Source organism: Diplotaxodon limnothrissa, linkage group LG7 (genome assembly GCF_057381915.1).
Source record: "Diplotaxodon limnothrissa isolate DT_005_m linkage group LG7, D_limnothrissa_male_GT1.1, whole genome shotgun sequence".
Classification (NCBI taxonomy): domain Eukaryota; kingdom Metazoa; phylum Chordata; class Actinopteri; order Cichliformes; family Cichlidae; genus Diplotaxodon; species Diplotaxodon limnothrissa.
The window spans coordinates 5,796,489-6,040,281 of NC_140602.1; the positions used below are offsets into that span (position 1 = coordinate 5,796,489).

The window sequence follows — 243,793 nt, forward strand, 5'->3', positions numbered from 1 at the left end:
AGCACGTTCTGTCAACAATTAATATCGGCTGCCTTTGTGCTAAAAGCCGTCCACCGAAGCTTGATAGCAGTCTTAAAAGAAAGTGGAGTGCAAGTAGAGATGCTAGCCAACACAGACTCTAGTACATGGCCTCAAGTAAACCATGCAGGGACTTAGTCAAGCAGTCTTACTCATCCTTACTATGTGGGCAATTTCTGTGGGCACCTCCTTCTTTGTCCTTTGCTACACAAAGCCTCCTGACTGTTGTTCCTACAGTACAGAGCATTTATTTTTGAAATATTTCTTCTTGGCCAAACTGTTTCTTCTCTAAAGTATCTGCTTTTATTTGATTTGGGCTCCAGAAACCAAGCTTAAATTATAATTCAAAACTGAACTCATTTGACTGAGTGGAACTTGTCAACATTAGAGGTTTCTCATGTGTCAAACCAGCTGTTGTTGTTTCACAGGTGACAGAAATCTCCCCCCCACCACCACCACCACCACCACTGGTGCAGGATTGCTTTTAGCTTTTTCATTGAGGACGAAGGTTATTATTGGGTGATATTGTAGCTTGAATTAGATTACAAGGTGAAATATGACACAGAGGGGAAGCTGTTAGCTACCACCCTGTTCCCCCACAGATGGCAGGCCAGCAGGCGCATCAGTTTACCTTAGTCTGTCAACGGCCCGTTGTTCAAAGCTTTGTGTGCGCATATAAAAGGGACCAGAGAGAGCTGTCAGAGGTCTCCACAGTGAGTCCTGTGGTTTCACTTGGTCCTCTGAATAGGTTAGCACTTTTCTTTGATTAGAAGTTTTCTTGCTGAATTCTTTTTGCTGTTTCTTGTGATTGTTGATTTGAAGACTTTGCTGCTAATGCACTGTGCTCATGATTACGAAGTGGGTTTCATTCAAAACGGATAGCTGTAAAGTTTGTATATTTATCATGCATGACTAGTGGGCTGATGTGACTCCTCCACATCAACACCAATGTTTTTTTGTTTTGTTTTTTACTACAGCTGACAGCCCTGCAACATCAGTATGAGCTTAAGAGAAATATGTGGAAATAAACATCTTTGTAAAATTACCCCCCTCCCCATATTCTGCACTTTTCTGTACCCAAAGTAAGGCTAGTTGATCTCTCCTTAAACCTAGCAGTGAAAGTGTTATTAACAAAGGATTATTGTGTACTGTATCCTCTAAAGTATATGCTCATGTTTCCTTTCATTTTTTCTCGAAAAGTTAGTGTTTTGAAAGTGACAAATCAGCATGTGAGAATCATGTGTTTTCTTTAAAAGACATTCATTTTAATTAAGTGTTACTTACCTTGATGTATAAATCTTTTTTTAAAGTGTTATCCTTTCATTTGCAGAAAATGAAAACCCAAAATGTTTTGCCTGTCAATGTGGGAAAAGCCAAATTTGTTTCCCACAGATTATTTAATTCTTGTTTTAAGGTCCCTTGCAACGCAGAATTTGAATTCCGTTTATTGAAAGAATGTTTCACTTTTCTTTTAATTCAATGACGTGCTTTACCTTGTTGTCCTTGATTTTTTCACTTTATTGTGATTTCTTTCTTTCATGACTGTAGAGATGAAATAGTTTCTTTCCTGTAGTGAAACTGCTATGAATGTGAATAACTATTGGAGAAATAAATGCAATTACAATGCAAGTTCAGCAAAATGTGTTTGTTTTTTTTTTTGTTTTTTTTTTCTTTGTTGTTGTTGTTGTTGTTGTTGTTTTGTTTTTGTTTCCTAGGATCACTGCATTGAAAATGTCAGCAGATGTTTATAACTCTTTGGTTTTTTTTTGTGTTTCTACTGAAGCTGATGGTCCTCAGCAGTAAAGTGCCATTACAGACAGAATGAACTGGAGGACAACAGAGAGCTCTGTTCTAGTAGCTGCTGTGCAGTATTGTCTGGCCGAGGGATATGTGCTTTCAACAGCAGTTAACCCTGTGAAAACTCAGAGTTCTACCGACAAGGCTCTCTGTTTCTCTTCCATTTCAGCTTCCTGTTACCTTACCTTGTCTGTATTTTCTTCCTCAACATGCACACAGACACCTTAAGAATTTTGTCTTGCTGAATCCGTGCCAGTTCTTTTCAAATGTGTCCCATTCATTTGCAGCCAAAGTCTTGCCATCAAAGAAGTCCAGTCTTCTAAGAAATAAAGTATCTCTTTTATGGCCCTTATAAAAACAGACCTCGTGAGACAAGAAATATACATGAAACTGATGAAATAATGTCACTCCTGAAGAGTGAAGAAAGTCCTTTTTAAAAACAAAAAAAACTTAATCACATTAATGAAAATGTGATGCAATAAAACATCAAAGAAATCTATTAGAAATGCACAAGAATCAAGTTCCGTTTGAGCGCAGCAGCCTTTAGTTTCTTTGAAATGCCGAGACTAACCATTCAAAGTTTCACTCCACGGTATTTCAACTTTATTGTGGCTTAGCTGAATAGGGGAGAAACGGAAGGTACCTGTGACGTCAGTTTAGTGCCTTTTGGTGCTTAATTGATTTGAACCTGGCAGTCTGACTGCCAGTCCTCTGGTGGGTCTATACAAATGGAGTTGTGGGCGCCAGCAATAGTGACGCAAGGACAGAGAGGGGTTGTAACCCCTCTCTGTCAGGCTGGCAGCTCCTTACCAGACCACACTCGGTCTCAAGCAGCAGCAGTCCGCTCTGAGGTAATGTCTTTTAAAGAGACTGTCGGATATGCAGATTAAAAGTAATCTGGTATTTTTTAAAGCACTGGATTTAAAAGGAATGGATAACACTGTGGCTAAGTGGACGTTATGGTTGAAAGTAGAATCTGTTGGATTCATACACATCCTTTATACAGGCATTGCATTGTAAGGCAATACAGTAAGTTAGCATGCAAGCAGTGGCCAAGCAGCTGGCATGCAAAGTTGATCACCTGACCTCAAATCGGCTGCAGATTGGTGTCACTGGCCAAAAGACACAAAAAACTAAGCAAAAAAACCCAAAGCCAAACAAACCTCAAAACAAAAGACAACCAAAAACGAAGAAGTGAAAACGGATCCGTGCAGACTGTCCTAAAAATGTAGTTGTACCTGAGGCCCTGTAGCACTTTGAGGTACACAAGTTCTTGTTTTTGTTTGAAATGCATCTTGAGGCAACTTTGATTTTTGTTTTTTTTTTAAAGCACAGTCCAATACGCCAAGCAATGCTGGGTGTGCAAGAAAAGAAAGATATCTGACAACGGCTCCAGCCTGCCTTCAAGCACAGGTCATTGTAATTACATGATACAGATCCGCAAAGTAAGCTATGGGGATAAGTGAGCTTTAAATTGTGGCCTTTTGCATAATTGGCAGAAAACTATTCTCACACTATTGTCTGTTGTGGATGTGGTGCAACATGTACCGTGAGTTAACTTAGTTTCGTTTGAATCTTAAGGTCACACAAAAACTAGAGCAACAAACTGGAGGGTTTTTTTTTAAATAGGTGGCCTGATGCAGAGTCCCGTGAAACAAGCTATTCTGGAAGAACTGGACACCTATAAGGAGGAAGAAAAAAACATTTTTTTTCTATTCTTTTCTTTCTTTCTTATTTTTAAGACAGAAAAGCATTTGTGAGCTAAAGATAAAAGACAATCTCTCTGGCTGAATGAGCTGACTAATGACGAGCAACCCCCAAACATACCAAACATTTAGCCACTCCTGAAGGAAGAGTGAGAGTCTGACCTCTAGTGTTTGTTAAAAGTATTACCAGAATTGAAAAAAATGAAAACAGAAAACTACAACATGCCTAACAGTTATAATCAGTGATATACAGAACTTAGTCAAACCAAAATGAGTGAAAATGCCAACAGCAATGTAAGAACAAGTGAAGTGGCCAATTATAGAAGACTCCTTCCAAAATAAGCATCTCTTTGTTTTTCTGATTAGTCAGGAAGCTCTCCAGCAGACCCTTGTCATCTTTATCTGAAAGTCCTAACATATAGATATATATTTAGTAAGGTAATATCATTATAAATTATTAATTATTTCACTCTCCACCCTCTCTCATTGTAGAACCTACCATACACTACTAGGTTACAGGTACACTTGACCATCCCCAGAGGGTTTTCCAGCACCAGAGTGTATTCTACATTGTCTTGAGCTCCACAAGTGGGGATGACTAGAGTGCACACTCCATTAACTGTGCGGTGCCAAAAGTGAGTGGAATCAGAGATCATGGATTCCCCTTGATACCAGCAAGCCTACAAAGGGGAGAATTTTTTTACTTGTGGGCAACAGAAGTAAACATCTGTGTGTACAAAGATTGTACGCACAGATGTTTTAAATTTTGCTTCACATATATTATGGTTGCTGACATCAGTAGCCATGTCTTTCATACCAGTGGAGTTGGCAGCCCCTGTTAGGCACAGCTCATGTTGCAGTCATGTCCTTTGAGAATGGCTTAGTCCTTCAGCGGCAGCAGGAAAGTAAGTTTAACATGACTTTGAGGTAATGCATATTCCTTCCCCTGAAGGCTGTTGATGCTCTCTTGGAAACACACAGCAGACATAAATAAATCTGAGTAAAGAGCGTGACTGAGACTGAGAAATACACTACTGTTACCTTTCTCCTTGGCGATGATGAAAGGTTGCTTTGAATCTAATTGATCCCTGTCACCGACTGAATTCTGTGCAGTGACCCTAAAAATAGTACTTCCTTCCTGGAAGCAGTCCAGTAACAGTGTACTTGCTAATGAAAACACACTCGGTCACAGTAAACCAGGAAGCTGTACATAATGTGTTGCCTGATCCTCATCAGCCAGGTCACGGGTGTGATCCCATTGCAGAGCCACTGTGTCCAGGATCTCCTCCACCAACTGGAGGTTGTTTGGCGGTTGGGGAACATCTGAGTACAGCAGCAGGAGAACAAGAGGAAGAAATTACTGTAAATTTCTCTTGACAGATCTGGAAGTTTGTATAAAGCTATCAAAACAGCAAAAATGGATCTGAAGTGACTTCTTGTTACAGAATACAATCATTAAAGAAGGACAAAGTGGGGAGTAAATAATGAAGCATTCGTCACTTACCTATAACCTTGACATGGACTTTATAGTGAGCCTCTCCATAGTTATTCTTCAGGAGAACAGATGCCAGAGTCAAGTTGCTGAGTGGAAGAAGTGAATGACTGGGAGTGATTCTTGGTGTTTGTGATGACCTGTCTTCCTGTGGTGAGAATGCCATCTTGGATATAAATGTGTCTGACTGGATGTTTGTGGTTTGTGTTTCGAGGTACAGTTATTACATCCTCCTGAAGAGAAAGACAACTGTTAAATATTAGCCACTTTATTTCACTGATGAAGTCTTACAGTGAAGCTGAAGTCAAGGCAAATTGCCTTTCCAGCCTGGAAAACCACACGATTATGGCCAATACACCTTTTGCTAGCTCAGTGGGCTCCCCCACCCCTTTTTCATTGACAGCTCAGACACGGACGTGGTACCTCATCTGCTCCTGAAGTCCCACCACTGTGAAGGCAGTACAGGAGACAGGGATCTTAGTGGCTTTCCTCCACGTCTTAGCATCTCCTTGATAGGCTCATCTCCTTGGCATGGAGGAGTCCACTTTAGAGAAACGGAGGAGTTTGTGGAATCAGATACATTCAGGTTCCTCACTAGGCCGGGAGCTGCTTCAGGGGAAAATTAAATTTGTATACTGTTGAATAAATCAAATATTTAGGTACAGAAATAAAAGGAACATAAACTCCACATATATAAAGTGAATTGCTCAGGTTTTTTTAATGGCCAACAGGGGCATAAAAAAAGCAAAACCATACATTAGAAATGGCAAAACTTTACACTTAATTTTTGATCTGAGTAAACATTTTCCAAATTACTGGATAAGTTGCTAATTTCAAGTTTTTTTTAATACAGCACGGTATCCATTTAGAGTAAAATAGGTGATAAAGCAAATGACTAAGTGGTTAAGACACAAATTCAAAACTCAAAGCTTCAATATGGGAGCCTACATACCGATGGGCTCCATCCTGCTGATTCAGGAAAGAAAATAAACAACACACTGTGAGGGGAAGACGTACGTGCTGGATTTTTAGCCGGCATGGGATTAGAAACGTTGCTGGGAGTGCCTGCAACAGCCCTGTTTACACTAGTCACTCATACCCCATATCTTCCACCAATCCACACACCATGAAGTTGGTTTCTAGAAACAGTAATAAAGGCTTGAATGTGATAGATGTGAATGTAGCATCAGTAAGGAAGCTAGGTTAGGAGTCAGGAGTTATTAGATAAAATGCTAAAATGGGCACTTCGGCTTGTAACGGTACCACTGATTTCAATAAAAAATTTGCAGTGACGCATGAGATTGCTTGGCTTGGCACGCTGCTCCAAGCCTGACCAGTGAGTAGCTCCTTATGGATTTGCAGCCTTTATTTCTCCTCAGTTCACAGATGTAGCCGTGAACTGAAGCTCCTCCATCACTGGCTGGAGGACTCCAACTCACTGTCATGGTGTTCTTAGTTAAATTAGACACATGAGGCTGTGATGCTGTACCTGGAGGCTCTGGATAAGTGGATTTTAAACAGATGTCAATAGACATCTCAAATCCAGGATATGAAACTTTTAGCATGGCAATGAAGTGGAACTGCAGTGAACTGTAAACCATAAAGCATTTCTCTTTACCTTTCACCTCTAGTTGGACCTATTTGGGCTGATTTTGATCATGATTAGTGCTCACCTATGGGCTCTCCACCATGGCCTCCTCTGTCTCCAGAGGGTCACTCATTCCCTCTTCATTGATGGCTCTGATGCAATGCTAGTATGCATGGCCCTCCTCCACTTTATCATCAGTGAAGGCATTAATGCTACTATCCACTTCTCCAACCCTGTTCCAGGACCTCTTGCCTACCATACAGCGATCGATCACAAAACTGGTGACCTGCTTACCCCCGTTGTCACTTCGAGCCTTCCATTTCATCTTGATACACTTCTCTTACGGCTCAAGAAACTCAACTTTCCCTTGAGGAGGCTTTGGGCGGTCTAAAGAAAGCGATGTGTTAGTTAAATACAAACCTCCATTTCAAAAAGTGCTTTAAATTAATATGATTGTGTGATTTCATCCACCAATCACAATGAGTTGCACGTCAGTAACAGCAGCACCACAGTCGCTCTTGAGACAACGCATAAATGCGCCACTAATCTTCTCTCACGCATCAAGTAAACATCCAAAGTAAATAAAAAAACAACTGTATCTGCATATGATACAGCATGACACCCTTTATTTTAATCCACCTGCTAAGCACCAATGAGGTGCTATTATCTGTCTGCTCCACCTTGGTCCTCTCATCCTCCATAACCTTCACACCATCCTTATACCAGGTAAGCTTAGGATCTGATTTGCCTTTGTAATACCAGATGCTGTAAGTTTAGATACATTTCACTGAGTATTGTACTTGTATAACTATGCATGTGACAAATAAAGAATCTTGTTTCCTGTTTTATTGTGAAAGTCCCTGTGCAGTGTGCCTAGTTTTGCTTCCCCTTGTCTCATTAGGTCTGATTTGTCCCAGCTGTTCCCCATAGAAATAAACCACAATGGAGTTTGGAAAAAAAACATGGGCGTGTGTGTTTGGAGGATGTGTTTGTGCGTGGGGGTTTCGGGGGGGAGCGAGGATTTTTCTTGTAAAACAAAGGGGGACCTAGCAAAACAGTTTGGGAACCACTGCACTAACCTGCAATACTGGGCACAGCCTCACTTTCAGCCCCTTTAGCTCTGAATGTGTACTTGCTCTCATGGGACTCATTCACACCAGAGAAAATTAGTTTGTGCACAGCTCCCTGTTTTACCACCTGAACTCCATTCAGCTTCGAAAACTGTTGAATTTAACACAAAAGGATGGATGAAAAAGGCAAAAAAAAATTGCCAAATTTACATTTCAGGATTAACAGCTAACAAGTCTTTTATCCAGTTCTGCGTTATCTCTTACCTCCACCCCATCCTTCAGCCATACTCCATCCACCTTCTCATCAGCAAGAACAACACTCGGCTCTGCAGGGGACCCTGTCGAACACTGAACATCTGACATACCACTCTTCAGTGAGGCAAAACACTCTGGCAACACACAGAGAAAAAGAACTTAGAGAGAATTAACATTCATAGAATTAATTATTAATCAGTTATGCTGTGTTGTTAGATTTTTACAGTTTTTTCCATTGCCTTGGCTTTGGCTGATTCAAAAACGTTAGCTGAAATCTGCAAAAGAAACATCCATTTTACTCTCTAAAATATGCTAGTAGTATTTTACATCCAAAATGATCCATCTTATTGTCAGAAGCTGAAAGGTGGAAGTCACGAGCATGACTATTGTAAAACATACTTACAGAACTTGAGAGCAGTAAGCAATTTGTGAACATGGTGGAGTCTGCTCAGATAAAAATTCTGCAGAGGTAACAGCCTGAAAGAGGAGGAAGGATGTGTGGGAGTGCAACAAGGGAGAGACAAAAGAATATGGGAAGTTACACAAGAGTGAAGAAGATAGATCGCCATACTCGCAAGTCTTTCTACTGCAGTGTTGCAAGGGAGAGCACCGGGTGCTTGCCTGATAGGAATCTGTGGCTAACAGTTCAACAGTTGGAGCACTTACTCTCACCACTACTCTGTGGCTGTGCAGTACTATAATAATACACACAATAGGCCTGTGTTTTGTTTCCACAAAGCATCTTTTTTGGCACTGACACTCTGTTTTGTTCTGAACAGCACTGTGCTATTTTTCTATTTCTCTGTTGCTGTAACTGCAGTTTACTGCATTGTTTGATCAGTGGAGGAACACATGCACTTTCACCTTATAGTCCAAGAAAATTTAAGGGTTCTTTTTCTCTATAGAGCAGAATTCTTACCAGCCACAGTGACTTTAGCAGACTTGACATATTCGTGTGCATCGTTGTCCTGAGTGCAGACAACAGAGTACTCTCCCTCATCAGCCAGCTGACACTCTTCTATAATAACCTCAGCCCTTTTCCCCTCACGCATGAAGATGTAGCGCCCGCTTGCTGTGATATCACACCCATCCTTCAGCCAGTGAATGTGCACGTCCTTGGAGCTCATCTCACACTCCAGGCGGGCTGTGCTTCTCTCATGCACACAGACATTCTGGTAAACTTGATGGGAATGCCTATATAGAATTAAAACAGAGGAAGAATGAAAATAAGAGAGGCACTTTAGCGCTAATGTGGACTTTATTAGCATACTACACTTACAAAGTTTTAGTAATTTTAGAAGTAGAAGCACAGACACTGATGATTACAAGGTGAAAGTATGAACAGAATTTAAATGCTCTTGCACTTATTAGGCTTGTTCTTTATATTCAGTCCCAGAAAAAAAAAGATAGAGCGTACTCATATTCATGAATAACTATAATTAACACAACCTCAATTGCTATGCTTCTCTTGGTCCAAACCCAGAGGACAGCCACGTGTCCTTGTAAAGATATTTACATGCCCCAACTTGCACCTTGGGCAAGTAAATGTCTTGTTAGGCAGAGCTGTAATAAATGAGCTTGTTGTGAGCAGGGATTTGGTTGGATTACTTTCAACTGAGCACTAGGAGGGAGGATTTATTGCACTCCCCATACATCTTCATTTGAAAAACAGGGAAGATGATGTTGTTTTGCATAGCTACGAAGGAGCGAAGCTTCTAATCTCAGGGGAGGAAAACAAGGCAGTGGCAGCTCATATCTCAACTGTGAAGGTTTGTTTCCCTAGAAATATTAGCTCCAACAAGACAGCTCTGTTGGGAAAAACAAAACAACAAAAACAAGACAAACTAGTTTTTTTTCTTTGTGTTGGCAAATAAAAAGCAGCAAGGTGGCAGTGAGGTCTCCAGTGCTGGTTGTTTAGTTTCCAGTGTCAGTGGCTTTCATATCCTTAATCTTTAAGGTGTAGGTGAGGTCATCCTCATACAGAGAGACATCAGACTTTTCATCTCTTTCCCTCCCCTTTTCCTTTACCTGCAAAAACAAAAAACACTTCTGGGAAAACTATTTCCACATTATGTTCCAGTGTTTTATATTTCCTCAAACAATGGCAGTATACTGTATCTGTGGGTTCCTTTTTTTTGGAGTAACTGAGATAGTCAAAGGAGCTTGCAAAGAAAAGCGTCTGGACTTCTTTAAGTTGCTTGAAGACGTTTCACCTCTCATCCGAGAAGCTTCTTCAGTTCTAAGGTCAAATGGTGGAGAGTCCCAGATATAAACCTAGTGGGAGTGACCCCCCCACAGAGGGACAAAAGGACCCCCTGATGATCCTCTAATTCCCTGAGCCAAGGTGGGAAACTGGGCGTGGGTCCCAATCAGCCAGAGTTTCGGGTGTGTTCATTGTGAAACCTGGCCCCACCTTATCATGCGAATTCCTGAGGTCAGATGGCCCAGGATGTGAGTGGGCGTTAAGGCGTCTGGGAAGGGATCTCAAAACTGGATTATAGATGGCAGAGAGTTGGTGTCGTAAACCCCCGCCTCTGTTCAAAGATGGTCGCTCACAGTGGACATAGATGGCTTCTTTCACTCCTCTTTCAAACCATCTGTCCTCTCTGTCCAAAATGTGAACATTGGCATCCTCGAAAGAGTGTCCTTTATCCTTAAGATGCAGATGGACTGCTGAGTCTTGTCCTGTGGAGGTGGCTCTTCTGTGTTGTGCCATGCGCTTGTGAAGTGGCTGTTTGGTCTCTCCAATGTAGAGGTCTGAGCATTCCTCGCTGCACTGTACAGCATACACCACATTGTTAAGTTTGTGTTTTGGCGTTTTGTCTTTCGGGTGAACCAGTTTCTGTCTGAGCGTGTTGCTGGGTCTGAAATACACTGGGATGTCATGCTTGGAGAAAACTCTCCTGAGTGTCTCTGATACACCGGCTACATAGGGGATGACAATGTTGTTGCGTCTGTCCTTCTTATCCTCTCTCGCTGGTGTCTGGTCTTCTTTTCTGTGCCTCTTTGCTGACTTTAAGAACGCCCATTTAGGATAGCCGCACGTTTTGAGTGCTTCCTTTACATGTGTGTGTTCCTTCTTTTTCCCTTCAGGCTTAGAGGGAACATGTTCTGCCCGGTGGTGTAGGGTCCTGATTACTCCAAGTTTGTGTTCCAGAGGGTGATGGGAGTCAAAGAGGAGGTACTGGTCCGTGTGTGTGGGCTTCCGGTAAACTTCGATGTTGAGTTTGCCGTTCTCTTCAATGTGCACAGCGCAGTCCAGGAAAGGCAGACAGTTGTCCTTTGTGTCTTCCCTGGTGAACTTGATGTTCTTATCCACAGCGTTGATGTGCGCAGTGAAGGATTCCACTTCTTGTGTCTTGATTTTGACCCAGGTGTCGTCCACATATCTGTACCAGTGGCTGGGTACTCTTCCTTTGAAAGAGCCAAGAGCCTTCCTTTCCACTTCCTCCATGTAAAGGTTGGCTACAATAGGTGACACGGGGGAGCCCATGGCACAGCCATGTTTTTGTCTGTAAAAGCCTTCGTTGTATTTGAAATATGTAGTGGTGAGGCAGAGGTCTAACAGTGTGCAGATCTGATTGGGTGTGAAGTTGGTCCTGTCCTCCAAGGAGCTGTCTTCTTGTAGTCGTTTTCTGACAGTCTCCACGGCCTCCGTGGTGGGTATGCAACTGAAGAGAGAGACTACATCAAAGGACACCATGGTTTCATCTGGATCCAGGGTAAGTTTCTGGACCTTGTCGGTGAAGTCGGTGGAGTTCTTGATGTGGTGTGGGTTGTTCCCCACGAGAGGAGCAAGGATGGTAGCAAGGTGTTTTGCAATGTTATAAGTGGCTGAGTTTATGCTACTGACTATGGGTCTGAGTGGGACAGCTTCCTTGTGGATCTTAGGAAGTCCATAGATGCAGGGTATGGCATCCCCTGGGTAAAGGCGGTGATATGTAAGGCGGTCAATAATTTTGTCCTTTTCAAAGTCTTGAAGGCAAGCTATAACTTTCTTTTTGTAGCTGCTTGTGGGGTCTCGCTTTAGGGCTTCGTAGGTATTGTTGTCACTGAGGAGAGTAGTGATCTTTGTATGGTAATCTGTAGTGTTTAGGACCACGGTGCATCTTCCCTTATCAGCTGGTAAAACAGTGATGTTGTGGTCTTTGCTCAGGGAAGCGACGGCCTTCTTTTCCTGTATTGTGAGGTTGGATGGAGGGACTTTGGCACTGGAGAGCATGGCTGAGACTTTCATCCTGATTTGCTCTGCTTCTGTCTGTGATAATTTATTAATCCGTATGGCAGATTCTGTGGCTGTGATGAGGTCCACTATGGGCAACTGTTGTGGAGAAATGGCAAAATTGAGTCCTTTGGCTAATACTCTCTTTTCAGGTTCAGTGAGGATCCTGTCTGAAAAGTTCTTAACCCATTTCTCCTGACTGGCATCAGGTGTGTTTTCTTCTCTGGGTTGTGTAGGTTCAGGATGAGGAGTGTGTGTTTTTGAAAGCAAGGTGTGAAATTTCCTGCGTTGTCTTTCTTTTCCTTTAGAGTGTTGGGCCCGCTGAGCCTTGTCCACAAACTTGTAAACCTCTTCTAAGATTGGACAGGGTAGAAGGATTTCCAGTTCCTGCAGGGTCTGGCTGATCTTGATCTGGAGGGCATCTATGGTGAAATGGACCTGTCTTATCCTTTCACTTAAAAGGTGATTTTGTGCTCTCTGTAGAATCAAGTCTGCTCTGTATCCCCTGACAGTGGATCCAAGGCGCAGGCTCTTAGGAACAACTCTGCTTTGTCTACATCTTAGGTTGAAACGGAGATGGTTCCTATAATCCGCTAGTTTCCTTGATTCCCTTTCATACTCCCGCACCAGTTGAAGGGTGTTCCTCCCAAAATGTACGGCAATATGTCTGTGAAGGTTCTCAGTCATCCAGGTCATCGTAGTCAAAGGAGCTTGCAAAGAAAAGCGTCTGGACTTCTTTAAGTTGCTTGAAGACGTTTCACCTCTCATCCGAGAAGAAAACGACTACAAGAAGACAGCTCCTTGGAGGACAGGACCAACTTCACACCCGATCAGATCTGCACACTGTTAGACCTCTGCCTCACCACTACATATTTCAAGTACAACGAAGGCTTTTACAGACAAAAACATGGCTGTGCCATGGGCTCCCCCGTGTCACCTATTGTAGCCAACCTTTACATGGAGGAAGTGGAAAGGAAGGCTCTTGGCTCTTTCAAAGGAAGAGTACCCAGCCACTGGTACAGATATGTGGACGACACCTGGGTCAAAATCAAGACACAAGAAGTGGAATCCTTCACTGCGCACATCAACGCTGTGGATAAGAACATCAAGTTCACCAGGGAAGACACAAAGGACAACTGTCTGCCTTTCCTGGACTGCGCTGTGCACATTGAAGAGAACGGCAAACTCAACATCGAAGTTTACCGGAAGCCCACACACACGGACCAGTACCTCCTCTTTGACTCCCATCACCCTCTGGAACACAAACTTGGAGTAATCAGGACCCTACACCACCGGGCAGAACATGTTCCCTCTAAGCCTGAAGGAAAAAAGAAGGAACACACACATGTAAAGGAAGCACTCAAAACGTGCGGCTATCCTAAATGGGCGTTCTTAAAGTCAGCAAAGAGGCACAGAAAAGAAGACCAGACACCAGCGAGAGAGGATAAGAAGGACAGACGCAACAACATTGTCATCCCCTATGTAGCCGGTGTATCAGAGACACTCAGGAGAGTTTTCTCCAAGCATGACATCCCGGTGTATTTCAGACCCAGCAACACGCTCAGACAGAAACTGGTTCACCCGAAAGACAAAACGCCAAAACACAAACTTAACAATGTGGTGTATGCTGTACAGTGCAGCGAGGAATGCTCAGACCTCTACATTGGAGAGACCAAACAGCCACTTCACAAGCGCATGGCACAACACAGAAGAGCCACCTCCACAGGACAAGACTCAGCAGTCCATCTGCATCTTAAGGATAAAGGACACTCTTTCGAGGATGCCAATGTTCACATTTTGGACAGAGAGGACAGATGGTTTGAAAGAGGAGTGAAAGAAGCATCTATGTCCACTGTGAGCGACCATCTTTGAACAGAGGCGGGGGTTTACGACACCAACTCTCTGCCATCTATAATCCAGTTTTGAGATCCCTTCCCAGACGCCTTAACGCCCACTCACATCCTGGGCCATCTGACCTCAGGAATTCGCATGATAAGGTGGGGCCAGGTTTCACAATGAACACACCCGAAACTCTGGCTGATTGGGACCCACGCCCAGTTTCCCACCTTGGCTCAGGCGATTAGAGGATCATCAGGGGGTCCTTTTGTCCCTCTGTGGGGGGATACTCCCACTAGGTTTATATCTGGGACTCTCCACCATTTGACCTTAGAACTGAAGAAGCTTCTCGGATGAGAGGTGAAACGTCTTCAAGCAACTTAAAGAAGTCCAGACGCTTTTCTTTGCAAGCTCCTTTGACTACGATGACCTGGATGACTGAGAACCTTCACAGACAGAGTAACTGAGATGTTAAGAAATTCAGGAAACTATCTTTAAAAAGCATTTTCAGTCTCATCCTATATGCGATATCATATGATAGTGTAAAAGTGTAATTAAATTCTATGATTCTCTTCCTGAACTACACACTAACTACACTAACCTTCCAGATTAGGGGTCGATCTGTTTTCTTGGAAAGATGGACCTCAAACACAGCAGTCTGTCGCTCATTTACTCTTTTTTGGCTTTAAGTCAGACACGACTTTAAGCAGTTCATTTGAATGAGATAAAGCAGAAGACAAGAAGGGTTTTTATTGATCAGTCAAGTAAACATATCCAAGGATTCCAAGCCAACTAGCTATGGATCTGGGGGGGAGGGGGTTGACATGAGGGTTTTTGAGTAATATGAACTAAGTGAGAAAGTCTGATCTCTGGGTCAAATAAATACTGACACTGAATGGAGGGGATAAAATATGACATGGTGTTAAGTAATGACAAATGTAAAGAAAGCATGTAAAAAGGAGTATGTAAATGGGGACAGTAAATACAATAAAATCTGTATTATGAGCAGTGAGAAGGAGTCCCGAGTTCCACTCTGCACATGCCGAAAGTCTCTTGTCTCCAACCTGCAGAGTGTAGGTGCCCATGTCACTCAGGTGCACGCAATAGAAATGCATAGCATGTGCTTAGTTCCCATCAGTTTCACTTCATATTTCCCATGAGAGTACTGGACCCACTGCAGCTCTGCGCCCTGAATTGCAAGCACAACGCTGAGATGAGGGGAGAAATCGCAAGTGGTTTATGTCATGGTAACATTCATAAATAAGAAGACTTTGACACTGAACCAGAAAACTGATGTGCTTTACCAAAAACCACTGATCCTGATGTTTGGATCCTTCAGTTCCAAGACAGTGTTGAACACGATGTCAACTTTGGCAGTGATGTCTTCCAGGGGCTTCAAGACACGCACCATCTTGTAAAACATATCAAATGTAGAAATACTTAAATAATGACATTTTGAATTATTTCCCATCTTCACATCAGCTGACTTTTGCTTTACTAACTTAACTTTGTCGCCAAGTTGTGTAAACTTTTCTCAGTTCTCCCTTGCTCTATTTTAAGCTGTTTTTTTTTTAAATATCATATCCCAAACCTGTTCATCTTTATTTGATCCTGTGTCATGTGTGCAAGCTCTCTGCATCACAGGTCTACCTCCACCTCCACTTTCTTCTTCATCTCCTTGAACTTCTTGAGAATGCCTCTGATGTTGCTGAAGCCATACTTGGCACAGATCCCCCCCAGTCCTTCTTGTCAGCTCCAGCCAGGATCTTTAACATCTCCTCCTCTGTAGGTGGCTTCTTCTTCTCTTCTCCATACCTCTGCAAAAGAAGAAATATGTTACACAGGAAGCAGTTATACAGGTATATACTATGCTTGTTTGCATGCATGACATAGAATAGGAATATGTGCGATAGTAGCTGAAAAGAATCTTCCTCAGTCCCACCAGAAACTCTTTAGATCTTGTCCTGTGGGTATTTCTGGATACATGCAAAAACATATATCTGGCAATTGATCAGAGAGTGCTCCATCACACCTTGACAGGTTCTAGGAGTGTCACAGCTAGTATTAGACAACATGCGTGTGCTCCTGCTGCTTCTCCAGCATCTTTTTGAAGTCCATTGGTGGTTCTGGAAACAAAGAGAAAGCAACTTTCACCTGTGGCACTAGGAGAAAACTGGAGGCAAACTGTGCTGATGGCTTCCAAACAACCCATGCTGTACGATATGGCTGGCTTACTTTCTGTAACACTGAGTGATATGGAGAAGGCAGCATCTCTGTGCTTGTTGGAGGCAGTGCACTTGTAGACATCGGCATCCTCCAAGGTCAGATTTTTGATCTAATTTGGAGAGAAGGTATTAGACATTAGGTAAATGACTAATGAAGGAAAAAGCAACGTGTCTAGTTACAGTGAGACGTTTCAAACTGTCACACTGTCATTCAGGTCATTTTTATCCCACTGCAGTACTCATTTTAAGCAGTAGAAGGCAGTGGCATGATAGGAATAACTCCTCAACACACAGTATTGGAACTTAACAGTCATCCCTTACCAGAGAAACAGATGGCAAGGGGAGATGCATATGTCAGCACCCACAAGTTAATTGCTTTATAATAGCTATTTAAGCTTCAGTTAAGCTCCCCGGCTGGTACAGAGAAAGCACTAAATCCACTGTGGAGTGGTTATAGATAAAAGGTTCAGTGAGAGTTTTTTTCCCCGTCCTATCTACTTTTCCTCATGATGCATGGTGTGTCATCTCACTTGACAGCACCAAAACGGGGAGCTGTTCAGCTAAATGATAGGCTGTACAGAGATACCATGCCCAGAAAGAGTATTTCACCTTTTAAAGCAACACATTTTTACTAGATACCCTAAACCCTGAATTCACACTTCCAGATAATGATGCTGAAATTACAGTCTTAACTTAAAAAAAATAATGGCATGATTTATTTGTCAATAGAGTAACATTCAGTGAAAAACTTGAGAAAACAGAGTACACAAGTACATGCAAAGCTACAGTAAATACTACTTACATGTATAGTGTTAGATGACTAAAATTAAACAGGGATGCTCATCAGATATAACACAAGCTTAACATTAGTCAGCAGCAACACAATGACAGTGAACAAAATCCCTTAATGTTTTAAAATATCACATAAAAAGGGGGAAATTTAATCTTCTTCTTCTTCTACTTTCAGCTGCTCACTTTAGGAGTTGTCACAGCCCATCATCTGCCTCCATCTTATCCTATCTCTAGGGCATTCTCCTCTGTCACACCAACAGTCTGCATGTCCCTCTTCACTACATCCACGAATCTTCTCTGCGATCTTCCTCTTTTCCTCCTGCCTGGTAACATCCTGGTCAAATATATCACAATCCCTCCTCCGCTCATGTCCAAACCATCTCAGACACACTTCTCTAACTTTGTCTCCAAACCATTCAGCCTGAGCTGAACCTCTGATGTATTCATTTCTTATCTTGTCCATCCTAGTCACTCTTAATGAAAATCTTAACATCTTTACCTCTGCGACCTCCAGATCTGCCTCCAGTCCTTTTTTCATACATCATGGCAGGTCTAACTAGTATTTTGTAGATCAAATTTCAATTAGGCCAAGGATAAGTCATGTAGTTTTACAGTGTCAAACCTTCAGTATATGCTGTTTGTCGATGTTGTCATGGGAAGATTTTGTTGCCACAGACAGTGGGAACCCACTAGCTCGCTCCCAGCTCACACTGGGCTGTGGATTCCCAGTCACATTTGCCTTGAATGCAGCATTGTCACCTATGAATGACAAAAAGACAGATCAGGTTAAGATTTATATTTTGCTATAACAGTTGCCATAACATTAAGGTTGTCATTGTACTCCTTGTCGTGTGTCAACTCAGTGAACTCCGACAGCACTTCAGGGAAGCTGTCCGCCTTAAATGATTTAGGATCATCATTTTCTGCTTTCCTTTTGAGACAAGTAGCTGTAGGGTCATTCCATGAATGATAATAGCCTGGCTACTCTGCAGTATTCTGCATATTGTGATGGGCGAGCTTCTGCAGCTCTCTTAATCTATAATTTACAGGTAGAGGTAGAGTGAATCAGATTAAAACGCGTAGATTTTATGCTAAAAAGGCACTGGTATTCAGCATAAGCAGCAAATGCTTTTTCAATAGAGGTGATGAGAACTATAAAGTCTTTATCACAGTATTTCTGTCCTTGGTGAGGTCTTTGTTAGGACTTTTATCAGATGCAGCCCACAGTACCTTCGCTCAGTAAGAAAAAATGTTTACCTAAAGTTTTCACATCACATGAAACTTTTGTTTCCCAGTAGAGTTTTGTTTGTGTCATCCAGTGTTTCCAGGCAAATCATGGGCAAGTGTCTAAATTTGGCTGGTGCACGCTTTTCTTATAGTCTCAAGGGCACTTGCTTGCAATATAATGTGAGGAGAGATTCTGCAAGATGCAAAGGGCATTTTGTAAAATTTCAAGCTGCTGTGGAATGAAAAGAATGGTTCAACTCACCCTCTTGGGCAGTGATGGGCCGTAGCTTCACTTCAAAATCTGGGACAGACTCTCCCTCTGGGATTTGGGGGGATTTTTGTACCTGGTTGAAGGACTCCACCACAGCGGAGGTCTTACATTGAACCCCAGAGTGCTCTAAAGGTGAGTCAAGTACATCCACAGTAAGACTATCAGAATATTGTACAAACAGGCAACCTAAGTGCACAATTGTTTCTTTTTCCTTTTTTTTGAAAGGAGAAGAGAAAAAAGAACGGAGGCCTGACTAAGTGCTGAGAAGTCTGCAGTAGGTAATAAACTTTATTTTTGCGCTCTACATTAGGGGATTTGACATGGTTGTTGAAGCTAATCATTGATGTTAGTTAATTATGCTGCTTTTGCTTATAGCAAAGACAGCTCTTTTAGATAGTCCTTCCTTGCCTGTCTCATAATACCAAAGATTTAGCGCTAAGAATGCCAGAATGAAGGAGGATCTCCTTGCATGCAAGATCCCTACCCTCTGCGCTCCTTGCCAAGCCCTGAGCCACCTTAGGATACTTGGTGGAGCTCATGGAGGAGGTGAAGGTGGACGAGCTGCAGGAAGAGGTCATCTGCCTCTCTCACATGTGCTGTTCTGTGTGCTCTGCTTTGACCCCGGAGGTCTGGAGGAGCTCTGATAGTATGATGATAGTGATGTAAAGGTGAGGTGAACTGCACCTGGCTTTAAGTAGACACCAATAGAGATGTGAAAGTATAGTTTTGCAAATGGCAGATATTGGGCTCCCACTTCCGTGGGGTTAGGTGCAACATCATTTAACTCTAGTGGATAAGAGGGGACAAAGGCACATCCTTTCCAACTGATACAGTGATACAGCTAATATCCTATATTGTGACTTAATAGGACAAGCGGAAGAACCGCTAGCCCTGTGCTCATGCTTATATACCTGAATGTGTTTAGGTCTATATAAAAGTGTGCCGGTTGCATTTAACACACTCTTCCTGTGGTGATTGGGTGTGTGTTCCCAAAAGCATGCAAGATTGTAACTCACTTCCCTTCCTCTGCTCATTCCCTGTCCTTTTCTTGCTTTGTCATCCCCCTTTCAGCAGCGACTACAATAGGCCTTTGCCTTTTCCAGTCTCACACCAAGATCCAATTAAAAGGTAATCCACACACCTGCTGTGTGAGATAAAGCATTGTGTTTGTATCACTGATGAACTGTGCTCCTTCTTTCTTACTTTGAATTTGGATTTCTCCCTCATGCCCAGCCCTAATTTCTTTTCACATGTGTAGCTGTGTATCTACTTCTTTGTGTGGACATAATGAATACACACTATGAGAAGCTGAAGGAACAATACTGGATATATAAAACCTCCGTGAAAGTATGAGCAAATGTCAAGCTCCGTATACTGTTACCTACTAGATAGGATTTTTTTTTTAACAAAAGAAAAGAACCGAACATGCATTTCACTACACGTGAGCATGTTTACATGTGAGCTAGTGTACAAATCCAACCTTTTTTCCTCACCCTGGGGTTTTGCATGTAAATTTGACTTTAAAAGCCAATGAAATGAGCAATTAACCTCAACATGAGTGATAAAAAATGTAAATCCAAGAAGTTTATGTAAGTTTTGCCTCCTGCAGCAAATAACTACACATTGAGAGCTAATTAGCGCTGTAAGCTTTGATACCTGCCATAGAGAGTCGTTTTTAAGCAGCCCCAGCAAACTCTTTGATGGTATAACTCTACAGTCTAACCGAGTAGCAAGTGACTGCAAGCTACAAAGTGCTGAACAGGTTGCTGTCTCACTGCAAGTGGAACACAAGAACGTCTTTTCTCCCTGCTTACTTCTCTGCCTCTTTGTTCAGTGTCCTTGATCTCTCTCTCGCTCTCTCAGCAGCCAGCATAGCAAATTGCAAAAGGATTTTTATTCCCCCCTTGGCTCGATTATTTCAGAAAAAAACAAGACACACAGCCAACCAAACTTACTTGTTAAAAAGCTTTTAGTTTTTCATAGATTTAGTCTGTGCCCAAGGTTTCTGGTTATACTGCTTCCAGCCCAAATGTCTCCTCTTATGATGTTCTTAATCCACACAATGCTCCACGCTCTGTGGGATCCTGCCAGTTTGGTCTCCACATTTTTCTCGAGTCTTTTTTGGTGAATGAGCCATGATAGGGCACTCAGCTTGAACCCCTGCTGTGTCCTGTCTCTGGACAAATAAGGCTGTGATCTGTTCTGGGTTATGATTGCTGAGGCTACACTCAGCAGGGCCATAATGCTAATATTTCCCACAGGTCACTTTGTTTGATGGTACTCTGTGGGCTATTGCAGGCATTAATGTTCTCCAAAGAGCTTGTGCTGACAGAGAGTTTCTAGCAGCCTCCATTTCTGATGAACATTTTCCTTTCTGCTTGGGTGTCAGAGGTCTCAGTATATCATTACAAGTGGAAAATGTATGTACATCTAGCAATGATACATCCATTAACCAATACATTATCATCCTCTGCTCTCAGACCTTGCGTGTCCTTGTGTGCTCTTCAGGATGTTAAAAAGCTTGGTTATACCATGTGCCGAGAGCTGCAGTGTGTCTATCACTCCAACACAGGATAAACGGCTAAACTATAGACTGTAATAATATAATACAATATAAAATAATATAATGAAGAGAAACGGTACAGCACCCCCATCCCCCCTTCTTTTTTCCAACTGGGGCAATGCCTGTGGCATTTAACAGAGGAAAAAGAAGAAGTCTGTATGAATTCCACTGAGGTCACACCCTTGATGTTTTTCTGCAAATTTGCAAAAAGAAAGAAAATCACACTTTACAGTTTTCAAGAAGATAACGTATGGGTAAAAAAATTTATTTGTCGATTCCAGTATGGCAGATAAGGAAAACTACTGATAGAAATAATAATATCTGAACACATCATTACATTAATAAAAACTTTAAAATGTCATATGCATGTTTTTTCTTTTTTCCCTTTATTTTTACTTTTTCCTCTTCATTGTATGTCCTGTTCTTCTCTGTCTAGTTCCTAAAAAACAGATACTGAGCAAAGGCCCATTTACAGCTCATTGATTTTACCAGGTACCACTTTTGTCTTCAGAACGAAATCATTCTTTGCAGCATAGATTCAAAAAGTTGCTAAAATTTTAGTCTATAATGAGATGCTAACACCTCACAGTTGATGCAGATTTTTCTGTTTCACATCAATGATGCAAACTGTCCCTTTCAACCAAATCCCAAACATGCTCTATTGAACTGAGATGTGGTTGCTGTGGAGGCCATCTGAGTAAAGCGAACTTACTGTCATGCTCAGAGAAGCAGTTTGAGTTTGATTTGATTTATGTGGAATGGTGCGTTCAGAGACAGAGACCAGTCAGTCACTTGAAAGTTTCTCTTTTTGGAGGAGTTAAAGTTCAGCAGGTCATCTTGATCATGTCTACATCGCTAAATGCATTTAGTTGCTACCATATAATTAGCTATTGTGGATACACTGTGTTTTTGGGACATTTTTTACATTTTCATGCTAATTCTGCTATTGCTATAAAGGATCTGAAAAAAAAATCACTGCTGATGATTACTTAATTAAAAAGTAGTTTAGAAAGTAGCACATGAAAAAGTGAGGGGATTGCACAATGAGATGAGAGTAACTCAAAAGAGAAAGAAAAAAAAAAGCAAATGTGAAAATATTGCTACAAAAGTTAAAGAAAGTTGGAAGAAAATTAGAAGTCCAGAAAGCAGTGGGAGTCTGGAGAGTCTAACAGAGACGAGAATATTTAAATATCCAAACCAGTCCAAAAGGCAGCAGGTGGGCACAGATAGCGTTGGTGCAGTGTGAGTTCAGGGTAAAAAAGAATTCGTCTGTTGTGAAAACAGAAGCGCTTTAAAGGAGCACTGGTGGGAAGGCATTAGTGAAAAAACAGAGCCGATTTCAGCTAAATGATCCAGTCTTGATGAAGATGAGATGATGAGATGATTCTGATGACTGAAAGATGATGACTAAGTTAACTGAGAAAATGTTCTTTAGTTGCAGTCCTGCTCATATTGGCTGAAAGTTGAAGAGTGAGTTTAAAAAAAAACAAGAATGGTGGTATGAGAAATAAGGTGAGAAAGTTTGTTGTCGAGATGATCTTACTTCTGTAAAACTGGCGGCCTCCTCCTGCTCATCTGTTTCAGTGATCTTTTATTATTGAATGGATTTGCATTGATTGCTCTACACAACAAGACCTTGATTTCACATCTATATTGATTCTACACTACATCCGTACCTATGGCCAGTTTAGATTCTGTAATTAAACTATGAAAGGTAGTTGGAGGAAACCACATAGGTGCAGGGAGAGCATGTAAACTCAGTAAACTCCACACAGAAAGACGCCAGCTAACGAGGGGATTTGAACTCAGATCATCTCTGCTGTGAGACAACAGTAACAACCATGGCACCATGTAGTGGTCATGCATCAATGCATCAATTCATCCACCCAGTTTTGCATTCCTAGTGATGCCCCCCACCCCCCATCTTCTTTTCTGCTTAATTTATCAGAAGCACAAGATCCTTAAAGTCCACCTGATTTTTCATTGGATTCCCTCTAAGGATGCTCTGTGCTTTTTATCCTGCCTGGCTAATTTCTTTTTTTCGTCCTATGTTTTTGCTTTTTGAAGGCATCTCCCTTTTGTTTTCACTTCCTTTGCCTCTTATGAAATAAATCCAGGGAGGTGGACTGGTCTGAGTGGTCGGCAGAGTAGATCTTCCTCTCATCTCTAGAGACGGGGCCCGCTAAGACCTCAGACATCTGCTTCACTGATGATAGTTACTGACTTCAATTTTCTGAGAATGAATCTTTAGAGATTTTGTCTTCCTGCTAGATAGGAAAAAAACAGTAAAAAGTGCTTCTTGTAAAACTGCTAAAAACAAAACATGACCTCAGGAAGAACACACTGAGAATATGAGACCATTCTTATTTAATTGTAAAATTTAATATTGTTGCAAGACCAACACTTTAGATTTCTTATGTTATGACTAAACTACATAAGCTACAGATAATCATTTATGTCCAAAATATATTCTTTTTTTTTACATTTCTGAGGAAGGTATAAACTCAAGCCACTTTCAAACTTATGACAGTTCTTCCTCTCTATCTGGCAGATGATCAGTGTGTCGAGGTTTGCAGAAATAGCACCCAAACACAGGACTCACAGACAGGCAAGAACAAACTAAAACCAACCTTTATTTGGCAGGAAACCAAATTACATAACACAAAGTCTGCAAATAGAAGCATAAACCACACTGTGGCTGAAGAGGAGACTGAAACTACATGTACACAAGATGTAATTTGGGATCACAAACCATAATCCCCTGGAAACACCTGGAGTAAAAAGACACAGCTGAAGTTTACTTGGAAAATGACAGGAAGGAAGTAAAAATGGACACAAGACACAAAAGACCAGCAGATATCAAAATAAAACAGGAAGTAAGACACAATTAAACAAGGGAATCACTAACTGAAAGGAAACTAACTGAAAACAAACTCCACAAAATCTTCAGTAACCAAAAACTAACAAGAACTGAAGACTCAACATACAAAGCAATATAGAGATCAACTTAATATAGATCAACTTTGGGTGCTAACAAAGAATAAAGAACTCATGAAGAACACAAACACAGATGGTCAAACGACCTTTGAGCTCACAAAAAACTAAAACAACCGGGTCAGAGACCAAGGGACCATGACATGTTGGACGGAGACATTTGGATGCACCTTTGAAGAGCTGTGTTTGTTTTGTTTACTGACTCATGCAAGAAAATGACAGGAGTCAAAAATAAAGCACAAACTATAAATGGATTAGTTTTACAAGAAGACTACCACACAGACACTTCATAACCTGCCAGAATGTGACAGATGCTGGAATTAGAGTTGCATTTAAAAAGATATATACAAATGAATAAAACTATAGCTATGTTGAGCATGTAGACTCACTAGAAACGTGACACAAACCATTCCCACTTTACAGAGCTATCCTTTGGAACCAGGCTTGAACACAAATTTTGCTGTAGATTCATGTTTGTTTGTGGCTTTGCAAACGTGTGTTCCCTGTCTATGGCTCCATATCTCTACTGGTGTGTTTATTCAAAGATCATAATAATGCCAGAGAGTATGTTCTTGTCACGACCTGCGGGGTCGGCAAGGCACTGATCAGCAATCTCTCTCCCCCTCCCCTGTTTTGCCGGGGCGGAACTCATGGCGGGTTCACGCCCTCGGCCCACGCCCTCCCGGATCATGCACACCTGGGCCTCATCAGACCAGCTGGTATATCAGAAGGAGGAGATCAGCTGTTCAACGCTGGATTGTTGTGAAGACTCCTGTCAGTACACGTCGAGCCCTAGTTTCCCCACACTTCCGCCTCAGAAAGTAACACTTGTCTCTCTGTTCTAGATTTCCCGGACCCGTCCCCGTGTTTCCCCGTGTGGAGCGTGTATGAGGTGGCTGGTCACTAGCGGAGAGAGGTTGGCGTGAGCGTGTGTGTGATCCCCTTGTTTTCCCTGGAGCCCTGGAACCCGTCCTCGCACATCTTGTATATAGCACTGTCCTCGCACTGCCTGTAAATACACTTGGTGAAGATATTTGTGAATAAACTGTCTCTGTTACAACACACTCCGGAGTCCTGCGAGTGGATCCTCAGAGCAACCCGTGACAGTAACAATCCAGCCATACTATGGATCCAGCGGACTCAGCTCTACAACCCACCCCTCCTCCAGAAGCCGTGTTGGAGCGACACGAGCAGATGCTACAACACATTAACCAACAGCTGATCGCACTCACTCAGGCTCTCGCTCAGCACATTCCGCTGCCAGGTCCCGCTATGCCACCCCCGTCTGCTCCTGCACAGCCGCCGGCCCCGGAACACTCCACGCCACCAGCCCCCGCTTCCGCGGAACCCCTGGAACGAGCTCTACCGTCACCGGAGCCATTCGCTGGTGAGTTCCACAAGTGTGCTGGTTTCCTAACGCAGATTACGTTGCAGTTTAGGCAGCTGCGGCGAACGTATGAAAGTGATGTCCTTAAGGGCGAACTGTTAATGAGGGAGCTGCCCAAGACTCTATCGGAGGTGATCGCCTTAAGGTTGATGAACATTTGAGGGCGCGTCACCGCGCCAGCAACTACGGTTCCCAGAGGCCTGTGGGGCGTGCGGAGTCAGCTTCCGGCGGAAGCGGAAGTAGCGATCGGGAAGTGGACCGCGGCGACGAGCAGGAGCAACCCATGCAGATCGGACGCTCTCAACTCTCCCCGGAGGAGAGGGCACACAGATGGCGATCCGGTGAGTGCTTTTACTGCGGCCGCAAGGGCCATCTCGCCAAGGTCTGTCCTGCTCGGCCAAAAGACCCCGCCCGCCGGTAGAAAGGAGGATACGGGTGGGCGAGGTCTCCTTTTCACATTCTCCTCCACGCTTCATGCTAGCCGCTAAAGTGACTGTCCACTCTGCCTCTCACTCTCTTCAGGCGCTGATTGACTCTGGTGCGGAGCAGAGCTTCATAGATGCTTCCCTGGCTCTCAAACTTAAGATTTCCACACGGGCATTACCCCACTTGTTGCAGGTCACCGCTTTAAACGGTCAACGTCTTCCCGACATAACTCATGTTACAGAACCCGTGTCCCTAACGCTGTCTGGGAATCACACTGAACTGCTGCAGTTTTATGTCTTTGAAGCCCCTCTCACGCCCCTGGTGCTAGGATTTCCATGGTTACGCCAGCATAACCCCGTGCTCGACTGGAGGGAGGAGAGGGTTCTGGGGTGGGGGGAGGAGTGTCACATGACCTGTTTGACAGCAGCTACTCCCGTTAAAGCAGCTAAACCACTACCACACGAGCCCCCTGACCTTTCAGCTATCCCGTCAGAGTATCATGATCTCAAGCAAGTGTTTTGTAAGGACCGCGCCCGCTCTCTTCCCCCTCATCGCCCGTACGACTGCAGTATTGATTTGCTCCCGGGTGCACCCCTTCCCACTAGTCGCTTATACAGTCTCTCTCAACCTGAACGTGAATGCATGGAGAAGTATATTAATGAATCCTTGGCTGATGGACTGATTCGCCACTCTTCATCCCCTGTGGCTGCCGGGTTCTTTTTCGTCACTAAGAAGGATAAAAGCCTTCGGCCATGTATTGATTTCCGGGGTCTCAATACCATTACTGTTAAGAATAAATACCCTCTGCCGCTTTTATCCTCCGCCTTCGAACTCCTGCAGGGGGCGACCATTTTTACTAAGCTCGATCTGCGGAATGCTTACCACTTAGTCAGGATGAGAGAGGGTGACGAGTGGAAAACTGCCTTCAACACGCACCTGGGCCATTTTGAATACTTGGTCATGCCGTTTGGACTGACTAATGCTCCAGCTGTCTTTCAGAGTCTAGTCAATGATGTTCTCCGAGATTTCATCGATCGTTTTGTGTTTGTGTACCTTGACGACATTCTCATCTTCTCCCGCTCTCTCCCGGATCATGTACATCACGTCAGACAAGTCCTGCAACGCCTCCTGGAGAATCGGCTGTTTGTTAAAGGGGAGAAGTGCGAGTTTCATGTGAGTACTATGTCGTTTTTGGGCTACATCATTGAACGGGGCGATTTAAGAACCGATCCAGCTAAGGTACAAGCAGTCTTAGACTGGCCCACGCCGCCTAACCGTAAGCAGCTTCAACGGTTCCTCGGTTTTGCAAACTTTTATCGGAGGTTCATTCGTGACTACAGCAAGATTGCTTTGCCACTAACCCGTTTAACTTCCCCTAAGGTGCCTTTCTGCTGGGATGATCAGGCTCAGGAGGCTTTTTCCCAGCTAAAGAAACGTTTCGCGTCGGCGCCCATCCTCCGGCAACCGGATCTCAAGCGGCAGTTCATCGTGGAGGTGGACGCCTCGGATGTAGGGGTCGGAGCAGTTCTCTCCCAGCAACTAGACGGTAAGCTCCACCCTTGTGCTTACTTCTCTCGTCGTCTCTCTCCTGCAGAGCAGAATTACGACATCGGGGACAGGGAGCTGTTGGCAATCAAACTCGCCCTGGAGGAGTGGCGCCACTGGCTAGAGGGCGCAACAGAACCCTTTGTGGTATGGACTGACCACAGGAACCTCGAATGCATCCGGTCGGCTAAACGACTAAATGCTCGACAAGCCAGGTGGGCTCTGTTCTTTACCAGATTCTGCTTCACCATCACCTACAGGCCCGGCTCCCGGAACGTGAAACCCGATGCCCTTTCCCGCCAATTCACCACCTCAGAGGACCCCACCCGTGAGGCTCCCATTCTCCCTCCCACGTGCGTTATCGGGGCCCTGTCATGGGAGATCGAGTCCGCCATACGGGAGGCCCAGCGGGCGGAACCGGATCCAGGTACTGGTCCCCCGGGAGTGCTCTTTGTTCCCACGTTGGTTCGCTCACGAGTGCTACAATGGGCCCACAGCGGAAAACTCAACTGTCATCCGGGCGTTCATCGCACCGTCACCTTCATCAAGCGGTTCGCCTGGTGGCCTACATTGGCCAAGGACGTCCAAGACTTCATCGCTGCCTGTCCAACCTGTGCCCAGAATAAGCCGGTCAACCAGCCTGCTGCCGGCCTACTTCATCCCTTGCCTACGCCAAGCCGCCCCTGGTCCCACATTGCGGTTGACTTTGTCACTGGTCTTCCGCCGTCATCAGGTAACAGTCATCCTCACCATTGTCGACCGTTTCTCTAAAGCTGCCCACTTTGTCGCTCTCCCCAAGCTCCCCACTGCCCTGGAGACCGCCCGGCTTCTGTCAACTCATGTGTTTCGCCTCCACGGGATCCCTGCTGAAGTGGTCTCGGACCGAGGCCCACAGTTCACGTCACGTGTTTGGAGGGAGTTCTGCGCCTCCTTGGGGGCCCAGGTTAGTCTCTCGTCAGGTTTTCATCCACAGACCAACGGTAAAGCGGAACGGGCCAACCAAGAACTCAAAACGGCTCTCCGTTGCTTGACGTCCACTAATCAGACCACCTGGAGTGAGCAACTGATGTGGGTGGAGTACGCTCACAATAGCCTTACCTCGTCGGCCACAGGCGTCTCCCCGTTCGAGGCCTCCCTGGGGTACCAACCTCCCCTGTTCCCTGCCATCGAAGGTGAGCACTTTGTGCCCTCTGTTCAGCAGCACCTGCGGCGGTGTCGGCGCGCGTGGCGGGCCACTAGAGCTGCCCTTCTTCGCACGGCGGACCGGAACAAACGGCAGGCGGATCGCCGCAGGTCCCTGGCCCCGGCCTACTCACCTGGACAGAAGGTTTGGCTCTCGACCCGGTATGTGCCTCTCAGGACAGAGTCGCAAAAGCTCTCCCCCTCCTTCATTGGCCCGTTCGAAGTGGACTCCATTGTTAACCCCGTTTCTGTGCGTCTCAAGCTCCCCAGGACCATGCGTATCCACAACGTGTTTCATGTCTCGCAGATCAAACCTCACTGTTCCAGTCCTCTGTGCCCTCCTTCCGGACCCCCTCCGCCCGCCCGGGTCGTCGCTGGCCGTCCGGCCTTCTCCGTGTCTCGGATTATGGACGTCAGGCGCCGGGGCCGTGGCCTGCAGTATCTTGTGGACTGGGAGAGCTATGGCATTGAGAAGCGTTCCTGGGTCCCGCGGGCGGCTCTGCTGGACCGGGCCATGGTTCGGCGGTTCCATGCGGCTCACCCTGGGAAGCCTGGGGGTCGCCGGGAGGCTCCCGTTGGCGGGGGGGTACTGTCACGACCTGCGGGGTCGGCAAGGCACTGATCAGCAATCTCTCTCCCCCTCCCCTGTTTTGCCGGGGCGGAACTCACGGCGGGCCCACGCCCTCCCGGATCATGCACACCTGGGCCTCATCAGACCAGCTGGTATATCAGAAGGAGGAGATCAGCTGTTCAACGCTGGATTGTTGTGAAGACTCCTGTCAGTACACGTCGAGCCCTAGTTTCCCACACTTCCGCCTCAGAAAGTAACACTTGTCTCTCTGTTCTAGATTTCCCGGACCCGTCCCCGTGTTTCCCCGTGTGGAGCGTGTATGAGGTGGCTGGTCACTAGCGGAGAGAGGTTGGCGTGAGCGTGTGTGTGATCCCCTTGTTTTCCCTGGAGCCCTGGAACCCGTCCTCGCACATCTTGTATATAGCACTGTCCTCGCACTGCCTGTAAATACACTTGGTGAAGATATTTGTGAATAAACTGTCTCTGTTACAACACACTCCGGAGTCCTGCGAGTGGATCCTCAGAGCAACCCGTGACAGTTCTTTCAAAACAGAAGTTGTGTCTTGGCAAATGACGCAAGCCTATTTTTACACTCAGCGAAGACGGATGCGATTTCTGCCTTCTGCATCAAGCTTCGTATTTGCGCCCATCTGTGTTAGCTAGTTAACCTTCGGGTGCAGTGGAGTTGCACTGGTGTGTTTGGCATTAGAATGGGGTGCAGAGCAACAACTAGATCGGCCAAAATTATATTGAAAACTTGCAGAGATATACAGTGATTCACATTTGTGAATGGCACAGTTTGGCTCATGATTGTCTTTCAGGCGAAGTTTGCTGCTTAAAACTCCTACCTGTGAGTTTTAGGAGCAGGGAAACTATACAGTGTCTGTGCTGAAATTTACTTTAATGATTTTATGCAATGTCAGAAGTTAAATTTTGGAACTGTTTCTTGTTTAATGGGTTTTAAACAAGCTCATCCTTGAAGCTTGGTATAATACAGAAATATTTTATTGCAAATTTTGACTGCTTGTCATGGAAATACTCTTTGAGGTACAGCGGGGAGCACTTAAGTGTGATTGTTTGGTTTTGAGAGAAAGAGATAGAATGAAGGAGAGGCAGACATAGAGAGCCCTATTGGCATTATTTCCCTCTAATCCTCTTTGTGCTACACCTGGCTGGCATATTAATGATGGCGAAATGACCTAGATTTCTTTCTAAGCACATTCATACTCAAAAACAGGATGATTCAGTTGGTTGAATTTTATTTTGTGTGATTTTTCTGTCAGCACTGAATTCCTGGAAAGCACCAAGATACACATTCACTCTTGATAAAAGATGGACTCTAAGACTAAGAAAGTCACTCCGGTTTCAGCTGTCGGAGCTTCTTCAGTGACTACATAATGAAAGAAGTTGGTACTTTTAAAAAGAAGCTACGATATTCAGCACATCAAAGATCACATTGATGATGTCCTTTGATATTGCGTGCCCTCTCCTCAGATAAACCGTTCACGACTAAGAGCACTGAAGAATTCACACTTTGATACATTCACCGCTAACGTAACACTGACAGCAGAGCTATTTTTACAGTTTCTGTATTTAGATTCTTCACTTGTTCACATGGGATTGTAGCTTGCTCTTTATTTCACTGCAGCAGTGCTCCACAACTGACAAAAATCTTTGTGGAAAGATAGAGGGTGGACTTGTGTGGGCGTTTAGGTCTATTTAACTTTTTGCAGAAGCAATCAGAGAGAACACTGCTGTTGCCGCTTAATATGGCAACAGCTCTATCTATGTGAAGGCCCCTCTGAGCCGCACATCTCTGGAGACAACTCATTTGGAGACAACGGTATTTGGATGGCTGCAGAAGACAGCTGCAGAGTGCTTGCGTCCATCTTCTGTGCAGCGACTCAATGTAAAAATTAAAGTCGAGTTTTAAATGACAACTTTTCCATTATTTTGCATTTATATTCTGAGGGCACACATCTGTTTCTGTGCATCTGTTGTAAAGGAAGATTCAATATTTATCAAAATGATATAAATAAGTGAATAATCAAAGCTGAACTGAAATATAGAAAACAAATTTTCACTCAAATATTTTGCTCAAAGGATTTTGATCTCCTGTTTCCTCCTCATCCTTTCACTTGACCTCTCCTCATACCCTGTTTCCTCTTTTACTCATCTATAAACATGGAAGAATGTTATTCCCTCCACCTCCCTCTCTGGAAATAAATTCAATAGGACACAGAGGAGCAGAAAGAAATGCCAATCCGCACCTGTTTTGGGGGGGAAGAAGCTGAGGCACAGAGGGCAGCCAGAACTGATCCGGAGGGATGCAGGAGGCAAAACCTGTTAATCCCTGTGACATTTTAGCTTAGACCTCTCATCAAAGCCTGTGGGCTGCTGTGCTGCCCAGGAAAAAACGAAGGTTGGACGACAACAAGGCGGGGTGTTTGTGAGAGACTGAAGGAGATGAAGGTTGAAGGACGGGTGGACAGACAGGCAGGCAGGCCGACAGATGTGCAGAGACAGTCAAAGATAGACAAGCAGATGTTGGGTGAGTGCGAAGAAAGAAATTGCTAAAAAGCTGCAGTTCCTGGTTTAGTAGAATTGCTGATTAAAACTATGGCACCCTTGACAAAGAGGCTGGTTTCTCCTCATTTGCTCGTCTGTGTCACGTTTTCTTTGTTCAAATTGCAAACATCATCATATTCTGAGATAATGCCCTCTGCATACCAAGCTCCTGGTGATGTTGTACCCTGTGGTTCAGTTTTCTCTAACTTCAGTGCTAAATTAGTGCCTCACAGCCTACTGGGCCTTGACTCTTCCCCATGGGCATGGTTTCTGCAATACCGTACAAAACAGCAGCATACCTACCTCTATCTGTCCCCACCTTGAACATACCCTCTCTGTCCATATCATTGCACTGCACACCAGCTCATCTGCCTCCAGGATTCATGGAGATCCCTGCAGGGTGGGACTGGGTGCCAAATGTTCCTGCAGAAGTAAAATCACTGCAAGTTAAATTCAAAACAGAAATCACAAACGTGAAACCTGACCGACTGCATGTTTCAGATCATTTTAAACCGTTTACTAAGCCAGTCTACACCTTCTTCTTTGTGTTAGTCGTCACTAAATGAAGCTACATGTGCTGTGTGACAATTTGTTCACTTGTAATATGTGTTAAAAAAGTGAAGGTCCCTTGCTGCTCATTGGATGCTTGCCTGATCTTGGATGAAAAAGAAAGAACGGAAGAACAGACAAACAGGGGATTATAGCACAAAAGAGACCGGTTTTTACTTCAAGCCTCACAAAAATGAGTCAGATGATCAAATGTAATGAAGAATGTCCCTCAGAAGGCCTATGATAATCTCCTGCATCCAAATGGGAAAAGGAAAAAAAGGAAGCACAGGAAACTACTTGATTACATACTTCGGGTGACTTTCAAACCCCGTGTGTGCGCGTGATGAAATACCTTCAATGTTCACTGCAACAGTCCAAGCAAGGTGAACGCTGTGAAGTTTTTGTTTCGGCGTGAATGATGTCTGACTGGGGTCATTCACTCATTTCAATACAGCCCAGGTGAATACCTAAACATTTCATTTACGCTCAGTGTTTGCTCTGAAGATTACATTATTAATCCACAGAGACAGGGGATTATGGTTTGTGATCCAACTGATTCAGAAGGGACAGTCAGGACAAACTAAATTGAGGTCATAATATGATAGGACAGATTTTGTGTCCTTTGATCTCTATCTAGATTCATAATGGCATCAGCGTCTTACTATAGCTGCAGCTGTTTGACTGGAACTACATCTTGCTGGGAATAAACAACATGTTTAATGTATTTTGTCATTCAAAAGGGCGACTTGTTCTCTAGAGGTTTATGCGAGGCTCCTTTTATTTCATATATCACATGTGTACACGCCTTGTTCTTTCACACCCACAGATATTGTCACTTAGACATCTTCTGCAGGCTGTGTGGGTGTGAGCAGACCGACAGCTCCCCCAACCCTTTCTTTGATACCACCTGCCAGACTGAGATGGTTTTATACCTTTTTATCATTCCCACCATCCCAGTGCCAAGCTAACTCAACATGGTATGTACCGTAGGAAATAATCACTATTGCAGAAGAAGCTACTTTTAGCTGCTGCCTTATTCACAAGGGTTTGCCACAGCAGGTAGCTCCACATATTTGATTTGCCAGATTTATTTATTTTTTTTTACATCCTTTCTGATACAACCCCCAAGGGATTTGTGTCTACTTCCACAGATGAACTGGGGATCTTTTGCTTGATAGGTATATGTGTAACTCACTACACTATAGAGCCACTAAATAATGAACACAGCATTGTGTTTAAGTCTAGCAGTGGATCCAAAAAGACAGCAAGATGCTTCGTTTTCAGTTTGGTTTAGTTTCCAGAAAGAGTTTTGTTATTGCAGTTTAGATTTTCTTTTCTTTTATGAGTTATAGTTTTGATTTAATGGATGTTTTCATTTTTATTTGTTTAAAAAACCCCCACAAGAGCAGTATTTAAAAATTTCTGAGGTATTAAAAGACAAAAACATCTTTCTGAAGGCAGCTGAGTCCCAGCCACCAGTACGTATACACACCAAAGCCTCCTCCTCTGCCAGTTGTGTTGACCAAACTGACAAAGCCCAAAACTATAGAACGGGGGTGTCAAAGGTAAGGGTCTAGAATCGGCCCAGCAAAGACTCCAATCTGATCCACTGGAAAGCTGAACAATGTGAAGGAGGACATAAATATTTGGACGTTTAACGTTTCATTTCCTGCTGATAAAGATCCCGTGGCCATTCAGGCTAAACCGAAGGAATTAAGTAACAGATAAACAATTAAATGGCAAACATGTTCCTGTTTTTCACCACCTACAGAAATTTTGGTTTAAAAAAAAACCATTTTGTGTGAATTAACATAAACTTATACAGTGGGGCAAAAAAGTATTTAGTCAGCCACCGATTGTGCAAGTTCCCCCACTTAAAATGATGACAGAGGTCAGTAATTTGCACCAGAGGTACACTTCAACTGTGAGAGACAGAATGTGAAAAAAAATCCATGAATTCACATGGTAGGATTTGTAAAGAATTTATTCGTAAATTAGGGTGGACAATAAGTATTTGGTCACCTCAAACAAGGAAAATCTCTGGCTCTCACAGACCTGTAACGTCTTCTGTAAGAAGCTTTTCTGTCCCCCACTCGTTACCTGTATGAATGGCACCTGTTTGAACTCATCATCTGTATAAAAGACACCTGTCCACAGCCTCAAACAGTCAGACTCCAAACGCCGCCATGGCCAAGACCAAAGAGCTTTCGAAGGACACCAGGAAAAGTATTGTAGACCTGCACCAGACTGGGAAGAGTGAATCTACAATAGGCAAGCAGCTTGGTGTGAAAAAATCAACTGTGGGAGCAATCATCAGAAAATGGAAGACATACAAGACCACTGATAATCTCCCTCGATCTGGGGCTCCACGCAAGATCTCATCCCGTGGGGTCAAAATGATGATGAGAACAGTGAGCAAAGATCCCAGAACCACACGGGGGGACCTGGTGAATGACCTGCAGAGAGCTGGGACCAAAGTAACAAAGGTCACCATCAGTAACACACTACAACGGCAGGGAATCAAATCCCGCAGTGCCAGACGTGTTCCGCTGCTGAAGCCAGTGCATGTCCAGGCCCGTCTGAAGTTTGCCAGAGAGCACATGGATGATACAGCAGAGGATTGGGAGAATGTCATGTGGTCAGATGAAACCAAAGTAGAACTTTTTGGTATAAACTCAACTCGTCGTGTTTGGAGGAAGAAGAATACTGAGTTGCATCCCAAGAACACCATACCTACTGTGAAGCATGGGGGTGGAAACATCATGCTATGGGGCTGTTTTTCTGCCAAGGGGACAGGACGACTGATCCGTGTTAAGGACAGAATGAATGGGGCCATGTATCGTGAGATTTCGAGCCAAAACCTCCTTCCATCAGTGAGAACTTTGAAGATGAAATGAGGCTGGGTCTTCCAACATGACAATGATCCAAAACACACCGCCCGGGCAACAAAGGAGTGGCTCCGTAAGAAGCATTTGAAAGTCCTGGAGTGGCCTAGCCAGTCTCCAGACCTCAACCCCATAGAAAATCTGTGGCGGGAGTTGAAAGTCCGTGTTGCTCGGCGACAGCCCCAAAACATCACTGCTCTCGAGAAGATCTGCATGGAGGAATGGCCCAAAATACCAGCTACTGTGTGTGCAAACCTGGTAAAGACCTATAGTAAACGTTTGACCTCTGTTATTGCCAACAAAGGTTATGTTACAAAGTATTGAGTTGTATTTTTGTTATTGACCAAATACTTATTTTCCACCCTGATTTACAAATAAATTCTTTACGAATCCTACCATGTGGATTCATGGATTTTTTTTTTTTTTTTCACATTCTGTCTCTCACAGTTGAAGTGTACCTCTGGTGCAAATTACTGACCTCTGTCATCATTTTAGGCGGGGGAACTTGCACAATCGGTGGCTGACTAAATACTTTTTTGCCCCACTGTATTTTATAAATACAGAGAGTCTGGGCGTCGAGCTACCAGAACTTTTCTGTAATTTTACACACTTATCATCCAGAAAAACGGAAACATGCTGTTGAAGTTGCACTTCTGTTTCTTATTTTAAAACACTTAAGGGACGTAATGTGTAGTTAAACATCTTTATGCTGACATAAAGGGGAAATGTACTCATTTGCCCACTTAAGAACAGTGTGGGCTGTATGTGCCCCACGGTGTAAAATTAGCTTTGACTGCTATAGAATTCTTCTTCTTTTTGTGCACATTTTCCTTTCATACTGACTTTTTAAGTACACGTAATGGTTTTTGTTTTGAACTATTTTTTAGCTTAACTGCAAAAATATTCCTGTTTCCAATTAGTTTATTGTGAAAACATTTAAAAAACTTTGTATTTTTCTTTACTTACCCTTTTATTTCATTTCAGGATTTTGTTTTTAGTTCACTTTAGGTTTCTCCAGAGTGGCTTTGTGTGTAACTGTTTAGATTTAGTTAAGTTTTTATTAGTTTCAGGTTTAGTTTGAGTCTTTTTAAATGTTACCATATGAAGGGTATTTGTCAGAGGGAAGATTTAGGGAAATCACAATATGCATTACAATGCAAACACAACAGTTTTTAAGGGCAGTCAACTCCAGACAGCCTAATAAATGTACACCAAAGCCTCCCTGGAGCAGGTTATGCTGACAAATTCTACCACGATGATTAAAACTTGAAATTTGAATTCATTGGGCGGGGCCTGCTGTAATAAAAGAACCTCTGAGCACTTTTATTAAGAAAATCTGTAGCTAAACTATTAAATACGACACACAAAAGTATGCACTATGGACTCATAAGATATAAATAATTAGCAGCCCCTCACAGCAACAACAAGTCATGAAACTTTTTCACACATATGCAATCGTTTCTTTTATTTTTATTTCTTAAATTAGTGTTGCGTTCATTATAGTTTCTTTTTATCGTTGACCACTGGGGGGCAGTCAAGCGTGCGTCATGACTGGTCTACAGGGTGTCGCCACACAGCTCACACACAAAGGCTGTCTAGATAATTTGTAAAGATGGCTCACAAGGTTTCCAGCCTCGTAATGACATGACTGAAGTATTTAGTAATTTTCTCACTTCCGCTTCAAGTATTAGGCTTACGATTAATGTTTTAAATCGTAATTCCGACCAAATCATTTTTCTTTGAAACAACTGGGACGTTGTTTCAATTTAGTTTGGCAAACAAATGAAATTTATCTCCAGTCGAGGAATTAAAATGTGTGCTTTAATCAGAAAAAACGTGCAATGAGTGTTACTGAAACTAATTGATTTAGAAATACATTTTTGAAGGAATTAACAAACCCAACACCAAAATTAGAATAAAATGTGATTTTCCTCCCCTTTTCGGTGTACAGTGGTTTAATTAATCTTCCAAAGGCCATTTGTGCGGTTTCATTTGGCGAGTTATTTCTACATTTCCTGAAAAGCGACTAATCATTGCTCATCTAATTAACATGGGTCCTTGAATTCTGGGGGGGATATGGTAAAACAGGAACGGTGAACAAGTTTCAGGATGGTCGTTGAGCTATTGGATGCTGGATCGTGTGAGTGCCAAGCAACGGCGAAGGCAAACAAGTAGACCCGCCTCCTCTGAGCCCATGGCGTATTTGTAATTGGACAACGGACTTGTCATTCCTCGTCCTCTCAGGTTAGGTTGCTCTGCACCGTAAGATGCTCAATTGATGGGCGTACTGAGCTGTGCGGGGACTGGAGATACCCTCCTTCATTGTAGCAAAACAAAACCATGTTCTCTCCCGGTTATTCCTCAGCTTGTTGCTGGGCTCTCCGCGATACCCTTCCTGGACCTCAGCTGGTTTTTATTTATTTATTTTTTTTACTCCCAGTGCTCGTTGACACGCAGGTCTGATGATGCTGTTGCGGCGTTTTAATGGGAAAAAAAGCTCATGAGAGAAAAAACAACACAAGGTAGTGCATCCCAGCAGTGCCACGTATTGTGCTTATTTGTTTAATCCTGGTGAAGTGCTCGCTCGCTTGTGGTCTTTCTTGTGTTAATTGTGCAGTCGGACAGTGCTGCTAGCCTACTTTGGGAGAATGAGGTAAAAAAAAAAAAAATGCACCTGCCGTGAAGACAACGGAGAAACCAGAGCACATGGGCATCTCTTCCCCGTACCTCAAATTATTGCACAGTCGCTTTTGAGTAACCCACCTTTGTTACGCCGCCATGGAGCAGTTTTTTATCTGCATCTCGTAATATTTACTCGTCGCTGGGCTTTAAACCCACCCGAGTACGAGGATGACAGCTGATCGCCCCTCCTCTCCCCGGACTTCAATAAAAACGCGCTCCAGCTGAACGCGCTGCCATCGATTGGAAGCCAGGCTCTCTGTGTGCGCTGTGTTTAACAATAGATGGAGCGCGGAGGGTTGTGACATTTGGCCGATTGCCACCCTGACCTTTCCCCCCTTCCTAGTCCAGTTACCTCGAGGTTTCTCTGGCAGTAGCCCGCGTTTCACTGACGGCCACTTCACTTCATTTGTGCTCGGCGGTAAAAAGATTAAATGACCCACCTGCAGAAATGCTAAGTGCGACCACATCTCCTCTCGGAAACTACACTTCTATTACTCTTTGATACTTTGCGCTAAAGCCGTGGTCGTGGATGATCCTCGAGTAGCCGATAAAACCGTCGTGGTGTCAGCATGGGCTTGAGCTTTAGGGGATTTGCGTAGATTATCGTCGGACTGCTATTTTATTCCCACGGTCGCAGAACTCAGCGGCTTTTGATCCGCAGTCCCTTTTTCCTCCGCTTCCTCTCGGACGCCTGTAAAACTCCAGCAGGGAAGCCTGAACCCGCGGTTTTCGTGTAGGGGAGGGGAGACAACGGACTGCATTCATAAACGATGACTGCCACGGAGGTGTTTGCTACCAGATCTGAGGATACAACGAGTTTGGCGCTGCTGGCACCCCGTGGATGTGGGAGGACGAGACGCGCATTGGGGCTGTAGTTAACACTCGCAGGGATGCCGTCGCTGTAACTGGGAGAGGTAGTCCTTCAGCAGAGGCGCGAACAGCCCAGAAACACAACACAGCAGCGCCCGAACAGTCAGCAGCCTTCTGGACTCGTTTTAACCATCTACCGGGCGCCTACCGGAGGATGTTTCAGCGAGGATGCTGCGCTTCCCCGTGAAGAAGATCCGGAAGCAGTTCAAGCTCCTGCTGCTGCTGGTACTGCTCACCTCGGCGGTTTGGTTCACTTACCTGCACATCAACCAGGGCAAGACTATCAAACTACACTTCAACTACGGAAAAGGTAGATTTTTTAAGAGAAACCTGTCTGTTCGTTTCATGCAAGTTTTCTAAGAGGAGTACCGGAAACAAACATTTAACAATCATTTTATGAAAACTGTTTTAATCATTAACTAAAGTAACACTGCTATAAAGTTAACACCTAGAATAGCGAGCTCCTGTAGGATGGGTAGGAAAAGTAAGATTTTAATGCCATACAGTCTCTAAACAGTCACATAGTTGTAGCTCAGATGTTTTCATGAAACAAACGCTCTTCTGGCTTTGACACATTGCTCTCCTTTGTTTGCTGTGATCGGTAGAACCTGATCTACTACAACAAGTAACACTCTCACAGAGAGAGTGAGAATAGAATAGAATAGAATTAGAATTCAACTTTATTGTCATTGCACATGCACAGGTGCAGGGCAACGAAATGCAGTTTGCATCCATCCAGAAGTGCTTTAGTGATAGAGCATGTCTTATAAATTAGCCAGAGCTTTTTTTTTCTTTCTCTAGGCTAAGAAAAAAGCACCTGTTTATGTGTCCTGGTCCAAAGTCAGGCCCTCACCTTCAACATCAATAATCAAAGTGGTGCTTGTGAAGGTGGCTTCAGAGGTCACAGCAACGCCTGAAAAATATTAGAAGGTGGGCAGTGCAGCGAGAGGCACATTTCCACCTGCTGCTGTTGTGCTTCTTATTACCAAGGCTTGATTGCGTTTATCCACAGTGCACAGCAGTAGCGGCTGGCTGTAACAGTAGATGATGCTGAGCATTACAGGAATGGCTGATGATAAAAAGTACTGGAACTAATACACCACTGGCGAGCCTACTTCAGATTTAACGCTGGGTGCTGGTGTGCCTGTATCTCTTGCAGCTGTCTGTGTAAAGTGATATGCAATAATTATGATGTCCTTGAAACTGTGGGCACCGTCCGTGCACATGCACACATGGCTGATTGACATACAAGGATCATTCCATTGTGTCTGATCTCAGTGCTGGGGTTTCCCCAGTGACAGACCAGATATAGTTTATGATCATGAGAATCCTGAATCATATGGAGGGCTGGAGACTGCCAATATCATTTATTTACTGCTGCTAAGTTAGTTGTAAAGTTGCATCAGGGCTTTGAGTGTAAATGCCCAGCAAAGTATTCCTACACTGACTCTTTTATGAAGCAAATATTATTGTACTCTGCAGGTATACTGCAGATCACTCAAGGAATAAAAAAAATGCATATTAAACTGCTGTTTTCACAAAGGTTACATTTATTGAAAATATTCACACTCGTGGTTTTGTATCCATAACCTGTGTTCACATATATGGAAGCTCTTCACTACCTGTGATTTATTTATTTATTTTTGCTATTGCTGCATGTCGTTCCCGATTTTGCATTAATTAGCCCAAGAGCATGACAGTTCCTTTCATTGAGTGAAATCACGGACCTCAGCACACACAGATATTTTCAATATACTTATGCTCGTCTTTTTAAGGGTTCCTTTAATAAACTGCCTTTGTGACGTGTCTGCTGCGGCTGTCTGGTGAGGAAGGAAGCTGTTATGCTTGCAGTGCCGATCTATGTGTCTAATTGACTGTCTTCCTTTTTAGTAGGCATCTGAGCAGGTCAACTTACTTAACCTCTTATGAATAACATGTCCCTTCTCGTACTAAGGGTTTCTAAGTGAGATGTAGCCATTACTGGAAATGGGGCTCTATGAAGTGTGTAAATATTCATATTGGGCTGCCAGTTTTTTTTCTTTTTTTCCCACACAATCTTCAATTGATTCTTAGCAGTGAGGTGGGGCAGGTAGAAATAATGTAATTTCATTTTTGGCCTGATTACGACATTATTTCGATATGAAGTGACACTGGTAAATTTCCATTCTGGTCGTCTGTATTTTGGAGGAAATTAGATTTATCTTGACCCAATCTTCTCCTTCTTTTTTTTTTCTTGTTCGTTCTTCATCATCCACTAGATGAAGTGTTACTGCCGTATGACCAGCAGGGCTTTGAGAAACAGAAGCATGAAGAGCCCAGCGGAGGCCATTCCAGCTTAATTGTGACTAATGTTGTGAGAAGCTGTATCACCATAGTTTCTCAAAAAAGCAGAAAAGTGAGAATCCAGTTTGAACATGGAAACAGAACGGATGAACTCTGTCTGATGAGAGTCTTTGTGTTGCAGAGAAAGAAAAGTGCTCTCAGTGGGTGCTGGTGGCCTTGAGCAAGATTCTGTTTTGGTTTTACCCAGCGACTTACCTTTTGCGTGGCATAAGTAAACCAAATTATTCGAACGTTTGGATATTTTATCTGAGCTGTTTTTCACTGGTCTGCTTGGAGTGAGATGTATTGTCACTTGTGGAAAAGCGTTGTTCTCGTGCTGAAGGCAGGAGGTCGGACATGTGACGCCCACCTGCTCACTGGGAATTCACTGGGGTATTAACTGTGCTATTCACACATGGGCGCAGGACCTTGCGCAGGAGTGCTGGCATGTTAAAGATCAGCTCAGGTTCAATCTGACCGCATCTGCATTAGAAGTGTCATTAGGCCTCTTTGGTTCAGGGTTGTCGTCATTCATAGCACTAAGTCAGCCACAACCGTGCTAAATTATTATATCACTAAATTATTAAATACAGGATGGATCTGTGTGATAGACCAGCGGCAACAGGGCGATGGGCAGTCCACTTAGGTTTTTTGTGATTTTTAAAGCTTGTAAGGTGGAAGCATGAAGTGAGCTATTGATTCTGTCACTATAAGCACATAGGACATGTAGCTTGTGAAGTGAGGGATAAAACATGAGTAGACTCTTTGTAGCATTTTTCTGACCCTTTGGACTCTCTTTGAAAAAGGAACTGTTGGCCAAGAGGTTTTTTCTCATATCCCATTAGTAGTAGGGAATCTACAAACCCAACAATCTTTATTTTCTATCTTTATAATAAGATGATTGACTATGATATACTGAATAGACCAGTCAAAGAAATATAATTTTATTTTATTGAGACATTTGTAAATATATGAGCGTTACTTAGGGCATTTAATTGTATTTTCTTGAAAGCCATGCTAGCTGTTGCACCTATGATTATGACGAAAGCCAAAAGGTATAATTAAATAGTTTTATGACGGCACACTGGCCAGACTGGCCTTTATTTAATCTGAATTTTAATGAAGATGTGTTTTGGCAGGTAAATCAGCAGTGCATATTAGATGAGTGCCACATTTACCTAGCCACCCAGTCGTACAGCAGCCCCCCCTGTTTTCCAGCTTCAACAGGTCCACTGGAATGGGCGAGAAGGCAAAGGGGGAAAGCTTGCTGCTGCATACAGCCCTCTATTGATTAACTGCGATTACACACGCGGCGGTTCATGCATGTGCATACACGCAGCCACCCCTCATATAAACACAGATGTGGTGCCTGTGTTTGTCGAACGGCACATAATCCAAACATACCTTTCCTTGCATCACCGTGGATAAAGAGGAAGTCGAAGAGGAGGAAATCTCAGGATTTTCAACAGCTTGACTGCTTGGTTGCCCATGGAGACAACATATGGGAAAGGCGCATGTGGTGCTTGGCGCTTATTTTATGAAGACAAGTGCATTCATAGGTTTCCAGGAAGCATGAATCTATTAAATATCTAGATGGAATTTGAAATTAAAACAGACGCATCTTATAGATGCGTTGTCATAAAAATGTAATAAATCTTGAGGGGGGAAAAAACTAACCAAGTCACATACATAATCACATTCAAGCATTCAGATGTAGTTGCAGTTGGACATAAAGTTTGATTTAGCTTGTTGTTGTTGTATCTCGGCAGCGGCAGGCTCAGGTTGGCTCGCTGTCATGGTAACCATGCCCTCCGGTGTCACTTTTCCTAATTTTAGCTCTTGAGGTTCTTATGGTTGGTCACTCTTGCACCAAACTGGTAACAGACACTGCTTTTACATGAAGGCCTGAAATTACCGAATACAAAAAAATAAAGAAGTGACTAGATAAAAATATATCCAATTAAAACAACATTAAAGTAAACATAGGCATTTATCAGTAATTTAAAATGTAAATGGTCCTTTGGAAGAGAATTATTTGAAACTGTAGTGGGGTTTCACTTCTCTGTACAAGATTCTGACTGAATGCTGTCGTCTCTGTTGAGAGCCTCGGCTCAATCAAGCAGTAGTCGACACCTTAACACAAAAGGAATGACAGCGTCTTCATTTGTATAATGAGGTAAAATATGTAAATGTAAAAAAATTAATAAGTTAATAAATGTATTTGCACTCTATAGAGACTTTGTGATCTATCAGGATTTAAAATCTTAAACACATAGATAGCAGTTTTTTATTCATCATTTATTCATGTAGTGGTGAATATAATAATATAGCTTCCTTTTCAGCTTTCTAAATAATGCAGTTATCCACAGTGCCCACTTGCACTTTGATAGTTGTTGGTAAAGAAGCAAACAAACAGAGATATACACCCTCTGCTTAGTAAAAAGCAGTTATGGAACTTTTTATAGTTTTATATCTTAGGTGTATTTTTTTTTTTTTTTAATTTAGTCGAGCCCAGCGAGAGCGCAGTGTGCAGGTCTGCATCAGGTGAATGGTTTGAGCATGTTGAAGTGAGGGACAGGTGTGAACCCAGCTGGGTAGTTGGGATTTTAGAGATTACTTTGGTATCTTGTTTCTTTGCGAAAGAGCTCGGGCACTTTTCATCAAAGTAAAATCTGAAAGCACTGAGTTATGAAATTGCAGCCGGACTACTGTTGCAATTTATATTCTTGCAGTCCCACATAGAACTGTTTCTGAAGGTATACAAGCACATGATTCAATTTCCAGGTGGACGTTTGCTGTGATCTGAAAATTGAAAATGGAATCTCAAAATGTTCCTGCCTCTGTTCACCGTTATTGAGAGATAATTAAATGTAACAATTAACATTATGCATGAAACTGTCATTTAATTTGACATCTTATTCCATTTGAGTCATAAAAGTATACCCGTGTGGCATCTGTTAGATTGCGTCTTGGGAGCTGGGGTAACTGCCACAGGCTCAACCATGAATCTGCCCCACAGCTTATTTGTCCAACCCAGTAAATCTCTCTTTCTTTGGCTTATTCCGCAGCCAGGATAAACTGTTTCTGTAACAGCTCAGACTGCATCCTCGATGTGCTTCGGACGCGGTGAGATCTGCCTGTTAAAGGTGGAGACAAGAGAAGGATTAAGGGAGGGAAATGATACCCTACACCTTTGATGCGTTCAGTACATGAATTTGATTACATTTCCTTTTGCACACACAGTCAGAATTTGTGTATTTCCTCAGTAACACTTTTGGCTTCCTCTTGCAATTCATTTCGCATTTTCTTTCTAATGCTAAAGCAATTGCACAGTGCTGCTGGACAGAATGTAAAACAGCTCAAAGATATTTCACACTCAGCATGTGTTGCATTCACATGCCCACAGTGCATTTCATGACTCCTAAGTGTTGCATGTAAGATTTAACAGATGCGGATATAGAATTGAGAAATGAAAGAGGTCGGGTTGATAGGTCAGTGAAAAGCACTGGAAAAAACACAAGTCCAGAGTGTGTTAACCTCAGGGTTAATGAAATTTGTGTTGGCCTGCCTAACGAGCCACCATCAAGGTACCAGCTTTGCCCCATGCAGATGAGATCTCTGGCCCGCTGCCACAGCTTTGCCGCAGGAGATTTGACTGTGTATGTGCAAGAGTAAGCGAGTGAAACAGAGAGATTTTGTGCAAAAGGGAGCAAGTGTGTATGTGTGATGTAGTCTGTTTTTTCTATTTCTTTTTTTTCTTTTTGCGTGTGTGTTTTTGCATGTGTCTGTGAGTGCACACCTCCCCGCTCTCGCTGCCGTCTGCACTTTAGGCCCAGTGTTTAGCCGAGCAGAAGAGGAAGCAGCTGAATGATGGCACTGTCTGCCCACTGGCACGCTTGCTATGATTGGGGCGAGGTGGGGAGCCGGTTGGGGTGGGGTAAATTGGGGAGGAGCGACTGGGCAGAAGAAGGACACCCTTCTCATGCAACAGGTGGGACATGCAGCAGGATGCATCATGGGAGGATGTGGCTATGACTCATGACCGAAGCCATTTAGTGCTTCTGGTGCACATTCATAATAATCTGCCTGTGCTGTCCATGGAGCTCTGTATATACATCAGATTTGTGGCTCCTACCATTAGTCTGGGTCAAAGCTGCTAACTAGCTTTCTCTCTGGGTCAACTCAGCACAGTGGAGAGCTACAGAAAGGCATCGGAAACTTTCACCAACATTGCTTTATTCCTTTAGGAGGTGGCGAGCACAGCGTACAGCTGGATACTAACAGTTTACTCATACCGGGGCTGCTTAGACACACAAAATAGCTGCTGTAGCTACTTCTTTATGGGGCGGTCGTGGCTCAAGAGTTGGGAGTTTGCCTTGTAATCGGAAGGTTGCCAGTTCGAGCCCCGGCTTGGACAGTCTCGGTCGTTGTGTCCTTGGGCAAGACAATTCACCTATTGCCTACTGGTGGTGGTCAGAGGGCCCGGTGGCGCCAGTGTCCGGCGGCGGCTGTGTCTACAATGTACCTGCCATCACCAGTGTGAATGGGTGCATGACTGAATGTGTAAAGTGTTTTGGGGTCCTTAGGGACTAGTAAAGCGCTAGACAAATACAGGCCATTTACCATTACTTTTATCAGTGTGCTCTCACAGAGAGATGAGACTACCTACCGCTCACGCTAACTCATTCATCAACACCTACATAACCACAAATACAAAAGAAAGGGGGTGGTCCCTCCCTTCCCAAAACATTGGACCTATGCCACAAATGCATTGCCAGTCAGGCTACCTTCTTAAAGAAAGGCTTTTCCTGTAATATATAGAAACCTATTCAGGTGTAGCTAGATTATACAGCGGGGGTATCTAATAATTCTCCAATCACATTGTTAAACAACGCCATTAAGATTTAATTAAGACCAATTTCCTCAGCAGAGACTCGTAAAAACCCACACAATTTGGACAATTTAATAGGACACAGCTGTGAGACACAGGGGAGGTGAGTTTGAATCAGAATGAATTGGTGAGTTTAAGAAGTGAGAAACGGAGAGAGAAAAGAGCGAGAGCCAGAAAGAGAGATGTCAGGTGGGAGTATCGACTGTAGACGATCGTGATCCCTGTCGTGATGGGATTTGTCAGTTTCCTCCGTGCTCAGGTTTGGTTCCGCTTTTTACTCCCCACCTCTGCAAAAAGTATTTTCTTTCATAGGGTTTCTGTGCCGTGTTGGGGCTGTATCAGCTTTGGTGTTTCCTTACTGTAAGCGATCCGGACCTTGCAGGATTTCAATCAATCATCAAAGAGTGTGTGTCTGTGCGCTCCCTGCTGCTCAGAATGAGCTTTCTGTGGCGGTGGTTAATGGAAAAGGTCACCTCTCCCGGAGGCTGTGACGACTTGCAACAAAGGCAGGGAAGGGATCAGAGGAGAGAGATGGATAAACCTTGGAGATGGAATAGACTGACTTTATGGAGACAAAGGTGTTGGTTGCATTGTAACCAGCTTTGAGTGTTTTTTTTTTTTAAGCCCTGCAGAAAATTCCAGAAAATGGAAACACTTGATATGAAAGAGTAAATTGACTGAAGCTTGACTGTCCCTGCGTGCAACTCTCTTTGTAGTTTTCGCTTGTATTCCCTGTTTTCTTTTGAAAGCACTGGCATGCACATTTTTACTATTCATCATAAACTTATGAATATTTACAAGTGTGGGGAAGATCTGGAGGTGGGCTAGGAATTCATCAAATTTATGAAAGCTTCTCGGGTGAAGTGAGGGGGAGAGTCTGAGGTTTGCTTCACTCTGACATTTAAGGACTTTTCCCACCATTTAGATTACTATAAATCCTGCATTTTATGTGTGGCTATATATTTAAAAGGATAAAAAAAATGTGGCAGTTACGATAAGGTTCCTCACTGCTCCACAGTTGGTCTGATGGAGCTACCCTGCTGACAGCTTTCAAATATGACGCTTTTGTAGTTTTGTAACTTTTTGCTTCGTTAAGCTGAATTATAAAGGTTCCTCTTAAGGTTTTTTCCTTTCTACATTGTCATATTTTATATCCGTCTCCCTCTATGTATAATTTTTTTTTTTTTTTTTGGTTACGTGTTGGAGTGCCAAAGGAGACAGGACATGAGAGCAAGAAAAAGAGAGAGGACGAGGGCTGCACTTTGTCATTCTTTTGTCTTTTGTCTCGAAGGCCTGCTGCCCAGCTTGATTCACAAAGCAGCTTGATGTGAGCCGCTTTGTGAAGGAGCGCGGCATTGCTCCCCGAGGCCTGTTAAACACTGTTCCCATTTTCCTATTGTGGCCGGTCATGAGGAAAGGTATTCAAGAGCAAAGGAAAGTTTCCAGTTTACTCTGGGGCTCTGTTTGTGTTTGCATAACTGTGCATGCTTGCTTTGAGTGGAGATCCGGCAGTGTGCACTGAATTTTAACATCCCTTCACTAACCGAGCTTTTTAATTTGCTATCATGTAATGGCCAAAATTTATTTGAGTTTTTCCCTCTTTTCTGAGCCTCAGTTACACTAATCCTGCTGATTCAGCTGTATAAGAGGATAAAGCTCAAAGCCACGGAAGTGGACGTTAACGTATGTTGCAAGATTCCTTTTCAAATCTTTTTTTTTAATTCTTTTATTGATAACTTTTGATTTTCAAGAGCTGCTCTTCTTCTAGCTGTATACAAGAAGATATAAAGCACGCTGTCATGCTGAAAGCAGAGAAGCAAGAACATGGTAAACAAGCTGAGCAGCTAGACGTTTTCTGCGCACACTCGACCGTTTATAGCCGTAATTTTTTTAAACAGTTATAAAAAGGATCTTTCTTGAAGTAAGAATGTGTCAGAGCTTTAGAGGATTACATTATTTTTTAAAGTAAGCCAGTGCAATACTCACCATGTTAGCTGAATTCAGTATACTTTTTCATATTGTTCTCCACACAAAAACCTTTCACGAGTGAATCTTTATGCATTTATATATTAAAAAAACTTCTCACTCAACATATCTTGCTTGGATGTTTTGCAGTGTAATACAAAATGTAACCCTCCCCCCAACTCAAACTAAATCAGGGAGGTAATATTTAACTGTCAAAGCTAGATTTTCGCCACCTTGGAACTGCATCCTTAATAGGCCACTTCTCTCGCCTACGGCTTCAACCGATGTGAATTACCTGACCGAGTTTGGGCCAAGTTGTCTTTTCCATTAGATACCGAATGAGAAACTCACTCACTCTTAAATTTCAGCACCCACTGTATCAGGCAGTTTTCCCAGTATCCAACACGGTAAAGGCTGCAGCTGAAGGCACTGCTATAAATTCCTTCCTCCAGGACAAAACGTCACGCTGAGCCTTCAATATCTAACTCGGCGGAATATCAATGCTAAGAGCAGTCTGGCTTGTCATCCGGGATTTTCCTTCTGCTAGCTCTAACAGTATAAAAGCAACAGCAAAAAGACAAGGATAGCAAAGGATAGCAAAGGCATATAAAATAAAGAGAACTAATTATCTTAAAATAATTTTTTATCAAAGCACACGTCTGAACAAAACATTTGTTCTCTTAGTGTTATTGCTCACTCGTAGGACGGTGCCCACTGGACATCCTTAAAAGCTCATCTCACAGAGGTACATCTTATGTCACCATGCTTTCTTCCACCTCCTCCTCCACCCTCTTATCTGCCATTTCCCTCCTGCTTTTACATTTTCTTCTTGCTTCTCTTTCACTTCTGTCCTCTGTGGGAAAGCAAAAAATAAAAATAAAATGACACATGCATCTCCACTCCCTGTTTTTACATCCGTTTTTACATTTGCAAATGAGACGTGGGACAAATGCTAGCTTTCCATCCAGGTGCATTTGGCATGGAGATTCACCTTCTTCAGCAGAGCAGAATGATTCAACTCTATTATCTCTCTGTCAAAGAGGCAGCTGCTACCTGCCCCGCCGGTGGAAATGAGGTATTTTTACATTTGTTGGGGAGGACAGGAGAACTGGCAATAAGCCGATGGGTATAATGCATTGGTCTAGCACTTTTTTTTTTTTTTTTCTTCAGATCATGTGATCTTGTTCTAGATCACAAAGAAGAAGGAGAAAGCAGCCAAGGCCTTGTATATGTTTAGTGCTGGAGGACATATAGCAATATTTCTAATGTGCTGCATTTAATGTGGGTCTGGCAAGTAGATGGATAGATCTGTTTGCATATTGTGTGTGTTTATACACTTGTACACTTGCATATAACAAGACGGATGGTTTCTTAATTCAAAGCAGGTTGTGTCTTTGTTTGTGGAATTATTTGGCATTTTGCTCAGAGTGATGCAGAGTTCACGCTTTATTGCGCTGTGCATTAGAAATCATTCAGTCCATACAAATAAATGCGTGGCTCCTGGCTCACCTCTCTCCAAAATAAAAACAATAGGAACTGGCAAGAGAAATTATATGCATGTATAAAACTGCTAAAAGGGCATTTAAAGTAAAAACAGCAGTGACATTATAATATGCAGTAGATGTTAATATATGCACTTTGTCATGTTAGAGCGTGGCCTATACATCAGGATATATGATTCAATTTTCATTAAAAAAAAAGGCTGTGTGACTTACTAAAGGTCACACTTTTAATCTGAGCAATAACAATCATGTCCTGTTCAAAAGCTTAGTAAATGTGGCCGGCGAAGACGAAAATAAATAAACGAGCCCGCTGTCATGATGACTGTTGTCACACTCTTCAGGGGTTTCCCTCTTATAATATAATATCGTTGTGCACTCGGCAGCAAAGTGTGACTAACTGCTTTTGTCTCCCTCAGACCAGAGTGTGGATGTCAGCGTTCTGCTTTAGAAATAAACCAGTTTGCAGCTGGAAGAATATTCCCGCGCAATCTCCAGACATCTCTGTTGTTTTCAGCTTAATAGAATCGAGTATAATCATGAGTGACAACAAAGCGTACTTGTGTAACTCACAGATATTTTTTGAAAAAAGAATTTTAAACGGCAAAATAATTACTATTACATTGACTGTTAGTTGTGTTTGCCGAGTCATTTTGCAGCTTGTCGCACATGAACAAAAGCTTTTATCAGACTTTTTGTTATTATTTTTTAATTTTTTTTGTTAAAACTGCTAAGCTGTAGGCAAAAACTGTGTCAACGCCTCTTCCAGAGCCAGTGTCCTTGTCAGGAACTCAATTCCCAGCTTAGTGTCGATGTTTTTATGCATAACGTTTTGCAGTTTTGTACCTTTGTGGATCTTTTTTGAATGCGCACGCCTGAGGGTAAATAGGAGACTTTTTGTTTGCAACAGTTTTCCATACCTAACAAGCTCATGTTAGTGATGGAAAAATTGAGTGTGGGATTTGACCCTTCTGCAAATAGGGTCAATGCAGCAGGATAACACACACATAGACCTTGTATTCTCCTCTCTATCGCCCTCTCATTTTTTTTCTTCTTTGCTTAGAATTGGAGGATTGCTGATTATATTGCCTCTCCACACTAATCTGCTTTCAGGTCGCACATTTGTAAGGTGAAACACACACTCTCACATACGTGTATCGAATCTGCACGCAAAGAGGAGTAATTTGTTTTTCTTTGAGTGCCCTTAAAACTAGCTGCTGCTCTGGGGGGAGAAAAAAATCATCCAATCAGCAGAGCGTCCTTGATGTTAAGCCGAGTCGTCACAGATTGAAGTGGATTCTGCTTGTTACCCTGATCAGACAGACATGCTCATTCAGGTGAAGGCTTTGCTCAGCTTGATTAGGTTATAGAAACGTTAAATAGTTTTTTACACTGTCAGAGCTGTTTGTACCTGTGGGAATCGCAGTTTGGACCCTCAGTTCGGTCTTCTTTACGTGTGTTTGCTGTACACGTTGTATGTCTGAGTTCAAGCAGGCAGCTCTCTGCTGCTGTGTAGCTATAGGTGCTGTGTATTGTCTATAATTTACTTCATGGTCCACGTTGTGATGTTTTAAGGGGGTTTGATGTATTATGCTTAGATGCAATGACCAGAAGATAAAAAGGATGATTCTTGTGTCCTCTTCATCATCCTGTGCCAGTGTTGGACTGCACTGCTGCTTTGGTGGCAAACACAAAGATTGGCACAAAAAGAGGGTTCTGGATTTGAATCCACGACTAGCTTGGGGCCTTTTCGGTGTGGAATTTGCATGTGTGGGATCTCTCTAGGTACTCCAGTTTCCTCTCGCACTCATATATTTTAGGGTAATCGGTGTGAATGTGAGCATGAATGGCTGTCTGTCTCTCAGTGGTAACCCTGCAAATAGACTTGCACCTTATTCAGTTTCAGTTATGCTTAGAGGTACAATCATTTCTTTTTTGAATTTATTTAACAGGAAAGAAATAATGTAATACTCAGAAATCTACATTAATTAATGTGTAATTATGTCTTCCAACAAACTGACATATTCTCAGAAATGCAAACTATTAAGTTTATGTAGCACTGGCTTGTGGAAGAGGTCATGTTGCCCTGCCATCAGTCGTCATACAATCTTGGAGATTGACATCACCGTTCCACCTAATCCCGTTTTGTGTATGCAGCTAGAGACCACTGAGAGGCAGAGGGGCGGGTAACTCATAGGTGTTCAGTTGCCGTGGAGGCAAATTTTAATTTGTGTCTGCACCTTCAGACTCAAGATATGAAAGATCTGAGTTAAGAGAAAACGCAGGAAAGAGAGACGTGATCAGCGTTGAGATAAAATGAGGGTAAATATTGGCACAGTAGTCTTTCCCAGATGAAAGTAGCTGCAGAGAGAGAGGGGTGGATTTTAAAGGTGATTCAGCAGTTGCCTGCTTCTGCTCGACGGGTAGATATGTAGCATCTTTGATCTTTTTGTTCTGTAGCGGCCACAAAAGTATAAAGCTTTTGATTTGGGAGGAGTAAGAAAACAGAAAACAGAATTCGGTTCACTGCAGTCGACTGACACGGGTGAGGTCTTCCAAACGGTACCTTTAAAAACTAAAGCCTGGTTAACAAAAAGGTTTCTTTTCACACCATTTTTTTAAAAATCTGAAATGTGAAGCCTGTGTGTCTCTTTCAGTTTCCCACAGTGTGGGTTTTCCACTTCGGGTTGGTCTTTCTGCAGGTGGTGGCCTTCCATCATTTCAATGTGCCAAGACATGCAGCTCTCTCACTCTGTCTCTCTCACCCTTCACCTCTTGCTGTCTGTGCTACAGTGAGAGAATGCTGCCTGTGTGCGATGCTTCCAGAGAAAGTAGCACCTGTGTCCTGCTGCAGGCTGCTTTCCCTCTGGGTTTGATATTATCCTTGTTGGTACCCACACACCCACACACCCAGCCGCACTCATGTCCTCCGCTATATCCGTCCCCTTTATTCAAGCACTCTGTGCTCATTCATATGCTGCGGGGGATTCCTATTTTGCTGCCTTGATTCTATTCCTTCCGGGGTTGTGGGAGCCCGCACCTGTGGGGTACTACACACACACACAGACATTTGTGGGTAGAATTTGCTTGCATGCCTCCTATTTAAACTGCAGGGAACCTAACTCTGGAAACATTAACATTTGCCCTCTCAGTTCCAGCTGCGAGGAAAATAGGTGCATGAGCTGTGGAGCGGGCAACGTGACAAGTAGAAAAAAGAGAATATTATCAGACTCCAGTTGCCAAGAGATTTCTTTTAAAAGAGGATCAATGTGAACTCTGCATATTTTACAAACCTACAGACCCGTTAAGCTACATCAAACTGAGGTTTTATTCCATATCAAAGGGAATAAAATTGTTCTCCGCCATAAAGCGAAGCTTTGTACTGTTAAGGTTGTCATAAATGGGTAGTGGGATCTGTGGACATCAGTGGAGAAAACTGAAAAAGTGCTGAACATGTGGGGGAAAAAGGGCATGTTGGCTTTCAATGTGCTGAAATTGGCATATAGAAGAGGTCCGTATGCACTGAGTGAGCAAGTGTTTCTGTGTGCTCACGGTATTATCTAAATGACAGTAAAGCCAAAGCTTGTATCAGCTTTCTACTGCTACATTTTCCTGTCAGCAGCTTGACTCACACAGCTACATGTGAGTCAGCTGACACCTCACCCCAGTGAACAATACACACTCGCACACAAAATACTGTCCTCACATCCACACATGGCAGTGACAGTAGCCCAGCCACCCTTGGAAGATGAATGAACTGGACATTAGTTTAAAAGTCAACCTAAAAATGAAATCATCGTTCTTCTCTCTGTCCACCATCCTACTAACACTATGTGGTTGTTTATACTTGACTGAGCATCTCTGGGAGTCTGGCCTCGCAACCTCATCCTGTTAGCTCAGACAAGCTTGCAGCCCTCACCAACTTCAGTGCTGTATTCAGGTCAGAGCAAAACACAAACCTCCCCTCTCAGATTTAAGCACCCCGGTTATTTATAAGAATTACTTATTTTATTATTATGTAAGAAAAACAGAAATGTGTAAATTATGGTCAGGCAGCTGAATTGTGCCTGGGAAATCACACCGTCAGTTGTTGGTGTAAATAAAGACACTTATGAATACATCACTATGGAGTTAAAGCTCTTTTCAGAATAATAGAAATTTCTTTTTTTTTTTGTATTCCTTGTCAACCCTTGTGCAAGAAAAAGAACAAAAAGACAGACACCCCCTGCTTCTCTCTGTTTGCAGAAGTCTGTTTTGCAGCCCTGGGGCTAAAAGGTCAAACATGAATACAGAGCAAGGAGTCAATCATTGGGGTGAAACTTTCATTTAGTCCAACTTGTAAACTCGTGAACTTCACCTGTTAAGGGAAACATGTCAGTTCGCGTCGCTCATTCATGTGGAGTCAACTTCTCCTTTGCCCTGCCTCAGGTAGTCATCACCTTCATTTTCCAAAATTACTTTCAGCAACTTGAAGAGAAACCGAGGTTTCTGTTCTGTATGGCTGTGGAGTAGAGTAGAAGATTGTTTCGGGGATTGAGAGAACAGAGCGTCAATACTAGGAGAGCAAGAAAAGAGGGTGAGAAGAGTAAGTAGCAGGTCAGTATTAGGTGAGTCTATTTTCCACTCAAAAATCTTTATAGCTATTTAAGACCTGGATTACTACCCGCCTGTGACCAGTGAACAATCAGAGCAGATTCTGTTTAACTTGCTATTCTCCCTGAATTTTTAAGAGCTCTGGGGAAGCCAGAGTAGTCTCTGCCTGCTGCCCCTCAGCTGACAACAAAGCCTTTGAAGTGACAGTGAGTATATGGGCTCAATGTACAATTTCACCTCTGAAGAATATGAAGCAATAATCTGGATGTAAACCTGAGCTGTCTGAAAAATCCCGCCGGTACCCTGGGAAAATTTTACTTCCTTTCTGCATTACCCTCCCAGCAGAGACTCTTAAAAATGCTTTAATGTCCTGGTGAAACCAACCCCAGTATATTTTTATGCTTTTGCTAGTTGAGAAAAGTGACTGCAGGAAGGGAAGCGTCTTATAAAATAAAAGGTTCTGGTTACGTTGCATTATGACACATAAAGACATCTCATTATGTCATCTTGTTCTCCACACTGATAGGCTGTGCGATTTTCTTGTCATGCTCTGTGGTTTGACCGCTTATTTGTGAGACAGGAGAAAAGTAAAGAGCCACACACTTGTAGGATTAACTTTCTATTGACAAGAATATGTAAGCTTAAGCTGGTCAGTGTGTAATATCATAATTCCTGGAACAGGATGGTAAAAACAAAATAAAATAAATAAGAAACTGATGTGCAGTCGGATGTTTGCCGGCACCTGCAAAATTTCCTTTCAGTTGCTTTTTTCCTTAACGTTCTGGAACTTTTCTTTTAAATGTCTTTCCGTTTGTGTTTAATCTCTCCCGGCATTTCTGTAGTGTTTTCTCTTTAAGTGTCTAATTGAGAGTTAGGCTGATTGGGGTGTCAGAAGGCTTTAGGACCACACAGACACATCTAGCCTACAGTGCTTTGCTGATACTGAATGGGTGTGCACACATGCAATCATGTGGTAACTAACATTTCCTTCGCGTCTGTCTGAGAGCTGAGATGTCAGGATATATTTGTGGTCCACATAATTAGACAGCTGTGTCTGTCTAATTAGAGAGATGGTTTTAATGACTACATTTTTTTTGCATTCCCATCTACAAATTTCCTTTTGCATAGTGACTTTGGTACACATCAAAGGCAACAACAAAATCACAAACAACAACGCAGGAAACAAAATAAAAAGGGGAGCTCTGCCACTACGCTTTGTTATTGCTTTCCTAATATCAGTAAAACAGGCTGTTCATATACAGCACAGGGCATTCAATCCTGAAGAAAAGTCACAAATTTCTCATTGATTACAGGAATCTCTTCTCCTGGCATTAATAAATCCCCCTAACATTTATGATTGAATATAAAAATTAAAGTGCTGTGAGGACGTATTTGCACTCTTTCTGGGGTTTTTTCTGGATATTTGCAATGCTCATCAAACATTTTTTAATATTTGACAAAGATAGTCTGAGTAATGAGAAATTTGCAGTTTTCAAATGGTGATTTCATTTATTAATGGGGGGGGGGAAGCCATCCAAACCTACCTGACCCGATGTGAAAAACCTGATAACTGCTGTGCCATCCTTGGCAGCAAGAACTGCTGTGATGACTGCAGTTGTGATAACTGACAGCAAGTCTTTCACATCAATGTGGAGGAATTTTTGCCAACTCTTCTTTGCAGAATTACTTTAATTCAGCCACACTGAGGATTTTCAAGCATGAAGGGCTTGTTTAAGGTCATGCCAAAGTATCTCAATTGGACTTTGACTTTGCTAAGCCATCCAAAGTGGTCTGCTTTTAAAAAAATAATAATTTGAGCTGTTCAAGGTGGACTTTGCCAGTGTTTTTGCAATCATTGTTCTGCTCCATAAACCCAAGTATGCTTCAGGGCAACTGATGGCTGAACATTCACCTTTAGGATATTTTTTTTTTTCCTTTGGCAGAGAGCAAAATTAATTGTTCATAACTCACGGCAAATTGTCCCGGTCCTGAAGCAGCAAAGGAGCTGCAGACCACCACACTACCACCACCACATTGGAGTATTTGTGGATGGTATATGCTTGGTTTTAGACCTGATGTAACGGTTTTAGACCTTTTTTAAAAATGTTTGAAACATAAACTGACCTTAACTAAGTTCTTTAGATGTTGTTCTCAGTTCTTTTAAGGCCCGAGTCCTTTATGCACTTTTGGAGTGATTTTGGTGGGCTGGGCACTCCAGGGAAGATTCAGCACTGTTACAGGTTTTCTCCATCTGTGGATAATGGCTCTTACTGTGATTCACTGGATTCTCAAAGATGTAGAAATGGCTTTGTAACCCTTTCTTGGCTGATATATGTCAATGAGTTTTCTTTGAACTCAGTGTTCCAAAATATGTGGTTACTCATGGTTAATTCATGAATTCAAGAGTGGGTGGGGGGTCATTTTTTCACATAGGTCAGGTTGATTTGAATGCCTTTTTTTTTCTTAAAAGAAATATCCTCTTGAAAACTTACCTTTGTATTTACTGAGTATCTGTTTGATATTAAATTTTGTTTAATGATCTGAAACATGTAAGTGTAAGGAAGGGATAACTACTTTCTCACAGCACCGTATCTATTTTTTAAGTTTGTTGTATTTACATGTGTGAGCCCCACTCACTCATAAGTTCTCACTGTGGGTCAGGAGTAAGGAAGAGAGAAAAACTAATGCAGAGAAAATGTTTTATTAGGGTCTAAATCTGGGCTCAAATGAATAGTGTGCATATGGAAAACAGGAGATTTGGACTTAATTGGGATATCATATCCCCCTATGCGACAAGCAATAGCTTTAGGCGGCTGGGGGATTCCCATGATGCACTGAGTGTTTCTTCTTCAGTTACCTTTTTCACTTGCTATGTGTTTATACACCTTTCTGCATTTAATTATCTGTTATTATTCATCTCTGGCTCTCTTCCACAGTATGTCTTTCTCCTGTCTAGGGCTGGGCCATATTATACCGTTCACGGTAATACCGGTATAATGTTAGGCAACGATAGGAAAATGAAATATCGCGATAGAATGGGAGTAAAACGCGCATGCGCAGTGCCTTTGTTTTCATACGCACATGGCCGATTGTTGAGTGAAACAGATGAACCAGAATTGGTTTGTAAAAATGGTGCAACTTCAGTGATGTGGAACTGGTTTGGTGTTTGTCCGTCAGATACACAACAAAGCACATTTTTTTGCAGAACATGCAAGCGGCCGTTGTTATTGTCATATTTGTCGGACTAAGATGCTCTTAAATCTGGGAGTAATCTGGGTCCTAAACTCTGTATTCTTCAGGTCAAACAACACTGCAGCATCACTTAGAGTTAAAAACTGTCTAAATTCTTTCATCTTTAATAAAACGATCAGCATTGCTGCTTTACCAGGTGTAACTATGAAGTTTAACTTCCAGGCATCCATGAAAACAAAAGTTATTACATTTAACGGAGTTAGAAGTTAGCAGGAAGCTAGCGGAAGTTAGCTCGCTAGTTTCGCTAGTTACCTAAGCATGATATAGCATGTTCTGACGGAGAGATTTCTGAAAAAAATCAAACGTACAGCTCTGCTATCACTTCCAACATAAATGAAGACAGGAAACTAAACAGCAGTGACGTTTGTAGGGTTACTGAAGTTGGGCTAGTTGGTATATAATGATGTGCTACGTGATCGCTAGCGACACAGCTATGTTAGCATAACATAAACAGTGAAGCTGGAGGACGAACACTAACACTTTTCCACTTATAAAAGTTAACGTGAAGGTTCTTCATGGTTAGAGACAAATGCAATCGCATGGCAGGATACTGTAAACGGACCAAACTTCAGTCAGGAGAACAACTGAGATAATCCATCCACAATACGAGGTTAGTCATTAATATACTGCAACAACATGGGAATAGAGCAGCTGCCAGAGAATTCAACATTAATGAATCAATGGTACAGAAGTGGAGAAAGCAAGAAGAATGAGTTTAATAAAGTTTGATTTATCTGACTGCTTTGTTTCGCTTAATGTGCCTTATAATCCCGTGCACCTTATGGTCCGAAAAATACGTACTGCACACTGCAGTTTAATGTTGCAAAGCACCTCTTTTTAACTTCAGTAGATATTATACATGGTTATGCTCAGGATATGTCAGCCCATTTCTACTGGAAATGCCTTTTGGTTAAACTTTCAGCAAGGAATTTGCATTTGCACTGTTACATTTTTATAAAGCTTTAATGTACATAAAAACCAGCTTCTTGTTTAAGTGAAAATAAATGGAAGGTTGTCTTTTTGCGCTAGTAATGTTGTGGAGTTGTATTTTGTCTCGCATCAATTATATCGTCGGTTATATCGTTATCGCAAATTTTCAAATATATATCGTGATAAATATTTTTGGCCATATCGCCCTGCTCTACTCCTGTCCTTATCCGCCCATCCCCAACCAGTCATGGCAGATGGCCCCGCCCCTCCCTGAGCCTGGTTCTGCTGGAGGTTTCTTCCTCTTAAAAGGGAGTTTTTCCTTCCCACTGTTGCCAAAGTGCTTGCTAATAGGGGGTCATATGATTGTTGGGGATTGTTTTCTTTGTATTATTGCAGGGTGTTTGCCTTACAATATAATGTGCCTTGAAGCAACAGTTGTTGTGATTTTGGCACTATATAAATAAAATTGAATTGAAAATAAAATTAAAGTTTTAGATAATTTAAAAAAAATATGAATCCCAGCTATCACTGTGTTTGTACATGTAGTTGAATGAATAAAAGTTCAGTGAAATTGCTGCTGATAAGCTTAACTAGCTTTTAAAAGCATGATTTTTGTTTTTAAATAAACCGAGAAGGCTAAACAATAATAGCATAGCATGCAATAGACATCCCACACATTTCTTTCACTGTAAAATCATATTTTTCTCAAAATTAAAATTATTATTCATTATAATTTTTCATTTTGCTTTTCAGTGCTTTAGTTTGTACACAAATACGTTATTTATTTTAATGTTTTTTTAAAAGTCTGTTAAGCTGCTTTTTACTGAGACATATCAAATCGCCTTTTCTTCACCACCCCATAAAGCATCCTTTTATTCTTTTTTACCAGCATGTTAGTGCAACAGCCGTTCTAGTTCATTTTTTATTTCAAAAATATTGAAATTCTCCCTTCCCAATATTCTCTTGAGCATCTGAGAGACAATATGGGGCTCAGTGAATTCCCGAACTCATAATCCAATTTCATAATTCACAATTCCCCTTTCCTACCCACTTGCCAAGGCGAGAGCAGCAGAAGCACAGAGGGGCATGCGCACTGACGTGTGGAACATCAGTGACTGTGAGCAGAAGACTCAGAGGTTTGTACAGCAGGCTGCTCTGACTGTGGCGTAAACTGCAGTGTAAAGAAAAAAAATGTTTTCTTCAGGTGACGTTCTGGTAATTGGACGTCCCTTATCTTCACTTCCGAAAATTCCGAAGTGACTGATTGAAAGTCTTTTTCACTTTCTGTACGTGAAAAAGGTTTTCAGCCTCTGGCAGCGGTGTAGGCAGTCCTCTTTATTCTTTATTCACCTGCTGCTTTGAATGGCGTGAAAGAATGTGTACACTCTTACTGCATGGATGGGATTTCTAAAAGTTAACCTGATTCTCGCAAATTCTCTCACCCGCAGCATATTTGTTTGCAAGCTACTTTATCTCATTATTACCTTGTGTGTGTATAATGTGTGTGAGAGGATGTGCATTTGTAAGCCTGGCCCTTGCTAAATCCGTATGTGGCCATGGCCTGTTCTTTGGCTCTGAACTTAAATGTCTTGGCGTCCGTTCATGGGTACACAAGCGTGATATTGAATCACACAAAGAGAGAGCGGGCTCTGATTTCCCTCCAGGGTCTGCCCTCTGTGGCCCCTTGTCGCCACCCCTCCCCCAGCACATTGGGTGGCAGCGAAACACGGCATGGCTATTTCTCAGAAGATGGAAACTCTGATGATGTAATGGAGAACCACGGGCAGCACGATGACACAATAATTCTCTCATAGGGGTTTTATTGCCACCCACAACAGCATAGCCAGTGGGTTCTGAGTAGATGGTATTTATCCATCTGTCCATCTGTAGACAGATTTTGTCTCGATAATAGCATCCCAACTCTGCAGGATGTTGCCATACTGCAGGTCAATTTGCCACTTCAGTGTTCTGGCTTTAATTTTTTCATGGCCTGAATCTTGTGCCAAATGTTTGGTTTTTAATTATTTAGGGGCAGTTTTTACTAGTGGAGCTTTTATTCACTTTTTTATTGTGTGATATCATTTTAATATTTTGTTTTATCCTGAGAAAATATTTAATCATGTTTCTTTTTTTATATATCACAGATCCTCCTGACTGTACAACAAGCCACTTTAAGCTTATATCAAGTCCTGTTTATACCACCCAGCATGAATAACAACACTTCAGAGGTGTGTAGTTGATATCAGAATGAGAGCTGAATACCACACTTGGTTTGATCTCAAGCTAGCCGTGCTTTTATTTAATATTAAAGCATCGATATTTTTTTTTTTCAGTAAAGTTTGATAAGTCATCATAATGCTGTAGACTTTAATAGATGGAAAGATTAATTGTAGCTTTCAGTTTCCAAAAATAAGAAGATGCTGTTTGAATATCCCAGTTGAAAGTTATGTAGCATTGTAGACAAACTCTTACCAGTCAATACTTCCACCATATTATCCCAGTATGGGACTAATTAGCAGGCTGACCCATTGATTGGCATGTAGTGGTGTGCATTCTGGGTGACAAACTGACCTGCTTTTGTTTCATGTGTAGCATGATCTAGATTATTGATCTAAAAGTAACAAAAGCTATGATATTTTCCGAGGACGTGTTTCCATATATTTTATCCATAAATATACTTATATGAAGTCCAGCTTGTTGTGTAGTCTTTGCCAGTAGACTTCTGGTCCACTTTGAGGACTTGAATCATAATCTGCCAGTGCCATGCTAGAAAAAGGATAAAGTCTTTAAAATTCTAGCACTTCAGCAGCTTCAGTATTTTCTACATCCAAGCTGAGAAGGCTGCATCTTGTGGTTCTGGTGCTGTTTCACTGACTTGTCAAGTCAATTAGCAACCCCCATCATGAGAGGAAGGAGCTAACTGTCCTAGTGTCAGACTATATGTGCCAAGGTTTCTTTCATGCCATTGAGGAATCAATGGGGACTTGTTTCTGCATGTGGCACGTTTTTTTCTTTCTTCGTTTTGTGTGGAGGTGGTGTGGAAATCGATGGCTTTTAACTCAGACGAACAGCAATTCAGATGGGAGCCGTTTAATGAAATCCTGCCCACCAGAGACACACTCGCCCAATTTGTCTGATGCACAAAAATGTGTGATCTTTAAGAAGTAGATCTTCCAGATACATATTTTTAATCATACCCACCAACTATGGGTATCCCATAAGTGCATTACCTTTGGTAGGATTCGTTGTGACATTGTAGCAAGTTGAACTGTTTCCCAGTTAGTGTCATCGTATAGCTATCTATAGGCGATGAGTCTGTGCCAAGCCAATTACTTAACCCTGACCCAGGGTGACAAGGAATCAGAGAAGCTCTGGACATAGTGGCTATATGTAGTTTTGAAAGAAAGCAGTGATCCAGCTCTAATGTGGGAGCTGGAAGCACCCTGGGCTCCAAGCTGAAACTGGAAGGAAGCGGCGGAAAATGCAGGCACTATTGAATGTATACTGTTGGGACAAAAAAGCCCAGCCACACACAATGAAACACTGATAATATGATTACAGGGTCTAAAGTCTAGACTTGAGGCCTCAGGGACTTCATTCTGTCTTTGTATTTCTCTTTTTTCAACCTTTATCACATGTACTTTTTTACAAACTTATCGTCATGAGGGCCGATAGCATCTCTTTGTAATTTACTGAGAGGGAAGGGATGCCCCAGAGACATCCATTCTTATTCACCTTTCACAAGAAAAACCTCTCAGAGGCCATGTCCAACCTAATGGGGATACTCTTTAAGTTTTATGAGTCTTTTCAGCTTGTATTTTAGAACTGACAATATGCCTGAGCGCCAAAACAATGGAAAATACCCCATGCTTTCTTCCTCCGTGAATTGAAAAGCTAGAAAATAGTACTGGTCTTGCATATTTTACATCGATATTTTTATTAAGTAATGAGGATAAAGCCATCCACTCATTTTTTTTAACCCTTATCCAACTTCTGCAGTGTGGTTGGAGCTTTTCCCAGCTCTCGTTAAGCAAGTGGACACCTGGACAGGTTAACCTACAATAGGGAAACAGACAACCACATATATGACACACAGCCTGTTAGATTTAAAACCACTATTTAATCTAGTAGATGTGTATTTAGACTGTAGCAGAAAGTGAGTCAACTGCAATTGTGAAATTTTACAACTCCAGTTCCCAAAAGATGAGACTGTGTGTAAAATGTAAAAAAAACAAATCTCATAAACCCAGACTTTATTTACAGTAAAACATGTCAGATTTTACATTTACTTATTTTTTTACTATTTCCTTAAAAATATTAGCTCATTTTAAATTTAAGAGCAGAAACGTGTCAAAATTAGGATGAGGTCAACCAAAGGCTGGAAAAGTACACTCAAAAAAATAATTCATTGGATGAACGTAATTTTATCTTGCCACTTATATTCCATCTAAACAAATCATGTTATATTAATCCATCTTGATTGTGTTGTGTCAACACGATATATGTGTGTAGGTTTAACATAATATTAACATTCAATTAATTTGACTTTTGTTCAATCAACATGTTTGTACCACATTAGTCTAATTAGATTTATTTAAATTCATCTTATATTGTTTAAACACTTTGCCACATCAAAAGTCAGTCTTGTTACATGAACTAGTAAAATATTTGTTTGTTACACCAATGATAATCTCGTTGAATGAATGAAATGTAACTTATGTCTGTAGTACATGTTGTATTCATATTACATAATGTTCAACAAAAAAATTCAAGAGACTTGCAGCAACTTCCAATCCACCCATCTTCTTATCTTTATCTGGGCTGCGGAAGTAATAGGGGCAGGGTACAGACTGGACAGGTCGCTAGTCTATCATACAGAGGCAAACAACCATTTGCACTTCAACACCTTTGGGTAATTTAGAATAACCAGTTACCCTTATAACTGCATGACTTTTAACTGTGGAGGAAACCAGAGTACGCAGAGAGAACCCACTGCAAACTTCGCCACACTGTGGATTTGAACCCAGGATCTTCTTGCTCTGAGGCAACAGCACGATCCACCATGGCATTAATCTGTCAATACAGACTTAACAAAAGTAGGAAAGCTATGCTTGATGATGCTTTATGTCGTTGTCCTTGACAAGTTAAACCATAAGAAATAGTAACAGCATACACGTGGTATGGTTGTCTGCCTCTTGTAACCCCAGTGATTTTCCTGTGGTTTGACATTTAATGTGATCTTGTGAATTTCGTGAGTCGACTTAAAAAATGAAATTGGGTGGTTGTTACATGCACAAGATCCAAACTTGTCATTTGAACTAAATAATTCCATGTTTCTATGGTGAACGTAATTAAATCATGTAGCATCTGCATGAAATTCAGCAAATGAATTTGTTCTTGTTGAGGTGACATGATACAATCTAGTAAGAGTGGTTAGTTGCCTGGATCCAGCCACTCTTACTGGATTGTATCATGTCATCTCAACAAGAACAAATTAAGTTGCTGAATTTCATGCAGATGCTACATGATTTAATTACGTTCACCATAGAAACATGGAATTATTTAGTTCAAATGACAAGTTTGGATCTTGTGCATGTAACAACCACCCAATTTCATTTTTTTGAGTGTAAGTGGTACTAAACAGAAAGAGCAGGAGGAACATTTTGCTATTCATTAGATCAACTGGTAGAAACATGACTGCATATAAAAAGAGCATCTTATAGAGGCAGAATTTCTAGTCAAGATAAGCAGAGGCTCACTAATCTGCCTTTTAGAATGTTTCTTAATGTAAGATTGTAAAGACTAAGTATTTTATCATCTATGGTACATAATGTTGTGGCAGGGTGTGGCTTGGGGCTCAGCTGCAGGGGAGACTGAGACACACTGGAGCTCCATCAACCAATTACGTCTCCCCTTTAAAGGATGTGCAAGGACCTGAGGTGTTGTTGTGAGTGTGTGGGTGGCATCTGAAAAGCTGTGATAGAGTATTAGAGGAAACGACAACCAAATAAAATGTTGTAAAGTGCAAACTATATGGTCGGGTCCGTCGTTCTGTCACAGTGGTGCCGAAACCCAGGATCGTGGCGTGGCAGAAGCATGACTGACCCAGGCAGTGGAGCCGCTGGCCCCCATGGTGGCTGAGCAACCAAATAACTCAATACAGGTTAAAGCTTTATCATGCAATGAAGAAGGCATGTATCAACATGATCAACAAATGCTGCAATGTTCTCTGGACCAAAGTTAAAAACACTCAGGCAAAGTGGAAAACTGTTCTGTGGCCAGACAAATCTAAATTTGACATTTTTGGGGGGAAAACATGCCATGATGCCATGTCATCAGACCAAAGAGGAGAGGGACTATCCATCTTGTTTATCGCTTTTTAATGGTTATTACCCTTTAAAGCATAGGCATATAGGCACATGCTGAGGAGGGTGTAGTACCATTATCTTTCTAAATAACACCAATATTGTTGGACCTTTTTTTCCTCTTTTTTTTTTTTTGTTTGTTTTTATTCCCCACCTTAAACTGTTGTTGCTAAATGTATATCATGTTTGTTTCTTGATTTTTATCTTAAAGCTTTTTTATTACGTGACTAAACATCTTTAATTTGAAAAGGTCTTTCTCAGACCAATGACACTAAACCGTACAGAAGGCTGTAGAAAGTAAAAGATGCTGAAACGTCATGCGTAAACTCTTCGAGCATGCCATTGTGAGTTCCCTCTTTCATGTACAGAAATATCCATGTGAAAGAATATTGATGTAGCATTAAATTTTCCATGTGAAGCTTTTGACATCTAGTGCCAGCATCGAGCGGTGTTTGAATGATGATGTCCGTGTATTGATTCTAGCATGTGCACCAGTAGATGGACAGGCCCACATATCTATTTGCATGAGGTAATACCCATTTTCTTCTTGGTGTTATTTGGAGCAGAAATGTGTGTTAACATGCAATCACTCGGTGTCTACAACCATGAAAATAATGAAACGGAGCCTAAGCATGATTGCTCATAACAATGTTGATCTTGCATCACATGTTTGCCCACACAGATGCACACAACACACAACGCAGACCCCTGCAAATTCTACACCAGTTTATGGAGATTGCCCATGCTTATCATGATTGAACAGAGTGGCATCGTGAGAGTTGGAGCAGGATTACACCTAACCCCTCTAAGGGCTCTTTCCAGTGTTTTTTATTGTGCGTGTTTGTGGAATTGTTGAAATTGCTTGCCTGCCTCTCACACACCATCTGGGGTTTTTTTTTCTTTGTTTAACATAAGCTCCAATCAATGTTTGTTTTTGACTATATGCTTATGTGGTGATTGCTTTGAAGAGCCCAATTTGCAAAGACAAAACTCTGCCTCTGTATGCTTTTTTTGTGCCTAATTGTTCTCTAATGCAAATTGAATAATGAGCTATGTGCTGTCCTTAAAGTTACAGGACACTGATGTATCTCAACATACATGTATCTACAGTGGTGATTTCATCTCTCTGACGAAACACACCAACAGTCTGCACCTTTCTCTTGTCCTTACCTCTCTAATCGGGCAATTCAGTTGGCCAAGAGCATCTTTGCCAGCATTTCTCTTTTCAGCTAGCTGCTGAAACACAGAGGGAATCAACCAATCATGGCAATCATGGCTTCAATGTAATTGGCTGCCTCAGCCAGTAATCATGCCTCAGGGCTTCCTGATAATAATAGTGCATCTCTTCTCCCTGATTGTCTAAAGGCATTTCAGTGAGATGTTATCTTTTTTTCTCCCTTACTTGGTCAGCAGCCTTTTTCATCTTCTGTTGACCTGGTTTCTGATGTCAAGCGCTGGCATGGTCAAGGGTGGTGAGTAGGTGCTCAATTCATCCTGAGCAGTAGACATTTGACAGTATTGGTCCACCATTAGACTCTGTGATGGATGCTGCACAGAGCAAGAACAGATGGGCAGAGGCTGCTAAGAATGGAAATGGAATTTGTTCATAGATATACTGCAGACATTCATTCATCCTACGGTATAGTTTGTAAGAAAAACAACATTCATTCACATTTCATTTTCTATAGTTTACATCCTGCAAACGCTACAGCAGATTAATCTTTTGCAAACTTCACTGGCAGGCTACAGAAGATTGTATGGGTGAAGGGATGGGAAACATGCTACTAACTATACTATATCAATTTGCTTTTTAATGTGATACACAACGCTAGTGTGTGTCTCTGTTCCTCTGCTTATTTTTCCTCAGTGCTTACTGTATCACTGATGTGTGTTTGCATACCCATAGCCAGGACCCTGCAGTGTATGCATGAGTGTTTGCTGTCCTCCCTAGTTGTTTGCCCCTGTTTGTACGGATGAATACAAATTGGGCAGCATTCCTTATGGCTAGATTCGCCATAGTGAGTAAGATTTTTATCCCCTCACTCCCTATTTTGTGATCTGTTAACACAGACATGAGTCAGCTCCTGGCAGAAGTTTGGTGTTACCCATGTCCCTTGACACAGCCCAATAGTCATTTTACTTTGTGTTACAAGTAATATTGTCACGCCCTCTGTATTTTCTTGTGACCCTCAGTGCAGGCCATAGTGTGAGCGCTCCTGGCCTATTGTCTTGAGCAATCAACATCATGTGCATTTTTGCTGTTCTGTATGTGTCATGCTACTTGTTTTTGTTTCCTTTGACCCTTAAATTTTGCCTTAAGTAGTTTTGCTGCCATTGGTGTTGCATCCCTTTCCCTTAACCGATTGTCCTCGCTCTTTGCAGGAACCAGAAAGTGTTTCACTCGAGCAAAACCTGTTCCAGTGTGATTGTTTTTTTTTCCTGCTCTGAGAAACAAGAGGTGAGAGGGGACCCTTGGGTGAAAAACACAAAAAACAGCCAGCAGGAGGACACATGCCCTCCTTTTCTGGGATTCTGTTAGTGATTTGTGCAGCGTATTTGTCTGACTACATCATCATCACTCTAACATTATACAGTGGCCAAATAGTAGAACTAATCCAAGATTTTGACTTCATTTCTGTGAGCGACACTATTTACGAAAGTCTCTGAAGTCATGAAGAATTATGCATCACTATATTCCCTTACTACCACTGCCTGCTACTGAGAGAGAAAAGGTCAGTAATGATGCCCACCATCTCAGAGTGCTGACTAACTGACAGACAGGCTGCAATGTGTGAGACTGGGCGGTGCTCTGTCTGATTTGGTGATGTGTGGTACATGAACTCTACAGGGAACTGTGCTATCTCCATTCCTGTTCATCTTGTACACCTCAGACTTTCAGCACAACTCTGAGTCATGCCACCTACAGAAATAGTCTGATGATTCTGCAGTGGTCGGATATATTGGTGATGGGCAGGAGGAGGAGTGGAGAGCACTAGTGGGGGTTTTTTTTTTTTTAGTGGCGTGGTCTGGGAGAAATCATCTGCTTCTTGTAAATGTGAGTAAGACTGGAGAGATGGTGATCAACCTGAGAATGAGATGTCTGCAACACTTGTTTCTATCCAGAATGTTGATGTGGTGGAGCAGCACAAGTAATTGGGCATCTTCGCTTCCACATCAACATCAGGCTGAATTGGAACACAGAGGCTGTATACAAAAAGGGAAAGAAAGTTACTTTCTTCCAGTGTGTACCCCACATTTTCTCTATGACAGCTGGGATAGGTGAAGCACGGATAGATGGACGATTTCTTGTCACCCTCGTCATCAATCATCAGTCATCACTGCTCAGTTTTCTAGCCCATTCCATGACCTGCAGAGTTGACAATGAAGACATGGACATTATTAATAAAACATGAATCTTGATTGAAAACACTTTAGTTGTTGCACTAATCAATTGTTTGTGGATGAAGGCATGCATGAAATGCTTTTAATTTATGTATGTTCCCGATAGTTCATGTGGTTTTACATGGTGCTTTTCCACACATGAAGTCATGAATATATTCATGCTAACTGATGAAGCCTTACAGTAAAGTATCAAGAGTATTTTAATTGTCTGTCATTTCTGTTCAGTAACATGTGAGATTGAAAGTATTTCTTCCAAACATTGTAATGGTAAAATGTATAATTAACTAGTGAATTTATAGACATGACATGAGAAGGTTTCACTCAATTTAGAAAACATGTTACTTGTTTGCATTCAGCAATGAGGAAATTGGACTCATCTGAGCATGACCAGGGTTTTTAGCAAATTTGAAGTTGTTTGTGAGTTAGTGGAAAAATAAACAGCAGTGTGAATCTTTATTAGCATTTGAAATTGTATATTTGGGGACAAATACAAACTGAGAACCAAGAAAAGGGAACAGAGAACTTTTAACATCTGACTGACAGCTGAACTTGCTGTGCCGCCATCACTAGAGATAGATGGGACTTCAGAAGCCATATAAGAAGAAAGAACATATTCCTTCTTTCAAAACTATTTTCGTCTGTCCTTTCTCACATATTTCCTGTCCCCTTCCTTACATCTTCAGTGGGAGACGCTGTGTAAGAAAAATGTCCTTGCAATTAAAGAAATCAGGATGTACCACACCTCTCTCTTTTCTCCTGTCCCTCCTTTTATGTAGTTGCGTTTTCCAGCAAACCATCACACTTTCTTTTAGCTGTGGTTCTCCGCATATTTTTTTAATCCCTCTGGTGGCTAATATTAAAAAAGTGAAGAAAAAATAATTTTCTCTGTTCTTTTGCATCCCTCAGCATGTCCTTTTACCTCAGTCTCCCACTATGTATGTGCCCTCTTCCCTTTTCTCCTCCATCCTCCCCAATCTCGGACTCACAGCTTTGCCTTTGCGCGAGGTGGACCAGGCTTATCTCTGCTCCTGCAAACATCCATTCACCGTTGCTATCCTGCACTCTTCCGTCCACTCTTTTTACTCCTCATCTGCTGTCCTCCTCACCTCTCTGTGCACTTCTCCTTTCTCCTCTTCGTTCCAATTTCCTCTGCTCAAATGAGATGTTGTGTACCGAGGAGAGTGTGTACATTCCTTATCACCAGCTCCTGTCTGGGTATTAGTTGGGCGAAATGGTCCTGTAATGAAACAGAGTACTGCTGTGCAAACACACACCAACCAGGTTTATAGGTGTTTTGGTGTGTGTGTCGGTGTATACGTGTGTGCACTTGTGCATGCACATGTACATCCTGACAAGTGGCTGATTAAGGTCACCCTCTGTCTTATCTCATTATTTTTGCCGCTGTCCTTTTCTCTCTTTCTGTCATTCTCATTTGCCTCTTCCTATTACTTCTCTCTTACTATTTATCTCTGTTCCTGTCTCTGTGTGTCCTGGTTATAAAGAAGTATGTCTGATTAAACTGTAAGTTTATAGAACGCAAGTGGATACGGCCTGCGTGTAATCTGTCTGTCTTTTGAGTCCTTGCCATACTTATCAACCCACATCCCCTCACCCGACACTGTGGCCCGTTTCCTCTGTTTTCTACTGTTCAACGTGCATAGTAGATGTGTTTAGCAACAATAGCAGAGTAACAGTCTGGGCCCCCTCTTGTTTGTTACACGGCTGTATTGTCTGGCCTATTTGTTGAATGTCCTCAGTCTTTGCATAACTTGTTGCAGAAGCAATGCTTTCACGAGCATTACCACTGTAAGCAGAATGAGCTTTTGTCTTTAGCAGAGACAGACTTCCCCTAACAGCCCTCTTTTCTGCAGTCCTGCACAATCGACAGACTTCTTTCACTTTTACACCCTTTTGGCATGCACTGATCACTCTTCAGGAGCCTGCATTGGGGATGAGACCCAAAGATAAGGTAATTCCTGTTAAGATACTGCAATCTAACAGTGTGCAGGTAATTCTATACGTTTTAGAAGTTTGCTACAAGCAAACATTGTGTGTGTGGCATACATACTGCGGTTCTAATAAGCTGTTGAGGGCGTCATTTTAGATACATATAAGCTGTAGGATAACATCTACTGAATAGCTGGATGCATGTCTGCAGTTATTGCCACGTCACATGATCTGTAGTGGTCTTTAGACTCAGACAACCCAAATCACACTGTGGTAGATTTAAACTTTATCCAATTGAAAAGCTGGTGTTGACTTTCTCTTTATAAGGTAATGTTTTAGTGAGCTTTTTCCCTCATGAATATGTTTTTAGAATCACTAGGAGTTTACACGCTATTGCACAACTTTGTATTGAAGCGCTGATTGTCAGTCCATTTGCTTCATCGCTTGTCTGTTTATGTATTAACTAAAATCTAAAGATTGTATTGGGAGCAGAAAGGGGAATTACAAAATAAAACACCAATTGAAAAAAGAAGTTCAGAGATGGAAGAGGGGTGCAACCAGAAGACAAAGTACACTGCTGCAATCGAAGGAGAGAGGAAGGAACGATTGTGTCAGGTTAATACTAGCTCACGACTCGAGGGAAGTCTTGCTTTTCCTTTCCTGCCGGTGTATACATCGAAAGCAGGATAATAACGTTAGTATTGTGAATGGTAACCGATCAAATTCTGCTTTTCTGCCTCTAGCTCATGTTTGGGTCAGCATTGTTGCCCAAGGCGATGGTTTTCAAGATTAAATCCTCCTACAGGGTGAATGCCTGGTTTCCCAGAGAGATAACTACAAAGGTCCATAGAGACAGTGAAAGCCGGTTTACATCTCAAGCATTAGCTGTTAGTGCCCCTCCTATCAGGTTCTCATTAGTTGAGGTTAAACAGAATGAAAAACCTTGTGTTTATACAGTGCTGTGTAACTTGTACGTTTAGCTAAGGTTTCAATCAGGTATGCATCACTTGACTCAGTAGGTCATAAATGGCTGCAGAGTAAGTTTAAATATGGGTGACAGTATGTTCCATATCAGTCACAGGTGAATAAATCAAGACAGCTCCTCGCCGCTCGGCTCCTCTCCTCCCCTCGTCTCCTCTTCCCGTTTTCAGACTGCTACCACAAAATGCTTTGCTACTATCTAAAATTGACATGACAACTATGACAACATTTCGCAAAAATGTCTAATGTCATAAAAATACAAAAGCAATGACAAGTCTGGACAGACATGGATCGAAACTGTGATTTGACTGGTTGGCAGAGACAGACTGTGGGGCATAAAAAGACAATGTAGACAATATCTGAGATAAAACCTGTACGGAGAAAAGTGTAGCAGTTATTTAAAACAAAAGACAAAAGTGATTTGTAATTGTTTCAAATGTGCTTATAACGGCTTGGTACAAAAACAGGATGACAACATCCCTGTGACTATGAAAAATTGATGCTTGTCTAGTAATTGCAATTTTTTTTGCAATTAGCTACTGATTGCAAGTAGTTGTGGTGACCAACTGGTTGCTCACAGGTGAGCCACTTTCAATCACAACGTGATTCCACAGACTGCCAAGTGGGATGCAACCTGTCTCCAGACAATCACCAGCCTGTGAAGAAACTGTAGATATATTTTTAAGAATGACTTTGACTTGCAATGTTTTTGTTCTAGATTATTCGCACAATTTTATATAAACATGCATCTGAAAGTTCACCTACGTCTGTACTGCAACTATCAAAGACCTCGGCAATGACTACCAAGTCATGATACCGCATTAGTTTCTAAAGGAAATGAATATCTACTCTTATATGTATGAGTAGTCTACTTCATTAAGAAACATTCATTTTTCCATACCACAACATAGTCGCTAATTTTGATAAAGTGCATGACTTAACTCGCTAATTTGTATTGTTCTGTTTCATTACATTACTTATTGCATTCAAATGCTAGCTGTGTCCTATGTTGCACGTCACCTTGCTTAATAGTCACAGTTTTTTAACTGCTCTTTACATCCATATTGAACCAGACAATTTTTGTAAAATAGCTATTATCATGTCTTACGTCTCTGAAATGCCGGAGATATTCTCACACTGTGCTTGGACATGTTGTGATCTGGCTTTGCAAATTAGAGGAAACAACACATTGATTGAAGCTCTGCCTGTGCTCAAACACTGAGCAAGCTAGGCATCTGTTCAATTAGGCACATTAAAATGATTTTGTAGCACACTCTTCTCACCCTAGTAATGCCATCTCCCTTGACGATACCTTAAAATTGAAAGTGGACCTGTCAGTTTGCTTTCTCAATTACACACACAGCAGACTAATGATGCATGTTGCTATGTTTTTTTTTTTAAATCTGCAACCATTTTGGTTAGATCTTTATTTTCCAAATTCTGCTGTTGATACTGATGCAAACCGTGAACATGTAACGCTGAAAGCTGCAAAGCTGCAGAGAATCCTGAGTGTGTAAATATAAAATTCCATTAAAGATGTTTTGTTGCTTTACTGCTATAAAGTCAACAAAAACACAACCATGTCATGTGACAGAGATATACACACAAAGGCACTCGCCAAATACCAAAAGGAGCTGTATACACAACATTCAGAATTCATCAGTTGTTACACAGCTCTGCTATCTCATAATATACTTTTCAATAAGCTATAATTTGGTTTCTGTTGGAAGTGATGTGGTTGCAAAAATCTTCCCTAATTTTCACATAAAAGGACAATCTCTTGTTTTTATTCCATATTGTAATAATAGGATGGGTGCGTTATTGCCATAATATGGCTCAGGGGTGCCTAGAAACACTTCTTTTCCCTTTTGAATATATTCCATTCCTGCTGGTGATTTGCCTCAATTACAATGATTTTCAATAGTCATTTTGCTGTAGATTCCATATCTTCCATTAAACAATTGAGGTCTACTTGAACAAAGTATGTTCACAAGATGGAAATGCATGGCAAATTGTCATTTTCTGCGCTATAAATGTCTGCAAATGTCTGACATTTCTTAATAGGAGCTTTATATTTGGATTGACATGAAAAGAATAGAGAATTTGGCTGATCTCTATGTGCTTTGTGCCAAAGCTTAACAGCAGTACTTCCTTCCTTCCTATTCAGTTCCAAGCCACTGTCAGAGATGTCTATCAGTGGGTTGTGTTTTTGCCTTCAAATTTGCAGCGCGACCAGCCTCTGCTGTTTCTGGAGGATACAAAAAGGAACACCAATGAATAATTTATGCAAAGCAGGAATCTGTAAAGAGGTAAACAGACACAAGAAACAAAATGCAAACAATCACAGCAGCTTGCATGATTTAATTACTACGGAGTGCCCTGTGTTCTGCTTATTGGTGCTCTCTGTCCTTAGTGACTAAGTTGGGGTCGGCGGTCCTGGGGGATTTTTCTACAGAACAACTAAGTGAAGTTGGGCTTGTTGATGAGGGATAATAATTGCCTTGCAGTTTTATGCTCTTGCGTCACGTTTTAAAAGGAAACTTCACTGTTTTACACTTTTTTTCCCCCCCACCACCGCAGCAATTTTAAATTTGCCTCTTAATCCGACTGTTCTTCATTACAGAAATGCTGACTAGGCAACCCGTGCTATCCATACCAACAAGTACATCAATATAAGCTATCTGTTTTTAAACACTATAAAACATTTGCTTACCCATCGCCTTAAAACTACTGTAAGTCAGATGTCACGTGTGGTTAGGTAACAATCCACATAGGTGAAAAACTGCTCGTAACATTGAATCATTACCAGTAAGCAGCGGATGATGTGCTGAAGTGTCTGTCACAGTCGAGGGCAGAGTTGGGGGATGTGAGGGAGTAGGCCCATTTCAGGTTGTCACTGGGGCCCAAGAGTGACAACAACGGCCCAAGATGAATTGGGGCCCTGCTGGTTTCGTGGCTAGCTCGTATATGTTGCCTGATCATAAATAGCCAGTACTGCACTGCAGGGTGGAAGTGGTTTGTCATCAGGCCTGGCCCCAGCCTGGGCACCGACTCCCTGCTGAGAAGGAAATTTATCACTGTACAGTGATAAGACAAGGCTATTATTGTTTCTGTCCTCCTCCTTCTCCTCTTCCATCTCCCTTTCCTCCCCTTCTCCTTGAATGTAACATATCACCACTTCCTTTTTCCTAGATACTCTCTTATTCCTCTTTCCTCCTTCTCTCCTGTCCTCTTCTTTTGTTCTTCTCTCACCATGTCAAGACATACTTTTTTAAACTCCTGCTTTATCTGTTATATCTGTCCTCTCCCCATCACCACCCTTATATACCATCTTCCTTTCTCTTAGCACAAAGGTGATATGATCAGCAGAGTAATGACTCCTTGGAATGATGATAATCAGACACTTGGTGGAAGATAATGACCACATCGGGGTTTCCACACGGAAACCATATTCAAGTATTATTTTGCTACAAATACATCAAATGGAAGAAATGAGTGATTGAGATGAAGAGAAAAAGCGGAGAAGAAGGGGGATAATAAATACAAAGTGTGTAGGAAGAGTAATTGCAAGTGAGATGGCACAGAATGAGGTAGTGAAGATAAAAGGGAAGTGGAGAAGGATGCCTGCGAGGGAGACAAAAAGATGGAGAGATAGTAAACAGGTTATTTAGAGGTTAGTGTTTGAGATCTCTGAAAAGCTCTAGGTCAAACCTACTGTGGTATAGCTAAGTTCCCATTTTCTTCTTCCTTAACCTTCCTTTTTCATTTATGTTGTCTTTTCTTCCTGCTCTTAAAGCAAAGTGTCTTCAGAAAAATATGTCTGGCTTATGTCGCTCGGTACTAACCAAGTTGAAGCCTGGACCTCGACTCGTGAGATTGTCTTCTGAAGTTTTTTTTGGGAGAGATGCAGGCGTGGTACAGACACAAAATGTTTCTCTCTCATTGTCTTCCAGTGTAGCTGCTCAGCTGTCAGGAGCACAGAAGATCGATGCATTATCATAGAAAGGTCTCCTCCAAAGCTCTCACCTCATTTAGATGCTCTGTTTAGCTCTGACTCTTGCTAACAGCATGACACCGCACTAGCACCAAGGCCCTCGTTGCCTTCATTTCTTTGTTTACAAATGTATGCTAATGAGCGAAGGGGACTCAAGGAAGCAGGCGACCCCTGTGTGTTCGCTTTAATTCCTTCCCCGGTGACACATCAGCTTTGACGGTTGTGGTTCTGCATTGGCTCAGAGTTGCCTCCTTATCTTCTGTGCTATGATTGGAGCAGGGGCCTCTGGGTGTCACTAGCAACAGTGAGGATTAAATAGTGGTGTGTGTGCGCATATGCATATATATCTTTGTACACTTTGCTCACAGCGCTGTAATTAAAACCATCATTATCCAGAGGTCTGCACACTTTGAGCATTTATTTGCACTGATGCAAATGCAACACACAGGTGCGTCAAGGCATTTTGCAATGTTGAGTTAATGTTGTTTTGTGTGTGTGTATGTGTACTTCCATTTGGATATAATTGATCTGCTCTGGTCGCAATCATGTGACTGTCTGTGAGTGGTTGCTGCAGCTTCTTAACATCTTCCTTTTCTCACTCTCTGGCTCTACTTTCTCTCTTTTTGGTGGATTTTGCCATTGATGAAAATGTTTTATTTTACACTCCTGTCTCCATGGTAACCCTGCATAGGGCCAAAGCTGACCTTAGAGGGCTCGAGATGGCCAGTGAAGTTCAGGGTGGCCATGGGCACTGAGCAGCAGGAGAAGATGGTAGACGGCCATCTGAGGGTTAGCGGGGAGAGTGTACTGGCAGGTAGCAGAGGAATCAGACTGTTATATTCAGCAGCCCATATCCAGGATCCATCCATCTAGATGGGCACGAACAGAATTGTCTTTTTTTTTTCTTGCATGCGATTCAAAATAGAAAGCTAGACTGACCACTCAAATGCATCTTATACAAACAACATTCAATCATTCACACACACATTTAAATGCTTTATCCCATATAAAGCTCTTTTATGTCTAGCCACAAACTTACACACTGAAGGAAATAACCTGAAGGTCAGTAATTTGACCTGGGACTCTGTGGGGTTGTAGTCCATGTGAACTAGACCCAACCACCAACTTCCTGATTCACAGAAGCAATACAAACTGTACATTTATAACTACACATATTTACATTTATACCATTGTTTTCAATCGCCGGATTGCATGCACTGATTAGATTAGATCAGATTACGCTTTTCTGTCTCCCTTGGGAAAAAATGTATCTTGAAATTTTAACAAGTTGATTCTTTGTTTCCTTGGCCCTAGTGAGCTAAGAAAAAGATAATTGCAGAAGCTTTGAAAACTTTAAGAGCAGATAATATTTGTATTAAATTTTCAAGTAGATTCAGCTGAAAACTTCATTACAGTCCAGATGGTTTCAAGACAAACTCTAAGCGCTTCCTGGCATATCCTAATTGTGGATGTAAACTGACAACTTAATGCTACTCTCTGCATTGCCACGCTATGCTAAGTAATGCAAATATGGAGAAATGAAAGGCCAAAGCTTGCCTTTAGTATTTATGCATGTACTAAAGTAGATGTTATATTAATGAGCAAAGTTCTTACGCACTGACTTTCATTGTGAAGCCAAAAGACCTCACACTGATCCCCGTCGTTGTAAATTGCCAAAATCATCTGCTCTGAAATGCAAATGCTTAATTGATTCTATTCATTAGATTTGCTGCAACAATACCCTGTTAAGTATTAGTGTGTGTGTGCATGTGTGTGCTTGTAGACGTGTGAGTATTTTTTACCCTGACACTGCAATAAGGTCATTCTAGTTTCTTTCAGGGTGTCTATTAATCTTTGAGTGCGTGCTGGGTGTTGCGGCTCTGATTTGTCTCCATCCAGGCATTTTGTTTTTTGTTATTTGACTTTTCCTAATTGGCTTTAGATGGCTATTAATGAAGTGCAAAACATTACAGATGCTACAGGAAAGGCTAAAAGAGAGATTGTGGGACCTCTTTGCCCCTGACCCATATTACAGCACATTATGCATCTCTGTGCAGTCTTTTATTTCTGCCCTACACACCCACAGGCCTACAAGCACACTTTCCTGCTGTGTTTTTTTTTTTTTTCATCTTTCCTCCCATCAAGTTCTCTCTGTCTGTTCTTTGTTGTTTCTCGCTCCTCTCTGTCACAATCCTTTTGTCTCTATTTATCTCATCTGCAAAGCTTTGTTATGCTCCTTGCCTTAATGCACCCTCACTTTGCTCAGAATGCTGTGTTAGTAGAGCTGAACTAAAGGCCAGGGAGTGCAGCACTCAGAGCCAGGCCCATTCATCAGTGTCAAAGGAGCCCTCCACTCTGCTTCATTACTGACCAGCTAATAGCACAGATCAGTGCAGTTTATTTGCTATAATTAGCTAGCTCCATTTGGCCAGCAGAGCCCCAGTGAAGCCTGCTACACTTAAGTTACCCCCTGCCATGCTATCCTGTGTGTATCTATATGTGTGTGTGTATGCGTGGATGTTTGTTGGTCCTTAAGGAATCATTAAGAAACTATTCTGGCACAACAGTTTGACATCTTTCACTGGCTTATGCCAACCATGTCTTATACTGTAATGCCTGATTGCTGAGTTAAAAGCCGTGCTTTGTAAAAGTTTACAAGCTCTCCTCTTATAAAAAATAGGGCAGTGTATTGGAAATGCATTACAGAGAGAGGGGAGGAGAGATAAAGAGGGAACAAGTAAGTGACTAAATCAGTCAATGAATGGTTGTTTGAGAAACGAGTGATTAAATTAGCGAACGTGTGAGCAGCTGGGTGAGCTTTGGCTCCTTGCCTTGTGGTTACACACCTCTATTCTCTCTTACAGTCTCTTTGCATCCCGCTCAAGTTGCCTATAGTCTTCACCATTGTGCCTGTCTTCTACTTGACTTTCTATATAATTCCCTCCCTCTTACCCTCTTTCTCTCTCCACTTTTGCAACCTGTTCCCCTCTCACTTGATCTTCCTTTCTTTCTCCCATTCTCATGCTTTTAAAAGCTGCAGTCCTTTGTTTCATCTTCCTATGCAATTTTAATCTCCCCAATAGAGAGAGGGAGGGGTGTATTTAGTGTTCCCACACATTTGGTGCGGCAAGCTCAAGGGGACTACAGCCTACGTCATTGAGATGGAGTTACAGTGTACTCGTGGAGTAGACGAGTTCAACTCGTCAATAATTTACTCGGCGCATGCTGTTACTGTGCGTGTCTGCTGTCCCGACCTCCTATAAAATCACCGTTTGCTTTGATGTCCAAACACCCTTATACCATGTGTTGGCTTTCCTCACGTTCGTGGTTTCATTTTTGCTTAATGTCCCTCCAAAATCTAAGCACATATGCATTAGTACTCAACAAGTAAGTTAGAGGATGTGACTGCAGAAATGATCACGCTAACAATAGAAGAGGCACGATGCATAAGCAAGGTGTTGTTGCTGCTGCTCCTGACATTGTTGTTTCAGCATCTCAGAACCAGCTGGCCTGCTGGGATTTGACTGCAACAAAGGAAAACAAAACATAGTTTGCTACAGTTGAGCATGCAAAACCACCTTGACAGTGAGGAAGGTCAGGGCCAGATGACTAAACTTGTTTAAGCTAACAGGCAGATAAATATGCCTGTTAGCAGCTCAACCATCTCTAAATTCAGTTAATCAAACTTTGAAGCAGCAGACGACTACACTGTGGTTTCACAATCATCAAACTTTGTTAATCAAACTGTTTAAAATGCTCTACTCGCTTACTGCAACTTTCACATTTTAATTCCTGTTGTGATACACTAACAGCAGGGTTAGAAATTGAAGTAAACAGCATGAAGTCATCCATCAGTCCTGCCTTGTGTTGCAAAGAACACGCTAGTGGTAAATGGGTGGGCGTATTTTCTTGCACAAATTAGTCCCCTTGATACCAGGTGTTAGGCTTCATTTGAATGCCAGCATCTACTTAAGGATTATTGCTGACCAGATTTTTTTTCTTTTTCACATGGCCGCCTCTAGCAAAATAATGCCACAGCTACCCTTTTCAGAATCCCAGAATGTTTACAGAAACATGACGGTGACCTTAGTGTGCTCCACTGAGATGCACAGTCCTTATGACTTAATACGATAGAGAGGCCTTGGGATGATTTCACATAGTAAGTCTGTAGTATAAAGCTAAAGAAGCTGAAGATGATACAGAGAAAGAAAAGGCCTCTAAAGACAATTACATTTTACTAAACCTTCCACATTAATATGTGGACCTGTTGTATAGTAGTTGTTAGTTCGAGTGATTATAATGTGCCTTCATAATATTAGAAATAACAAACTATTTTTTAATTTACCTCCCGAGCAAGCCTCAATGCTGTGGTGCACTATAGAGAATTACAATATTGTGATAATAAGGCTTTAAAAATTAAAGGTCATTAAAAAAGGTAATTAAAATATAATTCTGACAAAAGCTCAAAGCAGCAGAGTGCCTGTTTAGTGACACCAGCAGAAGGGTAATGATTCTGGATGTGACCCAGAAACTATGAGACACTATCTATGCTAGAAAAAGCAGCTCTGCTACATGGCTGGTATCAGGCTACCTGCATGTTTTACATGAGAATACTATGTCTGATTTGACATGTGACAGACAAATGTTTGCCCACAGAGTTTACATTTCACCTCATACTTGATTCAAAGCGATCCTGTATTTTAAATTTCTTGCTCAATTTTTCAAACCGGGGTCATTTATGATTTTTTTTTTCTCAGAATGTTTAACATACTGTACTTTGGTGGATTGATCCCAGTCTGTGTGCCAATCTTCCAATTACCTCCTTAACCAAAGTTCCTCCTGATGCTCCCAGAGTTTTAATGTTACATATAAAGCACATATAAAGCAAATAGTGGGAAAAGAGTGTTTGTGTTAATGAGGTTTGTAAAATAAAGTGCTTTGAAAAACAAGTCCATTTATCATTTCCATCCTACAGTCATCCCACTCTAGAATTTTAAAATCCAGCAACATGTGTGGGTTTATGATATTCTTCATGGTCATCATAACAAAACTACAGATGCCTGATATAGAGTAGAAAAAATACAAGATGATTAATCATATATAAACTCAAACATATCTGCCAGTTTGGCACCTACAGTATGAGGATGGTTGGGGCAAAGACGAGTGTCCAGTAGAAAAACTGAGTGACTCACTCTACAATCATTAAAAAATACTTTGGTTTTGGCCTCTTCTTTATTCCTTATTTTCAGTATGACATGAACACTTACTGCTGTATAATAGAACTCAATAACCCAGAAAAATGGTTGAAACCCTGATATCATCTCCCTGGTTGCTGTATGACAGCAGGCTGTCTCTTACAAAGTGAGAATTATAGATCAAATTATTAGAAAGAAGGAATTATTGCATTTAAAAGTAAAAGCAACTGACTTGGTTGGCACATGGCTGTGAACAGACATCCAGAGAAAGTCGTCTCCACGTATACAGACTAGTATCACCTGAGCCTGTTTTTGTTTTATTAAGCCATTTACAGTTTATCATTTTATTGGTGTGCGGACCTTATCGTGTCAAATTCATACAATTATGTCCTTGCTGTCCGCAATGTCAGCAAGGGAATATGTTCTTCTCAGTTCTTTCTATTGAGAAATGTTTTTAATTTTCTTTATTTAGTTTTTTCTAATCAACAAAGAGATAGTAGGAAAACAATCCTTGAACACAAACTTTCCAGTACTAGAAAGTTTAACATGGACCTCTAGACGACATTGAAGATGTAGCTCGAACCAATGTTGCACTAATATCCACAACATCAGTTCAACTTTCATCTTGGAACTATCTTTCAGCCATGACAAGATGCCAGCTGATGATAATTCAACGTCAAAATGTTTGCTGGGAGGATCCCGTCTCAGCCCTGCACAATCTCTCCCTTGCTATTACCTTGAGATCAGGCGAGGAGGTGATAGATTTATTCCTCATCAGCTTGCATCTGTCGCTGTACAGTTACAGATTCCTTGTTGTCTCCATTTATTTATTTATTTATTTATTTATTTATTTATTTAGCCTGTCCCATTTGGTTCTTTAGCCGTCAGAATTGTTGTCTGAAGACCAACCAAGATACCCAATGGATTTATTTTGCCAAATGGATCATCGTGGCATTGCCGTATTGGTCCATTTGATAGTCCTTTGTTTTTATTATTTATTTTATTTTCAGTTGTTACAGACGGGACAGACATGAGTGGGGGATAGGGAAGGGAGAAAGAAAGATGAAGGAAAAGAAAAACAGAAGGGAAGAGGGACAGTGAGAAAGGGGGGGGAAAAAAATCTCCTGGATCACCTGTTGAGAGAAAAAGAATAGAAAACAAGCAAAAAAAAACCCAAAGCAACATACTAAACACAACACCATCGCATTAATCTAGCTAAGTGTAAACAGCAGTAAATACTAAATATTCAATGTTGTTGTGCAGCACGCAGGACAGACAGCGCACAATGTGCTTTGAAGTAGCAGCCAAGAAAGGTGTAATTTAAGTCTACGAACAGTGAACATCCATGTGCACACCTGTGTGGATCAGCGCGCTTGTATTCAAATGGTTTCCACATGTAATGGTCTGCAAGAGGATGTAGCGAGCCATAGCCCCGTCCCCCAGGGCATGAAGCAGGCATGGAGGAGATCCAGGCCCCAGACATCCAGAGGCCCCAGAGTGCGAGAGCCCAAGGAGGACCACCGGAGGGGCATCTGTGCCACCCTCATGGGAAGGGCTGAGGATCCCCAGACGAGGTGTCACCCAGTAGCCACCGAGCAGAAGCTAGAGGGGGCTGCACCGGCGTGCCCGCCAGCTCTGCCGGCAGCCAGCTGTGCCAGAGTGAAACGAGCCGCAGGCCCAGAGGCCGGAGGACCAAGGGCCCCCCGCACCCCGGAGGAGGCCTGACCAAGCAACAGGCGCCAGGCCCCGCCAAGTAGCCACCGGGAGTGAGCTGGTACATACCTGAGCGCCCAGCCCCGGACACCAAGAACCACCAACGCACCGACCCCTGAGGGCATCAGTCACCGGCAGGGAGTGTGGTGAGGGGAGATAGGCCTCCACACTTTGGAGGGCCTGGGAGTTCCCAGAGAGGTGGAGTCTAAGACCCGACCTGACATATAGACACAGACAAACAGGCACACACAGACACAAACATGCATTCCCACCCTCATGCACACATATACAAACACTCAGCACTCACCCAACGTAAGGATTGACATAAATGGACATGTACACACAATCACACTCCCCAAACATACTCTATACCCCGGGTCCAGGTACCCTCGCCCCCAGAGGGGGAAACAGCACCCAGACCCAAGAGATGTTACCCTTCTCCCCGGGGTGGAGGCAAGCGAACCGTCCCAGGCTCCGCAGCAGCAGGGAGGCCCATCGGACAGCCAACATCTCCTCCCAGCCCCCCCGCCCCGATGGCTAGTAGAGAACGGGGGTGTGTGAAGACCCCATACCTCCCTCCTCCCGCTCATGTGTAGTGTTGCTGCGTGTTGTTCTAAAGTGCATTTAAAACAAGGGAGAGCATGGTGCTGCTGCCAGAGAGCAGCAGGTGTTAGCACGGCCCCTCCCGAGAACCCTCAATGTCTACATGGATTTAAAATTGAGAGGTGGGCACTGGCGCCAGAGGTAGGTTTGAGTACACAGACCGTCCACTGGATGCCGTTAACGTGCCCACCCTCAAGGCCCTATATATATGTGTGTGTTATGAGAGTGTAAGTAATGTGGATGTCTAAGTTGTGAGATAAAATTGAGGCACAGGTGGCCAGAAGGGGACAGGGCCCCCCCCCTGTCCCCTTCCCCTGTGCAGGGGATGTCTCCCCTGCACCCTGGTGACACACCCGCACCCCAAGGCCCATTTAAGCTAAATTGTTTAATGTGTTCTTAAATAATAAACAATATTTGGACCTTAGTAGCTGAAATGTACAAATCTGACATATTTGTACCCAAACTGAATATTTTGTAATTGTTGCTGTGTTGTTGTTCAGTGTTTTGTGCTCTGAATGACAGACCACTTTCTAATATGATAATAGCACAAATAAAGCAATGAGCAGATTTGCTGATATGTTCAAAATTTTAGTACTTATCACTAAATACTTTTACTATTATCTGACATTGTACAGAAAAATATTGCAGCAGTAATGAACTACAGTTATTTTTAACCCCCTTTTTGACACTGTAATTTCCATTTGTAACCATAAGTCATTTAATATATTCCTTTCCTGCTTGGGCTCTGTTGCCAGTCCCGTGTTAACACAGAGTATGCTTGACTGCGCAAGTTGAAAGGAGACCATGTAGGAGCCGCTCTAGAGATGACACTGGCAAATAAATTGTGATAATGACGCTTGGCGTTCTTCATGAACCACTGTGAGCTGGCATGTTTGACTGCGTGCTGTTATTTGCTATTATTTCTTCCTGTTTACCAGAGGGACTTGAGCATAGAACAGATCCTGGGGGGCTCCCACATAGATTATTAGTTAATTTGTTTTGACTTGGCTTTTTCATATCTGTTTAAACTAAACTTGTCCTACTTAACCAGCTCTGTTTTATTTTTCTTCTCCATAATGTTGGATTTTTTTGTTTTTTTTTGTTTTCCTCTTTCTCACTTCATTGCATAGCCTGTAGCTCCTGCTACACTCGCTCCTCTGATTCTGTGATTAGTATTCTGCTGTATCACCATTCTGTCTATCACTTAACATACAGTGGAGCACCACCTCGAAGTGAAACCCAGTGTAGTCAGTCCTGTTAGAAGATGAAAGGAGATGCAGACAATGCTTGCACGTTTGCACACACACGCAAATGCATGCATATATGCACAAACACAGTAAAGTACAGGCATACATTTAAATTGGCACACGTACAGCCCTGATGAGAGCTCTGACAGCTGCAGTTCACTAAAAAGGCATAGAGTTTAGAATAGCTTTACTTTTAAAAGGGCAGCCAGGCAAGGTGAATTTATTACTTACTTCTCAAAAGAAGAAGATGCTCGAAGAACACACCCCCCCCCCCCCCCCCCCCCCAAACACACACACTTCCTTGTCTCTATCCACAGATTGTGCCCACGTCAACCTTTGGATAACACTTCTGTTTATTGTGATTTTCAATATACCCCGCAAAAGATCTAATCTGCAAAGTGCTCCATAAGCTATTCACTATCTGTGTCCTCTGGAGGTTGAAGAAGTTGCTCTGTACCATCTTATCTTCACAGTAAATAGTGCTCCTGTTTTAGAAGTGGGGGGGAAATGAACTGATTAGGCAGAACACAAGAAACAAGAGAGAGGTGGCTCCTCAAGGATTAGTATTCTGCTTGGTCTCCTGCTGGTGGCAGAGCGCACAGTCAATTGGCTTCCATTAACCTGCCAGTCGGCTCTTCATTACTTCATTAGAGCTGGCATCGAGGCTTGAAGTCCCGTCACAGTTCAGCCACTTGCTAGCAGCGCCATACTGTGGCTTTTGCACATTTCATCATGGTCTGCTTGTGCTGTCCGTCTGCACATCCTGTTCTTTCGGTCTTTTTAAAGTTGTAGTTGGTGCACAACCACTGAAGGAGTGCAGGCTGGTTACATAGGAGAATACGTGTCCCAGTTTACTACAGTGCCATTTGATTTGGTCATCAAATCACTTCTTTCCAGCAGAGACTATTATTTATGAGTCATTCTCCAGAGCCGTGCAGAACCACATGTCATCACTTGGTTTATATGCTAAGAAAGGAACTCGCACCCATGCAGCGTTACATTTGCATTACTGTCTCCATTTTTAGAGTATTAAAGCGTGCTGAGGGACTTGTTGGTAATGAATGTTTGAACATTTGTCCACAAAAACACACACGCACGTGCACACTAACTAAAACACACACACAGAAAAGTACTTGCTGTTCTCATTATCTTCACTTTTTTTTGTATTGTTGAAGAGTTGATTGAATTAATTAGTTTAAAAACTATCTTCTCCTTTTTTTTCAGTATTTCCAAACATTTCAATCTTAAAAGTGACCCCAAAGGATTTAAGTGTAATTATAATGTAACAAATATCAGCATAAATTTAATTTCCACTTTCCTTTTCATTTGATAGGGCTGTTCTTGTAGGGATATGGACATTATCGTGAAGATACACTATTTTTTTTAGATAAATATTCTTCTCAAATTTTAAAAGACATTGCTTCAGAGGCTGGAAGATGAATCATTTTTCATGAGAAAGTTTGCTTTCTCATGTTGGTCACCTGCTTTCTGACACCTGCTTTCCATTTTCTTTCTTTGTAACTCTAATGCCGTTAATCTTTTCTCTGTTTATTGTTGGCATTCAGAAAAGCTGTAATGGATTTGGTCTGTTTGACTGTACTGCTTTGATATTTATTTTGCATGCAAATCACGATTTATTGAAATCAGCTTTGGATGGGGTTTTTTTTTTTCCCTTTCTGGTTGCTCTTCGTTGTGGGGTTTGAAACTATCTCACTCAGCTTCAAAGATGATTTTTTTTTTTTTTGTTGTTGTTGTTGTTTAATTTTTATAATAATTTCTGTATTCACATTCACATTTAAGGTGATCACTTACATAAATGATGCAAGACAAGGAAAAAAGTGTCTTGGTGCAGTGCCTACTCTTAATAGTCTCAGATAAATGGTTACAGAAAGATATGCTGCCAGTTGACTCATGCAGTGACTCACACACTGTTTACTCAGAAGAGGAACGAAAATACATTTCAAAATGAAGAGCTGGATAAATGATCAAGAAATGATATTTTGTTTTTTCATTGGAGTGATTTTTGGGTAACTTGCTATACTTTATTTACAATGCCGCATGACGTCTTGGCATTTTAATATCGCAGCCTTCTAAATCATTCTAAGGCACACGCCCCACCAGGGAAATGCGCATTCATAACATCTGACAAGTTATAGTGCTGGAAGTTGAAGTGTCCTTCTATTTTTGACTCCACAATGTAGGGCTCGAAGTGAGATGAGGTTTAGCGTAGCTGCTCTTTGCTCTTTGATCTGGTGGAGCTTTGATAGACCCCGGAGGCTGTACTTAGGCTGTCCATATCGACTTCTACTGCGGGGTGATGGCTTTCGTAGCACAATTCGTGTGGCTCAAGTGGCTGTGTTTGACATGAAAATGGCACTTACAGGTTCCTCCGCTTCCACTAGTTGTTATTGTGTTATTGTCCGTTTTGTGGAAGTGTCTCTTTTATTTATTTATTAGTTATAAAATCATTTTCGGCACACTTCATTCTAGAGGGGAACACAATCACGGAGAGAAAGATGGGAATAGAGTTTATTTAAGGAAAGTCGTTGTGAACATGGTAATTTTCTCCAGTGCTTCATTTGTTCCACAAAAAGATGATAATTTTTCAGATCAAAGTGTATTTTTATTACAGTTGTGTAGAATCAGTGAGATTGCGGAGGGAATGAAGAGAGACAGGCAGGATGATTTCCAAACAAATGAGGAAAACAAACCGTCTGCAGATATTACGTTTGCTCGAGACTTTGATAGGATGCAGGACAAGCTGAATTAGAGAGATGAAAACTTTTACTTTTGCGACATTTTATTTATTCTGTCTGTTTTCGGCTTGGATTGCTTTTTGACAGTAGTTCAATTGTTCCCTTCCGTTTCTGTACATGAATGAGGAGAATGAGCACAAGTATACCTCTCTGTTTTTCCCTTTCTCCTCGACTGCATCAATCATCCCACAGCTCAGCCCCCCCACCACCTCTCAGACTCATTGTTAAGGGGACATATTGGAAAACTATTAGCTCTCATTATGCTTTATGACCACCCGCTCTCCCCATTCTGTCTTTTAATCACATTCCATCCCTTGTGTGCATGTGCGCACATTCTTGTGTGTGTGTGTGAATGTATGCGTGTATATACGCTGCAGCTACAGCGGCCAGGCGGACAGTAATGAACCACTTTCACTGTAATGCAATCGAGGCCCCTCCTTCTCCCATTTTATTGGCAAGTCAATTGCAGTGGCGCCACCTTTTATGGCAGCCCATCCAGGCTGCAGAAGTGTTGTGCATTCATGTACCATGTCAGCCAAATGGGATCAAGTCCAGGGCAATACAAATAAAATGAGATTGGACTGAATTGGGTATGGATTCTCTTTTTTTATTTATTTATTTATTTTTATATGAAGTCCTCATAGATGTGAAAACCTTTAGAGGAAACCTTATAGTATCCATTTGGTCCTTGTAACTCCAAATAACCAGGCTCTCATAAAGTGCTAAATATCTTGTAACTTCTCTGTATTGAGTCGTGCGGTGCGATCATCCGTGGCAACGCGTGTGTATGCATGTGCACGTGTTACTGGCAGAGAAATGGCAATTTTGAACATATGCTCTGTGACAGACACACAAAAGCTGACACACACTCATACACACGTGTAATGAGTAGTTTTAAGTTCCAATTGTTCGCTCCTGGCCAAGGCAACTGTCATCATTGTGCAGCAAAACTCCCATAATCCATCGGTGGCATGACCGCAGTCTAGCTTTCCCAGCAAAAGCTATTCTCTCTGTCTCTCCGTTTGTCGATCTCTTGCTTTTTTTTTTTTTTCCTTCTCCCCCCTCCATTTTCATTCCCCCTGCTTCACATTTCCCCTCTGGACTCGGTTTTATTCTTCCCTCTTGTCTCCTTTCGCTTTTCCAATTACAATTTTTTTTCACACTTAATCTGCCTTTCTCTGGGAACTTTTATCTGGGGTTGATGACAGTGGAGAGGCTGAGTTGGAAGAAAAAAGGGTGATAGCTTCAAATTATTGTTGACGACAGTGATGATGACTGTGATGATAATGAGAGAAATCTGAATGACAATGATGCCATTAATGATGATTAAAGTGGAAATGTGAATGACAATAACCTGAAAATTGGGATAATAGTGGTCGCTGTCTTTCTAAGCAATATCCATGTTTCCCCTTGGTCCAGATGGAGAGAGACAGACGGAGGGGACCGACGCCAGCCGAAAGAGGGACACTCGCTCCTCAGCCGGACACCACAAGAGCGAGGACACCAGCGACAGCAGGGAGGACGATGCGGGAGTGAGTGTTTCTTTCTTAATGCCTTTCCTATTTTCTGTGTTACCACTCAAGAGTGAATATTAATTTGATGCCCATGACTAATCACATGCTCCCTACCCGGCCCACATCATTTTGACTAAGCAGCAATGTGGATCGTTGCTTATGTGCAGGGGGCTCAGGTAGTCCTGTTCATGCACCTACTGCTTATTACATGTTTTATTCTGCAAGAGTCCAGTGCTACAAAGCCCGCCCATTATAATTAAAAACATTAAACATAATTAAACAGGACAATCAGCTTACAGGTAAAGATGTCCATGAAACTGGCTAATGTTGAAGATGAAACAATAAAGGCGTCTGTCATCAGATTTTATTGTTTAGAAAGTTTTCTTTTTTTACTCCAGCCCATCTCCAGCTTAGCCTCCTGACCCCACCCACTGCAGTGAATTTTAATAATGTTTCCAGCTCTGGGAGGCCACAGCTCAAATTAGATTGTGAATACATTATGCAATCTAACCTCCTCTTCGAGCATTTATTTCTCTGATAGTTTTCACGCAGAGAGATGTGAAATTAGTCTGAGTTATTTTCAATGGCAAAATATAAGACAGAGTTGGACCACAGCCAGGGATCATTAGCACTTGGTACATGCAGCAGTAAGCCGCAGAGATAATCTGACACTTAAGCTCATATTTAGTCTTTTTTTCCCTTTACTTCAAGTCTTATTTAGAGGAAAGTAGAGCAATTTTAGACAATTTCATTTATTTTAGATCATTTTCAGCTGTACGGGACCTCCGGGGTAGACTTCCTCCAGCTGTGTGTTGAAATGACAAACCAGTTTGTTTTTTTCCCATGTGCAGTCCAAATGAGGACTATTATCAAAAATCCTCTTAAAAAAACTCTTGCTGTGAAAATAAATGTGATAAACTGTTGTCATTACAACCCCGTTCTCCAAATATGTACCCATCGTGGTACTATTTACAATGTGAATTGAAGTTTTTGCGGAGTGATTACAAAGAAAAAATATTTTGATAATTTCTCCATGGAAAGGGATAAATGGCTTTAAGCAGCTTCTGCGTTGTACTTTCTGCTGCTTACTTTGGGTGATTTGGTCTTTAGAGATTGAAAACCATCTGGGGACTTACAGAATTGAGAACATTTATGGAGTCATAAAACTACCATGTAATAGTTTCTCTTTTCTCACAGCAACTGCAACAAGGTTGTGTTTGTTTGTTTTAGCAGCACTGTGCAGAAGTCTCGAACCGCCCTTTCTTTATGGTTTGCTTGGAACATGGGAAATGGGTGCAGTGATTTATTGAGATGCAAACACAAATTGAAAAATGGTATATAAGGATAAAATAAAGTTTTTACAATTCTAACAAGGTCAAAGTCAATATTAGTCAATACTTCAACAAAGTCTTGTGAAACTTTCTTGCAATTTCTTTTTTTCGTGTAATTCGGCATACCTCAGGCTTTTCTCCGTGTTACCCTCCCTTAATCATGGCATATCCACTCATCCAGTTTCCTTATTTTTTTAAGGACGCACTACACATCATGTTGAGATAGCCCAAGTTTTTTTTGCTATTTTTGCTAAAAGCCGTTAGCTATTAGTACCTTGTTGGTGCAAAAACACAATTTTTATTCCTGGGTTTTCTTTGTTGGAATGTCAAAGAAACTAGAGCAATTTACGTGTTTCTGCAACAGGCTGCAACAGTAACAAAGTGCCTCAGATACTATTTAAAATTGGTTCTTTCTCTGTTTTGTGGAGACACAACAGTGGTTCAGAACTTGAGTTAGTTGCCTTTTTGTGCTTGAATGAGCAGATCAGTATAAAGTGGCTTAATATCTCCCCCCAAAAAGTAAATCACTCCTGAAGGACTTTCAGAAAGCCTGACAAACTGTTACTAAAGATCACCTTAAAAAATTACAGGAAAGTCTGGCTCCTTATAGTAGAAACAAAATAATCAGAAATGGGAGGTGACTCAAAAGTTTTTTTTTGTTTTTTTTTTAGCTGTAAAAACGAACATTTAATACTCAGAGGAGTCACCGTTTGTCATCTAGCCTTAAGGCAGGCAATTTATTATTAATATCTTCTTCAAAATCTCAGCTGACCAGGTTTACACACCATCACTTGCCACTCATGTTGACAGCCCGTCTACCTTGAAGCAGTATCTTGCCTGAGGCTCAGATATCTATAAAACTACCAGAAGTGCTAAAGGATCAGCTCACTCTTTGAAGGCGGATATGCAGTAATTAAATACTCACTGACTGTGTTGAATGTTTTATGCCAGAAGAGGTATAAACCCTTGAAAAGCAGATGATATAGACATATGTAGCTTAATCTGGTGTACTAACTTTTAACTGCCTGAAATGAAATCACCAGATTTTGTAAAATGTTACAGCAAATATACAACATATTGAAGTGTGGAGGTAAAAATAAGAAATATTAATGCATTTCTCCATATTTCATTAAAACCGGTGTGTGTGTGTGTGTGTGTGTGTGTGTGTGTGTGTGTGTGTGTGTGTGTGTGTGTGTGTGTGTGTGTCTTAGTCTTACATGTGCAAGGATGTGCTGTGTGGTTATGTGGATGTGAATTATCTGGACTTGTGAGGCTCTACAAAGATACAGATACATAAATAATACATGATAACAAGAAGAAGAAGAAGAAACCATAATAATAAAGGCAAACAGATGAAACAAGGGAACAAATCAATAAAGCTATACTTAATTATGGAATAGAAAGTAGAATTTGGGATAATAATAAAGGATGATATTGCTTCAGGAGCTGGGAAACTGTAGTAGAATAGAAACACTGTGCACTCTGTGGATTGACACTGATGTCATATCCTATGAATATGTCAGAGCTAAAGCAGCTCTGTAATCTAAATTTCTCCCACATGTTATGCCAGTGTGCTCTGTAGTTACCAGAAATGCTGATTTTAGGTTATTGTTGCAGAAGGAGTTTCAACCAAGAGTTTTTCAGACATATTAAAAATATTAAACTTCAAGTTAAAATCCACATTGTTAAAACATTGCTGTGCAACTGTCGACTAGCTGAGGGCCCCGGCCATAAGAACAGGACGATGTATCTCGCTCTGTAAAATGCAGTCGTCTTCAAAATCGTTTTAAGGGAAGACTTTAGAAAATGTGCTTGCACCGATAAGAGTAGTGAAGGGAAGCCGGCAGGCTTTTTCTGAACCGCCTTCCTCTAAACTCTAAACCTTCTTGATGGTGTTAGGGTTTCTCTTTTATAATAGTTAAATGAAAGCAGCTCTCAGAGTGAGTCAGTCTTGTCTGCTGAAGCTCAAAAATTCAGCTACACTGTAAGCGTTTTGCTGAAGTCACCAAAATGTTTAAGAAAGTTTATGGCACGCTCTTCATGAATTTTAATAGTGCCACTTTGTCATAAGTCCCCTAATTGACAGGTGATAGATTTGGTTTGCTTCAAATAATGATTACTTAAATTGAACGGTGTTCATACTTTGACTGTAAACATGCCCTAAATCATCACAACTGCAATATAAGAGATAGGAATGGCCCGCTGCTGGAGGTGCTTATTTGGATTTACGATCTGTGCCGTACAGGAGCTCCATTTATGGTTATCTATAACACCTCTTTGTTTGTAGCAAGCATTATTTTCTCCTTTCAAGTGTTTGTGTGTGTGTGTGTGTGCGCATGTTAACATGGCTCACCCGTACGACTTTCCTGTTGGGCTCTATAACCGCATTTCTCTTCATTATAAATTTACATGACCGTTTAGCCGCTCTTTGTTCCAGCAGTGCTTGACGTGTGTGTGTGTGTGTGTGTGTGTGTGTGTGTGTGTGTGTGTGTGTGTGTGTGTGTGTGTGTGTGTGTGTGTGTGTGTGTGTGTGTGTGTGTGTGTGTGTGTGCATCAAAGATGCCAGTGCTTCTTATTCAGCACTGGCATCTTTGATGAATATCTAAAGCAGCATAGCTGACACCTTCAGTTCATGTTACGCTGCTCCACTGTGAACACTTCCCTATTTAGATAATGTCACTGCCAAAGGTCAAACCTGTAGTTCGTGTTTCAAGGCCTGGTAGTCAAAGCTGAGTGTGTCTGTCTGTGTGTGTGTTGGTGCGAGAGAGAGGAAGTGTGTTTAAAAAAAGAAAAACAAAAAAAACTGTAATATGGGTCATGGGCATATGGGTCTTTTCTCTTTTGTTTACCTCTCCTGTTCAGCTTTTCTAATGTTTAGTGCTGCACTAATAGCTCACTAAAGCTGCCATTTCAGAAGTTTCAAACAATAAAATGAAATGGCTTGGATGAAAACAGAGAAAATCCCTTAAGGCTTTATGCACTCAAGATTAATAGACAACCTAAACCAAAATAGAATGACCTTATTGCAATTGGGCAGTGTTTTAGAGGCAGGTTCTCACAGCAGAGCCATATAGAAGTGTATTTTTTTCAACCAGATAAGAGGTAGATAGATGAAGCTCAGTGGCATCATAGATATTAGTGAGTGTTAGTGTAAAAAGTAAGCTGCAGTCCTCACACGGGCCTTGTAAATGCGTTCTGTGCTTCTCTTGGTTGCTGTCAGATGCATCGAGAGAGTGGTGGCACAGAGGAAACACAGAAAGTGTTTATCTGGACTTTTTAAGGGCAAGTATATAAGGATGGGATGAAGAATACGCTGAAGAAGAGGACAGATAAGACGTGTGTCTAGAGACGTGTAAAGATGAGGAGTATCAAAGTACCATCTGATCTGAGAAGCAAATGTTTGCACCTTTTTAAAAAAAAAAAAGTATATTCTTCCCTGTAAATAAATATTAATGAAAAATCTGTTTCAATAGTTGTCTGTCATGATTGGAAATTATAGAAACTAAGTCAGGGTGTTTTTTTTTTTTTTAAAAAAAAAAAAGAAAGATATAATATCTTCCCAGCCACCTGCTTTTACCTATAATGAATGTATCCACTGTCACAAACTGCCTGTAGTTGTATATTTGCAGCCTCCAGGTGGTTGCCTTGCTTTTTTTTAGAATGAGAATGAGGTTACATAAAGGATGTTTTTTTTTGTTTTTTTTTTTTTTCCTCTTTCCCATTTGGTGCATACATATTCCAATGTAGAGTATATGGACATGTGGGCGTTGAATGGTGGGTGTGTATGAATGTGTATGTTGTTAAAATGAACAAGATATAGATTCGGTGCCCTGCCTCCTGCTATTCCTGTCACTGGCAGATTGCTTTTATGGGCCCACCCCTTCATCTCTTGTACCTGATAAGAAGGGAAGGGAAGTGCTGAGGCTTCATAAGAAATTAAGAGACTAAAGGAGAAAAAAGAGACGCATTAGCGATGAGCAGATTGGATTGGTATGAAAGTAAATGAATATTTGAGTCACATGCTTGCCATTGATGTTAGATACAGAATACCACAATACTGAAATTTACTTTTGCAGTAATGGTATTTCTGATGGTATGAAATACACACAAAATGCAATATAACAGCAGAAACCTGGGAGAGCTCCTCCCGTGGAGTCGCTTTAATTTAGTTTCTGTGTGTTGCTGCTGCACATACAGTAGCCATTATGTAAATATGTGAAATACAGATATTATATGTTATTGTACTCCCTATCTATACGTTCTAGGATTGTACTGAATGATTTCTGTGATGATACCAATATTTTATTATACTGTAATTTATTAATGTATTGATTACACACCCACATCGTGTCTAAAAACAAACACAACTTTCCCGCTGTCCCTGTTGTGAGAAAGTTCACTTCCAACAAGTAAATATAGCTTACAGTTAGATTACATTGGCTATGTATTATCTTTTCAACCACCAATTGCTCATGAAAAGTTGCAAAACGGAACTCAAAATTACCTTTCATAGTCCGGGGGGGTGTAATACTGGAAGCAATTCACTCAAGTATATTGCTTGCCCTTGTCAGTTGGCCACATGCAGACATTCAACACTGCATGTACCTGCTCTGTCACAACCAGATGTCACTTAGTTGTTTAATTATTACTGAATCAATTAACAGCTGGTGGTGCCTTATCTGAGTGCACATGAAGGTTTTAGAATTTACACTGCGTGTGTAATATGGCCAAAGTCCATCCACCAGGTGGTTTAACCCACACTTTGATTTTTGCTTTATAACTTTTTCTTAAGAATGCTGATCATTAAGTTAACAAAAAAAAAGTTCACTTTAAACAAACTGATGATGGATTCATTCACCCTTTCCCTTTATTTAATGACTAAAGAGACAGCAAGGTGACAAACGTAATTCAGCTCAATGACACTGTATTCAGTGTAACCTGCTCTGCCTGTCAAAGCAGAGACTGTTTGGTAGTCACAAGCTGGAAGTCAAGAGGGTCTACCAGTCTTCAGTGAGGAGTGTCAAAAGTTATTTTTTTGTAACAGTTTAAATGGTAAATCAGAAAGACACCACAAAAATATCAGGTCTGTAAAAATATCATGCACTCTTGCTATGCAAACAATGCACTGTCAAACACACACACACACACTTTCACAAAGGGCAGGCCAACAACTCTTAGAACGCTTCCCCAGATTTTAATAAGACAGTGAGCCGTAAAAGGCCAGTTAACCAAGGTAAAGGCCTGCAAATGAGGTCATAGAGGAAAGAAAGGGAGGATGAGTGCGAGTAGATATTTCATGGGAGTGTTGAGATAAAGGGCTGCACCATTGTCTTTCACCTGACGGAGATTTTAATCATAGTGGCAATTTTACAGCGGCCCATAAACTGCAGCAGCCAGGCCTCATTGTTAACCTCCAATTGCTTTCAGGGCTGTAAATACGGCTGCCTTACATTGCTCTGGCCTTGCCGATGGTTTATGGGAGATGGGATGGAGGTGGTGATGGCAGTAGGAGACTTCCCGGAGAATAATGAGGAGCAGAGAGCATAGACTGACTAGTAAATAAACATATTCGATCATCAGTGACACTCAGCACACTCGGCTGCACGACACAAACTTGTCGTTGATGAAGCAAGGCTGTGTGTGCTGGCTGGGTATTAGACTTAATCACTTAATCTGTAAATGGACCCGTTGAGATTAGCGTCATAACTGCTCAGTTTTACATTTACATTTGAAAAGTGACACATGACCATTTTTTTTTTTCCAAGTACCCATTACATTTAGCATTTAAAATGTTGTCACATGCTAAAAAGGATAGTTGATGTGATTCAGTGATTCAGGATGATGAATTCACAGCAACTCAGTGACATCATCGCTGACATTTGGTTGAAAGAGTTCTCTCCTGCCAACTGATTGAATCTGCAGCTAGCCAAGTGGAAATGGATCTCCCATGAGACATTTGGTGCATCAGCTTGAGCACCCTTCTCAAGGATGCCTGACCTCACATTGACATACTTTGTTTTCTGTCCAATTTTCCAGTGTGCTGTCACTCCGGTCGCCAAAATACTTTAATTACATTTTTGTTTTTTAATCAAGGACTCAGAGTCTCTGGGGTTAAGCTACAGGTTGCCATTCTAAATGGGACAAATGGGAGACAGAGAGATAATAGAATTATTACAGCAAAATCCTTTCTATCACTACATGAGCTATGAAGCAAACTGTAAAGTATAAACTTTTATTGAACCCGCATACTTCATAAGGCACTTAAGAGAAATGGGACAACTTGATAGCCCGAGCAGCAGAAGGTTAAGAGAAACAAACTAAGATGGAGAGGATTTCTATATGGTCATGGTAAAAGAAAAATACACCCTCTGTCAGTCGTGAGGTTTTAAATATCAGGACATAATAATAAAATAATCAGGTCCTTAATACCTCTTAAAATTAGGTAAATAAACTTGCTTAAGACAGGGTGTTTTTTTTTTTTTAAATCATAACTCTATAAGAATGACACAGAAACAGTGAGTCACAAAACACAATAACTGCAACAATCTTACACAACGGATCGAATGTGGAACAAATCAGAGAGGAGAACAAAACAAAAATGGTTTCCTGAAATTGTGTGAGGATGTTGGATTCCTGATTTCATGGCTTGCATGTAATGTAATGGTAACATGTGTGATTAAGGTTACTACGTTGTTCCTTCAGTATATTCTTTGATCGATCCCAATTAAAGGACTAAAACATATGTATTCCAGAAAAAATCTGAGCATCGTTCTACTGATGTTTCATTTGATGCTCTTTAAAGTTGTGATCCGTATGCAGCAGTGCATATCCCTTATGTAGCCATAAGCCTCTGATAATGCCTCTCATAACTGATTGCAACCCTACAGACAATGAATTCTTCTCTGTCATTTTTCACATTTCTGAGTGTTGACAGCTCCGTTATAGGAGGCTATTTAAAGATTCAGTCCAGAATTGTTTTTCCTGCGGGTGTTTCAGTGCCTTCACTCATTCTTACTATTACGACTGAGGCATTTGTCAGCCTGGTGTTAGTTCACAGAAGCTTGAAATCCAAGCTGTGGGCCTGCAGTAAACTCCAAGGCAGGACTCCAGCACCGAGGTCTGCACTGTCACAACCAGATGCCAGCAAAGTAGAAGCCTGTTTGTCAAGATCAACAGCTGTGTGTGTGGACACATGCACTGAAATATACATGCAAACATGCATTCATGCTTTAGGAAAAATCTCAAAATGGACAGCTCAGTATGTCCATTTTGTAAATAATTTATCACTTTTCCTTGTTTTTGTTTTTTGGGGTTTTTTCCCTTCCTTTTTAGGCTTTGAAAGCATTTAGCTTTATTGCCATTTGCTGTATCCCAGTTAGAGAGGAGGAGAAGAATTACTCTGTGGTATCGGCTACAATCCTTTTAGAAGGTTCCCGCTCTTCCTGCACTCGCTCCACTTCCCACCAGCTTGCTTTGTTTCACCAGTGGTCAGTGTTAATCTGTCTCGGGCTGTCTGTTTGCTGTTACAGCTCAGTTTCACGCTGGGGCCATGCTAGGTGAAGGTCATTAGATCATAAGACGTAACACTGGTCTTTATCTCTGTTTCTGCTTCTAATCCCCACCCGTCTTCCTCAGTGGGGTAGGTTATATTAAAGGTAGGTGAAGTTAAGTTTCTGTTAAAGACAAATAAAGTAAAACAAGGCAATTCAAAGTGCTTTGCATAGAATATAAAGAGCATTAAGGTAAAAAAGCAACAGCAATAAAAGTCTGGTCAAGCTTGACAATGAGGCAAACCTTTGTTTATTTTATGTTTTTGCACTCTATAAAATATCTACATCACAAGATAGTTATCCATGGGTTATCCCCATGTATAAAAGCATAGTTTTTAGTTAGGAGGCATAGTTTAGCATAGTTTCAGCAGTACTGTAAATTGTGATTTGAATGGAATTTTCATAGTATATGTTGGTGTTAAATAACCAATTTAAAAATATTTATTAAACACGTAAAAAAAAAAAAAAAACAAGCAGCAGAAGTGAGTTTTCTCCGATGGTTGCATGGGCTCAGCTTACAGGTCATTTTAGAAGAGTCAAGTTTTTACTCCTCTCAGGAGGAGCCACTTGGGGTGGTTTGGGCATTTAGCTACAATTCCTTCTGAATAAAGAGAGGTCAGGCGTCTTGGATATGTCCTACTGGGAGGAGACCTTCAGGTAGATCCAGGAGCCGGTGGAGAGATTATTTCTCTTGGTGAGCTTTGGCGAGCCTCTGTGTCGTCCCACAAGAGTTGGAGGATGAGGCCATGGAGATACAAGCTTGGGTATCTTGGTTTACACTGCTGCTGCCATGACCATCAATAGATAAAAACGTGATGTATTATAAGATGCAGAACTAATCATACACCACCATTAGCAGATAATGCTGTATGAGAAGAGAACGATCTGCTGGTCAAAGGCCTTCAATGGGAAATGCATCAAGACAAATGTGTTTAAGTGCTTAATGTTTTAAGTGCTTTTAGATGACTGGATGACAGTAAATGGCTTTGCAGTGGAAGTCATCAGTATAGTGGTTTATACTCAGACAGTGTTTGTGTCTGCTAGATTAAACAGGCAGGTGCTGCTCCTGTTGCCACTTGATAAAGGGAAACAAAAACTGCACACACCTCCATTTTCTGTCCCATAAAGACTCAAGGAATCTGTTAACAATAGAAACAAGGCCGGGATAAGAGCCGCACTGAAAAACGCTAAACAACAGAAGCAAAGCATTCACCCGTCTCTTCATCTTTCTTGACAAATCCCCTACTGCTCATGAATTTATTTGACAAGAGGCAGATAAGAAGACTTAGCAGAGTAGCATGGATGGGTGGATGGCTGAATGGATGGATGGAGGGAGAGAGCGATGTGAGTAATTGAAATAAAATTGTTGGTGTGGGCATGTTGTGTTGCTATGGGTCTAAGGAAGAGGTGGAGAAGATTCATTTGCATCCCTGTGGGAACAGTTCCTGCTTTCATCAGTACTCCCTGTTTGCCAGATTTAGAGCGAGTGCCATATCCCAGAAGAGTTGGAGGGGATTTTGTGTTTTGATTTACTTTTCAGCTTTCCCTTCAGTTTTCCATAGGTGCCGGCTTGTGTCTCTCCCCTTCTTCGTTGAATCCACACTCTTTTATCTAAGAGTGCCTTTAAAACATTCACCAGTATGCGGGAAGACGTATTAACTTAATGATGTACCCTCATGTAAAGTCCTACAGAATATGTAAAGCTTACAAAAATGCTAATATGACAGTTTTAAAGCTTGAGAAGCCGTGTACAAGCAACCAAATGCTGTTCAGGTTAGCAATGTTTCTTTTATTTGCAGGTACGATTTAACAGAGGTGTGGACTCGAGTCACATGACTTGGACTCGAGTCAGACTCGAGTCATTAATTTTATGACTTTAGACTTGACTTGAAAAAATGTTCTAAGACTTGTGACTTGACTTGGACTTTTACACCAATGACTTGGGACTTGAATTGGACTTGAACCGGTTTACTTGAAAAGACTTGATATTTTACCCCAAATATAAAATTTAACATGCATATTATATAGAGATTGAAAATGTGACGTCATTCACGGGTAGAACCGCAAAGGATTCTGGGAACTCGTGGCAAGCGGTACTAGCGCACGCAGGCTTTCAATTAAAATCAGTTATACAGCGATAAAAAGAAACACAAAAATGTCAAGAAGCTGTTGTATTATTAACTGCAATAGCCGGTCGCATGACAGCCACGGGAAGCCGACGGGTAAAGAGATCGGTTGTTATCGGATTACGTCGTTGAAGAGAAATTGTTCGAGCCATGTTTCCGAAGTAACAAAGACGCGACGGATGGCCTGGATTGCAGCCATTCAAAGATCAAATATAACGTCCCAGAACCCTCCAGCTCACAGGTTAGTCTGCTCCAAGCATTTACACGAAGGTCAGTGTTTTTTAGTAGTTAATACGTCATTTTCATAACATAATTGGTGATATAGGTTACAAGCAAGTCTGGCGCTGAACAGAAATTGTGGCGCTATGCTCCTTTATTTATTGTGCATAAATAGTGAATTGTCCTGACACAATATTGCGTTTCGCTTCTGTTATTATGGTACATTGACAAAAACATATACGTTTATTCACAGGATAAAACAGGTTTTTTTGTATCACTAATTGCCCAGTACGATTACAGCATACAATATTATTGTCACTGCTACATTTCTGTGATGAACCAGAAATTATTTCCACTACTAATTAATTACCGTTGAGCTCAAAGGTTATATTAATAAACGGTTAAGGAATGTGTATTTATGACGACGATTTGTGAGATTGGTAAACTTATGATACGTACGATGGTCTTTCGTTCTACACGGTGCATTTCAAGGTCCTGCACCCATCCGTCGGTAAACTGTACCTGGACTTGTTGCAGTGACCGGAAGTTACTAAACTTCATGAGTGTATGCACTCACTCCAAGAACCGTATGATTATTAATATGCATATAAATAAAGAAGCTATTTTGTGCAAAGATGTCAACTGTAAGAATGCTGTGCATAAACATTTACTCTGCTCCATGTATGATGATATAGTGACTGCTCTGTATAAAAGTGGCACACTGCTTGATAAACAATATAAGCATAAGAAACCTAACATCAGACCTGGCTGGAAAGAACATGTATCCATGTACCATGATGAAGCTCGCATAGCTTATAAATGTTGGGCCATGGCTGGAAGACCTAAACAAGGCCCAGAATTTGAACAGAAAAAATGTGCGAATGCCAGATATAAGTACGCTGTTCGCTTTATAACTAAAAATGAGCAAATGCTAAGAGCAGATTCTTTGGCCAGGAAAATGCTGTGTAATAATACGGCAGATTTTTGGAAAGAGGTGAAAGCTCTTAATAACTGTAAACCATCTCTACCATCAACTGTTGAAGGTGTTTCTGGGGCAGATAACATTGCAGCATTATGGAGACAGCATTACAGTGCGTTGTTTAACTGTATAAAAAGTGATCCATATGAGGACAATCTTGACATGAGTAATGACACAATAAGTGTAAGGACACATGAAGTATATGAAGCCATTCATAGGTTGTCTGATAATAAATCCTCTGGTTTGGATCACATCACTGCAGAACATTTAAAACATGCTAGTGTAAGGCTAGCTCCTCTTTTAGCACTCTGTTTCACTGGGTTTATGATTCATGGCATATTACCAGACTCAATGCTGTGTATTTTACTGGTACCAGTTATGAAGGACAAAGCTGCAAAAGTGAGCTGCTTGGATAATTACAGGCCAATTGCACTAGCCAGTATTTTATCTAAGGTGTTAGAAAGAATCTTGTTTGACAGAGTTAGTGTGTTCATCTCTTCTCTGGATAATCAGTTTGGCTTCAAAGCACGGCACTGACATGTGCATATATGCACTCAAGGAAATAGTCAGTTTGTACAGGGCTAAAAATTCATCTGTCCTCATGTCTTTCATTGATGCCTCTAAGGCTTTTGATCGAGTGAACCACAGAAAACTTTTTGATAAAATGAAGAGATGGGGAGTTCCTCAGTACATCGTGAGGATTCTCTCTTACTGGTACGCTCATCAGAACATGCAGGTTAAATGGGGAAGCAGTATTTCTGCCCCCTTTGGTGTCAGCAATGGTGTTAGACGGGGTGGGATTTTGTCTCCAATTTTATTTAATTTGTATGTTGATGATTTGTCCATACAACTGAGAGCCTGTAACACTGGGTGTATATTAGGTAAAGCACTGATAAATCATCTTATGTATGCAGATGACCTGGTTGTTTTTAGTCCAAGCAGTGCTGGGTTACAGGATCTTCTTAATGTCTGTACTGAATATGGTGTGCAATATGACATTGAGTACAATGCTGCTAAAAGTGCTGTTTTGATATGTAGAACCAAGCAGGATAAACAGCTAAATTTCCCTTTGTTTAAACTGGCACAAAAAACTCTTGAAGTTCATAAAAAGGTGAAATACCTCGGTCACTTTATTACTGAGCAAATGAATGATGATGATGACATATACAGACAACGATGTAAGCTCTATGTGCAGGCAAATACTATTGCACGCAAATTCAGCTTTTGTTCACTTCCAGTTAAAGTGGCTTTGTTTAAAGCGTATTGCACACCGCTATATACTGCCCCCTTGTGGTCATCCTACAAACAATGTAGCATGCAGAAGCTGCATGTTGCATATAATGATGCGATGAGAATCCTTTGCAGGATACCTAGAAGTGGTAGTGCCAGCCAGATGTTTGTAGCTGTGGGTGTTTGGACTTTTAAAGCACTTTTAAGGAAGCTAATGTTCAATTTTAGAGAACGACTGGATGGTTCGAGTAACAGTATAATTTTAGCACTCACAGATCCGACAGTGAGTGGTTCCCGTTACTCATCCAGTCTCAGAAAGCACTGGTTAAAGTGTTTGTGTATTTATTGATTTATTTTAAGTAATTGTGTTTTATGTATATTATGGTTTTATGTTTTTACAAATGTTTTAGATACTTATTTATATACATATATATATTTAATGGTGTATACCTTGTGTTGGGGGGGGAGTGTTGTGTGTGTGTGTTTTTTTTTTTTTTTTGTTTTTTTTTTGTCTTGTTTTTATGGACATGAAGTCTGCCAATTAAGATTGAATTGAATTATAAAGATCCATTAGAGTGTTCATCATATCGTCCTATATCACTCTTAAATGTAGATTTAAAAATACTGTCAAAAACACTTGCTCTCAGGCTAGAGCAACATCTACCATTGTTAATTTCTCCAGATCAGACAGGTTTCGTGAAGGGTAGGCATGGTTTTTTCAACCTGCGCAGGTTTTTGAACATATTACACACCAAGTCAACTACAACCCCTGAAATTGCCTTATTACTCGATGCTGAGAAGGCATTTGACCGGGTGGAGTGGGATTATCTGTTTTATACTCTGCATAAATTTGGATTTGGCCCTAATTTCATTTCATGGATTCAGTTACTTTACTCCTCACCTATGGCACGTGTTAGAACAAATTCGTTATTCTCTTCTTATTTCCCACTTCTCCGTGGTACGAGACAAGGTTGTCCCTTATCCCCTCTTCTTTTTGCATTATCAATTGAACCACTGGCGATTAAACTGCGAGCTGACAGTTGCATTAAGGGCATCTTCAGAGGTGACCAGGAGCACAAAATATCCTTATATGCTGACGACCTCCTGCTGTATATGTCAGAGCCTTTATGCTCTCTTCCCCGTGTTCTTGCCATTTTTGAATGTTTTGGTAATATTTCAGGTTACAAGTTAAATCTGCATAAAAGTGAACTTCTCTGTGTCAACTCTATAGCCAGAAAGATTTCATTTTCAGGTTTTCAATTTAGCGTTAAATCAGGGTATGTGACCTATCTGGGGGTTAAGGTTACCCACTCATACAAAGATCTTTATGAAAGAAACTTTGTCCCGCTGCTTAAAAATACTGAGACAGATCTTCAGAGGTGGAACAATTTACCACTGTCATTAATTGGCCGCGTCAATTCTATCAAAATGAACATACTTCCCAAGTTCCTTTACTTATTTCAATGTATCCCATGCTACTTACCCAATAAGTATTTTATAACACTGAATAAGCATATCTCTGCATTTATTTGGAATGGCAAAAGTCCACGAATTCGTAAAGATTTCATGCAGAGGACTAGGCCAATGGGTGGATTAGCCTTGCCAAACTTTCAGTCTTATTATTGGGCAGCAAATATTCGTAATATGCTGTACTGGATGAGTAATGTTACTACAGAGACTCCAGCTTGGCTCCAAATTGAGTCATCCAATTGTGGCAAAATTTGCCTATCAGCTTTGTTGAGTTCAGCTCTCCCATTAGAACTATACACCTATAAACGTAACCCTTTGTTGTATGACTCGCTCAGAATCTGGGTGCAATGTAGGAAAAGGTTGGGGTTACACTTAATGTCAATTAAAGCACCTATCTGCTCAAACCATATGTTCCCACCCTCCATGATGGACTCTGCCTTTAAAATATGGGAAAGTAATGGCCTTAGAAATATCAAAGACCTTTTTGTAGATGGGATTTTTGCCTCATTCACGCAGCTCCTGAAGCAGTTTAATGTTCCTCGGCAACATTTTTTCCGCTATTTACAAATTCGTCACTTTGTAAAGAGTCGATTTCCTTCATTTCCGGAACTACCTGAGGAAACTTCTTTGGATAAAATTATTAATATAAACGTTCATAAGAGAGGGGCGATTAAAGAAATCTATGCTATACTATTAGATCTTCAATCTCCTTCTCTCTTCATCCTTAAAGCACAGTGGGAGAAAGACCTTGGGATGACTATAACAGATGAGCTCTGGCAATCTTTTCTCCAGAGGGTACACTCTTCTTCGATATGTGCCAGGCATGGGCTCCTTCAATTTAAGGTCCTACACCGATTACATATCTCCAAGGAAAAGTTAGCCAAGTTCTATCCAGGAGCTGACCCTCTGTGTAACAGATGTAAAGCAGAAACAGGTTCGCTCCTTCATACCTTTTGGACATGCCCCAATCTTCATACCTATTGGGTGTCTATATTTAACACTCTGTCAGAGATGTATAACGTTAAATATGAGCCTTCTGCTCTAACGGCTATCTTTGGGGTGATACCTCAAGACATCACTTTGCCAAAATGCTATTCGAATTCTATTGCCTTTGCTTCACTTATCGCAAGGCGCCTTATACTTTTAAGATGGAAGCAGGAAGCTCCTCCCACACATGAACAGTGGCTTGTGGAGCTCATGAGGTTTTTACATTTAGAAAAGATGAGATATACACTGGCAGGTTCAACCACCAAATTTCTTAGGGCATGGCAGCCATTCTTGATGTACATGGAAACATTTAAAATGACCACCTTATCATGACCAGATACCATATCTCTATATCGCTATCATAGCTAACTGTACGCTGAATGTCCCTTATACATTTTATTTTTCTATTTGTTTGTTGTTGTTTGTTTGTTTTTTGTTGTTTTGTAGGGGTTTCTTTGGTTTGTTTGTTTGTTTTTTCCTTCTCTATTTCTGTTATCTTTTGGGGTATTGTAAATACTGAACAGCAAACTACTGTATGTTCAATGTTTTGTTGTTAACATGCTGCTGTGACTGAAAATAAAATTTATAAAAAAAAAAAAAAAGATTGAATTGAATTGAATTGAATTGAAATAAATATGCTAAGATGAGATAGCTGACTTCATCTAACTAGCAAATGTTTTCCAGGCTACGTTGGTGATACAGTTTTTTTTAATGTGTATGATATTTTTGTCATGCGATTTTAAAGCTGGTCCTACAACCGCATCCAAGAATAACATGCAGCTTATCTCAGAACTGTCGGTGAAAATTATTCTTGGAGCTAGGTTTAATTGAGCTGCATTTTAAAGAGGTGCAATTTCACAATTTGTGTATATTTTCTAAGTTCACTATTTTGTCATGTGTTGAGAAAAACACAGATTTTAAAATTACATGGTCTAATATTTACATTTAGCATAACTGCAACATTATTTTTTCGTTTTTTTTTTTTAAAGACTCGAAAGGACTTGAAATTCAAAGTTTCAGACTTGTGACTTGACTCGGACTTTTACACCAGTGACTTGAGACTCGACTCTGACTTGCCTGACATTACTTGAGACTTGACTTGAGACTTGAGGATAAAGACTTGAGACTTACTTGAGACTTGCAAGACAATGACTTGGTCCCACCTCTGCGATTTAATACCACTGACACTCAAGGTCATTTTCTGTTTACCTGTTTAGATTGTCACTTTACTTCTGCTAGTGCATCTCAAAACATTAGAATATCATGAAAAAACCCAGCATTTGTTAGTCATATACTAGACATACACTCAAAGAGACATTCATTAAATGTAATGTGAAATATTCCAAGCCTTTTTTGTATTATTTCAGACAGTTAGGGCTGTTTGATATAACATATTGTGGCGAGCTCAGACAAGGAGGAGACAGAGGTATCGTTTGGTCTTGCTTCCCATGAGCTAGCCAGGGAGCACAGCCATTTATTTACATCTGCCAGGAGAACACTGCCGCTAGCTCACTGCTCAGCGTGGCAACAGCACAGCAACAACAACACACAGGGCGCCCCCTGACCCCGGAAGGACACACCGTGGCAGCGAGAGGGCATCACCTGTCACTATGGTAACATAAACAAACCATAACTGTAAAAGCAGAACCCCGAACAGCCCTGACCCGCTACAATATATGTCGGATGACGATATAAAAACATCTATTGTTTCATTTTACGCTATTGTTTGTTTCGTGGTGTCGCAAAATTAACTGTTTATAGCAATATTCTTTTCATCGTTTTGATGGTCACTGTAGTGGCTATATTAATTTCTTAAAGTTCTCTCTTTCTCTTATATTTAATATAACCACACAACGGACGGACAAGCGCCTGTTTTTATGCGTTGTGTTTAGCAACAACGGTGGTAAAACTGTCACTACCCGATCCGTACCGGAAACCCGATCGGTACCCCGCATGCGCGAAAGGTGTCTACTTCCGGTCGAAGCATTTTACGATAGTTACAGGTCAGAGTATCTGTTAAGATGTTAAGAATAACAAGTATCTCTTAACATGTTTCCGATAATGAAACATTTAATATAATGTAGACAAAAATAAAAAAAATTAAAAGATAGTGACGGATCGGGACTCCCGATCCTTACTGCGCATGTGCAAAGTCAGACCGTACAAATCGGGTCTACCCGATCCGTACCGCGCATGTGCAGGGGTTTTCTTCTTCTTCTGTTCGTTTAATGGCAGTGTACGAGGATACCGCCACCTGCTGACTGAGCGAATGAACCCTATTGTAAACTGAATTAGCGTCATTACAAACGTGTGTTACATTTGATTTAGTGATAATCGAGTGTGTTTATGCTTGTCTGTGTGGAGAGGATTGTTGGAAAAGTGATGATAATGTCCGCTATCACTGTCAATTGCCAGTAAACACTTCATCTGGCTGCTGAATCTTCACGTGACATATCTGTATTATTAACTCTGTCATTAGGCACCATTCTTCTTATTTTACAGCACTGTTGTTCAATCGGGGAACGCTTTCTGTTGAGGAGAAAAGCAAAAATTTGTTGCGGATACGGATTATTCATTGTTTAAATATCCTGGTAGTCGAAAAGGAGGCAGAGCTGCTGAGAAATGCTAGGAGCTAACTGGGCGCTAACCGTATCATTCAAATATATTGAATGTCGCAATGTTGGCAAAGAGAGGAAGTGACGTAAGATTTGCGCATGCGGGGTACCGATCGGGTTTCCGGTACGGATCGGGTAGTGACAAAAACCATCGCGTGTCCGCTTGTTTATGTTCCACATAAACCTTTCACAATAAATCAGAATCAGAATACTTTATTGATCCCTGGGGGAAATTATTTAAAGCTCAAGATCCTGTTGAGACTTTTCAAAATAAACTGATTCGCGTGAAATAGCAGATTATTTACGGATGAGAAGTAAAAAAGAGCCACCAGGTGCCAAAAAAACAAACCTTAGACTCAAACGTTAGAACAGGCTTTTCCCCGCAGCACGCTGTGTAATAAATACAAAGAAAACAGCGGCTGTTACAATTTATGTCTAAAAATGTATAGCTTCATGCATCTGTTAAAACACTCGACTCCAGCTACATGACGCGCAACTAGAAACACTTCCCGTAAGTCGAGCTGCCCGAGATTCACAGAATTTACAGAAAATGTTACATTTTTGTGATTTATATCGTTATCGGGATGATAGAATTCTTATATCGGGATATGAGATTTTGGTCATATCGCACAGCCCTGCTGACAGTCATGGCTAATCTGGAATCCAGTATCTCAAATGATCACAACATTCTAATACCAATCCAATCCAAACAAGATTTAAAATGCAAGATTGCCCAGCTTCTGAATAGGATGTATATTCGTACACATTGCTGCATCTGTACAGCGTGGGATGAAGACAGTCAGTCTTGTGACACTGCTAAGGTGTTACTGAAGCCCAGGTTGCTTTCATAGCAGTGATTTTGGGTCGGGTGTTTCTCATCTTCCTCTTGACAATACGCCATAGCTTCTCTGTGGGATTCAGATCATACGAGTTGGCTAACTCAGTAATAATATGGTCTGCAAACCATTTTGCAGGAGTTTTTTGAACAAATGCAAAGTCCTGCTGGAAAAGGAAATTGTCATCTCTATAAATCTTGTTAGCAGACGGAAGCACAGAGTGCTCCTCTCGTAGATGGCTGGGATCTCACAAGTTCCTGAAGCAGCTTCTCTTGACAGTCCTGATGAGCTATAAGTCATCATCATCAAAATGAAATTATATATACATTTTTGTTTGTTTTGTTATTTTCCCTTCCTTAACTCTAATATTTCTCTGCTTATTGAAGTAGAAAACTGGAGTATGTGTTTCAGTTTATAATCTATTTCCACCCGTGCTGAACCAGCCACCAGCCAGGAGGCCTTGCTCCTTATTGATCTCTGCTGTCCCCATGCTGTCCAGGCAGAAACCAGACACTTGGAGCCTGTTGATTGATCTCTCAGGATCTTTGTCTGATTCATCATCCACGGTCACACACTTTCTTCTTCTCTTCTTTTAAAGATCTTTATTTGCCTCATCATCACTTCTTTGTCACCTTTGTCTCTACTTCTACCAATTTTTGTCTCTGATCTTCAACAATAAAGAGAATATTGGGGATCATTGTTTAGTGTAAGTGGAGATATTCACACTCATATTTAGTATTTATGAGCAGTATATAAACACTGTATTATAATCAAGACAGGCTGTTATTTTATTTGTCAACGACAACAATTATTAAATGATTTTTGACACTGTGTAACAAAGCTTCATTCATATTTGATATGTGATTGCGGATTAGCAATTCCACTGTTCAATTGCACTGTTTATGCTGATGTACAAAGAATCCACAAAATGTGTGTATGAACATTTAAAAATCAGTTTGTTCGAAAGAAATAAAGACACGTTGATAAGGAGGGATTTGTTTTATTTTCCTATTTTCTCTGTCTGTCTGATAAACTAGTCTTAGAAAATAGTCTCAGCAGTTATCACAGCTGACAAAGACCTTTTTCTGCAAGTTAATATGATGATGCACCTGCTGCCCACCTGCTGCCTTCATGTTTACTTTGATGGAATATAGGAAGGCATGCACATATGATAACCCATCCCTAAGTCTCTTAAGCCTAAATAATATTTCTTTTTTCTCAGCCTTTTCATTGTCTCAGCCTCACCTCATTCCTCAGGTTTAAGAAAAAGATCTGCTTTTACTTTAAAATACCACTTCTTTGTTTTATTATAGTATTATTTTTGTGATATTATGCCTAGTTGTCAGTATAACTGCCACACTGCTTTGATTATCTTAGAAAACCCAGATCAAATTTGATCTCTGCCACGCTGGTAAATGATCAGTTCGGTTTCAGTCGTGCTGTATTTCAGATATTTTGCATTTCACATGCTCCTATGATGACTTGCACTGTCATCAAACCTTGAGCATGAAACAACTTTAAAAAAGACAAGATGGTGGTTTTTCTACTTATCCTGGGTTAAAGACTTAAGCAGGACAACCAAACAGGCTATTAATCTCGCTACAATAGTGGACAGAAGTGCTTTGTTGGAGTCTGATGGTATTGTCAGGATATCAATTGCTTTGAACATCCTCCTGGATTTATTCTGTCATTAAACAACCTGCTGCCTTGATTTTTCTCACTTTAGCCAGAAGAAATTTACAGGTATATCGACACGTGGGTCAATGCTGCTGGCTGGGAGGCAGGGATGGATCCAGAGTAGCCATTCAGACTCCTGTGAGATGGCAGCTTGTGGGAGAAAACCAATCTTTATTGGCTTTTTTAATTTGCATCTGACCAGTCTGGAGAAGCACTATGTTAATTGTAACCAGTGAGTCAATGGTGTAGCACAAGTACATATCTTTTGCTCACTCTTGTTCAGAACTGAAAACAAATGACTGGATGCCAGTGTGTAAGAGGTAAAGATTTGTTTAACTAAATTAGCTAGATGACCCTTTGAGACCTATTTTCTATTCAAGGTCAATTTAATGCTCATCATTGTTACACTAAATATGCATTAAAGCTGAGATGTGTACTATTTAGTGACTAATTGTTGGATGAGGAGTGTTTTGGCACATGTGGGAGCAATTTTTGAGCGAAGAAACACCAAGTATGCTTTAACAAGCAGTGGTTGTACTTCCAAGATTTTATATAAAAGCGATCTCTTCTTTTCCCCTCTCCGTGTTGTCTCAGTCCTGGATAAGGTCTCGTCATAAACTAGTGAACTGAGTTTTAAGGCAAACAGTGTCGCTTGCACCAAACATTAATTGGCACATATCACAGACAGAATCGTTAAGCGCCTTCCCGATACTAACACTAACTAGCCAGCTTTGCTTCATAGTCCAGGGACATATGACACAAAACCAAAACATCCATGTACTTTTTTGTCAGATGGCTGACTGCTGGAAACTAATGGAGCAGAGGTCAAACGTGTCACATCTGCTTCCCACTTTTTTTCTCTGCTGTCATACAGGCTCGCCAGAAATCAACCAATTCGCTTGAAAAATGCAATTTTGTTCATATTTCTGGAGCAGAATTGAGTTGTGTGCATTTCTTCCTATTGAGAAGACTTTTCACAGACACTTTTCACAGATTTAGTTGGCAAGAACACTCTTTGCTGTTTACTTTGATCTCTTTTTTGAACATATAAGAATGCACAGGTGGCAGTTATTAAAAGTTTAAAGAGGCCAACTCAGGTTATTCTGCTATACTGATCTTTTTTTCACCTCCCTCCATCTGAGTGTTTAGAGCTGCTTGTATGCAGCAAGTGACTTTCTGGGTCAAGATGATTCTTGCAGTAGGTAGGTAGTATTTTATATTACTGTAATTAATCTGAATGCATGTGCCTGATTTACAGATGAGATATATGTAAGAGTTTATAGGTTATTTAAAGATAAAACTGGAACTTGGCAGTCAACTCATAAAGACACAAAAGCCAAACATCTTTAATAATCTAAAGCTGCAATAGCAAAGAACAACAAAAGTACAATCGCGGCTTGCACTCAGTTTGTTGTGACACTAGCACATGAAAGAAGGCATGTCGAAGTGTTTGAATCATTTCGCATGCCTATTTTGTGAAATGTAGCATGAAAATGTGAAAGCACTGACTATCCTGACTTATTCATGTAGAAAAACTTTATTTTTTTTGTCAGAAAAGATGGGGAATTCGTGCTCACCTGGAGCCATAATGAAGCAACTCTATGTGGTAAAAGACCCATTATACTATGTGCAAAATTGTGCTCCTACATTTTATCTAGGCAAAGAGCAAGTAGAGTTGCACAAAAGTGAGTAAACCCTTTACGTTTACCAGAATTTCTGCATTGATTACACATGAAATGTGATGTAGCCTTCATCTAAAGTCCTACTTGTGTGTGGTTGGTATTACCAGGAGACCTCATATGTACTCACACAGCCTCCATAGTTGTGATGAGAGAATGAAGCAGAACAGAGGGAGGAAAGGAAAATAATGAAAACCACGAGTGCCAATTTAAATAGGACAAATACTATTACCTCAGTGTTTGGGAAAATGTTGGATAATATGAGGTTGTTTTTTTTTTTTCTTTAGAAATAATGGGCAGGGCAGATTTGCTTGGGGCTCAGATCACAGACCATTTCTGTAATTATTACAAAATGAGGTGATGCTGCTTTTTATGTGAATAGGGCTTAAGTTGCAATTATAGCCGCATTCTCACTGAAGTAATGACACATGGTTTTCATGTGTTTATTAAACACACTAAGTAATCGTTTAGTCCAGGCTGGAAAATGTCACTAAATCTCTCTGCTAACTCAGCTTAAGGGAATACGTGCAATGTACTGCGTTGTCGAGCCCTGTTACTGATAAAGTCGGCTCTTCCCAGAAGATTGGTTGGTGCGTTGCCTCAGCCACAACTTTCACAGGACATTAGAGCACTGTATAGAAACCTTAGTATTATAGAGATGCATAACAGAGAAAGTGAGGAAAAAAATTACTTCTAGTCTCAAAATAGACCAATGGGGGAGGTGTAAAGTTGCTACTCTCCTTGAGAGTGGGCATCCTGCAGAGTTCACAGCAAATCCAACAGGTGTGATCATAAATAAATAAATATATAGTTGAAAAAATAAAGAAAAGCTGAACTATATTTCTATCGATCAAGAATGTGCATTGCACACCTATATCAAAACCACATCTAAATTGCGAAGCAACAGACCATCTTGGTCCTGAGTGACTTGCCTAAGGACCTCAACATCTAGTGTTGGGAATTGTAGCAAAAACAATTTACTGGAAGCTGCCAGAGCAGCCGTCCATAACCAGAGGTTTGGGAGAGGCTTTATGAGGTGCAAAGAAAAGACAAAAGTAAATCAGTATAATAGGTTTCTTAAATGGCCAAGGAAATGAACTAATCTTAGCTCATCTGACAGGGTTTGGCTTAACCCAAACAGAGCTGTTCAATCAAGACATCAGCCAAAACAAAATGGTGAATTGAAACCGTTTTTTTGCGAAAGGAATGATCCAGAATGTCTTATCATTATTCAAGTCTCACAAAAGACCAGAAAAAAAGCTTTGAGTTTTGCTGCTGCTAAAGGAGCTTTTATGTGTTTTTAGAGTTCACTTACTTTTCCCAGACAGCCTTCTGATTACTTAATGTGCTCAAATAAAGACAAAAAGTTCTTGGGTTTTATAAGTTTAGTCAGATGTTTCCGCGTGATTGAAGCTTACATGAAAATCAAATTACATTTTGGGCAAAATCAAAGCAGAAACACTTGTAAGTTCAGAGGATTTGCACCTTTTTCTCTAGCTGTTGGTGTGACTGACAGAGAGAAGAAGAAATTTCTGACGAAAATGTCATGTCATGGTAAAAGAAGCAGAGGTGACGAGACAGATGTACGGAGTAAGACTGAAAGAACAACCCTTGACCCAGAGCAACCGCTTTGTCACAGCCAGTCATCTTCTTCTCCTGCCGTGAAAATTCTGCCATCAGATTCAAACCTGTTAGCTATTGGGTTTGCCAATTTATACTCCTCTGTATCCCTATTGCATCTATATATGTTGGAGAATTTCTTATAGGTTTTGTTATTTCAGTCTTTATCATTTACAGCATAGAACACAACATAAATTGCATGCAGACAGTGAAATTTTAATCATAGAGTATATCAAAGACCATTTTTCTCTCTTTTTGTGTGTAGGGTATGAGTGAGTGGAATCCTATAGTGTGTGGGATTCTTGATGTCTCTGTATACAGTACTAGAGGTGCTGGTGTGTCTTTCCATGGTACGTGTCATCTCTGATCTGACAAGACACTTGCAGATAGATGATATTACAACCCACGCACCTGCCTGATATTGATGGGGTCTCCAGAACAATGTGGGTGTGCTGTAAATAGAGGTGGATGCCGTGTCCTGGGATAAGCTATAAATTACCTTTCCACCTCCATCTGAGTGTCTAGAGGCTGGATGGACAGACAGAAGCATGGATGGAAGCACGGAGGGGGACAGGGAAGGGGACTGAATGAGCATGAGGTCTGAGATGTACAATCATAGCTTTAAGACAAATGAACAGCTTGGGACTGTGGGTGTATATGGGCGAGAGACAAGCAGTGACTGGCTATGATGAAGATTCATTGCGCTTTTCTCTACTATCCATCTCCACTAACTTGTGCAGACACCAGTGAATAGCCCAGCCACTAAGTTGCTTGATAGTTTGCTACTTGGGTGCTAAAATAGAGCAGATTTCAAAGAAGTTACAGGCTGAATGATGACATCTGAAAGCCAGTCAGACAAAGCAGTGATGTCAGAATCGTGCGCAGGTGATCAAAGGTGTCATTCATATCAAAACTATAATTCTGTATTCAGTGTTTTTCAGATATGTACAGAAAGCATGGTTCACACAACATATGCTCTTTGAAAAACCTCCAATTGAGCTTACTAAAAGACTGCACCAATCTACTGTCTGCATGAAGTAGTCTGCACTTATTACAAATACAATAAATCTTAACTTATAAAGTGTTCAGAGTGTTCTCTCTGTCACTGTTGCCTACTTCGACATGTTCTTCTTTGGTATGGCAGTAATTTTGTCAAACTTTTAAAGGCTTAGCCCAAGTGATTCTACAACTTCAGCTTGTAACCCCCCCAAATAGTGATGCATTTCACTGTTGTGAAAAATAAAAGCTTCCCCATTTTGTACATTTTCGCTGTCAGGTGAGCGGAATAATTTTATGAATTGCACCTCAGCTCAGTACTTTGCAGTGTGACTTGGCAATGTAAAAGAGCTCCTGGGCCAAATGTAGGCAGCACATTGCTGTGAAGTGGCTCTGAGGCTATATTGGGTTGACAGGGACATTAAGCACAAAGCAGCAGGGGCAATTTTAATTACTCTTTGTCTGTCTTGTTGTCTTGGTGACAAACGGGAATGAGGCATGTTTACAGATGACTATGCTGCATAAAACATCTTAGAGGCAAATGAAGGGAAGTGAGTTAGAGATTTCTTATTTATTTAATTTTTGACTGAGATGGTAATAGATGAGACCAACACGTGGATCTGAGATCTCCAAACAGGTGTGCAGTTGATGAAGTGGGCTGTGGAGGCGAAAGCTGAAGAGACATTAGTTTTGACGCAGTTTATTATCTGGCAGCTTCCTACTCAAACACGCCCATATCTATTCTGTCAGTTTGACTTGCTCTCAGGAAGAGAGGCTTCAGGAAGAAAGAGAAAGGCTAAAGCAGTTTCTCAAAATATGTCGCTAAGGTTAAAGATGCCTGACATGCGAAACAGACGCATGTCTGCAAACCGCGAGAGGATGCAGAGCTACTTACAGACCCAGCTTTCTTTAAGAGGCAACACTGAGTATGACATGTTCTCTGCTCCTAGAGCTAAAAAAATAATTAGTCTTTCTCAGATAGAGATAGAGAGCAGAGAGAAAGTTTAGGGCTTTTTGTAGTGCAAATTTGATGCTGAGTGGTTGGCAAACATAAACTACATGTAAAGAGCTTACGTAATAAGTGGTTTCTTATACCGTATATCAAATCAGGGATGGGTTGGTTTTGTATTAAAATTCATTTCGCTTTCTCTGTACTTGGAGGGAAATCAGTTAAATTAGATTAAAAATAAAGTAAAAAGTAGATGGAAAAGAACTGGAAAATTACCCAAGGAAGATGGATAGAGGGGAGAAACTACTAAAGGAGGACAGAGGAAGCTGGACTGCACAAATGTCAGTTACAGAAATTGGCCGGGCAGTAAAGAATCTGCTGCACATATTACAGATACAGCATGCCAAAGGTTCTCCAGCACAAATTACACAGTTAGTATGTCTTGTTAGCTCGACCTTCAGATGTACAGTAATTGTCGTCTTGTCTACTGGGATGCTCTTAAATACAGAGATATGTGTAATTACACAGCTGTGCTGAGTATTTATTGCACACTCTCATATATAAATCATTAGGCTTCTTTTGGTCTTTAAAAAAATATGAAAAATATAATTTGGAGTTCAAACTCCCTTTAATATTTTATGTATTGGGGAGAAAGTTATTTTTCAAAGTTTGCTCCAAAGTCCCAGAAATGTACTGTTTTCTCACCACAGTGGCGACAAAGCTGTGAGTGGTAAAATTCAACTTGCAGCTGAAATGGCTGCACGACGCAGAACACCGCTCAGCTCACATTTAGCCCATAAAAAACATTCCAACTTGTCAAATACAGGTGTAACTAATGGCCCCATTTTATTCAGATGCCGTTAGGTGTTCCGGTGTAGTACGGTGGTTACTGTGAGTGTTTACTCGCTGGACTTGTTAACTGGGACACTGGGAAATCAGTTATCACTAGGGAAGCTAGTTACAAATGTGCTTTTTATAGTTAAAAACAATAAGTTGTTATAACAAAGGGTTTTGGATATTTTTGCACTGTTGCATTTGTTTTTGGGGGTTTTTTTGCAATTTAAATACATTTACTTTGTAATGGTTTGTATTCAGCATTAGCAATCAAATTTTGAGCCAGTCAGTTTCTTCTGATTATGTTGTGATGACTGGCGCATCTGTTGTCCCTTGTCAGTACGCTTAATGTATTCAAAGCAGTATAAAATAAAATAAATATATACATTATAGAATTATACGTGTTGATTTTGGGCAAAATCTTCACAATAGGAGTTGAGGTCCTCTGTGCGTGACATCTTAACTTATAATCACAGATAATAAAAAATAAGTAAATAAGTAATGATAAAAAAAATAATAAGAATTGGGAAAAAGGAAAGTATTTCTGTGGTGTCAGAAGCTATTTCCTCTTTAGTAGAAATAACTATGTGTATGCATTTTTCATAATTGTCTACGCGTCTCTGTCTCATGCTGTGTGTATTTAGTTGAAAGTGTTGTGAGTTCTTTAAACCTTTTACCAAAATTTTTTTAGAATGAAATTCAGCCTTTGGCAATTTCCTTGATTAGCCCTCGTTTTATTCTTTTAACCATTCCTTGGTGGATGTGCTAATCTGTATTGAAGGGAACCTCTGAATCCCGTTGATAGCTCTGCTTGTGTTTCATTCTCATCTGGCTTCACGTTATCTTTAACCTCCTAGGACCTGGTGTCCACATATGTGGACATCACATTTTGGGTTATTTAGACCAAAATACTTAATTTTGCTCTACAAGGGCCTGATATCCACTTACGAGGACATTATACTGCTACTGTTCTATCGAAATTTTAAACAAATATCCTCATATGTGGCTCTTATTTTTCTTAGAAACAAAAATCTGGTAAAAATAAAAAAAAAAAAAAAATCTGGTAATTCTTTGTTTTTACATTCATCAGGTCCCATTATGCCCAAATATCAAAGAGAAATTAAAAATGCATGTTGTGGAAGAGTTCGGGTCTTAGGAGGTTAAGCAGTCTTTGATGTGATTTAAAACTAATAGCAGTCAGCTGTTCAGCAGTCATTTCCACCTTCGTGTTTCAGATTTGGTAAGAAGTTATTTTCCTTAAAGCATTTTGGTTTGCACAAATGTCCACTGTTACTGTGGCTAAACAACCGTATCCCTGGTTCAGACCCATAGCACATGACTAGTTCACACCTGTGTCACTGGAAGGCTATCAGAATCAGAATCAGAATACTTTATTGATCCCTGGGGGCTATAATTATACTCGGATCTTCTTGTCGGAAACTCTTTTTTTCTTGTTTGAAGGCTTTTTCTGGGACGACTTCCATGCAAGTGAGTTTTTTGCTATTTCATCTCTCTTTGAAAGTTCATTTAGACACCTACATTTATGAGTTACCTGCATGTCTTTTAATTAAATTTCGAGGTCCTTGGAAACCTTGTTTTCGCATCGACTGGTCGACCTTAGAGATAAAATTGTCTAAATTTTTCAGCAAGTTTCCCCTTTTCTAATATAGTCGCAATGTCTCAGGGATGCTGGAAATGAGAGAGCACTGGCCATTTAAAATATGACAAGACTTTACAATGAGTTCAGAATAGCTCAGGTCCCTTTCATGGCCCCAACTGGCAAATCATTAATCTTCCAGAGCACTTATCTAAGAAGGTTGTCCTTCTAACACAAAACTGCCTTTTTCCTGTCATGATGCCAGAGAAGTTGGTCCACTGCATCTAGTGGACTAAATTATAGGTTTAAAGCAAGGCAGTCATGTTAAAGCTAAACCACTTAATAGAATATACTACTTGCAGTTGGATCATTTCTTTTGTATAATTTGGTTATTTTGCTAGACTTTCTTTCTTCTTCTGTTTTTTCCTGGAGGTCTTACAGAGCTTTAACTCTAAGCCTTAAAGGGCCACACAGTTAAATAGCGAGTAGAAAAGCTGATTATTGAGGTCATGTGATTGCTAACCATGTGACATTAACTTGTCTGCCATTTTGAATGTGTGACAAAGTTGGATCAATTGAATGTCTTTTTGGCTTTTCATAAGCACACTGAAGTAGTTTTATCAGTGTTTTCTCCCTTTTCACCTTGAATGTCTTCTAAAAGCTACGTTTTTCTTCATTGCACAGGAAAACGTAATATTTCCGAGACGCTTTGTTCCCTGCCATTGCTATGGACACTAGCAGATTACCACAGTTGCCTGTAGCACCATGGAGTGCTTGCTTGCAAACGCTCGCAAGGAGCTCTCTGATCAGTGAGGAAACTGTGAAAAGTGTGACACAAACAGGAAATGAAGGCTGTTTGTCAAAATAAAAGTAGTGCTGTTTAAACATGTGGGCTGTGGTGCTGACGCAAAACTTTTACTTCCATATTTCTGGTTGCACTTCAAGTTTGACTGCCGGCCATTTAGTAGTGACTTTTGAAAGTATTTACAGACACATGGTTGTCTTCCATGCAAAATACAGGAGACCACATGTGCTAGCAACCTGAAAACCCTCTTTGCATGAGATTTCACCCAGTGACAGTAAGGAGCTCAGGAACCACTCGCCACTGGTTGGCTGAGCCACAGCCACCCTTCTGAGAGAAAACTCTATAGCTGTTAAAGTTTTAAGCAGTTTAAAGAGGTTCAGATCACTGGCACCTAATCTGGAACCCTTAATTCCAAATGTAATGAGTTGAGAGTGTAAACGGAGGGCTGTACTTACTGTTCCATGTGATAATGTGGTTGAGCTTAAAAATGGCCATTTTCAGATTAGAGACTCTGGAACATTCCCTATCCAATTATTAAACTTTTCACAGATGCATCTGTCATTCATAATACACTTGAGCTTTTTGATGCGCTTCCTTTACTAATTAGTTATGTGGTATACATCTGTGTGCTGCGTGGATGAAAAGTCACCCCATTCTGAATTTGCTGTGTGAAGCGGGAGGAGAGAGCATTTTAAAATCTTTATGCTTTGATGTCCATCTAGCAGATGTGCTGAGATTTGGATGCTGGGCATGTGATACGCACATAGTTCATAGCGGAGTTCACATTCTTAAACACACAAACACACATGAACAGGTGAAGCAACGGAGAGAGAAAAGTGCTTTCGTTTTCAGGTCAGGCATTGCATTTTAGATGCTATTCGCCCCAGGAAAGCAGCCTGTTTCATCATTGCCAAACCACTTCTGTGCCTATCACACTCTACCCCTTGTAAGAAAACCAAATAACACCAGCAGAGAATTTCAGATGTAGACATGCACAGATTGTAAGACAAAAAGACAGAATATAAAATGGAACTTAAAGTGAATTCACAAACAGAAGCTGCAACAAAGACAGCAGAAGGTCGATCAGACCCGCTTGCACAAACCCTTCGTCTATTTGTTTCGTCTCATCTGGATTTACTGTAACAGGATCCTAATTAGATTACCCACCAAAGTACGGGAAAGGCTTAATATGTCCAAAACCCTGGCAGCAAATCTACACAATCCAACAAGTACTGTCACTCTATAAACTTTTCTGTGACATTTGAAACTCTTCTCCTCTGCTATATTTTTTTCTCTCTGTCGTTGTTGGAACAAGCAAACGACATCCCACAAAAAGCCTTTTCTTCAGCATTCGTGTCATTATAAGAAAGTGATTCATGTATTTTCAATTTCTTGGCGGAACAGTGCTCTCTCAAAGAAAGGAACCAGGTGCTTTTTGATAAAATACTCTATTTTATGAACAAGTAATGTAGCAACAAGTTCATATTTTGAAAATATGAATAGGAAAATACTATTTATCCACACTTTTGACATTTTTGTCCTTCTGCTTATATTTGATAAGAAACCTGTTTTTACCAGTACTTTCAACATCACTGTAGCCTTATGGCACTGCAGAATTGTTTGTCGGTACATCTGTGTATATCCATCACTGTGTGTTGATTAGGTCAGACTGAGCCCCGGCAGGTCAGCGATGATTGGCAGTTGAGTGTTTGCCTGTTCTGTTTGCCAGCTGCCCCGTGTCACACCCCGTCAATAGTAATCAGCCTGGACATAAAAGTCAGGCCTAATGTGGCTTCATTTCTCTCTTTCCTCCCAATTGCTCGATGGTAGAAGAGTAATACATTTCATTGCCCGGGCAACAAAATACTGACATGCTGTTCAAACTTACAGTGTGTTTGGCATCAGGCTGGATTCCTGCTCAGATTCTGGCTCTCTCTTTCTACTCTCTGCGTTTGTTCTCGATTCCTTTCACGTGATCTCTCCTTTTTCACTAAATAAGACCCCTGTCCTAATCAACTACTATTCACACAGAAATGATAAAGATCTAAGACACTTTGAACTGTCATTTCACAGAGTATTTTCCTAATGCTGTACCGAAAGGTACGTATAACAGTATAAACAGCTATAAATGTATAAGTTATATTGTGAAAACTAATTAAATATTTCCATACAGTTCTGACACAGCCACCAAAATTAAATTAAATCGATGTCGACTTACTCAGTTTGTGCTGGCTGTACATTTAGATGCATGAATGCAGACACATGTTTTCAGTAAAAATGAATGCGTGCACACACTACACACATCATCACATGAAAATCTGTGCTCTGTAAATACCAAACAGGTCACCCTCTAACTTTTCTGCTTCAACTGTCTGCAGTTTTTCATCTCCCCATCTGTCCATCTCCTCTCTTGCCTCCCTCTCTCTCCTCCTTCTTCCCCTTTTGTGTCTTATTGTCTCCCTGCTGTATTCATCTCTGCACCATTAATCTTCCAGCCAATGAATTGGAGCTCCTGACTCTATCACTCTTATTATCGGCTGCAGCTGTTCCTTATTTATGTTCCATTTTTCTCCTTCTCCTCCTCACTCAGCCTTGCTACTGTTGTTCCATTGACCAGCATGTAATTTCTTACATGAATAATGCAAGCAGTGAGACAAAAATAGTTGCACTCCTTGGTTCTCTTGGTTGGGATTTGTTCTGCAATCATTTAACTGAATGCATTTGGTTGAGCTGATTTCTATTCAGCAGTGCCAGCTACTTTGTTAAATGAAATAGGGATTTTGGTTGTAAGGGTATTGGGACTCCAAAAGCTGTATTCTTACTGAAATAGACTAGAACTAGATTGTGAGATCAGGGTGCAGATTTATTCAACCTCTCAGCACACTCGAGTACTGATCCAGGATCACCGAGGTGGTTCCCAGGACAATTCTATTCATTAGCCAACACTCAGAGCGGCCACGACAGTTTGCAGGCAAAATTAAATTTCAGTTTCTAGCAGCGCTGATGTGCTAGTGATAGACACAATTTTTATAAAAATGGCCAGGGTTGGTCAGGCAGCTTTCACAGTTTAAGATTAAACTCTTTGATGAACATGAATTATATAATATGAACATGCTTTCGGGGCATTGTTTCCTCAATATACTGTCTATAGGTAGAAAGATATAATTATGTCCCTGACTCTTTTTATTTACAGCTAAATAGCATTGCAGTTACAACAATAAATGCAATGTTCTCTGCCGATATATTGTCATGAGAAGCAATGACCACCCACGAGAAATTCACCTTTGTGTGTGGATCAAAGGTGAGTGACAGACTTACCCTTCACATCTCATTTGCTATACTTGTACCTGTATTATAGAATATTACAGAATATATTAGAGAGATACTCCCATACAGCTTATGACAAAATTTAATCCGAAGTGATTGATGGCCCTAATCACGACCTTTTGACCTCCCCCTCCCCCCCCCGGAAGTGTGTAATGAGCGTGACGAATTGCATCCGGAGAAGGGGGGGTGAACCCCGGAAGCGCGCCATCTGTTGCTAAGCGTGTCGAATTGCATCCTGAGAAGGGAGGGGGGAAACCTCCGGAAGAGCGCCATCTGTTGTTGGGAAAAAAAAGTTTTTAGAGGGAGGGAGTGCAGCGGGGGAGGAGAATAAAAAAGCAGAGAGGTGGAGTCCGTCACAATTTCTAAGGCACAGACGCAAGATGGATTTCCTTCTGCAGCCCAGCAGCGTTCCTGTGTCCGATGAGATCTGCTCTCCCAAAGAAGAAGGCTTTGAATATGACATATTCAAATACAGCATATTTACTATGGAAGGCCTCAATCCGGACCTTATGACCCTACCGGAAATACTCCGGAAGTGTCTAGTCATTTTCAGACCTGATGCGTCATGTTCCCTAAGCACAGCGGTGATGCAGCAGCTGATTCTGTGCTGTATAGAGAGACAGAGCGGCAGCTAGTTTTCCGCAAACTCATAGTCTGAATTCTGTTTCAATATTATGACAATTTTCTCTGTTTTTTTTACAATAGCGGGTGTAATTTTACTTTCTTAAGCTGCACCGGCGTTTGTAATGGGAATAAAGAGTGACTTCCTGTAGAGATTTCAATAGTATTTTATTTTCCTATAATACAGACGCTGTAAAAAACCTTTAAGATACACCATAGCTTGTGATGAAAAGAAGAACTTTCTATCCGCTTGTAACCTACAGGCTGCCTATGTGTAAAAAATGAATAAATATCCCTTAGTGAATACTACTTTTCCTTTTGAGAGACTGAAAAACAAACCATAATTGCAGCGACAGGCGATCTTGTTTCACACACACACACACACACACACACACACACACACACACACACACACACACACACACACACACACCCACCCACCGCGGGTCAAGGAGGAGTGAGACGGCGGAAGAGTTTTTTTTTTTTCTTCATTACTTTTACAATGGGTTTTCTCAATAGATAGAAAATGATGACGCTGAGGAGTCAACATCCGATATTATCATTGCTTGTAACCCGGTAAATAATTTCGTACATCTCCCCATAAAACAAGTCTTAGTGGAAAAAAGCTCATATTCGAATAAGTTTATTAAAGCACCCCCCCCCCCCCCCCCCCCTCTGTGGGAAAGAGTCAACCATGAGGCGAGTTTTGTCAACAGGAGACGGGTTTTGTCCATTTGGTAAAACAAATATCCGCCTCAAAGTCGTAATTTTACCGTTGCAGAATGTGGAAAACAGACAGCCCTCACAGGAGGCACCCAGGGGCCCACCTCACACACCATAGTTAAAATATTTAAATTTCAACTAAATTTGTAGTAATGATTGGATTTCCTCACTTATCTACACCACACTCCTTGTCCTTGATTTCTTATCGTTTCTTATCGTTCCTCTGTCCCTTAATAGAAACCACATATATAGAAACTATCCTCCCTTTCAGTTGTCTTTTGCACTTCCATATCGCAAAGCAGTTACTGTAGGTTATTTTCTGCTTATGCATTAATGTAATTAATTAACTTATTTATCCTTAAGTAAGGTAATGACTTGAGTTCTAATGCTTTTTGTCTCTTGAGTTAGCTGTCAATGTGGGATTTTTTTCGCCTCATGGTTGACTCTTTCCCACAGGGGGGGGGGGTGCTTTAATAAACTTATTCGAATATGAGCTTTTTTCCACTAAGACTTGTTTTATGGGGAGATGTACGAAATTATTTACCGGGTTACAAGCAATGATAATATCGGATGTTGACTCCTCAGCGTCATCATTTTCTATCTATTGAGAAAACCCATTGTAAAAGTAATGAAGGGAAAAAAAAAACTCTTCCGCCGTCTCACTCCTCCTTGACCCGCGGTGTGTGTGTGTGTGTGTGTGTGTGTGTGTGTGTGTGTGAAACAAGATCGCCTGTCGCTGCAATTATGGTTTGTTTTTCAGTCTCTCAAAAGGAAAAGTAGTATTCACTAAGGGATATTTATTCATTTTTTACACATAGGCAGCCTGTAGGTTACAAGCGGATAGAAAGTTCTTCTTTTCATCACAAGCTATGGTGTATCTTAAAGGTTTTTTACAGCGTCTGTATTATAGGAAAATAAAATACTATTGAAATCTCTACAGGAAGTCACTCTTTATTCCCATTACAAACGCCGGTGCAGCTTAAGAAAGTAAAATTACACCCGCTATTGTAAAAAAAACAGAGAAAATTGTCATAATATTGAAACAGAATTCAGACTATGAGTTTGCGGAAAACTAGCTGCCGCTCTGTCTCTCTATACAGCACAGAATCAGCTGCTGCATCACCGCTGTGCTTAGGGAACATGACGCATCAGGTCTGAAAATGACTAGACACTTCCGGAGTATTTCCGGTAGGGTCATAAGGTCCGGATCGAGGCCTTCCATAGTAAATATGCTGTATTTGAATATGTCATATTCAAAGCCTTCTTCTTTGGGAGAGCAGATCTCATCGGACACAGGAACGCTGCTGGGCTGCAGAAGGAAATCCATCTTGCGTCTGTGCCTTAGAAATTGTGACGGACTCCACCTCTCTGCTTTTTTATTCTCCTCCCCCGCTGCACTCCCTCCCTCTAAAAACTTTTTTTTCCCAACAACAGATGGCGCTCTTCCGGAGGTTTCCCCCCTCCCTTCTCAGGATGCAATTCGACACGCTTAGCAACAGATGGCGCGCTTCCGGGGTTCACCCCCCCTTCTCCGGATGCAATTCGTCACGCTCATTACACACTTCCGGGGGGGGAGGGGGAGGTCAAAAGGTCGTGATTAGGGCCATCAATCACTTCGGATTAAATTTTGTCATAAGCTGTATGGGAGTATCTCTCTTATATTGTAATGCACAGAACAAATGAGGAAAAATGTATAAACTCAGGCGCTAGCTCATAAGCTTTTTTTATACCAGCCGCTGCTGAAAAACCCTGTGTTGCCATAGTGAGCGTGTTGGTGGTTAGTGAAGCGCAATGTATGGGCCCTTTCAAATAATGACCTTGTTGTGCTCCTTGAAAAATGTCCAAGGACTTGCATAAACATGTTTTTGGATCCCTAAAAGACTCTTGTGGTGATAATTCAGTAATTTTCTCTAATACATATCTCTGTTAAGCTGGCATAATTGCCCTTTAAGGCATAAAGAAGCGGAAAAAGTGAGCCACATAATAATGTTTTTGTCTGACTCATCTCCCTCAGCCGTCAAGCGGAGCATTTCGAAAATCAAAGGTTTCTTATTGTTCCCTGTGCTGCTTTCTTTGTTTATCACAGACCCAGTTTTCCTTTATTTTTCTTCATGATGATGTAAAGTAGTGAAAAGCAACAAACTGACAAGAATAAGATTAAAATCAAGCCAACCCATGGCGTAGGGCTGAACGATATATCGCATTTGCGATAATATCGCGACATGATCAAGTGCAATTTTCTAACCGCAAAGGCTGCGATTATACTCTGGACATGTCCAAATTCATGGGCTGCATCCTCCTGAGGCCGCATTTGTAGACCGATTACGTCACAGCGACGTGCCGAAGGCTGTCCAAATTACTACCATATCCCAGAATTCATAGCGCGGCCCAGCCAAACTCCAGTTTCCAGCAATGGCGGCCGCTACTAAGTTTTAAAATTACTCATACTAATCTTTCTGGGTCACAAAATAAACTTTTAACATATTTTCAGGCGAGAAAGTAGTTGTGTAAACATCAAATATCTGCTTGGTTTATCAAGATATCCCATATTTGCAAAAGTGCTTCGACGTTTTCAGAGGCGTCTGCTACCCACCAGCTCGACAGCTAGCCGGGACCTCGAGGGTTACTGATGCGGCCGAGAGCGGCACAACTCCCGGCACATCATTTTCAGATCACCGCGGAGTTTCGCTGCTCGGGTTAAACGTAATATATAAGTCACTTAGACAACCTAAAAATGTTATTGTTGGGCTTTTTTCAGTGTTTTGTTTGTTCGTGAGTAAATCGGTTTGGCTGAGATTAAAGTTATTAGATTAGATAAAATAAAACTTTATTAATCCCCCGGGTGGGTTCCTCCTTGGTTTTCACACAGCTGACTAAACGTCAAACAGAAAACTTATTAAACAGAAGTATGAGACAGTCGAGAATTTACACCAGTGTCTGGTTATATTTTAGATAGCAAGAAGCAGACGGCCGAGTTTATTAAACTCCACCGAGACAGCGGTGACGCTAATCAGAAGGCTAGACTGTCCAATTTCACGCCTTTAAACTTTAAAGGCGTTTGTGTGTGTGTTTATACAATTGCTATTATGTTTGCACTTTATGTGTAATGTTACTGACTGCAGAGATCAGTAAGATGTGTGTATTTTTTATTTATTAGTTTTATTTATTTAATATTATTTTTTAATTGAATGACTGTCTAGTAGTTCACAGATGTCGAAAAACTGAGTGTGGTAAAGCCACTGATTTTTTTTATGTATATTTCTGCAATCTGCACATTGTACTGACTTTCATTTTAATGTTTACACCAGGGTTCCTTGTCAGCACTTTATGCTCAGATGTTTGTAAGCTAAAAATAAACTATTGTGTATGTTCAAATATACTGTTGTGATTGAAGAAGTTAAATAAAAATGTCAGTCATCAATTCATGCATCACCTCATGTCATCATAACAGAGGTCTGTCTTCCAGGAAAGAACAGTTTAAAATTAATGTAATATAGTATTGGCCATACTATATGATGTATTGCTTGTCTTTGTTTAATAATACAGAAGACAAAGACCTTAAAAAATAATCGCATATCGCATCGCAATCGCAATATTGGGGCAAAAAATCGCAATTAGATTATTTTCCATAATCGTTCAGCCCTACCATGGCGCTTCATTTCCTTTTTTTAAGTTAGATTATCATTTAGATGTTGAAGTTAGCCTTGGGTAAGGATAAGAAAATGTGCTGTGCTTTTTTTACTTTGTTACTACTGCAGCGAGGAAAGTCTAGCTGTAGGCCTGAGAACCTGCCTTTGTCCCTGTTAATTTAAATTAAGCTAGCACAGTTTTTTTTTCCTTTTCAATAAAATAAATTGAAGTTATTTTTCCCCTCTTACTGTTTAACTGTGCTAGAAAGAAACAGTAAATTTATGGATCCCGGTGTGTCCAGAAAGTTGCGAACTGAAAATCCATCTCTTCAGCTGTAGTCACATCACATACAGATCACCGGTGCTGGTGAGTGTGTAATGCTGCACAGAGCTATCTGGTACTCCTCAGAAACGAAGCAGACAGTGGTCTGTTTGGTCTGTTCAGTAAAGGGGATTCTGGCAGTCTACATTCACTGCAGACATTGGCTGTGCCGGAGAGATTTCTGAGGACTAGACTTCCTAAACATACCGTGCACTGTTATCAAACTTCTCTCAGTTGTTCCTGTTCCTCTTTATTGTGCCACTGATAATATTTGACCTCTTTTGTGTTCATCACCTTTCATTTGTCCCGTGTTATCTTGCTTATTGATTCTCATTTTCTCTTTACTTACTTCACTTCTCTTACTTTTCTCTTATTCCCCCAAAATAGTTTTTGTCATTATTATAAATGATGCATAATTTGTGATTAGTCACTTGTCATATCCCAGTGTCTTTGCATCTATTTCCATATTTTAATTAGATCAATCAGTTACCAGGAGCCACTGCTGATTCACTGAAACTACAACATGCAAAATCGGAAGAATTATTACTATTATGTTAGGGCTAATTAACATACTGTATACCTGTGGGGCAGTTAATATGAATAAAGAAGTTAATTTATTGCAATTAGTCCACTGTGGTTATCAAGTCTCACGTGGTTGGAAATTAGGATTTGTGGACTTGTGGAATCTGTCTTAGTTGGCTGGTAATAGATGGTGGAGGGGGAAAAAAAAGATTTGTGAGATGAGCCCCACTTCCCTGCCCCTCTTTCCCGTTCTCTGCGATACCGATTTTTGCAGATGCTGGTGCTTGTTTGTGTTTAGCAAAGCAGATTAATTAAGCTCATTGGTATTCCAGGACACTGTTCCCAGCTGTTTTCCAAGCCTAGGATCAGCAAGGTCATCCATTTGAATTTCGCTCTCTGAACATGTGGAGCCTGGAAGGAAACAGCTGGGAGGCAAGCACCCACAAAAGCGAGGGTTTTGACAGTCGAGATGGATGGATTTCAGTGATAAAATCTCTCTGATCGGTTCTATCACTCAACTCCTTATGTCCCTGATTCATTCCTCCCACAGCAGATCTGTGTGCGCTGTGTAATAGATCATTTGTTATTCCATTTGAGTAAAAGTCAAAAAGGTAAATAGCGTTGTAAACATATGATAAATAGGCAGCCTCATCAGTGTGATTGATATTTCCTGTTTTGCCTTGATGCAACTTCTAATATATAATGTCATCTGACAGGCCCCAGTTAGTATCAACATTAATTATCAGTAAAACATGTTAACATGGTTCTGGGCCCTGTGCCAGCAAACAATGAGATTTGTAAGTCTGAAATAATGAGTCTTTGTGAGTATTTGTGCATTGTAAGTAATAGCAACAACTTGTCAAAGTGGAAAGTCAATACACACTATAGTGGGGGAAAAAGGAGATACAGCTCATGAAGAATGCAGCGCAGCCTCGGGTCAATGAGTTAACTGTACCTTTTAGTATTGCATCGATAAGCAGACTTTGAGTTAGATCACGCTGAGGCAGCAGTTTACTGAGTTGTGTCCCTGTGAATTACTGTCCACAGTGAAGAAGTAAAGTCTGTTCTTTCAAGTTATTTCTAAAACATTAGCTCTTTAAATTAGAATCAGTAACCACGCACTACAAAATCTCTAATGTGTTGTACACGAATTGTCTTTAATCATCATTCAAACATCGCTCCCACCTGTAAACGGTTAAAGCTGACTTGTCAGGAACAAGAGACTCTTGGTTTGCATATAATAAGCAATGTCACCGAGACGACCCAAGGTCTAAACTTTACTATAAGACTACCGAGATTTGCAGCTTTTATGCTGAGATAAACAACACCTCAAACATAAAGAAGGATGAGTGGATCTCAATAATAATCATAATAAATGCCTAGTAATATTAGAAAGAAAACTGGTCAAAGTATGGAGCTTTGTGGAAATTAATATTTAAAGATGAGCCTGTTTAAAAAGTCTAACTGTGGATTCATTAAAAACTGAGCAAGGGGCTTTTAATTAGCGAGGTTTTCAGTTATTGGTTCATAACTAAAGTTCTACTAACAAAACTTAATCTGCTGTTGAAGGCTGTGAAACAGCAAAAATATTTGAGATTCAGCGTCATGTAAGCTTTCCAGCGAATGTGTCAAAAAATATTTTTGCTTCAGGCACTGGGATTTAGTTTGCTAGTGTTCAAACAGCTCTTGATTCATCAGACTGACCGCTGAGTCCTTTCTCATACTTTTTGTGTTCCTGTTGTTTTTGATTTATATGAGACACCAGCTGATGCAATATAAATGTTTTGTCCTTAGTTGAGTTGGTGTGTGTGTGTGTGTGTGTGTGTGTGTGTGTGTGTGTGTGTGTGTGCACGCCATGCACAAATGCAACAGAACTAAGTCTGTTTGTGAGTCTTTTGGTACCCACAAACAGCAGGTACTTTACGCTCCTCTGGTGACAGACAGGAGGGGAGCCTGTTGTCACATTTCTTCATCATTATTTTCCCTGCCCTCCTTCATCTCTCTCCCTTGGAAGTTAAAAAAGTAATCAAAGGCTTGGCATCTGACAGCTCTGGCTCTTTGCTTCCTCCACTCTAAAAAAAAAAAAAAAAAAAAAATCTTTTTTTTTCTCCTCCCCTGAATCTTTTGCAAACACTAGCGCCTTCTCGACAAAAGCCCCTCATTTCAGGGGTGCTGAAAACCTCTCCAGCTTTTCTCAGTGGAGGTGTGCCTCTTTTGACATCTCTGCTAAATGGAGGATGCTTTGCCACTCATTTAACAGCTCTGCGACTTTGTTCCTCCTCTGGGAGGCACACAGCCTTTTATCTCCTCATAGCTGGCTGAGAACTTGCTCTCCTCTCTGCTCTGTCCCACCCGTCACAGCGCAGCATTAGCATGTACATGCCTCTTAGCAGACCACAGAGAAAGAGCCCTGCAGTGCTCTGGCTGGAGCACGAGGCTTAGTCCCCTGGAGGAAAAATCTTGGCCGCAGGGTGAATAACTGGAGTATGTTGGACATTAGGGCTTTGGCAATTCAAAATGCTGGATTAGGCATGAATAGTACGGAGGCATTTACACAAGGTTTTAACAGAAGGGAAATAAAGATGTTTCCTGTTATTTCACGATGTACAGTATGTGTTTTCATTTCCTATATCAGTTATATGCAGCCTCTGGAGAGTCAGATTACCTCAGTAATCGATGGATGGATGAATGGGTGAATGGGTGAATGGATTTGTGCTTTCATGAATGTAAGGCCTTAGTCTAACCACTGAGATCCATGACCGCCATTAGTCGACTCCTTTTATCGGTGTTGGTTTATGGTAACTGATTTTTAAAAGTGCTGTTTTTTCTTTTGTATGTTTTTCAAGGATGACGAGCCAATGACAGCAGGGGCTGACGGCAGAGATCACGCCCGTATTCGGAAGTTCCTCAGCCAGCACACCAAGAAATTACCCTGGAAACCAGAGGTAGTACAAATAATTTGCCCTCCTTTTTATTTGATGTGATTTCTCCTTTTGCACATATCACTTATTCATCTTCAATTTAAAGCCTTTCTTGCATCTCGCAGACAGAGCTATTGTGATTCCTCGGTTGTTTTGCTGTTTGTGTAATTAATCCACTCAATTTGGCAAGGCCACTTAGTGTGAATATCTTCCTCATTTTCTATCAGTTGTCCTTTCAACTGCAGTTGGTATTTGAGGTCAAACAGAGATCCAGCCAATTTCTGGTGGCATTATTGAAACATCAAACTGCAATTTATCATTATTAGGATAAATTATTGTGTCAGGATGAAAATATTTGATCCAAAATAATGATTACATTTCAAGCCATGCATGGCTGAAGTGATGTGATTTTGCTGTCTTTTGTGTGTAGTTGACACACCTGCTGTAACAACAGGAGCAGCAGACAGGCGTATTAAGCAGTGGATTATTGATAGAGAAAGCAGCTGTGGAAGTGTAATCTGTTCAGCAGGGTTTAATTATAGCTTTGTGCATGTATGTATGTGTGTCTGTAGCCTGGGACATGTGTTGAATTTGTAATTTTCCAAGTGGGGTAAAGTTTAACTACAAAGTCTTTGCTTCAAACCAGCATGATCTTCCAGCACACAGTGGGCAGTTCACGTAGGTTCTCTGCCTTTTACTCTGACTTCTCGCTGCTTCCATAAAGCTTTATGCATGTAATCTTTTGTCCAAGGCAAGATTAAAGCAGTGCTGAGTGCAGTATGGGCCTAATATTGTTATAGTAACTGCATTATTTCAGCAGACTCTCCTGAGCTGGTCTCAGGTTAGCTTATCTTTGCCGTCATGACTTCTCTCAGCAACAAAACAGCCAAACACTCTCATTTGGCTTTTAAAGCAGTCATATGTGGATGATGTCTGCTTTTCTGATTTAATATACCCTGCAAACATCTGTTGTCTGAATAGCGAGGGGCTGCATCTAAATGTGGTGATGGTTTTGGCATAATTTAAAACGGTGCTACTTAGAAAATGAGGAGTCACATTGATATGAAACAGCCAAGCTAGGACCACAGCCAAGTAGGCAGTCTGATACTGGACCATGTAGACTAATTGCACAAATCTAAATAGATTTCAAGGGTTGATCATAGCAAGAAGCTTTATTATGTTCTATTTTTTCCTCCTGTGCCTTGTGTTTTATCATTTTGCAGATCACAGGATATGTTTTTGCATTCACAAACATGTAAGTGATTTCATTGACCAAACATATTTTCTTATTCATGGTGTGGAATGAAAAAGCAAAGCAGCCGCAGAAGGAAAATAAATTTTGCAACATCCACACCCACAACATCTTACATTAGACATGACTAGCGTCAAAGCTCCCTTTTAAGATAAGATAAGATAAGATAAGATAGAACTTTATTAATCCCTCGGGTGGGTTCCTCTGGGAAATTCGACTTCCAAAAAGCACAGCAACGACCGAAGTTACAGTTACAGAATTGTTATATATATATATATATATACACACACACACACACACACACACACACACATATATAAATACAGAGACAAATATAAATAAAATATACAAAGGGGATAAATAGAATAAATAGGAATAAAAAATAAAAATACAAGTGAATTGCACATTTCAAGTATTGAGTCTATTGCACTGTTGACTATTTACAAAAAGTATTGCACAAGGTATTGTACAGTGAGGTGAAGAGGCACTACAGCTTAGTTGTTCCCTCCTTTGTCCTCCTGTTTCCCCTCCCTCTCCCCTCCAGAGAGGAGTTAAACAGTTTGATGGCGTGTGGGACAAAGGAGTTTTTAAGTCTGTTAGTTCTTGTCTTGGGGAGAAGCAACCTGTCACTGAACAGACTCTTCTGATTGTTTATGGCCGTGTGCAGAGGATGCCCAGCATTGTCCATAATGTCCATCAGTTTCTTTAATGTCCTTTTCTCTGCCACTGTCACCAGAGTGTCCAGCTTCATGCCGACCACAGAGCCAGCCTTCCTGATCAGTTTCTCCAGCCTGGATGAGTCCCTCTTTGCTGTGCTGCTCCCCCAGCACACCACAGCATAGAAAAGTACTCCAGCAACCACCGACTGGTAAAACATCCTCAGGAGCTTCCTGCAGATGTTAAAAGACCTCAGCCTCCTGAGGAAGTACAGTCGGCTTTGGGCTTTTTTATACAGGTGCTCTGTGTTGCATGACCAGTCCAGTTTATTGTCCACCCACAGCCCGAGGTACTTGTACTTGTTGACCACCTCCACCTCCTCCCCCTCTATCTGAACCGGTAGTGGACCTTCTCTGGACCTCCCGAAGTCCACAACCAGTTCCTTAGTCTTTGAGGTGTTGAGTTGCAGGTGGTTTGTGTGACTCCATGCGACAAAGTTCCTCACCAGACTTCTGTACTCCTCTTCCTGATCATCCCAGATACACCCCATGATGGCCGTGTCATCTGCAAACTTCTGAATATGGCATAGTTCAGAGTTGTAGCAGAAGTCAGAGGTGTACAGGGTGAAGAGAAGAGGGGACAGCACAGTTCCCTGTGGTGCTCCTGTGCTGCTGACCACTGTGTCAGATGTGATGTCCTTCAGCCTGACGTACTGTGGTCTGTCGGTGAGGTAGTCGGAGATCCAAGCCACCAGGCAGGGGTCCACCTCCATCCTGTTCAGTTTTTCCTGAAGCATACAGGGCCGGATGGTATTAAAGGCACTGGAAAAGTCAAGAAACAGGATCCTGACCGTGCCTTTTCCCCCATCCAGGTGTGAGTGGGCTCTGTGTAGGAGGTACAGGATGGCATCCTCCACTCCGACACCCGCCTTGTATGCAAACTGTAGTGGGTCCTGGGCATGTTGTACCTGTGGTCGGAGGAAGTTGAGGAAGAGCCGCTCTAGAGTCTTCATAAGATGTGACGTCAGTGCCACTGGTCGGAAGTCATTCAGCTCATTGGGCCGGTTCCTTTTGGGGACCGGGACGATGCAGGATGTCTTCCATAGGGCGGGCACTCTCCCCAGTCGCAGACTGAGGTTGAAGACTCGTTGTAGCGGCTCCCCAAGTTCAGCAGCACACGCCTTAAGCATCCTAGGACACACCTTGTCTGGGCCTGCTGCCTTTCTGGGGCGAAGCTTCCTCAGTTGCCTCCTGACCTGATCCACTGTGACACTGGGAGATGTTTGGGAGGAGGGGAGGGGGGGAGATGTCTTGCTGCTGAGAGAGGGATTGGAGGAGGGGGGTGTCATGGTGTCAGGAAGGGGGGGAAGCGAGGGAGGCAGGAGAGTGGGGAGAGGACTCTGTAGTGAAGGTGAGGGTGAGGGTGGGGGGGTTGTGGGCTGGTCAAACCTGTTGAAGAAGTTGTTGAGTTCGTTTGCCTTCTCCACAGTCCCCCCCACTGTGCTTTTCTTGGTGTTGTGGCCTGTGATGGTTTTCACACCATTCCAGACCTCCCTCATATTGTTCCTCTCCAACTTCTGCTCCACCTTCCTCCTGTAGGTGTCCTTTGCTTCCCTCAGGCAGCGTTTCACCTCCCGCTGTGCTGCTTTCATCTCCTCCTTCACTTTGCTCCTGAAAGCCTTCTTCTTCATGTTGAGGACAGCTTTGACTTCCTGTGTTACCCACGGTTTGTTATTAGGATAACACCGTACCGTCTTAGCAGGGGCGACTGTGTCCACACAAAAGTTGAGGTAGTCTGTAAGACAGTGTGTCACCCCCTCTATGTCCTCACCATGTGGGCTCAGGAGCACATCCCAGTCTGTGGTGTCATAGCAGTCTCTCAGAGCATCCTCCTTTTCTGGGGTCCATCTCCGGATGGAGCGCGTTGTGACAGGCTGCCTTTGGACGAGGGGTGTGTATTGTGGCTGTAGGTAAACCAGGTTGTGGTCTGACTTCCCTAGTGGGGGGAGGGGGGTGGCTCTGTATGCATCTCTCACATTAGCATACAGTAGGTCAATTGTCCTGTTGCTCCTTGTGGGACAATTCACAAACTGGTGAAAAGCAGCCAGAGTAGAGTCCAGTGTGGCATGGTTAAAGTCTCCAGATATAATAATGAAAGCCTCGGGGTTTTGTGTCTGAAGTCTTGCTGTGACTGTGTGTATTTTCTCACAGGCAGCTGCTGTGTCGGCCCTCGGAGGGATGTAAACACACACACAGATCACATGACTGAACTCCCGAGGTAGATAATATGGCCGCAAGCTAAACGTCGACATGGCATTTCTTTGACTGATTTCCAGCCTACTCTTAAAGCACCCTGTCATTTAGTATCAGTGAGTTTTCTGGAAATCCTGCATAATTCTATCAAATATTTCAAGAATTTCTTGGAAGTTCAACACTCAAAAATCCTTTCTTATCTCTGCTATGTCAGGCCTAAGCCAAGTTTGTCAGAAACCATGCAGCGCGGCAGCTCTTCCTCCGCTCTCTTCACTAGCTTTCTGTCCTAATTACCAACATTAACTTGTTTTCTTGGTGCACAGCCAAAATGGTAGAGGTCTGTGGGGCCACTGAGCTGGCACTGTCAAAGGCGTAGACTCATACTGGCAGAGGTAGAGTGGTGCCATATGCCTGCCGTCACAGACTGGCAGAGGTCACATGGACATTCAGAAGCAGTCCTAAACCACATGCACATAAATTCAGTTGCAAAATGAAAAAACAACAACAACTTAGACAGAAAAAAAGGCACTTTCATCACTTTTAATACATTTACAACTGTGTGGCTTGCAACAGGTAAACGCTGCTGACTTGATGAGGATCTTTGGCCGAGCGTGCTTGCTCGTTCAAAGGTGACATTGGCACTTTAAATGCACTGACATGGGACATAGATAAGAAAGTAAATTGCCCCACTTTTTAGCAGTCAAGCACTAGCCAGACAAGAATGGATAAACAGTCATTTGCAGCAAAGCTGACATGTATCTAGGGAGAATTTGAGCTTCTTAAACAATTTTATTTAGTCACACGCAGAAAGAAAGTGATGGTAAGAAGGATTAATAGTCTGCTAAGCCATTGTAGAAGTTGATATCAGAGGAACTTTCATGTTTTTTTACATGTCACTGATATTTTAAAAGCCACAGGGAGCAGAGATTTAACTTCGTCGTATTAAAGCATTAAGCTTGGTTTAAATTCTAGTGCACTGAGGAGGACAGGTGGAGGATGACAGTCTCCAAGTTGACTGACTGACTAAAGCGTCTGGCCTTTTGGCTCTTGGTGGAGCTGAAAGTATCTTTATGTCTGTACTTTTGGTGAAACAGATTTTGACAGCCTATTATTTGCCACTCGAGGGAAGTGAGGAAGATATTGTGGCACAACACAGACACATGATTCATATGGAAGCAGTCATCACAGCTGTCTCTTCGCACAGAAACACATGGAGTGACAAGACTGCAGGACAAATCAGATCTTTGTCTGCTCTTCGATCCTCTCCTCATACCTCAGTAATATGAGGTGAAGATGCAGGAGAAGACGTCTGATATTTGTCTCCCTCTCACTATTGATTTTGTCTGTTTTTTTCCTCGGTCTATTCAAAATGCCAACTGGTGAATGACTGTGATTTCTCTTATCTGCCATTTAAATGTAAGAGTTTGAGATAAGAAAAAATGCTGCTCGTTCGTCGTACCCTGTCTCATGTTCCTCAGTTTGACATATCTACTGCAGCCTATCCATCCCCCTCATGTTACATCTTTGGCATTACTGAAGATATGTAATTGTAGGACAGATGGAAGATTATACAAACCCTCATTACAGTAGTTGATGTGGCTGGGATCTAGATCATATAAACCGTGTCTTCCATTTTTTTATTTGCTCTCACTGTGTGAAATGAGTTCTCATTATCTGTGTCCATATAGTGCTTCTTCCCCTCACTGTACCTTCGTTCTTATCCCACTTTCTTTTCTTTCCTAAATTACTAATGGAAAGAGGAAGGTGAGACAGGAGAGGGAGAGACTAAATGTTCATAGAATTACAGTGCATGTTCAATTATTCCCTATTTATTCAACACTTACATATAGTACAGTGTTGTGATGTATCAACACTGAGTTTTAATGCCTTCTGTCCTGCATGTCCCATGCGAGCAAGCAAAGTGGCTTTGTATATACCCCAATCTGCCCTTGATAGGAACATCATGTCTCACTTTTCTTACCCAATAGGGATTAATAGTGTCAGTTGGTGTGAAAGCTCGTCAGTGGGTACACTGAGCAGCCATTTGTCAGTGCTTTGCTGCCAGTGGGAAGCGCAGAAGGCTGCACCAGATTTTGAGAAAGGGAGAGCCTCGCGGAGAAGAGAGATGGAAAAAAGAGAAAGTTTTATTTGTTTGCTGGGTTGATGGTTCAGCCAGATGGATGAGAGAGAGGAGATATGGTGAAAGACACGCTCGCAGAATGTATGTAGCTTTCTGGGGGAAATGTGTGGTGTGATAAGAGTAGTGTACTATACAGTATTTGATGCTTTAGATTAAATGCCCTTCTTAATCGGGTAGCTTTTCTTGTACTTTTTCTTGTTCTTTTAGTTTGCTCCTCATGTTTGACAGATGCCATAAATTACTTTGGAGAAGCATTTCCAACAAATGCAGGTCATATATGGATGTTTGGAATCATTTTTAGGGCTGGGCCACTCTAGATTATTGTTATTATTATTTGTTTGAACCACTCTGTAATACATTTACTTTAATGTTTAAAAGGGTCATTTGCTTGCTCCATCTCTGTCACGGTTCTGGGTCCGTTGGACCCAGTATTTTGAGTTTATTGTGTTTTGATTTAAGTTTGCATCAGGGATTATGTTCTTGTTCTCTTGTTGTGTTATGGTGATGATTATGATTTCTATTATTAGAGTTCCATGTTTCTGTTTATCTGGGTTTACGATGTGGGTTTAGTTTCATATGTCGTTTCCTGTCTGTCTCTCAGTGTCAGGTCTGCGTCTTGGTGTGGTGTTCTCATTTCCTGTTTTATTGTGAAGGTCTGGGTCTCATGTGAGTGTGTTCGGTTTTACCTTTGTCTCGTCTTGTTGATTATTCCCAGCTGTGTCCACCACCTGTGTGTAATTCCCCTGTGGTTCTCTGTGTATTTAAGTCATGTCTTCCGTCATTGTTGTTGCTGGTCCGTCTGTGTATTCCACCCTGCGTCATCTGTGTGTTTCCCTGCTGTCAACCGCCAAGTGTTTCTGCTCATGTTCAGGTTCGTGTTCTGTAGTTAGTTTGTTCCCAGTCTAGTTAGTCATTGCTCCGTTCGCCGTTTGTCCTTTTCCTTTTTGTGTTTAATAAACCACCTTTACACCTTCACGACTGCCTGCATTTGGATCCTCCTTTATTTTCCACACGGCTCATCTCACTTGCCGTGACAATCTCCTACTTAGTTTTAGCTGCCCCACTGTAAGACCCTTTGATAAACCCGATGACGGCAAGCTGTCTAGGCCCAAAGGCACCAGCACACCAACTCTTTCTCCACATCTCTATTCTCATGAGCATAACGTTACCATCTGTAGTGATTTCTCTGAGCCTTTAGCTGTTACTCTGGGATTTTTCTTCGCCTCATTGAGCATTCTACATTGTGCCTTTGGTACCATCCTAGCTGGGTGCCCACTTAAGGAGAGTAATAACAGAACAAAATTGTCTCCTTTTAATTGTCCACAATTTCTAGACAATCATCAGTGTGAAGTGATTAAATATCGTAACTCTCTGATTACTTTGTAGCGCTTTCCAGCTTAATGCAGTTCTCTAACATAAGTGTTTTTGCAAAGCGCTCTTTATCATCAGCAGATACTTTTGTAAGTAAGTTGAAGTCGCTCTGTGCCACACTTCTATATCTGAATGATCTATTCATTATGGACAATTAAAGTAGATTTTGTTTGTTCATAGTTGGAACTTGATGAGGAGAAAAGAAGTTGAATATAATTGCAGATCATTGCAAAAGAGGTAATGTTGTTTTGTTTTTGTTTTTGGGCTTTTTTGTCACATATGGTGGGCCAGGTGTTTGTACAATATCTGGAATAGTTTGAGATTAAGCAGGGTGTGGATGAACAGGGAAGAAGAAATGAATTCAAACAAGAGAAACTAATGGACAAGATTATACCTACATTTACATTTAAGAGGATGACTGGGCACAGGTTGCGTTTAAACACAACTGACTGTTAAAACTTTAAGAATTACGGACGTATGCTTTCAGTGTATTACTGCTGTTTATATGCTATATGTTTTGCCATATTTTTCATTTAATGTAGACAGTTGAAATATGTATCAGTCCATTGGTATAACATGATAGTAGAGGAGAGCAGATTTGTAGGTTGTTCATATTTACATGTTGCTTTCCATGTCAACATGTTGCATTTATGTTGAACTTACAGTCACGCGTAATAGGATAAAAGTAGAGAAATTTATCTTAAAATGAACCAAACGCAGCTTTGTCTTGAGAGCAGCGTATAAACACAAGTCGCTAATAATAGTTTTTTCTAAGAATATGAATATATTTTCTAGTGTAAACAGCAAGAAGGTCCTGAGTTCAATTCCACCATCAGGCCAGCGTCTTCCTGTGTGGAGTTTGCATGTTCTCCCTGTGTTTGCGTGGGTTCTCCCCGGGTACTCCAGCTTCCTCCCACAGTACAAAGACATGCAGTTAGTGAGGATAGGTTAATTGGGAACTCTAAATTGCCCATAGTTGTGAGTGCAGGAGTGAATGTGAGCACGAATGGTTGTCTCTGTCTATGTGTTAGCTCTGCCACAGACTGGCGACCTGTCCAGGGTGTACCCCGCCTCTCGCCCTAAGACAGCTGGGATAGGCTCCAGCACCCCCGCGACCCTGAAAAAGGATAAGCGGAAGTGGATGGATGGATAGATGGTGTATTTAGCAATTTAAGCAGACGCCATACCTACTACTAAATATATGAAGTCTATAAGTCCCAACAAGTAGCCCAGCACATAGCCACTTTGGACTTACTTCTGATAAAATACAGATGCAGAAGAATGATTGTGATGGACAGAGGTAATTTAATATTTAGTTAGTTCAAGTAGAAGAAACAATCCTTCCTGAGAGTGCCCATGGCTGTTTACTTGATTGCTAAAAGTGTGATTTTGGATTAAACAATAACAGCTACATAAATGGAAGTAAAACAGCAAAGTAAGAAAGAGCAGCAGTCATTCTGTCTCGTCTTTAGCCAGTTACTGAATATAAATGTTAGCTATAAAAGAAAGTTAGCTGTCATCTGAAATGACACAATCTCTACATTCCTATATTATACCCATCGTGTAAAAAGCACAAAACAAGAAAAACACAGACAGGCAGTATCATTGTCAATACACCAACAAATAATGTGAGTATGATTTTATCGCTCGCTGCAGAACGAGGAACGAGAAGAGAGGCAAAAAGAAGATGGAGTGAGACAGTGTGGCGGAGTGACAGCCAACAGCTGAGCTCAGGGAAACTAAAGAATGAGAGTCGAGACACTGACAGCATTTGGCAGAACAAAGACAGAGATAGAAGGGTGGAGAGGTCAGAGGGAAGAAGAAACAACTTTAGGGATAGTGGGACTGAAGCCTGAGAGAGGGAGGGGAGGCCTGAAGCAACACTCAGAGAAAAATGATTGAGTTTAAGTTAGAGTCGTTGGAGAAAGACAACTTCCCTTTTCCCTGACTCCGTATCCAGCATCATGTTAAGGCCAGAGCACAGACAGAGCTCTTGCTTCCCTGTCACCCACAAAACAGAGCCAGTTATACACAAGTGGACCCCTCCCCCCCACAGTAAAAAGCCTTTACTTTACAGCCCACGGCCTCTCCAGGGCCACACAGGGATATGTTTGTGTGAATAATTAGAGACTTTTAAAGCTGTCCGCTTATTGCTATTTGACAAGGAGAGAGGGGGGGGGGGGAGCAGGTCAGGCCAAAAAAGGTCTTTTAAAACCCACAGGAAATCTATTAAAAGCTTTATATAAGGCATATTTACACAGGGACTAGTCCCCATCTGCTAAATCCTTCTAACCTCACTGTGCCTCCCCATCTCTATCTGTCACTCCCCCACCCCCCTTTTTTTTAAACATCAGACAGTCTCATCCATTTTCTTCATTCATTTCTTTTTTCAGATTTAAATCTGTCAGCCTTTCAACTGTCTCTTTCTGCTTTAATTTTAAAAGGAACATTTACCAAAAAATAAATAAATAAAAATATGTGAGCTTAAATCAGGCATCCCACTGTTTGGGAATGACATGTTTTCAAAACAAAGTCATCCCATGGTTTATTCATGGACTGTAATTGCCATGTTGCTGTCATTGTCCTGGACGTTTAGTTGACCATGCAGAGTGTGGAGAGAAACGGGGACCACGCAGGTCATGCCATCTGTTCGAATACCTGTGTCATACTGAAGGAGCACAACACCCTCCACCAACATGTTTGTCCTTTAGAGTAGCAGTCAGAGAGACATTTGCTCACCTTCCATATCCCATTCCTCTAATCTCTCTAATGAGAGGATTGTGTTTTATTTACATGAGGTCACTGCCACTCCTCTAGTTTCTTGATTTGACAGCTCACTTCTTGTTGACTACACAGCCAGCACCTACTCTACGCACAAAAAGGTTACCTTTAACGAATGAAATGGAGCCAAAGTATTGAAGCATCTTTCCCTTTGATCCAACCGGGGGAACCTCGCTGTGCCGTTTTTCATAGTCAATTGGAGAGAGTCAGCTTTGCTGCTCAAGTACTCTGTGATGTTGTAAATATCTGTGGCAGCATTACAGTGGCAACCTGCTGAGACTGCTGTCACACGTTGAAAGGATACCATATGTGTGTACAGTATGTGGTATAGTATATTGGTACAGTTCGAGACCATCAAGTATAAACATTTTTTTCCACTGTGCTCCTAGAGCTTGACGTTAAACTGAGTTGAGGTTATGTGCTAATGTGCAACAGCGCATCAGAGTGTGTAGTGAAGATATTAAGAATTACACTCTTCATTGTTTCACTCTGTAGAGTTTTTCTCTCTTTTCAAACATTGCGTGACCCAAAGCACATAATTTCCATAGCACTGTAAGTTTGACACACAAGTCCATGGAGAGTCATCCCCACTCCAATACGAGCAGACTTGTGTGTGTGTGTGTGATGAACGAGAGAGAGTGCACGAGAGAGGAGACTGTGCCCCAAAGCAGACTGGTTTCACCATCTGTCCTTGCTGTGTCCTGTGATTTCCCTGTGTAATTCAGACAAATGTCATACTATGGGCAGGGGATGAGCTTTGACAAACTGCTCCAGACATTCTCAGTTCACACTCCCCCGATACTCCTGTTGAGTTCTTCTGCTATTCACAACATTTCTAACCTCACTCCGCAGTCGCGTGTTTCAAAGAGATTTGATTTTTCCTGCAACATGGAGGAAATTGCACATATTCCAGCTCGTTCTAGGCAGGATGGCAGCTCTGAAGCACTGAAGCATATCTCCTGTTTAACAGCACGTATGATGCCGCTGTTAGTGTGTGCATTGACCTGTGTCCTCTGTGCGTGTGTGATTGTGTGTTGACAGTATAAGGGCCAGGCTAACCTTCACGTGTTTGAGGACTGGTGCGGCTCCTCTGTAGCCCAGCTGAGAAAGAACTTGCACTTCCCTCTCTATCCTCATGTAAGTACAGCAGTGCGCATTTTCATGCATTAACACTAAAGGCACATAGTATTGACTGGTTGTACATGCCTGTCAGTCTCCCTGCTCGCACAAGTCACATATGCAGCTAGCTGTGTCTGTGTCATATTTACCAGCAGAATTTTTATTCATTTATTTATTTTGGAAAATGGCTCTTAGTCTCAGACAGCAGGCTTTTCATTTGTACCTATTGATTTGCTGACTGAAATTGACAACTGCCACAAGTACATTTCATCAGCTGCTCCTAGCTGAGGTGTTTGGTGCATGTGCAAATCAACCTGTGAAACAGTGAATCATCATTGTCATAAAATCAGTAGCTTTTAGCAGTGGAGCGCGCCTCACTGGTAGCTGAAATCACTGTGTTTTACATCCTTCTGAGTCTGCAAAGGCTCAGCAACATTAATCTGATAATATCATTCTAAATAATTAATTGCTAACCTATTTAGTTTAACAGCATCACTGGCAAAACTTACAGCAGTTTCAGATGTCTCAAAAAGATCAAAAATGGCAAAAAATGGCCACATGCATAAAATTGTATGATGGGACTGATACTGTATGGCAATAATTTCCAGGTAAAAAGCTAGCATGCTCACTATGATCTGTGAGCATGCTAGCTTTATGTTTAATTAAAGCAGGCTCTTTTATTACGGTATCTCGTCTGTTAGTCTTCATTGTCCTTATATCAAGTGGCAGACTTGAACAAGTGGGTCAGAGGTTTGCTTTATGCTTCATTGTGTGTTTTTGAACTGAATGTTTCACTGTGACTTAACATGAGATAGTGTTTAACTTGCTGCTATTAAAGTTGCAATATTTTTCCCTCTTTCTTACTACAGGCCAGGACAACAGTGAAGAAACTGGCAGTGGCTCCAAAGTGGAAGAACTACGGCTTGAGAATATTTGGCTACCTTCACCCTTACAGAGACGGTAACTAGCTTTTTCTATTAGTAAGTCACCAATCTGAGGAAGCATTTGCACATTTGAAAGAGTAGACATTTTCCACAGCCCTCTTAATCCAAGCACTTTGGAGCCACTAATGTAGTGGATATTCACATTTTTATTAGGGCTGAATGCCAGAAGTCTCACAGCTAAATCTCATTGCAGTTCCCTCATGGCCTTACCCTCAACCCCAGTTGCTATGGGAACTGAAAGCTCTAATGCCCAAGTGCCCTTACACAAATTGCAGAATATGAAGTTATTAATTAGATTACCATTCATTTCAGCCCCTCATGTAGCTTTCACTTGGGGTATCACTCTCCGTTGCTGATGGCTTAAAGGTCATATTATCTTCTCGGTGACAGCCTGCACGTCGTTTCTCAATTATGTTTTGCAACCAAATTTAAAATATGAATAATGTGGCAATTTAACATGTAGTTTGAGAATTCCTAAATATTGCAATAGTGTAGTAACAAACTAGTTTTATTATAGTGAACACTACCACCTGCAAAATATTAGAATGTTTCACCGTACTGACCTGGGTTTGCAGCAACCCCAAAATGGGAAGCTCTATTCAGAAACAGCTGATCACACAGTTAAGTCAACTCTGAGGTTAGTGCATATGTGGTGAATAAAAAAGGGCAGTATCAGTCGAGCACCAATATCACAAGTCGCCGTGACAATAACGAAATAACTAAATAAAGAGCAAAGCCTGGGTTTTCAATCCACTGGAGATCGAAAAGTTAACGGGTGCCGTTCTACAATTATCTTCAAGAATCCAGCAGCGGCAGTAGCGAAAGAGTCTGTGCTCAAGAGGAGAAAAGAGTCGATACATTAGCACTATTACAAATTCAAATTCAAATTTTATTTGTCACGTACACAGTCATACACAGTACGATATGTAGTGAAATGCTTAGACAACTGCTCGTGACCTAAAGAAAACAAAAAAGGGAAAAGGCTATGAATAAGGTAGGAAATAAATATGAAAAATTAAAAAGGGTAAATTTAACTAGGAAGGAATAAAATATAAATGAAGGTTAAAAATGAAATAACTGTACAACACAAATTAGAATGAAGGGTAAATTTAACTGGGAAAGAATAAGATAAAATATATAAATTAAAGTTGAATTAAAGTTACATTTCATTCTGTGTTCACGAGTGTTCATCATTCATCATTTTACACGGCAGACTTGATTTCCCAAATGTGAAAAAGAAAGCGTGCTCTTTGTTTTTAATTCTGTCGTTTTATGAAATGAATAATGAAACAAAGAGTCTGCTTGACAGTTTCTAAAAGTATTTGAATACAACCTCGGATAAGCAGTAACACACGGCATATTATACTGTGTCAAAGGCTAGGCAGAGTGTAACTGAACAGCTTCCAGAACCACCTTTAACAGCAACAACATGAAGTAATTATTTATCAGACGCTCACATTGGTGTGGAGGAATTTAGGCCCACTCTTATTTACAGTGTTTATTTGGGTTTCCAGGCACTGATTTATGCACAGCTCTCTTAAGATCCTGCCACAGCATTTGAGTCAGGTTGAGGTCTGAACTTTGACTGAGTCAGTGCAACACCTTGATCCTTCTCTTTTTTCTGCCATTCAGTTTTAGATTTGCTGCTGTGCCAATGTCCCAATGTCAGCCAAACTTTAGCTGTACCCTCGCCATTCCTCTGCTCCCCACTTAGTATGCTATGTTCATGCTGATATGCTGTACGCTTTGGTTGTCACCAAATGTAGTGCTGCGCATTATGGCCAAACAATTTCACTCTGGTCTTGTCTGTCCAAGGACTTCAGAAGCCTTGTGGTTTGTTCAGGTGCAATTTTGCAATTTCTATGACCATTATATGATTTGACCTTGGGGTGAATTTTCTGAGGTGTCCACTCTTGGGAAGATTGGCAGCTGGCTTGAACGCTGTCCACATGTGAATAATGTTTTTCACTTCAGAATGATGGACTTTAAATTGTTTGGAAATGGCCTTATAACCCTTCCCAGATTGATGGGTACTAACAATTGCTTCTCTAAAATCATTGCCGAAGTGGCATTGAGTCTTTGGAGTGTGTTAACACACACAATAGCGCTCCAGACCAGAAAAACACAAACAAAAAGACACCAAACCAAAACTTCTGCTTTTATAAGGATGGCCACACTTGATCAGTTAATCAAGGGCTTTTGATTAGCAGCACGTGGCAGCTATCCCGCTCTTAATCACTGTGGAAATAGTAAGATTATACCTTGTTTTTTCTAATAGTAATGCTGCATTTTAGCTTATTTTAGTTCGATAAATAATAGTCAGTGCAGCAACATTATTAGAAATCTGTATTCACTGGGGTGCGTTGAGCAGTCGACCACATGCCATATGGCTGAGAGCGGCCAGCCCGGGTTTGAGTCTGACCCGCGGCCCTTTGTCTTCCCCTTCTCTTTCTGCCCCTGCTTTCACTGTGTCTATCAAATAAAGGTGGAAAAGAACAAAAAAAAAAAAAAGAAATCTGTATTCACAGGTATGTCCACCTGTGTTACGCTTTTTTATATACAATAGTATATATGAATTTGCATGCCAATCCACAAGAAGAAATGAAAGATAATCTGACGGTGTGGATACCGATTTTATTCTGCTCTTAGGATGACTCCACATTTGAAAACTAAGATCACTGTCTCTCAGATCACTGATTACCCATGAACGTGTAAACATTTATGAGGAAAGATGACAAATAAATACAATTTGTTACTATCCTGAGATTACTTATAAACTGAATGACAATGTTTGTGAGCTCCACTTACTGCACCCCATGTTCTCACTGTTTTGCGTCTGTGCTCAAGTGTTTATTTCCATTCATATAGTTGTTACATACAGATTAGAAATTCATGTGAGGAAAATCTTCATATCACCGTAACCATGCATGTCATCCATGACTACTGCTCCCGGCAGGGCACCACAATTTTGGTGCGTTTTCTTTTTCACATTTCTTATGAAATTCTGCTCTTCGTGATTATACTCTCTTAGATCATACATATCTACTTCCACTGACACACACTTTGATCATATTTTCTCCCTTCCAGGTGATTTCCAGTTCTCAGTATCATCAGACGATAACTCTGAGTTCTGGCTGAGCCCTGATGAGACTCCTCTTAATGCCAGACTGCTGGTCTATGTAGGACAGGTAAGCAACAAAACTGTGTTACACTGAATATTATCTGAAACACACAGAGGGTCACTCCATTTAAAATCAGCAGGGTCCCTATATTCTTTATAGTTTACGATTCAAAGGAAAGCCATTTAGTACAACCCATTTTTCAGTACTCTCCTGTTTTTAAATGGCATTGCTTAGCAACAAGCTGTTACTGTAGGAAGAGCCTGAATCTTCTGGGGCCTAAATTCAACCTCTTAATGTCATGACCTAAATAGTAAAACACTTAGTATAATATATACCTCTAGGGAAGTTCATCCATAGTACAGTTTGCGCAGGGAAGCCAAACCTTAATCATTAGACTACATAGTGACTTTATTATCTGATAGGATATTCAGGTGACGGTGACTCATATCTCTAAATGGCTTCTAATGGATTTTATTTCTCTCATATATGGCTATGCACACTATGACAGATCAGGCAAGTATAACTATGATTAACTGCAATTCTTGTGGAATCATAGTTACTGTTGAGACTTTAAAGGGTCAAAGCTATTACTCTGAAATGATGCCATCTAAAATCGTTGCTGAGATGTGACTAAGAGCATCCAGCTCTGACCACACCTCAACATAAGCCTTTAATTCTGCCAGAGTTCAGCGATACAGCAACAGCAGGGACAATGAGCGATTTGACCTTGTTCGTCTTTAGTAATCACCCGCTCCCCTCATGTCACCATCCTAACACCGAGGCTATCACTCACCTCCCCAACACACGCCTTAAAATACAGTAGACTTAAATCCTCCTGTAGAACATCCTGTGAAAAATCGTTTTCCTTTCCCATCTATCCTTGAAGTATCCTCTGCCCGCAATTGAATAAAAGTCAAGCTGTGCTGCTGCCGCTGCCTCTGCTAATAAAGTTTTCTCTGCGAAACCCTCTGAAAGATTTAAGAAGGGAAAGATGCACGAGGTTGCACAATATTTGAACTGCACCATATGAGTGCTCTCAGCAAATATGTGTTAAGAGCAAAGGTCCAGCGATGGTGCCATCTGTATTCCAACAGGATGCGAGATGTCACCAGGTTCCATGGGAGCTGAGATTAATTGGCTGCTAGAGAATATTGATGTGACATTTAGCAGTGGAGAAATATCATCTAGGTAATGGCAGAGGAGCAGCATTATGGCTAAGGATCATTCATCCTGCCACCGGCTGACAGACAGGTCTCACTGCCTTCCCAGTCTCGAGATGCACTTTGTGTTTCACGGATAAAAATCTAAATCGTTGCTCCGTTCAAACCATCTGCATGAGCTTAGGTGGAAAAAGAGTTTATTTAGATTTTCTCTTACTGTAAGTTTGTTGTTTTTTTTTTTGAAAGAGGATTTTGAAGTAGTCAGATTTTCCCCAACTTTTAAGAGTTTGTGTTTCATATAGCACAAACACTTTACACCCTGAGGAGACATGCGCTGCTCTTCTTTGCTTGCTACAAAGCCTGCCCTTAAGACTTGTAAGAGCTCTAATACGGCGGTCCCCAACCCCCGGGCCACGGACCAGTACCGGTCCGTGAGTCATTTGGTACCGGGCCGCGAGAGTGAGACTCGGGTGTGAAATGTATGGTTTTCAGGGTTTTTAGCGTTATTTTGTTATCGTTTTTTTTTTTTTTCTTTGACTCTGTTTTCCTGGGTCTTTTCACGTGTGTTATGAATAAACCTTCTTTTTTTCGGTACCGGTACTAGTTTCATTTTGTTGTATTTATCCGCGACACCTTAAAGGCCGGTCCATGAAAATATTGTCGGGCACAAACCGGTCCGTGGCGCAAAAAAGGTTGGGGACCGCTGCTCTAATACACAATTAATTTATGGGTTTTTTAAGTTATTTCAAACCAGATAATAATAAAATAACTCAATTTTAGCTTGTTTTTTATTTTCTGAAGATTAAATAAAAATTAAAGGCAGGGGTTATTCTTCAGCCACTTCTGTGTTCTGTGTGTCACATTTACGACAGTGAAAAAAGGTTATTTTTCTAATCTTCCTGTGCATGCGAAGGACATTACACTGAATTCTAAATTCACCCATTCACTCAAATAGCATACACAGTATACTACAGTTTTATTCTGTTCATACCACATTTTTCCAATCCCAAATACACACACCGTTGGACACACCAGGGCACTTTTTCTCCTTTTTTTTGTGGAGTTGTATCTTGCCCAGAGATTGGAGGAACCCCAATAACCCCAGTTAGCATTCCCTGTAAACCTCTGTCCAAATGGATTGCACACCAGTAAAAAAAAAGCCACTGACTGACAGACAAGTGTGTGAGGGATCCAGCAAGCCCAGATCTTTTTTATTTGAATAAGCTTCCTAGTATGCCCTGTTTGAGGCTAGTGCTTCCAAATGAAAACGCCAATGACTAGCAAATATATCTTTAAAAGTATAATTCGAATGTGCTCCCATGAGGCATTTAACAGTGATGTGATGAAAAATAGAGCTGAAGTGTTTCTGTGCTGTTTCCATGGTGACCCCTGTCAGTATTTTCTTGTCTTCCAAATATTACAGCAAAGAAGATAATGATTTAATCTCGAGATGTGTATTTCTGTTATTCTCAAACATGTATAAAACATTCAAAAGGTAAGCTTGAGTCCTAGTTCCTGTGTAGGTCATCCCAAATCCACACAAATGCATACGGTACCAGTGGATCTCCAAAAAATTAGAATATTCTGACTTAGTTTTTCATAATGTAACTCAACTTTTGTATTAATCACACATCTAAACATGATTGTAATAGTTCCATGATTTAAAAAAGCATTTACAATACAGAAATCTCCAGCTTCTAAAAAGTGTGTTCATTTATACACTCAGTACCTGGCTGGCGTTGCTTTACCACAAATTACTGCATCAGTACAGTGTAGCATGGAAGCGATTAGTTTGCGGTCCTGCTGAGGTGTTACTGAAGCTCAGGTTGCTTTGATGACAGCAGCTCGTTTGTATTTTTGGGTCGGCTTCTCATCTTCCTCTTGAAACAAACCAGAGATTCTCTGTGGGTTTCAGGTCAGGTGAGTCAGCTGCCCCATCAACCATCATAATAACACATTCAGCAAATCATTATGTAGGAGTTTTGGCACTGTGGGCAGAATCCTGCTGGAAAAGGAAATTGGCATTTCCACGAAGCTTGTTAGCAGATGGAAGGAAGTGCTCTAAAATCTTCTAGTAGATAGCTGCGTGCAGATGACACGGCACTCCAAATCATCACAGACTGCAGAAACTTCACACTGGATATTAAAAGACCTTGGATTCTGTCTCCATTATTCCTCCAGACTCTAAGATGTTTATTTCCAAATAAAATGAAAAAAATTGCTTTCATATGTGGATCACAGGACTGTGGACCGAGCAGCAGTCCTGTTCTTTTTCTCCTTAGCCCAGATAAGAATGCTTCTGACATCTCTGGATCAGAAGTAGCTTGATATTAAGAATGCAGCAGTTTTATCCTGTTCCTGAAGATTTGTGTGATGGTGGCTCTTATTGCACCGTCACCAGCCTCAGTCCAATCCTTCTGAATTTTCCCAGGTTGCTCAAATAGACTTCTCTTCAAGGTTCAAGGTTCTTTATTTGTCACATGCATAGTTATACAAGTATAACATACAGTGAAATGTAGCCTGACACGCTCCTCGACATGTGCAAAAATGGGGGGGGGGGGGTGTAGAGGAAGAACATTATATACATATATATATATATATATATATATATATATATACACACACGTACATATAGTATATACACTGGGTGAATGTGCAGAACTAGCAGCAAGCAGGTGAATTCTGTACATTAATATGAATAGACATCTGACATCTTAACAATCATGTCAAGGCAGTGGTCATCCCCGTTGCTTGTGCACCTTTTCCAGAAACACTTTCCCCTACCTGTCATCTTAGCATTAACATGCTTTCATACAGCACTTTGTGAACAGCTGGCCTTTTCCCCAGTAGACCTTGGCAATGTTTGTTATCTGGACTGTCAAGTCTCTCAGTTTTGGCCTTGATCGTATTTACCTGTTCTGAACTAGACCAACACATACACAGTATTTGTATTGTTTGAGTGGTAATTTACTCAAACTCAAAATAAAATATTCTAATCATTTAAAATACTGCACACTAAATACTATCAGCCAACAATCATCCAACTGAAAACATAAAAACAGAAATATTTCACTTTATGACTTTATCAATATAGAATATTAAAAAAAAGAACCTTTAAAATATTCGTATTTTTAGGTGCTCTACTTAAAAACGAAATATATACGAACCCAAGTGAGAGAACAAAATCGACCTTGCGTCATGCTTGGTTCTGCTGCTCGGTCCCTTACATGTACCAGCTCCCTCTTCTCAATTTGTTGAAGTGCGATTGGTTGGGTACACTATTCTTATTAGAACACTTTCCATGTTCCTGCTGGGACATTATCTGTACGCATACGAATGAACTTAATGTGAATGAGGATTATCCATTGTCCCGCCTTGCCGTTAATCATATTTTTGCCTACAGCTAATCTGTAATGAGATTTTCCTTCAATCAGAATGTCCAGACAGCTCCCGCAGAGCTTCCCACAGAACCAGCCCAGTCTTGTCTGATATTAAAAGGCCCTTATGAGCAGGAAACGGCACATGTGTGCAAGGCTGTGTGTGCGCTAATGCCTTAGTGTAGTTCATGTCTGGTTGCACAGACACTTGGCGCAAATGGCAAATCAGCCACAATGTTTAAAACACCTATGTTATATTGTGTAGATCCCCCTTCCACAATGGGGCGCGATGTTGGCCCACCATAGATCTGGCTGCTTGCTGTTTATCTGCAGGATGTTCAATCGGATTGAGATTTGAGGAGTTTGGAGGCTGAGTAAATGTCTTAGAATTTTTGTGTTGTTTCTCGAGCCATTCCTGAGCAGTTTTTTTTCCCAGCTTTTGACTGTCTGGTTCAAAAAGCAGATACAAAAATACACAGGCGTACGAGAAACTGGGTCAGGGAACTGCGATCAATATGGGACTCAACAGCACCAGTAGCTTCTCATTCCCTGACAGACAAGATATTGTCACTGTTGTAGGAGCATGCACCAATTCACAACTTTGCCCCACTCTACAAAAAACCAAGAAACTCAATTTGTAGAACAGCTGATAAGCAGATAAGATTTAAAAGTTTTTTCTTTTTTCTACCACCTGGCCGTATCGATTGTAAGGAGGGATGGAATTAAGTCAGCTTCTTTGACTTAAAATCACATAAAATCTCACCTAATCATATAAACGTTTAAAATAAAAGATGTTTGACGTGTACTTAGCTGGGGCTGTTTCTGCACTGTCAGTGGCACAGCTTACTGGAACACCTAAATTGGAACAATGCCATCATTAATTTTACTAACATTTGTGGTTTTCCTGCCACAGTGAATAAAGATGTCTGCAACAACAGTGGTTAATGAGTTTCAAATGCCCATCGTTTTACCAGGTAAAAGCACCTGATCAAAGACACTGAATAGGATTTTGGATTAAAAGCGACAACGCGCATATGATACATTTTATTCTTTAGCCTTGTAGAAAAAGCATTTTGACAGGGAAGAAAATAGATACAGCCAGGTTTCAAATTTTAACATTGCTTGAGACGGGCAATCTATCACAGTACACAGCACGTCTGTGTCTGCTATTATTCGTGTTATAGTTAGATACATGTGTGCATACAAGCCCATCCGAATGACTGTAACACCAACGTAACTCGGCAGTTCGAAAATGACTGAAAAAAATGAATTCAGGCATGAAAGTAGGTTTGATGGTCCACATCCATTTAAAGTATCTGAAGGTTGATTTTATGGTAGATTGCAATGTGTGAAAACTGGTAAATTCAAATTCAAATTTTAAAGCAACCAACTTCATGCTTAATGATACCAAAATATGTAAACAAAAACTTTCATGGTCTTTGGCTCCAAGTGCACCTGTTTCTTTTTATTGCAAATGGTGCAATTAAGAAATTCTGCAGCTCTAACCATTAAAAAAAACAAAATCTATACTTTAATGTTGTTGTTTTTTTTTTATAGCCCTACAATGGATCGGTGACCCTCTCGTCGGCTGGAATAGGGTCCAGCACAACTATGACAGCACAGATGGGCTGTACTGAATCTAAGTTTACCTGATTTTCCCTTCAATATCATCTTCTTCCGTGTCTATGAATTGCTTTAAGGGCTACTGCTCCATTTAAATTTTTCCCAAGAAATCCTGTGACCACTTGCCTATGCTCTGTAATTTCATTATGAACCTCACACTTGAGCAGAGAACAACTTCTCTGTCAAACTGACCTGTTGAGGGCTTTCTTTCATCATGACAGCTGAAACTGCTATCTCTCAGCTGCTGGGTTTACAGTTTGCATGAAGGGTATGCAATAACTAAACTCAAAGATGGTATATCAGGTTAGAAGCGTGACCACAAGTATGCTCGTCCTTTTTCACCCCCCTGGATCAGATGAGGGTTATGAGGGAGAACAGCCTCTGCATCGTCACTAAACTGCTGGCCAAATGTGTTTCTGTGGTGTTCTCATGTTCTCTAAAATTAACTATAATGGTCACTACCTTGCAACTCTGGAGCAGATCCAGGGGGCATCTCAAAAGCAAAACACAGAAGTGGTCAAATGCAGTTTTCACAGCAGCCAAGAACAGCAGCATTGCTGGAAGTTCTCCAGAGGTAAGCAGGGAGACGAGCTGGAAAAGAAGATTGATCCAATTTAAATAGGGTAGGTTTTTCTTATTACAGGTAGAATTGTAAATGTTTTTGTTTTTATTTCATCTTGATTCAACCAGCTGGCAAAACGTGAGTCTTGAACTTCTTCACCATCAGTGTGGTTCAGTATTGAAGCATTTTCAAAAGTCTTCTACATTTTCTGCTATGTAATAGCTTTTTTCATTCACACTATGAATTAATGACTTTAATGATGACGGCCACTGAACTGAGAGTCCTAAATGGAATGTGGCTATAATTAATATTAGTTAGAACTATGCTTTCCTGTTGTGACGCTTCGCAGCATGCCAAAATGTCTGTAGTGTGTGCAAACAGACTGATTAGTGATAGGCAAGAAATTGCTCAAGCTGAGTGTGAGAGAGGAATGATGCCTGAGCAGTAACAGGATAAAGCTAAATCCCCTGTTAATAACCATAGGTGCTTTATTGTATCATTCCAAGGTTGTATCTCTGCTTTGTCATACATTCAAAGAAAATGCAGCTGTATCCAAAAACATAAATAAATGTCTGTTAAATTTAAATATTTTTATAGCCAATACATGTAAAATGTCAGGATTGCTGCACTGGCACAATTTTCATTTTAAAGTTTGCCCCTTATTTTCTTTTGTTGCCAGTGTACTTAAATTGAATAAAAGCCGACATAAACAGTACGCACAGACCAATCCCGGTATGTCCTTGTGTCCACCTCTTCAGCAGTGCTGGTAAAAGGTTAAAGTGTGCTGAGGAGCTTTTAGTCATTAAAATTTTGCAGTTTGGATTCAATTGAAAAAACACATTGAAGGCAAGACAGAATAAGAGCAAGAAAGCAGCACTCCCATTATATCACAGGTCAGCTGTTTTTCTATTACTTTTCTCGTCTTATTTGGGCAGCGGGGGAAAGGAGTGTATGGGAGAAAAGGAGCTGATAGAAAGAGGAGTAATGTCTCCATAGCTCCACTGCACACTCATATTTCTTTTATCTCTCGACCCTGTTTTGTGTTTCGCTTTTCAGTGTTTCAGGGCCAGTGGCCATCTGAAATTAGATTTCTTAAGGTACCCACATATGTGGGTGAGGTTCACACACAGATGCGCAGTGTGGGTGTTTGTGTCTGCTTTACAGATGCAAAAAAAAAAAAAAAGAGTGTACATGAGCGTCCATCTCTCTGGCTTCTTCGATCAATTTAAGTTGAAGAAATTGGATTGCCAAGTTTGCCGGTTTACTTTTTTTTTATAGGGGACTTCAGAAGTAGAAGTACAATATGACAAAATGCAAGTGAGAAGTTGTGTTTTAAGGTGTAATATGAGTAGTGTGTGTGCCTGTGTGTGAGTAACCCCTCATCAATCTCTGGCTGCTTGCTTTCTGATTTACCTCTTCCCTACTCTGGTGAGGAGATGCTGCCTTCACTAAGCAATGACTCATCCTTCAGTGAGAAAAAAATTCTGTGTGTGTGTGTTATGCATGTCTGCATGTGCACCTTAAAGAACATCTGCTCCTTTCATTGGAGAGCTTTTGTCCTTGTAACCACAATGCACACCGTTGATTGATGTCTTTGTTACCCTAAAAAAGAGACACAAAAAGACAATTAAGTTAAAAATAAAAAAGGCTTTAATTTTGAATTATGTTCACCCTGACTTTTTGTTTGTATGAATCCTATATTTTGTTGAGCTGCTCAGAAAATAATCTAAATCATCAACTATTTTTGCAGAGCATAAATAGGTAAGTCGTCTCGTGCCACATAAAGGTTTAGAGCTCAAAGGACGGCGTAAATATAATCCCAGTTATATAAAACCAAGTTTCACTCCAAAAATTCTATTTACTTTGGAAATAAATCGAATGTCTGTAGAGATCTAATTTAATGATTTCCTGTATGCGCCCTCAGGTTTCCTGCATGTAGAGTCAGCACTAGATGACACAACTTGGTGAGATTGATATTTTTCCTGTGCTGTCTCTGCTGTGTGATAGCTTTCTAATTTACCTTTTATGTTCAGAAAAAAAAAAACCCTGAAAGAAGGGAGAGTATAACATAAAGCGTGCAAGTACAATACAGTAATAGGGGCATTTTCAATAGTGTCTTCTCATAGGTTGACTATTTCAATTTAGTGCTGCATTTTTCACCAATTTCCTCTGCTTTGAAAGATTTTACACTTCTACAGAAATGCCTTGTGTAGTCATATGAAACTTGTGAGTTATTTTAACTGTCATGGAGGTCGGTTACTAACTGTCGAAAGTAATAGAAGCATGTGTGGAATTGTTGTGACTGATAAAACTGTAAATAATAGGTGTAACAGATCAAACGGTTAGCCGGAACATCTGGTATCCAGCAGCACAATTTTACAGTTAACGGACATTCACTCTGTAGGTTGTCATATCCACATGGCAGATTTTAGCTTATCAGCATAAGAAGTGAGTCTTTCTTTTTTAAATAACATACAAAAACAGCTGACACACAACATTCAAGTATGCACAAAAAATATGAGGACAAAGTTTATTACAGTTGTTTCCGGTAAATGCTCACGTAGGTGTTTGCAAATGTATCTTCATCTTTAATGCAAAGCTACTGGAGTACTTTGCTTAGTGCTCGGTTAGCTAGCTTCCCTGATGTTCACTTTCAGTGACCTAACTCCTACCAGAGGAATATTTGAAGGGAATGTTGGTGTGAATATGCACTGTGGCAGCAAGATGCTGTGGGCTCCAGAGTTGAAAGCACAGTAGCACACATTGTGTCCTCCTCCTCTCTACTCAGTAGCCTCACAAAGACTCTCAGAGGCGTCAGCATTGCCAGGGGCCTGATTGGCTTTGGACAGGCTGCATGATTTTAAGGTTTATTATCATAGGGACTCTCCTTTCATGCCAGCAAACACATTCAGATATGCCACTGTACAATTGGCATTTTGATTTGTTTGTGTATGCATGTGCATCACTATATGTTTTTCTCTGGGAACATGTATTGTGTAACACAGATTGAGGATCAACAGCTATTTACTGTCTCTTTTGATTTGTTAGCACCACTCGCAGCAATGTCTTTTGACCAGTCTCAAACTCAGTTGTGTGGCCAACACAAACAATTAAAGACATGCCCACTGTGATCTTAGTTTCATTCTTTCATTATGGAGCTGTTGGCTTGCTGAGAGAATGAATGGGCACCGACTCAACCACAGGGCCAAAACAGGAACCCCAGGGGTTTAGATGAGCTGGCTTCTCAGAGTCAGCATTGGCAGGGAATCTGACTTCCTCTATTTCTGTCTGTTTATTGTCATTAGTTCTCATTTGTTAGCTCACTTTGCCTTTCCAAACTTTCCTTCTGATTGACTCTTCCTGTTGTTTTGGGATGTATTAGCTTGTTTTCCCATTTTCTTTTCATTTATGTTGCTAACCAGGGAGGCAGTCAGGATCTTTTGGTGTCCTTTGCGATCCACCAATCCAATTTCTGACTTAAAAATAAGTTTAGGACATCCACCTGCTAACTGAGACACCAGTCTCTGTCAGTACCCAATGAAGATAAAGTTGGTATTTTATTTAGCACACAGCTGATTTCTAAAAAGATTTGCAAACCAAACTGAATTTTTCATACTGCTCTGAGGCTTGTGGAGCCCCTTTCTCTTCTCCAGCTTGTCGTAGACTTCTCTCTGACCTGTGTCTTGTCTCTTCTGTATTGCAGCTGGGGACAGAGTGGACCGCTCCAGGCGAGTTTAACAAGTTCAGGTCCCAGTCTTCGAAGTCTGTGCAGTAAGTACCTCTGACAACCACACACGTATCAGGATGGCAAAATTATTTCACTTTCTCAGCAGTAGAGAGACCAAAAGGGCACAAGAATCTGATGGAGGATCTCCCAGGAAAGGTTTTGCCGGATGTTTTGTTAGTTTCACCTTGTAAACCTGTCAGTGTGTGTGTATTTGTGCCATCATAGCAAAATGCAGTCTGTATACACTGTAGGGGGAAGTACCTAAACACAATTCGGAATACTTGAAAGCTGTTAGCAAGACCATATATGTACTAAGAGTCAGGATGTGAATATCTAGTCTTCCATGGTTGTTTCTGTTAAATAGTCTCTTTACCTGTTAAGCAGCAGTCTGCAGCAATTGCTGTATTTGCACATTAATATTACTCTACAACCTAATTTATAGCAATAAAGGTAATCTCTAGGTAGATGCAGATATTATCAAGGAACATGATTTTTGGTACTGGTTTCTGTTTGCAGTCTGACTAGTACAGAACAGTTGTGTTTGTGTAGGTCAGGCGTGGGGGAACTCCAGGCCTCAAGAGCCGGTGTCCTGCTGGTTTTAGCTGTGTCCTTGAACCAACACAGCTCATTTGTATGGATAAATTACATCATCAACATGTCTTGAAGTTCTCCAGAGGCCTGGTAATGAACTAATAATTTGACTCAGGTGTGTTGACCCAGGGTGAGATCTAAAACCTGCAGGACACCGGCCCTTGAGGCCTGGACTTCCCCACCCCTAGTATAGGTTTTGCTTCCTATGGAGAGCAAAGGAAGAAACACATTTACCAAAATGCAAACTTGAAACCATCAGCCAATATCTGACAAGATTACATTTATAAACAATAACTGGCACATAGAACAGGAAGCCTTGGTCCTGCAACCCTACACTACAACTTCTCACATATAAGAAGAAAGTGTTCCCTGGAGACTGAAGAGCAGATCTTCTATGCATGTTTTGTATGCATGCTAGTACCTATATCTATAGATGAATTACCATTCTGTATAAGAAGTGCTCTCAGGTGTCGACAGTCTTAATCCTGAAAGTACTCTCTTTCTCAGTAAATGTAAGATGGAGAGGCATTAAACTATCCAGTCCTCGACACATCTTTCTCCCTAATGTTTACATGATGACTCACTGAGTTCTTAGGCCACACCCATCTTCAAACTCTCCTTTAATATTGATCTTTAAGTTTTCAGACTCCATCTTGCATGGTTGTGAGACTCAGGTTGACAAGCAAATAGACAGGTGACAAAGTACTCAAAGCTGCTTCTTTTGTCGTAGTTCTTACTACACTACCTGTCTCCAGAACCCAATTTTTATGACAACAGAGACATACAGACAGCCACAGATTCACAAAGTGAACATAATATCTGCCGCATTGTGATTGTAAGCACTTATCCGCATCCACTTTGCTTCTGAACTCATTAAGTTTATATGATTGTGCAGGAGAACCGATTCTAAAAGCTCTTGTTCCTTTGGGTTGCCTCATTTGCCCGACTGAATGAAGCACAAGTGTTGGCCTAAATTATTCAAATCACTGGTGTTTGGGGTGAAGTTAAGGGATACTTGGATCTTTTAAATGTAACAAATTAGGTTATGAACAATTATAACAATACAGTGTAGAAAGAAAGCTCACATTCTGTGTGGGTTGTCTTAGTTCTTACCAGGGCATAAAATTAGAGATGAACAACAATACATGATGTATTACACTGTGTAATTATTTGTTTAACAAAAATAAGCCAAAATGCAGAGGCGGTGAGTGCAATAAATAAATACTCTCCATGATTGAATAGCTTTCATAGCTGCTTTGAGCAGCAATAACTTGAAGCAACTTAAAGTAATCTTTTTTCTTTTAATCCATCTCTTATGTCATTCTGGAGGAATTTTGGCCCACTCTTCTTTACAACATTGCTTCGGTTTATTCAAGTGTGTGACAATTCATTTATGCACAGCTCTCCTAAGGTCCCAACACAGCCTTTCAGTTGGGTTGAAGTCTGGCCTTTGTCTGGGCCACTGCAAGACTTTAATTCTTTTATTTTACAGCCGTTCTGTTTAGGGGTGGGTTTTTATAATCGATTCATCGATTAAAATCGATTCTGGCTTGGATAACGTAAAATCGATTCATTTAAATCCTGAATCGATTTTTTTAATATAAATTTATTTTGCTTGAAATGCCAGAATCTTTGGTGACATCTCACAAAATTTGAAGAACCACCAAACAGTTAAGACAGTAAATGAGAGCAGGTACACGGATTCTGCACATAGACTTAAACACACAGTGCGACCCGCGGATCAGAATCAGTTAGATGTCGCCTTTCTCACGGTTGGGGCTGAAAGCCGACAGCTCGCTGATCCTGATGTTTCGGCGGGTCCGCGCTTTGTGTTTACGCCCTTTTTGCGCCGATTCTAAAGCTGTTAGTTTGATCTCTCTCCAAACAATATTGACCGAACCAGCAGCAAAAGAAGATCCAAACGTAAAATCGTCATGAATTCACTCTGACTTTTACTGTTTTGCTTCCACCGCGATGCACAGCTCTCTCTCTCTCTCTCTCTCTCCCTCCCCCCCCCCCCCTCTCTCTCTGTACTTCAAGAACAGTTTCCCTTTCTTCATTATTCGCTTGCTTGTTACGCACCAGTCTACCGTAGTTTACAGCGCTGTCAGCCGCTGTTTTTTTCCCTTTTACATTCTTCCGAAAAGAAAACCTCATTTCTGCTGTTCAATACTGAACAAATTTAAACTTTTTAAAATTATTCAAAATGCAAAACGCTTAACCGTGTCTCTAATAAAACCGCTGTAACTTCAGAGGTAATGTTCATATGTTGATTAATGGTTTTCTTTCGTTTTTGATGTACTGCAGAATATTTTTATAAAATCCCAGGCCAGGAAAATCACCTTCATGTTTTTCTGTGTTTTATCTTCAGCTACTTTGACACAAAGGCATCTGCTGTGATGCTCACACCTTTGATAAAGTCTTGCGTGTGTCAGCTTCCTTTTTATTGATACAAAAATATGTAAATGTACTGATTTGAATTATAATATTTCTGACTGTCAAAATTTCCCAGATTTAAATCGAATCGAATCGAATCGAATTAAATCGAATTAAATCGAATCGTGGATCGAATCGATTCGGGACCTTGTGAATCGGAATTGAATCGATTCTAGAAATCAGTGACGATACCCAGCCCTAGTTCTGTTGTAGATTTGCTGCTGTGCTTGGGATCATTGTCCTCTTGCATGACCCAGTTTGCCCAAGGCTTTAGCTGTCAGATAGACAACCTCACATTTGACTATAGAATACTGTGGACAGTGGAGAAGGAGTTCATTGTCGACTCAATGACTGCAAGGTGTCCAGTTCCTGTGGCTGCAAAGAAACCAAAAATCAAAATAATGATCCCTCCACCACAGTCCTGACAGTTATAATGGTAAATGGCCTGTATTTATATAGCGCTTTACTAGTCCCTAAGGACCCCAAAGCGCTTTACATATCCAGTCATCCACCCATTCACACACACATTCACACACTGGTGATGGCAAGCTACATTGTAGCCACAGCCACCCTGGGGCGCACTGACAGAGGCGAGGCTGCCGGACACTGGCGCCACCGGGCCCTCTGACCACCACCAGTAGGCAACGGGTGAAGTGTCTTGCCCAAGGACACAACGACCGAGACTGTCCAAGCCGGGGCTCGAACCGGCAACCTTCCGATTACAAGGCGAACTCCCAACTCTTGAGCCACGATTGGTATAAAGTGTTTGTGCTGTTGTGCTGTGTTTGGTTTTCACCAAAACTGGTACTGTGCATTATGGAGATGCTGCATCTCCATAATGCTCTCATCTGTCCAAACGACGCTATAAAAACTATTTGTTCAGATAAAACTTGTCAAATCTAAACCATGCTGCCATGCTCTTTTTAGAGAGAAGAAGCTTTCTCCTAGAAAGCCAAACAAATTATACATTTTCAGTCTTCTTTTAATTGTACTCTCATGAACTTTAACGTTTAACATGCTAACTGAGGCCTTCAGACTCTAACATTTCTCTGAACATTGCTCGGTCTGACCTTGGGATGAATTTGCAGGAACGTCCACACCTGGATTTGAAATTGTTTGGAAATTACCATATAACCCTTCGCCAACTAATTGGCAGAAACAATTGCTTCTTCAAGAGCATTGCTGTTGTCTGTACTCTTTGGTATTGTTTTAACACACACCTGAATGCTCCAGACCAGCAAAAACAAAGAAAGTGACAGAACATACAGTGTGATAACATCAGAAGTGTTGGTTGGATGTGTAAATGGACCTCTGAGGTGACGCTCTAAGTCAGTGTAGGTGTTCAGGTAACACTGACAAATGTCTCACTGGATCTAGTGGAAGTTTGAAATCATAGATGCATACAATGCATAAAAAAAATACATGCATACATACCATAGAAACATGCATAAAAAAATCAGAGGCCCAGATTATTCCCGTCCCAAAGGCCATTTGTGTAACACTATACAGCTGTTTTTGAAATTCAGTTTTAAAATAAAATATACTGAACATGATACTTCCAAACGCAGCTCTATATTATGATTAAAAATAATAATGGTACTATGAAAATCAGTCATGCCTGCTTGCCATTTTATATCCCCAGTGTGATGGTTCCATTATCAAAAGAAACCACATCCCAAGCTATGAAAATCCAATGAGATGGCACACATTCAGGGAATATGTTTCACAATGAACTTTACGTTCTTTATATTGATTACAGTATTGATTTTACATTACAGTTTATTCAGGCTGACTCTCTCCATCACACCAGCGTCTAATCATATATTGAATTCTCATCGTTACTGGTGCTGAATTTTTTTTCTTGTTTTTTGTAAAGCTATACCCACGCACACAGTTTAGTCTCTTGTGTGTTTGTACAGTCTGTTCTTATTCCAGGTCTTCATGACAAAAAAGTGGTAGTGTGGTTCTTGGCTGGAAGTTACACATACGTAACACCTCAGTGTGTGTGCTTTTAAATTGTGTTTGCTTTGGAGGTTTTGGTAGGTTATCGTCACGGTTTGTGCCTACGTGCTTTTGTTTTTTGGCAGGTTTGTTATGTGTAGGTTGTTTTTGTGACGGGATAAAACCAAATCATAATGCTGAAGTCCTTTTTATTCATGAATGTTGTATGTGCAAGTGTTACTTTATCTCTGTGCGTAGGATTAACTGGGTCTGGTTAGCACGGAAAGCTCATCAGCCTACGAGGGAGAGCAAAGAGGTGACAAAAATGAAATGGAAGAAGAGACAGAAGGATGCGGTTGAAAGTTTTTCTATTTTCTTTTCCTGTCTGACAAGTATATTGCAGTCTCCCACAATAACAAGACAACAACAAAGCAACCAAGCGTGAAGGCAGATTATGACAGGAACATTAAAAAGGTTGTGCAGCAGAGGAATTTGAGTGTGACACTTCAAGTTTTGTGACCTGTTACTGTGTTTCTGCGTGTGAATGTATTTTGCATCTGCTTAAAAGTATTTTGGGTGTGTTGTCGTTATTTTTTTTAACTTATGCCAGTCAAGGGGAAGTGTTCAAGAGAACAAGGCTGGACTGCGCATTGTCTATCCCAATGCAATCTGATATAACGATGATTAACACACAGCAGTTGTTGCCTTCATCTACCTCTCCGAAAGCGTTTAATGTTTCCTGGCCTTGATGTGTAAGGTGATTTATGATTTCTCTGTCATGTCATTATTTATTTATTTATTTTGTTCGTCCCAGACATGAAGCAAGTTGAAAATTGTGCGCTTTTAAGCTTGATAACTGAAGTCAAATCTATTTTGATTTTATAGCTGCTCACTTTCACTTGCTTTAGAGGAGCCATGTCAAAGAGGACATGAAAGTCAGTTTCAATATAATTATACAAAATCGGTTTTGCTATTTCATGTGTGGGTGTACATCAGAGAACATGTTCATACTTTTGCATGCAAAAAAATACAGGCCTGTCTGCATTAATGTGAATGTGCTTGTTAAATACTGCACCATTTGAAAGCCTGCTCTGCAGCTAATGGCTTTATTGTGGGACCTCAAAGCAAAAAAAAATTAATTTGTCATTTTCCGCATGTTCCCTGTGCTGCCCCGTGCAACTTGCATCCCTCACACACCATTGCACTCGATCTGTTTGTGGCAGGATATCCTCCCAAACGTGGCAAATCTGTGCAGAAGGATTAATTGCCATGCCTTCATAAGAAGGTATTCTTCAAATTAGATGGGATGGAATTGAAATGAGCAAATTAGCAGTGCAGAAGCGAATAACATATCGCTTTCCGTCTATTTTTTATTTAAAAAAAGAGACGACGTGAGCAGCTGTTATTATCGCTCATTAGATTTTATAACCTGGTAATTTCAAAGATCTGTAAACCTGATAAAATCAAGGAATAATCGAACAAAACTAAATGATTTCAGTGTTCCCGGGTTTTTATTACACTCAATTTCGTAGATGGGCACTGCGAAAATTATAAGTCATTACACATGAGGCCCTTGTCAGCCTGATCTTCTTGTACAATTTGTTATTGGAGAATAAGTTCAGGGCCATTTGAGCCTATTTACAGACTTCATTCTGCCATAGCTAAGTTCTGCACAAAGCCTTAATCAAAACTGCAATTTAAAACAGCTCTCACACTGTGCTGCTGTTCTTGGTTTTATTCATAGTGGGCTCAGAACTAGATGGAATGAGACAGCGCTATATTAAAATGGAGTCTAAAAGAGTCAAACAGTACAGAGCAGAACGGAGCCAAACAGAGAGCAGTCGTCAGAAATTTAATTGAACAGAGGAGAGCAGAGTGAAACACAGACACTCCTACGTTAGCAAGGTTGTTTCGTTTTTTTCACACTCTGGACTGTGGTTATTTATATGTCTTGGTTCATTGGACCTGTACAGCAGATTGTAGTAGAGTTGAGTGAACAGTGACTAATGGCTGCTGCAGGGCTGAATCATATTGTCAGAGAATGAAACATATTGTTGTTGAGAGGTTCAGTTTAAACTCTTCACTTGGCTGTTGGAGGTCTCCATACAATGCAATCAGAGGCAACTGCAACTAGAAAACGTACATCCACAGAGTTAAGCATATTTAAATAGATGGACAGGCACACATAAAACAGATCAAATCAAACATGTAGTCATCTTGGATAACGTGCTTTCATCTGCCACATCTTTCCCTTCAAGGATCGCTCACGTTTGTTGCTCGTTTTTTGTGGTCCACTCTTTCTCTCTTGCTGAACCTCGTGTCATAGTGACAATAACAGTGCAACATTGAATTAAAAGCAGTAAAAGGGGAAGAAGTAGGAATGCTTTCTCTGTGTGCACGCAGTTCAAAGACCAGCTGGAATGATGTATTTCTCACATGTTGGCCTTCCTGTTGCCATGAAGTGTGGAAGTTCATCCTAGGTGGCAGTTTTAATAGATGTCATCCACAGTCATCTACACCACCTGGCTATCAACTCCTGGAGGTGATGACTCATGCTATTAGTGAGTGGGTGTATTTGTGGTTAATATGATTAAGCTTATTAAAATTTGAAAATAGAGGGTGTTGATATTCTCTTTCAGCCCTTTCCTTGCTTTCAAGACACTTTTTAGTTCCTCATTGAAATAGATCCAAGTAAGGATTTGTGTAAGCATATCATCAAATGAATTATAGTACCACCACTAAAACCAATTTTTAGATTTCTGGTGACATGCTCGTTTTTTGGAACACAATATAAATAATATTTGATCATCATTTGACAGCTACTCTTTTATTTGTGAAGAACAATAGAAAACATTTGACAGCTCCAGTTTCTTTAATATGTCCCCACATTCATTTTCTGCCTTACAGAAAGAAGGTTCTGCTGTTTAGGCTCTTTCTGTGTCAAGTTTGCATGTTCTTGCAGAGTCTTGGTGGATTTTCCGCAGGTTCTCTCGTTTTCTGCCTGTGATGGTGATCCATCCAGGGTGTTTTCCTCCTCTTGGTATACACTCGGGGAGTTTCAACACCAGAATCTGAGTCAGCAGTGCTCTACTGTGTTTAATCAAATGACACTAAACAGTGTCAATTTGAGATAATTTTTTATCTGTCTCCGCCTCTGCTGTGAATTGATAGTTTGGCAGTGCCTGCTAGGTGCTGTCACAACAGCTTGATGAGTGACAGTGAAGTAGTCAGATAAGGAACTCGGATAACCCTGTCAACACTATCTCGTCTCTCTGAAACCGCTAACAGAGCCTCAGGCTGCACACACAACACCAGGGCGTGATTGACATTTATTAAAATTCTATAAGTTGAACCATCCTGAATTCAGACCGAGCTGGGCTGCTGCTCTGCTCGATTTTAGAACATTTTTTGGCTCTCAAATTGGAACGTGATTGGCAATTAGTTGAAGATTAGAAGTAGTATGATGGGTATAACCATGGATGATCAGCCATCTGACACAATGGTTTCTTGATAACCAAGAAAACTTTGCCCTCGGTGTTAATAAGACCAAGTAGCTGATCGTGGATTTCAAGCAGACAAGGAGAGAGCATGACCCCGTTTACATTAACAGAACCTCAGATGACCATCACAGAGGATCCCAAACGGTCCACATGCACACCAATAATATGATGAGGAAGACTCAACAACCCCTGTACAACCTCTGGCACCTGGAGAAATTTAGCGTGAGCTCCAGCATTCTCAGTTCCATTGAAAGCATCCTGCTGTGCTGCTGTATCATCTTGTACAAAAACTGCACCGTAGAGGAATGCAACGCACTTCAGAGGTGATTTTCCTGCCCTCCAGGAGATACACAAGCATTGATGCACTGCCCAAACCCAATGGATCATAAAAGATACTCACCACCCTAACTCACCACCTTTAGTCACATGAGTTTATTATCCTATTTTCAGACATGTACTTTTTTTTGCATTTGCATTTGCACATTTCCAAAACGTGGTGCCTTATTGTGTTCCTTTTTATTGGGAGCTATTGTGCTGCTAGTCTGGCTCATCCATTTCTTTGCTTTTGTAAATCTGTATGTGGCAGTATTGCTGAATCGGAATATCATTTTAATTGCTGAAAAAAATCTTGCCAGCACCACAAGTTATTATTGCTTTGATTTTTTTTTTTTCATTGAATTAGAATTTTTCTTTTCAGTTAGTTTATTAGTTTCCAGAGTAGATTTGCATATTTGGGGTATTTCACGGTATTTCTTTGAAAAAGTTCAGTTTTTATTAGTTTCAGGGACAAAATTTAAGAAGTTCAGAACAGGTATTGTAATACAAATACAACAGTTTGAAGAGGTAGTTGTACGCTGAAAAGAACTGAAAAAGGTTATGTGTATATTTATTATATGTGGTTTTGATGTGGAAAAAAAAGTTTCACTTAATTTTTGGTGCATTTAGTTTTTGTGATTTGTATTTTTATTTAATTTGTTAAAGTATTTACATTTTTTCAGTTTGAAATTTTTCAGTTAAAGTAAAAGTTCCATTGCAAAAATTTAATCAAACACTGTGTCACAGTCTGTGTGGGAGTGAGAAAGTGGACCCAAATGCAGACACTGGAGAAACAAACTATGGTTTAAACAAAAGGCGAGCCGTTTATTTGGCTGAAAACGCTGAAAACCTAAACTGGGTAATAACTAATAAACTATGAAAACTGGGATGAGAGACAAGGACGTGGAACTAAACTGTCACGGTCTGGCTGGCAGACCGTGGGCATGTGAGAAATGAGGACCCAAAATGCAGGACTTGGCGTTTATTTACAGTGGTGACAATCCAAACAACAATAAATTCCCCGTGCGATCCCAACTCCCGTTCCGTGTCTTCTCCTTTATCCCGTGCTCCGTGCTCTGTCTCCGTTCCCTGTGTACTGTCCGTGTGCTGCCTCCTGGTCGCCACAATTCCTCCTGAGGAAACACGCATACAAAAGGCAGTCGTGAGTACAAAACCTAACGGCAGACTTGCACTAACCTTGCACGATAAACTAAGACTGACGGGAAGTCACTCAACGATCCAGCGTCGAGGAGCTCTCAGCCACACTGTTTTGAAGCTCCTCTGACGAGGCTTGATCGGCGCCAGGTGTGTGTGGATTCCTGGGTGGGACCGGTCAGCTGGCATGGCCACACCCACCAGGCCTAGAAGTGCCTGCCACGACCGCACCCTCACACACATGCACACACCCATAAACACCTGACAGTACACCAACACGGAAAACAGGACAGCAGACACAACCATAATAACAATAACCACAATAATAATGATAATAACTACAATAGTAGTCCAGACTGCTCACGGACCCCGAATCCCTGGAACTGGGTCCGTGACATAAACAGCTACATGCGACTATGGAACTATGAAATAAACTGAACATGAACGTGATCAGTAAGAAGAACTCTGAGACATGGTGTGGCTAGACATGAAACCAAACCGACGACCTGACAAAGACTGAATGTAAACACACAGATTAAATACACATAAGGGTAATGAGGAAAGTGCAAACACATGGTGAGACACAGCTAACACAAACGAACATAATGATGCACAGGGGAAGAGTATAACTAAGCACACTGAATAGAGAAACACAATACTTTCAAAATAAAACAGGAAACATGGAGAGACATGAACTGGGACACGCAAGCTTGACACGAGACAGAGGGAGTAAGAGAGAGAGAGGGACACAGAGGAGAGACACACAAGGGGAACATAGAAAAAACATAAACCAGACTAAAACTTAACAAAGACAAACTAATAATAATAATAATAGAACTTAAAGTTTTGAAATAACTAATACAAAACAACTCAACTCTACCCTTAACTTAAGAACAGGACATGATTTTAACATAATATTAACATAAGAAATCAACAATAAAAAATAACAGAAAACGCTGGGTCACAGAACCAGCCCCTGGCACACTGACTGTTTCCTTAACTTTTAGTGTGAACCTTCTGTTGAATGCAGAATGCTGAGAATCGTTTCCTTCAGTCTGTAATGCCTCGAATCAGAAATGGTTGTTTCTGAACTTTGGCAGTGATGTGATGAGAAGCAAAGGTCGAAAATGATTCTAAGGTTGTCTGTGATACCACATTTGGCATTTAGAAGGAGCAGTATTCAATTCATAAGCTCCAAATGCCATTCACACTCAAATCTTCCAAAGACACATGGATCTGTTCTTCAGTTTGTGTGAGTACACATGTGACATGTGATGGATTTTTTGTTTTTACTTCTTCTTTACCACCTTTTTCTTCTTCCTTTGCATTTTTACTTCTATTTCAATAGTTTTGTTTTGTTTTGTTTATATGCATGACTTGGTAAAGAACCTCAAGGACTGATAGTAACTGGGAGGAGAGAGTCCACTGCACCTTTTGCAGCAACACTGAGTGAAACCTAGTGGAGAATGACCAGTTATTTCTCTATGGGATCTCTCAGTATCTATAATTGAATCATTTAAGCACTGTTGGCTATTAGCTGGTGAAGAGATTTTAGTACTTTGAGAGAGGAAAGTGTAGAGATTTTTGCACATGACATCATAGGAATACAGATTTAGCGCGCACACGAGCTGAGCATTGCATCTTCTGGCTTTCATGATATGCTCTGAAAGACTTTTTTCTGGCGTGGTTTTGATCCATTTTTGCCCATCGACGGACGTATTACTGAAAATCAATAAAAGAATGTTATGAGTGATTACCATTTTCCTGTGAAGCATTTTTAACCTGATGGGAGTGGTATTATCCAGGATGGCTGAAGCAGAGTTCCTGAATGGTTTGATAAGTATAAAAAAGATTTGAATGATATGCTCTGACCTTCATGGTCACCAGATTTCAGCCAAATTGAACCTTTGTTCAATTTCAATTTCATATTAGGAAGTACGACAGCAATCAAAACTATAAATTGCTGCTATATCACTCCAAAATTGCTGCCTCGTTAAGACACTCGATGTTGATTCCAGTTGGGATCTCTTAGTATTTTTATTTTATTTTTTTTGTATGTAAGTGACCTCTGTTTCCTTGTGTGCACATATGGCCCTGGTTGCGTGTGAGGACCTTCTAACCTCTTTCTGCTGATAGTAATTGGCTGATACCCTGTAACAGTTGAACTAGAATGAAGCTGTTTGCCAGCAATCTGCCGTGACTTCTCTGTCCTGCTTTCCTCCCTCGGGCCTTTACTCCACCATCTGTTTCTATGAGTGACGGGAGCCTGCTGAGATGCAAATCTCTGCTCGAGAGTTTCTTTCTGTTCAAGTGTGCAGTGGCTTAGGTTTGATCAGAATGAATTTCGGGTGTTGATGTACTTTGAGCTGTGTAAAACTGCAGAAACTAACATCTGATTGGCAGTAATGCAGGAGTGCGACCGACAGTCATGTTGATGAAGGGTGAGGTTAGTCTAACTTTACATACTGAGCAGCCAGCAAAGTGACATGTAAGCTGTTTGGAAATTGACTGGAATATCCAGGATCTTTCAGCATGTGATAAGAAGAGATCAGTATTTAGAAAAGAATTCTGACACATCATTAGCACATTAGTTTTTTTTAAATATATATATTTTTTGTTTTGCTATGAAATCCTGTTAATAAACTGAATCCAACTGTGCTTAAAGGTGTCAGCTCTATATAGAGTGCTTGTCAGATGGTTTCTACACTGGAAACTGAAAACTTGACACTTTTAACAGGTTAACAGTTGGCCAGGTGTGCCAAGGTGAGTCAGGAATCAGTGTTTGATCTTCTTGTACTCTTTTTCTGAGTATGTGAAACTCTGTGAAAGTCGTTCATGAATATTAAAACAGATGAGAAATATCTGGCATTTATTAGACATAAAGAGAACACTCAGTTGGGTTCAGGCAATGTGTGTCAGTTTAAAGACCTCAACGGTTTTGATGAGATCCAAGTCAGTGTGGCCAGGATCAGAGCATCTCTGAAACAGCCAGGCTGCTGCACTGCTCAACAAATGGTAGATTTTTTTAAAGTAGTTTTTTTTTAAATGTGTGGATTAAAGCATGTTTGGTGCATTAATGAGTGTTTATGGCACTAAAATAGTGGGTACTGTGACTTTACAAAAAAACGGCATAAAATATCACACGAATTATCCGTGTATATCTTTTAGCTGCAGATAAATTTTCAGTCACTTGTACATGTTCTATAGATTTACCTTGATGCAGTGTAATAATTATAGTTGCACTTCATTGTGATCAAAAAAGCATCTGCTTTAGCGCAGCACAAATACTCCCACCAAGTGTAGTTATTTTTTTTTCTTCACATGGACGGGGGGGAGGAAGGCACTGGAGAAAGTAATGCTATAATGTTGTATTAGATAATTACATATGGGGGAATTGGATGTGGTAGATAAAGGAAAAGGAAACTCTGTGAGAAGAGCCAGAAAGAAGTGACGGACACGAAAAAGAGAGGGAGCGAGAGATGGGGAAAGAGGATGGGGATGAAGGAGAACGGAGAGGGGCAGAGCGAAGGGAGGGGATGGAAGAAAGAGGATTTATTGAGGCTGCAGGGAAGAGCAGCGCGATAGCTCTCTGATGGATTAGAGGAATGTATGAGAAATGGAATGAAGAGGGGAGAGCGCAAGGAGAGAAAAGTGAAGTTTGTGGGCCTCCTTGGGGCAGCTCTAAACACTGGTATCATTAATGTAGTTTAAAGAAGTGTACTCACCGAGAAGGGTCTTTTTTTTTAAAGGCCACCTGTGGGTATTAGAGAGGGAGGAATCGGGCAAGGGAGAGAGATGGGGACAGGGTGACAGTCAGATAGCGTAATGAGAAATTGAGTTTGAAAAAGAGAAGAGATATTGAAAAAGTAGAATCAGGAAATTGCCGTGGCCTTTGGCAGATTGGAGAGTGTGTCATGATTTCACAATAGGAGAAGAAGGACGGGTATTAACCAGGGGAGGACAGTATACTGCCTTTATTTCACTTCACTTCTGCTCACTGCAAACCAGATCAGTAATTCTCAGTGTGTGTGTTTGTCAGTCTGCTGGTGTGAGAGTATTTCTTTGGTCCAACACTTTTCTGTACGATTCTGTGAGAGGATTTTCTATACATTTCATGGCAAATAAATATTTTATACTTTAAAGGTAGCAGATACCCGGCAGGCACTCAAGATATTCTCTGTATTTATCTTCAACAGTCTGTTCTTCTGTTATCCAGCCAAGTCAAGTTTCTTTGTCTCGCTATCCATTCAGCCCAATGAAGGGAAACTGGAAACAAAGACCCCAATTAGTCAGGCAATTAGACTGCTGTTTTGTGTCCTCTACTCATCCTCTGAGTCACACACTAATAGTTATTCTTTCCTCTTAAATCTCTCATTTGCCCTTCACTTGTTCTTTAATGTTTTTCCCCTTTTCTTTTCTGGCAGGATGCGATCAGTGATCAGTGGTATTCACTGTAATGTATTTTTTCCTTCAAAAAATCATTTATAATTCCCTGTGGTTTTTTTTCTTTCAGTTCATTTGCTATTTATCGCTTCTCCTTCATCTTTCTTTCCGTCTGTGTCTTTGTCACTTCATCTCTTTCGTCCGGAGCCTGCCTCATCATCCATCACGATTGGTGTGACCAGTCCTCCTACACTGTTCCTCTATGCTCTTTTGTTTGCCTTTCTCATTCTCCATCTTTTGTTGCGTTCTTTCAGTTTTATAAAACACTTTGAAGTATCTCAAATTCTTTTCACCATAATTTGTCATATTCATTTTTGAAAACTTATTCTTGATTCAAATCTTTTTCCGGTTCTTTATTCCCCCCCCCCCCCAAAAAAAAATCTTCATATTTTTCACACCAGACTGAAAACAGTAACAAGGCAAAGATACAAATTTATGTAAAGTTTAAAACAGGAAATAGCTATAAGCCGAAAGCTGCCAACAGTTATTCTCTCATGGGTAAACAAATATACGAACAGTGGAACAAAATTACACAAATCAAATGTGAAATGGCCTACAAAATGACTGTGAAGTTATAAAGGGAATAGATAAACAAGGGACAGAAAAGTACGTGAATAAAACTTAATGTTCTGCTCTCTTCATATTTTTCCATTATTTGCTTCTCTGTGTGATACTTTTTTTTTCTTTGTCTTACTTTGCCTTTGTTTCAGTTATAGTTTTATCTGCTGTCTCTCTGTGTGTTTGGTTTTTCTAGCTTCTTTTAACTAGTAAGGGAAGCAAACCTGTGCCGGACAAGTGTGCCGTGAATAGGCTTGCATCTGTAAGAGTGGAGCTAAAGGAAAGAGATGTCAAACGTTGACAGGCAGTAGTATGTTGTATTCAGCTTTTATTTTAATGTGATTGTCCTTCATATCTTTAATCAATGTAATACAGAAATATTGTGGCGGCAGGCTGCATCCTCTCTGTTCTCATATTAAATTATCCCCCAGATCGAGTCAGATTATAGGATTAAGTAGACAATCTAATGAAGGTTCGGGAAATAGGATCATATTCTCTAAAATGATCTCAAGTTGTTTGGGCACAGATGTGAAGTGGATATGCTAAAAGTCCAAAAAATTGATTAGTAAGCCAGGTTGGTCAGGGGAAAATAAAAGATGGCATGTGTTAACCAAAAATGATATTTGGTAGAATTAGGACAGGGAGATTAGTTTCTCTAATAAATTCCCCTTTTTAAAACTGGTGTCTGATTGTAATAGTTTCATGTGATATCCTTCACTGTTTATTGCCTACTGGTCTCTTCTCAAGTCTCAATTACTCAATCCTGCTGCATATCTAACATTAACCATGATGGGTCTTTTCACTGTGTTTTAACAGCGGTGAGTTAAATATAAGATTTGTCTTTGGATTTTAATCACAGCTCAGCGTAAATCACGGGGTTATGAATGGAGTGATGTTTGAATCGTTTGGGAGAGGGCAAGCAGGGTTCCAAAAGCTGAAAGTGGCACTTACTTTTCTGAGTGCCATTTTAGCAGCAGCACAGAGAGATATTCCCTATTCATGAGAGAGTGACCTTAGCACACTGTCACTGCTCCCGTGCACCTGCAATGATTTATTGGTTACAGAAAGCTGGGCAGCCGGATGATGCAGCGGCGTTTATGCATGGGGAGGGGGGGGGACACGTGACCATCCTCCTTCAGCTTTTGTCCTTTTCTTTCAACTCGGTCAACAACATCAGAAATGAAAACACACACACACACACACAGTCTAACTGTTAAGGGGTGTTTTAAATTGTAAAATATATGCTCAATTCCACCTAAATTCAACCAAGACATGTTGTTTCAATTATAGCTCTACAGTAGGGCAACGTTTAGATCAAAATTAAACATATGTGTATAAATTCTTGTCCAGATACCTGGACAAACTGATACACTGATGAGACTTTGGATACTGTGCATCAAATTCTTGCCTTCTGATGTTGTGCTGGAGCCAGTCTTCCAGTTTGGGGGTGGTCACAGCTCCTAATGCTGCTGTTACCACTGGGATCACTTTAGTCTGCAGGGTTTTGGTCAGTGGTTGTTGATCAATGGTCATGAGAATTTGCATAATTAAGATTAAGGAACTGACCTCCCAGCCCATTTTTCCTTCAGTGGGCTGGTTTCAGTCATTATGCAAATGTACTGTTTATAAGACTGGGGAAACCTGCAGTCAGCTGAGACTGAAGAAGTCACATGGATGAGTGACGAAACGTTTCTCCCACAAAACGCTACGTCCAGATGAACAGAATCAACTTTTTGGAGATTTAGTCTCCAGAGATCTATCACAAGTATAGGCCTCTGGTCCTATGTCTGATTGGTTGAGCAGCATGTCCATAAGATCTTAACCCTGTTCTTCTCAACCACTTCTGTCAGTGTCTCCCATGGACGCTTTAGGACTTTTAGTTCATATGAGCCACAAATATTCCTGTACACTGTCCCAGCTTGCATCTTACACCCTGCTACAATGTGTTGGATAATCTCCGGGGTACCTTTGCACAATCTGCAACCTTGGTTCTGTCTGCTATGGCTACTGAAGCCTCCATGGATCTGATCCTTAGTTTGTTCTTCTACTCGCATGATCAAATACTCTGTGCTGTCCATTAGGCAGGCTTTCTCTAGCGAGTGGTAGGATTTCTTTATGTCAGTCACTTCCTCTGTCTGTCATTGGTACACCCCATGCAGTTTGGTTTTCCACAAAGCCATTCCTCTTCCTGTTCCTGTTATGTCTTCAGCTGCTTGAGACACTCTTGGAGCAGCTCATCTCAGGGGACTATCTTCGTGATGTATTTATGGATGCATCCATATTTCATCCTGAATAGTGGCTCTGACACTCACTAATGCTCGCTCTCCCTCTTTCCATTGTTCATAGAGCCTCAGGGTGTTGGACTTCAGGTGGAGATCTCAGTGCGTTGTGAGGAGTATTCGTGTCTTGATGTCAGTGGCATCTGTCTCCTCCTGTGACCATTTTATTATTATTATTATTATTTTTGTATTCCAGTTGTGTATCTGCTGATCAGTGGGTCATATATATTGATGGCTTGGATCTTATTCCAGCCATTCAGCTGGCTTCTAAGAACCTGTCTTACCTCCTCGGAAGTATCTGTGCATCCTTATCATGATTCCTCTTGGGTATAGTGTCAAGAATCACATATAACAAAATTATTTCCTTTTGCTTTTCCCTTATATTTTTTAAAATCACATCCGTCCTGCTTTTGTCAGGCTATTTTCAATTCAAAACAAAGACTTCATCAAAGAAAATCAGTTTGTATTTGTGTTAGGAGACAAACGGGAGACAGAAGAAAAGGAAGGGAAAACATCAAAGAAAATAGTCACAGGAAACAGAAACAAAGAAAGATCTGAGCAAATCACACGACACAAAAATGGTGGAGATGACTGCAGATAACACCAGAAATCATAGGAGGAAATACTTATCACAGTCCACGCATAGATACATATGCATGATGACACTAATGTGCATGTGTGTTTTGAGGGGTAATGATGTGTTCAGCAGTGTTTTGGTGTCTCCCACGCAGTAACAGTTGGAGGCCTGTTATCCATGAAGTGTTTTTAAAACTGAAATATTGCATTATCACATTGTAAGAAAAAATATACCCAGTAAAACTTTAAATCAGTCCTCTACTTAGCCTAGCCAGGAGTTTCAGAGAAATACTGGAGCCTGCATAAGAGCAAAATATTAATTAATGCACAGCATCGATCGTGATTAATTCAGGAAATGAGGATTTTTAGATTGTGGCTTACTGCCATTTTTTTTGCCTTCTTGCCTGTAGGACAGCATATTTTAGATAGATTGACCCTATATATATATATATATATATATATATATATATATATATATATATATATATACATATATATAAGTAATGTTCAATATCTAATAATAATAATTGCTCTTTCCTTGTTTCCCCTCTAGTCTGATCTCATCCAGACGATACTACTTTGAGATTCTCCACAAGCAGGATGACAAGGGCTCGGATCACGTAGAGGTTGGGGTAAGTGTACCTACCCCGCTTCTGTGGTTTTGCCTCTCTGAGTACATCTTTTTCCTCACAAATACACAAATGTGTATGAAAATTGCTTCAGTTGTCTGGTGAAAACCTTGCCCTTTGACAGGAACATTTCCATTTAGTTTTAACTTGTACCCTGTGTTTAACAGTGTCAGAGTAGTGACTGAATAGATAAAGAATGAAAGGAAATGTTTGAAGGCGAAAGCTAACCTTCACCTCCTTTACTGTGTATTACTTTGCATTTCTTAGTCTTTCAGTGTATTCATCTGTCCACTTTAACTACAACTTTATCCAATACATGCCCAGCTTGTTGGTGCACTGGCTTTTCCTAAAAGGCATAAAGCCTTCACTCACATAAAATCTCTCTAACTGTTCTCTTTCCAGTCCTCCATCTGTCATCACTCTTCAGCTTTTCCTTTCTTTGCATCTTTGCTCTGTGCTTCTTTCACTTTGATTCTGCTCTGCACCATTTCTCACTCACTGGTTTTTTTGCACCTCAGGCGAAGCAAAGAGATGAGTGAGGCTTAATTTCGAGATGAAGTTTCAAACGAGAGCCCATACGCCTCGTGTGAGCTTGTACTTTGAGTAGGAAGGCGGATGATAAAAAGAGATCACTGCTGTGTGCGTATGGAATGAATCTTTTAATAAGCCTCAGGTTATCTTCATCATCAGAATCAGAATCAGAATGGGTTTATTGCCAGATGTTGAGGTTTACAACATTAGGAAATTGCTGCGGTGCTTCAGTGCAGACAATAAGAATTAAAGTGCTATGTAGAAAGAAAGATATGTGCATGAGATATACATGAGATATATACATGAGAATAAGAATTATGAGTGCTACGTAGAAAGATATATACATGAGTGCAGGTGGTGATCAGTGCCAGACATGAAATGATGCAGTGACACAGCGTAGGGTCATGTGTTAGTGGCGGGGACAGTCATGTGGTTATTGTTCATGTGTCCAACAGCAGAGGGGAAGAAACTGTTCTTGTGGCGAGAGGTTCTGGTGCGAATGGACCGGAGCCTCCTGCCTGAGGGGAGCAGGTCAAACAGACTGTGTCCAGGGTGACCATTATAAGAGGAAGAACAGCAGCTGTACTCTTGGAGTTGAACTCTTCTTAAATAGAAGTTGGGTTTTTTTTACCCTCAAGGTTAACAATTTGTTTTATTTTTTTGCGCTTCTTTCTCTTTCTGTAGCCTCTGGTTGCTTTCCTCTACTAAATCAATTTTGTTACTTTCTGCATGATTGTATACTTTACTGTCCTGTCATATTTTTAGTTTCTATTTAAAGAAAAAAGGTAATCACTTCCCATTTTGCTAATCATTACCACATTTGCTAGCAATGGCAAACACTAGTACACCAATGTTACCGAATGGTGCTCATAAAGTACAGTATTGTACTCTGATCTCTCCTTTTTTCAGTCTACTGGCAATATTTCACACAAGCAGTTAAGTTATCCATTATTGGCAGGTCACAGTACTATACAGGTTCTGTGGGATGTTTTGGGTCATTGATGTGAGTGTGTTATGAATATGCTGCCACTGAGTTGACAGTGAGAATAGTGGAGAATATTTCAGTTAAATCTGCAGAAATACAGTGTTGTCCTTTTTACTGGGCTACTGACTGCTACTCGTAAATTGAAGAAATATGTGCCTCTGCAAAGGGATCCATCAATGTATAGTGTTATGTATGCATTGTGGAGATATTTTAAGCTTGTTCATTCTTCTAATGTGTTTAGTCCTATTATTCCGCTGTTAAGGACAAGCATGGTGCTGCTTTAAATTAGCTGAGTAATTAATTGCTATTTCCAGGAATCAGGCAGGGGTGTTGTTTAGATAGCATGAGTTGCATCTCCTCACTGTGCTGTCATTTTGTGTCAGACAATGGTGGCAAGCAGGCCGCCGTGCCGTTGCTGCCAGGGGTTCTAACTTAAATGGGGTATAGCCTGATGCAGAACTGTTTCTCCACTTGGCTTTAATTTGATTTTCACAGTCGGGTTTTTTTTCTCCTTTGGCCAAACTTCTGTGAACTGTAAATATACCGCACTAATCCACTGCTTTAAAGAAAGTGGGAAAGGAAAAAAAGTGGACTGTTAAACACTTTAATGGACCTTCATTTATGCCTGCAACAGTTAGCCAACCCTCGCAGTGCACCAAATAATCCCTAGAGGGATGACTGTCATTGCCGCCCAGCGACTGCAGGAATCAACAATATGTTATCCTCATACCTGGCGTAGATCAAAAGGTTGAGGTAACTCCAGCAGCAGGCAGACTCTAGTACAAGAGTAAAAAGAGAATACCCTATCCAAGCAACTATATCATAGCTATTTGCAAGGAGCTATAAAGAAAATCCTATTAGTTTCTCACAGTGTTCTCTAGGGCATTACACATAATTTTTTTTTTTGTTTTATATGAAATGTTAATTACACCATCTTCAAAACATGTATAGTATATGATTTAAAGCTAATCTGCAGAATGCTGTGGCTATGTCTAGTTGTGGTTACCTCTAGCAGCATACAAAGGACAACAGAGACAAGGTTATTTCTTTCTTGATTTCATGTATTAGAGGAGATTAAGTAATGGTATTGACCATTACTTGGAGATCAGCCTACTGCAAAGTGGAAGAAGGGGAACAAAATGGTAATAGAATTAGGCATTAGACGGTAGATGTAGATGATGTAAAATGAAAGTAAAATGAAAGATGAGGAGAAATAAATTTGACCTGAAATATGAAGAAAAAGTAAGAAGAATGTATAAACGGTATGTGCTGAAAGCCCTTATCTGAAGTATTTCTATACTTTATGGCAGCGGTCCCCAACCCCCGGGCCTCGGACCGGTACCGGTCCGTGAGTCGTTTGGTACCGGGCCGCGAGAGTTGAGGCTCAGGTGTGAAATGTTTAAGGTTTTCAGCGTTATTTTGTTATCGTTTTTATCGTTAACTCGGTTTTCCTGGGTCTTTTCACATGTGTTATATATAATAAATCTTCTTTTTTTTGGTACCGGTACTAGTTTTATTTTGTTGTATTTATCTGCGACACCTTAAAGGCCGGTCCGTGAAAATATTGTCGGGCATAAACCGGACCGAAAAAGGTTGGGGACCGCTGCCTTATGGTATTCTTTCTTAACAGACTTTGCCAGTCATCCACATACAGGTAATGTGACTGTATCTACTAATGAATCAAGGCCACATGGAAATCCATCTCTCTCTTTCCATTTCTTGTTCTTTCTTTTTCTGCCTGTTAGCCAACTACCCATGAGGCTGTCAATGTGGGTTTCTACTAGTAGAAACAATTTAATGAAGCACATAAAAGTTATGCAGGAGCTCAAGATTGTGTGGAGGAATGTATGTGTAGTTGTGTGTATGTGTGGTGTGTCTGGTACACTGTCTTAAGAAGGCCCCTGTGTGTGATTTAACTGTGGAATACATTTCACACCTTGACAAAAATAGCAGATTTACCGTGACCATCCTAGAACAGCATAAGCCCAGGACTCACATAAATCCACTGGAACCCAGGCGCTCATTTGTTAAACAACAGATAGCGTGGATTCACAGCTCTTTCTCCTATGTTCTGTGGGAAGCGGCGATTGTATGGCCAAAGGTGGACTCGTTCCTCTGGGGAATTTATTTCTCTAGTAGCGATTCCTCTGAAGAAATGAGGTGGAGTAAATAGTGAATAATACACAAGCACAATCTGAACGTTCTATTTTGGTTAGAAAATAAGAGAGAAAATCCTTGTTTTGCCTGTGTTGGCATCCTTCCATTTCATTGTGGGTACGATTTAGGGAAAATAGCTGCAGGGAGGTGGAACATAAACAGCATTAGAGACAGGAAGAGACAGGTTCAGAATTCACTATTCGTTCCTCAAGGGGGTGGAAACAACTTTGTGTTTAGGAAGAGCAGGACAATATCTCAAGAGACTGTTAACTTGTTAGAGTAAGTAGACACATTACCAACCCACATTTCAAGTGACTATTTCCTGTGCAATCTGTGCGTACCTGCCTCTGTGTTTTCCTTCAGATAAATGTTTTTTAAAGTGATGGATTTTTTAAATGGAACGTGCGATATGACAGATGATTTAGTGAGCAGCAGTTTCATTAACTTTCCTAATTACCATCTGGATCTTTGTCAGTAAAACACAGAACCTTTCCACTCGCCTAATGGAAAACATCTATTGCTAGCACTGTGACAGAATGAAGGAAAGCTTTGGTCATTAAATGCTATGATTGAGAGAAAGAGTCGCAGGGAAAGGAAGAGAAGAAAGTCACGCCTTAATTAGCAATGGCAAGTTTATGGTCAGGCTGGGGTGAGGCATTTCAATGCAGGAATTTAGTGCCCACCAGTTAACACACACGCCCATGTCTGCACACACCCGTCAACCCAAACTCTGCACATTCTGCATTTATTCAGAGGCACAACCATCACACAAGCACATGCAGGCCTCTCAATGTCTGGCTTATGACTTCTCTTCGCCATATAAATCTGCAGTCCAAGCAAACTGTTGCTGCGTGTGTCTTTTCTTACAATTTCTTATTTGAGTTTGGTTTGCAGCTTTCACTCCTTTTTACCATTTCAAATACATTTTAAAGCTTTTTCTTATATCCTTTTTGTCCCATGTGTATATTTACATTTCTCTTTTTAAATAGGACATTAATTTTGAGATTCCTGATGTAAATCAAATTAATTTCTTGTTTTGTGTTTTTCCAGCAAATTCAGTACTCTAATAATTGTTATTTGCCTCATTGTGCAAGCCACCATATTGCAATCAGAACACATTTCAGCTTTTGGCATCTTCACTCCAAGAAATCATTTAGTGCATATGAATTTATGGAAAAATTGAGAACATCAATATAATATTTACCACACTGACAGTCTTTAATTGCTTGGGATCATAACACTCCCATGGTATTTGTCTTATTCTCAAGAAGACAGTATGAATGCATGTAAGTACAACTTAAATGATTGCAGGGTGATTCTTGCTCCTTATGAGGATTAAAATTGCACGATGTACATTCCTCTGTGGGAATCGTTTATCTTTCTCATGATTGGGAAAATCGAACTGTATAGGCAATTATTATTCTCAAATCAAATCAAATCACTTTTTATTGTCACATCACATGTGCAGGCACACTGGCACAGCACATGCGAGTGAAATTCTTGTGTGCGAGCCCCACAAGCAACAGAGATGTGCAAACACAACAACACAAACGAGCAAAATACAAGAATGGCCAACCTGAAACTAATAAATATATGTACAATATATAATAGTGTATGCATTTCTGGATGTGTATACTAAATATTTTCCTACGTGTGTGTGTGTGTGTGTGTGTGTGTGTGTGTGTGTGTGTGTGTGTGTGTGTGTGTGTGTGTATACACATTTTTACAAATTAAATAGTAAAAAAATAAAATAATAATAATAATAATAATAATAATAAAATATATAAAATATACAGAGTTGAATATGTGCAACTCTGTATATTGTCAGTCTCGTTACTAAAACCTCTGGACAGTCACTTACATGGGGTAAGCTCAGTGGGAATTAAAGCTGTTAGCAGAGCTAATCTTCGTATCTCTCTTCCTGTCTTGTATGTTGACTTTCATCTTGTCATCACCAGAGATGGGCAGTAACGCGTTAACGGTTACTAAAACCGCGATTTTTTTGCGAGAATGTCTCACGACAGTGACGTAAGCGAGTGCGCCGTTCGTGACAACGGCTGTGTGCAGATCAACAATGGATAATATATCCAGTGCAGGAGAGAGTATGAGCGTGCAGCGTTTAAAGCGCGGAAGTACTGACCTTACTTTGAGTTTGATTCCATAAAAAGTGACAAAAACATTAGCGTCCGCTGTTCACTGCGTGGGAAGAAAACTTCTTTGTACAGCGAAAAAAAAACCCCAAACTTCCAAACAAGCACCGAGTGCGCTACAACGCAATGGGAAACTCACAGAGAAACTGCCGTATCCTTCCACTGACCGCTGCAGCACACCTGCACCAGGGCAAACCTCCGCCTACCTACTCTTGCTTTACAGGTGAAAATAGAGCAACAGGACCGCTAGTCTTTGACTTTATTTATTTTCTGCTGTGTTTTACTTGCATCTATTTGAAAGAGTGAGTGTAAACACAAATATACATATATATATATATTTTATGTGCTGGAATGTGCAGAAAATAGGTTTAAATATTAAACAAATTTCTTCCAGTCAGAGAATGTTGCATATAATTAAATTTTTGCTTGATGCATAAAGTTAAAAGATTAAAACTAATAAAACAAGTTTTAAAAAGGGACTTTTCCATTTGATTACATTTTGTATGATGAATTATGCAGAAAAAGTAGAATTGTGCTGAAAGATCTATCGCTTTATCACCTATTCAGGTTGTAAATCGTGTTTTTAAAAAGTAACTAAGTAACTAAGTAATTAATTACTTTTGAAAATAAGTAATCAGTAAAGTAACGGGATTACTTTTTTTATGATCACATTACTTTTTTCAAGTAACTTGACCAACACTGGTCATCACACAGATTCCATCAGACACATCCCAAAGAGCACCATCCCACACATGACACACAGTTTCAACATTAAAAAAAGCTAACATGTAGCGCATTGTCACCCGCATTCATGTTTAATTTCATTAGCTTATGCTACCTTTATACTCTCTCACCAACTGCTTCTCTGTCCCTCTAAGTCTTGTGAAAACACTGTTTTATGTGGGAAAGTCAACAAACTGTATCTTTAGAATTTTTGTCCTTTATCAAAAGATGAAGAAAGAAATCTCTGTATATGTTTGTTGTTTGCTTTTCTTTACAACCATCAACCTAGTCGATTTCACACTTGCAAGGACATTAAGTTTGTGGGCATTAGAGTGAAGAATTCGCAAATTTTGGGTAAAATTGTCTTTTTATTACAGCTCCAGTCTGTGGTGGGAGGGGCTTACACACAGTGAAATGGAGAGTAAAGGAGACAGAGTAATGGAACCATAATTGACAAGAAGACATAGATTTTGACACTGAGCTGAAATTATTAAACTATTAATAATTTGTGGGGGGTGTGAACCCCTCATTTTTAGCTGGTTGTTGATAAAGTGTCACATTCTGGTGTGTAGAAAATGGAGACAGAGGACCCGAACGCAGGACTCGCAGATAGACCGAGAAAGTGCACAGTGTTTATTATAAGACTGGATGAACTTAACATGAATGACTGAAGTAGACAGGAGACAATGATGAGGGCTGAGAGAAACTGAGGGCTTAAATAGACTGGATAATGGGGATGACTGGAAACAGGTGAGAACACAGCTGGGATAAATGTAACTAATGAAACAGGAAGTAGAACTACAGCTAATGTACACAGACAGATGACTGACACAATAAAACAGGAAACAGGCATGGAAACTAAACAATGACAAAATGATCAACACGGAGTACACTGGCAGAAAGTTTTAAACTTCTCTCTGCCTGTTCCCTTTAAACAAACATTGTGCAAGCTGAATGAAACTGTGTGTGTGTGTGTGTGTGTGTGTGTGTGTGTGTGTGTGTGTATATATATATATATATATATATATATATATATGTATATATATATATATGTATATATATATATATGTATATATGTATATGTATATATGTATATATATGTATATATGTATATATGTATATGTATATATATATGTATATGTATATATGTATATGTATATGTATATATATATATATGTATATGTATATATATATATATATATATGGCCAAGCTTGAAACCTGGATCCCCCGTAGCCGGTTACCAAGATTACGTGAAGTACCCTCAGAAGGTCTGCTAGATGATGTTAATGCAGCACTACGGACGATACCTACAACCACGATTACCGACACTAACAAGCTGATATACAATACGGCAGCAGTGATCAGTGAGATGCTTGGCTACAAGTTGAACAGCCACAAGGGGCAGTACCCTCCATGGAGAAGGAGGCTAGAGGGCAAGATCAAAGTAGCACGGAGGGAGGTTAGCCAACTAACGGAGTTGCAGAAAGGTGTGACAAAGAAGGTGCATAAGAAATACAGCAAGCTGTCCATACCTGAGGCCTTGGAAACTGCCAAGCAAAGACTCACAGCCTTGGCCAGCCGCTTGAGGAGGTACACCAGAGAGATAGAAGGCAGGAGAATAAACCAGCTGTTCTCCACAGAACCAGCAAAGGTGTACTCTCAGTGGCAAGGGAACAATAACAAGAGAACAGCACCACCAAGGCTGGAGACGGAGCAATACTGGAAGAGCATATGGGAGAAGGACGCAACCCATAACGGCAATGCTCAGTGGCTAGTGGATCTGAGGGCAGACCACAGCGACCTCCCTGAACAGGGTCCAGTAACCATCACAGTGGCAGATATCCAAGAAAGGGTCTCCAGTATGAAGAGTTGGACAGCACCAGGGCCCGACATGGTTCACGCCTACTGGCTAAAGAAGCTGACTGCACTCCACCAGCGTCTGGCATCACAAATGAACCAGCTGCTAGTTAACGAGAGACACCCGGAATGGCTAACCGAAGGTCGGACGGTCCTGATCCCCAAGGACCCCAAGAAGGGACTGGTCCCCTCCAACTACCGACCAATAACCTGCCTCAGTACTACATGGAAGCTCCTGTCAGGCATCATATCAGTTAAGATGAACAGGCACATGGGTCAATACATGAGTGGGACACAGAAAGGAATTGGCAAAAATACCAGAGGCGCAAAACACCAGCTACTGGTAGACAGAACAGTCAGCCGAGACTGCAAGACCAGACTGACCAACCTGTGCACTGCCTGGATTGATTACAAGAAGGCCTATGACTCAATGCCCCACAGCTGGATACTGGAATGCCTAGAATTGTACAAGATCAATGGGACCCTAAGAGCCTTCATCAGGAACTCAATGGGGATGTGGCATACAACACTAGAGGCCAACTCAAAGCCCATAGCACAAGTCACCATCAAGTGCGGGATCTACCAAGGAGATGCTCTGTCCCCACTGCTGTTCTGCATAGGCCTGAACCCCCTCAGTGAGATCATTAACAAGACTGGCTACGGATACCGACTACGGAACGGAGCAGTTGTCAGCCACCTCCTGTACATGGATGACATCAAGCTGTATGTCAAGAGTGAACGAGACATCGATTCACTGATCCACACTACCAGGCTATACAGCAATGACATTGGAATGTCGTTCGGACTGGAGAAGTGTAGTCGGATGGTAACAAAGAGAGGGAAGGTAGTCAGAACTGAGGGGATTGAACTACCAGAAGGCAACATTGCAGACATAGAGGACAGTTACAAGTACCTGGGGATCCCGCAGGCGAATGGGAACCATGAAGAGGCCGCTAGAAAAGCTGCAACCACCAAGTACCTGCAGAGGGTCAGGCAAGTCCTGAGGAGTCAGCTGAATGGTAAGAACAAGATCCGGGCCATCAACACGTACGCCCTGCCCGTGATCAGGTACCCTGCTGGGGTAATAGGCTGGCCAAAGGAGGAGATAGAAGCCACTGACATAAAGACAAGAAAGCTCCTTACCATGCATGGAGGGTTTCACCCCAAGTCCAGCACCCTGAGGCTGTACGCTAAGCGGAAGGAAGGGGGCCGGGGACTGGTGAGTGTCAGCACCACAGTCCAGGATGAGACAACGAACATCCAAGACAATGAACATTGGGAAGATGGCCCCAACTGACTGAGTGCTCAGTGAATACCTCAGGCAGCAGAAACCCAAGAAAGAGGAGGGAGACGAGGAACCATCATGGAAGGACAGGCCCCTGCACGGTATGTACCACCGGCAGATAGAGGAGGTGGCTGATATCCAGAAATCCTACCAGTGGCTGGACAAAGCTGGACTGAAAGACAGCACAGAGGCACTAATCATGGCAGCACAAGAACAAGCTCTGAGCACAAGATCCATAGAGGCTGGGGTCTATCACACCAGGCAAGACCCCAGGTGCAGGCTGTGTAAAGATGCCCCAGAGACAATCCAGCACATAACAGCAGGGTGCAAGATGCTAGCAGGCAAGGCATACATGGAACGCCATAACCAAGTGGCCGGCATAGTGTACAGGAACATCTGTGCCGAGTATAACCTGGAAGTCCCGAGGTCAAAATGGGAGATGCCCCCAAGGGTGGTGGAGAATGACCGAGCTAAGATCCTGTGGGACTTCCAGATACAGACGGACAAAATGGTGGTGGCTAACCAACCGGACATAGTGGTGGTAGACAAACAGAAGAAGACGGCCGTAGTGATCGATGTAGCGGTTCCGAATGACAGCAATATCAGGAAGAAGGAACACGAGAAGCTGGAGAAATACCAAGGGCTCAGAGAAGAGCTCGAGAGGATGTGGAGGGTGAAGGTAACGGTGGTCCCCGTGGTAATCGGAGCACAAGGTGCGGTGACTCCCAAGCTAGGCAAGTGGCTCCAGCAGATCCCGGGAACAACATCGGAGATCTCTGTCCAGAAGAGCGCAGTCCTGGGAACAGCTAAGATACTGCGCAGGACCCTCAAGCTCCCAGGCCTCTGGTAGAGGACCGGAGCTTGAAGGATAAACCGCCCGCAGGGGCGTGCTGGGTGTGTATATATATATATATATATACATATATAGAAAACTATAAGCCACCACCATTTTGTCCGTCTGTATCTGGAAGTCCCACAGGATCTTAGCTCGGTCATTCTCCACCACCCTTGGGGGCATCTCCCATTTTGACCTCGGGACTTCCAGGTTATACTCGGCACAGATGTTCCTGTACACTATGCCGGCCACTTGGTTATGGCGTTCCATGTATGCCTTGCCTGCTAGCATCTTGCACCCTGCTGTTATGTGCTGGATTGTCTCTGGGGCATCTTTACACAGCCTGCACCTGGGGTCTTGCCTGGTGTGATAGACCCCAGCCTCTATGGATCTTGTGCTCAGAGCTTGTTCTTGTGCTGCCATGATTAGTGCCTCTGTGCTGTCTTTCAGTCCAGCTTTGTCCAGCCACTGGTAGGATTTCTGGATATCAGCCACCTCCTCTATCTGCTGGTGGTACATACCGTGCAGGGGCCTGTCCTTCCATGATGGTTCCTCGTCTCCCTCCTCTTTCTTGGGTTTCTGCTGCCTGAGGTATTCACTGAGCACTCGGTCAGTTGAGGCCATCTTCCCAATGTATTCTTGGATGTTCGTTGTCTCATCCTGGACTGTGGTGCTGACACTCACCAGTCCCCGGCCCCCTTCCTTCCGCTTAGCGTACAGCCTCAGGGTGCTGGACTTGGGGTGAAACCCTCCATGCATGGTAAGGAGCTTTCTTGTCTTTATGTCAGTGGCTTCTATCTCCTCCTTTGGCCAGCCTATTACCCCCAGCAGGGTACCTGATCACGGGCAGGGCGTACGTGTTGATGGCCCGGATCTTGTTCTTACCATTCAGCTGACTCCTCAGGACTTGCCTGACCCTCTGCAGGTACTTGGTGGTTGCAGCTTTTCTAGCGCAACCACCAATATACCTATACATACATATATATATATATATATATATATATATATATATATATTCCATTTTATGTATTAGAAACAGATTGTTTTTAATTTGTATGTAACTATTTGATTAGTTCAGACTTTTCACACTTGTTGCGCTCACTGAGTCATTCATGTCTGGCACTTCATTGCTTTGGTCTTTTCTAGTAAACATTTTTTAATCCAAATTACCTGCACACCCATTTTTATTCATTTTTCTTTATGTAGCTGCAGTGTTTTTTGTCATGTACATTTGCCTTGATTTGAAACCTGTGTGATTTTTAGTGTGACTAACTAGTTTCCCCTCAGAGCACACATTGAGTCGCTGTAGACACAATCACTACAACATCCCTGTAATTGCTATGGATATTGGACTCATTTGTCTATTGGAAATGTCTGGTCTAAGAGATTTTGGTTAATGTATAATTTAACTGAGAAAATTAAACACCCTGTCTCTGTATCCACCTCTTCATCTCCCTTTGAATGTTGTCCCTTCATCCCCAGGCAAAACAAGATGATATGACGTGGAGAAACAAGCCACTGTTTTCGTGTCACTGACTGGGAATGGAAAGTGGCATTTATCCTCTAGAATGTAAATGTTTAGCTCTGTTTACTTGTCAATTGAAATAAGAGTATAATCATTCATGGGCTTAAATCTTTGTTTTCATGGTTTTTAGTGTTTTACTTAGTTTTTTGGCTGTCTGCATCCTGGTCAGCTTTCATTTTATGAAGTTTGTGCAACAGTATCAGCATAGCATCAAAACACCAGCAGTCCTTTGTTTCTGCTATGCTCTGTTGGGGAGATATTTGTTCAGAGCCTGTCAGGAGTCTCTCCTTGATGCTCTGCTGCCAGGCGCTTGTCAATGGGCAGCACCACAGCTCCACAGTACTTTCAATTACTGCCAGTGTTAAAATTCACACTTTCTCTCTTCCGACCAAAGCAACTTTTCTTGCATCTCATCAGTATAGGCAATATTTCGTTGCCTTTTCTTTCACCTCACATATGATCCCTCTGCTTCCAACGCACTTGTCACATTATTAAAATTAGATCTTTCATGGTTAACATTTTAAAACATTTACAGGAAATTATGAAGGCTACTCCAGGAAAACTAAAACATGTGGTGTAGACACAAAATCTGTTTAAAAATGAAATACACTTAACGTGACTTTTAAACAAATGTAACAAAAAATGAAACCTGCGCTATTTAATACATTTCCATGAGACTCGTATTCGTATTAATATTATCATTTTTGGCTTGTTAGCAGCCTGTCAGTCTCAGTGCAGTCGTAGTTGCTATGGCCAAACAGTTGTCTGGCAACAGAAACACAGTCAGGTCAATGAAAGCACCTGTGCTTTGTTCTGGCTTTCATTCAAACTCATAATGAATCGTTACAAATGGTTTGTCAGGTTTATTAATTATCGTCCTAATAGGAAGAATTACGTCTGTTTCTTTTACTTCAGTAATAAAAACCAAGCTTTCTCGTACTATATAAGAACCTGAAAAGAATGCACAGCGTGATTTCAGAGCTATTTTTTCCTAATGGATATAATAGGGCCTGCTTACCACAGCCTTTTTCTTGAGCTGCTTTCGTCTCCATCCATTTATGATTAAATTATAACCCTGGGCAGTTAACAAAGGACACATAAAAACAAACAAGCCTTCCTAAGATAATATATTATTTACCATCCTCTATCTCTGTTCTAGCCTTGACCCATTTCTCAGTGCTTTCTGTCTGACAGTTCGACTTGGACAACAATCAATGTATGTTATTGTAACCACTCATATTAGGTAATTTGCATATTTAAACAACAAGTAATTATTTAAAATTGCATGACAAAAAATTGCATGGTGGGATGACAGGTGTTTACTTTAATTACACAAATATTATGTAGAAGTAGTAATGTTTAATAGGCATTGATCTGTAAATAACTGGATATGAGTAACTTTAGCCTATTATATTATATCAGAATAATTATAAGAAACTTAGTTTTAAATAGCATTAATATCACTTTGACCTTCAGATCAATCTTTTGAACTCAAAGAAGAGGTCAGAGGTTTTATACGGTGCTTTTTATATGTTGACAGTACACACCACATTTCTTTTAATGTCTAAGTTAGAAGGTTTTTAATCAATTTTCAACCAATAAATCATTGAGTTAATCTTGAAGACCTTGTTCGATGTAAACCAAATTTTCATGGATTGTTTATGTGACTCCATTCTACACCTCTACAAAGTTTTATCAGAATACATGTAAAACGAGCTATTGTATTTATAGGCAGAATGATGCCTATGAATACAAATTCTACCAAAAACATTAAATCCTTGGTGGAGCTAAGATTTGCAAATCTCATAAACCAATATTTAATTTACAATAGAACATAGAAAACATATCAGTTTAAAACATTTTACTACTTCATGAAAAATGTTAGCTCATTTGGAGTTTGGTGACAGAAACATGTCTACACACCCCCAACTCTGGAACAAGGGGCAAAGGAAAGCTGGAAAGGGAAACTGTGCTCAAAACAGCTGGAGGAACATTTTGCAGATGATTAGGTTAACTGGCAACAGGTCTGGTTAAGGCACCATCAGTGCTGAAAGTTATATACAGGTTTTAGAGCAGCATATACTCCAATCAAGACTGCTTTTTTCTTTAGGGAAGTCCTTGCAGCAAGACGCTGCTAAACTGAATAGTCCAACTGTTACAAGAGAATGGCTTTGTAGTAGATGAGTGCCGAAATTATGACAAAGAAGACCCAGGACTGCTGAGCAGCAAAAAGAATGGGATAACATTCATCCTCCAACAGTCCAGCAAACTGGTCTGCTAAGTTCCCAGATGCTTACAAACTGTTGTTAACAGAAAAGAGGATTAAACATAGTAGTAATCTTTTTTTTTTAGGTATGTTGCCACCATCAAATTTAAGTGAGCTAATATTTTTTAAATTTACAAATTTCATATGCTTTCTGTGTTTGTTGTGAATGATATATGGGTTCATAAGATTTGCATATCATTACATTTTGTGTTTATTTTACACGTCATCCCAACTTTTTTGGAATTGGGGTTGCAAATAACATCAGGGTAGCGCCGCTCTCTTCTTGCCTTTTCCCCTAAGGCAGGCTTCATCAGGCTTGTTAACATCTGTCTTGTTCTGCTATGTACGACATGGAGGAAACAAGAGATGAGCTATACAAAGAACACAATGAACCTCTCTGTCCTCAGTCGAACAAATGGAAATTGACAACCTTTTAAATGTACCAAGGTGAGCTAGTACTAGCATAAAAGTCATTATTCGCAAGAATAAATCAAACAAATAAAGTGCTTAATTTCTGTTAATTTTATTTGACCACAAATCTCAAGTGGTTTGTATGTAAACTTGAAGCGGTCAGTTATTTTCATTATGTCATTTCTACTTATGTGTCACATTAACAAAACAACTTTTTATCGATAGAGCGTTGGGCTCTGGTGCAACTGATTGAATTAAGGTAACAAATACAGCAGCCAGCAGTCAGTCTTCTCAGAAGCAATAAACTCCTAATCGTTGAATGATAAAAACAAATAACAAAAGCTGCGTGTGTTATTCGGTTTGGTATCAAACCATACACTAAGAAGGATTAAAACCCTCTTTTGATCATCAGATTGAAAACAGAATCAAACCTTTATATATCAGTCGGTGGTCTAGCCTGTGTGAAACAACACTGCCTGTTGTTCATTGTCATTTTGTTTCCACTGTTGGTACTTTTTATTATTTCCCCTTGGATATTGATTTTTTTCTCCCCCTTTCTTTTGAACTTGCAGGGCTAGTGAGCGCACCTCTGCTTTTTCCTGCTGTTTCCTGTCAAAAGTGTTTTAAAGTAAACACACCTGTACACACAAGACACACTACATTTACGCTTTCATAAAAGATGCTGTGTGTCTCCACACATGCACACGCACACTCGCTGGGTTGGAGGAATTCATTAGCAAATATATGAGGTCAGCCAATGAACAGAAGTTCACATATTTAGAAAATGGGCCCTGCAGGAGCACAAGTGTTGTGTGCCTCATCTTCACTTAAGGCTGATGACACATCAGCGGTGCTGTGCTCCACTGAGCTCTGGAAAGGGTTGTGTTGACATTCTTCCTAAACGCACTGCTGAAACACGCTCCGAGCCACAAGTCAAAGCATCAACTGTCATTGTCTCTCATTTTAAATTTCACAACATCTTTCGCTTGCAGCTTTGACCTGTAAAGCTGAGCCATTTTGAGTTGCATTTCTTTGGCGAAAACAAACGGGTCTGTTTTTTTGTTGTTTTTCATTATACATTCCAGAAATGCAGCTACGCAGTTACAGCCTACAGTGAAACAAAGTGGCGAGACGCAGAAAAAGAGCTCCAAAATAAGACTGTGACATGTGATTAAAAGTAATGCGAAAAAGGAAAGTAAACCTTGAAATAGGATTGATTCATGTATTTTTTAGTGTTGAATGGATGATCACTCGAGTTTTGCTGTGTGTTCTGGCGTGTAAGAATAACAGAAAGGTTGGCTGCATTTTACACTGAATATGTGGTGTCCACTTTTTTTTTTTTGTCCCTCCTGGAGTTGGGTTGTGGAGCCTTCTGGCTTGACCTTGAAGACGATCACCCTGAAATGACAGCAAGATAGTGCAGCCTTTGCTGGCCTGCTGGGCCACCCCCTGGTGCTTTTCTGCATGATGTTACCCTGTGTCCTTATTTATTGTTCTTTAATGCACTACATGCACTTCTGCGGTTATGTGTGTTTCTGAAACAATGCTTTATTGGCGTGTATCATTTGCATACAGTATACAGTGCCGTGAAAAAGCATTTTCTGCCTTTCTGATTTTGTACTTTTTGTATATATGTCACATTTAAAAGTTTTAGATCCACAACATATTTTAATAATAGATAAATATAACCCGAAGAAATACAAAGTGCTGTTTTTAAATGGTGATTTTATGTTTTAAGGGAAAAAAATATTCAACCCTCTAGTGTGTCTGAATTAAAACACTTGTGCAAAGGAGAGTGGGCTGAAAACGTCTCCACAGCCTTGTGAAAGACTCATCGGTAGTTATCGTAAATGCTTGATGCTTGCAGTTCTTGCTGCCAAAGGTAGCAGAACCAGTTATTAGGTTAAAGTGATAAATGGTAAATGGACTGGTGCTTATATGCACTTTTCTACTCAATTTGAGCACTCGAAGTGCTTTCTTACTCCAAATCTCATTCACACGAATGCTTTTTTTTTCTATGCCTAAGCACTTTTAACTTTCACGCTCTCAGAGGCAACTTGGGGTTCTGCATCCTGCCCGAGGATACGTCAACATCCAGGTTCTAGGAGCCAACTTTATTTCAAAGAGTTTTTATTTATCTGGGTTAATTTTGCCAAATATGTGACAAATAGCCAGAAAAAAAGGAACCAATACGGTAGAGGGAGAAACACTGTTTCGCAGCACTGTAGATGTTGTAAATGCCTTTCTAATTTCAGAATTTGGTGCTACACTCAGCGCTTCATTTGTGATAAAATGCCCTAAAATCCAAAACAGTGTGCATGTTTTTATGCCGTGCATACACTGGGGGCATTTGCATAAGCCTGAGGAGGGTGTTTATATTTGTATTCTCAAGCTGAGGGTTGGAAAATGACCTGTCTCCTGTGATTATATCCTTGGTAACTAGAAGTGACGAGGTAATTGTGAAATCTATTTAAAAGAATTGTAGCTTGCCTCTCTGTCTCTTTCTCATCCCCTTTTTATTTCTCTCTCTCGCTGCTGTTTTCAGGTCATTACTACATCGTTTTTCTACACCTACTCATCCCCGTCTTATCCATACAGCCATGTTGTCTCTTTGTTCATGGTCTATTTTCTTTGTTTGTCCTTTTCCTCTTGTTTCCTTTCCTTGCTTACACCTTTTGTAAGGATGTATATGTCCTACATTCTTTATTCTGTTTCCTCTTCTGTCTTCAACTATGTGTGTTTATAGAAAAACCCTGCTTCAGATCGATCCTGTGATGTTGTTAAGATCAATAACACAGAGTGTCACAGCTCAGGCAGCAAAGACTGATGGACGATTTCTGCTCGCCGTATACTTTGAACATGTTGGCATTTAGTTTTCTCGCTCAGTCCCTTTTCTCTCACTCTCTGCTCTCACACACAGTGGCGTCCGTTCCTGCCTGGTCTGAAATATGAAGTGATAGACTCGGCCTACATCTCCCTCTACACAGGTAAGAGCAATTCATCAAATTTGTGTCATCTTGTCGTGGAATCTAATAATTTCATGATTAATTTTTTGTATTTATTGGCATTTACACACTGGACTTTGTTAATAGAAAATCTGCTGAAAATGCTCAGCTGAGAGCTTGCCAAAAGGAAAGGCTCAATCATGCCATAGAAACAACCTATTTAAACCAAAATGTTCTTCTGTGGGTTCACTGCAGATGTCAGTTTGAGAACACAGCATGTATTCCCTACGTGCGGCTAAAGAGAAGTTTCAGGATCTAATAGATGATCTATTTTCTTCCATAGGTGTCATTCTTAGCAGAAATGAGAACACTATCTCCAGAGTAGATGTCTAACCTTTATAGCTCCAAGAATAGTAATGTGTCACAAAGATTCAGCATCGTTAACAGGGGGAAATGCCAGCTGCACAGAAAATGATGTGTGGAGTTGTCATCTTGGGCAAAGCTGCAGTGTTATGTGGATGCATGCCAAATCCTGTCTTCTTGTTTATGACAAGCTGTGACAGAGAGGAATGAAGCCTCGTACCATATATGAGGTCACCTGCTGGATTCGAGCATTACCATCTCCTCATCTGTCTCCCGTCCTCCACCCATCCATCCCTTCTCCTCCCTCATGTCACTCTGCCTCCCTCAGTTGTTTTTTTCCATTCACTCACTCTGGAAATTATTTAATAATCCTTCCTGTTTGAGCAAAAACATGCATCTCTTTGCTCTGGGACACCAGTTAAAGTTGTAGGACTTTGATTCTGCAATCAGTGTTGCATTGTATAAGTGGAATACTTGCACATAAATTTAGAGGTATTTTGTTATGTACCTGAAAAACTATCCCAAGCTATTTTTATGTCTTTCATTGTGCCACGCTTCCCTCTGCTCATGCAAGTGTTTTTCTGTCTATAGTTTCAAAATAAATTCTTACTGGCACAACCTGAATTGGAAGCTCCATTTGTGTAATAATGCCACAGATTATGTTTCATAATTTAAGTGAAAAAACACCAAAGATGCAGTCAACTTAGTTGCTATAAATGTGTAAAGTTAAACAAGCATTTTTTTCTTTGGTTTCCTTTGTTTTTGTTGCAAAGATCCATCTCAATATCTCTGCTGCACATAAATGAATGCTGTGGTTTTGATGATAATACAAATATATGAAAAATGATGCAATTTTTTCACAGGAAGAAAAAGGGGTTCCATTATTTTGCTGATCAACGAGCCCATTAGTCAACATTTGCAAGACTTGTGTGTAGTAAAAACCAGCAGTGTGATCAACAGATATCTTATTGTTTGGGAAAAAAAGAGAGAAAGATGGTGGACACAATTCACCCTCGTGAGGATAAAAATTATGCTGACCACCCTGTTAATTATAAAGCACTTCTCCCATCAGGCATTGCCACTGACATGCCATTAATCACGCGTGCGCTCTCCTCCTACCCTGTTATCGATTGGTATAATTATGACTCGGCTCTGTTCTGCTTTTGTTTGCTTCAACTTTTTTCTGATCCTTCACTTCAGCTTTTGTTAGGGTTCTCCTCCTCTTCCTCTGCTTCCTTTGTGCCATCTCCCCTCTGCTTCTCCTTCTGTCTCTTCCTTCCTCAGTCGCCACCTCGTCATAGATGGTAGCGATTTTGCTGTAATTGTGGCCCAAATCATATCTTCTTTTAAACATTAAATATCAAATTTGTCCATTGTGAGGAGCATAAAAAAGGAAATGAGATAAAGAGTCTTCCTCTTTTCCGCTGACTCTAACTTAATGTCTCTTCACTGCTTTTTTTCCAGATGAGTCCAATCTGAAGATGAACAGTGTGGACCACATCCCTCAGACCTTGGCCAGTCACATCCGTCTCCCAGAGGAGACACAGCCTCAGCGTCTGGAGGGAGGCCGTACCATCCTGCATGGAGCTGATATGCTGAAGCCGGATCCCAGGGACACCTTCTATAGCAGTAAATCTGCCATTCATCATTTCAGGCTGTCCTCTTTCTCTGTCTTCATCCTGATTTTCTGGCCTGTCGTTTTCTCTAAATGCCTGATTGTCTGGCTCGATTGTCTGCAGTTGTCATCTTAGCTGTATTCAGACTGTAATTTCATCCAGTAGGCTGTGTTCCATTTTTTCTGGATTTTCCTGCTTTTTTTCATCACTCACCTATCTGACTCTTAGATTTTTATTTATTCATTTATTTAAGTGTTCTATACACACATTGGTTTGGTCTAGTTGTTGAATAACTGCCTGCCTCTTCCTGTCACTCTCTGTCTCTTCTCAGCCCCTATGATTGATCCCTCTCGACTGGAAAACGTTCTTCCGGCCTGTCTTTACTCTCCAACCTATGTAGTCAAAGATTTCCCCATTGCCAGATACCAGGGCCTGCAGTTCGTAAGTCACTTTCCATCTGGGTCACAAAAAGAGTGACGCTTTTGTTCGAATCAGCTTTTATTTTTCGACAGTCAGCTGTTGCTAAAAGTAGACTAGCGGGGTCATCAGAAATGTGACCAGATATGGTAGTGGCCCTTAAAAAGTATTCCCAGTGTAATATCCCGATCAACTGCGCAGCAAACAGAGAAACAGAGAAGCTACATCTGTGCTGATTTGGATATCGCCACTGCATCTCTCCCTTTGTGTCAAGCACAGCATAAACAAAGTAAGTGGAGGGCAGTGTTGAGCACTGCTCCCCCCTTTAGGGCAGCACAGGTTACTGCAACATCTGCAAAGATGAACGATAACTGGTATGAGAGAGAGATGCAAGTTACACAGCAAATCCATTTCAGATTAGACAAGAATGACCTTAACAAAATGCAGCATTATATAAAGTGACTGGTTGTAATTAAACACTGTCACAAAGTGCACATAGTTTAACCTAACTTTTCCTCCTGTCACTGTTTTCTGGGGCGATTGCATTTTTGATTGACATGTCTCTGTTTATCAGGTCTATCTGTCTTTCGTCTACCCTAATGACTTCACGCGCCTCACCCACATGGAGCGAGAAAACAAGTGTTTCTACAGAGAGTCCCCTATCTACTTGGAGAAGTAAGGGCATTATTACTTTTATCTCTTAGGGAGGTATGGGAACATTTGTCTTTGTCTTGTATATATGAGCGCGTACACTGATTATGCAGAATAAGTGTTCAAGTGTCTGTGAATCTGATGGCAGTGATTCATGTGACCCCTCACTAAGAGATTAAGTTTATTATGCTGCAAGGCACATCGAAACTTCAACCTTCTGTTAATGCATGTGGCCGTGTGTGTGCCTGTGCCTGTGCTGCCTCTTGTTTTGTCTGCCAGGTTTGGTTTCTACAAATATATGAAGATGGATGAGGAAGAAGATGACAGGCTGTTCTTCTTCCCGAACCCAGATGGTAACTAATAATGAGCAAACACATGCACCCACCTGCACACGTACAGACTCTCATTCAACTTTAAGTCTCTTTCGTGTCCCCAGATTTCCTAGAGGAGGAGGAGGTGGTAGATACAGAGGATGAGGCAGAGATTGTTGGCACACAGTCACCCAAGAAGCCCTCTTATCCAAGCCAGACCAGCCATACTTCAAATCCCTCCTATCGGCAATCAAAGTCTGAGCCCACACCAGCTGGCCGAGACAAGGAGAAAGAGAAGGAGGATCCTAATGATGAAGAAGATGAGGGCCCAGTCAACAGTATCATACAGCACAGAGAAAGGAGGCGTTTTCCTCGCAGAGACAGACAGATGGATAGGGATTTGGACAGAGACTGGGGGAGAGATCATACAAGGGAGAATATGAGAAAAGACACGGGGAAGAGACTTGAAAACATCGAAGCAAGGGTTCTTCAGCCTGATATCGAAAGCGTGGTTAGGGGTCGCTCTCTGTCCTGGGTCCACACTGATTCTGCAGAACTAGACCCTGCCAGGAAAGGCGGAGGAACAGGTGGCGGAGAAGACAGGGGAGTTGACACACGGACTAAACTCAGCAAGTCTTCTCTTCTCTTTCCCCAAAAGTCGTCCCTCTCTGCCCTTGCTAGCCGAGCCAGGCAGATCCTCAGCAACTCTGCACATGGCAACAACCTCCACGATAGGCTTCCCGGGAGCAAAAAAGAGAAGAGGGAGGAGAACAAGATCTACATCACCAGGCCCAAGCCTGCAAGGGAGAGAGAGAAGGAGAGGGAGCAGCGGCGAGAGAGGAGGGACGAGAGGGCATCTCGCCACCCTAGAGAGGTTTTCCCAGGAGTCTTTTTGTATCAGACTGGAAAGACCACCAGGCTGGTAAACCTGGGTGCCAGGAGACGTGGTGGGGGAGGCGTAACAGGAAGTAGGAGTCTGATTAGTGCGCCTCAGCTCTGGCCTAACCCCCCTATAAAAGAAGGTAAGGCTTCTCCTCACAATGGAAGCACCAACACACACAATGAAAGTGTGGTAAAGTCTTCTAACAAGGCAACAGGGGCAAGACAGCCAGAGAAAAGCAAAAGCAAAGGAGAGCACCGGGATTTAAAGACTACTATCATGGCTGACCCACCCAGTAAAGAACACCACCTAATCGAACCGTCCTCTCACCGCGGTCCCCCTCATCCCTCTGTTACCCCACCAAGATTAAACTTTACAGACAACACAATCCAAGGTCAATCACGGGTTACTTCTTACCTGCGAACCTCAGAGATTACAGAGTCCCAGCAGCAGCCAGACCCCAACCCTCCAGATATCGACCAAGAAACAAACCACTCTAATCCTGATCCCGACCCAGAGCCAGAGCCAGAGGAGGGTGAAATGTCAGATTACAGCTACGAGGAGGTGGAGGCTCGGCCAGGTTGGGCAGAGGAGAGCATTAACTGGCAGAGGACTTTCTCGGTCAATCCGATGGACTTTGAGCTTCTGCGCTCTGACTGGAATGACTTGCGCTGTAATGTGTCTGGGAACCTGCAGCTAGCAGAGAGCGAGGTGGTGGACGTGCTGGCACAGTACATGGAGAAACTCAATGAGCACAATGGGGGGTAAGCATGGCAAAATGAAATAAAACAGACAAGGTCTATGTTTCCCTGCATCCTTGTTAGTTTAGGTGTGGTACTTATGCTAATCGTTATATAAAGCAAAAGGTAATTTTGCTGCAACATATTGCTCATGTCCTGGTGCTTTGAAGTCTTGCTCTCAGTCTTCAGTATGCTGATTACAATTTTCTTCAGTAGTTCTTGCAGAGCTCGATGTTATTTGTGTGAAGTAGCTTCTCTGTTGTTATTTTCATCATCCATGCTAAATTCAATGTGCCACAGATAATGAGAATCAGCTTTTTTGAAGTGGTTTGTACACGCAAACAATAATTAATCCACTTGTGCCAATGATGTAAAACGTTGTATTCTATATGTGCAACCTCTCTGTGTATTTTCAATATTTTCTGTCTGTCTGCCCTAGGATCTACACCCTGTTGCGAATTATCAACGTTGAAAAGCGGCGTGACTCGGCAAGAGGGAACCGGTACCTCGTGGAGCTGGAGCTTATGGAGAGAGGACGTAGCGTGGTACGCCTTTCAGAATACATTTACCTGCTGCTACACCGCAGCAAGCAGGGGGAGGAAAGTTTAGAGAACACAGACTCTGCCCCTGCCTCAGCACCGGCTTCAGCCCTCTCCACTGCCACTCCCAGCCTCACCACCCCACCGCCTCCTCCTCCTCCCACCAAGTCGTCTGGCCGAGCAGCAGCAACACCCTGGAGCACTGCATATGCTAAGCCCCTGCTATGCCAGCCAGTCATGCTCCAATGGAGGAAAGATGTCATGGTACACTTTGTGGTCCCAGGTGAGTCAAAAGTTAATCCAGGGCAGATTCAGCATCCTTCAGATGAATAATTTATTTGCCTATACTTTCTTTGTTTTCTCAACTTGCTGTCCTTTTGCCTTTGGTATTACTGTTCTTCAGTAAAAAACCAGGCTCGCTGGGTGCAGCAGTTCATCTCTGACATGGAAAATCTTCACCGGCAGACAAAAGATGACAATTTCAGCATCATCATTGTGGATTTTGAGAGCGAAGATATGGACGTGGAGCAGGCACTTCGAGAGAGCAGTGTGCCAAGGTGTGTGCATGCGACACGAGGAGCTGTGTGCTGTGACTTTTAATATTTTGAAGGCTGCCGCGCTTTATATATATTTGTGTTTTGGCAGATATGAGTATCTTAGGAGAGAAGGCAACTTTGAGCGCTCGGCAGGACTGCAGATGGGAGTGGACACTATTGAGGTCAGTGAAGCAAGCACACATAGAGAAGACGACAATATGTGAGCTGGCAGGCAAAAGCCACTCACTGAAGGTCAGACGCTTGCACAGACCACATGACCTTTACTGGCTGATGGACAGGCAGAAAGAACACTCATGCATAATGAATGCATCACAGCGAGGTTGGTCTGTCATGGACTGTGGATCTCACCCTTATCTCCAAGCCTCCTACTGCCTTCCTTGGCTCTCTCGCACAGAGTCCAGCTGTGGCTGACAGGGAATTCCTTAGACAGATAGCCGCATATCCTCTGTCATATGTATGCCATAGCTGTCACATCCACTCCCTCTCACAGGTTATTTGTGTGCATGTGCCCTTACACCATTCTGTGGCTGTCTCTGTCTCGCACACATGCATACCCACCCATGGGAGAATGGAGCAGCTGGAAGTCTGGACAGACGTTGATCCGTCAGTTGACTGTCAGTGCTGTCATGGTGGGATGACACGACTGTCACTCATATCTAAATGACCTATGGGCTGTTGACGTGACGACAACCCACTCATGCCGAGCACAGACCTAAAGAGAGCTTCTGCTCTCGTTAATCCTAAAAGCCCATGTAAAAAGCGGTAAAGCGCATGTGAACATCCGCTTGTCTTGCACCAGCTTACACACACAAAAATCAGACACTTCTTTTGCCCAGTTGAAGGAAGGATTTTGATATCATTTGGATGTAGCAAACATACTTGAGCATTTCTTTGCATTTTCTCCCACAGGACAGCCACAGCATCGTATTCCTGTGTGACCTGCACATCCATTTCCCTCTCAACATCTTGGAAAGCATCAGGAAGCACTGCGTGGAGGGACGCCTTGCTTTTGCTCCCATTGTCATGAGACTCAGCTGTGGTAGTTCACCACAGGAGCCTGATGGTAACACACAAAAAATACACGTGTTACATATTAACAAAGGCTTAGTTTGAAGGGGCACTGAAACTCATTCCCCAGTTACGGTGATATATGTGATTTTTATTTTATATGTGTAGTAAATACACTTTTTGAAGTACAATCATGTATAGGCATCAGATTTTCCTGTTGCTGCACCATCAAACTGTATGACTCAGTGCTTTTCTTTTGTCTCTAAGGTTACTGGGAGGTAAACGGCTTTGGTCTGTTTGGAATTTATAAATCAGATTTTGATAAAATTGGAGGGATGAACACAGAAGAGTTCAAAGACCGCTGGGGTGGAGAGGATTGGGAACTGTTGGACAGGTAGCTCTGCAACATAAACACTCTCAAAGCATGTATGACACAGAGTGAACAAACTAGTGAACATCTAATTTAACCTCAAAAGCTGTGTAAAAGCAGTGCATGTTGTAAAAAATGTCCCTGTGTTTTGTAAAAGTTTATATTATTAGTGAAAGTGCAGCTCAGGAAGGGAAGATCACAAGAAGCTTTAAAAAGCTGAACATTTATGTTTATAGTGATCAGGAAATTATCTTTTAAATTGTAATTTTTCAATGTTAGTCCTTTAATCTGCGTTGTGGCAGAGGAAATTATAGCTGTAGCAATTTCAAAACTTGAGCTAAAGAAACCGAAGATTATTATGTATTCATGCGGTATCAGAATAACACAATTTTCTGACTTGGAAAAAAAAAGACCTTACCTGACTTAAAAGAAGTAATTTAAAGCAAGGACACAGCTATCAACGTGTTGTTTAAACGCTCAAGGTAATAAAATACAGCGTACCTTCATTCTAATGTTCATGTTGTTCATGTCCAAATTCTCATTTAGAAGTACACGAACACATGAAAATCAGGGTTATCAGCTTATATGCAGGGTTATCTTTTAGTGTAGAAGTGTATTTGCAATATGATCTGAGACAAAAAATGAAACTTCTCTCTGTCTCTCTCGTTCGTTAGGGTCCTGCAGAACGGTTTGGAAGTAGAAAGACTACGCTTGAGGAACTTCTTTCACTACTACCACTCCAAGAGAGGCATGTGGAATGCCCAAAACAAAAAAACTCCCAAGGGATAGCGCAGCCTGTTGGTCAGAGGATCCTAAACCTACCTGCAGACCCACTGTGTGTGTGAGAGAGAGACCTGTCGGAGCTCGCTCACTGCCTGAATTCTGCCTTTTCGAAACAGGCTCCTTTCAGGGACTCCTCGGACCCTGTTGTGTATTTGTCTGTACGAGGAAACTGATTCCAAATTTGAAATTTGGAGGCGTGCTTTTTACGCAGACGGACCTGAGTCATCACTTTGCCTCACTGACTGAACTACTGTACAGAGAGAAGAGTTATTTTTATTCTCCTTTTCTCTGTCCTTTTTGGTGCAATGTTTTCAGACAGACTGGAAAGCAGAGAGCGTGTGTGTTTGTATGTGTGGGTATGTATATATAGGTGTGTGGGTGTGTTGCCATGACGGAAAGCACCCCTTTTTTTTTTTCTAACACGGAGATGTGGAGACAACCTAAGATCTTTTTGCTAACATGCTCTCACGCGGGAGCCTAATAGAATGTGTGTCAACGTGTTCATCAGGCGATTCAGACGCAGGGTTGTAGCTCAAGTAGAGGAACACTTTGTTTGATAAAGCAGTACATCAACTTCTACCTGTTAAATATCATTGACTAGAATGACTGAGGTGCTGAACTCCTCTTTGTATCTGATATTATAAACCACAGAAAGTTTTCCGTTCAGAAAAAGCCCTTTCTCAAACAGATACATCCCTTTCTGCCCCTCTTTCTCCTTCTGTATCACCTTTATTTTATTCCTTTCTTTATCCTTTTCCTTGTCATGCTAACTTGTGTGTTTGTATCTGTTTGTAATATTATTTTATAATGTCAATTTTAAAATAGAGCATTTATAATAATGCAAGCTATTGGTTATGACTTGATTTGTTTTAAGTGATGAGGGGGTTTTTCTTCTTTTTTTTTAACAAGGGACTTTTATTTATCTGGATTAAGCATGTGCTTACATTTGGCATGCTATTCCTGTTCAATAACACTGAATTTGTGAGCATTTCAGATCTACTGACAGATTTTTTTGTTTGCAAACTTCATTTCTCGTATTAAAATCCCACAGAGACGGGGAATGCTTGGCTGTCGAAAATACAGATACTCTTCTGTTTGAGCTTGTTTTAAGCGCTAACAGAAGGGAGACCAGTTCATGTGTGGGACACAGTGGTGCAAGGCATGGCTGTTTCACAAATGTGTGCCTTTATCAGGGTTTGGCTGCAGGCAGTTTTTAAGCTACTTTAATGACTGACGAGGGCCGAGACAAGCAGAAATACAACGGTATTTATCAGCAGGCTGTAAAGTCAGTGTAAATTCAGATATACTGTAAAAAGAGGAAAATAATATTCTCTTTAAAGGATCATAGAAGTGTCACTGTTTATTGTATTATCTCAAAAGAAAGGACATGTTTGATTGAGGTTTTAGTGATACGAAGTGTTCACTGGTGAGATAGAAGGAGAATCGTTAAGAATGACTACTGAGTGGGAACAGAGGGTGTGATAAAGAGTCACTGGCAGCTGCAGTCCAGTAGGACCCCACCTGCTCCCATTATTTTGGCTGGAGGCCGGGCTCCTAATGCCTTCTGTTTATGCAACATGGCACTTATATTGAGGAAGAGTGGCTGGAGGGCTCTTGGCTGGACATGTATATGGATGAACACTAACGATCTGTTATTGACTATATGATTGTCAAAATGCCCTCTAGACCTTTTTTGCCTCTACAGAAAAAAAGGTCTACACTGTACATAATTTTGCATTCACATGGGACTATTTAAAATAAAGGAAACACATTAATATAAGAATATATATATATATATATAGATATATATATATATGAAACATTTACAAAATGAAAAATAAGTATACATTCCGAGGTAATTTCTGTGAAATTGTTTTGTAGAGAAAAGGTTTTAAGAATGTATTGTACTTTTATTTTCATTTGTTGTTTGTTTGTTTTTTGTTTTTGCAAATAAACTTTTATCCTTACATCTGGATAATATTTTAGTTTTTTTGTTGTGCGTTTATTTATGTTTTTGGAACCCTGGTCTCAATACAGAAAAAGTGACACAAAAGTAAAATAAAAATGTTATTTGTTTTTCTGACCACACGGTGGTGCTCGTCCCACACGGGCCGTGAAGTGGTAAAATGGAGACATGGAAATAACATTGCTCAACATATTTTGAGCAGAGGTAGGGTGATTCATTGCCAGAGAAATAAAGCTTACTACAGCTGACTTTTCCAGTTTTCAATTATTTCACGATATTTTTTTTAAATGAACATCTATTTGTCAATATAAAGGATAAATAACATTTTCCCATTGCTATATTTTCTGTAAACTATAGTGTTCGAAGGATTTGCAAATTATAGCTTTTTGTTATTATTTATATGCTACACATTTGTTTTTGGGAAATCTACATGAACAAAACAGCCAGAGTATTACACATGAATTTGTCTGGGAAACACTACTTTCAATACGCTACAATGACGTCAGTCAGGTGATGAAGCTTCCTCCGAAAAATGGTTTCTAATACATCCAGAGAACTCATTGTGCATTGATCACATATCACACTGTGATCACATATGAGTGATATGTGAGAAGTGAAACATCATGACGCTAACATTAAAAAACTTCCCAGCAGAACTGACATTTAATCATTGACACGGTTGTGGCTTTCCTCTCTGGACCATGAGGTAAGCGCTGTCCACACCACAGCTAAACAAGGTCTGGATGAGGCAAGCGCTGACCCCTTGTGATCTCCTCTCCCGTGTCCCGTGTGTCTTATGCTCTGACTAACAGCAAGAAATTGGGGAGTTTACATGTACTTTAGTTTTTTCAGTTTCTATGACTGACTAATACAGACAGCATGATACGAGTGCATGTACATATCAGGACTGGGTTTTTCCACTTCAAGCACACAGACGATATGTCATGTAACATGTGGGTCTGTATATACAAGATAACATTTATTGCAGCCACTGTTGCGGTCCAGCAGGTACGTAGAGTGAGTCTTGTGCTTTAAACCCCTTATGTGTAATCGAGACACACCCTGCCTATGTGAGCGCAGACTAATGAGAAGCAGGTAGTAACAGGCCTATTTTTTATTAGTTCTGCTGAACTGGTGCTGAATGAGCAGAATGTACAGTGCACTACTAGTTAACCACTACAAAATCTCTCATTATTCGAGCTGTTGCAGTATTTCTGCCTTCCTTCCTGTTCTAAATAAGCTTAAAATGCAGTTTTCGGTGAAAACCCTAAACCTTGTACAGTCAAAAGTAAACTTTACTCCACCTCATATGGTATAAGTCTTACACCATTACAGAGCACCTGTATAAAAAAGCCCAAAGCCGACTGTACTTCCTCAGGAGGCTGAGGTCTTTTAACATCTGCAGGAAGCTCCTGAGGATGTTTTACCAGTCGGTGGTTGCTGGAGTATTTTTCTATGCTGTGGTGTGCTGGGGGAGCAGCACAGCAAAGAAGGACTCATCCAGGCTGGAGAAACTGATCAGGAGGGCTAGCTCTGTGGTCGGCATGAAGCTGGACACTCTGGTGACAGTGGCAGAGAAAAGGACATTAAAGAAACTGATGGACATTATGAACAATGCTGGGCATCCTCTGCACACGGCCATAAACAATCAGAAGAGTCTGTTCAGTGACAGGTTGCTTCTCCCCAAGACAAGAACTAACAGACTTAAAAACTCCTTTGTCCCACACGCCATCAGACTGTTTAACTCCTCTCTGGAGGGGAGAGGGAGGGGAAACAGGAGGACAAAGGAGGGGGGAACAACTAAGCTGTAGTGCCTCTTCACCTCACTGTACAATACCTTGTGCAATACTTTTTGTAAATAGTCAACAGTGCAATAGACTCAATACTTGAAATGTGCAATTCACTTGTATTTTTATTTTTTATTCCTATTTATTCTATTTATCCCCTTTGTATATTTTATTTATATTTGTCTCTGTATTTATATATGTGTGTGTGTGTGTGTGTGTGTGTGTGTGTGTGTGTGTGTGTGTGTGTGTGTGTGTGTGTGTGTGTGTATATATAACAATTCTGTAACTGTAACTTCGGTCGTTGCTGTGCTTTTTGGAAGTCGAATTTCCCAGAGGAACCCACCCGAGGGATTAATAAAGTTCTATCTTATCTTATCTTATCTTAGGCGCTCAGAGTATCTGTTACACTTACAGTGCAGTTGACTAATATGCAGTGAACAAGCCATGTACTTCTGAGTGAACGAGAGGAACTAACTAGGGACTGGATGATGTGCCATGTATCTGTTACTGTTACAATAAATAGTATTTAATAATTTAATCATATTTAATAGTATTTTTGAGCTCTCGATTTGACAAAATAATATATTTATAAAATAATGTTCTCACAAAATATCTGAAACATTGTGTGATACTTGGATAATGGGCAAATGCAGTAGTAGGTCATACACGTCAGTGTTACGGTATCCCTCTTTCAGGGGAAATTAAGTTTACTTTTGTTTTCCAACTTAGGAGAGCTTTTAAGTGTGCTCTGATTGGCTGACGTGAGAGTCGGGCGTCTTCTGATTGGTGTTTGAGCTGCTTCCGCGTTGTCATTCAGCAGCAGTCCCTCCTCACGCACATCTGCAGCCGAGTCTCTCCGGTACACTGTACGTGACGACGAGCTGTGAGAGGAGAGCAGAGATATATATTCGAACTTTTCCACAATTATCTGCGCAAAAAACAAAGACTTTCTGTCTGTTGAGCGGCTACATGGAGCTATTTTATAAGTAAACTCGACTCTGGCTGTATTGAAATCGCGGAAGGACTGTTTTCATCTCTTAAAAGACAGGTTACCGGAGGAAAGTTTAAATCCCGGTGAGATCAGGGGGAAGGTGAGCCGGGTGCGACTTGAATCATCCTGGCTGTCCTTTTTGTAAATGAAATAGAGAGAGTTTTGATTCAGTCTGCTCTTTCTAACAACCAGGACTTTGTCTGCTGAAGGAGTTGTAGTATTTCGCCGTCCCACGCTGAACTCCACAGCATGTCTGACAAGTGTTGCGCTGTGTAACCAGTTCGTCCAGCTCGCCGAGGAGTTTCGTCAGCTGCTTCTCTGACTTTGCAGGTAAGCCGCTGAGGAAGTTCGCCTCTCTTCCAGAAGGTCTCTGTGAAGGCCGTTGGACGACAATGGCTGGCTTGAGCAATGCCCACATGAAAACCCTGGAGGACCTAACTCTGGACTCGGGCTACGGGGCGGGGGACTCTTGCAAATCCCTCAGCCTGTCCTCCTCAAAGTCAAACTCCCAGGCATTCATGACGGCCCCTCACCGGGGGAACTGGTGGTACTATTCCGGCTCCATGAATAGCAGGAACAACAGCTGGGACACTGTCAACACTGTCCTTCCAGAAGACCCAGAGGACATCTTCTCCAAGTGTCCACGCTTACCTGAACTGGAAGAGTTTCCATGGACTGAGGAGGAGGTGGCCAAAATACTGCGTAAAGTGGCCGAGAGTGGGAGCATGAAATGGGGGACTACACCTGTGTTCTCACCGGAGGCTGTGAGGCGGCTGTCCACCCTTCTCCGCAGGGCTCTGATCCGCATTTCCAGAGAGGCTCAGCGTCTCAGCGTCATGCACTGCCGCTGCACACGCTTCGAAGTGCAGAGTGCCATGAAATTGGTGCTCAGCTGGGCCCTCGCCGACTACTGCGTCTCTGCTACAGTTAAGGCCATCTCCTTGTACAGCATGAGTGCCGGTGAACTATTGAGGAAAGGCAAGTCCGCCCGCTGCGGCCTCTCCTTCTCTGTGGGACGCTTCTTCCGCTGGATGGTGGACACCCGCATCTCCGTGCGCATCCACGAGTATGCGGCCATATGCCTAACTGCATGCATGGAAGCTTTGGTGGAGGAGATAGGTGCCCGGGTGCTGATGGCCGAGAGGGGTCATTCAGGGCCTGATTTGGGGTCAGGGTGCGTCACGGTGAGTGCAGAGGCCATGGAGGGGGTGGTCAACAATGACGCGGAGCTGTGGGGAGTCCTGCAACACTATGAGCACCTCATCTGCGGGAAGAACGCTAATGGTAAATATAAATGATGTATATAAAAGTGCATTTAAGTTAACAGTGCATAGCATAGAGTGAGGACCTTCAGTGAATGTTTTGTTGCATACTATTTTTTTGTATCACATATTGGTCTTCCTGAGTGTTGATCACAACTTTCCACTCCCTCTGAGTCCATGTGTGGAAAAAGGTTAATTGTGGCCTGGTGCTGATTACAACAGCAGCTTTTAGTGTGTGAGAGTTTGATGTATTTGTTGCCAATTTGACTTGTCAGAGTAAGAAAATTGCCTCTAATGTGGGCAAAGAAGGCATTTTCTGTTCAACCAAAGTCACAAAACAACAAATTGCTGAGAAAAAAGACTCAACCAGCCAGATTGAGTCCTCACATGTCACTCTGGTGTTCTACTGTTGTGGTTTGGAGTGCAGAGAGCCTTCAGAGTCTAGGCAGGAGGCTTGTCTGTTGACATAGCTCTCTGTATGCGCTGACTTCACCTCTCAGCCTCTCGCTGTGTTGGCCACACTCCTTTAAAATCCTCCCTTTCTTCCATTTCCTCATCCTGTACTCCTGGTAGACAGATCTCTTTCACCCACCACCATCCCTGCATACTGTTTCTTACATCTCTCCCTCCTCTCTCCTCCAGCTACAGCTGTGCATCCTGCTCCCTGCCTATTTGTTTCCTCCACCCTCACATCCCTTCTGAATCAAGTCTCTTTCTCCGCCTTCTCTGTTGATCCCTAGTACACTCACAGTGCTCTTTCCATGACTGTTTTGGCAGCCCAGCGTTGAGTTGATGCATGAGCTTGTGTTGGGACAGTGTAACCAGCCTTTGTTTGTGGCCCACTACCAGCTCCCTGGAGCAGAGCTATTTTACTGCAGCACAATGGCCTTTTGTTGTGTGATCGTGCAGCTTAGTCAAACACAGAGGGAGTCAAAGCAAATGCTGAGGATGCATACACGCACCAAGGAACAATATACACAACTCAGAGAGAGAGAGAGAAAGAAAAAATAACTATAGATAGTCAATATTAAATACAATTATGAAGCACACTTGCACAATTATGTGCAAGTGTGCCGTGCATGTGGAGAAGACGCTAATGTAACACGGCCAACTTTTGATCTGAGATCAATGTGCTCGTAATAGATAGTACTTTCCCACATGCATGCACTCACATATTAACTGCTACCTTCCATTTCAAAGTCTGTACAGCTTCCAGTGGCTTCATCATTATATCTGCTCCATTTAAGCCTGCAAGTGCTATAAACAGAACATTGCTGTACATTAGACAGGCCTGTTGTTTGGTTTTACGTTTGAATTGGGGTGCTATTTCATAAAAAAGTTAAAAAGCAGCTTTTGTCACATTACTTCACCAGATGTCTTTAGCTTAGGTTTGGCCTATTTTGGTGAGTTTAGTCACTGGTCTTGAGAAAGACCATCGTGTGATGTGTGTGTGTGCATATAATAACAACAGACTATTATTCTGACCACCATAGCTTTTTATAGGGCTAAATCTGGGATATGGAAGCCACATACCCCTCTACCATCTTTCCACCTGACACCCTACACCCTAAACGGCAACCTCCTACTGCTGAGCAACATCCCCTCTTTTGCCTACCACCCAAACAAAAAACAAATATCCATTTCCTTCTTACAAACCAGTATGGGAGGGTAGATTATTGATCATATAGAATGCATGGCACATTCTATTAAAACTCCTCCCTCTCACTTGATCTCACTTCATCTTTCTGCCTCTTTCTCAGAGGCTGACCCACATCTGGAACTCTTTAAGTTAGAAATGACTTGTACGGCTCCAATAACAAAACTGAAAACTCCCTCCCTCCCTCCTTTCCTCTTGCCCTCTCATGCTTAGTCTAACTTTTGGCTCTCTCTCTCCCTCTTTCTCCCTTTTTTTTGCCATTGCGTTCACATCCACATCCACTTCATCTTTATCTGTTTATTTCTTCTGGTCTACAGGGAGTGCATTAGAGAAACCCAGTTGTGATGTGCCAGGATCTTATTCATTACACTTGCAGACTCACCCGAGCACATTGACATGCACACAGACCCTGAAACCAATTTAGTCTTCTTTGCTTGCATATAAATGGATCTACAGCACTGGTTGAACGCTATACACAATGTGACTATACAGAAGAATCCATTTGTCATTTATTTCTCCTCACAAGGAAATGGCGTGAGCGAGCACTTCCTGGTATAATTTGTATTGACAGTACAGTGGAGCATGTTAAAGTGCAGAGTAGTAGCTTTACTAATGGACAGTAGAAGTGGCTATGAAATCATTGATCGTTATGTCTAGCACACAGATGTGTGTTAAGCTTTGGTCTGGCTAATAGGACAATTTCCAAGTGAGCACCATTCAAGTGTTTGGAGGACTTTTTTCCCGCTTTTCTCGGACTTTATAGTTGTTTGCTCAAGGGGCTTGTAACAGCAGTCCAGTAGTTAGATTTGCAAACAGTTGACTAGAGGGTCATTTATTTTGGGACATGACTTTAAATTCAATCACCAGCCCCATTCACACTTTGCACTGGGCAGTAGTTTGATATTTGGGTTGCTGTTCTAAAACTTGAATGTGAATACTTGTATAGTCTGAAGCAGGGGCTCAGTGAAAGAGAGCGTTCATGCTCAAAATATTATACATGGATAGATAAACTTAGTCCAGTACTAACATTTTTTTTCTTCTCTCTTCTTTCTTTAAATCCATGAAGATAGTAAAAAGACTGCTAGTATTGGGTTTGGGGTGTACTGTCAGAGCATATGATTTGCTACTCAGTGTTTCCCTAAATATGTATTTAGCCCATAAAGAGGCGTGGGAACAGTGGGCAGAGAGATGCAGGGAGAGGAGCCCAGTGCTGTGGTCACACAGATGGAGAAACCAGCACTCTGAAAATACATTCCCCTGTTGCACAAATCTGGTGAGGATCAAACTGAGTTTTGGGAGAAAAAAACCTAAAAATGTTAATAATATTAAGGGCTCGCAAGAGTGTTGAGTATGTTGGAGACGAGCATTAACAACAAACCCGTTTTCCTAAATATCCACACGGATTAATTTAGGTGACCCGTTTGAAAACTGCCGGCAGACATTTGTTTGAAGGGCCAACAAAACTAAGTGTTAAAGCTTTAGTAGATGGGGTTAATGCTTCACTAAACTCTCGTGCTTTTGTGTTAAAGCTTTATTTGTGACTGCATGTACCAGGCTGCATTCACACTAATGGTCAATGTCACTGATTGCAGTGGTTGCTTGTGTTGTCCCAGCTGTAAAAACAGTAACCCTTTAGAGTTCTGTGTTTCACTGTACTTAAATGTGGTTTCTTATACTTGGCTTTGCGGATACTGACCCTTGTTGGCAAACCATGAGTGATGCTTTCACAGATATGACTGCACGAATGGTTTGTCTGACTAGTAAAAAGCCAATAGCACCGAACCAGGAAACTATCACTGACTTCTTATCCTCTCATGCAGGTGATTGTGTCTGTTAAATTAATGAAAATAAAGTCAAACAATAATCTTGGAGTTCATATTGTGAACCACCTCAGGTATAACTCCTGTCTCTTTTAATAAAACTGTATTAACATTATTTTGCCTTCTGGCAATGTACCTCCTATCATATTACAGCAGCATGAGTCACGTTTTTTCTTAACACTGTTTACAGTAAATCACTGAAGGGAGTGGAACCAAAGAGATGGGCATGGCAGATATTCATGGGAAAGAGGTCAAGTGACATACAAATAGTGATTGCAAAGTTGAAAGCAGTTGTTCCTTTGTGTCTAGATTCAGAGTTCTAATCTCAATATTGGAAATCGGTATTCTGTCAGCAAACTGGGGAAGTTAAATGTTTATAAAACTTCTTTGACCTGTTTACACTGAAAAATGTGCAATGGGAGAGTCACATTCCTCTGTCCATAGGGCTGGGATTACAGCTCGGGAAGCTAATGAGGGAAGCAGGATGACAGGCTGGCAAATGGTTGCAATCTTTAACCAGGCATCTTGGAGCATTGCCTGAATGTCAGCAATATCTAAGAGGAATAACAGTGCATTGCATCATCTCAGAGCTTTATTTATACTCCTGCCTGCGTCTCTGCAGTGTTTGCGTGAGACCATTTATACTTTGGTGTTTAAGTGTAAACGCTTCATCACTGAATGGTAAACAGTTAAAACAGTGTGACTCATTTGCCGAACCCGAGAGTGTGACACTGTAGGCAGAGCTCAGCTTAGAAATCATGTTCACATGGATGTTGCATTGACACAAAGCACCACCTAACTTGATATCTTTAGAGATCATTGACAACACAATGGTATTCCCTGATACTAGTGGTCTATTTCAGCAGAAGAATGCACTTTACCACTTTTTTGTTTGTTTGTTTTGTGTTCAGTGTAGATTTGCATGTCATCAGAAAGCCACTGTTGATGTACATCTATGATTGGATGTGAGCAAGAAGGTCACCAATTTCTGAAACCTTTAAGGAGGTTAAACTACAGTAGCCTTTCTGTGCTTATGTTTCTTTTGCTTTTTTTTGTCAGATCTGCCCAATCAAATGGCTATAAAGGACCTAACCTAATAACACAACCAATTCATTCTAGCTGAAGTACAAGAGAAAAAATATCTCTATACACAGATGCACACAAACTCTTTATTCATATTTCATTCAATCCTTTATTTGGTTGTTTCTGGGCCAGTGCAGATCAGTTCCGCCTTGCCTTTAAACATTCATTCCATTCACAGATATCCCAAAGTAAACTCTGAATAACTCCCTAAGTCTGTGTCAAACCACAAACCCCTACTAAAATAATCAGCTTTCCTGCTTCTTACTCTGAAAAAAATCAGTGCCAGGCATCATGGTTGTAATTGCTAATAGGCATTAGCTGGAATGCACCCTTTCGGCAGCTTGTATCCCCCAGCAAAACTAAAGCCAGCCATTGTAGTCAATATAGAACCATTTTGTGGGTGATTGGGTTGTAATGTTTTAATTACACACAAATAGATCAGATGGGAGGGCTGCATGGAGAAGGATCGGGAAGTGTGCAGTTTAAGAGGAAACACATTTTTGTGAGCATGGATTGGATTTAATTACTCTGTGCTGCGTTCTCTGGTGAAATCTGTTGGAGTCGACTTGATATAGCCAGGTAGATTCAAGCCAAATGTCTGCAGCTGAGGAAGAGTTAGAGTCTGTGTGGAGGATTGCTCCAGCGTGTACATGCAGCCTGGGAGCCAAAGTAAAGGCTGTGATCACTCCAGCCAGTGCTGAATGAGGGCACAGCTTCTTTTGGATGTTCTTCAGCCGAGCTTGGAAAGTATTTTTTTCTTCTTCTTTCCTTTAAAGTCTAAACTGTTGTTTTTGTAAACAAGCTGAAAGAGGGAGCTTTTTGTGACTCTGTCAGTGACCTCTTTGTCCACCAGAGTCAGAGAAGCAGTGTGTGGAGACTGCAGATCTCAGATATATTGCACTGGAAAAGCAAACACAGTCGCTGGTAGCCTCACCGTTGTGCACACAGATTTATCCCCTCGAGATAGTCACACTTGAGTTCATACTGATATTCATTTACATATGCACATACACTACTGTACACATGAGTATTTGCAAATTTACACAAGTAGAGTATTTCACCTTAGTCCTTCGGGATCCAAATACACTATTTATTGTAGTTTGTTGTCTTTGTATTACTATTCCCATCAGTGTAGTTAACAGTACAAAAAAGACGAACAAAATTGCACAAGTACGCTAGCTTAATAGTTGCCATTGCATGGCTAGAACAAGCTGTTATGCACTACATACCAGCTTCTTCCTCACTGGGACAAACCAAGGCCCAACTCGCAGTACATCACTCGCAGGTTGAGCATTGGTTCATAGTTTGCATTAACGATGGGAGTAGTTTCTCTAACTCCCTGAACAACGAGCCAATTTTCCAGAGGGAGAAGTTGGATAGAGAGAATAGGATGGAAGCAATGGAAAATAAAAAGCAAGCACAATTCAAGAACAGCATTTATGACAAGCTTTTTGGTAAGTGTGTTAAAGGAGTTGTGTGCATACATGTCAGAAGTAGGTCATTGCAGCCTTTGAAATTTCTTGCGCTTGTCTCTGCTTTGATGTCGTGCACTCTCATCCATTTCTGCCTCTAGTCCGATTCTGATGGTATCTGTGCTTTTAAGAGGGACTGCAGTGTGCATACTGGGACTGTGTGCAGTCCTGAGTTAGCCTTATCTGTCAACATGGTTGATTAAGGGCTGACAGAGTGACAGCTAACAAAGGCATTAAAACACAGTGATGAGCACAGTGATGAGTGGAGACTGTCTACGGTACTTCTGTTTCACCGAATTCAAGAAGATGCAGTTATCTGAATGCCCAAAGAGGAGTTTTGCTTTTTAAAATTTCTCAAAATGCCCGTGACCAGTGACAGAAATGGATGCAGAGTATGGCTGTTGGTTATCATTGCCATCGTAAGTAAGGGTACTACTTGTTTAGTCTTCCCTTCCCTGAACTGTCTAATCTTTCTTCACCAGACACTGGAATGTGTTTGTTTGCATGTCGAGCCTGCAGCTTCATCAACAACAACACGTATATAAACTCTGAGGCTCAGCAGATTTTGCCCACATCACAGGATATATCAACCCTTTCCCAAGTTGTGCTGATTTGCAGACTTCTTTGGCTTCATCTGAAATGTTTCACTTGGTATGGCCTATCAAATCTGGTTATTTATTTATTTATTTGACCTCTGTAACAGCATATCAGGTAGTCATATTCCAGTCTTTTCTGGCACATGTTATTTTTCTCTATCCAATCCTACTGCTGTATATCTTCTCTCTTTCTTTTTTTTTTTTTTGCATCTGAAACCTTCTAACCAGCAGTGCCATCTTCTAAAAACATCACCTGTTGGGGCATGGTCATCCACATGGATATGTGGTGATTAAATAAGCCACCGCAGCACACAGCATATTTAGACCAAAAACCATGTACAGTTAGGTTTCCTGGAATTCCCTTGTGGTTAGTGCAGGGAAGGAGCCATATGGAGTACACATGTGGGCACAGGAAAGCAGACTCTGTCAAGACAGGACACCCTCTGCTCCAGACTTAAGCCTCTTTCTGTCGATAAGATCTGTACAGAACATCCACCACATGTGTACTCCTTCCTGAAACTGAAATAAACAGATCAAATCTCATAGGTAACCAAAAGAGGATGTCTACTATTAGGAAAAGCCAACAATGAAATGCATTTGATGAAATAAAAGTATGACTTTAAGAATATCTGACATACACTTTGATTTAAGAGGTATGCTTTTGGACATGAAAGGTTAGATTAACGCTGAGGACAGAGTTTGTGGGGACATCATCAGATTATCCTAGTTCCCAAGTTCCAGACTTTAAAGACTCCTAGTTATACATAATCACCATGCATTTCCTTTGAAAATGTTAGCCATTATACATAGGTCATAGGTTTTGTTTCTGTTGTGTTTATAGGGCTTAAATGCTATTGCTGTTGCACTAAGAAAATTCTGACCTAACACTCTGTTTGTGTTACTATGTGTCTGCACTGGATTTGTCCCTTGGGCACGATCCCGCTTATTTGGGCTACATCTGTATTTAACTGTGTACATATGTGGGCCCATATCCATGGAAGTGTGTGTTTGACTGGATGTGTTCTGCGAATTGATGGCCTCTGTGTTTTTAGCCACATCTGCTCTCTGTTTCTGTGTTGTGTTGGCCATCTGTGTGTCACTGCTGGGTCACAGACAGTGCTGGACACCAGCACTATTTCCTCTCCAGGACTGATATAATCTGAGCTGTGGAGGGGAAAGCGTGTTATGTGGTAGGAATTTTATACCAGTGAAAGGATGCTTTGTTGAACGTGTTCAGAGAAATGTAACCTTAAAAAAAAATCTAATAGTTAAGGGCTTAAGAAAAAGGGTGGACAGTGATCCAGTTTTATTTATTTTTTTATTGGTTTTTTTTTTCATTTGTTTATTGGCATTAATTCTGCAGTCTAGCTTGCATTCTCTCTGAATGTGAATTGGTCTATTAGTATCTTCAGTGATCTGAAGTGAGTTTGTATTGCTTTTGTCTATGCATGGAGAGGCTGTAGAGGAAGTGAGTCAGACAGGAGTTAAACAGAGCACGAGTTAAACTAAAATACTCAATATTTTCCCCTCTTTTAGACTTCTAGGAGCAAATTACAGCCTCAGAAAACAGCCTCAATGCCAACACATTCATCAGCTCATCAAACCTAATTTGGTTTAACTCTCCATGAGCCCAATGGGATTTTTAAACGTGTTAGGATTAGACATTTCTTCCACCAGCGTGGCCTGTAAATACAAGTGTGACTAATTATAGCCCATTCTTATTTCCACATGCTTTGCATTAGATATTAGACCACGCACCGCATATAGCCTTGTGGCGCTTCTGTTAATAAGTCTTATAAAGGAATTCTCAAAAGCTCATTCACAAATAAGTTAAAATCTAAAACCTACCCAGTTAACAGAGGTGAAAAATAATGTTGTGGAGCTGGTCAACATGACTTTCCATTAGACAAATGCCCGAGCAATTACATACTTGTCTATAGCCTGGCAGGAAATGCCTCCACCACAGAAGGAGCCTTTCAGTACTCCAGTCAGGTGCTAAGAAAGGGTGTGTCTGTCTGCATGATGGAGATGCAGGGGGCATATGTGTTGCGAGTTTAAGGCTTGCAGTGGGGAGGGAGTCAGCCTGAGGGTTAGCAAGTCATAAATATTGCAACGCCAACACCCAGCCAGTTAGCCGAGCCCCAGCCAAAAAGAACAGCTTTTACTCTTTCAGGTGGTGCCATGCAAACATTTCAACATAACTGCCTTAATTTGTTTTGCTGAAAGGCTTTGTTTTGACATGAGGTCTGCAGGCAGGCTCCACAGTCCAGGCAGTCTGATGTCAGGGGAACGAGGGAGAATGTACATACGACAGCAGCCTGAGAGGAAAGCCCAAAAGTCTTGGTGCTTCTCTGACTCTGATAACATTGTGGCTCTATCTTGCTGTCTGAATATACAAAGATAACTCAAACAGAACACGCTTGCACACTAAGACAAAAAAATCAAAAACACCAGAGATATAAGCACAGTCTGATAAGTAGCAAATGGGCAGACACAGATAGAAAGGAACCTACACTATCAGCATGGAGCGGGTTTATTTGTTTTCTGAATGGAGTTGTGATAGCAAGTACTTCTTAACCTCATTGGGATCTCTATGTGATATCTGTTGCTTTTCAGGAAAGGAAAGTGGAAAAGAAAACACATTCTTTACATCCATCATATCTGAATGGATAGCTATAATCTCCAGCGCCATGCTGGGAAAGAACAACTTGATTTAAGCTTCTGCTTGCCCTGACCCCTGGAAGCTTCCCAAAGGCTCCATCTTTCTCTCCTTCCATGCCGCCCCCCTGATAAGAATAAAGAGAGGGCTCTTTATTCTTATCAGTCACACTTGCTACTCTGCGTTACTGCGAGAGTCTTCATCATCTAATTACAAGGAAACCAGTGACATAGTGTTTTGTATGTGTGAGACAGTGATTGAATGATAGATTTGTATTGAGCTTTGATTTTGGTACAATTTGCCAGCAGACAGGAAGAGAGAAGGGTTATGAATGTGTGTTTTAAAATAATTTAACATGTCCATACTGAAGAATAAATTATGGACTTACTCAAAAGTAGTGAATTGCACAGTGAGAAAAGCAGGCCTGAGGGACAAGCACAGAGGGGAAAAAACACAGCTGAACCTGCCTAGTGGTTCTTGGCTCTTGTGGACTGCTGCTCTGTAGCCCATAATTACCCTCTGGCCAACTTGTGTTAGTAGCTACAGAGTAGTGAGGTCAGCAGTTAGCTGACAGGTCAAGTGCTATTCATGCCCTGGCTCATACACTGCATGCAACTTTCCATTTAACACTCTCTGGCTTTTTTTCTGTGGTTGTCTTTGTTATGTATGAGTTCATTTACATTTCTGCAAGATGGTTTGTGTGTCACCACAGTGTAAAACCAAAATCAAGGAATCACTCCTCCTCGTCTTCTACCTTCCAAACCCTTTTCCTCCCTGTTTTGCCTTCTTTTTCTTTCTTTTCTCATCTCTAGTTCTGTCTTGCCAATTACCCCTGGCCAAAGGTCAGCCAGAGACTTCCCATGCAAATCTGTATCGCACACTCCTGCAGACTCCTGCTACCCAGAGAGGATGACTGGGGAAAGCATAATTATGTTCACATGAAAACGCACCCAAGAGGTCTTATTTTAAATATATTTAGCGATCTCTGGGTATCATATTGTATAGATCTTGACTGCTAGGTTAACCCTGGCTTTCAGCAGTGGACCAGAAAAATCTTTCTTTTTTTATATATATACAAATATATATCACTGTCTTTATGTAGAATTCCTTCTGTGCACTAGATCTCATCATTAGTATCTTATGTTCTGTTTTCTTCATGTTTCTTTCAAGTGGTTGAAGGTAAAAATGTTTCTTGTTATCACTCTCCTGTTTCTGAACGCCCTTCTGAGATTGCATGGGGGCTGAAATTGGAGCCTGGGAATTGTTCAAGGGTAAGGAAACACTGTGTGTGTGTGCATGCATGTGTGTCGGTGCGTGTGTGTGTGTGTGTGTTAAACCTATGAGGTTAGGTATTCCAAGACCCAACTCTGAACACTTGGCAAGCAGTTGAATGAAATATCCCATGAACCTTTCCTGCTGTCTGTCTAGCCATATGTGGTTCTGGGGTTTCCCGTGTGGGCAAAGCAAGCATTATTGTTTGTCTTGGAATGGGACAGGAAGTGCAAGAACTAAAAGTTAGAGAGAGTTTTAAAAACTGTGGAATTATGGGGCAGAAAATAGAGATTTTGCCCAGTGAAAGCCTGTCAAGAAAGAATTGCAGGGGATGGTGAATAAAGATGGCGAGACCCGTGCATATGCTCAGCTGTCATCATCACACACAGTCAGACTATAGCAGCATATAGAACAGGAGAATGAAAATAGGTTGTTCATTTGTATTGGATCTGTGTATGTGTGCACGCAATAACAGTCCTCTCCTCAAATTTGTTACACATAAACATTCCTCTACAAGACTCACACACCCACGCACACCACCCTGTTTAAAGCGTCTCTGGCTGTTGGGCAGTTATTTTTCTTTGGGAAGGGTAGAGGGGTGTGTGTGTTTTATTGTGTGTGGTCAGGATGTGGCTAGCACCTCTCAATAGTCATGATTTACTAACAATACCCATGGTGGTTTGAGCCCAACACTCAGCACATATTACAGGTCTGAGTGGGTTTACTGTACAGCAATTTGGAAACTTTTCTCCACTCGCTATACCCTCTTATTTTGTTAAGATTGCGAATATGTTTCAAGCAGTGTCAGTCACAATGATTTATCATTTGTTTCCTGCCAGGTTATATTAATTTCTGTAAAGGATACAGTTGGTAATATAAAATTCACATGTGTGCCAGGGTGTGAGTTTTTGCGTGTTTGTGTTAGGAAGAGCTAACAGACTGTCAGTTATTATTTAGCCATTGTGGCTTTGGGTAGCAGTGTGGGAAAGTCAGCTGAAGTAAAGTGACCAGTTCTTCTGCTATGCTCAGGAAGAAATGTGTACACACACACACACACACACACACACACACACACACACACACACACACTAGTTGCCAAAGCTATTAATCTCTTTAAAGGCAAATTGGCTTCATCCATTGCATGGTTTGTACTTCTTACAATCCTCTGTTTGTTAAAGTTTTCTGGTTTTGCAGTTGTAAGAAGCAGAGATTGAGAAAGGCAACAGTCTCTTGTGATATCTTGTCTGGGATGCTTGCCTTTTTCCCCCATCTGCTGCTTAGAGCATGGGGCTTCAGTGGGTGGTCCACAGAGACCCATGGAAGAGACTCATCTTGACCTACGTCTTGACTGCACACAGTCACACACACATTCGTACTCACAGAGCTACAATAGTGGAAAGACCCAATAAAACGTACCTCAGGGGTAAATCTCACGTTAAGTTGCTAAAATGAACTCCTAGTAACTTTTAAAGGAGACGTAATGAGCGAAGCTTGTCTATAGCACTTGCAGAAGCAACAGCTGGGAACGCAGTAACAAACATAACCCCTGTATACACACACATGCTCACCTCCCACAACTTTATTTGTGTAGCTCCCATGATTGCTGCTGTGGAATGTGTGAGCAGGTGCCCCCTATAGAGAAGAAGCAACACAAACTCATCATAGACTTCTGAAATATTTGTGCTGGACACACATCACTGTTTGGTTACTCCTTAACATAATTGCTGCAGTATTTGTATTTCTTAGTGGAGTCATTTTTTTTATTTAACCAGAAATATTAACACTGACTGCTTTTTGTGATATTTGGCCGGCTTGCAGTTAGTCAGAAGTACAGAAATAAGAAATAAATGGGTACACCAGACAGAGATTTATGCTTTTTCATGTCTTGTTATATCTTGAGGTGCACAAAAATAAACTGAGTGGCCAAGACCAGATTCACACAGCCTGGTGCTTTAATTTTCTTTCTTTGTTCGTTATTTCTATTTCTTTCTATTCATTCTTTCTTTTTCTCACACTCATGACACAAAATGGGAACTCAAGTCCAGAAATGCAGAGAAGCACAGTCATCATTTCTACAGGAAGCAGAGAATCGCTGGAGCGAACACTGTATCTGTATCTTCAGTTTTAGTACAGAAGGGCATTGTGGTTTCACATATATGCAGATTACCACAAAGTTAGTAAGTTCTTTTCTCAGTTTCTCATTTTGAGCTTATTTAAGGAAAACAGAGTAGATAACACAAGAACTCCCAAACTCCGTGCCCACCACCACTATGCCATCGGCATGTTTGTAAGTAGAGTAAAGACACAATGACGCTTTGTTTAGCTTTTACGTGTCTCCTGTATCGCTGACCACCATGTGGACACTTGCTACCTCATGAACACAAAAGAGGGTGGATATGTGTCTTTGTGTGTCCAGTTGTGGCTTTATGTATGTGAAGAGTTTGGGGTCAAGAGATTACATAACTGAATACAGGAATGGTCTTTTAGTCGGCTTTGTTTGGAGGTGCGGACACTCCCTCTATGTTCCGTGTGTGTGAAGGGGCGTATAAGGGGTGTGCTGGGGTCATAGGTGAGCTGTAAACCTCAGTGGGTGTCAGATGGGTCATAGAGCATATTGAATAAAGTGACTGGTCCGGTTAAAGCTATTTTACTACGTCTTGCTAAAGAGGTCGACATCTTGACACACCCTGCCGGTCCCTAACGCACCCAGGTCGCACAGACGGAGGATATTTAGTGCTCTGATCCGCTTATTGCTGTCATCTGTGAGACTGACACATGACCCCATCATTTGTGCTCTTTATGACATGTCAGTGATTGGCGCATACAATTAGTTCGTTCTGTTTTTATATGTGTGTGGCCAGACTGGAGCAAGCACATTTATCACAATGTCATCATTTGTGCCTGAGGTTAGGGTGGCTCATTGATTTATTTGCAATATTGCAGATGTTCCATCACTGACATTGATTTCCTGACTAATTGCATGAGGTGCTCTGTCCGCTTTCAAAGTACAACGTTACAATTGTGCATCCCCTCCCAGTATCGAACTATCTCCTGTCTTTTTGTACTGAGGACAGTTGTTGTTGTCATCAGTGGCCTGTAAAGGCAGACAGATGTAAATGGACCCAGCCCTGCTAATTACGCCACACAAAGAACTGCTGGCCTTTTGAGCAAAGCTCAGCTTTGTTCACTCACTGCTGCTGAGAAATGCTGATGAGTTGTAATGTCCATGAAATGATGCACATTCATCCTCTGTATTTATCTCACCAATGGCAGGCTATAATGGGATGTCTGTGGGTTGTCCTTTCTTAATGCAGGTTTAATTGGAATGTGTAGTAGTAAGAGGGTTAATGCAGCACTACTCTACAAATCCTTTATTGTCTTCAAGAGACATCATAGCCTTCCACATTCATTGCGCTGACTCTGGAGTTTTTAATCACTTAAACTGAAAGTGTCTTTGCTCGAGTTACTTTACTTTGTTTGGGTGCTACACATTACACAGACTATGTTGTTGTAATCACAGAATATTTTATGATGCAGTTGTATACAACTAGAATATACGAGCAGTATGCAAAACGTGGAGCTTTTCTTGATAATGCTGAATGACAAAAGGTTTGTTTCTACTCTTTCACTTATTTAGCATCTTGATTTTTTGTTCACTGTTTAATATTTTTGGATGTTGTGTTGCTTAAAACAGGATCTGATTGATTGCTGCCCTCTGTATCAGTTTGTTTCAGTGAGGGGGAAACAGATTTAGCTTAGAAGTGACAAAGATAAGGAAGCAAAGCAGTGATTGAAAGAGTGAGAGGACCTACAGTACTTATCGTAATCTACCCACCACCCCACCAGCCTTGTTTCCAGCCCCCAGTTTGACTCACTGCATCATGCTTTTGCTCTCTGCCTAGGCAAACCCGGAATGTTAATCAGCAGAAAACTGCTTTAGATTTACAAGGGGGAATTTGGATCCAATTCTTTGAAAACATCAGACTCCAAAGCCTAACTATCAAAACCACTACTTGGATTATGAGAACCATGCTGCAGTAGAAAAAAGTTTATATCTGAACACAGACATTCAGAGGGATACGGTGTGTGAATTTATCTCCTCAAGCTTTTGAAAGTGTGACTGTCTGTGGACGCCACTCTTGAAATTGTGTTAAATATTGCCCAGACTAATTTGTGAATGCTAAATTTAGTTTGTTTAAAGAAAAAATAAATTAGCGAGCTGAGAGAAATTAGAAGCTCAGTCTAATAAATGGTGAGTCACAAAATGTTTTTTAAAGGCGTTAGACATAGAGAGGGATTGAAGTGATAATTAAACAGTTCCATGTGCATCGAACCGCCTCATGCTGCTGAGGGTTATTTCTGTCGTCATCTTCATGTTTATTTTGGGGGTAGTGTGATAATTTAATGGTGGCAGAAGTACTGCGTTTATGTGAATCAACTTCAAACTAAGGTAGTGGATTCATGCACGTACCATGAATCACTGAAGCTGTGAATTGGTCCTGCCAGCTAAAAATCACATTTAACCTTCAAAGTTCTGGCTTTAAGTATCCATCACACACACACACACACACACACACACACACACACACACACACACAGAGCCAGCTGGACAGTAAAGCTGATTTCTCCTTTTTTCCTATAAACCGGACTCTTGAGGATTGTGATTGTTGTAATATTGTTTCATTTTTGTTAGCATGTGCTACTGAGAGTTGAGTCAGTGTCGAGTTCAGGTTCAGACCGTTGCTCAATGACCATGTTGTCTGCCATCCAAGCTGACTGGCTCTTTGTTCCTACTCTCAAGTTCCAGCTGAGAGAAAATGAGCTGATCACAGAGACAGAAAGGGAGCAATTAGCGCAAATACACACTCACATGCAAACACGTAGACAATTTGTACGTGTTTGCCCAGCCTACAGCCCATGAGGAGGTTAACTGTTTCTCTGTTTAAAAGGCCAGCCCTTGATCTGTTACAGGCAATAATGTCCACTCTTATTAAGACCATAAGACAACACTCAGCAGATGGATCTGTTGATGTTTAAAAAGGACAATAATGAGAACTTGTCTATAAACCTAAGCACAGTTACACTGCTCCTATTATACTTGCACTCCTCTATTTTTCCTGTTTTATTTTTGTAGTTTTGTTTAAGGGCTTCACCTCATGGGCATTGATTACAAGAGGGTGGATTTGAGGTTATGTTTATATGTGTGCGTAATGACAATCATCCTGTGTCATTAGAGAAACAAGACCAGCTTCCCTGTGCTGTATAGTTACAGCCTGAGTACTGTACAACAAGCCAGCGAACCCTATAAAACAAGTCATCCAATAATAGAGCTATAGTGTCCCTTTCCTGCACACTATATGGAGCATATGGAAAAGGGGATTTCTGAATAAAACGAGCTCACCCCAGGCACCACAGTCAGCCTGGAGTGTAAAATATAAAACATGATTAGAGAGGGTAAGAGGAAGGCAGAGGATAAGGGGAGAAAGCTGAAGTCATGTTTAGGATTAGGGCTGGTTGTGTGGAGCTTAATGTAATATTTTCAAGTCTGTGGGAAACCGAAGCCAGCCCTCCTGAATCCTGCCACTCCTAATATGAGTGAAAGTGTGTTGGGGGTGGTTGTAGGTATGCTACTGCAGAGCATATTTACAGCTAGGGATGGGTACCGGTGTCCGGTGCCATCATGGCACCGGTTCTGACATAAACGGTAGTAACCAGACCGAAAAGCAGCGCACATTTCGGTGCTTTATTTCGGTGCTTTTTTTTCCTGAGCTGTGATACACTTTAGATTCTAGCCAATCGTTTTACGTTTCCGAGGATAGTAGGCGGGGCCAGGTACGTACGTTCTGTTAGAGCAGAGCTACAGATTAAAAATGCCCAAGGCGAAGCGGTCAAAAGTCTGGCTGTACTTCATAGCAAAATATACAAACTCAGCAGCCTGCAACAAGTGCTTTAAGCTGATACTGTGATACTGTCAAAGGAGGTAACACCTCAAATCCGATGAAACACCTGGCGACGCATAGCGTTTTTTTAAAAGCCCAGAAATGCGCCGTATTTGATAGCTTGCTGCGAGACCTCACACCGTGCACATCTACTGCGGGTGGGTTGCCTGTTATGCAACATTCCCCAAAAACACGAAGAGGAGAGTCCTGGCCCCTAGCCCTGCCAGTGTAGCAGAAATGATGACGGATGATGGTGGCAGCAGCCGTTCTTCTCTGCGTGAGTAGCTAATTTACGTTGAGTAGGCTAACCACGTTATTACATTAATGCATGTAAGGTGAACTAGCAAACATCATCATAGCTACATGCTGTCCTCTTGTTTGATGGCAGATACTCCCTTCACCCTGGCTAAAAAGGCTAAAATGACCAAAGAAAAAGTGGAAAACAGTTAAACATGAGAGGTTTAGGACAAAGTTTGTGTTTTTTCCATTGTTTAAGCACTGCTTCCAGCCAAGAGTGATACCATATATGCCCCATAGCTGCAGAAAAGGCTAACATTGTTATCTTTTTACAAAAAACAGCTGAACATGAGAGGTTTTTGGACCAATTTTGTGTTCTCCATTCTTTAAGCACCGGTTTGAGCACCGGCACCGTTTCAAAAGTACCGATTTGGCACCGGTATCGGATAAAACCTAAACGATACCCATCCCTATTTACAGCTCAATGGTCATATTGTTGCACTGATGGAACCACTTAATTTGGCTTGTCAGCATGGCTTTGAGCATGTCTAGATGTTAGATCTTTTATCCATCTTGTTGAAGTTTACAAATGAGCAGCACAGTTCATGGTTGAAGTAACACTTTTAAAAAATATCTGTTGATGTTCAAATAGTAAGACCTAAAACCTTAAGTTCAGACATTCTGTTCACGTTAGTAGTCCCTACATGGAGGTTCAGATCTAATCTTTGTGGCTTTCCATTCTGGGTTTTTGGCTTGACTTCTGACAGTGGAACAATGCAGAAATTAGACTTTCAGCACAGGCATTGCAATTACATGTCACACTTTTAAATGCTTGTTTTCCGATCTTAGTTTTACTCACTTACTTTTAAGCCAGTTCTAAGGGAGCAGTTGGAGGACAGGAGTAGCCCATTATTACCCTACATATCTTTCTAGTAAAGAAAATAGTTTCTCACGTAACTTTGTATCTTAGTGTGTTCTGTAATTGTTCTCAGTCAGTGACTTCAGGACGCTACATTTACACAGCTGATAAGGTTACTTCCCTTTTTAGCCCCAGCTGAAGACCACCTCTGACCTGTGCCCCCCTAAAGCCAGGGGTTGCCAAAGGTGTCAGAGGGATGTTGGCCAGACCTCACTTCACTTGTCTACCAAGGTCTGTGATTTTTCAGGCTGAAAGGTGTGTGACTGGGTGTGTGCATGACTGCGTATGAAAGAGAGGCTTAGCTTCTGTTGCCTTTTAATTCAGAACCATAACGATTTGAACACAAATACTGCAGTGTATGGTCACTTTAGTGAATACTAAGATTTTAAATGTCAGCAGCTTCGACTTATGAATGCTTCTCTGTCCATGCTCCACATAGGTTGTACAAACTTGTATGCTAACTTGTCAAATGCTAGATTATTTTAAGCCCAAATATTAATACCCACTTCAAGTTTCTGAATGGTTCTTTGTCCTACAAAAAAAATCTGTTTAGATAAGATCATTAGGAGGGTTTGCCAGGGCTAGAAAATCCATGTATATTTTTAACACTGTGTACTGTAGTCAGTGGAGCTGACCAAAACTAATCATGGTGATTCAACAGAGATATACACATATACAGTAATAAAATTGTGTCATCAGTTTTACAGTTATTCTCTCTCTCAAATCCCGGTCAATGCCGTGTTAAAGACGGAATGCCAAGAAACAAAAGAATGGGGCTGTGCGGGTGACGTTGGAAGTGTGGAAAAACAGGTGTTTTGGAGCCTTTACATATGGAAAACAAGAGGTCAGGTCTATGAGTGAAGGATCACATCTGGCCAATGGATTCCACTGGAGAGGAATGAAGCATGAGTGTGGTCGTTTGTGGTGTCAAAGACAAGAGACGGTGGGAGTGATATACGCCCAAAGACAGCTCTTTCAAACACTGTACTATTGTGTGATTGTCCACATTCCAGTCTCCACAAAGGGACAAGTCTATAGCCTCCTAAACCAGAGTCAGAGCTCCTTCTTTGCCAGGGGAAGTGTCTTTGAAGCCCCCTTTCCTTGACTCTCTGATCCATCCACCCTGTAATGAATGAAGAGGCTGTTAAAGGAGGAGAGGCAGGTGTTTACGTGTGTGTGTGTGTGCGCGTGCATGCTGTGTGTGAGAAGTCTCAAGTTTTCTATCAGCTCAGTGAGAATATGCAGCAATGTATTGTGTCTTTCACACGCTCTCTTTACAGTAGACAAAACAGATTAACACACACAGACCAATTATGGTCAAAGAATGTATTTTTTGCCAGTGGGAAGAAGTTGTTAAACCGAAAAGTTAAAATCTAAAAATCACACAGATGTTCTTGCCTTGTTATGTATGACAGTTATTTTCTGAGAGTTTAAAATGCAGTCTGAAAGCCTGGCATGCCTAACATGCTCTGAATAGGTAAGTTCCCAAGGACGGTGATATGAGAAGCAGTAATGTCCTCCAGAGTCTAGATATCCAGCCTATTAATATTGCTACAAAGCATTTCTGCTGAACAAGTTATTCAAGTAGAACAAACTGTTGCACTGAGAGATAACACAAGAGTAACAGAGTGAGGGTCGAGGCACAAGAAGGAAGGCAAGGATGCATCAACTTTCATCAGCTCTTCCGTCAGAGTTTTTGGCATATTGTCCTTGCAGATTGCAGTTTATACTTTAGTTTTTCAATTTTGAAACTGAAACCATGTAACACCACTTATAAAGACACATGGAGTGACAGGCTCCCTGGACTACATTCAAAAAACTTTCTGCACACCAAAAAGTTAGTTGTTGGATTGTTCTGACCTTCTTTCGACAGCATGTCAAACATAGTCGTGAGTGATAGCTTGGCTAAGCTAGGAGCAGCAGTAACGCTCCTGAGAGATGGTTGAGATGGGCTGGGAACTGCCATAGGCTTTGTGGTAAGTTTCAGCTTTGATTTGTTGCCGAGATTCCCCACATGACATTTGCAAGGTCAGCCTCAGAAATGGAACCATAATGACCACAAAAGAATGAATCCCTTGTGTCACTTCTCTTCCCGTGCCTCGCTCTCTTCATAGTCTCAGATATTCCTGCCTTTCCCCCAGTTCCTCTTCAGTTATATTCTTTTTTTTTTTCTACATGACTCATTTGTCTTCCTATAAAGCTCTGCGACCTAAGTCCCTTTCCTCCCTGCCCTCATCCTATCATCTTATCCTCTGCTTCTCCCAGAGAAAGATAATTCACATAGTACTGGAGCTGCTGGTACTCATATTATTTAGTGGTGGTGGAGACAGGCCCTGGTTGGCTTTCAGACCTACATCAGGCCCAAATGACGCAGGCTCGGGTTCAGGGTGAGGCAAGCAACGGGGTGGGACTGTGAGAAACACTAAGTGGTTTTAACCATTTGCCACAGCTTTGAAATATTACAGAATAAATTGAAGCTGTGTTAACATTTTTAAAGATTCTGCTTCAGATCTTCTTGCAACATGCTAATATAGGCTTAATATTCTTGAAAGGTCAACAAGCATCGTGTTTAAAGAGCTTCAGTTTTTCAGTTTGAGGCTGGTACGCTTCACAACTGAAACCAGGTCGATGTTAGTAATGGGTTTCTCTTTTTAAGTTAAGGTTTTGAGGAAAGAAATAACATCAATTTGACTTTTTTGTTAATAAATCCAACTACAGGGAGTCAAAATAACTGTTAACTTTTATAGCACTGCTCGTTTCTAAAGACAAGTCTTGCACCTTCATATTCATATTTTTACTCACCCACAGTAACAAGACAGATCTTTCAAAATTGCTTTTACAGCTTGAACTAAGCTATATTTGAATGAGTTCTTCTGATTGCACATGACAAACAGCATACTACTCTGACTTTGAGGCCACTGTGGCTATAGTGTCCACAAAGCATGACTGTGTACACACAGTAAAGCACCTGAGGTGTATTCCATCTACAGAGGAAGAGAAACTGAAATCATCAGACTCCTGTCTCACATGTATGCAGCATGGGTTTTAACAAACTTCCCTCAACTTTCCTTGGAAAGATTGCCAAAGGCCTTTGTAGAATACTGTAGAAACCCCCCCCAAATTCCCATGAGGCCTTTCTATATAAAATCACAGCTGACGTTGCACATGATGCACATTTGCATTCTTTTATCTGGACAGATGACAGTGTATTGGTGTGTTTGTGCTCATCCGTGATTAGGAATGAGTTGGAGCTTGTGTATAATTTGTTTGTGTGGCATGTAGCAGTAGTAGTCTGCCACAGCCAGCCGTTTCTATTGTGTTGGAATGGGGAGTCAGCACATATAATACGAGTCAGATGGTGCAGAGAAAGTACGAGAGAGAGAGACTAGATTTCCCCTTTGGCAGAAGTAAGTGTATCATGTACCCTGTGTTGAGTAATCCAGTGCTAACACCTTTAGATATTCAAGCTGTCAGGTCCCCCTGATTACAAATTGCACTGAGGTGACTGCTACTGTCTGGGCGGGGGACTCGTCTCAGTCATAAATCATTCAGTATAATAAGAACAAATCCTGCTAACCTGTTTGGGCAGAGACTCAGTGCAATACAGTACTTACTGAAACACACTGTGACTCTGGCACATGACTCTATCAATGAGGCAGCATATTTAGAATCAGTCATGATCACATGTCAAAGTTATTTAGTCTTTGATGAACTCCACCCATTGGCGCTGACCGCTACATGGTTTTCACACATTCACTGCACCCTTCAACATTTCTAGACATTAGTTGATGGAAAAGCAAATGTCAGATGCAGTCAGATCAGACACTGAACACCCTATAACCTTAACCCTTCACCCTGTAATCTTTAATTGTGTTGATATGTGAGACACAAGTAATTGTCCAGTGAATTCACAGAGAGCAATGTTTCTTGTTTGTCTTGCACGCTCCATGCAGGCAGAACCATCACTTAAACCAAACAAAGTGTTTCCTGTAGTGCGAAGCCCTTTGAAGTGGATTATCTTCAGTTAGGTGCTATATGAGAGAAAGGACATCTTGATACAATGCCCCTATCTTATTCTTCCAACAGTTTACCTCCAAAGATGGCTTGTGGTAGTTGTGTGTCACTTTCAAAGGCCTCTGTTGCCTCTTGTCTATACTTATATGAAAGACCAGAAACAAGATTGTAAGTATGAAGCCTGCCATATTTTTCATATGTGTTTACATCATTTCAAAAATATGAAATATACTGAATATATTATACCCAGGCATTTTGGTGTATCTGAAGGCTTTAAAACAAAAGTATATATCCAAAAATGTATGTGTGGTTTCCCTTGGTGTTCTTTCAACATTCCTCCTTTGCCTTCCTTGATTCTGTCAGCAGTAAAAGTATCGTTATCTCTTGCTGGCATGTATCACTAAAAAGAAGAGGCTGTAGTGTAAGATGATGGGATTTTTTTTCAACATGTTTCAGCAGTTTTTTTCTTTCAACATCCCCACTCTGATTCCAGTGAGAACGCAGCACTTGCCGGAAGCACATGGGAATGTCATTTTAGGGACGGTAGCCCATGTTTTCCCTTTTGGGAGAGAAGGGAGAGTTTAAGATGATGCAGCTTTTTTTCCTCTGGCTTCATAAATAAATCACAAACCTGCTCTGATCATCTTTCCTCTTTTCCATTTCTCTTTTTCATCCTCGGCTCCTTATTTCCTCTGGCTTGGCAGAAAGCTTGCTTCATATTCAGAAGCCAAAATAAAGGTTAACTTTTGGGCAGCTAACTGTATTCAGATCAATTAGATGCACAGTAGCTACCTCGGCTTTCAACCAAAAAGATTAAAAACAAACCAGGCAAAACTAATTAAGCTGGGAGCTTTACCCAGGAGATCTTTTCTGAAAGACAGAAAAGGCCACTCTGTGTTCTTACTTTGACTGGTCGCTACTGTTATCCATTTTAGTTGGAACACAGCAATTAAAGCAGTGAAAGAACAGGACATTATGTCGTTATGCAAGAAATGATTGTATCTCCTTGCCTGCTCATCTGACAACCAGGGTTTTTTTTTGTTGTAACATTACATATTCAAACTGTCGGAGATGGTTGGGTTGGACTAACTGGGTCTGCTGAGTGTTTATTCAAAGAGGAAATGCCAAATGTGTTCATGATTGGCCATAGTTTCATCAGTAGCTGTGCCTCATAATTTAGTACAATTATGAATTTTGTCTCACAACTCGTGAAATTGTATTATTTTAATGTGCTGGAAACAACCATGTTATAATGTTTGCTTATGTATTTCAATTAAGATGTTTCCCGATTAGTTGTGTTTTTTTCACTTCCTCTTTTTGCATGATAAAATCTAAAACTATAAAGGATGTATTTAGCAAGTGCTGCTAAGCACGTCCGCTGTATGGGTTATAACAGGGGTAGGCAACTCCAAGCCTCGAGTGCTGCAGGTTTTAGATGTGTCCATGATCCATCACAGCTGATTTAAAGGGCTAAATGACTCCTCAGCATTTCTGAAGTTCTCCAGAGGCCTGGTAATGAACTAATCATTTGATTCAGGTGTGTTAACCCAGGGTGCGATCTAAAACCTGCAGGACACCGGCACTCGAGGCCTGGAGTTGCCTACCCCTGGGTTATAATGAAGGTTGCTGTCTGTGCTACCATAATTTTTTATCCTTATCTACCAGTATACCTCTGTCTCACTTACTGTTCCTTCATACATCAGACAAATCAGCCTCAACCATCATGCATCTACTAACTTTGCAACCCTTATTCCTTTACAGACATACAACATATGTCTTTTCTGCGGTGTTAAAATAATCACATGTTAGTAATGTTAAAGGCAAGTATTTGGAATAACACAAAATTCATAACTTTGTTTTGGTTTTACTCAACATGTGTCTAAAACAGTTTTGATTGGTTTTGTTTGCATTAGCCTCATGTCACTATGTGCTCTGTTTACTTTCCTGAATGTGCTGAGAGCAAGGCTCAGATTCCCTTGTGTGTTTGGTTGCCCTCAGTGGTGTGGATTACATGTTATAAGGATTACGACGGCTGCAGTGAGCAAATACCGGTCGTGTAGGGATTTCTACAACAGCAGTCCTGATGGATATTTCAGAAGTTATGGACGTTGATTTAAATGATTCATATCATATCTAAATATCTGTTCCTTTTTGCTTCTGTGCCTGTAGGTGTTTTGTCCCTCCCAGCCCATTTCAGTCCCTACACAGAGAACCAACAGTCGTCTGTGGACAGCAGGGAGGATGCTTATGCCCAGCTGGAGCTGAGGACACTGGAACAGTCACTGCTGGCTACCTGTGTAGGCAGCATCTCTGAACTCAGTGAGTATACATATTGTAAATAGTGTTTGTGGTCCTGATTAGAAGCATTTTTTCACATTATGTTTTAATTGATTAAATTCCTCTGAGCTGTGAAGCTACACAGTATCCTTGCCAGAAAAGACAAGTACCAGTTCCCAGAAATAATAAAATGTCCTGACTTTAAAAAAATGTTGGTGCTTGACCACAAATGCTTTTTTCTTGCTCTTCTCTTAAAGACACATAACCTTTTATTTTTTAATTCAACAGAAAATAATAGTTCAGACAGCAAAGTAGGCAGCAAAGATAACATATAATTATCACTTTCTGTCCCGAGTCTCATTGTGTGCCTGAATCTGCAAGTCATCTAATGCCGGCTCTTCTAAAAATAAACAGCGGATCAGTTTATCTACACATGGAGCTCTGGAGAATAAAGTCACAGTGCCTCAGATTGTACATTTGTCATCTGTAATTTGTTTGCAAAGCAGTACACAGTCTTTTTTTTCAGTGAAGTTGGTCCACAATGCAACACTTGGACTGTGTCAGCATGCCTCAGACTTTATTGACTTTATTAGAGCCTGCTGTCAGTCTGAATACAATTGCATCCGTCTTTTCTTCTGATGTTTTCCTTTGGATTGATGTAGTAATACAAAGTATAAAGCCGCTGAAAAGCCTGGTACTTATTTGTCCATTAGGTATTAGACCTTGAATGATTGGACGGATTCTTTGTTTAAACATAGACAGCTCTAGACATTCATACGCATCGTGGATGGTAAACACAGAGTCATGCAGGCACACAGCTTTACTGTACTCTACAGTACGTGTGGTCTGTTGAAACTGCAGGCTGCGAGGGAGTTGGCAGCAATGAGGGGTAGGAATAACAAGTAAGATAAAAACAGGAATAGAGTTAGTTTGAGAGATGGAAGTTTGTAAGGCAGAGGATTCAATTTAAGGAGCGAGTGGGTTTAGAGGTGTGGAGAGTCAGGAGGAAATGATGGAGAGGTAGAGAGGTGAAGATGGAGAGTTTTGGGGCATGCACAGAGGAAACGTGGATATTAGAGTTGGACGGAGCAGGGATACATTTCCTTCTCTAAATGAGCTAACACTTTGCTGTTTGTTCCTAAAGCACAAGGCCACGGTTCATACACCGCTGAAGTTAGTGAGGCATTAAGAAAGTATACACATGCACTCAGACAAAGACACACTCTTTCTCTCAGTAGTCTCTTTGTGCAACATCTCTCTGGTGGGGTGAATTTGTGCTGTTCTGGGCAGGGCTGATATCCAGACCAATTCACACCTAGAAACACACACAGGCTTGTGTCCGCTAATTCACATACACGCCGCAAAAACACGGTGGGTTTGGCACTCTGATCCTAGCCCAAGACACCAGGCAGACACAGGAGCATCTGTACCAAGCTGCCCGGCTTTACTTGATCACTCAACTGGACTTGGCCAGACACACAAACACACACCATACACAAACATGGTGGATAACTGATAGTAGGCTACAGCACATTTCAACTATATGGCCAAAATTGTAGGGGAAGCAGCATAATAAACACACTGGCTATGGGAAAATGCAGCTTTCACAAAGACTCCAATATATCTGTAATCTAAGAGTGAAGTTATTCATAGGCATCTGACCCCCGGAGCTCAGTTTTGCTTCAAGGCACAATATATTCTGGAAAGGAGAGGCTCTCCATCATGGCCAATGATTCCTACGAGACCTCCTGGAGCAACTGCTGGTGGTGGTTATCACAAAGGGGGCCCTTCAGCTTTAAGTGGGGTCTGTTTTGGGAGGGTTACCCAGCCTAATCCCCTAGAAGTACCCCAAACCTCTTAATGCTGACACACAAACACACTCGCACTGTTGAATTCTTCACCCTTAGCTGATGTGCTGTCTTTTTACCCGGGGGTAATTATGCTAAATGAGTGTTACAAGATCCCAAGTTCATCCTGGGCTCCCTCGTTCACACCGCCTCTCCCTGCCCCTCCTCCATTTCCCTGTCCCTGTGACGACTGTCCACTTTACACTTTCTTTAATGCCTAAGATCTCTTTTCCTGTCGGTCTGGCTCTCTCTCTCTCTTTTTTTTTTTTTTAAGAATTTTTGCATATCACACTGAACATATTTTAAGCAAAATGTACTTTTATTCAGTTGCGCATAGTTCACTGCTAGAGTATAAACTGATGAATCATCTGATGAGCACCATTATACAAACAGCTTTCATTTAAGTGTTCGCTGTCAAATCGCTATATTCTACTTTCTGAAAAGACTTAATGTTAGCATTGCTATTATCACGTGACTGACGCATAACTTTCACGGTAGAGGGTTTTTAACTACTCTGCTACTACATGAACAGTTCAGTAGAGCCTTGATCATGGGTGAATGGCTATTTAGACTGGTCGTCTGGCTTTGCTAATGACAAATACCACTAGAGACATGGTTGGAGGGGGGAATCCAGTTTGACTGAGAGCCCATGGGGCTTTTAATGTAAACAGTTTTGAATATGCCACTCATTTATGTCCATAAACTGATTTTTCATACTGCACTACAGAATCAGGAAAATCATTTTTAACCTTCAGTTTTTTAAATTACATATGACTTGTTAACTATTAATGTTTCTGTGGTTCCAGGTGACTTGGTGTCCCGTGCAATGCACCACATGCAGCGCCTAAGCTCAGTACGTCCAGGGCTGAGCCCTGCCCGCCACGCCCGTCCTCAACAGCCTGTGTCCTGGTCGCCTGACGCCCTCCACACCCTTTACTACTTCCTGCGTTGCCCACAAATGGAGTCCATGGAGAATCCCAATCTGGATCCCCCACGCATGGCACTTAGCAAAGAGAGGTGGGAATAATGCATGACTGGACACAAGCAGTTTAGATGCTCCCTCTCTGGGTGCAAAATAGGCGGTGAAATTACAGATCTAATCTTAATCATTGACCCTGTTCCATTTTGTTTTCGACCCCCCCCTTTCACAGAAAATAAGTGGTACTCCTGATTTGCCCTTTTATCCATTTGATGCTTATCTCCCTAAATACATTTGTAATTTCAAATGATTCGGTTTGATTCATGAAGCTGACCAAAATACAGTCAATGCCAGAAGTGTAGCCACTGCAAATAAACAAACCCAAATTGAAACCTTCAAAAATGAACAAATGGGTTCTCAATGAAGTGAAAAGCTTTTTGCAGGCAACACTTCACTTTCATCCTTTTCCTAATCCCATTAGCCTTTGTTCATTTAAGTGTTAACTTTCTGTTGTTGAATTACAAGCAAGAAAAGGCTTCTAGGTGTCAGCAGTAGTGCGATAGAAGGGTGACTTGCACCTTTAGAGTGTAAATTAGGCTGAAGACTGGTGTTTAAAAGAATTTTAAGAGGTGGAAATAGTCTGTAATTTTGTTAGGGTCTGCTCAATCTTCCTTAGTTGCATTGAGAAAGTCTGGCAGTTTTTGTGTTCCCTTTATTTCCTGTTGTTTCTTGGAATGAAAATGTTTGCTCAGTCTGGACACAGTGCAGCACATTCCACTTGTTTTTTATTTAAAAGTTGTGGCTTTATCTACAAACCTTCCATACCAACCCCTTCCGTATGTTTGGAGGTGTCTCTGGGAAATTACAGCGTTTCTTGCTTTTTTTGCTTTCTACAGAAGTAACTGTTGAGTAACACTCAACCGAGTCACGTCTCTATTCTCCAAAAATGTGATAAAACGTTCGAAAACATTGCATTACATCACTGTTGTTCACAGTGGTTTGCAGTTCTGATACTGTGATATTCAGCACTTCAGATAAATGTGATGGATTATGTGCCTTCGGTTAAGGTAACATGACAAAAGTAGTTGTGCCTGCCAACACACATGAGGTCTGCTCTCAGAAAGAAATCTTCAATTATGTTTTTGTGCCAGAAATGTAAAAACTGGCAGCAATAGGTGTTCGCGGCTTAATTACATTTTTTATACTGATTTATACAGGCATGTCTAAAGGTAACATAAGCATATATAAACGTGCTGGCGCTCCCACTAAGGTGTGAGTGTTCAGTTTGCAGCAGTAAATCAGTTAATGTTGTTGACGAGATTTTGCCCTTTAATGCTGATAATGAAAATCACATGTTAGGATTATGATGAAGGCATAGCATCTGTCAGGTGATCATAGTTACATGAATGTTTTCACAGTGAAATCACCAAAAATATCCACCTTGTCTTCCCTTCATTACACGTTTGTATGGAAATAAACCCAGCTGCCTCCTGTGCATTTAATAAAAAGCAGACAAAGTGCATGTGAGACAAAGTCCCCGTTAGCTTCAAAGTGAACACAACAGCAAATATACACCCTTTTCTTTCACCTGGCTGTTGTTATAAATCCTCAGATGTTTTTAATGCTGGATGTATATCAGCCTAGTTTATGTGTCCAGGATAAAACAGTTTGGCATCCCATCATACTTTATGCTTTTTTTCTTTCTTGACAGCTGCTGCACACAGGTTTGCCTTTCTGCATGTTCATATTCCTATCTCTTTGTGACTGCGTGTCTGTGAATGTTAGAGAACACACTCAGGTGGTGTGAAAACCTGGTAGTGATTACAATACGAGTGCCTGGTAATGATACAGGCTTCTCTCCTTCAGTGGGCCTCTCCCTCTATCTGGCTCAGCCTCTATTAAGAGCTGTGTAAAACCTTTGGTGGAAACCCAAAACCACCAGATCTGTGTGGGCCACATCGTCAGACATTAGAGGGAGCCTGGTGAGAGCCTTATTGCCGAATCCTTGAGAGTACAAGAGAAACCCTCTTTGTTTTGATCCTCTTAAAGCTGGTGCTTAGTTGTGAGTAATAATCTTGTTTTGGAGTAAGAGGGCGCTTAAAGCGTGGGAGGGCAGATATTATTGTCTTATTTTCACACTCCACTATTTAAACATACAGAAAAAAGTTGATCAAAAACAATTAACTTTTTTTTTGTTTTTTACTATTATTGCAACTTCACTAAAAAGCAGCACTTCCAACATTCTTCTAAACAGACCCCCTACTCCTCTGCTTCCTCAAGGAAAAGAGATTATTTTAATAATGGAGCTTACTTCTAACTGCATTTACATCAGCTATGGTTATGTCTCCATTCATATCTGAGCCTTTACGATTGCAATCTGAAACAAGATCAGTGGTTAACCTTGACCCTTTGGCAAATTGTGATGAGGTCCGCTTTAAAAGCTGATTTAAGTTCCTTTCGGGTTATAGGTTTTATAAGACACATGGGGCCAGTGTAGCGTGTGTGATTTTTGCCTCCTAGGTAGAAAAGCCTTTGCTTTTCATTTTGGACAGGTCAGCGTTCGAACACACCTGACCATGATTTGAGCTCACTGTCTTTATGACCTACCAGATGGTGGTAAGCAACGCACCATGAATCAAAGCTAACGTTTACATGCTCACGTGTTGGAGAGTTTGTGTATGTTGGTGTTTCTATATCCTGCTGTTCTCTGTATGAAGCCTTAGTATGAGAGGTCAGTAAGCTAGCCAGAGGCACTATCTGGTTTCGGTCTTAACAGGCTCTGTGGCTTTTGATGTTGCAGAGACTCTGATGAAGCTAAAATTTGCGTTTCAGGCAGAGGGGCATAACCCGGACACGTACGAGGGTCAAAAGGAAGGCGTATGTTTTTAAAAAAAAAAAAAAAAAAAAAAGGAGATTGATCCTATAGGAGAGATAGGATGGGACATTATAAGTGTGCATCTGTCAGCAGTACATGTCTGGCTAATTGGTATAAGAATGCAGCTAAATATCTTGTCAAACACTATTGTCCATTATTAATAGAAAAACTCTACCTTTAATGTTGGCTGATTGACAAAAGGAAGGACAGAGGGGGAAAATCTGGATAATAGCTGTAGCAAAGTTGGCTCTAGTTAGTGTCTGATTGCAGGCGTGCAGTCAAGTAGTAGGGTGGATACCTATGACATTCAGGAAGCCACACACAAATGAACAGACACACTCACACAGCCCAATTTGTGTTGAGTGGAGGCCATTAAGGGAGAAATAAACATTGATTCCCAAGCCCATTGAGCCCATCCTCAGAAACGTGACATTCTTATCACTCTGCACCCTCTGAACTACCCACAGACTACCGCCCAACCCCCGTCTTCATTTCGACATACCCCACCTGCTATCTCCCAAACACTTAAAACCTTCATTATATGCACCTACCAGTCACACTTAATCATCCCTCCTCCCCTTGATCCCCTTGTCTGCTTGTTAACTGTCACGCCTGGGTGACAGCAGAAGCTCCTCCCTTTGACTGACTAGCTACTGATAAAGTACTGAGGCAACATCTGAGAGAATAGCTCGAGAAAAAGACTTGAAGAGCTGACAGCAGAGGAGCTGCAGATGCCCAAAATTCAGTTAAGGCCTCAAATGTCAGCAAAAAAAGTTATTATTAGACTCTGCAGAACAGTGTTAATTATCAAACAAGCATGGCTTTATTATTAACCACTAATTTCATACAGTCTAGCTAAGAAAATCTTTATTATTTATGTAAGTTGGGATGCAGCTGTTTGTTCAATTTATGTTATATCAGATTCATGTTTTAAAAGCTCCACATCAATTGTGAGGAGGAGAGCCATTTTGCAATATGCATTATTAACAAACCCGTGATGAACGAGTGCTCTTGTGCAGAAGGTTCTTTGCTATAGGAAGCCTCCTACTGCTTTTTAAAGTAAGCACAGTAAGGAGAGTAAATGGCACAGCAGTGCTACTGACAGTAACTATAATCCCAAAATACATTGCTGTGTTCTTGTATACTGCCCATGCTTTTGCTACCATGGATATTCATTATGTAAGTCTTTCATTTTCCAAGAACAAAGGAATGGCCACTGATAAAAAACAATGTCTCAGCATGAGAAAGGCAGTCTAATAACACAGAGACGTTGTTCAAACAATCATTAACGGCTCTTAAATGAGGCTTCATATGATCAAAAGCAAACAGCAGTCACATTCCTGCTAATTTGTCATTGTTCACAAACACATTCTATTCACATATGGTGGGAGAGAGGCGCAGACGAGAAGGGACTGATAACAGATAACAAGCTAGACTATAAAAGGACAAATGCAAAGACGGCAATCAAACAATGACTTTCAAAGTGCCACGTTCACAAACATGACAGCAGACCAAATGTTGTGTCCTCGTGGTTTTTTTTCCCCCACATATACTTCTTCAGGAATAACAACACTGTTACTTCAGCTTTAGGTCACAATTTTTAATTTCAGGTGATTCTTTCTGTTTTTGTTGAAGATCTTGGTTAAACATAAGTAGCCGCTATCTTGTATTTTTACATGACCGCAAAGATTAAATGGTAAATGGCCTGTATTTGTATAGCGCTTTACTAGTCCCTAAGGACCCCAATGGGTTTTACGCAACCAGTCATCTGCCCGATTAACACACTGGTGATGGTAAGCTACATTGTAGCCACAGCCACCCTGGGGCGCACTGACAGAGGCGAGGCTGCCGGACACTGGCGCCACCGGGCCCTCTGACCACCACCAGTGGGCAACGGGTGAAGTGTCTTGCCCAAGGACACAACGACCGAGACTGTCCAAGCCGGGGCTCGACCCGGCAACCTTCCGATTACAAGGCAAACTCCCAACTCTGGCGATCTAGTCATATAGAAACATCTGTTTCTTGAGCCTTAGAGGGATGACATCAGCGAGAATGCCAGCTGAGATTAGGAAAGATGACTCGTGCTGTGAAATGAATGTGGGTTGGTGATGTTGTAAGTCATCTGGCTGAAGACAGTCTATGAGTTAATTCCCAAAGTGACTGAATTATGAGTGTTTAAGTTTACACTCCCCACTAAAGTCATCTAGTCTTTCACAGAGCCTCATCTTTTACTGGCTCCGTTCAATAAAGATTTGAATTTACTGGTTTACAAGGTCACTTTCTGTGTACATACAGGGAAATACTAATGTCTGTTACCTAGCAGTGAGTGGTACTCATTATCATAACCAGTAATAATTGGACCAAAGCAAACAGAAGGTGAATGATTTCTCTTTTTTTGCTCATAGGCCTTTTCTGTTGCTGCCACCTTTAATGGAGTGGATGAGGGTGGCCATAGTTCATGCCGAGCATCGCAGGAGTTTATTAGTGGACAGCGATGATGTCAGACAGACGGCGAGGCTTCTCCTTCCGGGATTGGACTGTGAGCCGAGACAACTGAAGTAAGTGAGAACACTCATTCACCTCACTCGCTCTGCTGGGATGAAAGTGCTTAAAATAAAAATACAAACCTTACTAATAATTTCAGGAAAAGAAAAACTAAGACTGATGTTTTATTTGAGCTGGACGTCTGTCGTTTAATCATTGTATTTAACAAATGATTGTATGCGGTAAATTAATCTTTGTTAACTATTGTGTGGCTCATTAACTTTACTTCTTTCTATAGAAAGCATCATTAACATATGTAAGCCACAAGGTGCATAAAACAAGCATCTTAGAAAAGCAACCGAGTAGATCCTAATAAATTAGCCATCAGCTCTCAGAAATTAATTGGTAACTGGTTATTTATTCAGTTTTAATTTTGTTTCAGGCCTGAGTGTTGCTTCAGCTCCTTCAAGCGTCTCGACTCCAAAGCTGCCTCTGATAAGTTCCACCTTGATTTGGGTTTTCGGATGCTCAACTGCGGTCGCACAGATCTTATTGGCCAAGCAATCGATCTACTGGGACCAGATGGGGTGAACAGTATGGATGACCAGGTATTTAAATTTTACTTAATTTATGTTGTGGAGATATAAATGTAAGCCGTTAGCTCGAGCAAACCACCTCTCATTTGGGGACACAAAGCAGGCCCCTTATACAATACGATAAATCTCAAGGAAATTGCTGTAAGTCCATGAAATATCCTTAGAAGTGATGGAAACATAGCTTTGTGTTATAACTTGTTCAAAGCTTCATGCATTTGCTTCTACTCTTGTTTTCATTACAGGGTATGACCCCTCTGATGTACGCCTGCGCAGCTGGAGACGAAGCCCTCGTCCAGATGCTGATTGATGCTGGGGCCAACCTTGACGTGGCGGTAAATATGCTTAAGTATTTCCAATGTTGTCAAATCTGTCTTAATTTAAGCACATTTTGTATCCCTTTACATCTATAAACAGGAAAGGTTTCCATTATTAAAGCATGTAAGAGGCTCTTATGAATGTAATGTTTTCTCTGTGTGCGTGTGTTTGTGATCTTGGTGTGTAATACTGATTTAATCTGTGTTGCCAGATACCACCCTGCTCCCCCAAGCACCCATCTGTGCATCCTGATAGTCGACACTGGGCAGCCCTCACCTTTGCAGTGTTGCATGGACACATTTCTGTGGTGCAGGTCCGAAACACATACATAAACAAGCTACATGTTGCTTGTTTATGTCACAATGACCCTTACAAGATGTCAAATATTGTTTAATATAACAGAGGTAATGTGCCTTTGCAGCTTCTTTTGGATGCAGGAGCCAATGTGGAGGGGGCTGCAGTCCGCAATGGACAGGAGAGTACAGCAGACACTCCACTGCAGCTGGCTTCAGCAGCAGGTGGGCAAACACACAAGGAACAGCTGATGTTAGAGTGGTGTCCATCTCACAGTGGGTCTGTGTTATGGCCACTAAATTACCACTTACTGTATAATTATAGAGGCGAAAAGTCAGTTGGAAGGTTTGACAAAGGAAAAGATTTTGTTGTACAGCTTGTCTATCACCTTTGTTAAAAGCGGTAATAATAACTTTATTGGTTATTTGTAACTAACAGAGTGTTAGGTCCAAGGACCACCTAGAGTAACACTTGGATTAACTTGTGACTCAGCAGGAGGAATGAGGAAATGAGAGAGTAAATGAAGGGGCAGTGACAGCAGCAGTGTGCCGCTTGTGGTTGTTTAGTAGTCTGTGGCCTGCATTCCTCTGTGGGATCATCTGAAAGCAACATGTAGCTTGAGTAAAGAAAACACACGCTCTTCATAGCAGCAGTGACAGTGTGTAAATAGTGCCTGCAATGAATGTGTTGGCTGTTTAAATATGCCAAATGAAATGTGATAAATTTTCATTTATGTTTGTGGTGTATAAATGTTTAAAATGGGCCTAAACCAGTAACAAACAAAAATGTTGACATTTTGGGAATAAAGATGAATAAAAAATAAGCACAAGGATAATAAATTATCTGCAAGTTTATGAACAAAGTGGAAATATTTATCTATTTGTGCTTCTCAGGCAACTATGAGATGGTGAGTTTGCTACTGGCACGAGGCGCTGACCCCTTATCAAAGAACCATGGTGGAAACGCCCTTACATCATCCCTCTATGAGGACATGAACTGCTTCAGTCATGCTGCTGCACATGGACACAGGTATGTATCCCCCAGTCTGAAAACTAGTACTGGAAGACCAGCTGTAAACATTTGCACACGTAGCACAGAAATAATGCATCTGTCAGCTTTATATTACACATGACTAGAGTTAGAGTTTGTGCTGTGAGGATAGATTCAAACGTTTTATCGTGTGATTTAGGAAGAGCTTGAAGGTTTTGTAGTGTGAAAGGAAAGTTTAAGGTGTCATTCTATTCAGAGTCAATTTGTTTCTGAAGACCAGCTGGTGGTGTAAACTTCTCCACCTGTTCACTCTGTCTGTGTGAACACGATGTAGACTCAACACTTTACATTGCTCAGTGAGGGTGATAGATTACGTAATGAGAGAGGATACTCCAGGGTTGCAGAATTGGAAGTACGTGTTGCCATTTTGGCAGATATTAATGATCCTCCACCTTCTAACTTTCTTTTCTTGTTTCCTTCCTTGCATGCCCTCTTTCTGCCCTCGTTCTACTCCCTATTTATCTTGTCAGGAACGTGCTGAGAAAGCTACTGACTCAGCCGCAGCAAGTCAAAGACGATGTCCTGTCTCTGGAGGAGATCCTGGCTGAGGGGGTTGAAGATGAGACGGCTGGGATCTGCCCTTTCGTCCATCTTTCCCCTCTTCCTAACTCTTCCAATGGTCCCCTGCCGATGCCAGAAGTGGGCATACCAAGGCTCTGCAAAGCCAGGATGAAGGCTCTCCAAGAGGCCAGCTACTACAGCGCCGAGCATGGCTACCTGGACGTCACCATGGAGCTGCATGCTATGGGTACTTTTCAAATGGCAAGAAGAGGATGTGCCTACTTTTCCAGTTTATAGAACCAAATAATAAATCCTTTCTATTTAACCAGGCGTGCCATGGAAACTACACGTGTGGCTGGAATCTCTTCGCTGCGCCCAGCAGCAGTCCAGGACAGAGGTCACCCTCTCCCTCCTCAAAGACTTTAACACAATCAAAGAGGAGGACTACTGTGAGGAACTGGTCACCACAGGCCTGCCCCTTATGTTCAATATTTTGCGCACCACAAAGGTACAGTCAAACACGATCATGAGTATGATTTTCACACTTTTTCAGTGTTAAACAGATTTAATTATACATTTCTCTTCTTCTCGTTCTATTACTTTCCTTCAGAGTGACGCCATTACACAGCAGTTGGCAGCTATTTTTAGTCACTGTTTTGGCCCAGCACCCCTCCCAGCCATCCCTGAGATGAAGGCAACTCTTTCAGCACAGTTGGGTAAGGAAACTATGATCCTTTAGAGTATATGGATATACATGCTCAGAGTTCCAAGAGGATAGCCTTTTACTGGCACCGATTTCAGCATTGGCTAGTGATAATTAGTCATTTTGACATCTAAAACACCAGTAAATCCTTAAATACAGTTTTCTTAAGCCTAAAGTCACTGTCAACAGATTCCTTATACAGTGATACAAACCCTAAAACAACACAAATGTAACACTTGGGCTGTAAATTAGATTTTTTTTCATGAATATTAGTTAGTAAAAGAGTGTCTGATATTTTTGTTTTGGTAATCTTATCAGCAGTAATGTGTACAGAATGACTCTGCTGTTACTAGAACGTTATGGGTTTTATGCATGTGCTGATGTTTTTCTACAGACCCACACTTTCTGAATAACCAAGAGATGTCAGATGTGACATTTGTGGTTGAGGGAAAACCATTCTACGCACACAGAGTGCTTCTGGTTACTGCCTCTGACCGGTGAGTGCAGAAAGGTACAAGAGTGCATTTTAAGGCTTTTGATAAGACCTTACTTAAAGGGTTTTATTTTGCTCTAGATTCAAGTCTTTGCTGGCATCATATGGATCAGATGGAAGCTCCGATAAGGAGATTGAGATCAGCGATGTCAAGTACAACATATTTCAGGTAAGAAACACATTCCCTATTTAGATGTGTTGCATATGACAAAACAGACATTATTTAGATCAAATTGCTCATAAAGAAACCTCTAACCTCTGTACAGATGATGATGTCATACCTGTATTGTGGAGGAACTGAGTCACTGAAAAAGAAGGTGTCTGACTTACTAGAGGTAAGAATTGTTAATCGCATTAATCTGTCTCAGGGTTGGTATCTTAGAAATCCCAGCTTTAGTTCTACATCTTCACATGAATTACTCATTCTTGCTGACAGTGGAGATTGTTCTTTTTTTGTTTTGTTTTTTTATTTGAGTTTAGCTACAAGCTTGACATAGACAAGTTTGTGTTCATAGCAACAATTGAGCTCAATCGTCCCGTCTGGCCAATCCTTTCTAAGCATGAAGCTGTTACTTTGATTTTGAAATATAGTACCCTTATCACAAGTACACAAGCTGGGCTTTCAAATATGTCCTGTGTTTTTGTGCATTTATCAATTTAAAAATCGTTTTCTCTTCATTTTTTCATTAGTTTTTATCAACAATTCGTAGCTTCTTGAACTGAAAACAAAGGAAAATTCCAAATACATGTTACACAAAGTTAAATATTGCTTGTATGCAAACAGAATGAAAGGATGCATGACATTATTTTTCCTCCATTAAAGTGGTCATGTTTTCTCCTGCAGCTGTTGTCAGCTGCTAGTTTGTTCCAGTTGGGGGCGCTACAGAGACATTGTGAACTCATCTGCTCTCAACATATCAGCCTAGATAATGCAGTCAGCATCTACAAAACTGCTAAGGTAACAATTACTGATAGACTTGGATTGCACTACTGTGAGTGCAGTACATATGTATACATCAGTGCTATTTCAGGCATGAAAATATGACGTTGATATAAAAGTTGTTTTGATCATTTAGGTTTACATAAATTAGGTTTATAAAATTTGGTCATTTCACTGTCCTTTCTTCTGTCAGGTTAATGGTTCGGTGGAGCTGAGCTCGTTGTGTGAAGGTTACTTCTTGCAGCAGATGCCTGCCCTGCTGGAAAGAGAGAGTTTTAGGAGCTTGCTGTTGGGACCCCCGGGGGCCCGACAAGGAAACAACTCCACTTCTACGCTGACGCACAGCCGGGGTGACTCACTTGTGGAGGAGCTGGAGACCACCCTGGCTCAACGACTTCGCTCTCTCTACGTCACTTCCCGTGTCTGAAGACAACATGGCAGATGCTGTTGAGAGAGGACAGAAATAAGTGGATAAATGTGGCAATTAAGAAGTCTCACCTTTTCACTGATACAGAATCAGATCTGAAGTGTTTCAAATACAGAAGTTTTCTTGGTAAAATCTGATTTGTGTGTGTTAAGGAGCAATATTTTGACACGGGCACAGATTGGTGAGATGCCTGGCAGTGATTTACTCTGTGGGCAACTCGGCATTTCATACTTTGTGCCAAGCACTCCATGAAAATGTTTTTTGTGACGTACAGCGTTCCGAAGAAGAAAATATGATGCCTTTTCTCCAGGGCTCACGAGGCTTTACTGGACAAGCAACAAGTTGAAAGTCTGAATAATAAGACAATGCTGCCCTCTAATGGACAAAGCTTGCAACATAAATAATTGCCCTGGAGGATTGGGATCAGTGGCAGCCTCAGTTTTGACTGAAGCAATGTAAAGTGATTACAGACTGAAGCCTTTATTGAAGAATTGAGTGAGGTGGCCTTTTGATGCTGGACTTTAAAC

At 41.3% G+C, this 243,793-nt stretch overlaps 3 protein-coding genes across 3 annotated transcripts; 2 read left to right on the plus strand and 1 right to left on the minus strand.

Moving 5' to 3' along the window:
* Positions 1 to 3,777: 3,777 nt before the first annotated feature.
* On the minus strand, positions 3,778 to 19,077 carry LOC146627645 (immunoglobulin superfamily member 22-like). The gene is given in 35 exon segments (XM_085358939.1): positions 3,778 to 3,923; positions 4,021 to 4,201; positions 4,339 to 4,487; positions 4,563 to 4,644; positions 4,646 to 4,731; positions 4,734 to 4,844; positions 5,026 to 5,084; positions 5,086 to 5,196; positions 5,291 to 5,360; positions 5,363 to 5,518; positions 5,521 to 5,622; positions 6,031 to 6,105; positions 6,108 to 6,152; positions 6,348 to 6,374; positions 6,377 to 6,511; positions 6,687 to 6,704; positions 6,707 to 6,988; positions 7,073 to 7,153; positions 7,224 to 7,433; positions 7,681 to 7,822; positions 7,936 to 8,060; positions 8,846 to 9,106; positions 9,768 to 9,954; positions 14,586 to 14,657; positions 14,659 to 14,717; positions 15,027 to 15,087; positions 15,090 to 15,173; positions 15,261 to 15,395; positions 15,635 to 15,720; positions 15,723 to 15,801; positions 16,058 to 16,110; positions 16,220 to 16,319; positions 17,624 to 17,760; positions 18,491 to 18,625; positions 18,984 to 19,077. Coding segments are annotated over 35 exon segments (3,936 nt in total).
* Positions 19,078 to 38,103: 19,026 nt separating this feature from the next.
* On the plus strand, positions 38,104 to 200,425 carry b4galnt4a (beta-1,4-N-acetyl-galactosaminyl transferase 4a). Its single transcript, XM_085359062.1, has 20 exons — positions 38,104 to 39,031; positions 87,796 to 87,908; positions 129,381 to 129,479; positions 140,950 to 141,045; positions 141,897 to 141,987; positions 145,059 to 145,159; positions 155,519 to 155,586; positions 173,890 to 173,968; positions 191,612 to 191,678; positions 193,464 to 193,628; positions 193,947 to 194,056; positions 194,607 to 194,707; positions 194,963 to 195,036; positions 195,120 to 196,638; positions 197,054 to 197,436; positions 197,557 to 197,710; positions 197,799 to 197,871; positions 198,620 to 198,773; positions 198,986 to 199,112; positions 199,763 to 200,425. Exons 1-20 carry the CDS (start codon positions 38,890 to 38,892, stop codon positions 199,875 to 199,877), a joined length of 3,831 nt encoding a protein of 1,276 aa, XP_085215188.1. The 5' UTR covers positions 38,104 to 38,889; the 3' UTR covers positions 199,878 to 200,425.
* Positions 200,426 to 204,893: 4,468 nt separating this feature from the next.
* abtb2b (ankyrin repeat and BTB (POZ) domain containing 2b) lies at positions 204,894 to 243,454 on the plus strand. The gene is made up of 17 exons (XM_085357263.1): positions 204,894 to 205,899; positions 229,715 to 229,864; positions 232,476 to 232,686; positions 237,869 to 238,021; positions 238,390 to 238,555; positions 238,786 to 238,875; positions 239,070 to 239,171; positions 239,280 to 239,376; positions 240,046 to 240,181; positions 240,673 to 240,950; positions 241,033 to 241,211; positions 241,314 to 241,419; positions 241,801 to 241,903; positions 241,981 to 242,068; positions 242,166 to 242,234; positions 242,744 to 242,857; positions 243,033 to 243,454. The coding sequence occupies exons 1-17, from the start codon at positions 205,008 to 205,010 to the stop codon at positions 243,264 to 243,266; spliced, it is 3,168 nt and encodes a 1,055-aa protein (XP_085213389.1). The 5' UTR covers positions 204,894 to 205,007; the 3' UTR covers positions 243,267 to 243,454.
* The last annotated feature ends 339 nt before the right edge of the window (positions 243,455 to 243,793 follow it).

Excerpts from the sequence above, each read along its gene's own strand:
- b4galnt4a (XM_085359062.1), top strand. The coding sequence starts at position 38,890 with ATGCTGCGCTTCCCCGTGAAGAAGATCCGGAAGCAGTTCAAGCTCCTG. Across the intron at positions 173,969-191,611 it reads CGGATCACGTAGAGGTTGGG|TGGCGTCCGTTCCTGCCTGG; the intron begins GTAAGTGTACCT and ends TCTCACACACAG. Across the intron at positions 197,437-197,556 it reads GGTACACTTTGTGGTCCCAG|TAAAAAACCAGGCTCGCTGG; the intron begins GTGAGTCAAAAG and ends ACTGTTCTTCAG.
- abtb2b (XM_085357263.1), top strand. The coding sequence starts at position 205,008 with ATGGCTGGCTTGAGCAATGCCCACATGAAAACCCTGGAGGACCTAACT. Across the intron at positions 238,022-238,389 it reads TGTGAGCCGAGACAACTGAA|GCCTGAGTGTTGCTTCAGCT; the intron begins GTAAGTGAGAAC and ends ATTTTGTTTCAG. Across the intron at positions 240,951-241,032 it reads CATGGAGCTGCATGCTATGG|GCGTGCCATGGAAACTACAC; the intron begins GTACTTTTCAAA and ends CTATTTAACCAG.